The sequence below is a fragment of the Chaetodon auriga genome, chromosome 4 (genome assembly GCF_051107435.1).
Source record: "Chaetodon auriga isolate fChaAug3 chromosome 4, fChaAug3.hap1, whole genome shotgun sequence".
Classification (NCBI taxonomy): Eukaryota; Metazoa; Chordata; class Actinopteri; order Chaetodontiformes; family Chaetodontidae; genus Chaetodon; species Chaetodon auriga.
The window spans coordinates 26,151,679-26,437,500 of record NC_135077.1 but is presented as its reverse complement, the minus strand read 5'-3'; the positions used below and the strand labels follow the sequence as shown (position 1 = coordinate 26,437,500).

General features: G+C 40.0%; 1 protein-coding gene across 1 annotated transcript; it reads right to left on the bottom strand.

The window, feature by feature from the left end:
- Positions 1–65,665: 65,665 nt before the first annotated feature.
- On the bottom strand, positions 65,666–266,210 carry sorcs3a (sortilin related VPS10 domain containing receptor 3a). The gene is made up of 27 exons (XM_076728201.1): positions 265,289–266,210; positions 184,836–184,903; positions 162,263–162,362; positions 149,758–149,916; positions 124,347–124,420; positions 123,012–123,076; positions 121,357–121,475; positions 118,866–118,955; positions 118,289–118,468; positions 114,237–114,383; positions 111,942–112,044; positions 110,696–110,772; positions 109,584–109,675; positions 108,262–108,369; positions 107,145–107,262; positions 106,915–107,048; positions 103,848–103,961; positions 99,724–99,895; positions 90,070–90,256; positions 87,390–87,523; positions 85,217–85,340; positions 84,560–84,672; positions 77,392–77,523; positions 77,154–77,253; positions 74,083–74,188; positions 73,115–73,275; positions 65,666–69,320 (listed from the first exon to the last, which is right to left on the bottom strand). The coding sequence occupies exons 1-27, from the start codon at positions 265,970–265,972 to the stop codon at positions 69,262–69,264; spliced, it is 3,720 nt and encodes a 1,239-aa protein (XP_076584316.1). The 5' UTR covers positions 265,973–266,210; the 3' UTR covers positions 65,666–69,261.
- Positions 266,211–285,822: the final 19,612 nt, after the last annotated feature.

Genomic DNA, 285,822 nt, shown 5'->3' with positions numbered 1-285,822 from the left:
CACCACTGTGTAAGAAACATGTATAAATAACCAGGTTACTTATGCTCTCACAAATATTATCATATGATCCCCACCGGATAACTCATGACTGGGAAACAGATAGTGTGTACAACCTTAAGTCCAATCACAGGGCTGTTAGTATTTTTCCCACCTGACCTTTTTATCTCATCTCAGTACTTCATTCATGGTTCTGAGTAATTGGCTTGTAGTGTTGAAGATAACAATCCACCTCTTCTGCTCATAGCTGAAAATCCCAGTGTTAGCAGAGACAGGTGATAAGGAGCTTCATGATATCAGTTATCCAGGGTCACCAGTGTTAGATTTAGTGATGCAAGTAACCCTCAGGACAACACTTGACATGCTGCCAACAATATTGTTATGCCAGTGATGTTTGAGTATTACAATGTCTTGGTGCTCACCTCGAAACTATCTTATCAGCCCACTTGTCCGCCTCCCTTGCCTCCACCGTCTCTTTTTACTGCAAGGTATGTGTGCTCATATAGAACCACATGATGGCCTCAACAAAGTGTACAAGTGGGGTGGGGGGAAGGGGAAAACAAGAGACATCATCTGACATAATCTAACATCTAACATATTCCAGCAGTAAAGGGTGACCATGACAGTATGTACTGTACTAATGCTGCTAGCCTCCAATAAAAAGTTAAGTCCTTTTGCAAACAGAGGGCCAAAGCCATGACGTGATGAAATGTCTGAGCGAGTCTCTGTTCCGCTTGCTTTGTTCCTCAATGCAAACTCTCATTCAGCATTTCTGAAAAACATGTTCTTTTGGTTTACTTTCCATATTCTGAGACAAACCACAATCCGCTACATTAGTTGTCTTTAGAAATTAAAGGCTTTGTGATGTCAACAAAGTCAAACATGGATTATTTTGTGAACACATGGAAAACTATAGCTCCCATGAAAAACACTGCCATTGTGGGTACTTTTGTCATTGTAACTTGGTTTCATCCACATCCATAAAATTCACCAAATGCTCTCTTCTTTACTGAATTCTTTCTTCTTTTTTTTTTTTAACCTTTATGGGTAGGAGAAGGGAGGCCTCTTCCTGTCAGCAACCAATCAGGGACCTTGAGTTTCCTACATCTAGTGAATTAGAAGGCCCATCCCATCATCAGAATGGACATTCCACAATTTACAATGAACAGCAACTGCAGCGTCAATCTATTCACAAACACTAATTATTCTCAATTCAATTACAATTAGTATATCCAATATCATCTCTTTTATGATGACAAGAATAGTATTAGACTAATGGTAGATTTCAGGATAACACTATCAGAACTCACTGTTTAGGCTTGTCCATGAGTATGCAGTAAGTTATCAAAATATAAAGTAGCCACATTTAATCATACAATAGTAGAAATAGTAAATTTCATAAAGATAAAGCATTGTTATAGAAAATGTCATGGGGATTACATTGTGATGATGAAGACAATGAACAAAGATCACCCAGACAAGGCTGTAGTTCCTCTAAACATGCAGGAGGTCACCATGGCATAAAATTAAATGCATTCAGTCACATAATAGTAGAAATAGGAAAATAGAAACAGAAATGGGAAAAAGGAAAAAAATAGCAGAAATATATAGTGATATAAATAAAACACATAATATAGTTAATATAGAAAATTGCCCATTGTCTAATAATTGAAATACATTAACATAAGGATGATGAAGACAACGTACAAAGATCATCCAAACATGGCTTCAATACCTGAGCAATAAAAGGCCATAATTTTAATAAACTATAATGGCAAACAAATAGGAATATGTCCTGGATGATCCCATTCAAAACTGAAATCACATTAAGTAGCAACTCATCAGTAAGACCTCTGGGAGGCAATATCTACAGTGTGAAGATCCAAATAGCTTCACATCTCTTCAATAACAGGTCATGGTCACCACCTCTAGATGGTCTTAACCGTCCCTATACTATGAGATCGTAAGGAAGCAATGTCATGCAAAACAAAGGGATAATCACGTCATTTCTGCATATGGCACTCGTGTTCACTGATGTGTTGCTTTAATTTTCTAGTGGTTTACCAACATAAACCACAAGAACAATGCAACTTGTAAACCACAGGAGTGAAGGAGCAGGTGATAACAATTTTGATAGGAAGCTGTTTGCCTGTGTGTGGAGGACTAAAATGTGTAATCTCAGAGGTGTTGTTACAGTGTGCACAGTTACCACAGTGGAGGTTCCAATTTGGGAGAAAGCTGCGAAGTGTCTGCGTTGTGTGGGTCTTCTCATGTGGAAAATTTCCATGTATGAAACAGTCTCTCACATTTAGAATAAAGAGGGGGATCTTGATTTCACTGTAGAATGTGCCGGTGCTTTTTCCAAACTGACTTAATGACACATTAGGTGGGAGAATATGTGGTTACGCATGTGACAGAGCATTCTATTCTTGTTTTTAATACTGGTGCAATTTCAGCGCAAGATTGCTGCAGTCGTGTCTTTTACACTTGGTCCAACCAACACATCGGATATGCTAGCTGAACAAACCCTGATTTCATTTCACTAGCTTTTTCTACAAAGTCTTCTGTAGAGTGACAGATCCTTCTCAATCTAGGAAACTGGCTTTCAGGGAGAACCCTGTTCAGAGGTGTGGGGTGGTAGGTGGTGGCCAATAAAAGTGTATTTTTTTTATCTGTCTCCTTCCTATAAAAAAAATAAATCCTTTATTAATCCCACAGTGGGGAAATTTGCTGTGTTGCAGCAGCACAGGGGATAATGTTGTAGTAAGAAGTGTTAGTAAAAAAGCAAGATATGATAAATAATTAAAAATTCTAATAAGCAAAGTAGACAGGGGTTGAAGTCACATTATTGCATACAGAAAATATTGATATTAAAGAGTTTGGCATGCAGTGATATTGCACATGAGTGGATCTGTCAGTTGTGTGTGGTCTACTGGGAGCAGTGCTGATTGTAAAGTCTGAAAGCAGCAGGAAGAAAGGACCTGCTGCATCTCTTACACACAGTGCGTGAAACAGCCTGTCACTGAAGGAGCTGCTCAGTGCTGTCAGAGTGTCCTGCATGAAGCGGGACATGTTCTCTATCAGGGATGATAGATTAGCTATCATCTTCTTTTCTTCCACCACCTCTGCTGGGTCAGGGAGGCATCCCAGGACGGAGCTGACTTCTTAACCAGTCTGTTAAGTTTATTCAGTAAAAAAGGCCCTTAGGAGTCCCCCATGCATTCCAAAAGACCCGAGTTTCCTCTGCAGATGCAGTATACTCTAGCCTTTCTTGTACTTTTGATCTGGAAGTGGCTCTGCTGCATCAGTTGTATGAACTCTCTATCTGCCCCATGTGTGATGAGGCCAACAATTGCACAGTCATCTGAGGACTTTTGCAGGTGGCAGTTAGCTGATTTGTGCGTGAAGTCTGCAGTGTAGAGGAAGGGAGCCAGGACTGTTTGCTGTGGGACCCCCATGCTGTCAGCAACCATGTTGGAGAGTCCTGTATCCTTACATACTGTGGTCAGTTGTTGAGGTAGTCCATGATCCATGCTGTGAGGTGGTGGTCATGTCCCTCGTAAGTGTGGGCTCTATGGTACTGAAGGCACTGGAGAAAAAAAAACATGATTCTCACAAGAACCAGGATCTCTGGGGTCTTCATCAGGTGTGAAGTCACTGCTACCAGCCTGCAACTGTTGAGGTCCTTGTAGTGTAAAGTCTTTGTTTTCCAGAAAGCCTCAGGCTGAAAATGTATTTAACTATGACATGATGCCTGCGGACCTGCAACCTTCTTCACCTTGGTCCTCCTGAGTTCTTTGCTTGCCTGGTCTGTTGTCCGAAATAAATTGGGGCGGTGGGGTCGTGGTAGCTAGCTCACGACAAGGACTCATGGGAAATGGGGTTCATTGAAGGCCATGAAAACAAGTCATATTAAATAAATATTAGATAGTTTTTTTCAAAAAAAGTATCTTTCCTCACCAGGTGTATGAATCAAACCACATGATGTACTGTTGGATAAATCTCCAAAGCTGTATTTTAAGTTAACAGCATTATTACAAATGAATGAGGTTTTCTTACTACCGGAACAGAAGCGGGAAGTTTTGGTTTCACATCAGCTCTCTATATCAACACTTCCTGTCTTTTGCCCACTTCCTTTAATTCCTCAGTTCAGACATCAGTGATGACGGTCATACAATTTCCTCACATGCTGCTCAGTGAGAATTTAATCGGCATGGAGAATGTGAAATAGAAGTTAGGTTATTCTAAAATAATATACTACACGAAAGCGAGGCTGCTCATTTATGGAGTCTTTATGTAATTTGTTTTCATCAAGAGAAACACAGACTTCCTGCAGAGCCTCACTGTAACTGAGTGCCAGAATGTCAGTCAGGGAATGAAGTAACTGACATTTGCTCAGCATGATGTCTGTGCCAATAAATCCAAGATGTGTATGGATTCATAACTTTGGACTTATTTTTAGAGAATGCAGCAGATGGTGTTCAAAACTTTACAACTTTAAAAATGACACGCAGTAGGATTGTTACGGAATGTTCAGTAGTGTGCTTTCCCACACACGGATCTGGAACATGTAGGCTGAAGAGTGATGACTATATATTTGTTATATTTGTTTTTTTTGGTTTGGTTAGGTGGACATGGGGATAAAATATGCACTGGGTACACACAAACAGCAAAAAATGATTAGCACTGAATATGTTTGGAAAGTGAAGTGACCAAGGTCACAAAACATTTCTTCATGGTTTTTCAGCAAAAATATGCATCCCTGGTGTGTCTCCAGAACACCTAAATATGAGAAAAAGATATCTGTTTCAGAAATGTATTCCAAAACAGCAGTCACATTTACCTTTCTGTCTGATGTACTGTGGGGCCCAGCACCACCTCCACGAAGGTGAGGTCAGTAATTTTACCATGCAAATCATCGCTAAACACACTTCATCCAAACTCAAGAGAAACAAAACTCACCAAAACCATCTTTCTTAGGCTTTACACTGTTCCTTGAAAAATATTGTTGCAGTACATGCCGTTTTCTGATGCCAAAGCCATTCTCTTGCTCCTCTCACGATATTTTCGCATCTAACTCCGTGAATTGAGGGTTTACTTAGACTAAATACCACGTGAAGCCAATGAAGGAGTAGCTTAGAGGCTGGGAACTGTTTTTTCATGATGCTTTTTGTGTGAGCTTATAATGTTACTGCAGCACTAGCTCAGCTAGTGTTAACTCGAACCAGACTCCTGTTTGAACATATGGATAATTAATTTCTTGGTTCAGCTGTTATTGTGATGACATGTATGGCAGATAGAAACTTTGTTAAAACACAGACAGAGCTGACCAGAGAAACAACAAGCAGTACCGGATCAAGCCTGTGGGACCTAACCAATCAGAGCAGACCAGTCTAGTAGTAAAAGAATAACCCTGAAAATGAGCATGACGTCACCTTTAAGATGCTGGTGTGTGTAAGATTTGCAAAATATTTCCCCAATTTGTGTTCAGGACCTGTAAATATTTGCTATGGTCAGGTTAATAGTGTTGATTGATGTATTTATGATGATGAAACTGTTGTCTCAGTCAGTATGGTGGATATATGAGTTAATGGGATTTTCCCGTGAATCAATATGAATACACCGCTTTGTCTTGAATTATAGGGAGCAGAGAAAACTTGACTGAATTCTGGTGACTTTGGCACGTGTCTGGATTCAGTTTATTTGTATGATTAAACATTTTTATTGCCTTTTGCTTGGGAGACAATCCCACTTACTATATTTCAGTTCAAGAACTTAAGTTTATGTGGAGCAATGACTCAGACTGGGTTGCTGAAAATGTGCTTCCTGTTGAGTACTTGAATTTTGATTGTGTGAGTGTGTGTACTTGTATGTGTGTGTGTGTGTGTGTGTGTGTGTGTGTGAGTGTGTGTGTGTGTGCTCTGAGCTTTCAGTCTATGGAGTGGATGGATGAAAGAAACAAAATGAGTGGACAGTTTAGGAAGGGAGATAAATAAAACTTTAAATGAAATTAAGAAAATATAATAAAAACACAAACTACACACTAAAACTAGTATTAATCCTATGTAGTCACCACCAATGCTACTTCTGCCACTAATAATAATTATAGTCAAAAGGAGTGCTGCCCTGTCCACCATCAGGAAACTGTAATTGTCAATATGAAATTTGAACTTTGGCATATTTTCAATATTGTTTTGTACATTCATTCATTCATTCATTTATTTATTTATTTATTTATTTATTTTAAGGAAATTTATGACTGATTGGTCCAGCTTTAGGTCACCCCCTAAGAAGTTTATGGATTGACAGTTGGTTTACATGAGGTATTGGTTAAAATGAGGACATAGTTGACCCAGTCTTCTTTTCCCATGCCATCTGTTCTGTTCTTAGATAACTTTATAATATTATGGTGGTGCAGGAGTATTAGAGAGGAAGAGAAAGAAAGAAAGATAAATAAATAAATAAATAAATTAAGAAAATAATGAAATGAATAGAAAAAAGTGTGTGGAAGGGTGATTACATAAAAAAGTATGTAAAAGATGGGGATATAATATTCAAGACAAGTATGCAAAGATTAATAAGTAACAAGAATGAATATGTGTGTGTGTGTGTGTGTGTGTATATATATATATATATATATATATATAGTCGGAGGTGTTTGGTGTGCCAGTGTTGAGGAAGTTGTAGATGTATATTTAATGCATGTCACAGCAATCGTTTCAAAATTGAGGTCCAGTATTTTTCTGATCAGGCATCTGACAAATAGCTTCTATTATCATTAATATCATAACACAGCAGTAATGTAGAAATTAGGAGATGATGATGATTAGATGATTTAATAAAATGAAATGAATGAAATATTCATGAGATTAAGTTTTTGATTTTTTTGGGGGGCAGTTGTATTGATCGATACATTAATCATTAAATTAATTGAATAATTGAAAAAAGAGTTAAAAAGATAAAAAACAATCATTAGATGCAGCCTTAGACTTTGCTATACCCCAAGCCATGGGAGAGAGGGTTAGCGTTAACCCGCTCTCTCACTGGCACTGGTTAACGAGCGAGGCTAATTTGACTTTTAATATTAACAATATGATAACCCTAAGCAGTCCAGTCCAAACAAGAGATAGTTCATCAATGGGCACCAAGGAAATTGTAGAAGAAGGAAGGGTCATTGTGTCATAATATAAATGATCTAATGTAGATGCATGGGGAAACACAGTCAAACCCAGCATAAGAAGGTCATATGACTTTTGATGAAGAAAAGTTTCTACCAATCAAAGAACACTTCAGACTACTGATGGATTTTTCCAAATGTGTGCATTTGTTATTTTGGTGTTAGTCTTCAAGTAGTTTCCAATATGATTGTAGGTATACTTTAATGGCTCATGGTGAGTCAAATTAAGAAGTTGAGTGTCCCTTGAAAATACTGAGTTTAGGAATACTAAAAATTGCTGACCAAAACTGTAGTCTTCATTTTTTTCTGTTCATTTTATTTCGATCCAGAGTCTTACAATGATTGACAAGGCTATTAATAGCTAATGTTATGGGAATAGCACTCATTCAAATGCTGACAAACCTACTCTGATTAATAATTGTCCATTGGTAGGCTACAAACTTACTCTTAGCTATAAAACAACAAATGCATACATTTCTACCATGGCCATCAGACGATTTTAGAAAAAAGCTTTTAATAACAAACTTGATTTTCGGAAAATGTGAATGAAGCAATCTCTGCCGTCATCACCTGAGTTTTAACTCCATTTGTCTGGTACCCTGCCATGGCTAATCCACCTAAGGGCATATCAAAAACTGTCAATCATGTTACATAGCATTCGCTAACAAGCTCAGAGTGACTTTAGTTAGGGTATTCCATATTTTATCATTTTACTAATGTCAGTCTGTTAACCTCAATCACAATGCATAAGGAGCTCCAGTCCATTATAAATCTCACATAACATGGACATAACCGCAAACAAATCACTGAACATACAAATTAAACAACACAGCAAAATGTTGGTGCCAATATTGATACCTCCACCACCTAGACTCACACTGCAAGAGGGGGAGGTGGAGGACTATATCCATTCACCCCTATGCTAACTGTACTAAGAACTTACAAGTGTAGGATCAGTGTGTATTCTTATGCCACATAGTGATGTAATGACCCTTTCCTTCTTTGTAGTTTCCGTGTAGGTTACCAGAAAGTGTGCTCAGCTCAGAATCCAACGTAACAAAAATAACAAAATAGCTCAGATAACTACAATGCAATCTACAGAGTTTCAGCAATGTCAGAGTTCACAGCAACCACAAAAGCAATGAGTCTTGCAAGAAAACGTTGCATTGCAACTATTTTTTGGCTAGACAAAAGAATCTTTGTATAACTAACAAACCAAAGATCATATACAGTACATTAACCGAATGTAGATTATAAAAAATAAGCATGCATTTCAACTGGCATTATCTTGCCGAAACTGTCCTAAAATATTCCATCTTACACTGAGAATAGGTAAGTAAAGCTTTGTTCACACAGATTTTGCTGTACATACGTATATGAAAAGATAAAAATGAGTAAACAAATAAGATAAAAACACAATACAATATAAAACACAACACAAGAGACAGACCAAATAACAAAATGCAAAGCCCAGGATAGAGATTTATAAAGAAGGCTTGCCTACAAAAATGTATTTTTAGAAGTCACTTGAAAAAGTCCAAAGATTCAGTAAATCTGATAGATGGGGGAAGATTCCGAAGTGTTGGGGCTAAAACAGCAAAGGCACAATTGCCTTGTGTTTTGCAGTTGGAGCAGGGATGGATGAAAGGCAGAGATTAGAGGATCGGAGATGAAGAAGAAGTGGAATATGGGACGAGGAGATCAGAACTGTAACTGGGGGCAAGCTCATGCAGAGGCATATGTTTAATCAACAGGATCTTGTAGTTTATTCTGAATTTTACAGGAAGCCAGTGGAGGTAAGAATGAATATGGGTAATGTGGGGCCATCGGTTAGTTCTGCCTAATAGCCTGGCAGCTGCATTCTGAACTAACTGTAAATGGCTTAGAGCAGCTTGACTGAGATGTGTGTAGAGGGAATTATTAAGGCAGGTTAAAATGAAAGTGTGAATCAATAGTTCAAGATCTGTAGAGAACAAAACACATCTGATTTTTGCAATATTTATTAGCTGAAAAAAAAAAAAAAACAGGACTGACAAGCTTAGTAACATGTTGGTAAAAAGTCATATACTGATCAAAGATGATACCAAGATTATTGGTATGAGAGTGAAATGGACCAATAAACTGATCAAGTGCACAGGAAAAGTTATCGGGACCAATTAAAATAATTTCTGTTTATGGAAATAATGGAGAGCAGTTTTTAACATTTTTCAATCTTACTTGTGATCAGGCTCGCCCTCTCCTCTTTCTGTTTCAGAGCGTGATTGATCATCAGCCTCCAGTGTGCGTCTTAGTGGGCGGGGCTGCGGCTTTAAATGCCTGTGGAATCGGCCCATTCACTCTCTTGGCTTCTCATTCCCGGCCTGACCCTGCAGCTCACCTGTTGCTTTTGTTCATTTTAGTTTGCATCCAACACGCACAACACACACATACACAGCCATGCACCCTCATTCACTGCTGATATTCTACATTACAGATACAAATCGTTGCATTTAGTTATCCTTAGTTTCTGTTGCCTATGTTTGTTAAATAAATATAATTTGCAGTTGCGTTCCCTCTTGCGTTTGTTTGTCAGGGAATTGAGCCAGCTCTGACATACCAAGTACAATAATTCTTGCCCAACAATAACATGCTCAGTATACACCTCAGGAAGAACCCCTTCCCTCATCAAAAATATACACATACACAGGCTTAATAATTACTTACACACCCAAATACACTTTATAAATACCAATATATATCTTACACAAATAAATACGTTCAAACAATGCAACCAAACTCTACCCACTTCTACTTCTACCCACTTACGTGTCTATCTCTGTGCTCATATGTATATATCAATCACATTATCATCATTACTGGTAAAATATACTGTTAATGGAGATTTAGTAACGGCAACTCCCAACTCCCTTCTATCAAGACTACAGTACCTCAATTTTCATGTACCCAGGAGAGACAGTTTGCCACAATCTGGCAATGACTGTGAAGCCACAAGGTTGCAGGAACAGGTACCACCCTGTGAGATGCGTGTTATAGTCCTTCATCCAGTTCAGCCACTGCACAGCACAATAATCTGTCTCAAGGTAGAAGTGACATCCCAGCAAGTAGTATCTCAGTGACACAGTGGCCCTCTTCATGGCCAGGCACTCCTTCTCCACTGTGGAATATCTCGTCTTCCAGTCCAGGAGCTTGCAGCTCAAGAACAGCACTGGACGCTTCTCCCCCTCTGTCCCCTGCAACAGCACAGTGTGAATGGTTGAGAGAAGTCAGGACTGTGGAGAACAGACTCACTTGTGAGGGCACCCTTCTGATCTGTAAAGACACTGTCACACTCTTCAGTGGACCTCACTTTGTTTGGGGGTGAGGCCTTGGTGAGAACAGTCAGACTGCTGCCGTCTCTGAAAAGTGTGGGATGAACTTGCTGAACCACCCCACCAGTCCCAATAATGCACACACCTTTATCAAGGTGGAGGGTACAGGATATGAGTGGATGGTATCCACCTTTCCCACTTGGGGCTTGACCACGCCCTGTCCGGCAACATGTTCCAGGTACTCCACCTGTTTGTGTGCAAAAGCACACTTGCTGCCTGGGTTCATGGTTTGTTCTGCTGTCTTGATCAGGCGAAGGACTTGTCTAAGGTAAGCCACATGTTCTTCCAGGTCTGCCTAACATGACGACATCATCCAAGTCAGCTGCACAGCTGCAAACTGTGACTCCTCCCTCAACACTTGATCCATTGAGTTCTCCAAATGTTGCTGGCGCCCTCTGAAGACCAAACAGGTCAAACAGGTCTGACAAAGGAATAGATCTGTGTATCAGTGGCATAACAGTGATATGACACATCCTGAAAGCAGCTAAACAGATGACCCAGAGGAACCTATTTAAAGCTATACCAGAAATGGTATAAAGCAGTCTCAGCACTACGCTTGTGACGAAAGCATGAAATATGTTGAAGATTTTATGACTCTCAACCCTCAATTTTTCTGACTCTAATCTATAATTTTAAAATTTTTAAGGAATTCTATCATATGGACTAAAGGAGGGACACGAATGAGCTACAATGGTTTATAAGGATCTGCAGGGAAATATGAACAAATTCAAAAGCAGAAGGTAGCAAAAAGCAGAAGGATAGCAGATGGTTCGTCCACCACGTACAGCTACATGTCGGACCACAGTCAAAAAGAATCAAAGGTGGGCACCATGCCAAGGTGACAGAAGAAGGCAAGAATCCAGGTGGAGCAGCAGCAGCAACACCTCCCGGAGGTGGAATGGGCAGAAGGTTAGAAAGAGTGGCAGCAGGGCAGTCTGGACAGGCAGCACTCTTGTCATAAGAGCCGAGCTGACCCCTGGCAGTCCTGGAAGCAGAGAACGGCTGGTTCAAGGCAAGGTCACCAACAAGCTCAAGAGCAGAAACCTGCGCAGAAAATGGATGGACTCCCAGCTGGTGCCAGATTGGAGAGGGTGGTCCATGCCCATTGTCCAGTGCTTGGAATGTACTGTTCAGCTGAAAAGGTTTGAATCAGAAAGGTGGGAGGGAGCATTTATCACAATCCCTGCCACTCTTAATCAGTACCCATGGCTCCATGCTCCATGTAGGGAGTGGAGCATGCTAGGGACTTGGGTTTTGCCCTGAAGAGGGGCCATCTGTTATCACCTAAAGCCAGGACCAAGGATCAGCTCCCCTCTGCTGGTGGCACAACCTAACCAGGCAAAGGTGACATTATTTGGTGCAATGGAGGCTGAACACTCGAAGAACGTGTTGGCGCCTCAGTTGCCAATGCAGAAACTTGTTTGGCTTGGGCAGTAGCAATGGATGAAAACCCCAGGATTACCTCATCCCTGTCTTTGAGACCCTGCTTCATCTATCCAATGTCATCTTGTAACTGTGAGTATGCTGGCAAGCACTGTCCACAAACAGCCATGATGAAATTTAGCTGTTTCAGAGACAAACTAGTTTAGCAATAACAATAGCAATTCGGCTAAAAACAAACCTAGCACTAGCTAAACTAGCCAGGTGAAGGAGCAGTCACTCACTAGAAATCAAAGGTACCAGTCTACAAGCAACACCAAAGTCAGTAAGTCCAGTTTAGAGGTCAAATAGAAGAAAAAAAAAAAAAAAAAAAAGAGAAATGTCCGCCTTTTTTTTTTTTTTTTTTTTTTTTCCTTTTAATGACAGAAGCTTGACAGTTGCATGAAGTTGATGCAGACTAATGAAAGAACAGGCCAAAAAATCCTAACGGCATTTCACAATTTTAGAGCTGTGAAACTAATATGTTTTGTGTTCAGGACTAATGCAGCTGTTACACATTTTGATGTGAGACAGGGTTTTCCATTACCACTTCTTTGTATTAGTTTAGAAATTGTAAATATCTGTAAGTAAATCATTAATTCATGCTTTGTAGATGAGTTATAGGTCACTAATAACAACAACCTTTTGGTTGCCTCACTGTGAAGATTAATAATAAATTAGTAAATGGTAATGAACCATACATTCACGTAATTAACAAAGGATCACAAGTTTTTCACATTGTGAAAATCCATTAGCAAATTATGTCATCTGCATTCAGAATTTTAAGAAGCTACTGACTGTTTTAGTAATTCAGAAAATAAGCAGTTTGCATTAATTGTAATTTGAACTCTGCTCACTGTTTGTGTAAGGGGATATACACTGCAATGGTGAATGATTTATGGCACATTATTAATCTATAAAGTATCAGTATTAATTATTTCTAAATCATTAATCAAGTCATTAGTTAGAACTTATAAACCCTTTGTAACAGTACCAAAGTTTGTAAAGCTATACTGAAAAAGTTTCATCCAATATGACATTATTTTCAGTGTCAAAGTTTTCAAAGACAATTCTTCAATAGTGACAAAAAAAAAAAAAAAAAGTTGGAAATGTCTTAGCTCCACAGCATTTATAGCTTAGAGAAGAATGATTTATGGTGAGTAATGGATCAAATCTCCCATTATAACCCACATAAATGTTAAGCAACAATCCTTTTGTTGAAATCTTGACACTGGATCATCTTTACATTGTGATTACAAGGAGAAAAAAGCACAATGTGACGATGCTTGTCTTGTGGGACCAAAAAAAAAAAAAAACTGGAACGAAATAAAAGATTTGGAGTTCCATCCTCCTACATGTTGTGATGAATGGGAGCTAGGTAGCTAAAGCTGAGGTCATCCATCATGAGCTATAGTGTTAATTAATGTTGTAGGAGGCAAGCCAACAAGGCCCGTTCCACATCAGCAAAAAGAAAAGCTACTGCTCTTCCTTCAGCCTCTCAGATGGACTGCAGATTAAAAATGTAGCTCTTCAGGATACATGAGATACACCAGAGACAAATACTGATAGAAACATACAGACTCGTATGCACATGCAACCAGCAGACCAGCTGGGCACGACTCCCTTTCTCACACACTGAACACCTTACAGTGCTACGTGCCACTGTAGCTCAAAGCAAAGGTAGCCCCTGCCATGTAATAGCTTCACCCATAAACCTTTCTTATCAGCCTGAGATGTGACTGGCCATCATAATGAGTTTTCATTACTCTATAATATGATTTATGTTAGCGGTCATTTTGAACACTCTGCCATTGTAAATCATCCCAAAGGAAAACCCTGCAAATAAACAAGCATGTCACGATTGTCAGCATGAAGTGATTTTAATTCATTTACAAGCAACCTCTGGAAACATGTCTGCCCCGCAGAATGCCAACTAATGAAAAAAACTCCTGACAAGTGGGAGAAGAAAAATTTCATGTGTGTAAAGTTATTTGTATTTCTTGGGTGTGATTGTGGACTCTGAGTGCAGGCTTGGGAGAAAAATGCAAGTCTAAAGGTAATACTACAGCTTTACATACAGGACACAAAATGGAGGTGTGCAAGGCTGCTTTGCATTTTTACCGAGAGTGCACTCATGTGAAAGAAAAAGATGAAGGCCCATTGGATCAGGAATTACTCTTATTTGCTTTCTTGCCAAGATTTAGATGAGAAGATTGATCACTTCCAAACATGTCCATTCAATATGAATCGAGAGCCAACAGCACATTGACTCTAATGCTTACCTATTATCACATTTTATCTTGTTTTGTTATTTGTACAAAAACCAAAGCAAAAAAATAAATAAATAAAGAAAAAATAAAGAAAATAAAGAAAAGATCCACGGTTTTGTGGGGGCTGGTGTGCTGCATGCCAGCAAGCAGCCTGTAAGCTAAGCTATGTCCTCCTTTTTAGTCTAGCCAGGCAGATGTGACAGATATGAGCATGGTATCAATATTCTCATTTAATTCAAGACCACAAAGAGAATAAGCATGTTTCCTGTGGAGTTAAAGCATTCCTTTCAAACAATTGTTTACACTATTCTTACATTTAAATTAATATTACATTATTTGTGCATTGATTTTCATCCAGATTGTGGAACATATATTTACTATCACTTTCAAAAACTATTCACTAAAAATATTAACTTGATATTTTGTGTGTACTTGGCTATATGTATTTATTTTATGTATTTTTTTTTCTTGTATTTGTCTTTAATGACTGACTTCAATTTTTCTGTGTGGATTTGTTTTTCTTCAAGGTGATGAAGATCTTTCCAGTTGGCACTGAGACCAATTATTGTCCAATCTGCCTCCTCCACACCTTTTTTTTTCTTTTGCATAATACTTATTTTGCATGGTCCATCAGATTGTTTAAAACAATCAATTTCTCCTTTTCCTACAGATTTTGACATTGACTGTTATGTCACATTTAAAAAGAATGGGGGCATTTTGTGGAATCCATGTATTAATTTTCTTGTCAAAAGTTAGATGGAAAGATTGATACCACTCTCATGTCTGTTCAATAAGTATGAAGTTATAGCACTGCCAGCAGTCAATTTATCTTAGCATAGGCCTAAAGACTGAAAGCAGGCCAAAACAGCTTGCTTGGCTTTGTCCGAAGGTAACAACATCTGCAAACATCTCCACTAAACTCTATTAATTTAGATGTATTGGCTCATTTTCAAAAATCCCAACTAACACCAACGTCAATATGTGGTTTTACCAGGATAATGTGCAGGGCTATTTCTCAGCAAGGTGCAATAACCTGGAGTCTTGTCATGCTGATGGCAAAATAAAAATACACGTAATCCTTGGCAAGAAAAAATAAAAAATAAATATATTTCCCAAACTATTCCTTTGAAGGTGTTAAAATTGTTTATTTTATTGTTGCCTCATTATCGTCTTTGACCAGAGTTTTGTAACTCTAACACAATCAGTCCCGACTGTGTGTGGTAATTCAACATTTTCTTCCACACTGATTTAATTTTCCTGTTTACCTGTAAGGCCTAACTTAACTCAAGTGTGCCCTGAGTGCACTGGAAAATGGTGATAGATATGTAAGATATGTATTTGCCCTTGGTTTCACCTGGAAAAATGGCTCAGTGCAGTCATGAATCTTAAATAACTTTGTTCGTTTGACAAAGTGGACGTTTTCCACTGTGAAGAGGGCAGAAAAAGAGTCCAGTCTGTCAGTGTGATAGGTTAAATGTCAGAGCATGAAGAGAAAAGCAAAGATGTATCTTAAAGTCGGAACTCTGTGATTAGCCATGAGTGGACGCAAAAGGGCATCTGGCCAGAGCACTGTCAAAAACAAACAGGTCAATGATGTCCACTTTGACACATCTGAAAGAATTAGACATATTAGGTTCTATCTAAAGGTTATGAAATCCACACAGTGCAGCAGGACTCTGCTGACAGAAAACTAACACCCTCAGCTGAAAATAGATGCCTTCTCCACTCTAATGAATTAAATTTAGCCCAACAATATAACACAAGTTCTTACTTCGCACCAAACTTTATTACAGTTCATTAGTCACCACAAATTCAACTCACATGCCCTTTAGGTGAACAAGAAGTTCACGTCTATAAGACAGCAGTGACAAATGAAAGTACAAATGACTTAATAAATGTCTGGTCCCTCTCTTTGGATTTTTTGTTGAGTCACTAAATGCATCTTGCTTGCTCTGTTTTGATCCTAAACAATATATCCTCCTGTCTTGGTGGAATTTCACTTCCATTATTCATTTACAATCACCCATGCTCTGCTGGTGGACTTTTTTCTCCTTTTTTATCCTGTACATCTATCTCTGAGTGAACCAGAGTCAAAGTCAGCATATGGGCAGATATCAAGAAGGCAAATTATCAGCTGCCATCATCTCTCCTAGGGCATTATAAATATGGCATTTATCACAGAAGCGATCCACAAACCTCACTTTAATATATTCTCATTTGACAGCAGGCAAAGTGATAAATCTCTCCTTGGACCGTTTTAGACGAGGGAACTACAACTTGGAGAAGCAACAACCAGAAATGAATAATTCATACAGTGACAAAATGGTGCACCAATTACCCAGCACATTTACAGCACAGTTGTATTCCGTCTTGCTTGCAGTTAAATGTATGCATGATTGGGGAGATGGATGTGACATCAAAGTTAGTTTTCACAAGACAGAGATATGGCATCGTCATGGATTTCATTCCTCATATACAATCTTTGAAGCATTTGTTAGACACTGCACTGCTTCACAGTGAAGCAGTGAGCTGCACATTTCACAAGCAGGTTGAGGTGTATTTGACAGCATATGATAGGATGAACACCAGACTTTAACATTTGGTAGCCTGACCAGGCTGTAACACTGACCAGCTGACTGCACCAATAAACTGCAGAACAGTGTAAACAGCCACGCCTAAGGCATGGATTTAATATCATGGTATAAATCAGCTGTAAGAGTCTATAGCCATGCTAGCAGCTCTGTGAGGCTGTACATAGGCACAACAGTGTTTTCAGCAAAATGCTAATGTCAGCATCTGAACAAGCTCACAATACAATACTAACACGGTGTTGAGCAGGCATTACTGTATGTTTACAAAGACAAAGCTGAGGCTAATGGGATGTTATCAGTTTTGCAGGAATTTTGTCATATACCGAACTACTGGACTAACTGAAATGTTTACATGATGACAGCACTAGATGAAAAGTCAGAGGACTGCCAAGCTCCATGGCTTCACTATCTTGGGAAATCAGGGGCGGCGCTAGATGGAACCTGATTGGCCACCTCAGGTGCCACCCCAGTTGATTGACAGGTCACTGCATGTCTTGTTGAAAGCAGCGTGATTTTGGAAACATGAACGAGGAAGCCAGGCAGAACGTCTCAAGTCACTGGCACGCATGCATGGATCGAGAGGAGCTGCTCATACATCATTCTAAAGTAAGTTTTAAAGTGATCTCCCGATGAGTCTTTATTTTTAACTATTGACAATTTAACAGCATTTAGAGAAGAGATTTTGGCCCAACTGCAAGTGGCTTATATGAAAAATAGTAGCTAGCTGCTAGTCTAACCTAACGTTTGCCTGAGGCTATGTAGCGATCGATATTTTAGGACTATGCAGCAGCACTAGATTAGGATATCAATGTGGGAAACGACATCATAGTAAGTGCTCAATAAGTGTATCAACTCTGCTTGCAAGAATTTCATACTAGAGCTCAAAATAAACTTTAATGAATGGCCAAAGATTCTCTCAATGTCCATGTAGTCTAGCTTGTTTGCTATTGTGAAGGTCTCTCGAGGTTGCTTTGTCTTATACCTGAGGTAATTTGCCACTTGGTGGTGCCTATGGTCATGGTTATTAGTCTTACTGTAACTCTGCACTATGCTTTGTTTATAATCTGTTTTATGTGAATTTCCCACTTTGTGGTGCCTATGTTCATAATGGCACTATAGTAGATGGACCCCCTTACACTTTGTCAACCCAAATGTCCATCTGGGCCTCCTCTTTGACAGGTTTCAAGCCATTTCCATATGCTTCTAAAAAGAACAGACATTGTCTGGGTCACCACAGGTCACTTGTGGAGAAAAGGTATTTCATTTTAGTAATTTGAACAACAACCAATGCTGTCATTTTTCCCAGTAATGAAAGTCTTAAAATTTAATTGGAAAAAATGCATTGGCATTTTAAACAGCACAGCATGCTGCATGACACATGATCACATGAGTATTTGATAAACACTCATGCCGCCACTCACACAATTTATGCAATGCTCTAAAATTTCATTGCTTTCCAATTCAGCAGTTTCAGTGATTTCTGCCCCATATGCATGTTTAAACCCTTCCAACAGTCTAATGGTCAAATTGGACAAGTAAGTACCTGCATACATGGACAGCTTGTGCATGTGACTTTACTGTTTCTTTATTGATCCCAATTTGGGAAATTATTCAATGTTGCTGGAAGGAAAGGAAATAGCTGCTGCACTACAAAACATGCAAGTTGGCAGCTCTGTATGATTGTGACAGGTCATGTTGTATAGGTCCCAGTGCAAATGTTTATGTTCGACCATTCCCCATATGCTAAGATTGCTGCTTTAAACATCTTGTATAAAAAAGCAGGATTGCAATATAACAGTCTTAAGCACAGAGAGGAAAATTACAAGTTTCTGATGCACCATCTTCTACCAACCCCTGAACTATACAGCTGAAAGAAAGAGTGTCCCAACCTTCAGCTTTCAAAAGTTTTTTTTCTTCAGGGTGGACCCTGATAAAGCCTTTTTTTTGGACTTTTTAATGCAATAATGGATCCATATTGAATAGTTCAATAATATCTAGGTTTATATGTTGAAAAACTTTCATGTAATGAGCTTATCTACTGTAGAGTTACATGATAACACCTCAAATTTGGTTTGGTTGATGAATTGTGACTGGATAGTAGAGCCTAATGGCAAAATATGTGTTGCATCTGTCCCTGGAACATCATCCAACTGCTGTAACATCTTATCCCCATCAGAGCTTGTCCCTCTCTCTCTCTGACCCTGTTTACACCTGGCATTAACATGCGTCTTGGGTGGTGCGATCACAAGTGGACAGCTGAGACACACTGCCGTTCATGCCTGTGTCTATCATGCATCTCCAAGTTGTCCAACTGACCACTTGCATTCAGATTTTTATTCAATCTGTACTTGGATTCAGGGCTCAACCTTAACAGTAAGATAAAGTCATATAGTCTCACCCCACGATTGGACCTTAGAATTCAAAAGTCTGAGACCTAAGTCAGTTATTGCAAAACAAAATCACTAAAACAGCAATATCATGACAGTTGTATTATCACCATGGAGAGCACTGGACTGACAACAGTTCAGGGGACGTTTCATTCTCATCTCACACATATTTGTTATTTGTTGGCAAACTGAAAAAGACCCAGTATTTCTAATTACCTAAAGCCTCGAAGACCACTCTAGAAAACAACTCAACAACAACACAACTTTCAGTGGCTCTGATATCCCACTCTGTCTTGTATTTCTTTGTCAGGTCCTCAAATGCAAGCAGGAGTTGAACTGGAAAATTATCCAGGAGCACCTGTTTGAGTTTATCCAATCATTAGCTTTTGGCAAGCTAATGATTTTTCCACAAGGAAATACAATTGCTAATATTTAAATCAAGCTGGTAAAATGCTGGCTGAGGTAAAGCATCATACTGACAAAAAAAACAAAAAAACAAAAACAATTCTTTCAGACTTTCATCAAAGATGAAGTCATTAGTCAAGCATCGCAACTATTTAGATTTTGGTGGTCAAAGTTCAAAGATCAAGGTCATTGCGATCCCTGCCTCATTCTTGTGAATGTGATATCTCAGGAAGGCCTTGAGAGAATTTCTCGTCCAAGGTGAAAATTTCACACAAATTGTCACAGTCCAGCACAGCACTTGCCTGTGCTACAGCTCTTCAGCCACGCCCCATACCTGCCTATCGGCACACCTAACCAATGAGAGTCATCAGGAGGGTATTTAAGCCACGTTATCAGTCTTCCCAGTTGCCAGATTGTCTTTGCACCATGCCAGACTCTCCAGCGTCCTTGTCCAGACTGATCTCCGGTATCCGACCTCGCCTGTTCCCGACTACTCCTTCTGTCCTAGCCCTGTGTCTGCGGGTGCGCAGATCTTACCGCCTCGGTGGTTTCAAAGAGCATATTCCTCCTCTGAGAGAGGTTTCAACCACGCCAAAATCTGTCCGTGATTTTAGCGTTCAATCCGCTCTCTTCACACTAACTCCCTCTGAGCCGGCTCTCTGCTCAGTACGGCACATTGTTGCTCCGGTTGTCTGTTTCCCCGTATTCCCTATAAATCGGCCGGTACTGCAATTGGGTCCTCCACTAGCCCGTTACACAAATGTCTGATAACTTCAATAAAGTAATGAAATTTTATATCCCAAGCGTCAAAGATTTACTTCACTGCCACATAATTCTCTGCAAAACCACTTTAAAAATACCAAAATCACTCTTAAACACCATAACTCAGAAACAGAAGAGGAGATTGCAACCATATCATCTGGTCAAATACTGATTTGCTGACTAATCTTGGGTGTCTCTGGGCTTTACGTGGCCCGCAAAACCATTTGATCCGGCCCACAAGGCATTGCATGAATACAAAAAAGCAAATCAGAAATACAAAAGATTCTGTTGACAGTAATTACAAACAAATATAAAATCATAGCGTAACATATCCTTTTGAGTGGCCCCGTTATGTTGATGTCACATTGCTGACAGCGTGCATCATGGCGACTCTTAAGTAAAGTCAGTGCAGAATGTTTCACTTTCCAAGAGAAATGAGCTGACAATTATTTTTATGTTGAAGCACTTGAATAAAGTTAATGCTCTGCCGTGGAGTTTGGATGCCCAACAAGCACCTTTCACAAGACCACATTCTGACAGAGACAGTGTTATTCAGGCAAGTTTTGTAGAGAGCTAGTAGGTAAGAAGCTGAAACATTATTCAGAAGGAGAATTTGTGAATGAGTGCCTTGTTGCTGCTGTGGAGCTGCTAGCAAAGGACAAAGGAAAATTGTTCCACAGTGTAAGTGCGCCTGGAATAATTCACAGAAACGAAGGAAAACCTGGTGTGAAAACTCAGTGACAGAGTCTGTCTAACCTTTACGATGGACATTACCGAGAACCTCAAGCTCCAGCAGCTTCTCAGCTGTCTGCTTTCAAATGTGAAAACATTTAAAGTGAAATTAAAGCTGTGGCAAGCGCAGCTGAAAAGAACGCTGTTACCTCTTGCGTTAAACCTTCTTTTTCGTCATCTTCATATTTAATTGGTGGGCGCTGTTTGAGTGAATGACTCCTTGTCAACAGATTACAACTAATGTTCTACATGCTGCCAACTGCTGTACTGAGGGGAATGTAGCAAACATTAAACAGGTGGTTATGCCTCATAACAATCAAACTAATATATATGTGTGTGTGTGTGTGTATACATTTGGAAAGGTAAAAAATATGGGTAATGCTCCCTATTGGTTTGTAAAAGGGCTTCAGGTATGTCTGATTTGTCTCTAGGCAAGATTAAATTGTCAAATTTTTGAATGGAGCTTGGAGCAACGTGAAATCGTCCAAGGCCAAGTAGCCTTTCAGACATGCATGGTCTAGAAAAACACAGAAATAAATATTGTCCAATTTGATGCAACATAGGGGGACGTTTTTTCAGAGCATTTCAGAGTTTAGTATGCAAATATTGTGTAGGGCAGAAAAGTGCCTTACTGCCTTTGAAGACGTGTTCAGCAGTGAGCATAAATGACAGAATAAGGCTGAATGTAGCATAACAATGTATAATTTACTCTGCAGTTACAACTACTTTCCTCCATTTGTCCCTGATTGTTCAGGATTACTTTTTGTTATCATTTTTTGTTACCACAATTGTCATTGTTACTGTCACATAATACAGTCATCTAATGCACAGGACTGGTGAATGAGCTTATGGAAACGTTTTGCTGCTCATGAACAGCCCTCACTTAGCTGACACTACAGTGTCATTATGCAGTGAATGAATAGCAGTGATGTGAGTAGGGTCGTCAAATACATGCTTATGTAACGCCGCATCCACATCTCTGAATCAAACTTCACACATATATACAATAACACTGAATACAGAGTAACACAAAATCAGTCAGATTTTATTTTACCATAACATCATAGTCACCAGGTGTTATATTTACAGACAAGAGAGGACCGTGTGGTGAATTTTAGTAAAATAATACAATAAGCATTCACCAGGCCCAACACAGACTCTCTGAAAATAAATGGGCCCTTTGGAGCTGGTCCTTCTCAACTTGCCCGGTCTCCTGTGAACCTATACCAAAGCACCAAAAACATCAGAAAGAAAAATGCAGCAATCATATTCAACCCAGCTATCTATCAATTGAACACTTTTGATTGGTCTTCAGGAAATACTTTCCTCTCAGTGTCACTTCCTGTCCTCAGAGGATTTCTTTCCAAAATACTTCAAACCAGGGGATACTAAGGACACTGAGGTCATGCTCTATGTGTTTTTTCTGGGAATCTTTTTTTTTTTTTTTAGGTAGTTTAGAGCAAACACATACTTGAGTGCACAGCTCCTCTTACATTTTGTTCTTTTTTTCATTCATTCTGTTCTCTTCCACCTGATAGTTTCAGGGCTGGGTTATGCTAGAGGAGGACTTGCTCATATAACCTTGTCCAACCTTGTCAGAAGGAAAAAGTGTCTACACTTGTTTTGAACGGTCACACTTGAAAGCAAAGTGAAAAGCCAGCCGTCATAGAGAGGAGGGAGATGTGATGTTGTTTAAATATGGGTATAGGAGAGCACATTTTCAGAGCACAGAGCACAGTCTCCCCAAGAAGGCTTTTGAATGAAAAAACAGCACTGGAGTTCAACCTCTGGCTCTTTTCTCACTGCCACACACCTGGCCAATCACTGCCTGACGCGGATGTGAAAGCTGGATTGTCGGTGTCAGAAAATTACAGAAATTGTCTGCCAAGGCCTCAGCAGCGGAAAGGTGTCTGAGGAGTTTCTGAAGCTATTCAACTGTCCTACAAGCAGTTCAGATGGAGTATATTTGCACTGCAAGATTCTACAGCCATGCTAGCTGCTCTGGGGGGGCTGTACCCGGCACATCATAGCTTTGAGCGAAATGATAATGTCAGCTTGTTGTTATTAGAACTACTGAAAGTAGAGCTGAGGTTGATAGGGATACAATTAATATTGCAGATATTTGTCATAGCCAAAGTATTGAGCAAACTGATGATGGCAGGGGAAGAGAAGTTAAAGGAATCACTAAAGGTATTACAACTCATCCTGAAAATGGACCATATTTCATGGCAATCCATCCAATAGCTGTCCAAGGCATTTCACTTAGATCCACATGTCAACCTCAACGAGGACCATGAATGTCTGCACCAAATTGAATGTCAATTGACCCAATAGTAGTTGAGAAATTTTAGTCAGGACCAAAGTCCTGGTCTGGACAAAACTGACAACCTCATCCCTAAAAATTACACATGGCAAGTATTTCTCTGGGCTGGTTCCACTATTTTAAGATTCCTCTCATTTAAAAATGACAACTTTTAGGCCTCAGCACATAGAACTCTGTAGTGCAAAATCACACAGATGATAAGTGATATCATGTGAAAAATATAACATTTCTTTGGTGGTATGAGCGGCTCTCCACTCTGGACTGCAGTATTTCTAAAATCCTGGTACAGTCCAGTTCCTAACATAGGAATGATTTGGGTAAAAGGGATGAATTTACAGAAGTCACATTAGTGGGGATGGTATGCATTGCTCTACTGTGATTCTGGCTAATAGCACAGGTGCAGCGTTACATAAAATCTTCCTTAGCTTTTAGGCTTTATGCATGTACTGTATAATCCATACATGCATTAAGCCTTGAGCTAGTATCCATGGACGAAGACTGTAATTTGCATAATGGAAGCGGCTTTATGAGCAGTGGTTTTCTGGTTTGGTCCGGTTTTAAATGCCCTCCGGTAGAGCTGCTCAGTGGACAACGGTTGTCAGTGAATGGAACCACATGAAAATGACACAGTGCTGAAAGAACAGATGCATTGTCACAGAGGCTTCCCTGAATGAAAATTTGCTTAAAAGTAGTACAAAACATGAGTGACGTTTGGCACTTTAATTTATGTATCTGTTGCTTATGGAATTGTGGACAAACACAAACCAGGCGAACCAAACCTTAGTGCTTCAGACAGCAGAGATTAATCTCCTCAATTTAATATTTTCACCTGACACCGGGGAAACAGATGGTTGCTGGAATGGCCTTATGGGTCCTCTGCAGGACATCTATAACAGTTCTTGTTATTAATGTCCTCTGAAAGGCTCTAAACTTCCCAGTGGATGGCAGAGTTTCACTTTACACCTCTTGTCTTGACAATGATTCTTGGCTTTGTGATTTGTTGTTTACAGAAAAGAAATGTATTCTGCTCCTCATGGTAAGCAGGTTTGCAAACACTGTCATTGCTTACAAATACAGTATATCTCAGCACAAAAATAATTACTGTGTTTTGTCTTTCCTATTCAGTTATTAAGGGAACGAACAAAGGAAAGTCATGAATATGTATGCCTTCTGACTTCTTGACTTGATTGAATTGGATCATTGCCCAGTCATTTTGCTCCAGTCATTTCCAATAATTTGTTGCACTCTTACAATGCATATTGTGAAACGCTGAATGTGGATGCAACCAAGAACCCAGAAAGCTTTCCGACACATTCACTGTTTCTGTGACTAAATATCATGATCCTAAGACGCAATATTCCTGTGATCATACAAAGGCATTTTGCATTTGTTCTGATAATCAGATGGATTATCGTTAACAGTGCTGACATCCATTACTGATGCATTATCATATGGGATAAAATGATCAGGGGGCAGCTGGGTCTGAATTTGGGAATGTTCTGTGTTTTTTCTTCAGAGGGGAGGTTAGTCTGCCTGCTTTTATTAGATTATGTTATTCATTTCAAATGCTTTATTCCAACATGAAGTGGTGATAATATCCTTCTATCCACTATACTGTATATACTGTATATAACCTAATATACCTAATAAGAAATTTGGTAAATTTTTGGTAAATTTAAATTGGTGCCTATTGAAACATATTATTCTATTAAAATGTTAAGATTTAAGTTGCAGGATGCCATCTTACAAGTATAACTTTTTTTTTTCTTTTTTTAAACTTTTTAAATCATTAATAGGGGCATTAAGCATACCAGTTCAGTTTTATTTTGGAGGGTCTTGCCTATTTGGGGGGCTGTAATAATGGACCAGACCAGTACTCCAAGCCAGCACACTCAAATCAGGAGAGAATGGCCAAAGGATCAAACGGTAATAATATATATTACAAAAAGCTGTTAAAAAGACCAGTCTCACTAAAATGATATAAAAAGCTTTCTGCACTGCCCAGTCTCTCAATCTGACTGGTGTCTGACTGGTCAGCTGGCTCGCTTCACTCTTCTTTTTGCCTGCTGGCTTTGACAGGGACAATTCTCGTGACTCGTGTTGCTCTTTACTGATGAGCACTCTCCTCACGGCCCTTACAAGGCCAACAGCAATCATTCAAACCCACTCCTCACCTGAACTGTAGGGCACATCACAGCGCTTGCTCCCCAGATCCATCTTTCCCCTGTTGTGGTTCTAAGTCACCATCTTTACCATAGTCATCCTCTTCCTCCTTCTCCTGCTGGCAGCCACTTGTTACTTGCCATGGGGCAACAGGTCCACCTCCTCTTGCCTCCCAGGCCCTGGGACTGGTCTTTCAGGTTTACTCAAAAACTGCACAGGTGCAGACAATCCATTCTCAACTGTGGGCACAGGCAGATCAATAGAACAATACATGCAAAGCCAATCAGACAGGCATAAAATACAGTGCATGCGAATAACGCAGTCCTTACTGTGTGTCTGCCGTGTAATATGTATATATTCTGTCAAAGTGTGTGCGAGAAATGTATACTGACGTGACAAAATAGTGAGAAAAAATTAAGAAAAAATAAATAAATAAAAAAGGAATGACAGGCTCAACTGCTACTTACACTGTTTGCTGTGACATGACATATTTCATATAATGATATATTTCATTAAAACTATTGACAAACAATGAAGGAGTTGTGGAAATTCTGTGAAAATAAGTTCATTAGATTTAAAGATAGATAGATAGATAGATAGATAGATAGATAGATAGATAGATAGATACTTTATTCATCCCCAAGGGAAATTCACAAGTTCCAGCATATTCCACAAATTTTAAGTAAAGGCATTTAATAAATAATCTTCAAGCACAGCAAGCAAAGAATTAAAAGTAAAAATGTTCAAATGTCCAGTGCAAACAGAATTAAAAGTAAAAGTGTCCAGTGTAACAGAATGCAAGTTTAAATGTCCAGTGTTTACATGAGTTTAAATGAGATGTCCAGAGTTTAAATGTCCAGTGCCACCAGAATGCAAGTACAGAGTGTTGTTCAGATTCCATTCAGAACAATGAGGAATGTTGACATTAATGTTTAACGTTTCCCCCGTGAGTGGAGTTAAAGAGCCGCATGGTGTGCGGGAGGAACGGCTTCCTAAATCTGTCAGTGGAGCAGGACAGTGACAGCAGCCTGTCACTGAAGCTGTTCCTCTGCCTGGAGATGACGCTGTGCAGCGGATGCAGTGGATTGTCCATGATTGACAGGAGCCTGCTCAGCGCCCGTTGCTCTGCCACAGATGTCAGGCTGTCCAGCTCTGTGCCCGCAACAGAGCCCGCCTTCCTCACGAGTTTGTCCAGACATGTAGCGTCCCTCTTGTTGATGCTGCCTCCCCAGCGCACTGCTGCATAAAAGAGGGCACTTGCCACCACAGTCTGGTAGAACATCTGTAGCATCTTTTTGCAGATGTTGAAGGACGCCAGCCTTCTGAGGAAGTACAGCCAGCTCTGTCCTCTCCTGCACAGAGCATCTGTGTTGGCAGTCCAGTGTCCAGTCCATTTTATCATCCAGCTGCCCTCCCAGGTATTTGTATGTCCATACAAACTCCACACAGTCCCCTTTGATGGTCACAGGCTCCAGATGAGGCCTGGGCCTCCTGAAGTCCACCACCATCTCCCTGGTCTTGGCGGTATTGAGGTGCAGGTGGTTGGAGTCGCACCGTGTGACAAGGTCCTGGATCAGTGTCCTGTACTCCTCCTCCTGTCCACTCCTGATACAGCCTACCATAGCAGTGTTGTCTGTGAACTTTTGCATGTGGCAGGACACTGAGTTGTATTGGAAGTCCAATGTGTACAGGGTGAACAGGACTGGAGAGAGCACGGTCCCCGGCGGTGCTCCTGTGCTGCAAACCACGGTGTCAGACCTGCAGTCGCCCAGTCTCACATACTGAGGTCTGCCTGTCAGATAGTCTGTAATCCAGACCACCAGGTGTGAGCCTACTCGCATCTCTGTCAGTTTATCTCTGAGGAGCAGAGGCTGGATGGTGTTGAAGGTGGTGGAGAAGTCCAAAAATGTAATCCTCACCGCACCACCAGTCACCAGTCTGTCAAGCTCCTGAAGTTTGCGGACGACACCACCCTCATCGGACTCATCTCTGATGGCGACGAGTCCGCCTACAGGTGGGAGGTTGACCATCTGGTGACCTGGTGCAATCAGAACAACCTGGAGCTAAATGCTCTAAAGACAGTGGAGATGGTTGTGGACTACAGGAAGAACTCAGCCTCACCCGCCCCCATCACCCTCTGTGATTCCACTATTGACACTGTGGAGTCTTTCCGCTTCCTGGGAACTATCATCTCCCAGGACCTCAAGTGGGAGCCGAACATCAGCTCCCTCATCAGGAAAGTACAGCAGAGGATGTACTTCCTACGGCAGCTGAAGAAATTTAGCCTGCCAAAGACAATGATGGTGCACTTCTACACAGCCATCATCGAGTCCATCCTCACCTCCTCCATCACCATCTGGTACGCTGCTGCCACCGCCAAGGACAAGGGCAGACTGCAGCGTGTCATTCGGTCTGCAGAGAAGGTGATTGGCTGCAATCTCCCATCTCTTCAGGACCTGTACGCCTCCAGGACCCTGAGGCGTGCAGAAAAGATTGTGGCCGATCCCTCTCACCCCGGACACAAACTCTTTGAGTCACTCCCCTCTGGCAGGAGGCTGCGGTCCATCAGGACCAAAACCTCACGCCACAAGAACAGTTTTTTCCCGCTGTCAGCCTTACCAACAGGGCCCGGAACCCCCCTGACACCCTTCACATTCCACCTCGGACTCATTCTGTCACATTGACTGATATAAATATAACTCTATGCGTTACATTAACGCTCAACTTGGACTTCTTTCTGAAAAACAGTACTGTGTTTCCGGTAAATAGCAACAACAAAAACAGACTTGTGTATATATATTTAAATTGTTATATTTCATGCTCTTATTTTAGTAGATGTGTCATATTTTAGTAGATGTGTCATGCACCAATTTCACCGGAAAAAATTCCTCGTATGTGTAAAAGCGTACTTGGCAATAAAGCTTTTTCTGATTCTGATTCTGATCTGACCACTGCCCCTGCCCAGATGAGAGAGGGATCGGTGTAGCAAGTAGACAATGGCGTCCTCCACTCCCACCTTCCCCTGGTAAGCAAACTGCAGAGGGCCGAGGGCGTGGCACACCTGTGGCCTCAGGTGGTGTAGCAGCAGCCATCTTCATCACGTGTGATGTCAAGGCGACTGGCCTGAAGTCATTCAACTCCTCAGGTTTTGGTCTCTTTGGGACTGGGATGATGCAGGATGTTTTCCACAGCTGAGGGACCCTCCCCTGCTCCAGACTCAGGTTGAAGATGCATTGTAGGGGTCTCCCAGCTCCAATGCGCAGGCCTTCAGCAGTCGAGGGGATACTCCATCTGGATCCACTGCCTTGCTGGGATGAAGCCTCCTCAGCTCTCTGCACACCTGGGCTGCTGTGATCTTGGGTGGGGGGATGTTCTCCTCTGTGCTGGTGTCGAGAGGGACAGCAGAGGATGGGGAGGGGGGTGCAGTACTCTGAGGTGCGAGTGAGTTGGGGTGGTCAAACCTGTTGAAGAAGTTGTTCAGCTGGTTCCCTCTCCCCACATCTCCTTCGATGGTGGCACCCTGCTTCAAGCTGCAGCTGGTGATGATCTTCATCCTGTCCCACACCTCCCTCATGCTGTTGTTCTGTAACTTCTTGTTACGGCCCCTTAGCTCGCGTTGGAAAAGGGAACGAAACATAAAACCAGATGTACTTGGTGAAATAAAATTATTTATTGACCAGAGGTCGATTAATTGTTCAGAGAATACAAAGAAGAACAAAACTTACAGGAGGAGACAGGGCCGACGGGTGCTGCTCAACACAAAGAAATAAATGTAACAAAAAGAGGACTCCCTAAAATCGAGCCAACCACTATAAAGGTAAATCAAACCAGAGGAAATAAAACCAAACTCTATACAAGTGTAAAACATAAATACAAGAGAGTCAGCACCCCTGTGCCTAGTGTAATCCAATACAATGAATGTTCTCCTACCAGGTGTGCACAACGGAATCAGTTTTGAACCTCTCCTGGCCCAACTCCTCTCAACATGACTAAGGTGCCTCGTCTTAAACAAAAACTCTCACTACATAGACTTGGAGGCACATGTGGCAAGCCCTGCGTCTTGGTGACAGCCGCCCCGTCGGGTGTGCTCGGGGAGCTCTTAAACTGGTCAGCAGGCGCTGGTGATGAGCCGGCCACGCCTCCCCTCCACAGGAGCCAACCACGAGTCGGAGGCAACACACTGCAATCAGCATAGGGAACTACAAGACAAAAGGGGTAACACACACGGGAGGGAACGGCGGTGGCCGTAACACTTCTGCTCCGGCTTCATTCCGTATTGCTCCGTCGCCTCCCTGAGTTCCCTCTGCACGCGCTTAAGCTCCTGCTGATCACTGTCACTCGTGACCCAGGGGTTGTTGTTAGCATAGAGTACAGTCCTTAAGAGCATACAGTCCTTAAGGGAACAACAACATCCATATAGAAGTTGATGTAGTCAGTCGTGCAGTTCACAGCCCCCTCAATGTCGTCGCCATGTGACCCCTGCAGAACATCCCAGTCTGTAATTGCAAAGCAATCTCTCAGAGCCTCCTCTGCCTCCGGAGACCACTTCCTGAATGAGCATGTGATTGTGGGTAGCCTGCTCACTCTTAGTTTGTAGTGAGACTGAAGTAGAATCAGGTAGCGGAGTGGCGCTGTATTCGTCCTTTATGTTTGCATACAGTAGGTCAATAGTCCTATTTCCCCCGGTGTTACAGTCCACATACTGGAATAAAGCAGGTAGCGTTGTGTCCAGAGTCACGTAATTAAAGTCCCCAGAGATCAACACAATGGCCTCCGGATGCTGTGTTTGTAGATTGGCAACAGCGGAGTGGATGACGTCACACTCTACCTCCGTGTCAGCCAGTGGAGGGATGTAAATAATAATGACAATGGTGTCTCCAAACTCTCAAGGCAAATAATAAGGATGCAAACTTACAGCCATAAGTTTGATGTCCCTGTCGCAGATGGAGACTTTGATGCTTACATGCCCAGGATCACACCACCTTGTGTTCATGTATATGGCGAGTCCTCCTCCTTTTCTCTTCCCGCAGGCGTGTCTCTGTCTGCCCTGATTGTGCTGAAGCCGGGTAGCTCCACATTAGCATCCGGGATGTTTGTCGTGAGCCACGTTTCAGAAAAGCACAACAAACTGCACTCCCTGTAAGTCTTGACATTTTTTACCAGCACAGCCAGTTCATCGATTTTGTTCGGTATTGAGTTCACATTTCCCATGATAACTGAAGGTACCGAAGGCTTGTATCTCCACTTTCTCGCTAGCTTCTTAGCCTTCAGCTTAGCACTGGCTCTGCAGGCTCGTTACGGCCTCCTCACCTGGTCAGGTAACTAGGGAACCACACCGGCATGGCACTTTGTTTGCAGAGTGAGCAGTTGGTTCCTCGAATAAACAAGTTTAGGCTTGTTAAAATCCATATCCATAGGATAGGGGTTAATCGGAGACAAAAAAAGCGCACTGAAAGCTCAAAAAGTACAAAAAAGTACAAAATAGCACACAACACACACAGAGCTGCTGGAAGGGCTGCCGCTCGCGATGGCGCCGGAAGTGGAAATTAAATAAAAAATAATTAATTTGATTAATTGATTAAATCAATTAATGGTATGCATAGCTGATGTGCATTGAGCACATCATTAGGTGAATAAACTCAAACAAACAAATGCAGGTAATTATACGGACTAATTATACAGAAGTCAGGCTGGCAGCTGACACCAGATCAACTTCACTCCGCATTACAACAAGGAAACACACTCCCTGTTCTAAACAGTGCCACAGGGCTGACTTCCTGTCTTTCCTGCAGCATTCATGATGTTCCTTGGCTAAGCTGGCAAGATACGCAGATTTGAAGATTTCACTGATGCACTTTTTCTTGACTCTATGAGTGCCAACATTTTTGCCAGATCTCACTAAGTTGAAACAAGCAGCTGTGATTGGTTCCGGTGGTTGGACTGCAGTTTACTGAGCTGCTGTGTTTGTTTCTGACAGCCATTGTTTGTACTCCTTCAAACTGCATCCTTGGAGGGTATGAGACAGACAATCTGCTGTGGTCAGGGTAACACCGACCTTCACCGATCAGTGCTGAGCACAGACTCTCATTTCACGCACAACACCATTTTTTATCTTTCAGCTATTATAATAATACTTCTGAATCACTAAATTAATCTTATTAACATGCAGCAGTTATGACAGTCGGCAGAGTAAGTTTTTATTTTGTGTCTGTGTGGTGTCCAGTGTTGGTGAGCTTTGATACATTCACTTTTGATGAATTGCAAACCATCTCAAAAGCACTGACCTTCAAGGGAATGCAGTGTCCAAAATGGAGGAGGCTTTGCTCTTTTGCTTCATCTGATTTGATACAACTTTGCTCTGTCAGAGCATAAACACAAAAGAGATTCAGCATGAGAAAAGAAGTGGAGGGTACAAATGCATTTGCTAGAACTAACTTTGTCTGAGGGAAAGTCCACTGGTTTTACACATCAAAGTCTGTTTCCAGGTCTTTGGGACTACGACTGCATATGTTAAAGCCCTTCGAGGCTCCAGGCGTAGCTGAGCGAAGTCTGATAAATTTCCTCAAGTGATGTCACAAAAGATCTGGGTGTGTGGAGTTAGCAAGAATAAAGCTTACCAGACCTCTGCAGCCCACTGCTCATCTCTGCTACAGGCTTGCAGCTCAGTTAGCCACAACAAGCATAACACACCTGGATCTCCAAACAAAGAGTTGATGGTTGAGTTGCATTGTGGGGAATGTTAAATAAAGTGAAACAGATGATATCTGTGGTTCTGCTGTATTGATTTTGATCGTCTTTTTTTTAATTTTTTTTTAACTCAATCATGAGTATGACAGTGTGAAAGGAATACGCTGTTAAACTGGTGGAGTATTCTTCCACTGTTAGTTCAGAAACTGAGCACTGAGATGCAAGCATCATCTATTTTGCAGAGATGTGACAATGAATTTTTTGTGGCATTTTTTTTTGCTGAGCTTCTGGTGTGAGGACAGTGACAAAAAAACCCTTTGATTAAAGCTGAAATAAGCTTTGTCCCTTTCAGGACTTGCCATTGTGCAAGTTCATACAATAGCCTGCTTCCTGAAGAGTTGTGCTTTTATTTTAATGAAACACAGTGAAGGAAATCCAGCATTAAGGGGAGGGGGTTTGAGTCTTGTATTACAAAATGTGTGCCCATTATTTTCTTCTCTATTAATTTTCTTCTTGTCTTTTGTTATATATGCATAATGTTATTCAAAATTGTTCCACTTTATAGCATTAAGATCCAACTTTTATATGTACAAAAAATGAACTTGACAGTTTTTTTCTATGTTTTGTTTTCACATTGATGGTATCAGTAACTTCAGTAGGTGACACTGTTTAAATCATTTTATAGAGCTTAAAGTTAACATCAGATATTGATTGATTTTGAATTACTGAGAGCAACTTAAGGTCTCTCCATGGTTGTATTGTGTGTCAGGTTTTTTTAAGCCCAGCTAGTTGACCCATCAAAGAAAAGTGTCTACCTAAACCTGCAAAACACTGAGAACAGTTTGTGTGAAGGATTCTGGTCGACACAGATGGTGAGCCTCCCTGTTGATCTCACCTGCACAAAGACATCTGCTTCATCCCTCTGATCCTCCTTTCAGTGGGGAGTGTCAACCATGGACATACGCACACACGCGCACACACACGCACGCACACACACACACATACACACACACATACACACATTTGTTAAAAATAATAGCTGGCAATTGGACAAGCAATAAAGTATGATGTGGTAATTAGGTGCAGTTAGGCCCGATTCACTCTGCCAGAAACTCGTGCCATGGTGTGCCGACTACACGTATAACCCTGATCAATCATCTTATCTCACGATCACGCATGACATCAGATGTCATCCTAGAGGCAGGTGAAGCAGCTGTCAATCAAACCAACAGAAAGCATTGTGTATGATACTGTGGTCTTGTGTACCAAAAAAAATTAAAGAAAGGCTTTGGATGCGCTATAACATTAAAAGCAAACGCAAGAGTCAGTGTAAACTTCGGCCAAGTCAGTCATTGTGGACGAGTTTCACATACAGCATACAGCATACCTGACTGCGCTCTAGAGAGAGCACCTGATTGGTCATGTTCATGAACATGTCGTGGAAGTTGTCACACCCAATGAGTCAATACATAAAATTCTGACATGCTAGTTTTTGTGTCTGGGTGTTGTGGGGGTGTCCCAGTGTCACACTACACAACTACAGACATCTGATTTTTGTTCACAATCGGCCATGATGCTGTCAATTCGGCGGCCACGACAAAATCACCTGGAAATCGGGCCATAGTCATGTAGTCTGACCCAGGTCTAAGAGGCTTGTGTTTCTAGCAGTGCTTACTGGGAGCTAGTATAGCCTCACAGAGGTGCTAGCATGGCTGTTGCCTCTCAGAATCTAGTTCTGCTCGAGGTTTCTGTCTGTTGAAAGGAAGTTTTTCCTTGCCACTGTTGCCAAGTGCTCATAGGGAAATAGCTGGAATTATTGGGTCTCTGTACTTTAAAGCTGCAGTAGGTAACTTGTGTGAAAGTAATTTTTTGTCATATTTCCCAAAACTGTCCCTATGGCCAGACAGCAGTACATGAAACATGTAATCTGTGGAAAAAATTGGCTCCATTGGTTCCACCTACTGCTCCTACTGCGATTTGCAACAATCCACCGCGCCCGACACAAAACAACCAATCAGAGCTAGAGGAGTGTCTGAGGGAGTGTCTGACATCTGTCAATCACTACTCACACATGCTGCGAACCGCCCCCTCCCTCCACTCATGCTGCCAGCTTCAGGTGGCCGTGAAAGCTATGGGGACCTGGTCTCGACCTGTTTTATATGGCACAGAGCCCCTAAAGGGACAATGGGGAAAAAAAAAAGTCGTCATTGTGACCAGAAACATTTTAAATCCTAGTGTTTAAAAATGTAAACATGTAAAATAAGAGTAGAAATATAGTTAATGCAGAGAAGCAGGAGTAATTGCCATATTCCCAATATGAACAACAGTAAGTAAGTCTTTTTTCAAAGGAGTGTATTAAGTGTACATTTTCATCACATTCCATGATATTTGACAGAACCCTGATTATGGGATGTTTTTATATTGAATTACTACTTCTATTGAAAATGTTTTATTGAACGTTGATTTCAAACCTGATCAATAACTACAATTTCAAAAACAGAGGTGCACTTGGTGCAACAGCTTTGGAAAACGTTGCTAATCTAATAAACTGTTTCCACAGCAGTTATACTTTGGACAGATGAGTTAGAAAAGTATTTGCCCATACAATATCACAGTGTGTCTGTGACAACTGGTGGTACAGAAATCTTTGATTGAAGAAACTCTGTTTCGCTTATGACCTTGTGTTAAATAATCTTCAGGGGGTTTTTTGGGACTTCCATCATAACCCCATAATCATAATTTGGTGACCTAATAGACCTAATACATAAACCTATTCTCTCCAAGAGTTTGTCATCAATCAGACTGTTAAAACTTCCTTTCTTCATTATGAATACAAAGTTTATTTTGCTCACTGTCATATTTCTTTTTCCTCCAAATAACATGCAATTTAACTTTTTGGCATTTAATGACTTATTTGAAACCATACTGAGTAACGGAGATCATTATTCTGTTCTGTAATGAGAGCTGTTAAATGCCTATGAGAGACAAAAAGGTTGGTGTCATCTGCCAAGAGAAATGGGAACGAAAGCATCATCAGTTCTCCGCTGTGCCTGCTTACCTTTCCCTGCAGTTCCCTGTGCTCTGCTCGGTCCCTTTGTCTTGTCAGCCCGGCTCCTCAGACCCAAACCCCCGCCACTAGCTACTCCAGCTACTCACTCTCTGGACTCCCAGCTCAACTCAGCCCCAGCTTTCCTCCTGCTTGACACGACCAGCCACCAGCCCTGTCCCCATGTTTACAGTCATCCCTCCTGTCCAGCTCCCATCTTGCTGCCATCTCATCTCTGTGGCCTCAGCAGTCAACTCTTTTCTTTCTTCAAAATTCATATCCTCACCTCTCTGTGTCTTACACAACCTTAACACCGACTACATTCCCATTATTATCTAAAGCTGCACATATTTAATCAGTGAGTTTTAAAAATATCACATAAGTTGAATGATTTTTGTGGAAGCCATACTGATGATTATAGAAAATACTGTATGTGTTCAAGGTTTCCAGGATTCTGTCATATACTAGTTTTTTTTCCCAAATCTTTGAAAAACATGGCAATATTGAAATTGGAGGATAGTATATAAAGGACCCTGGGTCACCTGTTTGAATAGGGGAATAACAAAAGCCATTTTGAAGTCATGCTATTCTCTATGGATGATGCAGGCTCATTCAGAGTAGTCATGCCTTGTCAAAGTCAGGTAGATCAAAATTACTCAAAGATGGATAAAACACTTGATATAATAAAATGGATTAACTTCTGCATCAACTGTCTTGGTGAAGAGAGAGGCACCGGCACTTGAAAAGAAACCGTTGAAACCAGTGAAAGAAGAACTTGCCAGCTGATTAATAATTTTCCATGTGGCCTTGATATTTCTTTCTGATTTTTTTGAACTGGCCACCGAGAAACCTTTTCTTGGCTGCTCGAAAGAGATGAATATATTTGTTTTCATAAGATTTATAAGTGACTTCAAACCAGCATTTAAACCAGCAGAAAGCCAAAGATTGTCATTTTCCCAGTGTCAATAGAACGAGTAACCAGCGGAAATAATCATCAGCATAAGTTTAATTAAATAGTATAATTAAATAGTAATACCTATAGACCTTTTCAGGAACGAAACTTTCTAGATTTATTGCTTGGATTAAATTTTTTGTAAGTAGCATTTATTTTAATTTCACTCATGTAATTTTGAAAAATGGGAAATAATGTAATGAATGAATGTTATGAATAACATTCCTGACTTTGTTTGATAGTTAAGAGTATTAATATATAATTTATGATCGAGTTGTCTGTTACCCTGGTGTAGGTTTGCTAATAGTGGGACAAAAATAACTTGAAATGATTTAGAAAAGGTTGTTGTTGGACAATGAGTTTCACTTTTAAAAAGGTTTAATAAATAGGATACAAATCGACAAATCTTGCAGCACGTAACATCAATTGAATCTCAAGAATCTTAAATTTCCAACGACACATGGCATGAGTTTATACGTAATGTAGCAGTCGTGCACAGTACTGAACACTCTGACAGCCTGTCTGCAGGTTAAGGGAAACCCAAGTGTGATGGCACCAGCTTTTGGAACCTCTAACAGCATGTACCAACTAAACATCTTTTCATTCTATTTATTTTATTTCATTTTTTTGTTAAATAATAGTGAGAAAATTGTGTTTGAATTAAAAGAATGGTACTGTCAAATTAAAATGAGGTGGTTTTATTTCTTATGTTATTCATCTGGTAAATTGATTTGAGCTCATTTCAGCCCCAGGAGCTGTCCGCAATCTGACCTATTGACAGTACAGATTATCAGATGGTTAATTCATGTTGTTTTCTCTTGGATTTAATTGGGCTCTGATGTTCTGTCTACAGCAGATTTCTGAAACAGACATGCAAGTTTTCAAAGCAAATATCCACGTTGTTCATTCCCAGCTAAAATTAGATGAGAGATATTTTGTATTTCAAGGGGCATCCCAGGCAGCATCACATTTCTTTGTCCCACAGAATCCCTAACTCTGTGTGTGTGTGTGTGTGTATGCATCTTTAGAAGAGTAGTCCACAAAAGCATTACAGTATCAGTGTTGTAGCTCTTGCGTGTTGCTTACGAGCATGTTAATGAGCTTAAACTTGGAGTTGTTTGAAGTTAAAAAAATCTTTAGATGAAAGAGTTGTGTAAAAGTATAATAGGCTGGAATCCATGACTACTGCAGTTTTAACAAGTCAAGAATCTTATTGTTTCAAGAAAGTTTTTTCAAGTGACCTTTATAAAGGAAACAGTAAAAGCAGTTTGAATGTTGTACAGAAAATCACAGCTCTGTTTTTCATGTAATGCAAATGGAATGGGCCACAACAGTTACAGCTGCAAGGATTTGCTATTTTAAACAGCAGTCTGGGCCATGTCACTGCATTTAGATTAATACCCAAACTACTGCTGTTTCAACTGTATGCTTCTCCACATACATATTTTTAGGCTGACTAACACAACAGTATGCAAGCTGAAATAATATTCAGCTGCGTGAATCCATTTTATTCATATTTTCTTGGCTTAGCAGACCAGAACAGACATATTAGTTCACCAGAAGAAATCTAACCGTCTGGGTGTGTGGCAGTCAAACACAACTGTCATCAGAAAAGTTGCTTAGTGTATTTAGCTGTGAACATATTTCTGTATAGTTCAACATGAGGTGTTTGTCTCTATCTGAATACAAGGTTTGGCAAAGGAGAAATTACGTTCTTTTTGTTTGTTCCTTCTCAGTTTGTTCAGTTTTATTTGTATATTTGGAAGCCTGTTAAACAAACATTGTTGCAGTCCACTGGGGAGGAAGTTTTTGGCCTACAAATTATGTATTTCTTGGCTAAATATTATCTAAAGTATAATGTGTGATCTGTAGTGGAAGGATATTTTATTTAAAGGTCCCCCGTGGAGTTTTCTTGTAAATAAACATAGTTTCTGTTTATATTCAGTGTTATTCACCAGAACGCATTATGTGTAACCTTGAGCTGTATTGAGTGCATTTTCTTCCTCATAAAACATTTGCAAAGCACGCTTTTCTTAAAAGTTTCATAGCTGCATTTTTTTATATCCATGTTTCCTTGCAAGCACTCTCCTTCCCACTAACCCGCTGTTTGCTCTGCTGTAAACATTCAATGCTGAGATGAGTCTACACTCGGATTCTGTAGAGAGAGACACTCTACAGTAGCTGATGCATGCTGTCCTATCATCAACCAGCTGGCTGCCACTAATTCTGTGACCCTGCAGTTTATTTGCTCACACCACTGTGGAAAAACACTATACTCACCTATGAATGACCAGGCTACTTATGTTCCACACAAACATTAGAATATGATCCACACTAGGATCATTCATAACAAAGAAGCTAATACAGTGTGCTCAGGTGGGCCCTCAGCAGCGGTCATGTTGTAGCCTGTGAGTCAGTAGGTTTAGTAATAGATGGTAATGATAAACAATGATGTACAGCTTGATATTAAGTTAAAGGGAGAATGTCCTGAGGACCAATCCAGAATTTTTGATGACTTGGTATCACCTGTAAATCCCCGCACCTGCTCCTGGAAATGATTGCTGTCAAAAACATCACACTCTGGTCCTATTATTAAAACACCGTGAGTGAGCTGCTGAGCCAAGAATTATACATTGCTGTCAGTTTAGGTTAATCTTATGACAGTGAGCAGCAGTGAACAATGTGAGCACATTAGTTTAGTCCAGTGGTTTCCACCCTGGGGGCTGAGCTCCTTCAAATGGGTAAAAGACAAATCTGAGGAGTTGTGGGATGATAAAAGTTCTGGTACACAAAAGACTTTATTCTAAACTTCTGAATGAAAAAATGCATGTATTTGACTTTTATGGGCATCAAAAAGAGTTATTTAAATGAAATCATATGATAGGTTTGGAGAGCGATGGACAGCAGTAGGAGGAAGGGTGGGGGCATAGCGATCTTTATGAACAACAGGTGGTCTAACCCAGGGCACATCAGTGTTAAAGAGCAGTGCTGCACGAGAGACATCAAGCTGCTCGTTGTTAGCTCTCGGCCATATTATCTCCCAAGGTAATTCTTGAATGGCATTGCGATAACGGTGTACATCCCCCTGCTGCAGCAGCCTGCAAGCTGCTACACACTGTAGTTTTACAGCTGCAGACATTGCACCCCCAGGCCCTCCTCCTCATCTCTGGAAACTTCAATCATGCTTCCTGTCTTTCACTCTCTCCACCATCACCCAGTATGTTAAATGCCACACCAGAGACAATAGAACATTGGACTTATTGTATGCAAGCACAAAGGACGCTTACAGTTCTTATAGGTTCTATCCCTCTTCCCTCCCTCACCCAACAGAGCCCAGACTTGACAGCGCTACCTCTCCACACCATCTCCTTCTCCGCTGGAGTATCCCTAACAACAGCAGCACCCTCTTCACATTGCTTAACCCCCCTCCACTCCACATCTGTGAGGTCATTCTGCACATCTTCAACCTGAGCCTCAGTCTGGAAAGAGATCAGCACCGTGGAAAACTTCCTGTGTGGTCCCACTCCCAAAGACTCTGCATCCAAGAGAGCCCAATCACTTCAGAACTGTGACCTTAACTCCTCACCTGATGAAGACCATGGAGAGGATCATACTGAACCACCTCCATCACCTGATAAGCAGCAAGCTGGACCCCCTATATTGACCAGGCATTGGTTTAAAGACACCATCATCTAACCTGCTGAACAAAATTTTTTCACACCTTGAGAACACTTGGAGCACTGAGGGTCATGTTTTTTGACTTTTCCAGTGTTTTGATTTCCAAATATGCATTACATCTGTGCAATTATCTTGCGAAATATTGTGTTTTGCTTGTATATTATTTTTCTACCATTTCATATTTTGACCATGCAATAGTACAAAACACTATATTTTACTATCCATATCTTCCATGTGCAATTCAAATACTCAAAGGAACATTATTTTTATACTCTTCTTGTATATAATGTACATATATATAGTTAATTTTCATTGTTTGTCCCTTTCATTGTTTATTTGTTCTTTTTCTACATCACCTTTTTATTCTTGCTTTGTTCTTGCTATTATTGCTGTCTGGGACATCTAAATTTCCCTGCTGTGGGATCAATAAAGTTATATTTTTTTTTTATCTTACCTCGCTAACCCATCTGTCTGGCTTCGTAGTACATCCTTCTTGTGTCATGTTCCTGCACACAGTGTATCACTTGGAATATCAAAGTGCAAATAGTAGAAACGTCAGTTGTTTCAAAAAGTGCCATTGTGTACCAGGCAGCAACTGTCACCATCATCATCATGGTCAACGATAAATATGTCTGAAACTTAATTCAGATCTCTTTGGATTGACTGAATTTAGTCCTGACTAAACTCCGCATACTATGACAGACGGACTTGATGGTGCAGGCTTGGATGACTGGATGACAAAGTTGGTCAATGTGAGCAAAGACGGGGCTGTCAAAATTGGTATGTACTGTATAACACTGATTCTGTCACACTCATCAGCTTTGTACCTGCTGCCACTCTCACTCTCATCTGCTCACCTGTTCAGCCAGTGCTCTTTACCAGTCACCCACGCCCACCAGCTCAATCACCTGTCACACACCTGGGACTCACTTCGCAGTAAGCGGCTCTCACTCACCTTCTCATTGCCAGATTGTTCTTCACCCTGATGCAAGACTCTCAAGCATTACTACTCGGATTGATCTCCCGGTTTCAACCTCGCCTGTCCTCGACCTTATCTGTTCCCTGCAGCCCTGGTAACCACCCACGCCTTCTGTCTCTGACCACGTCTCTAGCCTCACCCCTGTTGAACCCAAGAACTGTTAATTGTTTGGTTCACCAAACATCTCCTGGGTCTGTTGTTCGTTCCTCACTGAGCGCCCAGTGTGTTACAGTACAGTCACCCAGCAATCCCCTGGTTCAGTTTGCGCAGTTTTGCTCAGTTTAAGCCGGTAATTATAGATCCACCCCCAAAAAAGAATTCAATCATTTGTTTACCAACAATGGTTTTACAAAGTGTTCCTGAGCCTGTGTAGTAACATCCTTTCCACAACCATGTGTTCACAATGTGGTGAATCTCACTCCTTCCTTGCTTGTGAACGACTGAGTCTTTCCAGGATGCCCCTTTCATACCCAATCATGATACAGTCACCTGTTACCAATGAACCTGTTTACCTGTGGCATGTTCCAAACTGGTGTTTCTGTTGTGATATGCGGCTGTTCAAAAGCAGACTCAGAAGTGGAGTGACAGGTTAACAATTTATTGTAAACAACAGGGGTTTCCAGATGCACTGAGGAATGGTTATGTGAGAGTTTTCTGTGAGCAACTGGGGAGGCACGGGGTCCAGGGGTGGTGAGTGGATCAGTAGTGCGTAGCTGCGATCGGTGTTCTGGTGGATGAATACCTGCAGGGTGGGGTGACACGTGGTGGTGGAGGCACTGGTGAAAGCACTTGTGGTGGTAGTTGCAGAGTTGAGGCTGGTGGTGGAGCATGGTTGGGTGGCGAGGTGGAAGGGACACTGGTGCTGGAAGCTGGAAACGGCAGACCCTCTGAGAAGGTGAAGAAAATAGGACACAGGTAAGAATAAGGAGCAAGACAAAATGTAGCTTACAAACTAATTTGACAGTCTCTCTACTAACACTAGTGATAGTCGACTATACCACTGAGTGATGGAAATAATCTGGCAGCGAGTCTCTTTATCCCGTCCGGGATTGTGATTGGGACCAGCTGTGTCGGAGCCAGCTCCCAAACCACGTCCAACCTCTGCCGAAAGAGGACAAACAAACAAAAAAAAAAAACAAGCCCCACACAACTCCACAGAAAACAAAACACAGAAGTACAACAAATCACCACAGTTTCTGGAGTGTTCCACAACTTTTCCAGTCTTTTGTTGCTCCTGTCCCAACTTTTTTGAAACATGTTGCTGCATCAAATTCAGAATAAACAGATATTTCTAAAGTCAATGTTATAGGTGCAGGCTTTTAAACACTTTAAACACTATGTGCATGGTGTCAATAATATCACTGGCAACAACAACACGACTGTGGAGGTGGTCAGCAGCACCAAGTTCCTGGGGGTGCACATCACAGACAACCTCACCTGGTCTATGAACACTGCGTCACTGGTGAAAAGGGCAGAGCAAAGTCTGCACTTTCTGCGCAGGATGAGGAGAGCCCAACTGCCCCTGCCCATCCTCACTACTTTCTACAAAAGCACCATAGAGAGCATCTTGACCAGCTGCATTTCTGTGTGGTGTGGAGGCTGCAGTGCTGCCGACTGGAGGAACATGAGGAGTGTGGTGAGGACAGCGGAGAAAATCACTGGGACTTCTCTTCCCTCCATTCAAGACATTGCCCCAAACGCTGCATGTCCCGTGCCAGCAACATCATCAGTGACTCCTCACACCCCCACCATAGTCTGTTCTCCCTGCTTGCCTCTGGAAAGAGGTTCTGCAGCATTCGGTGCAGGACCTCCAGGTTCTGCAACAGCTTTTTCCCCAGGCCATCAGACTGTTGAACTCAAAATGATTATTTACTACCTCAAGTCACTCTTCACAACTGCACTTTAAATTAACCTTAGTGTGTATTTATGCTGCTTATTTTTAACTTACTGCATATTCCTGCTGCTATTTTCAATTTACTGTATATTCCCGCAGGTTATTCTACTCATACATATCACTACACACTTATATATGTATACTTTTTTAAATCTTTTTCAACCCTGTGCTGAGCTTGTTGCAAACGAAATTTCGTTCGGTGTACACTGTCTACTGAATGACAATAAAAGCTGTCTAAGTCTAAGTCTAAGTCTAAGTCTAATAGGTGGCCCACCCTGTGTTTAAGCTGTGACAAAGGAAAAGTGACAAGGGGGCCCTCATCAGGCAATGCTGAAGACATCACAGGCCAAAAAGGTTGAGAACCATTGCTCCCTTCCCTCAGCAATGTCAATACATCCTTATACTTAAATGACCGAATACTCTGATTGCCAATGTGATTTTTCAATGCATTTTCTGTTTATTTGCATCTACTTTACATGACACCATCTTAAAAACCTACATCAAATACCCCAACACTCATCTCCATTGACAGTCTTGGCACAGACTATATTTGATGTGCAACTGAATGATCATTTCTCATGAATTTATTCTTTTATTTCTACCCTAGATGCCAACTGAGTCAAACCGATTGTGACTCTGCCTTGTTTGGGAACCAAATTGTGAGTCAGTTATGGCCTCTATTTGGCTGGCAGGCCAGGTTTGGCTAGATTTTGGCAGTGTGAACCTGGGCCAATTTGAGCTGATAGTCAGCTCCAGCTAGCAGAACATGGGCCAACTTTGGCTCCTGGAATGGGACCAGTGTACTTGAGCTGATTCTGGCACATCATTCATCATGAGTCTGGGTCGAGTCCAGCAATCTGGCATGCAGATTTAGGCCGCTGTTGGTCCAAGCCATTCTGGTGACAAGGGGCTTTAACAGCCCAGTTGTCTTATTTGAGACAAGACAGTCTTTGTAAATTGTCCATAAAATCAAATTAAAGGTGTGGGAGTCAAGCACTTTGACAGGGATAAAGTGTTACATAACCAACCAAATCGCTTCACCAAGTCCTATTTTGTACATTTATTACAATTTTTTTTCATTACACAGTTTTTTTCTTCTAATATTCATCATTTCTTTGCATTCTGAATAAGTGTATCACAAAAGAGAGAGGCAGATAATTGCTGCAAGACATCACATGCAGAGCCCAAAGAATAAGGCCATACATGAGCAGGTGGCATGGAGGCAGCACGTACTGCCTGTATAAAATAATATAACATGTCAGCCCTCAGTCTCACATTGATAGTGGAACATGCTGTGAATAGAGGCAGCTTCGCTGCAGGGAAAGCTTATTGTGGTGGGGTGTATTAGGCAAATTCATTTCAGTAAAGTCAAAGAATGTTTAAGGAGAGACAAAGTCAACAGAAAATTCAACATTAGAGAGATTCTTGCAAATGAGAGAAGTGGGAGGAGGTTGGGGTTTATATACTGGTGTTCAGGACCTTGGGAACTGTGATGTGTAGTTCACTTCATAAAACTTTTCTTGATTTCTTTGATAATTTAATGACTGTATTTTAAAAGTCCTATTGGGAATACTGTGCATGTACTGGCACCAGTAGTGTCTCTTTGCTCATTGGGACGTAGTTTTGCTGGAGCTTCAACACAGATGAATTTTCCCAAGATGGGATTTTGCACCCCTTCCCCACCCCATCTCTCCCTGTGGAGACAAGCTGCCCAGGCTCGGAAGTGTGACAGCTGGAGGTGTGCATGGACTGCGGTCAAACACTTGGAAGCTGTTGATCATAGAAACAACTGCTGCAGCTGTGTGGTGGGAGCTACTAGTACATGCAAAGTTGTTCTATGGTTGTGTTTATTGACTTGAGCATTTTTATATTTGATCTCACTCTTTTTTTTTCTTTTCTTTTTTTTTAATTAATTTTTTTTTTTACCATAAGTGAACAAATTTGTAAATAAAACCTCTTTTTGATGCACAGGAATCTGTGCTATTTTATTAGTTGTTGCAGTGAATACTGCATGGGCACTAACAGATGGACATCAAAGCTCGGGCTGGCAGATGATGTCTCTTTTATTCATGGCTCATATTGGCTTTAATGTACTTGTACTTGTGGCACATTTGGGATTTTTGACCTTACATCATGTAATGAGCACATTTACATAAAATTATGTTGGATTATAACAAGTTTTGCCACATTTGAATTCATTAACATATCACACCAAGGGCTTTACTTTTTTTTATCTTACTGTCCATCATTAGTTGCTACTTTCACACTGAGTTTGGAAAAGTGAGTTAAGCATTGTGCCACAGGTTCATCCTCGCAACAGAGGCACCATGCACATACATAAAGTGTACGCACACATGTTGCTAAAGCAAGCCCTCGACTTTCCAAATACAATTTCAATGTATTTTTACTCAATGCATCAACACAGATTCCCAAGATTGTTTGATGCAAGCATCACATTTGATTGCGTGGTATTCAGCAAGCGGCAAATATCATTATTGTGACAACAGTTAAATCAAAGTATTTAATTTTCTTTTAAGCTGGGATATTAGTCTTCACTTCTTAAATATGCTGTCTATGTGATCTATGAGGCGGCACGGTGGCACAGCAGGTAGTGCGCGTGCCTCACAGCAAGGAGATCGCTGGATCCCCGTCGGCCTTTCTGTGTGAAGTGTGTTCTTCCCGTGCATGCGTGAGTTCTCTCCGGGCACTCCGGCTTCCTCCCACAGACCAAAGACATGCTCATTAGGTTAATTGGTGACTTAATTGTCCATAGGTGTGAGTGTGAGTGTGAATGGTTGTATGTCTGTATGTCTGTCTATGTTGCCCTGCAATCGGACCCCGCCTCTCGCCCATTGCTAGCTGGGATAGGCTCCAGCCCCCGCAACCCCAAAAGGGATGTGTGGGTATAGAAGATGAATGAATGAATGAATGAATGAATGAATGTAATCTATGCGGTAAAGGTCTGGGACAGAGTGAGAAGATTACACATCTGAAGGTGAAAAAACAACATTTAATGCTACAAAAGGCCATACAGCTGCAGCAGAGTGGAAAATGGAACGTAAGCAGCAGCATAATATGTTTTACCTTACATTATTACACCACTGTATTTTTGAGAAATGTACTTTTTTTTTCTTTTAATTATTTTTTGGGGGCTTTTTAGCCTTTATGACAATGACAGCTGAAGACATGACGCAGGCAAGAGTCGAACTTGCAGCCTCTGCAGAGGACCGACAGCCTCAATGCATGGGGCGCACACCCTACCAGCTGCGCTATAGGGGCACTCCAAAATGTTGTACTTTTTGCTCCTCTACAGTTATTAATGCGATATAGTTACTAGATACTTTTCAGATTTTCATTTTATATTAAAAATCAGGCTTAAGTTTTCAAAATGCAATACATTGCGAGCCTGTCCTCACCAGAAAACAACAGTATAGGCTGCAATAGGTTATTATGACAGGAGCAAAGAAGGAAGTCAGGTGACATAGTACAAAGAGCAAGGAAGTCTGTATTTGGAGTAACTATAACCTTACTGCTAACAACATAACCCTACCCGACCCCTAACCCCTATATATATTTTAATCCATGATATTTTCCTAAACCTAATTGAGTTGCCTAAACGTAACCAGCTACTCACCCATAAACACCTGTTGTGCCAGCCACATCTTGACTCATGTAACTCTGGCATGAAGCTGGGTGGAGCTATGATCCTGCAAGCGGACAAATGCCTGAGACTCCCCACCAGTCAGTTAAAACTGAAGAAGCCTTTTAGATAAGAGGCGAAACATCTTCTGGAACCACAAACAAGCAAAGTTACCTTTCGAAGCACTTAGAAGTACCATGACCTGAATGAATGAGAATCTTCACAGACCTAACCTGCTGGTTTTGTTGCTCTTAACACTCTGATGCTAGTTGTCCGTTTACTCTACTCCTGGTAGCAATTTGGGTGTTTTAGGGTAATTTACACACAAAGCATAAAAAGCCTTGATTGCTGGTCCTCCCAGCTGTGATATGTGTTGTTTTGGGAGCCACAACAAACACAGACAACAAAGATACTTGTTGGTGATCTTTAGATATTAAAGATGCAATGATAAAGCTGCACTATTAATTTCTATTAACAATGAATCAAATGACTGTATAACATGAACAGGGCCTCTCAGCCAACTCAGCAGTTTAACTCAGCTCGATAAAATGTTGACCACCCTGATTAAAAAATAAATAAATACAGTCTAAAACAAAAATTAAAACAGAATGCAATCATTTGCAAACAAACTGTGTTTGCTGTCAAGTTTTACAAAGTGTTCCTGTGTGTAGTAACGTCCTTTATGCAGTCATGTGTTCACAAAGTGTTGAACCTCTCACCATCCTCGCTCATGAACGAACCTGTTTACCTGTGGAATGATCCAGGTGTTTTTGGAGCATTCCACATCTTTCCCAGTCTTAATTTGCTCTTGTCTCAACTTGTGCGAAACATGTTGTTGTATCAAATTCAGAATAAGCAGATATTTACAAAAATAAATTAAATTGATGTTTACATTGTCTTTGTACTGTTTTCATTTGAGTATATGTTAAAAGGGATGAGCAATTTGTTTATTTATCAGATAAATAGCTCTGATGTACACTACATGTTCAGTACCAACAGCTGACAAAGTACACTTATTTGGCACTTCAGCAAATTTAATATTACACTTCCTCAAAGTTGGTGGGCTTGCAAGAGAATGATTAAAAGATACTTTGAGTTTTAGCAGTCTCTTAAATATTCACAGGTTGAGTAGAACTCCTCATGATTGGTAAATTGACTTTGACAGGCAAAATTGATGGAGTGCACCTCTACACTTGTCTGTACAGCTAATTTTCTGCAGTTCCACTAATGACATATCAGTTGTCTAGCAGTAATAGGTCCTTTTGCAAAGATACAGAAATAACACAAGAAGAAAAGACAGCAGTTTTCCACGTGACCCCAGCGACGCTTTGCACCACCCTAATCAACTTTTCATCTGCTGTGAACTTGTCAGGCGGAAAACATTATTAAAGAAGGACATCTGCACAGGAATAGCTAACAAAGTTGAAGACTGTTCACACATCAGCCGGCTCTCCCTGCTCATGTGGCTCTGCAGGAAACAAGTGGACTTCAGTGATCAGTTGATAGTGTTCCTCACAGTGGGAACACACTTCCACTGCCTTGTGCATCATTTACTTGCTCAGACTATGAATAGCATAATTAAATGCTGATTGGGAGACGATTCATGATGATGTAGATAATTGTTGAGAACTCCGAATATTCCCCCTCTCTCAGTTGTTGTTGCCGCAATCCAGGTCCATTGGGGGAATAATTAAAGGAGGGGACTAGATATTGAATTTTTAATTTGCTATGCCCTGAGAGTAGAGTGACCTGCTACGCAGTGGAGTTATTGGGAGTAATTCCAGTTCCATTAAGAATTATCCTGGTATGTTAATGGGGGTTGATGAAGTGACTTGGAATCCATAGTCATTTCACACTACGGGAACAAAAAAAGTGAGCAAGAGCAACAAAAATATCCACCGTTTCTTCACTGAGCCAAGATGAGGCTTTGCTATTGAAGGGATAAATATGTGACAACAGTGAGCAGGTTATAAATCAGAAATAACCCAAAATGAACTCAATAAATTTTCTGTCTATTCCCATAAGTGCAGGGAAAGTGAGAGTGAAGGAGCTTCAAAGCCTCGGCTCTGTTTAGCAGTCAGCAGGTAACCAGGCATACAAATTATTGCACCAAACTGCTTTTTTCAAGTGTTGTCTCCCACTGCAACTAAAACAGCTCAGGAAGTTTTATGTTTATCTCAGCTGTTCATCTTGATATGTGTCTCCAGGTGCTTTGAAGTGGGTACTTACCTCCTGAAAGCTGCAGCCCATTCTCATCTTAATGAACAAATCACCTAGTAAAATATGTGAAGCCCCCTATTGATGAAATGGAAATGGGAATGCTGACCCAGCAGCGTCGTTCAAACACTGACATAAATTACCAATTAAAGCCCTGTGTCTTTCTTATCAGCACAGCTACAGTGATAACTCACAAGACTAATTAATTTTCATTTAGCACTCTTTTTTGGTTGAAATACTGTATTACTGACATCTATGTATTTCACATATTTTTAAAGTGGTGTTTTGATGGGAACATGTTCTCAAGGAAACATTAATCAATGACAAAATGTACTGTTAAGATGTCCAGGAGAAACTCCATATTTTCAACAAGTTATGTAATCTTCAATTTATGTACTAGATACTATGTATTGCACATTTTCAGAGATCACTCTTAAATTAACTACTATTGAAATTTCTGTAATCAGAAATAGATAAATACTATGAAACTATGAGATTATCATTAAAAATCTTTAAGTAAATCTTAGACTGTGATTGGGGCTAGGAGACTGCATGGAAATCATAAAGAGAAACATATGGAAGGTCGGAGGTGCCATGGGTGTCATTAGTATATTGATTCATTATCACACTTCTGTGATCTCACCTTCACAGTGTTCATTTTCATGTGATCACAACATTACTGAACCTGACATTACAAACTTTGTTACAGTTGAGTGGCTCATCAGAATTATATTTTTTGAGATCAACTTGGCTTGTGACAAGATAATGATGACATCAAGCTGTATGTTGAGGTCATAACTTCAAGGAATTGTTTGTAAACATTTTGTGAAATACACTTGATCATTTTCTTGCTGAGAATCAGCTGAGAAAATTGATACCATTCCCATAACCACCAAGTATGACGCTAGAGCCGGGACACAATTAGCTTCGCTTAGCGCAAAGACTGGAAGTTGGGGAAACTTTCTTTCCAAAGTACAACAGTGACAATAAGACTCCAGGAAGTCACTGCATCAGGCCAGCTTTTTCCCACTGCTTCTAGTTTGTATTCTAAGATAAGCTGTCTCCCAGTTCTTGGTGCATACAAAAAGCAAATAAGCATATTTTCCAACCACGTGTTAAGATATAATATTTTTTTATTGCATGATAACAACAACAATAAAAAAAAATCCATGCTTAAAAATTATTGCTCTCATGGTATCTATGACCTTCAGCTTTCAGCCTTCAGCATGCCAGTCAGTAAAACATCTTAAATGTTTGTAATGGTTCTCTCGACCTTGCTGATCCCTCTTGACCCATTGACAGGTCCATTATGCAAATGAATTTTGTATATAAGTGGCAGAGCATAGCTGATACTTTTAATAATATAATATGATTATTTGAAATGCTATATCCCAAGGTCTTAAAAGAAAGGCCAGTGACTGTAATTACAATGTGCCCATTTGACTGCGTGCAAGTGGAAATTCAGGGCTAATGGCTGTGCTAGAAAAACTACCAGGGAAACACACAAGCCACAAATACGGATTCTGGTTTTCAATATCTTATGTAAAAAAAATGTACTTTTTCTAGATTGTGCAAGAGGAGTGGGTTGAAATTCTGGGGAACATAATTGAGTATTTTCAAACTGCCTTTTTCATAATGATGTATCATGAGTACAAGTGGACATTTGGGGCTAATGGTGGTGCTGGAGGAAAGGTCAGAGGGGCAGGAAAACTGTAGGACTCTTCCTTTGGGGACCATGACTATCTACACCAAATTTCATAGCAATTTTACCTCTAGTAAGCTGTCTTCCCATTACATGAATGGGGAAAAAAAAGTTAAACGATTACAAGAGTTTTATAGGCTGATTTTGGCCGATCCATTCGAGCAGCACTTTTATCTGCGGAGAAGTTTCATCTGCGAGACCTTTTTGGTAATTAATTCAACTGCCTTCTAAGCTCCTGTGAGACACGTTTTGTTCCAAGTCAGAGTGAAAATCAAGCTTAATTGACCTTTAAACTGATATTTAATCTCTGCCAGATTGCAGCACAGGCGTTTGAGCAGCTCTAACCGTGTTGCTTGCTGTCAGTTTGTGTCGCCATAAATAACTAGCACAGGCTATAAAACTGACATCCACTCTCAGTCATGTGCTTTAGACAATTGTTGGTGCCTTGTTCTATACAGCCAGCTGTTTAAAAGCCAATCTGACTGTTGGTCTCCCAGTTTTTGGGTGCAACAAATCCCACTGCCAAATGTATTTCACGATGAACTGTAATTTAAAGTCTCCGTCCACAGTGAAGCATCTCAGTCTGCTCTGATGCTGCCTGATGATTTTTTTTGTCATAGAAGACTTCAAGAATTTATAAGTAAAATATTAAATACAGCTCAAATAGAGAAAAAAAAAAAGCTCTTCCCATTTGGCATCCAAATCACACCACCCATCCTTTCAGCGAGGCACAAGGCATCAAGGACAAGCACCAATTTCCCAGGGAGTGAAGGAATACACCAGGCTGCCTTTTTATATGCAATTCCAGATGCCTCATTAGAGCTTGATGTCTTTCATCATTATTCTTTCATGTAATTCTGTAGCACACAGCATCTGCACTCCTCTCACAGTGTTTGTTATTTATGCAAATCATTTTCATCAAAAAGCAAATAAACATCCCTTAAAAAAATGAAATTCAAAATCACAAGGTGAAGAGCCCATCAGCCCAATCCTAAAGAGTTTAGAACTTACACAATCAAGAAAAGGAAACACCAGCTGTTTTGGGGTTTTTTTTTTTTTTCCATTTACTAACTCAAGCAGGTGTCTGCCACAAATTTCCATTTCCACCGTATTTGCAGACTCCGTTAACCTCCGTATATTTATTTTCATTCCTTTTTTCTCCCTTAAACTACCCTTTAATCTGATCAACAAAAAAGAGTCACCTTCTAAATGAATCCCATGGAAATAACCTCTTCCATGCCCTGAGTTCCTGTAGATACACTGATGTCTAAGAAATTAAATCACTGGATTGTTCTGTTTTTTGTTTTTTGTTTCTAAGGTTAACCCTAACTTTAAGAGAGGGGGTAAAACAACTTTAAGTGACAAATAACATTTAAAGTTTTCAAACCATGTGGTATATTATAATTATATCTGACTACATCAAATGACAGTACACACAGCATGATCCTGTATGGCCCCTATGGGTGTCGCTCCTCTGCTACTCTGACTCCTAAAGCATGAAAACAACAGTTTTAAACCAAAATTCAGAAGCAAAAAAAAAAAAAAAAAAATGGAACAATGTACTGAAAGCCCAAGACTAAGATGTGCTATTCTTCATATAATATTTTGTTTACTTTAAGATCAGCAAATGAGTCTCTAAGCTCTAACAACAATGACATTTTGCTTTTCTTGCTTCGTAAGAACAACAAGAATTCGCCTAATCTTTGTTTGGTTATAATAGTATGATGGGTTACATCATCATGTTTATTTGTCAGCCTTTTTTATGATAGCCACTACAATTTTGTTGTATTTAAAAACAGATGATTGATTTCTTTCCTTCCATTAGTATTTATTTGGGAGTTTTTGACCACATCACACAGTTCACACTCAGTTGTCATGGAACTTTCCATTATTCTCCACACTTTTAGGACTCAAATGAAGTTTATAGGTAAGTTTGGTCAGGGCAAGAGAGCCAGAGATCTTTCACAGCTTGCATTTTACCCAGTCCAGGATGTAAAACATGATTTTGCATAAATACTAGGCAGCCATAGGAATGCTCACCCCACTTTTAGCACATTTAACTGTGTATTCTTAACTAAACTCACACGCATTTCATCGACCAAATGTTAATTTCTGAGTGATATTTCAGGAGAGACAATCCAACTCCAAAAGTTTTAACCATAGAACAAAGTTACTGCTTTGTTGTGCAAGACGCAATAAAACCACAAGGATATAAGGGAAAAGTAAGGTTTATTCCAACTTTTATTTCAACGTCATATTATAGTTATATTAACATTGTAGTCACTAAAGTAATTACTGAGATCTTGGAATGCAAAGATATTGCTAAAAATAAATCTTACTGGTACAAACAGGTTGTAATATTATTTTTAAGAGAAATCAAGGTGAGTGGTGAAAGTGTCCAATGTAAATATCCATCAGTTGACAAATCAATTTCCTGCTTCCACTTTAAATATGAAATTTCATCCACTTAAAAGATCCACAAAGCAATGTTAACATATTTTTTTGTCAAACGCAGTGTGAAACATCATTGAACTTGCTATGCATAGTATGCACTGGTGGGTGTAACCTCATTTCAACTCTGCAGAGATGCATACTCCCAAAGAAAGCCAAACTCTGCTTTTACTTGATTGTTGTTTGTACCTCTAAACTCAAAGTTTATGGGGGAATAAATAAAACTCAAGGCAAGTCTTGCAGTGTTTATCTCCAATAGCCCAGCTGAACAGGATTACAGTGTATTTCACATTAGAAACTTCAACCCCTGCTGCACTGTGTCAAGCTTGTTGGCAACACAAAGTCAAACTATAGCCGATCTTTTAATCATTCTGTTAAAAGAAAGGATTCACATTTCAAAATGAATTACTAATGCATCTGCATGCAAGCAACAAGGTGCAAGGATGAAACTCAAGTAGGAGTGTAAAGAGCTGAAAGATCTGCATACAAAGTGACACAATAGCTTCAGACAGTCTCCATATGGGCCTTTGGAGCCGGGAAAATTGAAAATGAAAGCACAGATGCTGTCGCAATACATTGGGGGATCACAATTCAACAAAGAGTCTTAGAACTGTCAGGATGTGGCAACAGGACTCGTGACTTGTGTTGCTGAAGAGAGGCGCCTTCTGACAGCTTCACTTACTGCATCATCTCTGTTTTTATGGGAGCCAAATTATCATATTTCATATGTCAGTCAAAAATAAAAAGATGGGTGTTATCCACTGGCTAAAGCAACAGAGTGAAGTGTTTTTCACTTTCAGATATATAATCTGCTTTATGAAGTACTTTTTGATTAAAGACTTTAATAAGTTTCAATCCATTTAGTCCTCTTAAAAGTAATCAAACTTAGCGAATGCCTCAGTATCCCTTATACTTATCTTTTAATGGGTTATTTTAATGGGTAGTGCTAATCCAAATATCTAAATTATTATCAAGATAGAGCAATCATATTGATGTTAGACTCTCCGCATCTGATATATCTGCCTCATCTATCTCTGCAGCCATGCTGAACCCTCTAATTGGCCTCCATGACCTTCCATTCACAGCAGAGGATCCTGCTCTGAGGCTTTGCCAGTTAGATGAAACTAATATACGAAACGAGAATGTTTTATGACATCTTAAGCTTACTGGTATTTACGACCATGTACTGACTTTGTTGCAATCTTGGTGTCATATTTATACAGTTACCGCACAGCTGATTCGTATCGACTGTGAAGCTCAACATTGCGGTGGTTTTACTTCATGGAATTTGAAATCAAGGAGGGTATCAGCTAGTGGGATTCATCAGTGATAGTGATTAAAATGAAGAACGCAGAGGATGACTGAGTGAAATAGTCACTGCTTGAGGCAGGGACTCACATTACAATTGTTGGACTGATTATGTTTTTGATTTGGGAATTATGACTGACCAGTCCAAACTGGACTCAATCTGTTGTCTGGGTCAGTTGATGTTGATATTCAGCAGATGGTTAAGTTTTTTTTTTGCCATCTACATAGCCTGTTCATGTTAGAATTATATTAAAGCTGCATTAATCAATATTTTCTGGTATTAACAATGTATCAATATCTGTGTGCAATGAGAAAGGTGTTGCTCATAGTGACGAACCAACAGAGAGTTGTGCTATGTTATGCCCTTTGATCTGTGTAGCTTTTTAGCCTCTTTTCACTCACTGGTTTGGTTTTGCAGTCTGCAACTCTGCTCTCTCACTTCACCTCATTTCAAGCCACATCAATAAGCTGTTTGGCGAAGATGCTTTGTTAAAAACACTGTGCGCTGCCTGCTCAGCACCGCACGACAGACAAAGTTATCAACTAGCTGGTGGACATGTTATAGTTTTCTTGTTATGCTGAAGCGTCTAAAAAACACTTAGGATTTGGAGAAATAGAGCTAAAACAGTGAATAGAGTTTTATCAGATGGCTTGGCCTCTCATTCATCCATTCACACTCACGCTCACACACCAATGGCGACACAGCTGCCATGGAAGGCACTGGCTTGTCCATCAGGAGCAACTTGGAGTTCAGTGTCCTGCTCAAGGACAAGAACAAACACAACAGTGATCAAACCCTAGGGCAGTGGATAGCCCACTCTACCCCCTGCTGTGACTAAAACAATTAATTAATGCATTTTGTAGCACATTGAATTTTTATTTCTGGGAAAGAGATGGTTAATTCCTTTGCCCATGTGAGTGAGCAGAAGAATTAACCACACTGATCAAAACTGGTGAACAGATGGTAAAATGGTGTGGTGTGCCATGTGAGAGTATCGCTGTACAGTCCAGTTCATGAGGTTTCAGTGCAGAGCCACAGCTAAGCTGAAGTTAACGTCACTCTTACTCTTATATTGACCTCCAGCTGTTAGCAGAGTTAATCCAAATGTAGCCCTTTTCTTCAGTTTCTTTGCCTTTTATGTGCAAAGAAGATGAATTAGCAAGACACTGTTTTAAGGGCTGTCCATTTCTGTTTTGATGCAGATATGCACAAGAATTTGTATTCATGCAGGATTCTGGGGGTCATCCAGCTTGTTGTCACTTGTATTTATTACATTGCTCAGTGTGCGCTTCTCTATGAATGTCAAGACTAAAACAATATGTGTATCTCAGAGGAAATAGTCATTTTGTGTGGGCTTTCCTGCTTTAGTCAACTGTTCACAACAAAGCTGTGACCTGTACACGGAGTAAGCGTTACCCTTGATGCTTTCAAACGAGACTTAAGTGACAATCATAATGGCAGGATTTTTTTTTTTTTTTTTTTCTATTTATGGCACAGTTTAGCTTAATATAAAGCCTATTAGTTCTTCTAGCTTTGAATTAATGACAAATAGCCCTGGGCTTGCAGTTCAAACTGATCAAAAATGCCTCTCGAACAGCTCTGATATGAGGTATGTGATGCATACTTATGATTTCCATCTGTGAGTATAAAATCATAAGTAAATCAAATAACCTCAAAGACTGAGTTTATTCACACAGGCTTCATGGGGATCTTAACAATTTTGTTTGACACAGATCATTTCAAGCGCATATTGTCTTTGTCCAAGTGTTGTGAATAATGATTGCTTAATTTCATGAATAAATAAAGAAAATTGTAATTTGTTGGGCACAGGATCATTGCTCATATGTTATTCATATGGCAACTGATGCAGAGGGAGGCAAAGTTTCCCCTCTGTGAAGTCCAGCTCAATTAATTGGGTCTGAAGCCTCTTTTTTATGACAGCGTTACAAAGGTCAGTTTCCCAGCAGCTTGCCTCACTGGCTAAGTGTCGGTGGAGCTCCTGAATGAGCAAACAGCTGATCTCCTGATCTCATTAAGTGCCTCTGTTTATGAAATGTGACCTGTTCTCCAAATGTGATTTGGTTGTAGATTTAATAAATGTATCATGATTATGACATACATTCAATATGCATGAGCCCACCTTAATGGCTCTTAAACCAGTCATGTCCAAACCAACACAGGTCAGTTCCTCTTTGTCTTTGGTTGTGATTTTCAGAAAATTCCTCAAAGTTACTGATTTACTTCATGCACAGATGTTACACCTACTTTGTGATTATGTCATTCTGCCACCCTACACAGATGCAGAGAGTAGATGGTGAGTTTGTATTCCTCCAAATCATAAGCTCCAACACCTTAAAAAAGTGAAGTTGATGTAAATGGAAACTTTGTTCATAGCTTATCGAACATTTCATGTATTTGAATTAGAAAATTATTGTCATTTGTTATGATAATTTCAGTGAAGGCTCTTAGAATAAGTCATATATGCACAGTGATTACACTGATATTATTTAAAAATATTTAAATATGAGATTTATTACATTTTGTACAAATGTCAACGAAATGTTGCAGGAGCAAACATAATACAGATGTCTACATTATAACTACACTAAACAAGAACCAATTTTAAGCACACCTCCAAGAAGCACAGTGGTACCACTAGTGGGCTTTAATTGGTTGTTGTTTTAAATCTTGACATTGACATTTTTGCATTCCTGGTCTCAATGTGGGGCAACATTCTCCTTTAAATGTGGGATAAATGCTAAAAATCGGTAGCCTGACATGCCAGATGAAAAAGTACTTGGGAGATGACTGGACAAACCTGAATCTGTCTATCAGGTACTATCATGGGATAACTTCAACCAATCAGATCAATGGACCATATGATGAGAACAACAAAAACATCTTGTCCATCAAGGAAACCATCCAGTGCTTTTCTTTGTTCCTCTTATAGTTCTATATAACTGATGCTATAGCAGCATCTATGCTAAACTCTTTAGGAGCCTTTGTTGTTTTTGAATGTGCAGTTGCTTCTTGCTGCTGTCATGCCTAAAACATGACCGCACAAGCAATTAACTTGTGGCAAGATGGATTTTCAGCTTCAGCTAACTTGGTGAGTTTGCCAATCCATCTACCTCGCAAGGGGAAAAAAAGTGGTGAAAGCCAATTTTTCAAAAAAAATCAGCTAATGGGGGTCTGCTTTTTTCAACGACTGGTTTGAACGTGTGTGAAAATGAAACTCTTTTCTAATATTTTTCACATTACTACATACCGTGTTCTTTCTTACACAATGGATGCAGCACTCTGTTGTTGAAGGACCTGCTTAAGGCCCCCACTGTCTCATGTAGGAGGTGAGAGGGGTTGTCCATGATTGATGTTAGCTGAGCTAACATCCTCGTCTCACTCACCTCCTCGATGTTGTCCAGATGGCCATCCATGGGAGAGCCAGCTCTCCTGACCAGTTTGTTTAGTCTTTTTCTGTCCCTCTCAGAGCTTCCATAACCCTAGCAGACCACTGTGTAGAAGATTACAGATGCCACCACAGTTTCATAAAATGTGAAAGTGTCCTACATACTTCAAAGGACCTCGGTTTTCTTAGCGGATTGAGGCGACTTTGGCCCTTCCTGTACAGGGCATCTGTGTTGTTTGCCCAGTCCATTTTGTGGTTGAGGTGAACACCCAGGTATTTGTACTTGTTCGCAATCTCAATGTCTAAACCCTGAATGTTCACCGATGTAGTCTTTGGCACATTCCTGCGGAAGCCTATCACTATTTCCTTTGTCTTGCTGGTGTTTATGTGCAGGTGGTTCAGTTCACACCATTTGACAAAGTTTGGTGATGACTTCCCTATATTCCAATTCATATTGTGATACACGTCCAACAATGGCTGTATCATTGGAGAACTTCTGGATGTGAGAGGCTGTCAGTGTTGTGCCTTAAGTCCGATGTGTAGAGGGTGAAGAGGAAAGGAGAGAGCACTGTACCCCACAGAGTCCCCGTGCTGCAGACTACCACATCAGACACACCGTTGCAAAGCCTCACATACTGTGGTCTGTTGGTGAGGTAGTTGATGGTCCATGCAGCCAAGTGGCAGTCTCCTCCAGCTCCTTCCAGCTTCCCCATGAGCAGTTATGGTTGGATTGTGTTGAGAGCACTGAGACGTAAAAAAACATGACCCTTATCTTGTCTTTTTGGCAGGTACTCCATCCCATCACATTCATCCATCATCCATCTTCCTTTTCTGCTTCTACTACTTCTACTGCTATTGGAGGGTGCCAGATATATGATTGACTTCTCATCACTAGATGTTAAAGGTAATGCTCTACATACTGCCAGTTGCTACACTAGAGAGGAACTTAGAAAACATATCAAAGAGGCACTTATGCCTCGAGTAAACTTTTTTTTTTTTTTAACAAAAAAGTCAAAGATATGTGAGATTTACAGGAAAATATTTCAACTGGGCATCAGCGGCAGAGAAGGGTAAAATATGCTAGTAAATTTAAAACATGCTTTCCACAATGTAGTGGCCTTCCACAAATCACTGGGAATTTTTAAGAAAAATTTTCTTCCGACTTCCCAGACAGATATCAATGCCGGCAAATGGTAGCGTCAGAGAGAGCTAATAATCCAACCTGACCTTGGCTGGAGCCAAAAGGTTTATGCAAAAAAAATTCCCTGAATCCAACCTGATACAGGACTCTGAGTTTGGGTCAGGCTGCTGAGCTGACGTGTTCTGAACAACAGCTTGGGCACACACCAAATAACCTAACTCTCACAATATCACCTACTTGTAAATTAGTTTATTTTCTATCGTCTGTTCTTTGTACCTACAAATATGTCTATATGAGTATTCCTCATCTCACTATGACAAACAGCTGCTTGCACCACCTTAATATATAGCCATCCTTTAAGCAAAAGTTGCACATTTTAGGAAATTCACTTATGTGCTTTCTGGCAGAAGGTTAGGTAGGAAGCTTGACGCCATTTACAACTGGCAGCAGCTGGTTAGCATAGCTCAGCATGACTGGAAACAAGGTACATGTAGCCTGTCTGGTCATTTTACAGGGCGCTATGTTTTGGACAATTTCTTGGCTGTTGCCAGACAAAAACCTGAGTTTTTGGACATTAATGTTCTGAATAAGCAAATTTACGAAAACCCTGAACTGTATCTTAAAAAATAAACAACTTTGACATTTTGACATGGTTGATGATATATCACCCAGCCTTCTGATAGCTTGTAGTGCTAAGAAGGGTTTAGTGTAGGCAGTTGCATTGTCATTGATGGGGAACGTGCAGGTGGCTGGTACAGTTTTACGTATTTTATTCACATTCATAGAATCTGTGTAAAAAAAAGTCCAAGTAAATCTAAGTAAAAATAAGTGAATCAATGCCGATTCCAAAGTACAGAGTACGCTCTGTAGTCTGTCCTGATCTGACTTTCTCTCTAGTATTCTGTAAGAAAGTGTATTAAAAATCAAACAATGTAGCAGAAAGTGCAATATTGTGGACTGTATACTATAATACAGTGGAACCCAACCTTTACTTGTTTTTTCCACATTAAGCTTGCACTGCACTGTGTGTTCTGTGCCTCTGTCCTCCACCTGACATGCAAGTCTATCAGTAACCTGCACCAAGGGTTAGAGTATGTGTTCAGGATTCTAAGAGCCCTGTAATACATTGTATCAGGCTCCCAAGGTGAAAGGGAGAGACAGGGGCCCAAGATTAATTCGAGCCACAGTATAATGAGGCTGCTCTCAGAATTCCCTGCTGAATAAAGACAAATGGCTTTTGTTTGTGCCAGCTTTGCCATCTTGCATTGATAACTCCAATAATTCCATTTCATGTCCAAGTCTCATCTGCCACAGCCAGAGAAAACAGTAAAAACAGTGAAAGAAACTGTAATTGAGGGAGGCTTTTATTAAGTGACAGGGTATTTTCATACTCTAGTGGAAGTAATCCCATGGGGGTGGGTGGAAGGAGGGAGAGTGGATGATGGTGAATCTGAGATGACAAAGCTGTCCCCTCTCTGGAGAAAACTCTTTCATTGAGCACAACAAATATCTCACTTCCAATCACTGTGCTCTTGGCTGAATGGACATTTGCATGCAGGACTCTTGTGTAGGAGCCATCAAATCAAAGATTTTACTTGTCAGGGTCAAGAAATAGTAGCAGGGATCTGACCACCATATCATGAAGTCATACCATCACTGTGGTGATAATTAAAGCCCCAATCAATAATCACTGTAACTGCTCCATTGACTGTCATATCACGCCTGAGTATACATGGTCTACAAGGTCAGAGCCATCCCACGGAGGGTGGGACAATCATGTCTACACATGACCCTAAACCTGACACTGACCCTTTAAAGTGCAGTGATCGGCCCACTCCAGCAGTCAAAGTAAAGAACTGAATTAATTCATTAATACACTCACAAACAATATTAAAAGGCCCTCAAAACCTCTTTTCTTAAATACCTCTTGCCAGGGCAGACTGTGGACTAGATAAACATACAATATTCTGCCAAACCATTTCACAAGTTTCAAGGTTTCTTGACTTTCTTGCTAGTTTCAAACTGCGTTTGTCTACCATTTGATGCTGAACAGGTAGCGTACAGCTGCTAGCTTCTGCTGGAAAGGTCGTTGATGACAGCAGTGAAACTATACAAAAATGGTAAAGGTACAGGTTGTAAAATCAAAACAACAAACTAAAAGGCCCTTCATAGATCTGAGAGGAACTGCAGAGTTCGGTGATAATTCTCTTATAATTGTGTTAAAACTATTGTATTCCTGTGCAAGTCATCAACATCTTATGTGCATTGCTGTTTTTAGTACAGGTACACAAATATGTAGATAGTGACGGTGGTGACAATGTTACATTGTACTTGACAATAAAGAATCTTGAATCTTGAATAAAAGTCAAGAGGTAAGAGCAATTAATGTTACACTTTTTATTTGCCCCTTTGTAGCAATTAACATATTTCTTGATTACATTGTTATTTTCTTGAATTTTTACCATTCCTTGTCAAGAAACCAATAGGCGACCAAGTAATGGTCTTCAGAGTCATGATGAGTGAAAGTTTTTTAACTGCCTGTCAGCACTGACACACTGTGTGTATTAATGAGTGGAACAACAGACACCACCAAAGATGCTACAAGCACAGATAGGATTTGGTCCTCATAGCACTCAGCATATATCCTACTGTACTCCATCATGTCTAACAAGGCACCTTCAGTCAAGACACAGTCCCGTGCTTCATGTTCTACCGCCCACTCCAGTGCCTCATTTAGTAACTCTGCCACAGCCAAGGCAAAAGCAGTGGCAGCAAGTGAAGAGAGGCAAGTGACAAGAGAAGTGGTCACCAGTCGGTACAAGCTGTAATTGTGGCCATCGTGTCTCCTTTCCACCTGAAGCTGATATCAAAAATGATCCAAGTGTCAAGTTTGTACCGCACGCTCACCTCACTGGAGATTGAATAGAGAGAAATCTCTGCGCAAATCAGAGATACCTCCTAAGCTTAGATTCTGATTCAGAGAGGGTTTTCAAAAAGTCAGACAACTGTGATAAACAGTTGGCAAAAAAACCTAATTTCCTCAAGCCGACCTGGACCCTCACCAATTTATATTCAAAACCAACAAATCCACAGAGGATGCCATCTTCACTGCCCTTCACTCTGCCTTCATACACCTTGAAAATAACACCTACATCAGAAGGCTGCTGCTGTGACAAACAGACCCAAACAGTTCAGATTGGCAGTCATATTTCCTTCACTGTGATGCACTGGGATACTAAATGAAAATACCCACCCCAGCCACAGCCTTTTCACTCTGCTGCCATCTGGCAAGGGATACAGAAGCATTGCTCCTCAACTCATCTTCTGCATTCCAAATGGCCCCAACAAGGCACCTTAGGCTCAAACGTTAAACCTTTGATGGTTTATAATAGGCAATGTATGTCTAGCTGTCATCCACAAGACACTCTTGTCTTTCATTTGACATTTGCATCAACACATGTCCCAAATCATTTTAAAAATTACAAGAGCTATTTATTGAAAACACTATAATTATTGCAACTGCTTATTTTGGGTCATGTCAAAAACAGTCATGTTGCGATTGAGACAAATTAAAGCCAGCAAAGGAAACATATTTTAGAAGCATTTATTGTTATAATGGTGGAAATTATCTTTACATTCCAACAAGAATAAACAAATTAAAAGAAAGAAAGTATTTGTGGCTGTTGCAGACCTATAATAAGCCCATCCAATCCAATCAGATGGCCTAGCTGCTTGTTTACCTATGTACCTGTCAAACCAGGGTCAGCATAGGTATGGCATTTCAAAAATGCGTGAACTGAGGGAGTTGAAGGGCCTGAAATGCGATGGCATAGTTGCTGTATTTCCAGATTGGTAAATCTGGTTTGTTGTGTTTAGTGTTCCTGGTTTATATCCATTCTGAAAATGTTGGGTGTTTCATGCATATGAAATAACATGAGGTGTTTGGATACAGTGTACATTCATGTATTTTGGGGGAGTGAGTACCTGTCAAGTTAACATGACAGAAGTCAGCAGTCAGTGACTGAAATCTTTGAGCCACCTCTACAACGCACACACACACACACACACACACACACACACACACACACACACACACACGAGGCGACAACATGAAACATTGCATACCAATCAGACAATAACTTAAGAGCCTACAATCATAGAATCAGGGGTTATGGTACATAACTAACTTGGTTTAACTGTATTTGACCGTAATATTTTGTCTGCTTATCTTTGCTGCTGTTGCTGTATATTGATGCAAGAATTGTTTTTGGAGTGTGAGACACTAAAAGTAAAAGTATGTAACACAACAGCAGCGTCAGAGTACGCAAACGTGACTGCAATCATTGTTCAACATGATGTTCAACATGATGTGGTGAAGGCAGGAGTATGTATGTGTGAGTGGCCATAATCAAATTTATTAAGAGCAATTCATTAAATAACAATGTGAATACAATGTCACAGTGGGAAAGCAGTTGCTCTTAATGAACCTACAGAGAACTCTCACCTAAATCAGAAGCTTTAAAGTGAGTGTCAGCTAATAGTTTAGCTGTGAAGCAGTGGCCAAAAAATCAGTTATTGCAGGTTTAAATAGCATGACATAATCTCTTCTGAACTTTGGTTTGGAAAGCTGCATTTCAAAAATATACAGCTAGTATTATTATGATAGATCATTTTTAGGAATAAGATCACAATTTCAATTCATGACTGTGTGTTTCTATTTAACGCACCGTACTATCAATCAACTTACCTCCCCTCTAATAAGTCCTGATAACAAATTCCACACATTCGGACAAGGACAAGCACATTGAAGAAAAATCCCATCTCCTTGCTATTGACTGCATGATGCACACACAATAATGGCTTATTCACAAGTGGTTGAGAGACTGCTCTGTCTTATTCTACATCTCACTCTGTTTTTTTTTTTGTTTTTTTTTTATTCTCTCTGCATGTCTTAGTGCAGAGGTTCTCAAACTTATGACTTAAAGGTCAGCATCTGATGTTTATCTGTTTTTCAAGGTCAGAGGTCTGGAATGATCGGCAATAACAAAACAACAAAATTAATTAATGTCACATCTCTTATGATTGGGTCAGCACGAAACAACAGACAAGGGTCAGACAGTAAGTCCATATTTACTTCTGACATATTCTTACAGCTACACTCTCACTAGTTGTAGAAATTGCGTGCAAGAGGAAATGAGACATGCTGTGCATCTGTGATTTAGGAGCTGATAGTAAATTCTGCAGTGTAACGTTAATGTGTGAACTCACAATAAATGTCTCCAGCAGTTACCATGACAATGATGTCAACAATAGGGAACTAAGCCACGTTAAATTTCAAAATAGAAAACATTACATGTGATGATAATTTGTCTTACATAACAATGTGACACTCAGTTGTGACACTGAACCCATCAAAGTGCAGCTATGAGAATGCAACAACGGGGAATAGCTCTGATTAAATGATCAGGCAGCTTGTAAATAAGCTAAGAGTTTAGCCAGATATCTAAAACATTGTCTTCGGAGATAAAACAGAAAGTGAACACATGTGAATTGTTGGCATTGTTGAAGAAAACTGTTCACGACTACGGCGAAACCTAACAATTTTGCTGTTAGTCTTGCTTTTACATAAAACTTTGGCTAGCCTATTCTGCCTCATCGGCTGCTTCTAGTTGTTCTGTTTGACATCTTTTTAGCAATGTTGCTGCATTCCCAGATCTCAACAATTAACTTGGTGAGTAAAATGTCACTGTTAGATTGAATAAGACCCAAACTGTAATAAAGTGAAATGCAAAGTACATCCACAAGGGATGTGTTCACCTTTGTGTAGAACTACAACACATAAGCATTTTACAGTTTATGACTGTTTCTGTCATTGGAGTCAACAGTGAAGTTCTTTTTAGCAAAGTCATTGTAACTGTCAACAATAACAGCGTTCAAGCTATTCTCACTGGCACTGGCACTGTGGTACCTTTGAATTTGATACTGGAGTTGTGTCATATTAGTGTGGCTTGTGTTGTGCTCATTGGTGGCTACGTGTCTCCGCAGCAAAAACAGCCAATCCAAACTCTGTAGGCAGGATTAAAAATGGGGGAACACTTTACAGTGCCAGAGCCAGAAAAAATATCTACATTCATGAATGTAGTGTGCAAAAATTGATCTCAAAAAAATGGTCACAAGCAAGTATGCAAAAGTGGCAGCAACAAGTTGTTGTAAGTCAATTTATGGAAATGACTTATGATAAATTTGTATAGTTCTTTGATTGCTGTGAAAAACATTGACTGCATGACAGCTTCACTTGACACAATCTGTTGGGACAGTAACTCACTACTGATTGACTAGGGAGGGCAAAATTAAATAATTTACTCAGATTATAAAGCTAAACAGCATTTGGAAAAAACTCTACTGTTACTTGTTTTAGCACATGTGCTGGGCTTTATAGCATGTACGGAAACAAGTATTGTTAAAGCCCACCCAATGTCTTTAGCACCTCATACAGGATTTATGGTGGCAACCAGTAATGCACACATTTTCATTTTGTACATCAGCAAAAAGTCTAGATTTGGAGAGAGTGTAGAGTCATTTTTTAATGGCAAAGAAGTGCCTATATGTACACACACTCTATGTGCACAAGCTCTTCACTCAGCAGTATTCACTAACATTACACATTGTTTAACACTTGCCCATAGTCCTGATGATGATAAAGTAGGAAAATGCACACATTAATTTTTACCTCTTTTTTGTGTCGAGCTGACACCATGGTGTTTTGGTTACACCAAACGGTCTATGATTAGAGGAGGAGCAGTAAGACAGAAACAGTGCTGGTAGTTTCCTAACCTCTTTGTGTGCTTCTATCCTGTAGATTGGTACGGGTACATTCAGTCATCATGCGAGCAGTGCAATTTGCAGAGAACATCATCTTCTTTGCACCCTCCAGTTCACAGGAATTTCATCACCCAGAGAACAAATGCGTTGATGTACAAAAATACATTTATTTGAAACAATTTCAAAATGACAGTTGCTTTACCGTAGAAATATTGAAATAAAGATGAAACAGAACATTACTGATGATGCATGCATTGTAGATTTTTGTGCACTGAAGAACATTACAATGCTTTTGCCTTCTGAAATGTCATGAAAGCAAGAATCTCTTTCATTTTTCAAGTTTGGATTCCCCGGAGATCTGGTTCTTACAGTATAATGTGGCATTTAAGATAGCAGATGAGACAGTGATTTCCAGAAAGCTGGATCTTTCCAGTGATCAAAGTCGTGATTAAATTAACAATGAGGAAATAAACACCAGGAAATTATCCAAAGTGCATGAGTTTGTTTTACTGGTGACAGTTCCAGTATGTCTGTGTAGATGTAAAGCACAACATTTTTAGTAGCTATTATTTACTTTCTTTACAGACTTAAATGGATTGAATTCTTACCCCACAACAGCTGCTACAAAGCATTATGGCCTGGTTATGAAGTGGTGTAGTCATACATTCTTTACTATTTCACAGGGTCCAAAAAGACAAAAGAAAAAAACTCCAAAAAAAGTATGATTTGAGTTGTGCTCAGCACAAACTTTTTGATATTCTTTCTGTTTCTCCTAATCCTGTTTTGCTAATACAAATCAGAACAAAGTGACACCATCAAAGCCCCAACCCAAACAAAATCCAGCCAAGCAAACAACCCTTTGCTTATGACATGTGTTGAATACAACAAAGCTTTAAAACAATCTTTGTTCAGTGTATATTTTTCAGTAACAATGCTTGGTTTGGCTGTTTGGTTTGAGATGAGAACGCACTGTTCGAGGTAATGCATATGTGATGTGACAGCCTATGTCTTTGTGCAGTGTTCCTCTGCCCATCTCACCTCTCCTGCAAGTGCTGTTTACTTGAGCTGAGTATTATGGGAAAGCTCTGCATGGGGCATCTTCTGCTCAGCTGTCCAGCTTTCTTTGATTAGCGTCATGCTGGATAGCAGGAGGCCGACGGGAGTCAACCCAAGGACACTTAGCTTTTATAGGACTGGAGAGCACAGCGTTGGTGGAGAGTTGCATGCTGGGAGGATGCTACTCTCTCATTTCAAACTAAATGCAAAGCAAGAGTCAAGTGCTGGGTTGTGAAAGGAGCCTGTTGTATCAGCGAGAGTGGATTAATTACATCAACCCAGCTCGATTGCACTGTATCTGCTCTGTTTGTACACTGTGAGACATTTCAATAGACACAAATTGTTCCAGTCTTCATATTTGGAGATAATTTTCTGGTTTTGTCAAATAAAAAGACATGTTTGTGAGATTATTTTATAAAGACAGTGGCAGACGGAGCACAGTGGGCAAATAATCATGACTCTCTGTGACAGCTGACGAATACAAAACACTCCTCAAGCTGCATGGAACAGACACCCCAAAACCCTGAGCAAAGAACCAAGTAAGAAACACTGCACCAAAGGGGTTCATTCCAAGTTACTGTTATGTCAATTAATGAACAAAATTATAACGACATAGTACATTTGACTTTTTGATATTCAATATCCACTATAACACAAGCAATGTGACAGCCTTCTAAAATACCTATATTCTATAGACATTCCTAGAGTTGGGTTTTGATAGCATTAGGTGTAAACATGTACAAGTAACATTCATACATAACAAAAGCTAAAAACTTCCATTTAGGTCTGTTACCATCTTTGTTAGCCAAGAGGGCAGAAAAACTGTAGATTTTAGAGGTAGTCTAATGAAATGTTAGCGACCTGAGAATGACACGTTGAAGTTACAAGTGTAACATACTTACTCAGCAGACTTTATGTTTTACAGGCTACTGGTCCAAATCTCAGGGGTTCCAATTCATAATTATTAAGTTAATAACAATAAATATGCATGCAAGTTTAACTGGGAGGTTCCAACTACTGAAAATAACTTGTGATCAGCCAGATCGTCAACTCACCATTGTCTTAACAGTTAACAGTTAACCATATCCTATATGCTCTGTAGGATATGTCCAACACTGTGGTTTATGGCCAAATACCGAACTGATTAATACCCAACTAACGTTTACAGGTGTATGAACCAAAGTCTTGGACAAAACAAAATTTTGACCTGATTTTGGGCAGATCAAAAGTTCCGGGGTAATTCAATTTTTCACATTATCCTGAATGTCTGCACATTTCACAGCAAACCATCCAATAGTTGTTGAGAGATTTCAATAAACTGACTGACTAAAAGACAGACTAAGAGACCAGACTAACCAGAACACTGCCATCCACAGAGCCATGCTGTTATCATGGCTTAGAGGAGGGATGAAGAATAAAAAGGTTTAATAAGATGTTCATTAGTGTCAGAGCTTGGCAGATTTGTGTAGTTTGCCAAACAGAAAGTGAATCCAAAATGGAACAAGCAATCAGAACCCAACCCTATGTCTGTTGGTATTTTAGAAGGTCTTCACAAAACCTAATGCCACATTCAATTTTGGAATCAGTCTCATCATCTCTTTCCCAACATGTGAATGTTGGGAATTTGATCACTGGTAGCCACAATATAGTAACCATTGATAATAAGTGATTCAACAGTTGTTCTGAGGCCAAATAAGAACTATCAGAGCCATTATCTTACAGGCAGAATCCAATGCAATGATGCCAGTGGCAAATAATGTTTGTTTCAGTTTAAAGACCGACGTCTATGTAAGAATGTCTGAATATCTATTGTACTGTATATGTCAAATGAATATATAAATATATTAAACATGATCATGTTCATTTTGACCCTTTTCATTTTATTTCCGGGGAAATGGAGGGAAGTTAAATCTGTAATATACCATTACAATTCTACCTGCATTGACATATAAACCCTTTCTATTAGATACATATCGCCCAACGATAACCGCAAAAATGAGAACAAAACAGAAGTCTGAGCAAAATCGATCGGGCTTTTTTGATGAATGATTAGAAAAAAAAAATATTTACAACACTTGCTTATCTACAACACAGAAATTGTGTCCTCAATAAGAACATGCACAAGTCAAGGACCTAAGCAAAACAAAGTTGATTTCTTTTAAGTATCTAATGTTTGACTTTTTGACACACTTTCAAAAACAGACCACTGTCAGATCTTCTGTCATCGCCATGGTACTCACTACAAGCATGTAGAAAGCAATAATATATACATTTAACAGAACAAATGATAGTATTGTACATTTCAATAATATTCCCTGTTTGTTTGAGGACTCAGACAGTATAGTCTATATATAGGCAGAAATGATTTTCAAAGCAAACTCCTTAGGAAATTTACATAACTCTTCATAGGTTTTGACGAAAGATATTTCACTCTGCAAATGAATGTTGTTATGTAGCTTATACATCCACAAAACTGATAAGTTTTGCCAGTAATTACAATGATCTCATTGAGTAGATTGACATTTGCTGCATGGATGTTGTTGAACGAGGCATCCATGCAATTTCTGTATAAATGAGGTCCCTTAGAAAACTATTAACATCAGTTGTGTTGAGAATTACAAAACAGAAAAAGAGAACCCCCGACACTGTAATATTTTTCTCTGTACATGAACTGTTGCTTTCCGGCTTTACACACTAGTACAGTTTGGAATCTCCCTTGTGCTCTCGCAGGCATTTCCAATTCCCCCTGAGCAGAAATAAATGAAACAAAAGAAGAAAAAGAAGCCAAGAACAAAGATAGTTAGTTTGGTGCTTTAATGCCTGTAAAACAAATAACTTCTTTGACATTGACACCTCATGTTAATTATTGAATTTCCAGTGTGATGTTTTATCAACTGCTCTGAAGCTGTTAAAAAGCATGCAAATTAGAAAATGACCCACTGTGCAAATTTATCCTTTATTATGATATTCTTAGTTCAATCAATGGGCACACACAGAATGACACTAAATTAACACTAAACACTAACACTAACTTTCAGCTTTGAAATGTATTATTTCTTTGATATATGTTACTGAGAGGCAAGAGGAAGGAGAGAGGCTGTTAATGTACAGCTCCACTACTGTTCAATGGCTGTCCATTCAGACAAATCATGCACTATGGAACACAATAATCAATGAATAAATTAAAGGGGAACTCAATGAGTATTACTTGGCCTGAGGAACCATAATATGTCATTTGGACAAATATTTCATAGAAAGGCTGCATGACAAACTGAGGATGTTGAATTTGAAAGATGTGGGCCTTTATCAGGCAGGCGGGGTCTAATGAACGACACAAATGGGGGAAAAAAGATATCTTCTGCATATCTTTGATATATCAGAGTCTTCTGCAGCATCTTTGACCTTTCCTCTTTAACTCTGTCTCCATCAATACTAAATCACAGGAGTACCCCTTTCATGTAATATTTGTTCTAGGGCTTCAATTAATTATCATTTTCATTATCGAATTTTCAGTTAATCATTTGGTATATGAAATGTCAGAAAATAGAGACAATTTTCAAGTTTGATCAAAACTTCAAAACTCAAGTGTCCTATTACATTAGATAAAGAAAAGCAGGAAATCCAAACATTCAGAAAACGTTTGGCATTTGTTTGGCTTTAAGGCATACTTCACTGATAAATACAATTTTCTGTCAATCAACTAACTGACTGACTAGACCTTCACTCCCTTGGAATGTCCGCCTTTGAAGGATCCTTGTGGAGTTTTCTCGTGTTACTCACTTAAATGCACTGTGTGTATCCTTTGTGATGCCTAATTGTTTCTGCCTCCAACTGCCAATCAGTGGAAAAGAGGACACCAGGCAAGAATGTGTAATAGGCATGTGCCTCTTCACTCGCGATACAAACAAATGGCCCCACTCACGACAACATTGATCCATAGCGCTACTGATGGTCAGGAATACAGGGGGAATATGAAAAATGACTGTGGAACTATTACATCTTTCTTTCTGCCGCTTTTAAATCTTGTCTTTTATCCTTAAGCTTTTGAGAACACATTTGCTAACACAATTAAGATAAGATAAGAAGAATATATTGATCCCACACCGGGGGAATTTAGTTGTTACAGCCAGCAAGTATTACAAAGAGCAGACATAGTGGCATAAAGAGATCAAAATAAAAAAGTGTACAGTTTACAGGGTTTTACATGATACCTTCTACTCTATCTAATGTGTTCTTTCATTGTATTTTTACAACAATATGATTATTGAAATGTTAAAATCTGCTAGGGCACAGTATTTCTTATCTTCTCAGGATCGCTCTCTAGTCAGCAAGAATACCATCAAGTCAAGCTGCTATATGGTTTTATAAATGACTGGATCTACTCTGTGGAGGATTACAGGCTGTATGCAAAAGACAGCAATTGACATTGACCTGAATAAAAATATCCAGCTGCAAATCTGGAAGAATACTGATGGCCTTAGCTCTTGATGGTGTCCACTAGTGGCTGACTTAAATTTAACACCTGGGTCTTAATCAGCTGGTTCCCCAATCCAGGGAATCTACAGGAGCTTTGTCTGTCTTGTAAACTATCTCAGAACCCAATGAATCCAGGAGCTGCACTTGCCATAGGACCTGCACTGCTTTCTGTTGCTAAAGATGCCAAACCTAATCTGCACATCATATAAGGTTAGAGTAAGACATATCCTGCAAATTTGCTTTTGATGACCTGCCATTTTTGCTGGACTGAAATATTATTAAACAAGTCATATTGAGACCAAATAGTCAAGTGATTAAGGCTGCTGCCTCTGTTCCTGCTGGCTGATCCAATCCTAGGGCCGCATGCTTAAACATGTTGGTTTTATTAATTATTCATTGTTCTCAGCACTGCAAGCCTTGCTGGAATCTATTCTTTACGATGTTAAAACCCTTCCAGGACCGTCTCTACTCCCTCTGCTTTCCTCCTCTCTAAATAATTAAAAATACTAAAAGGAGACTAAGTTGCCAATTCTCTGTTTAAAAAATAATTCAGATTCAATAGCTTAAGTATGCCGAGGGGGTCAATCTGCATACATTTGTTCTGTGTATTACTATGTTGACTTCTCACTTAAAACTAAACAAACAAATCCTATCTCAGACCAGGAGACCAAAATCTCTTTTAAGGCATTGGGCTCTATTTTGCTTTCCGCCATCGGCGCGGCGCAAAGTCAGGTCCGCGTCACCTATGGGGCGTGGCGGCGCGGACTTTGGTATTTTCATGCACTGCGCTGCGGGCGCAACTACTCCCCCTTCTCATCTCAGTCCCACCCAGTGGCGCAACTCGGAAGGAGGGAGGAGGAGAAGGCGTGGAGTGGGTTTGACACAGTCGAGTCCAATGTTCACCAATCACACCAACTCCTCGCCTCACCTTTAAAAACACCGCTGGCGAGGCGCATGACAAGTTTCGAGGATGACTGAGCCCACAGCCGGGAGAGCGCAGCCGGTGTGCGCATTGGAGGCCACGATGCGCGCTACCACATCGACGACCTCCCTTGGCAGATGTAATTTGTTCCTGTGACGTGCAAAAGAAAAAAGAAATTGCATAGCCTACAGTGTTGAAGGCGTTTTTCTTGTGGCCCACCTGCAACCCTGCTCACTCATGTCTAAATATGAGGTCCTTAGATGGTAAATCCTGGGCCTCCTCCTCTTCCTCCTCCCCCTCCTCAAAGCAATGATGTACTCTCTTTGTAGATAACGTTAAGCATTACAATGATAACATTTGTATTTGGAATGAAATGACGTGGGTAATAGCGGACAACGATCATCACACGTTTTTTCCGTGTGTGTGTCTCTCTCTGTCTCTCACGCGCTCTGAGACGCAGTATATATGCTCTGTAGGATGCCACGGCTGTCTCCGGTTGGCACAGTGACGTCAATTGATTAGTTTGCATCCCTTTTTCACCTGTGTACATTCGGTCAGGTTGAGTGATCATTACGCGTGCCGAACGCGCTTGCGATGTGGTCAGATGAGATAGTGATCAAAATATATAAATTTAGGTCTGACTGTATGTGCTGACTCAGATAGTTGCATTGAATCGTGACTGTTGCTAATTATTGATCGCAGTGAAATGCCAGACACTGTGGAAACCTGCACGTGAGGTATTGGTGACGTGGGCCCTCGACTTGTCCAGCGGCGCACCGCTAGCGCACAGAGTTGACCAAGTCTGGGGTGGCAAGCTTTCAGCGCACTTTTACGCCGTCGGCATGGACTGCAATGGACCGAAAATCCAAATCCGCCAGTTGATCCTGCCGACACCTCCCCCTACTGCGCCGCAATGCCCATCCTGGCGTACCTCTGTACGCCTTGGCCTACCAAAATACCAAGTGCGCTGCGCGCCTGCCTGCGTTGCACGAAAATACCACTGCGCGGGGTGCGCACCCTGTGCTCCGTCAGCGGCGGGGACGAAAATAGAGCCCATGCTCTTAAATGTAGTAATATCAGCAAGCAAACATATTGACTGATTCAAACATAGTATGACCTGAATATAAAAGCTCTTCACTTACTTTTGACCCTGGCATCCAGTTCCTTCTCCATGAGCTCTTTGGATGTGGAGAACTCACTTAGAGTGATTTTAGGTGTGCTGTCACCTTGGCCCACCGAGCCAATCATCTCCTGTTCTTTCTCCTGGTTCACCTCAGCGTATATGTTGATCCAAGGTATTTTTCTAATGATTTGTAAAAGAAGAGATTGATAAATGAGCCTCAGAATGATGCTCAACCAGCTTGTGGCATTTTTTTTTTCATTAAAATGTTCATTCATTCTTAGAGTAAAAGCAAAACGTCTGTTGTCGTAAGTCATTATAAGTAAGTTTGAGATGACAAACCTTTTCTTAAAAGCCCACATATCACTACTAACCCCAAAGAAAACTTTCAAACTTGACTTTAATTATACCTCAGTAACTAATTCATAGGCAAATTACAGTAACATCAGTATCTTTTCCCATCTGCATGTACGTATAACACATTATATACAGTACATCTTTATTTAGTCACTATCCAATTTATTTCCAATTACTATTCATTTTGGTTATTAATTGCTCTGTTTTGTCAACTGTGAGATTTCCTGAAAAATGCATCCTCTTTAGACTAATGGGAAATATTGCATATCCATAATTAATGACAGCTTTTCCATTTCCCTCCAACTTTTCAAGAGAATCATTTTGAGTATGAATAACTTATTCAGCAAATAACAACCGAGGCACAGCAACTGCATATTAAACCATTTAATGGTCGTTTTCTCCGCATTTTATCACTGATTGGTGTGGGTGCCTCATGCATTGGAATCCTGCTAGAAGGATTTACAACCTCTAGGGGGATTTGTAAAATGAAATTTCCAAACACGACTGTGATTGACTGGTCCAGACTGTGCTCATCTGGTATCATCAATAATGGATAATATGGAAATAGATATATACTAGAGTTCTATATGATCATGCTGTGCAGCAGGTGGAAGCAATCACAAAGATGTGTACCTCTTGAATTTGTAGATGAGGAACACTGCTAGGCCCAAGAACACCACTGATAGGAGCATTAGCATGGCTGAACTGCTGTGTCTGGGGTTGGAGTCCACCAAGGGTGCTGTAGGAGCAGGAGAGAGGACAGGAAAGATTCTGCTATTGTTACATGCACTTCAATGTTGTTTGTTTTTAACTTATGTAAACCTACCCATGCTGGCTATTTGGGTTAATCTGGCGCATTTACACATTGATGTCAATTCATTTAAACCGTCCCTCATGGAAAAATAAAGTACTTAAGTAAAACCTACAATAACTGATATTTTTTGGCCACTTGGAGGTAGCCGAAACAAGTTTAAATACAATACTACTTCTTTACAAATTCTGCAGTTACTAAGCAACATTACCATTCATTTGGAGTGGTTTGTGTCCATCTGCTAAATGTAAGTTCAATATTGACTCTCTTTTAGCTCTGTCTTTGGTCTCCACCGACTCCTGACTCGTTAGCTTCTTAATGCTCTGCTGTGTTCACCGGCTCGTCTGTAACTCTGTCTGTCTGCTTCTTCCTTGAGCAGGTAGTGTGCAGTGGGTTTTATAGCTGCCTGTTGCAGTTGAAAACAAGTTATATGAGTGGTGAGAGTGAATTGAAACAGTGAAGTTGGAGCTGGACAGTTAAACAATGAGCTGACACTCACTATAAAGCTCTGGAATGCTGAGGGGAGCTGCAGATTCAGGTGACGATAATCTGTAGGTTTATCACAACAGGTAGTCGCAAATGCAAAATAAAGTAAAGCTAAGGATAAATTCAGTAAAATTAAGTAAACTTGTAAGAAGACGCTCTTGGGTCTGTATTCAGTATAAGCGTTTCAGGTAGTTTCGGCATTTGGCCCACACTAAAATTAATTAAAGTTGCGTTATGCTGCCCGTTGCTGTCATCAGCTGTCCTGTATTGTTCTTTCACACTGTGGGGTGAAGCCAAAGATAGTTTCCTCCAATGCAGATAATACAGTTCCGAACAAACTACATCATAATGATGTTAATTAATGTGCACTATCCCTGATAATAAATTAAAACCATGTAAAATAACATCAAGTTGGCTTAAGTTAAGTGATGTCAGGTTGATGGAAACTCTGTGAGTAGCTGCAGGGTTTCCAGCAAATGTATTGTTTTGTTTGTGGCAATTTAACATTAGGCCATATCTGGTCCATTTACGTGAATAATGTTATCTAAAGGTCTGCTCTGGAGGTTCACATTTATTGCCTCTCATGAAAAATAACATTGTGTGTCCAGTGAGGCCTGACACACTCAAAACACACTCATTTCCGTCCTCACTAAAACACAAAATATTGACTAATATTTGAATAGTGCCTATTTTATATCCTGGATTGCTTACATCCATGTCTGCTAGCTTTACCTTTGCCATGCTTCTTTTACTCTCTTGATCAGCAGAGTGGTGTGAGACAGGCATGTGTATCCTCCATATATAATACCAATAGGGATCGAACAACATTGCTCCTTTAGGTACTAGTGGTCACAGCTACACAAGGTATCTAGTGGTCTACTCCTAATGATTAAGTATATGCACTTATATATGCTATAATCACTTCATCATTTCAGGAGAGGATCGGAGAGGGTGTTGAAAATATTTATTTCTCATTGTCTTGTCTTCTTCTATCAACATGCAAATCGCAATCTTTTTCTGACTGTACAGTCACATCACCATTCTGCCTCTGAAATGATATAAAAACCATGTTTATTTGCCAGGAAATGAATTCCATTGCTGATACTGAGTACTATAAGTATACACGACAATGCACACTGTGAGATGATGCTCTTATTTTTAATATCTCAAATGTCATAAGTTGTGGTAGCGTGAAATTGCTGTTTCAATTGCTAGGCAAAGAAGTGACAGCAGCAGGTAATTCCTATATTTCATGGATTTGAAATGGTTAAATGCACTTACAATTTCAAACAAGCAACACAAAGTCAACCAAACAAGCACTTTGATTAATGTCACAGTACATGGTGTTGCTCACAAGGCCTCCACCTTAAATTCCTACCTTTATTTTGAAGAGTGCATTAGTGGCTGTCATTGCAGAAGTCACACTACAGTTTTCAGTATTACTGTACTACTTGTGAGCCCTTCAGCTCAGAGACGGCAGTGTGTATAATGCTGACCTTTCTCAAGCAGCTTGAAGGCTTTTTAGACCTTTTCTTGGGAGGCGAAATATAAAGAGGGATCCAGCTGGGTATACCTCCAATGTCATTAGAGTGCAGCACACCACAAAACGTCACAGAGCAGCACATGCCAGGCTGTTAATACCTGGCACTTTGAGCTACAGACAACTCATGGCTGTGTGCCTCCAGAAACTGTGTGCCTAATGAAACCAGCCAAGCAATGAATACAATGTAAGATCTGTCCAGCAGTGGGACACAAGAGTTGTGGAGGACTAACACAGCCAAAGCCAATAAAAAGTAGAGTTTTCTACACCATCCACAGTATTTACAATCAGTGTGCCTCCATGAATCCAGCATTGATTTGATACGTATCACAGCAATTTGTTTTTTGGCAGGAGAGCATTTGAATTTCGCAAAATGTCAACCAACCTTTCCTTTTCCAGCAGTTAAGAACTTGACAGTGCTGTTGACTCTTCCAGCAATTCTGAATTCTGCTAATGCCCTTAAATTGTACAGTGTTCTTTCTCAAGGACTAAATAATCAACATAATTATACTCGGTGTAACACTCATTTTGTGGTTGGATGGCTATAAAAGAAATAGAACAGATGTTCAGCTTTTGATGGCAGGCATAAAAGATGCCTCGTCTCAAGGAGCTCCACTTAAAATCACACCCCACCCATACTCCCCTGTGTTCTTTTGCCTGGGATGGAGGCAGACTGACAGGAATTTTAATTGGTGGACCAAAAAAAAAATCTTGTTGTCAAAACATGGTTATTACAGTTCCTTTTCTTGGCACTTCAAAATGAAAAATAGAAAATGCTATGGCATTATTAAATTACTACTGCATGTTAATATTATGGTTGATAAATGAATGGCGGTGTTGAAAGCAGTGAGAGCAAATGTTTCTTACCCAGTGTTAACTGTGTGTTGTACACAATCACCCTTACTCCAGGTTTGAGCTCGAACTCCACCAAATTTTGGTTCAGCGCACTTACAATTATGTCAGATACCTGTTAAACACAAACAACACGGTGTTTTTACATGGTAAGAGCAGTTGCAGTCACTTTTTTTTTTTTTTTTAAATAGAGCAATCTATTTATAAAATTTCAACAATTTGTGATATAAAATCCAATCATAGTTGCCCACACCTGCTCTAGCTCCTCCTCACTCTTTTTCTTGCCCGCTGATTGGTTCTTGTGAGGTAACAGGAAAAGCTCAGCGGCTGTTGGAACTCCAGGGAACACAGCTACCAAGACCTGCTCGTCCGGAAAGTCAGACACCTGTGACAAAGCCGAAATATGCTTTATTACCTATCACACCATATCATCATCATCAATTCAAAATGTACGTTTGTTCTGTGGCCATGAAATCACACACCAAGATCATTTCAGTCAGCAAAATCGCATGGAATGGATTATTTTCTGAATGTAATGTATGTATTTTCACTCTGTCACTCCCCACAGGCAAGGAGATCAGCACAACAGGGAGTGATGATAATAACTTCCCTACTAGAGGAATGTAGACCCACGCACGCTGCCACACACAAGAGATATAACGTATGTTGAAGTGAGAGGAGTATGCTGTGTGACTAGTGGCAAACTTGAGTTGACTATCTGAACTATATGTCAGGGTTCACTTTAATTGGTGCGTAGTTGCTGTGGTCACTCCCCATGGCAACAAAACAGTAGTTAGTAGTTTGTAAGTTTATGTGTAACGACCATTCCCAAACAGCCACGGGTGAATATATGCATCATGGTAATGCAAGGGTAGACAGTTTCATCCACAGAGCGCATTTCATTCCAAGTAAAGTCCATGTGTTTCACATTCAAATGCAAGATGTAGATCTATTCCTGTTCAGAAACTGCATGATTCAATATAATCTTCCATGAGGAGTTACTTTTTAATCTTAAGAGAGAACTTAATTATGTACTCAGACTCAGTCAAGATATAATTGCCTGCCTGTGAGTCCCTGTTGAAGGCTGAGTGGTTGTATGCATGGAGCACAGGGTAGAAAGCAATGGTTCAGATGTTGATAGAAAGATTCAGAAAGAATATTGTAGTTTGATTTGCCTGTATGGTTGGGAGGAGATCTGCTGTATTTTAGCTTTATTGGAATTTGTCAGTGCAAAACTTGGAAAATGCACTAGTTCAAATGGATTTACTACAAATTCACCTGTTTTTGTACAGTAAATCAAGTGTAGTACAATTTATAAAAAATAAACATGAACTCCTGCGTATCTTTCTAATTCAATTTTAGTATCTTACAGAGACTCAGCATTCATCAGAGCGCTAGCGTTTTAACCAACCCTCAGAGTGTAACTGTACATTCAGGTAACTATTTTCCCTTTGAGACAGAGAAGAGCAGAGGTTGAGATGGAGAGAGGGGGATGAAGAGAGATGTGATAGAAAGAAAGGGTGAAACACCCGAATAGTAACAGAATGAGAGATGCAGGGAGACAGAGTGTTGAATGCAAAATGACCTTTATGTCTAGCTGACAAATGTGAGAGCCCCCTACTTGCTCAAGCTTAATTTCTTGGGAAAGAACAGAGACAATTGTTTTTTTCTGGATTCGAAAATGATCCTTGTTCATGAGCCAATTACACCATCCAACACTTTAGATTAGCTTGAAGATACTTTCACAACCGGAAAGTATTTTTTTTTCTTAAGAGCTTATGAGTAGTTTACATTTTGGAGATACAAGGTTCTCACAGGACAGGGACGAATGAAGAGGCTACAATAACTGCATGTCAATGCTCAGACTGCCTTCAGGCACATCACTAGTTTATTTGAAACAAACAAAAGGTGAAAACAAAGTATTCGGTTAAAGTTTTCTGACTTAATCTCAGTTTTTGGGGATGTCAAAAGCTTATTTTTGTGTTGATAAAAAAGGTGAAGCCAAACAACTGTTTCTGGTCTTGTTTCCAGAAAAGCAATTTATAAGCCCTTAGCTCTTAACCAGTTTATACAAGCAAGGGAGGCAGCGCCTGGCTGGTGATCACTCTTCATTTTGGAGCCTGTGATGTTTTTATGTTTTCTCAGTGGCCTGGGTGGACAATGGATTGGGTAGCCAAAGCACATCAATTATCAAGCACAGAAATCACTATTTGAGTACCAAAGTAGTGGACAAATGATAACCATGGGCATGACTTGCAATGAGAGGAGGCGGACGAGGGGGAGATAAAGTGAAAAGGATGACAGAAGAGGCAATAGCCCCTGAAAAAAAAATCAATACACTTTGACCATGTTTGTTCTCTTCACAATCAGTCATTAGCTTAAAAAGCTGGGTGGCCGCTTTGGAGTGCTCCCCTTTGATGCTCTGCAAATTTATTGGTGGATACAAAAAAGCAGATTGGGATGGCAAGCTGAAAGAGAGGTAAGACACTCAATGATGAAGGCGAGGTTACCTGCTGCAGGGAAGCCTGGCTCAATTTGGTCGGATACAAAGATTCCACTGTGCAATATTTTGCAAGTTTATTTGAAGAAATACTACTTGAGGAAGATAACCTCTAGAGGCTCTCAGCACAGAAATGAAAGCATATGCATGCAAACTGAAAGGTATTTCGCCCCTACAGACACAGTACATTTTTTTACTTGCCCAACTCATTAATTTTCACTAATTTTATATGTTTGGGTTTAAATTTAATATTGATTAACCACTTGAGATGTCATTTTTCAGCATTTCTACATGATATTTAGGCACTATTTCATCAGAATGATCCAGTGTTCCTGCTCAATTTACTTTCAAAACATATATGGCCATACTAGCAACTTCTTCATGTTCTATGAGGCTGTACTTGGACATATTGACTCGTTTGTGCTAAATGCTAACATCACCATGCTAGCATGCTCACAATAACGGTGTTAACACATTGATATTTTGCAAGTGAAATATTTATCATGGTCTTTATCTTTGTTTAGCATGTAAGCATGCTGATATTTACAAATTAGCACTATAAACAACGTACAGATGAGGCTAATGGAAATTAGTCATTAGTACTGTACTGGGTCATAAACCAACATATTGGACAATTAAAAACTTTGATCTCATAATGGCATTAGATGAAAAGATAAGTGATCACATAAAACATTCCAATGCATTGTTTGGGAAACAAATGAACATGAAGCATAATTCATTAAACCCCATCCAGCAGGTGCTGAGATATTCAGTCTGACCCAAACATGTTTGACCTGATGGTGGTGCTATAAAAAGCCAGGATCCATTATCTGTGGACCAAGAATGGATGTATTAAATCTAATTCATACCAGTCAACTAATTGTATGTTAATGTATTCTATTGTCCTGTAACTGGAAACTCATTTTCTTTATGTTTCTTGACTTGTCATACTTACTCCTTTATTTTATATTTTCTTAAACTATGTTTATTCTAAGGCAATTTCCTTGTAACTGAAAACCTCCTTGACAATAAACCCAGTTCTGATTCTGAGTCAATAGGATTCATCCACTGAGGCCTTGAATATCTGCAGGAAATTTCATGGCAATCCATCAGTCAGGCTTCATTGTCTGGGGACCATGACTGATCGTGCTAAGACTTCATGACAATTCATTTAACAATTGTTGAGATATTTTGAGCTGGGCTAAAATGGTGGACCAAGTGACAAACTGACAAGCATTCTCATTCCATAAGTCATGCTAAGAGTGTCGTACAAATTTTAAGCCGATGTGTTGCCCCCCCACACCAGGGTATACAGTATAACACTACATCTGCTCACTGATGATTTAAACCAATGCTAATGCTAACTCCAGCTTAAGTACTTACAAAATGAACCCTGATATAAATGGAAGTCCTGATTGTATTTCAGGTCTTGTGATGGGGAATCTTTTAAAACCCAACATGCATTCTCATCGTTAAAAGTAAGTTAATTATCAACACTATAATTGATGAATTGAAACAGTGAAAAGATGAAAATATCACATTGCTGTGCATGATTTACTACGCATCAATTGAATGAGAAAGTACTTTGGTGCCTTTGGGGAAGCAATAAGGAGATGATCGCTTGATAGCTTGCATTAACCTTCAAGGAAAGCTATGGGGGAGTATGAACATTGTAAACTCTATGAGTTTGAACTGAGAAACGTTAGGGGAATGTGAGAGGGAGGTGGCTGAAGATAGACAGAGTGGAATGAAATAACCTCCATCACTGAATGTGCATTCAGGACCAGAAGAGGCAATAGCATCAAAATGAGCCTAGGTGAAAAGTGCAAAGTCATGACTTGAAAGATTCAGCAACAGGGCTACACGGCACGGCACCTCAGTTAAATGGACCTTGACTTTAATTGCAAGTTGTTCCCTCTCTCATCTCCTGTTTTATTATTGGGGAGTTGTTTACTATGTTGAAAAGCCATCAGTTGTAGACTGGCCTCTGTCTCAAGCAAGAGTTCTCAACCATAACAAAATAGAGGAAAAATAACCCTTCCTGTCACCACTCGGACGATATGTTTGTCTGGAAATGAACTTTATGTCAGCTCCAGCCTCATAAACAGATCTACCTCCCTTTCATATGGGTTGTAGCTGATGTGAGATTCTAACAGGATAAAGTGAAAAGATGGGTACAAAAAGTGACACATCAGCCCCAAGTGGAATTTAATTTAATATAAAAAAAAGAAAAAAAAGAAAACACATATTGAAACTTTCACCATTTTCATGCACTGTTCCATTTTACAGTCTCCTTCAAAGGGAGACTGTGTAAAGATGCTTAAGAATTGTAATATCAGTGTTGTGATCAATGGTAGATCCCTCTAATGTGTATTGCAGCACTGAAACTGCATGTACCTGCTTGGACTACCTGACTGAAGCCATTTAAGTACATTGTGGTTTTCCCTATAAAACATCTTCATCATTAACGGGCAAGCTGGGTGTGAGAGGAGAAAGAAGGTCAGGACAGAATCAAGATTATTGTTTCCTATCATTTTGAATCAGTTCAGAAATTCCAATTGTTAATTCTTGTACATTAGAGTTGCTCCTCAGTAAATAAGATACGCCCACATAACAAAAAAGAGAAGTCTGTGCTGTCAACACAGTGCAGTCGAGAGTGGGAGGTGATGAAATTGGGGAGAAGAGTAGTTCAACCCGACAGTTATTTTTATTTTATTTTATTTTTTTAAGAGGAGGAACTTGACATGACTCACAATATGCAGTGATTGGGTACTTTATTTTATAGCTTTTAATATGTGTGCTAATACAGGAAGACTTACTCATGTTTTTAGCCAGGGCCAGATTAACTTGGTGTGGGGCCCTGGGGTCAAAAAGAAAGTGACCTGTGGAACTCTACTGATCACTCATTGCCTCCTTTCTCTGTACATTATGTACCAGATGCATTAAAAGACATGTTCACAGTCTTATAAGTCCATCTTAAATGATAGGTTCACAAATGTCAAGTCTGTCTTCAAACAACAGTCAGGTGTTGGTATAAACAGCAGGTTTGCATGCTGTAATCACTCCCCCTTTTCATTTAGGCCCTGAATAGATCTGTTCCCAAATCAGTTTCAATGTAAATCATGGGGACAAAATCCAAAGTCCTCGTGTTAGTGTAAAAATACATTCCAAAGTTTATGTGAAGCTCTTTGTGTTCCTGTCACTCCATCGCAGCTCAGCAAGGAAAGGCTGTCTGGGGGAACACAAAGGGGGAATTTATCCTTAAAAGACTCTAACACTGCAAGATATTCACTTGAATTGACTCAAAGTGCTTAAGTTTCATATTAGATAAACTTAACAGTGCATTTTTGCACAATACAATTAGGCTAGATTTAGCCTCCCGTCACTTCCACTGAAATCGTGTTAGGAAGATCTTTATGGCCAGTTTCCTGTAACCAATGACTCTTTCAATGCATACAGAAATTAGCATTTTTTAAAAACAGTCTTAAAAATGCAAATCTATAATTTAACCACACATTTAATTGTACCGTGTACCGTGATGCATCACCTAAGTAAAATATGAATTGGAACAATACAAGCCTTAAAAGTAGATTTGAACTCACTGCATGTATTACTTATGCACCAATAAACCCTCACACACAGTGAACCTGGAGCTTCAGGCTCAGTGGAAGTCTCAGGCTCCATGACAGTTTTAACCTGGAGGGTCATCCACTTCTGTATTTAACCTGCTGTGAAGTGGAACATAACTGGATTAATCTTCATACCTGAACTTTAATTTGGACAATGCAGCCCTGAGACAAATGGTAACACACTGTCAAACCAAAACAAAGACACACAGATAAAACAAGGGGCAGTTTACCAAAAAGCCCTGGCAGCAGTGCATGCACTGTAGCTCCAGTCAGTGATTACAATAAAGGCCCAATTAGAATGGAAATTTCAAGCATATGCACATAATTTGATGCACACACTACAAGAGTTTAACCATGGCTGAACCACCTCTCGGACCATGCTAGTTTTCACGCCAATCTCTGTGAGAAGTGAAGCCCACAAGGCTAGAATAGAGTAAAATTTACATCCTCACATAAACAAAACCAGTGTGACCGCATGGTTGTTAACCTCGATTTAGTGTAAATAATTTAGCAGAAACATGTCACCTCTGTTCTTGAACTATAGATTTCTAATCAAACAGTATTGTAAGCAATAACTTGTTTTCTTAGCAAATTGTTTTACTTTAGATCACATCAAAGTCCAGGAAAAGGGAAATCAATCAGCTCAGATGCACTGGCCTGAGTCTAGCATATCCAGGTTATTCATGAGATCCCCTTCACCCATTTAGACATTCCTCCAAAAGCGCCCACCTGCAGCTCGAACACTCAATATGTTGGTACGATGGCCAAGAGCACAGCACAACCAAATGCAGTCCGCGATTCATGAGCTGTGAATGGGGAGATGAGTAGCACTTAACAATGATGGGTGAGCTTCCCACACACACTGAGAGCACTTACACCCCACCTACATTCAAGTACGCTCACACGCTCACACGCAGACACACAGATTAGACACTGTGACAGATGTTGTTACTCGAAAGTGCCTGACAAGCCCCATGCTTGAAGTTCTGAACTCTGAGTTTTAAAATTAAGGAATCAGCGCTCATGAAGCCATCTTGGGAGAGAAGGAAAGCAGAGGCGTCTTCACACCTGTCTGATGATGAATCACAGGGTGGCCCGAGGGCGTTTTTTTGCCGCGTCAATGAGTCCAGAGTATTGGGCAGCAAAGGTAATAGGAGTGTAGGAAATAATTGAGAAATAGCGGGTTGAGAAAGAATGTAGGAGATAAAAAGACAGAAAGGAAAGGAGCTAAAGACAGACAGAGGGATGGGAAGAAGAGAGTGGGAAGGACAAAGAAAATGAAAATCACTCACTTGGAGCAGAGCCTTCTTAATTACTCTCCCCACATCCTGTCTCCACTCGGGTATGTCGGGGTTGAACTCGTCCAGATTAGGGGAGAAAGATAAAAGTAGAGATTTGAAGAATTCTGTCGAGGAGAGTCGGGGGAGAATCAGCCATTAATTCACTCGGATCCGGGGGCATTATTCTCAGGCAGCTGTGCCAACTGTCATTTTGCTCAAGTTGAGTTTCAGGTAGTTAACACTTGATGAAAAGAAGAGGGTTTCTCATATCCCCTGCACTTCCCTTTGGCTAAATGTACCAGATGCACTTCTAGATAATTAGAAAATGTCACAGCTTTACGCCAACCCATCCACTGGTAATAAATCATTGCATTTTACAGATACTTGCTGCCGGATCACTTCATTTCAAATGAAGACATATTCTTTAGAGGTTCTTACAGTAATGCAATATATTTTACTCAAGTAGGAGCAGTTTTATTTCTGAAACAATTTGCGCATGGCTGGGTTAGAACACGCCAGCTGACTAAAGTGATGTCTTTTGAAGTATTTAACAGCTTTCCATAAAACTGCATTTTTAGAACATATTATAGAACTAAAAAGATGACAGTTGTACAGACTTGTTAATAGTTGTTATGAGCTCAAAGACACAATTAGAAAACACATACTGACCTTTGACTGCTATGGTTTTTGTATCCTGCAGGATGGTGTTCCCTGCAGCCACTTGAACTGTGATGGTGTGCATTCCTTCAGTGGAGAAGGTGTAAGAAATGCTCCCGTCCAGGGTTATCAATGGCTGCAAGCACAAAAGGTAGAGGCACTATATAATATCATACTTCTAAAGCACGTGGCGCCACCCTTCTCCAGAACGCCATGCTTTTTTTTTTTTTTTTTCATCAAACAATTTCAGCTATCTTGCCTTCATCAGGTTGTTGTCAGAGATTGAGTCTGGTTTCCTTATCCAGTAGTGGTGTGACATACAGATGATCAAAAACTGAGATTTATTTGAGAGAAGATGAAGTTTATTTAAAACAAGAATGTGTTAAGATCAGCTGTGAACTGACTTAAGATCTGAAAATACTGCTTTTTGGCCAGTACAGCTCTAAGGGTGGTTCATGGTCCCCAAAAGATGAAGTCTGTTGACTGTGGTCTGTAAATGTTACAACAACAGTTTTATGGATTGCCTCTAAAGTCTATACAGACATTTGTGTCCCCTTAGTATACGCAGTGCGAACTTTGGAGAGATTTGTCCAATTCTTTTGTGTATTAAGACCAAATACCTGCAATACTAATACCATTCCCATCAGCCGCAGCAGTAGTTTGTGTTTACTGCTAATTAGTCAGTGTTAGTATGCTAACATGCTAAACATGAACATGATAATCATCCGAATGTTAGCAGTGTCTAAATACGGCCTCACAGAAATGCTACCTGGCTGTAGACTCTCAGGCCCTGCGTCCATAGCGTTTTTTTCCTGAGTGCCAGCATCTTTTTTCAATTGCTTCCAGTGAGAAGAGAGCATTCGTAGCAGCATGTGGCCGCCTGGAGAAAAAGTACTGCACCCACTGTCTTTTTTCAGAGTGCTCTGACAATTTTGTGCGGCCACTCTAAGGGCTTCTAGTAGAAAATATCTTAGCATCTCAGAAAGGTGCTGGTGTCCTCACTGTCACACCTTTTCAAGCAACCAGTCATACAAGATGGGAAGGAAGTTGTCACCTTGGTAACCAAAAAATTGGAAGAGAAGCTTGTTCTGGCTGTGTCTGTCTGTCCACAGCTTTACACTATGTCAGACGAACATCATCATAACAGAGACAGAAAAGCCCATTGAACTCTACTGGACACTGTTGCTGGTGAGTGTTGTCCTTTCATCACCCTCTGCATAGTAAGCTTGTTGTTAGCTGTGTAGTCAACCCTCTGTTATCTTAGCATTAAGTTAGCTACCTTGTTATGTCAGTCTGCTTCCTTTTACAACGCATTTGCAGCATTTTTTTCTCTCACCTCATAAGCTGATCATCCCAGCACTCCCCAGCACCCTGCCAGCACTCTCTGCCAGAGAAAAGGCTACATGGAGACAGGGGCTGCAGCTGCTTTCAAGAAGGCGTGTTTCTGATGCTGGCTCTCGTGAAGGTGTATGTTTGCTTAGGAGTTTAGGATATTTCAACTTTTTCGACTTTCTGCGACAAACTACAGCGAGGGAAGCAATACAGAAGCTGATTTTGCAGGAATCTGAGTTCCCTTAAATTACACACCTCTTCAGCAGCAGATAACGCAGATCAATAAAGAGAAACAGTATGGGAGCAACATCAGCTTCAAAGTCTGATTATCCAGTATTGGACAATAAACAACATTTATGATACAAGATGCTATATTGATCATGTCATGTTTCTAACCGTTTCCTCTATTTTAAGCTTTTACCTACTCTATTTGGCTGTGTAATGAGCTCATACTCATTTGATAGTAGCAGCCTGCAGTGTGCAGGCTGGCAGTGGCAACTGCTCACTGTTTGAAAGCACTTTTAGTCTTGATGAAAAATTTGTTTGAAGAATTACGATGAAAGTACATGAAAGTACACAATGACTGATTGAAACAAACTGTGCCATTTTTTTTTTAATTCGATGGACTTTCATCGAAGCTCACAATGCACATACTGTCTGTGCTTTTGTGTGTTCTCAAAGGCAGATACACTTCTGTCTTCAGCTCATAGTGATGTTTTACTGAATGAAAAGACTTGATCATAACAGTTAGCTTTTATACAGTATATGAATTCAAACTACACAGATAAAAGCCAACAGATAGTCGCATACAATAGAAACTAAGACTGAAATGTATTAATTCTGGAAGAATTACCTCAGTATTGTTGCCTAGCCACCAGAAGTAAGTGACAGTACGTGAGTGGCTCGGTAGGACCACTGCTGTGATGTTCACCTCCTTGTTCCTTATGACCACAAAGGGAGCGAGAAGCTGGACATGCTCCACTGGACCTGAGACAGAAACACCACAGAGGAGTTGATATCATGCATGGCTACTTGTAATGATGCATATTTGACAGTGTGCTTTTCATTCAGTTAAGAAAAAGCCAATTGGCAAGATCACAAATCCTAAGTACATGGAGTGGAAAGCTTGTTTCAGAGGGAGAAAATACTCAGTTTTTTTTTTTTATCATAGATAGATGAGTTTACTTAGAGTTCTCAAAAAGGGGACAGCATCTGCCTTATCACATACATCTCTGGAAAGAATGATCAGAATTTAACGAAATTTGTTCACAGGAAATTGTTGCATACAATACAGCAAAAATCTCATCTATGCCATTGTCAATCTTTGATTTACATTTTATACACTTAAACAAACATGAAATGTGAGTGAAAATTGAACGGTGTGTGTATGTGTGTGTATGTGTGCGTGTGGACATCAGACATTTTGAGTCTTTGCATCTTAAAATTTCCTCATGGTGTTGATAAAAATGGTAATCTTAGCAACATCACATTTCTTTCTAAATTTGTTTGCTGTGGTAATTTTAGAATATAAAAACCAAAGTTTTGGGAGACATTATAGTCAACACATTTTGTCCTGACCAATTATTTGTTAACACATTTGATTTATAGCCCTGCCAACCAGCAAACTCATCCCCTGCAACTGATCACCAAGAAGTTGTCTTGGGCAATTTAAAATGACAGGTGATCAAATGATTTTCTAATGCTGTCTGACAATATAAAATGGTGACAGCGAAAGATTTAAAAGGCCCTGGTGGGTCTGTAACTAAGGTGCACCTAAAAAAGTCCCTTTCTAAATATGTTGACGCCATCATGTATTTTTGACAGGATGCCTTCTGGGTAATGTTAAGAACCTCCCCACTAGGAACCTAACAGGACCTGACAGGGGTCTTGGTTGCTTTACACTAATCTCAGGGATGAAGTTTCCCGCCGTGGACAGATGTAATACACTACTTTTGTAGAAAAACTCCAGCGAAAGGTTTGTGTAGTGCTGCGGTCTGGGATGTTCGTCTCGCCAAGGCTTCTGTTAGCGCTCATCCTCTTTAACCAGAACTAATCTTTATCCCCACTTTGAGATGCTCAGTGTGTGAGTGTGTGTGTGTGTGTGTGTGTGTGAGTGTGTGTGTGTGTGTGTGAGAGAGAGAGAGAGAGTGAATGAGAGAAGGAGATAGAGTCATTTGGTATTAAATATGCTCAACTGAGAAATCACTGTAGTAGTTTTTGGCATTTCCCCTGAAAGCATCACCTACACTGTAAAATAAATCCAGCTAAAATGATTGGCGTCAGCAAAGTATAAATACAGTTCACACTGGCTGACACATCAGGCTAGCAAAAGGTTAAACTAAACTGTACGGAAGACATTAATGAACGTAACTAACAAGGCAAAAAATACAAAAGGGCCTTGTTCAATTCCCTTGGAAACTTAAAATGAACACCATTGTACAGCTGTTTGAATACAGCTGGAAAGCATGACGATCCTGTAATTTATTATGTATGCTGCTGTGAAAATTCAGCTAAAAAAGCCATTGTTCTGGTGTTGCATCCTCAGATAACTAGCAATTAGTTGCAGTGCACTTCTCAGTCTACATTCCTGCCCCCAGTGAAACCTTGCATAAGCAAGTTTGTTATGACCTTTCTCCCAAAAGTTCTTTGTGTTTACCACAGCTGCTATGTTACAAAATCCTGTGTATAGGTCACTGCAGTTCACTTCAGATGAGTTTAGCATGGATCAACAGTGTGGCTGAACATATTTTAGCACCTGGAGCTAGGCAAAAATACACAAATGAAAAGAAGGCATTGCTGCTTTAGGATCAATGTTTGTGTGAGTTACTGATTGCTAACATATATGTGTATGGGTGTGTGCGTGACACTGATGCTGATTCAACTATTGTCATTTTGGAGGCTGCAGTTGATGATGCTGTTGAACTGTATTGACTGTTTCTGTTATTTAGCCTACTTTCATTCCTATAAATGGGGTGGACATAATAACAAATACTTGTCAGTATAACAAAATTCAACTCCACCAGGAACTACATCCTCTATAATGCAGTGTCAACAAAAACAAACATTAAAACCGTCACAAAGATAGAATGTTCTACAGACTGACTGTTGAACTGGACAACATTTGTTTCAGTATGAAATACAGAAACGACTGACCACGAACCGTGACCCTAATTAAACTCATTTTTATTGTCCTCTTATAGACATCTCATAGACAATGTTGTTATGTCTCAACGACAAGGAGCTCTGTGCCTCGCTGTGTTGTCTTTGACTGGTGTTCAATTACTACACATTTTTGAGCAGTTACACCTTTAACAGTAAATGTAAACAAAAGCTAAATGTTTTTCACCCCAAAATACAAAGTTGTCTGCACCTATTTTCAATCCTGAGTAATGTGTGCTGGCATTCCTTTCAGATTGCATACCATCCAAACAACATTCACCACTAAATTAGGGTCTGAGAGGCGAAACCCGGGGCAGTAAATGTGTCTGCTCTTCTCGTCTCTAATCTGGACTGTGGTGAACAGCAGCACTTACATGTGACATGCAGGAAGAGTGTTGTGGTATCATAACCCAGTGTGTTCTCCGCCAGCGCTGTGACACGGAATATTCCAGCAGACTTGTACACGTGCTTGATCCCCTCCTCAGTCCAGCTCAGGTTAGAGTAGGACACCGCTGTACCGTCGCCAAAATCTAATTGGATGTTGGTCCGCATGGAGTCACCCTAAAATACATGGCCAAACACAATCATCACATGTCTGTTTTAAAATGGAAGAACTAACATACAGAGGAAAACAAGCAAAACAGGACAGGCCATTGGAAACGACAGTGTAGTCCATACAACACAGCACAGTGAGTGGTCTGGTGACACTGAAATGTGGCCAGAAGTAAATAGAGCTTCCTGACACATATGATGGGTAAGTGTATACCCCCCATACAAGACTTATGTGGGTAATTTCAAAAGACGAAGAATGGAGAAAATATGGCCTATGATTTCCTGAAAATTGATCCAGTCTCAGTCACTGGCTCAAACTCTTGGTGAATGCACATTAGTGTAACTAGCAGTTTCGGTGGTCAGAATCATAAGTGTAATCCTGTAGCAGCACGGTGCAAATGGCCAAAGAAGAATATCACTGTGGTGTGGTATTAGTAGGAAGAATATCAACAGGTGAAGTCCAGGCAGGTTTCAGTACTGACCAATCACATTCCATATACAGGATTTAGCCACTAAAGAAGCAGGTGTTTCCCTCAGGAGTTAGTGGAGACCAAAAACAGAGCTAAAACAGAATGTGTACTGGACTGACATGAGCCAGGAAGCCAGAAACAAGACCCGCATCATTGGAAATGTTCCCCCATAATTGCTGGTTTTGTAAATAAGCAGCCAACAAGTTTGCCAAAATCAATTTGGTAATGATGGTCATTCACATATCAATGTTGTGTTCACATCTTGTTTTCACTGCCAGAGGTGAAAAAAAAAAAAAAAAAAAAAAAAAAAAAAAAAGAAAGTTATGACAGGTTTCATGAGATTAAAGTTTTGTTTAAAGACAACTAAATGTGTGCAATTAGACAAGTGGTTTACATATATTTTCCCTAGAATTTCCCATTAATTTTCCCATTAAGTAAAGATTACCTTTCTTACATTCAAATGACATTACAATGTGCCCTTCAATCAGTGCTTGATGACCAAATGTTCATTAACTGAAATGGAACATATGAAAGGTTTTTTGGAGAATTTGGAAAGCTTTGGGCTTACAATAAGAGATGCTCTACGCCAACACGTTCTCATTCCCATAGCATCATATTCTGATGCTTTGTCACAAGATACACAGACACAAGGTACCGTTGAACATCTGTGTGGGATGCACTGGGCTTTCAACCTACTCCAGTGTAAACCCATCTGCATCAATATTAGAACACGTGTAGGAGCCGCATTTAAGTTTTTATGTTGTACATTATTCACTTCATTTGTTCTATTTTGTGGAATTGCGTGAGTGTGCATCCTCTACAGGTGGTGACTGTGCCACCCTTTAATTGGCTGCTGGTAGAGCATGACGGGGAGAAGGCGGGCCAGCAGATACCGTCATTAACCACCCGGTCTGTGAATGGAGTGAGCAATAAATGACCAAAAAACAGTCAAACTCTCTCCCATTGGATTCTTTTTGGACACAAACTGCTAGTCTGACACTGCATTACCTGCTTTCTCCATGTGGCACAAACACATAGAAAATAGGATTTAGGGGTTAAAGGAAAAACCAAAAACAGTTTTTTGCCACTCACATCCCAGCAACACACAAAGCCTTCCTGCCGCAAACCCTTGCTAACATGTGATTAATGTTGACCACAGTTTGGTTAGGTTTAGGCGCCAAATTTACTTGGTTAGATTTAGGAAAAGATCGCTCACTTTTGCTTTCACTTTTGGTTTCCCCCGGTTCCTTTCCTTCATTTGTGGACTTTCTTGCCCTTTATAATAATATGTCACTTTGCTCTGAGCATCTAATATTGCTGTGGATGGGGTACAGTCATTTGAAAGCTCGGTGCATCTCACACAGATGACCAAGGGTGCCTTGTGCATCTGTATGAGATGCCAAGTCATATATGCCCTAGGAAAGAGACCAGGCTCTCAAAGCAGATATAAACGTTCTTAAGAGGGTTTTGAAAAGTCTTTATCTTGTGCTCAAGATTTATCACAAATTCAAACACATTTCCAACCTTGGTTGTCAGACCTTGAAATTTCATCCAGTCAAAATATGTTGGCGAACAGCTGACCAATTGAAAGACTGCTTGTTAACTTTTTCCTTTAACTGCCACCTTCCATAAAATATTCAAAAAAGCATTGTAAGCCCTGTCCAAATCAAATTATATTGCCAGTACTGCCAAAACTTCTGGGTTCTCTGCACAGCCTAGAGGCTATATCAAAAATGGTCGCTAACCGCCCACATTCAGCTAGAAAAATCAGACTTTCTACACTAAATTTAATGCAAACATTATGATTTTTTGGGGGAGGGGGGAAACAAAAACCTGCCAAAACTACAATTATGTGAGTGATTAAGGGAGACAAGTTATTTTTAACTTACACAGTTCATGAAATAGAGCACTTGACCACTTCACTAGACAACTCTAAATTGTACTTGCACCATTCCCTGTCAGGTGGGTGCACACAGACAGAAGATGGTCGCACCAAAACAGCCAGGTGAAAAAGACTTGCCATTAAGGTTGAAATGGCAGATATGGACTTTAGACTGGAAAACCAAAAGTGAAAGTCATGTCTTTAGAAGGAAGCTGCACATAGACCACCACTTCTCTGCACAGTTAACACAACATTCACCTTCGTAATACTTGTAAGAAGTGAACAAATGCACTTTTATAGTTAATCAATGTCTTTTTCTTCTTTTCATGCATTGGCATTGCATGTTCATCTTCAGCAAAGTTTATTGTTAGACTACGGTATTTAATTATAGTACTTAGATATAATTACACAGTTTGATAATTACAGTTGTTTTATTTATTTTTCTTCCACCACTACTGCTGGTTTCAAAAGTTTTGTCTGACGACTAGCAGAAAACCATCTGTTTCATAAAAACGGACGTCAATGCTCATTTTCTTTTCTTTTTTTTGTGTTGTTTTTTATAAATGTGGCAAATATTCATTTGCAAAACAAACAGTTTGTTAAGCATTAATGAATTAGTGAAAATTCACAAAACTTTGTTCAAGGAGTCCTTGCAGACAGCTGATTTGTTTAGAAGTTAATTCATGAATAAAATAATTACAGCCAGCTTTGATTTCTAATGAGCCTCATGCTTGTCAGTCAGTGTGCTGTGTCCTTAAATTCGCAAGGTCAAAGTTAGTTCATTGCCTAATACCATTAATTTTAAGACGGTGTAGGATTGCTGCATGTACTCTATATAAATGTGTGTGAGAGGAGGAGGAGGAGAAAGAAGTGAGAGTGAGAGTGTGCCCATGTGTGTCTGTGTATACAGTATGCACGCCACCCCTCCATATTTGCCTTTGCATGGTGTGTGAGTCTTCAGCTGCCTGCGCGGTTTCCTCAGGGAATCACATCTGGCGCTATCCGAGGATCAGCACACAGCGCGAATGTTGGTGGCTCCAGCTGCCACGGCGACCAAATCTGCTCTCATCCCCCCAGGCCTGTGAAGGCAAACTCCCAGGCTCCCTTTTGGCGCATTGTAGCGCAGTGCTACAGGGAAGCTCCATTTGTAACACTACATTAGCATGCCAGCTTCAGCAAAATGCACAATGAAACAAAATAAACACACCTATTGTTAATTTTCTTTTCCCTGCTCTTCTGGTCCTCCCATTCCTCGCTACCTGACTCCTTTCTTTGTCTGCTTTTGAGTATGAAAGCACGGGAGGTTCGGTTGAGGCTTCTGGGGACATTTCATGTCACTTTGCCTGGAAAATGATATCTTCGATAAGTGGCTGGAGACAATAGAGAAGCTACAGTAAGAACAGGGTTTGACAGTGCAGGCATTGTTAAGAGCTGTAATGAGCTGGCTTCCAAACAAGACTCGGGCTTGGTGGCACCCATGTCACTCAGCCCTTCTCTGTGTCTGTGTCCATTCTGTGTTCACACTTGTTCTCCATATCAGCCACAATGGGATTCACTAATCTGCATGAGACTGATGCTGGCCCGTCTCTCTAAATGTCACTCTTTGTGTGCGTGTATCTCCCAGGGCTGAGCAGATCCAAACACATCATGGCTGCAGCCTTGAGGCTGGGACATCGGTGTTGGTTCACAATGAAAGCACTGTTGTACAGGTCAGCAAGGGTTTGGATGCACAGGGCCAGCATTTGTTCAGGTGCGTGTCAAACCTGAAACCGCAATGTCAACGTTGGATGGGTGACAACAAAAGGCGCTGTTTACTGTTTGGTTGTCTCCACAGTAGACAGAGCTGAGTCTGTGCTGTAATTCTGCAGTGACGGTTAATGTATGCACTGTAATATTTTGTCAACTGTTAGATCAGAAACTGTATTTTTCTGAGTGTGAGTGTCACCATGGGTCAGAAAAAAAAAATCAGATTCTCATAATTTCTGTGTAATAGAATGAAATGATCTTGTATATAAAATGCTTTTGTTAAAGTTTTTAATATTAACGATGAATTACCCTCAGCTCCAATGAGTCTTTCTGTCTCCTTTGGTCATTGTTTTTGGTTTTCATGGTCACGAGAAGCAACTAATTAATTGCAAGTAAATAATTTCATTTCAATTCATTTCAGTTATTTACTGGAAACGGTGTTTGCTGAGGACCATTATGATCATGTAATATATTCATGTAATCCTTGTGGTTGAATATTAAGAGATGTCTAACTTTGTTTTTACTGTGTATGTGCCCATATGTAATACTTTGTGTCTTAAGAAGCTGTAGTCCTCTTACCCGTTACTGTTGTGCTCTTCACCGAAACAATCATTTTTGATGTGAGAAAAGAATGTCTGATTAATTTTTGCAAACAGGGAAGCAAAGTTAAATGGCCATGAGAAGAAATTGTAAATAATAAATTAAAAAAAATGATTAATTCAAATCCTGGTTTCCCATTGGGCGAGACCCACAGACGCACACATCTGCTCTATATGCATCCATTCCCAAAATAACATGGTAGCGTAACTCAGCTTCGTTCCATGCCATCTTGTTCTGAGAGACATTTAAATCACATCTTCCATCTTCCTCTGTTTAACTCTTGCAGCTCTCCCTGCTATCATGAATTCTCACGTAACGTTGCCACTCACATCTGCCATCTTGTCTTCTCTGTCTCCTCTTCCCTCACAGTCACACAGTGACACACACAGACACACAGACAGATGTACATAGAAACTCTATTGTCCTTTTAAGGAGCAGTTGTTTGTATTGTGATAACAGTTGCTCGTGACAGTAATTGCTGAAATTCAAGCCTTCTCTCTTCCCCTCGTAAATTAAAAATAGTCCTCAGATATTGACATTAACAAGTGAACAGCCCTTTTTTAGACTGCATCCACGGCTTGGTTATCAGCCACTGATCCAGGGGTGGTTCTGTTAACATGTATGGAGGTGATGGTCAATCATATGTGTTGATAAGGACATGTGACGCGTATGTATAAAACTGTGTGTGCACTACAATAAAAATCTCTTTGTCCTTTGGATTCCCACAATGAATGTTGAGCAGTTTATTCCTCCGTATTATTAACCTCCAGGTTATATCAATGTAACTGAGTATGCACGAGTCTCTGTGCAATTCAGCTCTGACAACAGGCTTCCATAATCATTAATTCCAATGAATCATTTTGTTGATATCAGTAACTACCTCACATATTTCCTAATAACTGTTCCTATCAGTTCTCAGTATGAGTTTGCTACATGTTCTACATAACTGTTGCTGAAGAGATAGTAACAGAAATGTTGTGTTTAAGCTTGTTCTGTTGCCTCCAAGAGACCACAATAATAATAATAATAATAATAATAATAATAATAATGCAGCTTTGAATGTTACATTTTGATACATTCTAGGTTTCCATAAATAATTAACTGGACTATCTTTCCTTTCTTTTTTGAAATCTCATTGGAATGATTTCTTGACATGTAGTGAGTTAGGTATTACTTTTTTATGTTTCTGCCATCACCTAGTGTTTGCTAATAGCCAAACATGTAATATTATGACTGCACAGAGTTTGAAAATGAGCGCAGCAGTAAATGTTTTAGCTGGGAATCCTCGGTAGTCACGCCTGTCATGTTCGATCACAGTGTTCTTCTGCAGGAAATTCCATCTAGCTTTTCCACTGGGGCAGAAATAAGTTTCTCAAAAAGATAACATGAGTAAGAACAACTGTAGAACATTTTCTCCCAAATGTGAGTAGAGTATGAAACAGAGAGGTGGCTGATAAAAATTCAAACTGACAAAACAATTGTTCGGCAGATCACAGAGAGCTTGTATTAACCAAGAAGGAACCACTGTCTGAATCTTTGAACTTATAACCCATTTCCTAGTATTGAAGTTAGGGACACTATGCAATGTAGCAACAGCCACACAAATGGGAACAGGGAATAGGACCACAAATCTATATCAAGCTGAACACTAGTGACTAATAATAAGTAAGTCTTATTAAGTAAGAGAATTTAATAGTTATAAATAAATCCTTTTAAGTTTTCCCACCTTAAGGGGATAATTAAAAAGCTATATTAAAACCTAAAATAACTGCTGAAAAATCTCCTGAATTTTTGAGTGGAAAATCGTCTCTGTGATGAAAGTACAAAAATGAAGTGTGCCCTCACCAGTGTCTCCAACTTAAGCACTGAACTGGCAATGCTTTAGTTAGTTCAGCATGGCCAAGGAAAGTGAAGCCAAATCAGATTAATGACAACACTGAACCAGGAGAGAAGCCAGTTTATCCATGGGCAGGAAGTCAGTGCTCATTCTGCATCGCCATCTGATTCAATCAGTCATTGTTGATTTAAAAAAGAATCAGTCACAGAAAACAAAATGTGATGTATATACAGTATGCAGCTTTTCAGGCTGCAGTTTGGCAACATGCAAGGCCTTAGCCAGGATTAATCCAATATGAGTCCAAATTTCCCAAATAAAATATGTACATTAATGAAAAGCAAGGTTCTACTTGTGATCTATCCTCCAGAAAATGTGATATTCATCAGTTATGCTATCTGTTATGGTTGCTACTAATGCAAAGTATGAAGTATTTACATGTAAATTGTACCAGTGTATTAATCTAATAGCCAGTTATGTCATTCTGATCCTGAAAATACCATTAATGGGTAAGTGAATACCAAACTATTCAATGATATGTTCTATAAACTTCTACCCATATGATGATCTAAATCTTGTTTCAAATCCCTCTCCAAACTTTCAGGAATATCACTGTGGTAAAGAAATGCTAAATCCTATGATTACATAGAAACTTGTACAAAAAGATTCATTAAAATATGTTACAGCAACAGTTTGGCATTGTGATAAATATGCTTATTTGTCAAATATTCAATGAGAAAATTTATCCCACTCATAACTGTTGGCTAGATATTAAACTACAGCCAGCAGCAGGTTAGCTTAGCTTAGCACAAGGACTGCACCATTGTTTAATCCAAAAAAAGAGGTGTAAAGACAAGTTGCTGTTTTATGAATGGAAGCCAACCATCCATGAATTCATCAATGCATCAATCAGAATATTATCCTATAAAAAAAAAATGACCACATTATTTCTTCTTAACTCTAGAATCACTTCTTCAGGTTGTTATAAGAGCACTCACATTCAATAGTGGCAAGAGCGATGGCAATTATTTAAAAACTTTTCACATGCAACATGCAATTACCTATATGGTTAGTACAGTGCATTGTTAGTATGTGCATGGTTTGAATGCAGTGCCAGGCTCAAGTGTCAGGTCTCTGAGCCTTTTGGAAGAGTCTTGACAATAGAGTTAACTAGAGCCTTACAATTTTCTACAAGCCACAGGTACAGCTATGAAATAATCCTTGCACTCAGTTTGTTGACATGCAGTTATTTTTATTTTTAGCAAACAGAAGCTCATGCATTTCAGACGTGCCACTTAAACACGACTCACTAAGTACCAAGCTTGTGCATGAAAAATGCCTCCACGCTATATTTCTATATAAATTCTCTTTCCACTACCACGCTGATATACACTGAATACTGTGAACACCAAACCATTTTAAGTGGCAGACAGAAAATAAAGTGAATATGCAAGTGTCTCAAATTCCCTGTCTCCTTCCTTTGATGCCAAATATGGAATGGCAGTTAAATTCTTCATGAATTGTTTGAGATTTGCTTGATGTCATTTAGGCACAAGCCAATCACTTCCCTGCCAACCACTTAGCGAAAAGTCAGCTATTTTACAAAGCCCATCTGTAGCTGTTATTATTGTGTTACATAATAGATTTCTAAACAAATACAAAACCAGTTCTGATGAGGAAAATGAACCATGGGATGTGGTCATCCTGGTCTTATCATATCCCAGAACATGTGTCCATCTTTTTTTAGATTTCTTCCTTATTTTTAAATGTGGATGTGAGTCTTCTGCCCATTAAATATTTAAGGGCATTTGCTCTCCTGAAGAAATACAGCCATTGCGGGCTTCATGAATATAAATTAAACTTTGAATTCATCTTGAGAATTTCCTCAAATAGGGCTGACGCCACAAGGATTCTTTACCCCACTCTTCTCTTCTTTTATCACATCGTTCTGATACCCACCTCCCTTCCTCTGACAAGCCTCCCTCCCCTTTCCATCAGACAATTCCCCTCATAATGAAAGAAACAGGCCTCATTTCCTCAACTTATCACATAGTAATATGACAACTGGGCCCTGACAAGACCTGGGGACATACACACTTACCTTGAGCTGTTGCAGTTGCAGGGAAACACTCCTGTTGCTGATGCCCCAAAGCCTGCAGTTATTATCAATGGACCATATTCTGCCTGACTAACATGAGCCAGTTCTGGGGTGATGGGGTAGCCTGGCAGAACACATTGCCTGTCACTGACTAACAGGGTCTCCGATGAGGCCTTTTACTTCTGCCTCTGGCTCACAACTTTTGAATTGTGTGGGCGATTTGGCGTCATTTGACTCTATTAAACTTTGGAGGGTGTTGAGAAAGAGGCTTTCCAAGAAATCTCCAGACTCAAACTTCAGCATTCATGCTTCAGGGTTCTCTAAACTACATCTTACAATGTATTACAGACAAAATGATACCCCCACTTAGTTCCATGTCCATCACTGTTGTAGTTATACAGTCTGAAATTTTGCTTTGCTTTGGTTCATTCTCACTGCTCTCATTAAACTCCTTTCCAGATGCAGCAGGCTGCTGTTTTCAGCAAAAAAGCTCTGTCACACCAACTGTCTGCTCCAAACAGCAGACAGGCAAAGTTAGCAACTAGCTGGTGATCATAGTGGTGCATTTACCAGCTACAGAGACAGGTATTTCTTTCAGGAATTGGTGGAGACCAAAACAGAGCTAAAAGGAGAGTGAATATTGGAAGCCTCCAGATGAATGCAAATTTGTGTCTTGTCTGCTGGATATCACAGTGGAAATTTGTTGCAAACTCATGGGCCAAAATAAGTTATTTGCCATTGATTGAAACTAAACATAATATATCTGTGCCTTGGGGACACGGGTATCCAGCTAGATTAGTGAAGGAGCCATGTTGCTTCCACCCCCGTAGGCTACTGTGTTCTCACCTCATCCAGATGCACCAGGAAGGTTACGTTGCTGCCCAGGTTGGCGGTGAGTTTGCCGTCTTTGGTGGTCAGCAAGAGTCCTTTAGGAGGTCTGTTGGGGCACTGCTGTTTTCTGGCCGTGTACATTTCTTTAACTCCTTTAGTGCAGTTGTTCAACACCACTTTACGGTACCTTTGGAAAAATCCAAAAAATGAAATTAAGCGTTTCTTTAATATCATCCTATTTTGTCCTTTCCTACTTTAGTCTAATTGAGTCTATACATTCCTTTAGCTTCTCAATGAATCCCCTAGATGCTATAAGATCTTGTGGTTTAGAGTCAGCAAAGTGGTGTGTCAGTACAGCTGTTGTGTCTTCCAATTGCAAAAGCAGTGTGGATGACAACTGACAACACAAGCTGTGTCAGAGGCTGAGACACCTTGCAAAGCTTAATCACAGCAGTAGGGAATAAAACACTCCCACTGTGATTAAGCTTTTCAAGGTGTTTGTCCCCTAGGAACCTCAAAACTAACACAGAAAACACATCTGGCTGGCACAAGCCAGAAAAATCCCATTCAAGTAAATGGTCTGTAAACCTACATGGTGTATTGCAGTGAGAGTAATTTTAACTTCAAGGATGTGGTAGTAGAATGTAATACTGACATAATCTCAGCTGAGCTCCATTGAGGAGTTTATGTGAGTGGTGGAAGCAGTACTCAGATCATACACTTAACGTGAAACTTTGTAACTTTAAGAAACAGCATAATCCTGCAAATAAAAAGCAGAAATTATAATATTTGAAACGACCTTGCTCAGTTCAGTACCCTCAATGGGTTTGCCAGTACAGTATGACCAATAGCTTAAAGTGGCTAATGTTAGCTAAAGTTATCGATCTTAAGCTAGATGTTGTGTTACTGACATCAGTAGTCTGAGTTCAGACTCTTTATTGTCACATGTGCAACACATATACCTTATTTTCTGTAATCATATGATATAAGATATAATATTGTGGTAGACAGGTGACAAATATGATAGTCAGATGAGGAATAGTAAAAAGTGTCAACTGCAATGTATAATACCAATAAAATAATAAGAATATTTGCTTACTTTATGGCTCTAGTCCAAGTGTGTCATTGCTACACCTTTCATGGCACAGGTAAATGTGATGATGGCTTTAGAGCAGCTGACTCCAAGAAACATTGGGAAATTACTACAAATTAACTGTGCAATTATCCTGTAATTATCTCTTGTTGAATAGTTTTGCTTTGAGTAAACATATCAGTACTCCCAAGTTACAGGTACATGTCCTGCATTCAACTTTCAAGTATTAAGAGTAAAAGTATTCATCATACAGACAGAATGTTCCAATTCAGGGTGTTAAATTACAGAGCCCCAAATTCCTGAAAGATCCTATGTTTTATCTTGTGTTGTCCATTAAAATCTAAGCAGCATTTTATTGTAGCTGGCTGAAGGGTAGCTAATTTTAAATGTATGTTTTAGAAGCTCTTTGGTAGTTCAGTGAGCCTAAGATAAGATACAATTTTTTTTTATCCCACATCAGGGAAATTAAGTTGTTACAGCCAGCCAAGCACTAAAAAATGTATATGTAAATGTATATATGTGTATGTATATGCACAATATGTACAGTTTCTAAGAAAGGTGTTGCCAATATGGATAATAAATACAGTGTTATTGCAACAGTTACAGTTACAAAAATACAGCAAATTAATTAAAAAAAAAAAATATGATTTAGAATTGGGAAAAAACAGCACCAACACAATGCTACATTACATGATGCTGGAGTTGAACAGTCTGACAGCTGTTGGGATGAAGGACCTGTGGTAGCGTTCTTTCTTACGGAGTGGATGCAACAGTCCGTTACTGAAGGATCTGCTTAAGCCTCCCCACTGTCTTATGCAGGGAGTGGGATGTGTTGTCCATGATCGATATCAGCTTGGCTAATCCTCCTCTTACCCACCTCCTCGATGTTGTAAAGAGGGCAGTCCAGGGCAGAGCTGGCTCTCCTGATGAGTTTGTTCAGTCTTTTGCTGTCCCTCTGAGAGCTTCCACAACCCCAGCAGACCACTGTGTAGAAAACTGCAGATGCCACCACAAAGCCATAAAGTTTGTAACAGTCTCCTGTGTACTCAGTCTTCTTAGGAGGTGTAGACGACTTTGGCCCCTCCTGTACAGGACATCTGTTTGTGGTTAAGGTGAGCACCAAAGTATTTGCACGAGTCCGCAATCGCAATATCCAAACCCTGGATGCTGACCATTGTAATCCGTGGCACATTCCTACAGAAATCTATCACCTTCTCCTTTGTCTTGCCAGCATTTATGTGCAGGTGATTCAGTCCACACCAGTTGACAAAGTTGGTTATGGCCTCCCTGTGTTCCAGTTTGTTCTCCTGTGATACACATCCAACGATGGCTGTGACATCGGACAACTTCTGGATGTGGCAGCTGTCAGTGTTCTGTCTGAAGACCGATGTGTAGAGGGTGGAGAGGGAAGGAGAGAGCACTGTCCCCTGCGGAGCCCCCTTGCTGCAGACTATCACATTGGACACACAGTCACGATGCTTCACATACTGTGGTCAGTTGGTGAGGTGGTTGATGGTCCACACAGTAAGCTGCCACTTTACTCTGGCTACTTTCAGCTTCACCCCGAGCAGTGATGGTTGGATTGTGTTGGAAGCACTAGAGAAGTCAAAAGCATAACTCTCATTGTGCTTCCAGTATTCTCCAGGTGAGAAAGGGATCTGTAAAGCAGGCAGATGACTGCATCCTCCACACCAATGCCTGGTCAATATGCAAACTGTGGCGGGTCCAGCTCACTGCTCACCAGGTGACGGAGATGTTCAGTATGATCCTCTCCATCCTCTTCATCAGGTGGGAGGGCAGCCAGTCAGAAGTGGCTGGGCTCCCTGGGATGCACGGTCATGATGATTAGATCTATACAGGAAGTTTTCCACAGGGCTGGAACTCTCTCCAATCTGAGGCTCATGTTGAAGATGTGCTGAATGACTCCGCAGAGCCGATCTGCACAGTCCCTGAGCGGTTTGGAGCTGATGCCATCAGGGCCAGTAACTTTCCTCACCTTCATCTTCTGAACTCCTTCCTCACTTGATTTGCTGTCGCTGCTGTGGCTTGAGATAGTTTTCAGGCTCTTCCACAACTCTCTGGCAGTTTTCCCCTGTCTCCGTGAAGCATATGAGACTGTGCTACAGGTACTCCCTCTGCAGTCTGGTTAGCGCCATTAGCTCTTCCATCTCATTAGGGAGAGATCTCATGTTCCACATAAGAAGAGATGGTATGAATGTTTTTTTTTTTTTTTTACCATCTTTTCTTCTCACGGCACTTCGTCCTAGCTCTGCATCCCCTCCTCCTTCTCCTTAATTCCTTGGGGATCTCCAGTCTTTCCACTAGGAATCAGTTTGTGTTACTCAGCGCTATCAGCTCTACATATGTAAACAATGGAGCCATGGTTAAATGTCTCTTGCAATGTTTTTTTTTAAGTGATCTAAAAAAGAGTGGATTAGTGTTTTGCCTGATCAAAGCTTTCCGTCAACTCGCCTTGATTCACATGCTCTCACTCCTCTGCTAGTTTTGGTACAGGACAAGTTATAACTTTTCGATTCTTATTAGTACATTGAATTTGGTGACCTCAAGTAAATCTCAACAAACTCTGTTGAACTCCACCCTGAGCAGGTCCAATCAACATCTCTGGGTATGCAGGGTCCTCTATAATCTGAACAAAGATGATCAAACTTTAACTGTTAAATTAATTCAGTGATGCATAAAGTACAATATTTCTCTGAAATGTAGTACTTGTGCTAAAATTCAGTAAATGTACCAATTTGCTTTCCACCAATTCTGTGTAGCTCCTCACGGACTGTATCAGAGTTTCTATTCCCACATTGTAAGCCAACATGTTTAAACCAGCAGCCGCTTCCTACCACACAGCATCTCATTCAGGTTTGCAATTCTAAATCATATTAAATCTGAGATCTGTATCTGCTCTTAAGCCTTGCTTGAGCATCCAAGAAAAAGCCACCATAACAGACACATTTGAAAGAAAAAATACACATGAATGTATATACATGATTCAGGAGTAATATGAATTCCTACTAAATAACACAGTCCTCACCCTGTACTGTTGAGGTAGTTTTGACCCTGGCTGCAGCTTCTGGAGATGGTGGAAGGATTGAACCAGAAGGCAGGCCGGCAGTTCCCGTCACCGCGCCGCTCATATCCATAATCACTGTCGGACAACAAAGCACATCCACACGGCACCTGATCAATATCAGCATGTGAGAAGGGACATATTGTCATATAGTGTGTTCCACATCCCTGACTTATCTATCTCTTTATTACTGGTGACCAGGGGCCCGTCTGGCACAGAGACGCGTCATTATTATGTATTGATTAAGGCCACTGTTGACAAATGCGCTTACAGCAGTGTGAAGCAGTGTGTGGAAACACACTGTGGAGGGGGGCTGTTGCCATACACAAGGATGACTAACTCTCGCTGCCTGCTAGTGTTTCCAATCACAACATGATTTATATGTAACAAAGCAAGGTAAGCAAGTGCCCAATCTAATAACAGTCATGACATTGATTTATCAATTAATCACCAGGCCAAAACAAATAAACAAAACCAACAAGCCAGTGACTGACTAGTCCAGTTTGATTCTGTGATTACGACAGTGTGAACTATTCATTAACAAGCTGTCAAGGCAGATTGGTTGCACAGATGCATAAGGACAAAGAGACAAAAGATTAGTTTGGTGTATTTGGGACAGAACAGCTAAAAGCATATCTTGAGAGTGAGATGGTGTGCAACCGTGTTAAAGCTATGTGTGCACACAGAATTGGGATTGTGGTTCAACGTTTTCATCATTTTAAAAAGCACGCCTCTCTCTCTTTTTTTTTTTTGCTGCTACTTTAGTCACTTGGAAACTTCTAATTATCAGAAAAAATCAATTTAAACAAAGAAACAACAGCTTCAGTGTTCTTTGATTTTTTTGGTACCAATGCTAACACAATACCTTCAGTTTTGATACCAAAATGAAACTTTTTTCAATCTTAGTTTGAGGAGGAAAAACAGCTTTTTCCACAAACACTTTTTCTTCCATTTAATAACAGATGCTCCATGTATCACTTTTTAATGCCCTAAAACAATGTCCTGGGGAATAAATGAGGGCTGGATGTGCTGCTGACATCTATACGCTTATTTGCCTCCACACCATAAGTTATATGAGAAGGCTGATAATATTCTTAGTAGTTTAAAAACAGACATATCAGCACTTGTAATGTTGAGCTAATCACACACTGTATCGCATTTGTTTAATCCTTATACAAATGACAGGGCCTCATGGTGGTGCTAAAGTGCTAATGCCATTTTTGGGCTGAAACAGCCGTGCACAATGACCTCCTGCAGACCTGCTGTGACCACAAGGGTGTCAGACAATTAACTGAGACACTGTACACAAGGGCTGGGCAGATGAATAAACTTTTGTTCGATGAGACACAGCGTGTTAATTAGTATGCTTTGGAGAAAATGCTTACTAACCTTGAAGAAAACCAGGATACCTGTTTCCCCCATTTTGAGTCTTTATGCTAAGCTAAGCTATCACGTCCTGATACTGAGCACATGAGACTGGTATCAACCTTTTCATCTAACTCTTGTGAATCTTGTTTTGTGTATACAATATAATGATAGAATTGCACCATTTGCAGCCAGGTCTCCCCCTTGTGTAGCACCACTCAAGCTAATCATCTGGCAGACAGATTCTTCACACCTCGAATGACGTTCAAGGTTTTTGAGCACTTTTCTGCACTGATGTTTTTTAAATCCTCATTTTAGAATTGTAAATATGCACCGAGTAATTTCCTGTAGAGAGAGACGGAGCAAGACAGACAGTCCGACATCAGACTCAGAGAAAGACAGAGGAAGAAAAGAAAACTAACTTTACAGTAGTTCAATGGGAAGCAATTAGCACTCACTCCCTGACCTTCTACAAACACTATTTACATAACTGCTGTACGTTTTGGCTTTTTTCACTTCTCTGTCATTACAAGATAAAAAATACAACCATTTAGGATTTGCATACAAATTGAAACTATTTACACCCCCCCCCCCCCCACACACACGCTTACACACACACACACACACGCACGCACATCGTCTCAACAGAATTACAAGCATAGCGAGCTTGCAGACAGATGTGACAGAGACAGGCATTAGGAGCAAATTGTGTACAACGATCCCAAATTTATCAGATTATTGAAAAAACGCGCAGCCAATGGAGTAAATTAATGAGACACATGAATGGCATATACAATAGATCCCCCTTAAAGGGCTTAAAATTGGCCTCCAGGATGAAAAGTGAAAATGGTGTTTGTCTGGAACTCCTCTTTTGTCCGGACTGTTCGCTTCAGTTGTTGCACTGTTAATTCATTCAGGATGACACACACTGCTGAGGGATAAATCATCCACTTTACATATTTTCTCTTTTCCTCAGAGGTGTTGCTGTTTGTTTGTTTGTTTTGTTTTGTTTAACAGATGTAACCATCTCTAGTCTGTAGTATTTCTACAAGAGCACATCCATGAAGCTACTTTTCTTCAGGATGTGTCTGTAGCCACTCTTTTTAGTAACAAATCAGATGAGATGAGAAAACCATAAGAAAAGAGCCGTATATAAAAGTAGATCTTTACAGTTCAAAACATTCTCTTCTGATCTGTGTGTTTTGTTTGCCCGTTTTGTACCAAATTAAGCTTTTAAAGCTAAAGGGCTTAAGTGAGTGAGTAAGTTGTTAGTAGCTTAAGTAGGCAGGTAGGCTAGATCAACCTGGAGACCACATTTGAGTGGACTGATGGAGCTTCTTAATGGAAGCTGGTTGGATGCACCTGAAACCAACAAATGGCTATTGGATGGTAGCTGTTTTTCTTTCTTACTTAGACAAACAAGAGGATTTGATTTAACTAGCATTAAACTGAATGACCTGCTGAGTCACATCCACATTGTTACAAACACTCACGTTTGGCAGCAAAGCACTTGCTTTGAAAGGAGTGCTTCTACATGTGTGGCAGAGTTGGAGAACAAACATTGTTGTTAATGAAGCTCTCCTTCAGCAGACAATGGCGAGAAACATAATCCCCCTCGATGATTATGAAGAAAGGAGCTATTGTGCAAAGGAACGCATCGTCTTACCATTCAAAATCATGAGCTCGGCAAATACAGGACTCAGCTGAGAGGATTCGGGAGTAGTCCTTTCCCAGCATGCAGTAGTTTCCAGGCCTGCGCTTCATATAAATTTGCTTTTGTCCCATCACACATGGCTCACCCTGTTGGCACAATAAGCATCGTAACTACAATGAGTGATATTTCTTTTTATGGCACGAACAATAACATAGTCACTGGTGCCCAGGTTGTTTTCTTACCTGGTTGTGCAGGTGCCAGGTTTGATAGTCTTCCTCTGTGCATTTCCTGCTATAAACAGACTTGTAGTCTATCTTGATGAGCTGCCATTCTGAACGGTGGCTGAAGTGTCCGAAAAAGCTGCAAAGGCAAAAGATTAAATATAAGACGATTGAAATAATGTGAATCAACACAGATTTATGATACACTGGGTCTAATTTTTTTAGCTCTGGCCATGAATTCTGTTGGTAAATATAGCATTGTACTACCCAAAGGGGTAAAGTTAAAGTCTGAAAGATTCATCCAATTTTCATTGCATTTATCATCTCATTCACCCCTTCAACTGGAACAATCTGAGAAAGAAATACTACATCACAGTATGGCTGAACTGCTGCTGAACACAAGCTTCATTTTCAGGGGTCATAAGCCAAAAAGGTTGGTAGCCATTGGTCTAAAATGTTACATTTGAAGGTGAAACCAAAAGTTAGTGCACTCAAGCTGTCACCAGTAGTCTGGCATTGCACAGGAAATCACTGAGCTGCTGCTCTATGCTGAAGCATGGTAGGTCAACATTGAATCAGGATGGTGTTCTGTAAAAGGTGATGGGTGTTTACAAAAGACAGGTTGGTTAATAATTCTAATATTTGATTTCCCAAAGTGACAAACTCACAATAAATAATAACTAAAGATGGTTTTTTGTTTGTTTGTTTGTTTGTTTGTTTAATGATTGCTGCTCATTTAGTCATGACTTTAATTCTACTGTGAAAAAGGCATGTTTTCAGGGACTTTAAGGTTTAACAATAGCAGTGGCATTAGCAAGTGATTTCCCTATGAGCAAACCCATTTGTCAGGTGACATAATATCCACAAAGGTCTGGCTAACAGCCTATATGACCCATTACCTGCCCCTCAGATATGTGGTTTAATAAATACTAAATACCGCAGAGCTTTGAATGGACACCTTCTTTAAAGGTCCCCCATCTCTCTGGCCTTTCTACTGAGAAAAAATACCACACAGGGCTGAACAGAGAAGAGAAAATACCATTCATCTTTGACTCAGCCCACAACACCCCCTGAAAGAACAGAGAAATCAACATCTCTCAACACGTCATTCATCCCTTCTTGAATTGTCACTACTTACGTCATGATTTGGTTCTCAGCCCCAGCCTCCACCAAGACTCCATCCACGAACAGAGGCACCGAGGAGAAGCTGTGTTGGGTCCACTGCCTCCCCTCGTCAAAGCTGACCCTGTGTATGTGTGTCAGAACGCATTTCCATCACAAACACAGCAACAGCGAAGGCACGGAAACAGATGCTCTCTATTAGAGCCTGGTCATATGAGGGGATTTAGGTGGGGATCAGGATGACTGGCTTGTCTCAACAGACAAGTCTCTGAGTCTCTGTGCAATTAGCTACTGTAGCTTTGGGTAAATATCAAAAAGCTGAGCATTAAAGGCATATTTAAGAAACATTCTGTCTGTTTATCAAAGCAAAGATGCACAAAACTGCTTTCAGAGCATGTCGAAAAGGAAAAGAGCAATGTCACGGGTCCTGGGTAATGTCTACACAGAGGTGAAAAAAAAACAAGACCAGAATAGAACTGTTTCATGTTCAGCTACAAAACTGGAGAGGGAGAAGGAGACAGAAAAAAAAAAGAAAAAAAAATTGGACAGCTTTCATCATTGGGGCCTGGGCTCTATTGATTCTGACAGCTTATCAACATCGGTGCAGACGTGAGAACAACTAGGAGTACCTGAGTGTGACATGGGTCGAAACACTGCCGAGGCCTGTGCTTGGAAGAAAGAAAATCCTCCCATGTTGCCTCAAAAAACATCCACTGCCTTCATTTGGATAAAAGCAAAGACTACACATGCACCTATTATGAGATTCAGACAAGGGAAGTGTTTAACTCAACAGTGGCTGGGAAAGCAATACTGTTCCTTAGTGGCTGTACAGTGGCTGTGAAGATACACAGGCTTCTCTCTATCTGTCATTTTTTTTTTTTTTTTTTCACTTCCTCTACCATCACACTTAAATTGGTTTGGAGACAAAAACCCAGCAGGCTACACTTCACTGGCTCTAAAACTAATTTCAGAATTGTTGCAAAAGCGACTGGAGAACAGATCTGGTCTCACTTGGATTAGCCTGCACTGAGGCACAGCGTAGGCAACCGATTTGGCAAGAGGAAGGCAATGTGTTAATGCTGGGGGGGTGGGGGGGGGGGGTGCTGAGAGTGCTGCCTGTTAATGATAAGTGGTTTGAAAAAAATCTCTCAGATTAAACTTTTTTCTTTCAACAACCACAAAGTGCACCACTAAATAAATCAAGTGTTCATATATAATATATATGTGCTCATTTTTTGGGACCAGAAGCATTGAATTAACCTAAAAATAGCAGTAGGAAATTGGAAAAGCAATTCAAGAGAGGGAGAGCGTCCAAAAAAGTTCTCCAAATGGACGTACCACAAATGTCTGGTTGGCACTGATGGCTGTTTGACAGCGACGAGGGCCCCTCCTTTGTCCAGAAACCACACATTGTGCTCCTCTTCAAAAATCTGAACAGAGACATGCAGACATTACTGGTACTGGGAAATCCTTTGTTTTGTTTTTGGTCTAAATGATTTTATTTTCCTCTAAATGCACACATTTTGCAAGAGTTACTTTACTCCAGAGAGAGAGCGAGAGAGAGAGAGAGAGAGAGAGAGAGAGAGAGAGAGAGAGAGAGAGAGAGTAAAAGTGTTAACATATTGTTTGAAAATACAAACAGTAAATCCAACATCTGTATAGCTTTATCCAAGTGTGTTTTCAAAAAGCAACATGAATCATGGGTGTTGCTTTAGCCTCTGACTCATATATGTAATGTATGAAGCCATCAAGTGCATATTTAATACTCTTTCACAAAGGTCCTTGTGTTAAGTCAATTGGAGAAGGACTTTTCAACCAGCTGAGAGGTATATGAATTTGCTACCCAGCTGAAGTTGATTAAATCTGGTACCTGCAGTTTTCATTTTAGTCTGCAAAACAGAAGGTTGCTGGATAGAAAAGAGCCTGCTTTTGTTTGTATCCGTCTAAAATCAAGGATGTGTTTTTTCAAAAAAAAAAAATTGTGTGAATTTCGAGTCATAAACCTTGTCCTATTGCGATGGCTTTCACACAGTAGACATTTTCACCTGATGTAAGAAAAGCACACGTGTTGCTGATGATGCTAACAATGGCTCTGCTCCAGTGTGTCAGTAAGGCATGGTAGAGTGACAGTGAGCCAGCATGCACAATACCAGGACCCTGACACTGAAGCAGCTAAATGGAATTCAGCCATCATTCATTTTATTATTTACACCATTGCTACTCCAACTGTGACATGTCAAAACGTCAGGTGAACAAGGCCTTTTGCAAACGCTGAAAACAAAGTGGGATGCGGTTTAGCATGGTTTCAGTTGGGATGTATAGCAAGACTCTAATACTTGCTGAGATACAACACATTTGGAAAACCAGTAGCTGTTATGTCAACAGTTCAAACTATTGTACAAGTGTGTCAGTTGGCCGGATCTCGGTGTGATTCGTGGTGTGAAGCTCACCTGTCTCCAGCTATTGCCAGCATCAGATGATATGAACATGCCAACGTTGTTGTATGACAGCTCTGCTCCAATATTTCCTGCAGTGGAAATGCCAAGAGAACACGTGACATAACAAAACTGCAGTGAGATGACACAAATAAAGGGCCATATGTGTTTTAAATACATGCTGCCAATCACACCACGTCTCTGATTAATTTATTCCTCTGGCTTGATTCCCAGATCAGCTTGCTGTCTCTCGATTCATGTGAATAATACAGAGAAGACCTTAGGTTAATTCCTATGGATGCCTGCATCATTCAGGCAGCATAATATGAAATGTGGAGGAGGGCGGGTGCCTTCTTCGCTCTGGCAGTTTGCAGTGTTACAGCACAATGCCTCCAAAGCTTTTCCCTGTGAGTGTGCAGTGAGTGAACTAGCTTCTTTTGTTGATCTGCTCTACTATCTTGGCCACGGCTCAGTAAATAGGCATGTGTTTGATCTGGATGGTGTTTGTCATGTTGGTGAGATGATCTCTGCACCAGCTGACGTCTTAAAAGGCGCAGCGGGCAAAGTGAATCGAGGTGCCAAAGCAAAGGCTCGGCCAGCAATACACACACACAAAGACACACTGTGCAAGCATGGCAGCAGTGATGTATGTTTATTCACCATTCACACACACCAAAGACAAAACAGACACATCCAAAGACAAACACACACTCACGTATGAACGTATACACTCACACACAACAAAAAGGCAGACTTTTTCTGCTGACAGCGCCACTGGTGCTAAAACATCTATTTTGTTTTAAATCATCTCTTTCTCTGCTTCAACTCTTTCACATGCTCTTTCCCTTGCAGGTGCAAAGACACTGCTCGACACAAACTGGCTCCTGCTCCCACACATACACACAATTGGCTGGGTGACGTGTCATCAAAACAGCTGGACATGTGATTGATAGCACGTGTGCCCGTGGAGGAGGCAAAGACCCTGCAGTGTGCATGTCCAGTGTAGCTTGAAGACAGACGCTTAAGTTAGCGGGCATCGGAGGGGTCACATTGGTGACGCATGAACTAGTCTGGTGGCTGACTGAGAGGATCACAGTACAACTCTTCCCCCAAAATACCTTGCTTTCATCATTTGAAATGAAAATTTTTACTTCAATGTTGCAAGATGAGGCAGATGAGGGATTTTGTTCAAAAAAAAGAAAGGTTTAATGGACAGTCATTTAGTAAAACTGATGTGACTATGCACAGTCTTTTGTCCTACCTGTGGCAACTATTATCCCTGGTGCAGAGCTCTTAGTGGAGATTGTTCCTGACAAGTAAGGGTTCTCTGACATTTGCAACTGGAGATGGAGTGAACAGAAAGGCTGCAGAGGAAGGAAGAGGAAAAAACATGTTAAATTAAAGGGAAAAGAAACAGGTCGACACAGATCTTAAAATACTGCATATTTAGATGGAAAACTATAATTAATTGAACCAGGAATTCTTCATGAAGAGCACTCATCACTTTTCCTATGTTGTAATATATTTTAATGGATCATATTAAAGTAAAGATGATAAAAATAATCTTACTTTCACACAGCTGCATTTTGCAATTGACAGAGATTATAATTTTGAAAATGATATGATCAGAACAAAATTGCAGCACAACAACAAAACCATCCAAAAACAAGCCAGATTCATAGTCTCCCAAAGAGAAGCAACTGTGCCTTCACAAGTTTTACTAATTGCATTTAATCTGTCATTAAAACAAAGGGTGATGGAATTTGCATTAAGGTATGAAGCCAAGTCTCCAGGGCATGCACACAACAGAAGACAATTACATTTGTTAACAGAGCAAAAAGAAAAAAAAAAAAAAAAAAAAGGATCCGCTTTCATCTTTGCAGTAGACAGTGTGTCAGTGGTGTAAGGACATCAAGAGCAGTGGGACTGAACAGGGTAATCAAAAGGAATCTACGGCAGTAATTAAAATGTCACATGAATGCACAATCACAGGGAACCTGTAAGCCACACCACACGGCCCTGAAATCACCTCTTAAACAGCATGAAGTCCCCCTAATGTCTCAAACATGATTCCTCCTAACAGTCATCCTGTTCGTTGTAGTTGCAGGGAGGCTGTCTAATGAGGAACAAGACACCATGGATCTGCCAGTGTAGCACTTTATCTGCCTCATTTTTGAAGCACAATTTGCAATTTCCGCAGTGTTTATCATTAATAAACTCCTATACAAAACACTAATATTAGGTTTTGCCACAGTATGACTCCATTGCAATGATTGGCAAAAGTGAACTATTCTAAATTGTATTAGTGTTGTAATTTTATTGTATATCAGCTTGTTTCTGCAATGCAGCTTTTTATGTTTTCAGGAGAAAGGAGGAACGTTGCATCGCCAGTTAAGTGCCACTTTCTAATAAGGAACCATACATAAAAGGTTTACTACTGTAATGGCTTTATTAATGGCCAATAAACAATTTACTAATGTTTTCTAGATCAGATAGAAGCCATTAAGAAACAACAAACATGAAACAACATTCCATTTGCCAAGATGTGAAAAATGTAAAATAATCCAGATCAGCAGTTGTGAATATTAATTATTGGTAAATGAGTGGATTTTTATCCACAAGCCCCACGATTTTCAAAAAGCCAGTGGTACAACAGTCTACTGAAGGATCCTTTGTTCTGGTTTGGGTTTGAAGGATCACTCTCCTCTTGTGTCATGTTTTACTTCTTGTCTTTGTGATTGTTTAGTGTCACTTGTCCGCCATTAGCCCCTCCTCGTATCCAGCGTATTAAAGTCTGTCTTTTTCCCTCAGTCCTTGTCAGTTTGTCTTTGTACCTTGTGTGTCAAGTATTCCAACCCTTCCCGGTATTTTACCAGTGTTTTTGGATGGTGGTTTTGTTTTTTCTGGACCTTGTCTGTTTCTGAACTTTTTTCTCCCTGTTGGATTTGTTTGCCTGTTTGGACTGTCTCCTCAGGTTTTGACCCTTGCCTGTCCCACCATCCAGTAAACCTTTTGTTCTTGCCTTTTTGTAATAAACCATTTGAACTACACCAGGTCGCTGGTTCGATCCCCGGGTCGGGCAGGGCCTTTCTATGTGAAGTTTGCATGTTCTTCCCGTGCATGTGTGGGTTCTCTCCGGGCACTCCGGCTTCCTCCCACAGACCAAAAACATGCTCATTAGGTTAACTGGTGACTCTAAATTGTCCTTAGGTGTGAGTGTGAGTGTGAATGGTTGTTTGTCTCTATATGTGGCCCTGCAATCGACTGGCAACCAGTTCAGGGTGTACCCCGCCTCTCGCCCGTTGACACCTGGGATAGGCTCCAGCCCCCCCGCAACCCCGAAAGGGATAGTTGGGTATAGAAGATGAATGAATGAATGAACTACACCAGCTCCACCTCTATAGTCTGCATTTGTTTCCCTATTCAATAACACAAGTGTCACAGTACAAATTGGCCAGTCATGGACCAAGAGCATGCTGGAGCATGGCATGTTTACGTCTCCTATAAAACATGACCAGAAAAGGCTTTAGAGTTATATTGATCGACAAAATCTTACCAGTATGCAGTGAATATCGTTTCCATCCAGGTCGGTAGCAGGAGCCTGCAGGAGCCTCCAGTCCCGACCTTTGTTGTAGGTGATGTAGGTCTTGACCTGGTTGTCTTGCCTCTTATTAGCAATCAACATGCCCTTAATTCCTGCCACCTGATGGACACAGACACACAACAGGTTGAATATAAACTTTACCCTCTTGATGTGAACCAGCAAGGAGCATTTTATATTTGTCCCTCTGGTTAGAGTTTACTTCATTGCAGATGAAAAAGCATACCCAGGCCTCTCATCAGAAAGGGCATTTAGTGTACTGAGGCAGCAATCTTCGTGACACAAGCTCAGTTAAATGCAAATGCAGTGCTTATCCTTTCTTGCAGTCTGGCAGACACCATCAGCAGAGTCGGCTGCATTCTTATACAGTGCTAAGTGCTATCTGTAATTATATCCTTACACGTCTCAGCAATCCAGACAGTACGAAATGAAGACCGTTGAGAAGTGACACCTTGTCTGTTTTCTCACAATCAATCTGAATCTCCCAAAACACACACATGCATAAAAACACACTCATACAGACACAAACTCTTTGTTTGTCTCTTCCAAAATCGTCCCTGCTACTTGTCTCTCAGGGATTAGACATATTCCTCAACTAAGCCAAAGCATGATATGCAATGGAAAGGACAGAGTCACTCCAAATGGTTGCCATAGTGAGGGGCTCCAGTTGGATATGTTTCCCTCCCTGAAGGGACAGGTCTGTATAAGTGGCACTAATGGGCAGTACATGTGACATTGTCACAGAAACATGGCGCTCAGGATGGATGCAGCTAACGAGGGTCCTCCTCCGTCCTTATCCAACCCGACCTGTCAATCACAGCAGTAATTTTTTACTGCCTCCGCCTCCTCTATCACATGTGCACACACAAACGCACACACATACGCACACCTCCTCACACCTGCACACAAACAAGAACCACACGTCCCAACCAGCATACATTTCTCTCTATCCATCACTCACAGCACCCACACTCTACTTTCTTGACGACAAAGTGAAGGATGCAGACATAGATGCCTATTCTACAGCACAGAAGACTCTTAGCAGTGCAGCTTTAAAGGGATACTGCGGCATTTCGAGAAATATGATACCTTTTAAAGCAGTTCTGCCATTTGCTGAATACCAACGGAGTAAAAATGAAAAAGAGAATAAAACATGGAGATCGTGCCACAGAATGTGATCAAAGACAAAGAACACGCAGCTGGTTCAGATAATCTCTGCTTCCATCAGTGTAGCATGAGTCATAGCCATAATGTAAAAATGGTAAACAGTGGACAATATTACATATAATATTTTATTTTAATAGTTTTGAGGCAAAGGACAATGCACAATCTGAACCTCTATTCAGATCTCCTACTATTGCCTCCAAAGACACATCTCTATTTGCTGAGAGTGTATTCAGCACTGGATATTGTTGACTTAGTTCTATTATAATACAATAGGAGGATCTTAAATAACATAGAAGGTAGGTGACCTGATTGACCAGCATTTACAGCACGTGGAAGATCCGTGCAATACGAATTCAGTTAACTTAGTTAGCTGTGAAGCACTGTTACCAAAACAAATTCCTATACAGTTCGTGTCCATTACAATAGAGCTGATCATTGATTGAATGATTGCTTTCAATTCGTTTGGTGTATCAGTTCTTTTTTACAATGTGCCATTGATTGGTTACAGCTTTAGACAAAACTTGTTTGGATGATTTTATTGGTCTGGGTTCAAGACACCAATATGCAAAGGGGCAAAGGGGCATTTTTTAGAATGCATTAGCCCTTATTTATTAATATCTTAACCATCCACTTAAGTCTCTGGATTTAGATTTTTTTTTATGCAACATCCTACTCAAAGCATATTTCTCCTATCCCTCTGAAATATTGTTTCCCCTCATAGAACATTAATGGGTGTACAGAGGACCCCCAAGCATTCTTGTTTGTTTGTTTCTTCTTCTTTTTTTCAGTGCTGGAACCCTAGCTGACATCTTCAATTTGCTTTTCTTAAACCAACAAGGTATTTATTTATTTATTTTTTACTGAGAGAAAACACATTTAAGAATCTTTGCCTACTTTGTTTGATAAATGACCGAAATGTTCAATGATTTTTCCGACATTTCTATTGATTGTGTAATGAATTGATGAGCAGTTTCAGTACTGCTCTGCACTGCAGCTCTATTGATAAACTTCTGTTTTCGCCACTTGGGGGTAGCACAATAAGCTGAAAACAAAGCTAAGACAAATTACTACTCTATAAAGTTGTTGCCTTTTACTTTTACATAACCTGCAGAAACAGCACCATAAACATTCATGTCATGTTTGTGTCCACCTGATGAATGAAAGTCTATCCTTTTAAATCAGTTTAGTCTCAATTAACTTCTAAAGGAAATATCTGCCTCTTTAAATATTAAAGTCTGTTATGGTCACCATCTGGTTGATAACTTTGCCTGCTGTTTGTGACTTTATCAGTTTATTTATTTATTTATTTATTTATTTGTTATTTTGTTGAAACTCAAACAATGACGGGCCACATCATGATGAGTATCAGCATCATCCAGATCATCTAATACTCTCCACTTCTTGTCTTCAGTCAGTCATTCAGAGCTGTTTGTAGCACGGCAATAGATGGATAAATGATTTTTGATGCAGTGAACCCAAGCCAATCAGGGCGATAATTGTGGGGAAGCCACCTGCTATAAACTACCTCTCAAATTAAAGGGAAGTTTAGCGGGTGATGTAGAATCCTGATGTCAACAGAAAATTAGTTTGCACAACAAAGGCTCATGATTACAGAAACTGCCCTTATCCAATCTGATTGACAATAAAATAATCTTTCTAATTTAGAAGATAATTGCGCAATTTTCAATGTGGAAGTGGCATAATTGACTTTAAGGTGGAAGATACAGAGAGAACAGAGGCCCTCTGGGAAGAAACATGACTTCCAAGCAAAAGAACAAAACAACTTTCACATGCTTTGCTGTCTCCCCTCTGGTCTGACTGGAGCTGCGTCTTCTCTCTGGAACATTAGGTCTGTGAAGTGCAGTTTGTCAGGGTCTAACAACAATAAATGGGATGACTTCCACAGCATATATCTTCCCTCGTGTAATGGCTCTGATTTATCAGAGACAGCAGTGTATCATCTGTCTTTTGTTTAGGTTGTGATCATGAACATGGTTGTGACCATGTGACAAATGTAATTAAAACACCTTATTATCTCATGCTGCATGGTGAAATGCCTTAACTGCTGCTGCATGGTAACAGCAGCTGCGCACATACTCAGACACACACACACACCACATACTGTGCAGGAAAAGTAATGGCATTGTTAATTACCACACCGCTGCCACTGCTACTGGCCAATATCTCACTTTCTTCACTCTCTCAGTCACACCTGCCAGTGTAGGAGTGATAAACTGGGTTCAACAGGGAGTGGAGAAGGAGAGAATTCTACTTTCCTGCTATGAATGCTAATGCAAACACATACAGTAGCTAGCCCAAAAGCTAACAAGGTCATTACAAGTCCAGAGGTGCATGGCAGTGAGCCCCATTAAGCATGATCTTCAAACTGTATATGTCAGCTGTCAGGAAGATGGATGACCATAGTCTGTAATGCAAACCTATCCATATAAGACAAGTAACTGCAACACAACCTATAGCAAACAACACAAACTCATCAACTGCAGTTACTTTTTGGAGCTGTTGCCAAATTATTATCATGTGGCCATGTTAACAGTAGATCAAATGACTATGGATAATGCGATAGGAGTCGCTAGCAGTATCAAATCCAAAGAGAATTATCATCCCACTCTCTAGCTCCCTCCTACAGTGTTAATCTTTCAAAAAAAACTTTTTACTCCACAATTTGTGTGTTGGCACATGCATGTGCCTTTACTCTACAATAGATCTAAGAAGTAGTGAGAAAGTAATAGTCCCTGTAACTTCCATTCTAACTGAGATTCAGTCAATGAAACCGCACTGTATGTATCTCCCCGGGGTGGACAATTTCATCAGGTGCCTACCTCATACAGGTCCAGCATCTGGTTCCCTCCGATGCCCCTAGTGGTCTTGACATTTTCCATGGCCAAGGTGAAGTAGATCCCTCTGGTGTCGGACAGGTAGAGGTTATAGGTGTCGTTCTGGTTCCACTCCTGCACAGCCGCAAATACCTGCTTCTCATCAGTGCTGACAATGTGTAAATCCTATCAGAGAGCAGGGAGAGATTAAGAGGAGTTATGACTGGAGGCGGAGAGGTGACGGATTAGAACATGCTGACCCTGTGGGACTGGTCATGAGATCAATGCTGTGGTGTGAATATAAATGGTTGACGGCATATTGTAAGGTGTAACTCACTCGGGCTCACTCATGCGTGGTACCATTACTCAAAGTATGACTAAAAAGACAGTATGCCGGTGTTTAAGGGCAAATAAACGAAAAAAAAAAGAAAAAAAAAAAAGGTGGTGACACGCCTTTCGCTCATTACGTTTTTTAACCATAAAAAATCAAATTCAAAAGTAGTAGGAATGGAAACACTTAATTAATTAATTTCTAAAAACAGATTTGTATGAGCCATAGAACATTAATAGTAAGAACACATACCTTTGGCAGGGAATATTTGGGAAGTTTGGTTTGTATAAATGAGTCTCTCTTGTAGGACACATAATAGGTGGCTCGTCCTGATGTAGGAACCTGCAACACATAAAGTACAATTACCTTCATATATTACATATTACATTTCCCGAGGCGAGCGAGGGTTTTATTTTAGCTTTGTTTTGCTTCTCGCTCATTTTCACCGTTTCCTCTCAGATCTGCTGTGATGGAGCTTTGCTGCTGAACAAATGCCGAGGACACCTTGTATCAAGGCCTCATGTGTAACCTCATCACTGACACCACATCATATTTTCTCCAATCAATTGAAGTGGTGGGTGAAAGCACACATCAATCTCTCTCTGTCTCTCTTTCTCTCTCTGTCTCTCTCTCTATCCCTCACACAGTACACACAGGGTATTTTTTATAGACTTTAGGCCATTTATAGCGATCTCCTGGCTTGCATTCAGAGGATGCTGCCCTATCTTGGTGTCAATGCACTTGGTGGTTTCAAAGTGGACTTTGGTAAATATCTCGTAGGACAATCAATAGTCTCATTATTCTTTGTCAAGAGAAATCTTTAAGTTCCCTAACCAAGCCTCATCTGCCAGTGAGGGAAAAAAAGTCATCCACAATGGTCTAGACCCTTTGCAAACACTCCAAGCTGTTAGTTGTTAGCTTATGCAGCAAGAAAACACAGGGCTGGCGGATGTTGGAGAATTGTCATTAGCCTTGTGGCCATGGACGCCAAGCACTTTATACACATACACACAAGTAGAGACACACAGAGCAAGGACAGGCTGCAGCTCTGTAACCCACTTTTCTCTCTTATCAATAATGACATGAAATTCATTAGAGGAAAACCTTCAAATCAAACTTCTGGTTCTCTGCTGAAGAGAAGTGATATAAGTATTAATGTTGTATGACAGGGCTGATTCTTTTAGTGATCTTGTAAGTGCTCTGAATGGCTCAGAAGAGAGAAAACAAGCTCTGAGAGCAGATATCACGGGCGAGCAGTGAGCACTGCAGAAAAGTCCCACATGCAATCGAGTGAAGGAGCAAGAGATCGATGGACGGGTAACCAGAGGCGGTTTGAACTTTAAGAGGAATTGGTATGATTGATTTCTTTTTTTTCCCCCCATCCTTTTCAGGATCTTTCGTCTGTGACGCATAAGTGTTCAAATGTGGAGGTGCTAGAATTGAAGGGGAGGTTTAGGTTGAGTGCTTGTGAGTTTACTTGAGAGACTTCAGAGAGGTCAAACAGGATTGAAGGTTCTTTGGAGAACAACTCTATTATAATGTGCTGCCAAGGTCAGTAAGGCTTCAGGCGAAGGACTTGCCTGTAGGTTGCTCAGGTAAGTAGGAAGCTGACAAATCCCTCTTCTCCACTGAATAAAACATTTAGTGGGATCAAAAGCTGGAAGAGCAGCATTACAACTACTACTACAACTGCTACTACTGGAAATGATGATATAAGGCAAAAATTTGTTATATTTACTACAGTATAATATCCAGAGTGTATTATCAATCTATATATATTTAATCACAGAAAAGTACAGCAAAGTACTTTAGGCACAGTAGGGTGGGTTCAGGTTTGCAAGACTTGAACAGCCTGATATCAGACTGCGTGATGCTTGGTGGACTTTGGAGGGGTGAGGATATCAGGGTTTGGAGGATTTTCTAAAAATGATAGTCACTAGTTTGTTGTAAAAAGGAAGGTTTGTGGAGGACATGGATCACCTCGTCTCTCAAGCACAAGAGTGCTGTATAATTTTAGGAGCAACTGGTTCTGAAAATAGTGAATCTTATCTGGAGATTGTTGGAGGTGGTGCCAGCTGCTGCTACTGGTTTTATAGCCACCTTTGAGAGAAGATAAATTTTGAAGAGGTGAATCAGAAAACATAACCAGATATTTTTCTTCCCAACACACAGATGCTGAAAGCACCTTTAACAGACATCAAGCACCACAGCAATTGTTGGAGGTAAATTTGAATAAAATTGGTCTCGTTATGGACTAGCCATGTGATTATACTGACTTTTCCTGTTCACTTTTTAATGCATGAAATCTCATTTACACAATGTCAAAGTAAATAACATTCACAGGGAATTAAAATACAACTCACAAATTGCATCTGCATTACTTGGAATTCAGGATATTACCATTTCAGATTTTTCTGTCACACAAAGCATGATTAATAAGACACACCAGGCGGTGGCTAGGATGAATATTAAAACTAGTGTGGTTTCAAAAAAAAATAAATAAATAAATAAATAAATAATAGAAAACAAGCAAATAATCAAAACAAAGCACCAATATTCAGTTGAGGTACATCATTTCTAATGGTGTTGAAAAGAGTAGCAAAGTGCTAGCAATCACAAATAGTAGCATTGCTCAGCAATATCCATACAAAATAGCTTAGCTAGCTATAGTGGCTCCCCAGTACACGTTACTTAGTTTTGATAATGTCTGCAAACCATGTAGTGAGTAGGGCTGAGCACTTACTTGTATGAAAATGTAGTCATCTTGAACCACCAAAGAGCTGATGTCAATGTAACCGGAGAATGGGTAGTTCCTGTTAGCTTCTGTGCACATCTGAGCTCTGCATGTGACATACTGCACATCTGTCACATAGGAAGACACAGAAAGCATCAGCGGTTTAGGACAGTTAATTTTGCTATGCTTCTTATAGTCCACCTTATTGTACAGAGCTATTGCAATACCTTGTTTGTAACAAATGAGAAATTAAGGGCATCTTTGAATGGTAGCCATTTTTCTTATTATATGGGACAGATAATAGGTTGTTTGCATATGACATCACATTACTCTTTTATTGTTGAACTGCAGATGGAGGGCAGGAGGGGATTTTCTGCATAGGAAGCACTATAACACACACTCAAAATGCCTATGTATTGCGTTATTTACGGTTGCTCAAATCGATCAAACCGAGAAACCACGAGCACCTTTTATGGATTACTAAAAGTTGTTCATAAAGGTGAAAAATGCAAGAAATTGACGGCAAAAAAAAACATGGGAAAAAATGGCTTATTAACCATCCACAGTCAGATGGAGCCATGGAGTCAGATTATCGTGGAAATAGTGTAATATTGGCTATTGTTTTAAATGTATGGTGATAAATTTAAAGTAATAGCTACAAGCAACACGACTAACACTTGTTAACGTCGATGGTTACACATAAGACAGGTGAACGTAAATAACGTGCCCTGTCTTGTATCACGATGATCCACGTCTTTCGTGGAATTTTACCAGACTTTTGCCAGAGGTTAATCTAGCAAACAACTGTAACGTAAGCATCAATATGCAGCACCACAGCGCTGAAAGTTTGCTGCTCGGTTAATCCACAGGACAATAAAAGCTATGCCCCTAGCAAAAAAGAAACAAGTCATTCCAGAGCACTTTGGTCGTGGACTTAACCACTAACAAAAAAGTTGCATGCCTCAATACTTTTGTATGCTTTCGTTTGGTTTCTAGTGTAGACTGAAGTCTTAATGACCACATAATCGGTTATATCCACTGCCTCAATAGTGGGCAAATCAGGCAAGGGTCACAACATATGTTTTTACCTTTCTTTCATAATTTCATCTGAATTAAACTTTTCGTCCATTGTGGTTTTCACTTCCTGCCCTCCATCTGAATTCAACACCACATGACTGCAAACAACCTATTAAAGTAGTGCTCAACTTACTTGAAGTATGTAGGCTTCTACTACATCCATCTATGCATATGACATTTTCTAGGACTAATTTACTTCTCTTTCATTCTTATCATGTGTGCAGTAGATGGGCCACCACAAACAAGCATCCCCACCTGTCAGTCATACTAGTTGTAGGAGAAAAAGCCATGCTTATATCTCAGAGTGATGCTACTCCAACATCACAGGCATGCATAAACAGTTTCACCTATGTCACCTATGTAAGACCCCAGTGGTACTGCCATTCAGAGTTATAGAGCTGACATTCACAGAGTGAAAGGAAAGAGTAGAAAGGTCATTTTAATGAAGAATCATGCACTGGATTTATCGGTGGGGCAGGCAGTGCTGTTTGCCCACAGACACATTCTTTTCTCTGGGAGAAATTCATTTTCTATAGAGAACTGTTCGCTACTCCTCTTTGATGTATATGTGTGTATAGGACACTCACTTCCATCGTGTGTATGAGCCTCCATGTGGACCAGATCTGGCTCCTTGTCCAGGCCCGAAACAGACCTTAAAGAGAATGACAGACCATGGAGGAATATGTAATCATAATAATGAACAGAAAGGGATGTAAAGGAAAAACAGAAGGAAAAAGAGACCAGCACAGAGGGACGCTTGAAGAAGAAACAGAATTAAAAGGACAAGGATCAACCAGAGGGATTCTGCTCTAGTTACAGCTGTTTCTTCAACTCAGTAAGAAGAATGCAGGAAAGTCTCCCCTATACTCTAAACGCCACAACATGACAAGCACATCCACAGCAACTCCAGGCTAGTTCCCTTCCAGCAAAATGTGACAATACAAAGAAACACAAATGCAGTCTCCACATCACTGACTGGGTGGTGCAGGGTCACCACACTCTCTGACTATGAGTATATCTCTGGGTAAAATCTTGCTTTCTTGCTCATTTTGCCGTTTGTGGATTAGACTGAATGGACACAGCTTTCCCATTGTGGCGATATTTCATATCCCTTGGAGGCTGATGAAGCCATTGTCTAAATGCAGCCAACTGGAGGCTTGCCTAGCCATTGCTAGAGGCCCATTCAGTGTTTAGATGTCCTTGAAGGGGCTTTGGCGGTGAAGGGCAAAGCCAACGATGGATTGTGCACATTATTTAGGATTATACCACAATGGCATGGAAGTAGCTTCGGACTTATGCAAGTTATGGTGGATATAGCCAACGGCATACCCAGGCACAACCCAGTCAGCTCAGAGAGGGGGAGACGAGCAATGAGCTGGAATGGATCCGGGCCTACGCTAGTGATGACTGTGCACTTTCAGACATAGTAGGTACACTGCAGGGGGAGTGACTAGCAAACGTGACTGGATGAGAAGTGACAGGGACGTCCCCATTATTAGTCATAGCTCCTCCTCTGTACATAAGCTTCTGTATCTGTATGTATGCATCTGTAGAAAACCAGCCCACTCTCTGTCTACTACTGATGTAAAAATCATAATTTTATAATTTATGTGCCATATGCCTGATATGAGCCGGGCGTGTGAGAAATGAAGTGGAATGCGACATGCCCTCGGACGCTGAATGCAAAGTGTGCTCTGAAGGAGGAGATTAATCTCTGCCTGATTGTATCAAGGGGTAGAAAATGTGCAGAATTTCAGCAGCATCACCAGTCAGTCACACACCTTGTTCTAAGCCATCAATATCACTTGCTCAGTCGTGCAGAACACAAGCAACAGTTTCTGTATTCCTGAGTAAACAAAACTTCGGAGGAGAGGAATGGAGTAGAATAAAAGGAGTATAAAGCAAAGATGTTGAATACTCACCAGTAGAATCTGTTTGGCGTGACATGTTCATGGATGAGCTGCCATTTTCTTCCAAAGTCCACGGAGCTGTACAACTGTAGAGATATCAGAGAAGAGGAAAAAAAACACAGTCTTGTTAGCAAGATGAATGCATGTGTCTGCAGTGGTCCAGCTTCTAATGAGACTGGCTGATTTAAGCGTTGTAACAGTGACGAGCAAGCTTGAGACATGGCTGGATAATTCCAGGCTGGACGTTAGTCTGGGGCTATAAACCATTATTGGGAGAGATAGGCTGACATAGCACTGAACGGCTATCATCATTACTAACTGGCCATTTAAGCTAACATATTGTCACAGATATAGGCATCTCTATTCCCCTCTCCCTGTATAAATTAGAGCAAAGGGTTTCGAAAAAGCACTTCACAGGAATGATAAATTTAAACTGGAACAGATATGACATGAATGTGGCCACTTTTAGCTTCATCAGCAAATAATCAAGTTTGATTCAGTAGGTTTTAGCTGTTGTTGTATTAAAAACAAATGTTTAGTGCTACAGAATGAGCCCAGATGAACGCAAGGGATGATATATGGCTGGGTTGACGAGGAGGTGTACAGTATGTAACCACTGGCCTGATTTCAATGTACTAATTACATTTTCTGGTGCTCTGGCAAACAATTAATAACCCAGGTGCATTTCCCAACACTGTATTGATTGATGTTGTAGAAACGGCTCCCTTTTACCTTGCTGTGTTTGTGCATTATTATTTCCCTACAGCGTGGTGAGTCAGTGGCCCCAGTTGAGCTCTATGCTAATGTTCTTACTTGTTACCTTTTATCACAGCAAATCTGACACTTACTCTGATAAAAGGATACACATTTGTCACCTACTGCAAATGTATTTGTCAGCTTCGCAAGGGAAAATCTATCACTGTCAGCAGGTGTGTTTTCTTTTTAAAAATGACATTACTAGTGTTCACATTAGCGTACAGCAAGAGTGCCGTACATAGACAGATTGTTCCAATAATCTGCTTCTAATTTGGCATGAGTCTTTTTTTGGTTTCATATATGGAAGTCAGTCTCTATCATTTAATTATTATTAGACCATATAATCAGCAATTAAAGGCCATGTGTCTGTTTGGAGTGCTTGACAGTGAGAGGCAATGGCAGGAGACCAAAACATCTATCTTAGTGCCCTGATGTGGTTAGGCATGGATCTTGGGTTAGCTGGGAGCAAACATTTGTCTACACATTCATGAAGCTGAACAGAGGCTAATATACAGTACACATAGGTGCCCATTCTACAGAAAAAAAAAAGTCTGATTCTGGCTCCCACCAGAGTCTTTGGGTTGGTGTACCAGAGCGGCAGGCAGGGTCCCTCATCACTTTGGACAGTGACATATGACACCATCGGGCAGGCTCAGCTTCTCCTCTCACCATTCATCAGTTCAATGACATCTTAAATTTTAAAGCTTCTGAGCTGTCACAAAGTAGGCTTCATAGTTTCCCACTCACTACGATAAATCAAAAGTGCGGCCAGCCAACTGCCACGCCACCGATGGAGTCGGTGACAGCCGAGGGAGCCAACAAAGGACGGGAGCTCAAATGGTGATTGAGGAATTGCCGAGAGCATGTTCGTTAAAGTCATCTATTCACACTGATGGTGGCTTTAGAAAACATTTGGATTGCTCTGACTTCATCAGGTTGCAGGTAATGTTGGACAGTCAGCTGATGGTGCCCTTAAATGTTATATGTGGACTTCTTCCAAGCCAGATCTGTATAGGAAAATGAGGCCAGTGTTTCTTTCATCAATGGAAAGCATGACAAAAAAAGTATTTGTCAACAAGGTTTTTTCCACAGCAAAAAATAATAAAAAGTAACCTTGAAATTGCAATTTGATAATGAAACCTGGAAATATAAACGATGTGGAAGCATGTTACAATTTTCTTCAATAAAGAAGGACTAAAAGATACCATGAAATGATGAAAAATAAACAAATGAATCAGAATCAGAATCAGAAAAAGCTTTTTTGCCAAATACGATTTTACACATACCAGGAATTTGTTTTGGTGAAGTTGGTGTATGACAAATCTTCTAAAAATAAGCTATTAAAAAGGTAAAAATACAACAATATAAATATATATACAGAGTCTGTTTTTTTTCTGAATAAAAAGAGCAATACAGCTGGCAGTGATACAGTAAAATAACAAGGAAATCCAAGCTGAGCGTTAATATAACGCATAGAGTTATGGCAATGTCAATGTGACAAGTAGAGGCAGAGGTGGAGTGTGAGGAGTGTCGGGGGGGTTCCGGGCCTTGTTGATAAGGCTGACAGCAGGCTGCTAAATATCTCTTCTTTAGCGGTTGCTTTAGGTGGGGCGAACTGGTGGCTTAGATGCTGAACATGAACTGCAACTGCACCCTTTGTTTGAGATGGGCAGAGAAACTTTGCTGCATCTTTCTCTGCTCTGTTTCCTGTCATCTGTCTACCAGCGCTGTCTAAATTAGCCGTAAAATCAGAGGAATATTTGTCATTATATATGACAAGTTGTGAATAATATTTCTAAGACCAAATAACTAAATGATACATGCAAAATACACTACCACAGCTGGAGTACAGAAAAACATCCAAAAGGCCATTCCACAGAGTGAGTAGGCTTCCTTATCTCAGAAATAATTCATGTTCATCAAGATACAGGGAGATGCACTCAAACACTGTTTACACATGAGGTGTGTCAAAGCCAAAGAGAATGACTCACTCTGTGGTTTCCATCACAGTTAAGGTCATTGAGGGCCATGTCTCACAAGAAATTAATTCCAGGCCGTGCTGGTTCTATCACATTTAGCCATCAAACAATTTAAAGTATGCTGCAGGCATACAGGCATAATAAGCAGGTTTTGTTTCACTACTCTTAGCTTAGACGTTACACAGGGATATTGGATTTCAGTATATATGTACAGGGAATAAATCTTGAGGTTTATGTATTGGTCTACATTTGTTTTTCTCCTTGTAGCCTTAACTTGTGCTTTAGAGGAAACAAATCTACACGGGGAAGTGAGGTAAATCAAACACAGATGGAACCTAAATGAGAAATGAATTGATTCAAATTCTGGTCTCTCACAGGAGAGCTATGCAGCAACCATTGAAAGACAAATTTCATGATGCCTTTTCTCCTCTCAGAGGTGTGCAGGAAATGCTTGAAATGTATGTTATTGCATTGGCTGTTGCTATCTAACTATTCAAAGCCTGGCATAAGTGCACTTTTGCTCAAGATGAAATATGAATCAGAATAAAAGATAAATGACTGCTCTGCAGTGGCTGTCTAGCCTTTAAATCAATTAGAAAAGAGTCTATGTGGTGGGGGTGCAAAGACATGTCCCCTGAGGACAGAATGACACGAGTTTTCAGCATTCCAAGAAGGCCCATACTGTTCTCCCTCACACAACAGAACAGCTGACCCTGTTGCTTGTTTTCTGCTGCAAAAGGCTACTTGTTACCTGTGAGGTCCACTGTAACATCTACCAAATGTACCGTTTGTCACACACAGAGCTGGCTAAAATAATAATCATGGCTTTCCTTAACTCTCACTGCGAGTTTTGAAAAAGCCTGCCGTGAAAAAGATGGATGAAGTGAGAAAGAGACAGCGAGACAAACCATTATTCTCACAGCAGATGATAAAACGTGGTGGACCTGTGCAAGCTATGAGCGCCAGGAAGCCGGTGCGGGACTGTTTTTGACCCCGCAAAAACCCATTCCCGCAAGATTTCCAATCAGTACCGCTTTTCCTGTTGGAAAGAACAGAGCCAATCAAAGCTCTGACGGCAGATTTAAGAATGAGCATGTTAACTTTCTGTGCAAGTCAAATAAAATGTCTGCATCCATAAAAATAGTGCCATAAGAATGACCACAAAAACAAAAACATGAAAACATGAAGTTATCTGCTTTCATTAACTGCTAACACAGCTTCTTTACCCCCAAAATGATGTATACCTCAGCTACTAACTGAATATGGCAAAAAGTTGGCAAACATGAATGGGATGTCCGACTGAATAATAAAGACAAACACAATGGCAGTTCAGTCAAGTCATTATCAGGCAAGGTGAACCAACCTGTAACATTTGAAAGAAATGTAAAAAAAGGAAGCAAGAAGGAAATATGACTCAAATGTATTTGGAAATGTAACAAAACCACTCCTACCAGAATGAAAGTTATAAACCCCTTAACATTTCTGTTGTTTTTCAGAATCCCAATAATGCTGCAGCCCTCTGGCCTCATTCACAGTTTGTAAAATGAGTCAAAAGAACATTTTGATTGGACATTGACATTGACATGATTGAAACATGAAACATAGGCAAGAAAAAAAGGTGAATACACTCAAGAGACCTTCTTGTTATTGAGAGAAATTTCCTACAATCTCTCTGTGGTTCAAAATATGTGCCCTAGTTCATCATGGCTTTGCCCTGATGTTGGGATAATGTGTGTAAACTTCAGTAACATATTTTCTATGACACACTGCAGTAACAGAAAGCAAAGCTTTCTGCCTTTTTCATTTGCACAGTTCCTTCTGCAGCATTGCAACAATCTGCCACCCAGAAAAGCTTTCTGCATTAACATCAAAGCACAAACAGCTCCACCAACACATAAAAGTTCTGATAAAAACAGTCAAGACTTGGGAGTTATGGAAATGATAACTGCCGTATTATAGGCCCCTGTGTCCCACACAATTACTATAAGTCACTTTTATAACTCCTAATTAAGTCTCCTATAAATTCTTGATGCATCTATGTACAGTGCTCTAAATCAAAAGGCTTCTGTTGGCATCGCCTTGGCATATCCCATATGGGAAGGAAGAGGAGGGCTGGTTTTATACCTCACAATTTATGGAGCCTACAAAGTACACAGCAGTCGGGATGCTCCTATAGGGGGAGGGATAGGAAAGGGTATGCAAATGAAGGGCCTGGATTGTTCTCAGTGAGGGGCCATTGTAGAGGGTTGCATTCTCTTTGCTGGCTATGTATCTCTATAGACAGAGATGGCTTTTCACCACAGCACAAGTCATGGGCATCAGAAGTAGAGCTGAAACAGCTCGATTGATTAGTAAATCAATAAGAAATGAATTAACTAGCTTGATACTGGGTTAATCTTTCAGTCGTTTTTTTGAGCTCTTGTTTCATGTGAGGACTTTCTGCTTGTCGTTGTTTTATATCTGTGTAAACTGAAAATCTTTGGGAGTGTTGGTTGGTTTAGACACAACATTTGAAGATGTCACCTTGGAATGGACTAATTCAAAGGCATTTTCACTTTTTTCCTGGCATTTTACAGACAAAACAATTTGTCTTTCCATCAGGAAAATAATCAGCAGACTAACTGATAAGCACAATAATGTTTAGTTACAGCCCTAATCAGAAGCCACGTTATACTAATCCGTAAACAGCACAGTGGATCAGTGGAATAATGCCGGTACCTAATGGTCCACATGTTCTCATGACCTTTCATTACATTATAAATGCCAGAAAGCATTCAGAACCATGTTATCATGTTATAACAGACACCAGCGATGTGCCCAAATCCAAATCCATTACTGAAGAAAGCATAAGTAATGCGCTGGAAATACTCAAATCCATCTATATCCTTGTGAAAAATGCCCATTCTTAATTGTAACAGTCCTTCCCTGTAGTTGTATCTGACATACTGGAAAAACCCTGGTGTTCTGTAAACGGGGTTCTCGTTGGGAGAGCTACACCACTGAGTGTCACAGGGATGGGGGGTGCAGTCTCACCCAGGCTGGGTGTACCTCATCATAGTTGAAAAAATTACCTCTTAATCACTGATTTAATGCATCACACAGTAAGTGTCATAAATTAAACACACCCAAGATGCTGGATGACCAACAATTGCAGGCTGCATTTGGCTAAATGCTAAAATGGTCACAGTGGATCCTCCAGCAGTACCTGCTGCTGCTGCTGCTGCTGTACCTTCTTCCTTCAGTGAGGTGTCTGAGGACTTTCTGCCAATTTCTGCCACAGTTGTGACTGCAGAGCCTCATTCAGGTCAAAATGTTTGAAATCTTTGAGGACCACAGCGGGACAGAGAGGTGGACTGGTTCTAGAGGGACAGACTCAGTGCCAGGATTTCAATTTTGGATGGGCCAAAGCAATTTTGGCTGGGCCTTTAAGTTACAAAAGTTAATACTGTTTGAATTCCTTGAGTGATTTTCAACTGGTAGTCTCTCTAAAATAGAAATGGCTGATATCATGCCGTGGAAAGCAACAGGCTTGTCTGGTTGATTATGTCATTTTTTTCTGCAACATGTGCCTGCTGAGCGTTCTGGTTATAATATGAACCGGGAATGGTCAAGCAAAGCCGTTGAGCCTTGAGTTGAGGACTTTACGGCACACAAGGCTCACAGACTGACATTCAGACAGGTGAGTACAACACCTACAGAGACATCAACGACCAGCACGTCGTTCACAAACGAGGGTGGAGTGAGGTTCACCGCTTTGTGAACACATTTTTTGTAAAAAAGATGTGACTGCATCGGCTAAGGAATACTTTGTAAAACCTTTGGCAGTAAACACTGTTTGTTTGCAAATGACTGCATTCTGTTTTATTTATGTTTTGTCCCACACTGTGTCCCACAGTGTCAGGGATGTATATTACAATATCCCCTAAAATGTAGCGCAGTGTTTACTCAGAGTACACTTAACTGACCTAAGTACTTATTTAACCTTTAATAAAATCTGTGAAAGTAAGAGTACTGTTACTCAAGTACTCTTTACATCTCTGCATGTTTCCTTAGCAAACTGCACACATCAAGAGTTTCTGCTGCTTTCCCCTTTACCATGTCCTGTTTGTCTCTCTGTGTTTGAGCGTATGGGTGTGTCTGTTTCAATTAGGGCCTGACAACCTAGTTTCCTCGTCCCACCGACTCACCTACTGTCAATCCACTCATCAGCTACACCTGTACACTGCGGCATACAAACCCCAGTCCTTCACTCTACTCTTTACCAGATTATTGCATGTACCATTGTGGTGCTATACGCTTGGTCGACTCTCCTGGTTATGGGCAGTGTCCTTTTGTTGTCTTTGAACGTGCCTAATCCTATTCTAACTGTGCTTCAGGTCCATTGTCTCCTGCGGTCCTGATTTACAAGCTCGGCCCTGATCCTCTTCGGTGTTCAGTGTCTTGAAGGTTCCAGCCACTGCCTGCTTTTGCTCCACTGTTTGCCTCTGATTCACAATACACAATCCAGCCAGCCCCACTCCATCGCCACAGACTTCCACCACTAACTGATCTCATAATAAATTGCTTTTGGTTGAACTTTTGTATGGTCTGAGTTCTATGTATTTTTTGGTCCTGTTTACTGACCGAGAACTTAACATTGATGGAATTTTAGACATATATTTATACCCTTCAACTGAAGGATAACTTTCAATATATCTTCACTATAAATAGTTTCTTTGTTTTCAATGCAAAACGGAAGCAGTTTTTTTTTCTGAAACTTTTTTTTCAGCTTCTATTTATTCAATTCCCCCAGTTAAAAGCCTGATGGTGGAGGGGCTCACAGAGTTCATAAAGTTTTAGTTTAAAATAAAAATGAGAAGTACAGTATGAGGATATGGAAATTTGCTAATCAATTATATACCAATATTAAATCAATTTAATACTTTGATGGCTCAACAATTGCATTGCCAATGAATATTAGGCTAGAAAATGCAATATTTGACCGATTTCACATGACTTCCACAATAAAGCATGCATACTTTTAATCTTCTATGTGAATATAGAGACAGATAATTTTATTTGTTGAACAGATACAGATAATAACGTCTCTGTGCACCTCTAATACGCACATTGTGTGCCTACTGGCAGTTCTTATCATCACAGCCTAAATGTGTTTGTTTCAAAGACAATAAGAAATATCTAGATAAAAATTACAACAGTTATTGAAACCTGAAGTCAATGGGGTTTTCAGCCACTTGTTGTTAGCAGCATGCTCAACAAATTAAAATATTATCCTTTGTGATTATCAGTGTCAAACACTAATGCATGCCCAGTGAAGTCTGACAAACGCATTCCCTCTGGCTTTATTCTCGCTCTCATACTGCACCACCTCTTCTGATTTCCCTCAGTGATTTCTTGTTACGCTATCTTGTTGCCTTCTAGCTACATAACAAATGATGGCAGGCAGCACACCTGCCTGGCAGTGACACAGGTACTGTGTGCACTCTCAGATGACAGTGAGACATGTACTTCAGTTGTTTATTCTGTTCTGCTGCCCCACCACTGTAACAGCATGTGCTTAGAAAAACCAGCCACCTACATCTATCATATTTGTTGTTGTTGGGGTTCACTGAAAATTCCTACAGCGCTTTTAATTTTAGCCTGTCATGAACTGAACTGTACTGTATTACTCTATGTGTACATTAACCACTGCCTCACAATCTGTATATAATATAAAGTAGCTTGCTTTAACATAAGCCTTCAGGCAATCATTTTTCTCTACTTAGCAATAATTATGCTATGAATTGCTAAGCCTATATGCATGAAAAGGAGGCTTATTATCTCCATCTCTAGTAAGTGCACTGTCTGTATTGTCCTGATCATGTGTTTCAAATTAAAGTCCATTAAAAGTACCCTGGGAGGGCGGGCCCACTGCAGCCTGATGGAGCGCAGCAGAGCTGTCGCAGCTCAGGACAAGGGAGCTGAGCACTAAAGATACCTGCCATCTGGAGAGTCATTGAGTTGAGAAATGCACTGCAGCAGCAGAGCAGCCTTTTTGGCTCAAGCTCAACCACCTTTCAGACAGGGGCAGCAAGGGGCTGGAGGTGGATCTGTTCAAACAGACTCACTGTGATAGATTTGTAGGAAGTCTTTTGGTTTGAAGAATTACAATCTGCCATTTTGAATCAATGTTTACCACACCAGAGACTGATTTTTGTATAAATTCACAGTGAAATCACATTTGCATTTTATTCTGTAACAGCATGCAGGTCTGCTCAGTAAATTGCATGCCTGTATGTCCGCTCTTTTGAAAAATCTTTGCCTAAAAGCGAGAATTTATGTTTCAGATTATTTGATTTCATGAAGGAGTCACATACACCAGCTGAATGCTGTGTTTCTGTATACACAGATTATGGCCATTGATGTATTTTATATAATTACAGTGTTTGCATGGGGAGGTAATGTTGTCTATCTATTGTGCCAACACAAAAAATGAGCGTCCAACTTCCCCCATCAGCATGGACAGACCAGCAGAACAGTGGTGGATGGACTCTTTTACATGAAAAAGAGGCCGAGCCATGATTACGCAAATTCTATTACAGGGACTGGTCCATTAGCTTACTGTGCCGTGTCCATCATGCACAGCGCAACCGCATCGCCTGCTCTCCATAGAAAATTAACAGGGTCATCCATCAATGTATACAGTATGTCTGCACCTTAATACATGAAATACATGCGGCACGGTTGTGGCATGTCATGTCTGATACACAGACTCCGGCCTGCTAGCTTGACTGTTAATATATTTAGTTTTGCCAAGTGGCAATGCAGTTGGTTATGCAGGGTTTTAAAGCACAGGCTACATTAACTGGTACTGAATTAAGTAAATTGACCACTTTCACTGCAGAATCATGGATACACACTGATTTGATTGATTGATTCTAATGTGAAACGTGTGTCACGTGTTGTGACACATCCGTGCCCTATTGCTCGCCAAACCAAAGTGAACTTCCTGTGAGTTTTTTCCAAACTTTAAGCAAGAATCAACTTCAGCCCAGAGGGAAAACAAATATGTCCTCTGTGCTTCCTGACTACGTTCTGAACAGACTGAACAGGAAAGGCTAATACTGTGTATTTCGGCTCTAAGTTTAATCAGAGGAAAGTGGCCCTGCTTGAAAGCAATCCTGACTATATCAAACTGTGACGAAAATAGCTGTTCCATCAGCAAACTGGTTTACTCTGTATGATATCAATTTTGTATATGTCCATATAAGGGGTTTAAATGAAGAATCATATTAAGCAGGCAAAAAGCTGTCAGCTGAGAATTACAATGCCAGAGAAAGATCCTGAAAGGAAAGCACTCAGGGATGTAGGCTCACTCCTTCCTATTAAATAAGGTTTGAATTAAAAGAGCTTATCTAAAGAGGACACTTCAATACCAGAATCTATAGCCACAGACAACAATATCACCCATATTAGGAATGGTACAAAATGGAAAATGCAAATTCTTTTCATGGAGTCGATGCAAATGAAAAAGAATGAAAGAAAAAAAAAAAGTAATCCTGAATAATGTCTCCCCCTTCTCTCCCTGAATACTTTATTGAGTCTGATGTCCCCATTGCATTTCTGAAAACGTTTAGTCAGGTTGCAATTCAGCTAGAAATAATTAACAGCATAAATTTGCATCATTAGGGTGGATTAAGTCAAACAATGTTTGCATGTTGAAAGTCTGAAGGGACTGTGCGGTTCTCTCTGAGAGGCGGTATGCCTGCTCCTTTCATATTTTAGGTGGGCTGTTGGCGTCCCTTGGGAGAACAGAATATTCCCACTTTATATGGGAAACAAATATGCAGACACATTATTTTAGTTGTGTTGTGCACATATGTTTGTGTATGCCAGCGTGTACGTGTAGGAGAACAGCAATGGAAAAGAATGGCAATAACAGGCAGCGGTGTAGTGTGTTTTAGTCCTCCCCTGAGCCTCTTCCAGTCACAACCTTTGCAGCTAAAGTAACTTGCCCATATTCCTCGACAGAGCATTTTCCCATTTGCCAGGCTCATTCTGCTGACTGCTAACACGCGCTCCAAAATCTAAGACCCTGACAGACTCAGACAGCTTATCCAGATGTGTCTGCACCTGTTTCTGTACATCCCTGCCAAGTATTCACAGAAAAAAAATATAGGAAATGGGAAAGAAAAAAAAGTATATATATATATATATATATATATATATATATATATATATAAATAAAATAACAAAATCTTTTTGGTTGTCCCTGAAATATTTGTCCAATTCTGTCAAGTTCTGAAAGGTAGAGCTGTTTCATTCTTTTCAGGTTAAGGTCAAATAGACAAAGACTGAACACCGCACACTATTTCCACCAGCACAGACACCAAGAAAACATTTTAACTGTGGTCCATCAGCAGTTATTTTCCAATTTCCTGCAGTCCAGTGTATCCAGTCCATCTACTCTGAGATGCACATTTAACCTGTCTGCTGTCTGTATCATCATCCTGTGTCCGTGCATCTTCTTTTCCTTCTCTCAGCCTTTGACTGTCTAACACTAAACGTGTTTGGGCAGAGAGGGCAATTTTTCTTTCTCTTCTTGCTCAGATGCTTCAACAAAATAAACAAGAAAGATGAATACATCACAGTAAAGTCCAATAAATGTGTTAAATTCAGCATATATTAAATTGGATTAAAATGCTTGGTCTGATAATTTCACACTAGATTATATAATGTATGATGTGACAGTAATGGAGGGATCACATTGTGTTTTGTGTTCAAAGCCTTTTAAGATTTAGTTCTCCAGAGATTCTGATAGAAATTATGACATGATAGAGAAGAATCAGAGTGCTTATTAACACTGTGTTGCTTGAGAAATCAGCTCAGTTTGTCATTACTTTATTATTATCTTTTTGTATTACTTGAATATTTGAAGATAAAATAATAATAATAATAATAATAATAATAATTGCCATCTGCAATCACAACTGAAAACAAACGCAGTCTAATCTTTGGAAATGGTCTCAAACGGTTGCATTCGCAGGAGGCTCACTTAGCAGATTCTGGCGTGCTTGTTGCCATGGAAATGGAGGGCTACTTGACTCAGTTTAGATGTGCCGAAATTTTCTGCTAAAGAAATTCAAACAACAAATCAAAAACAACACTTTCCAGATCGACTTTGCCACTGAACACTGTTTTTTTTATCTCTGAAATGACATTAACTTACTGTACACTGCAGCAAATATGACTTACACTGGTTTCCTCTCGCATTTTGGTTTGGTTGCCATCACTCCTAATTAACACAAGCCACACCAACATTAACCCTGGGGTATAATGTTCTTCTCCTAAATGTTTATGTACACTATGAAAGTCAAAAAAAAAAAAAAAAAAACATGTTTATTGCATCAATGCCTGGCGTTACTCACTCATATTGACATTATCTCGCAGCATCCAGGCAGGTGTGCCCTGCACAGCTCGACTGGGAGATCTAGATAGATTTTTACTTGCTCACTTTTATTTACCTGTGTCACAGCTGTCCCATAACTTAATAGCCACAGAGGCACTTTAAATGAAGTCACTGGGGCTATAAAATGCTTTTATCTATACATGAACTTGTATACAAAAATAATGAAAAAAAAAGCCTGTGGTAAAAGTTACAGAGCACCTCAGTGACCTCGATCGCAGCCACGGTGGTGCAGACACATGGTCCACCATGTGTACAATTGACAGTTTTATTACATGCCAGACTAATGATAATGAAATACTTCCTGCCTCAGGTTTTCTGTTTGTATTAGTTTTTGGTCATTTAATTAGCACTATTTTATTTTTCTAATTTTTTACACAATATAAACTAAAATCATTTCAGTTTTATGACTAGATTTTGACACAGGGAACCTCAACAAGCCAGTGCCACAACATTAGATAATGGTGGTGGTGGTTTTGTCTGTGTTGATCTTGTACTTTATTAGTGCAAATAAAATGTGCAACATTTGTCACAAATTTGCAATAAACCAAATAACCAAAAAGCTGCTATCACACATTGAATCTTGGGCTTTTGGTGCTGCTGGGTGCCTGAGGCTCCATTTGTGTTGGCTGCTTTTTATAGTTGGTAATCAAGCATTGCAATGACAGATTTGTTTTTTTTGTTTTTATTATTATTATTATTATTATTATTTTTTATTTTATTTTTTTATTTTTTTTGACTGTCAGAAACAAGAACAACCAAGTAAAATCCTCCAAATGAAATGGCAAAATTCATTGATTGTCCATGTCCTGTAGAATGACACCTAGAACTGTTGTGTGGTGTTGTTGTTCTGGTGTGATGACTCTATCAGCAGGACAACATCATTTGTCTGTGCCTTCAAAAACTTTCACAAATCACTGACAACTAAATCAGTTTCATCATGTGACAGCACTGTGCTTAATGTTTGGTTAGGTTTTAGAACATAAAATAAGTGGTTCGGGACAGACCATAATTTTGGTTAAAATGGTAAAATGATTACTTTGCAAAAGTTAGTTGAGTGTCATCATCGTGGTTACAAGAAGAAACACATGTCAAGGTCAGGCAACATTTATGGTCATGTCTGAAAACATGTTTATGGTGGGGAGGGTGGGAAATGTTCAGCCTCTGGGCTGTATGTGGCCTGCAAGACCAATTGATCCGACCCATGAGTCAATTCACAAAAAGTGACTCAGAAATACAAAAAAAACCTTTTGTCTGCTATAAAAGAAAATAACATAAAATATTGAGCTGGAAACCAGCTACCAGCAGCATTGTCATCATCATCACTACCATCTGATACAAGGCGACCTCTGAAATCTCACAGGAACACAAAATCAATTTCTATCACAAAAAAAATGTAAGTGCATAAATACAGTTTGCTTAACAGTGTCTGATCAACAGTAGCCTGATAAACTGAACTGGAGTTTCATTTCACTTCATTCATTCAGCCTGACACTGTGCTTGTAATAGCTGCTCTCATTTCTTGTTTGGAGGGGATGTTCTTCTGTTTTGTCTTGCTATAATCAGTAGAGACTGTTGTATGTGACCAAAAACCTCAAAATCATTTTCAGCGGATTTTCAGAAACTTCCGTATCAGTGACAGTCTCTAGGAGCAGTTGACTTTCACTGAAAATAAATGCGTCAGTTTAAAAGAATATATAATTTCCCTCAGTGGAGTTACAAAAACCCAAAGCTGCCTTGATCTCATCCATGCTTGTTGCTATTTTTCTTGAATGTAGCTAGCTAGTAGGAAGATGATGTCCCCAATCTGAATACCACCTACCCATCTTTGATTTGGCTCAACACCATATGAATTTCTGGGAAAAAAAAAAAAAAAAAAAAAAAGATAAACCAGGCTAAAAAAAAAATGAAACGTAAAAAAAAAAAAAAAAAAGTGCCACAGTCCAGATTAATGTCTTGAAATTAACAGCTGTAACTTGGCCCTTGTCTTTATTAATCTATGTTTTCACTCTATGTGTAGCTTCCATGTGAGCCACGTCACATGTGTTTTCCAACACACATCAGTCACCGTGTCCTCAAACTTGAGTACAAGGGTAATTTTTCCATGTATTAAATATCACACATTGTTGATGAACTGAGTTGTGACTCAATCAATGTTGTCATGTAACATGAATGAATTGCTTTGCGGTTTTATCTGTTCACAGACATGAACAGGTGTACGCTTGTACCCCAGTCCTACCAAGGTGATAGCCATCCAACAGAAGCTTCCTGAAAGACTTCATAATTTCTTCAGGGAACAAGTGCCAGCAACAACATTACCTCAACTGAAAATGACTCAGTCAACTTAACTCAGTCATCACCATTAGTCGAGCGGAAGAGTAATTGAGCACATCCCCATTACACGTAAGACAACAATATGGCACAGGGACGTCATTAGGTGCAGGAGGGGACAAAAGTGATGAAGAGCTCACTGAAATGAGATTGGATTTAAACAAGTGCCGCTGCTGTCCTGGGGGCCTTACATGGATGCTCTTTGAGCAGATAGGTGGAGGCTGCATAATGATGAGACACTTAGTTTCCCTACTGTTCAGATTTATGGGCTCCAAGGTCTGTTACGATCATTAGGGGGATTGTGAAAGGAGAGGGGAAATGGGGTTGAGACTATATGGGCTTGGGAGGAGGTGGAAATTGCGCAGATATTTTTTTCTGGTAACACAGCACTTTTGAGCCATAAATCTGTGATCCTCTTCTCCCTATTTGTGCAATGGCATTTTATAATGGAAGACTCCCTATAATTTCACACTCCAATTAGTAAATTACTAATGTCCTGATATGCAAGACTTGGAGTGGTAATAAACAAACAGGTCACATCCTGAGGGAACCTGGTTAACAAAAGAAAAAATATATTTAACACAAGGTTCATTAAAATGAGTTGCTTTTATTTGATTGTGTCTGACAGTACAAGGGAACTACTATAAAGCAACACTAAAGAAAGGAAAAAGACCCCTGAAACAGCAATATAATGATTTAGTTTATATTTTGTTGTTGTTGTTGTTGTTGTTTTATTCCTGCAAGTAGACCAAAATAAACTTCAGTCTGTGAATTGAATCTCTGGCAAAGGCTTTAGAAAACATCAGCAAAATTTTACCACTGCTACAATGAACGGCAGTTATTAGGCATTTGGAACATGTTGAATTATTCAAGCTGCATAGTCTACTTAAATCAACAGAAACATTTTCTTTAATGTTACCAGGGGTGCATTTACAGCGGAAAAAAAAAAAATGCTACTGTTGCCCTGATGACTCTTAGTGCACTGAGACTAGCTCAGTTTTTAGTTGCCATCGTTTGTTGAACTGGGAAAACTAATCAAGGATTGCACGTTTATTTTTGTTGACTAGTGACATGTTATAGCATCACATAACCAGAAGTCTAGGCAGGTCAATCTAATGTATACTTACCTAGATGCACACCTTTCCTATCAGTGTATAGCTTGCAAAGCAAGACTGCGTGTAGTCATGTTCCAATATTTCATGGAATCTGTGGTGTTCACTAAGAAGACAGACTTCTGACTTCGGAAATCCTGAAAGTAGGTACGTGACAATATATAAACACCATTACAAGCAAACTCCATGTCAGCAAAACGGACCTTAAGTTTAAAAGGTAGGCTACTCATATTTCAGGTGGAGGTAACTATAGAACCCACAGTGTACTCACTTACCAAGACACCACACCAATACATATAACATCTACCAGCCAAAGGTAGAATGCAGAACATCTGAGAGTGTGCTTTTTCAAAGCCAGGGTTAGAGTTGGGCTAGGGTTAGAGGGGTGGGTTGTCATTTTATTTCTGATCAGGCTAACAGCAGTTGACAAAACAATTTCAACTCCCCTTACTCACCTGATCTGGAGCTTTTGACCACAGTCAAGTCGGAATTGCTAGCCAACGTCCTCAAACTGCTCAGAATCATGAAAGCTTTGGACATTCAGAGACAATTGAGCGATCTTCATCTGCTGACGCAGACCATGTCATACAGTCTAAAGGTCAAATAACAACAACAATCAAATAAATTCATCTTGGTTTAAAATAGTTTTTATTGTATTTGTTTTGTTTGGAATAAAGAAATAATGTTTTTGTGACTCTCTTGAGATTGAAAAGCAAACCAATAATGTCTCAGCAGCTTCCAATAGCACTAAGAAAACAAATAGATTAAAAGTTAAAGCAAATATTTTAGATTCAACAAGAGCTTTCCAATCAAAGTTTGGTAAACTATGTTTTGTGCCCCCTTGCTGTCCTGTGTATTCACACACGGACAGGCTCATTTGTGGGATGATGGGGACTAAGATAAATGTCATAATTACCTGTAGCCCAAAAACATTCAGTACACCTTGACTCCTGGCTGCGAGAGAACATCTCAGAGAAGACCCTGCATCCATTCTGCTGCCAGCCATCACAGAGACAAGATCAATGATGTAAATTGGCAACCCCCGACAGAATCTAAATATGCAAACCACTGAAATGTTTTTCCTTACCCCTTTCGATGTGATAAGGGGAATGAGTTTGATTTTAGGTGATTTTAACCTCGTGTGTCATATCAGGGGTTGGCTCGGCTGCAGTGTCAGTGGTGCAGATGATGACGGAATACACTGCAGACCTGTTTGATAGCTGATAAACAATCCTACAAACAGATCACCTCTATCTAGTAATTCAAGCATGATCCATCAATCTTCATTTGCTGTCATTTATTTGTTAATTTCCTTTGTCTCGACCTTTCTCACACCCTCACCTCATACTCATATCTGCCAACAGCCCACGCACCTGATAACTATGTTTCTTTTCCATGAAGAGCAAAAAATGGACCCACGCAGCTTCAAGAGAGCAGTGGTGATGTAAGCAACATGAAAGGTTATAATGCATATTGAACTATCAAAGACTGTGTTTACCAAAGGCAAAGAGACTTGCTTCTACCTTTAAACCATTGCCTGTGAGAAAAGAGGACAACTTCCACCTGATCTTTGGACACAATGAAGACTTTTTAATAAATTGCTAAATTTAATCTAATTTCAGTTTATTTTCTGTGAGGGGTCCTCAGGATAGGGTTTGGTTTGAGAGTTAGGTGGTAGGTTGAGATTTCATCCTTGAAGAGCAGTTGACACATACAAGGTTACAACAGATTGGAATATCAAAGGCTTTTCCATCAGTTGCTGAATTCTGCACACCTTCAGACAACACAGGTTGTTTACCAAGGGTAAAGAGACTAGCTGCTACGTGCACTTGTCCCTGACGTAGGAGTGCAATGTTCCCACTGTGGTCTGAAATACAGCATGCTAATGAACCGCTGTACAATGGAAGTTAGTGCGGTATTTGCCTAGTCTAAACCTGTTAAAGCAGAACGGCAGGGTTAATCTGTCTGTCTGCAAGGATGCTTGTAGTGGTGGTGACTACAGCATTGTTCAATTTTTTATGATTTTGGCTAGGCACTGGTGAAACTAGTTTATGATTAAGGAAATATTTTTATCTTTTTTCATACAGAAGAAGCCAGTAGCAATCACAACATTTCCCTAACCTTAACCAAGGTGCCTTTACTACCTAAACCTGACCACAGTTGGATGTGAACCCTGGATTCTGGTGTCACAGTCCTGCACTTCATACATCCACTATCCACAAATGTTGACTCTGATCATAATCCAGGCAACAATCATGTTTGTCACCACAATGTAATTATGAATGCAAATTATGTATAAATGGAAGTTCTTCTTCAGGGTCAGATTTTTCATCTCAAGAGCAAGTTCAAGCTCCACTGTGACCTCCTCTGTCTCTTCCCAGGTGTCTGAATTGTCTCCTGAGTGCTTCTTGGTGCAAAAATCGTTTTGGTCCCACAGAGGGGTAGAGCCTGCAAGGCAAACACCTTCTCCCTCAGAATCCAATCTGTTCTCAGGCTTATCCAAACCTTTAAGCTGTAGGATGGTTGAACAGTCTCATCACCTCAGCAGGTTCATGTGTGTCACAACACGTCTAATGAATCAGTTCTTTTCCCCAGCTCTAAGTTTCAGGGGTTAAGATTTAGGGTAAAGGGAAATGGGGTTACAACATGAATGATACATCCTAGTGGGGCTCAGAATGGAAAGTTTGAAGGCACACAGTTCGATGACAACTGAGCAAACCACATATGCTGCTGATACCGTGTGATACAGACAAAAGTTAAAGTTTAAAAGGGAGTTAATGGACCTCAAGCTGAGGTGGTTATGTCAATGGCTGTTTCCATGGTCAAGAATCAACTGTCGACCTTAGTTGATAACCTCCCTTTTCTAGCAAATTGGTCATTACAATCAATTGATGTGCAGTGAAACCTGGGACTTTTGGGGCCTACAAGGCACCTGAATATTTACCGCTTTGCCAGCTTCATAATCTGGTCTTGCGTGGCAGCTAAAGTCAGCTATTATAAAAATCTATTTTTGTACATTTTCACAATAACAACATTTGGTAATAACACAAAAACTTACTCACAGAGTCCCCACAGAGCACTGTCCAATAGTCCCTGTGTTCCCATTAAATCGTTAATCAAAAAATAATCTTTAGCAAGAGCTACCAAGTAGTAGGAAAATTTCTTCTCACTGCTGTTAATACACTCCACTGTCGGCTTGGCAGCACACCTCCATCTGCTGTTTTGACAACGGAGTGACAATATATCTGCCATTCCATCAGAACAAGTTACTCCATCTGTTCTGTCTGCCTCTCCTTGCCATGTCGCTGTCAGTGCTTCACTGTATCCATAATTCCCCTTTGATTTCAGAGCGTCTTTCCCTGTTTCATTGTGACAGATGCAACAAAACCACAATCAAACATTTCCTGATCAATCTATCAATGCTTGACCTGGTATTGTCTTTTGCCATTTCACTCTTTTTCAAGCTCATACAGTAAGGTTTTGATATATGCCACCCCTTCTATCTTGATTGACTGATTATGACCCGGACTAAGCTGCCAATACTTTTTTTCTGCTAGGTACTAGGCATATTTCTTCTTCCATCTACAATTAACCTGCCAAAGACACCATCCTCTATGATAATTTAGTCGTGATCTACTGTATTATTCCTGTTTGACTATGAGCCATCCATCACCTAACTAATGATATTAATACTTCTGTCTGTAGCAGGATGCCAGCTCAGTGCCATTAAGAGCTTTGGTTGAATCCCATATGTGTTCAAGTTCAGACTCAGTGATATAGCTGCTATAACCACTGAGACATCAGCTTCCCGCTACAGCAGCTTCAGCCTTAATAGATTGCTGCTCCTCCAGTGGAAATACAAACACACAAATTAAATGTTTGCCAGGACCAAGGATTTGTTGTGTACTGTCATGGGGTAATGCAACTGCGTCTCGGTGTGAAAACGCACTACATTTCCATGTGGATGACTCTTTATGAGGTTAGAGCTGAACCATGAAAGTCCCTGTCCTTGTTAAACTGTGAATATACACTGGTGGTTCTCATTATTTCTCTATGGTGCAAGTTTGGTTATTTGCTGCTTTGGGTTCAAAGGAAATATGAGGATGGGGAATTTCAATTTGTCAGTACTGAACTTCTGTTTCTGTCGGCTGGTCAGACTGCAGCAGACCAGCAGGAAATACACCTTCTGAGTCTGCGTGTGCTTGTGTGCGACAGGCAGCTGTTCAGAGGTGGCAGACACCTGACAGGCACATTTTTAGAGCATGAGCACAAAACAAAAATATGTCAGTCATGAATCTGTGGAAAAGCAGAAACCAAATAATTCAAAATGTTACGAATATGATATGACTGTAAATTAGAAAAGAGACCAAAATTATAGTCCGTTCTAGACTGGATTTTAATGGTGCATTCAACCAGTTTAACAAGTCTGAGAAAATCTGAGAAGAGAAGAATTAGTCAGTCAGTTGGTCACAATTCTTTGTTCCAAACTAAAACACAACAACAACTTTGAAATGGATTTCCATTTATGCGTGCATAGACATTTGGATGATAGGAGAAAATCGAATGACTTTGGTGATCCTCTGACCTTTCCCCTTGATCAACCATGAAGTTAACATTTTTGTTTTGTTTTTTTGTGAAAAAAATGGAAATATGAAATATGTAATATATTAATATATTACATATATAAAATATTCCATGAAATATGCAACCACAATGGCCCACACGAGATGAATCTGATTTTGGTGAACCTCTGATTTCTGATGTACAGCTACAGGCAGGTCATTTTTTCACTTATCCAGTCAAATGTTTCAACACCAAAACATAACAGATTAGCACAGAATTCCTGGTTCTCAAATGATGTACTGCACCCCAACTACTTAGGCCATCCCCTGACTTTTGTTCTAGCACCATCATGAGGTTGACATTTTATATGAAATAACTAGACAGCTATTGGATGTGCTGAAGTGAGGCACTAATTTCCCTTCTGGATTAATTGTAATAACACTGGCACTTGCCCCATAATCAGGTCAAAATGTAAATTTGTCTAATACTTTTACTTGGTTTATAACTCTCAGCAAAAATGACATTCCAATCAGCCTCAGCTGTCCTTTATGTTTGCTATTTAGCAAATATCAGCATGCTAACACGTGAAACTAAGATTGTGAATCATTAAACCTGCTGAACATCAGCATGTTAGATATGCTGACGTTGGCATTTAATACCACTAAAAGCACTGCTGTACCTAAGCACCATCTCATCACTAGAGAGGCTATAGACTCTTTTGGGAAACAAAGTCTACAAAATGGGGGTGTGGAATTTGAAAGCAGTTGTGGGTCAGATAAAAGATGTTATTAAGATGCATTATGGGTTGTGGTTTTTTTTTTTGTTTTTTTTTTGCAGCTTGACCCTTATTAGGCACTAAAAGTGACAAAATCCCAGATATTGATGCACCAATTTTGACAATTCGTATTAATCTGTCATCACAATTTAATAGAAGTGCAACACTGGAGTACTCTTTAGCTGTAGCACAAGGGATACTGGGATCATAACAATGGTAATAAAGATAATAATGATTAATGACAAATAGGAGCTGTCATAAGTCAGATATTCACACAGGAAATAACTGATTGCAGACAACGCTTGATTACAGTGTACAACTCTGTACTCTGGTCTCTGATGCAGTTACTGCATGAGTTAATCACCTTACAGCCCATTAGAGAGTCATGGCCTTGTCTCCCAAGTTTGATGAGGCTAGTGACTTATAGGGACATGTTCATCTGTTTTTCTTCGCTTTTTGAGAAATCTGTCTCTCTGCATCCCTCTGTATCCCTACTACTAAATATCTGCCTACACACCATCACAGTCACAATCAAGTCAGGTAAAGGGCAAAAAGGTCTCTCATGAATAAGTGAGGAGTTTAGGGAAAAAAGGATTTTAGGCAAGATGCCCTAACAGCCACTCTGCTAGCAGTTCAGAATTTTCACAGAGAATAAAACAAGACAACTCCTATTTATTCTTGTTGTGGGGTTTTTCTCTCTACTTTTCTTCTGTGTCAGCCTGTTTACATAACTCACTCACTTGGCAGGAGCAACATTGGCCTTATTCTCAGAAGCCAACTTGGGACTACATCAATGAGTAATTGTCTCCACAAACCCCTCACAGTCAAGAGATAAGAGCCCGGAAAGGTCAATAAGAGTTCTAACTCTAAAAATACCTCCATTTACTCGAGGAGGGGACTGACCTGAATGTTAATTTAAAAAAAAAAAAAGTCATAAAAGAGAATCAAGAATTACAACAAATACTTCACTCCAGCCTATTTGTCCTGACATGGATTCTGATGTCTCACTAAAGAGTTTCACTCCTGCCTCAAAGTTAAGTCCTCAGGGCTGCACTTAACCACAGCTAAGCACCAACTTACAGCTGATTAAATTCAGAGTGACCCAGTCTGAAAACTATTAGCCGGTTACAAGCTGAAAATGAGCATATTAAAGCTTCTCGCTGCTGGCTCAACAGTGGAGACGAAGTACGGAGGCTGCGAGGGAAATCAGGTCAAATTAAGCAAGCAATAATATCTGTGTAAACCTCTTTTCACTGACTAGATGAAGAACATATTCTTTATTTACAACAACAGCCCTGGGGAGGTGTTTTCAGTGTGTTGATGACACATTCAAGAGAGGAATGAAAATAGGTTTCGCAGTGGTGGTAATCATGCCTTGCTTTGGGTGTCTTTCTGATGATCAAATTATAGCCACGCCACTCATATCCTCATAACACATGTAATCTGCATTGCATGCACTGACCCGCACTACCTTGTTAATGTTGAGTTGCCACATCAAGTCTCAGCAGCCTCTCCCATCTTGAACTTCATACTCCGCTGCTTGATGTATATCCCGCCTTCATGACTGAGATGCATTTAATCAGTGAGATCAATAGCTGTGACCATCATTGATCTTAGAAGTCTATTTCATGGGCAAGTCAGGCACATCTCATATTTTGTATACGCTGTAAATTATTTTAGATAATCTAAGCTGCTAAGGGCTGTTTTTAATTAACATTAGGAAAGACTGTTTTGGAGTAATGTAAAAGCTGTGACTGATGAGTCGTTTTTACTCCTTGGAATGCTTCAGAATAATTTCATGTTTTGCCCAGAACCTTGGCTGAAGGAAGACAGCACCTCTCTTTCAACTACACTCCTACCCAGACTTCACAGGGATTTGAACTTCTTGAACCTGGCTACCTTGTTAATCTTAATAGTTACTCTTGCAGTCTAAAATAGCAGCAGCAAAATTTTCATGCTAAGTTTTAATGCTGGAGAAAAGTGGTTGAGCTCAAATTCAAGTTATTATCCTTTAGACTTTTTTGCTCTCTGGTTGATTTCCTGGTTAATGGTTAATTTGTGAAAATAAGATTTAAACATAGATGTGAGACTCAAGAGGAGGGAAGGATTCTGTTAAAAGCAAATCATGAATTCTGTCCAATTAACGAGTCATAACATCCACTAAAAAGAATACATTTTATTAAAAAGACGCAAATAAACAAGATAGGCTTCATATCTACTCAATACAATCTAGAGGCAAATTTATTGATAGAGTAGTTCTAGTCTGCCATAAAAAAGCCTGTCATTGGCTCTTGCAAGTGACAACCTTTTCAAAGCTTTGTTGTTGACAGGTGCAATACAGCCACCACTGTTTACCAATCAACACCCTCCTGCACCATGTCACCCTTGCAGGCCGATGGTTTTGGCACTCAGGTCAGATGTGTTGACCTTCATGGCAGACCTTTGCTGGGTACAATCTCAGAACACTGTGTGAAGGTAGTGGTCAAAGCTCCATGCTGTGTTTCAAAGCCTCGTGAAGGTGACACTATGATGACGACTGGTAAGGAAAATGGGAGGCTGAGAATCACTTTTGGAGACTCATGTTTTTGGATAAAGTAATAACATATACTACTACATTTACTATTACATATACACTTCCACGTTACTTCTGAAATGAAAGCTTGAACTCAAACACTGGAACAGCCAGGTCTCATATAATCACTGTCTCTGCTCTGTTCATATAAAAAAGGGCCAGTCCAAAATAAAGCCAGAGCAACAAATTACTCACACCTTTATGGTAATGATTTCCACGGTGCATGCAGTGTTGTGCACATTTCCACAGCAACATTTCCATCATTGCAACTATATACTGGTGTCATATGCCATTCTGTTGTTCTGAACTTTACTTTTTAATAAAAACACTCAACCATGTTTCTTTAAGCTACAGCCCAAACACTTCTTAAAAATGTTTTACAATGAACCAAGTTCATGAATTGCTGTCAATATCCAAATAATCTTCGGAGAAGGTTTTTTTTAAAGAACCATGTAATGCTGCATCAATTATGGGTAAAACAGAAACATTGCAAAAACAGTACACTTATAATGAATAATTCTAATAAAATATAAGGTACCTGAACCATGAGTTTTCCAGTGATGTGTACTTTGTGTACAGGCAAGAGTACAATTCCAATTTTATGACTAAAATGTTTTCAACAATAAACTGAACACAAATTATTATTTACATGGAGCCATTCTTTTGAAGAGTACCTCTGGAAATCTGTTTTAAAACTTGAACAAAAAAAGTGTATACTCCCCAACAAATAGGTGTTGGGTAGTAACAGTATGCATACTATATGCATATGTGAAAAAAAATGTATAAAGCCTTTACTATCTCAGAGGAAGCTGTGTAAAGCCTGACAAATATCCTGAAATGATATCACTTGAGTCAGCGTCAGCTGGGTTTCAAGGCTACAAATTTGAAAATGAAAAAATCTGAGGGTATGGAGTTAGAAACAAGTGATCTGACCACACCTCTATAGCCAGCTCTTCATCTGTGCTTGAGGCTAACAACTCGAGGCTACATTTGTCACTAATACAATGACATACCTTAATCTCCAACTGAACTGTCAGTGGTTGGGTAATATATTGGGTAATGTCGTGCCAGAATGCGTGGAATAAAAAAATCTCTGGTTCTGCTAAATCAATGTTTTTTAAAACTGTCCATCGTCACACCAATTGAGGTATAGGAATGGTGACATGTTGACTACTTGTGGTGGATAAAGTTGGTTGTGGTTAGTTGTGTTTGGGGCAAAATAGACGAGGTTACCTCTACTTGCATTGACATTGCATTGATTGTGTGATGCATCCAATCTAACAATGTCCTCCATTATAATTTTTTTGGTTCTTTTCTGCATCAGTACTGTAAAGATGGTTTGTTAACCTGGGTGAATTTGCTTTGTTTCCATGTGAAAATCCACTCATTCTATTGAAATGAATTGAATTCAGTCATAATCATAAATGCTGGTGTGACCAAGCCATTATGCCCATTATGACTTCAAAGGTGTTAATGTGGAACAAAGGAAAAAGTGTTTATTTTTCGATGACAGAAGACATTACCAAAGCTATTTTTACAGTGCAAATGGGATCAGAAAATTAGAAGGCCTCTTACCAAAATACAATACATACTGAAATAATAAGTGAATAAAGAAATAAAGGTCTGTCTCTAATGATAGCCAGTCTCAAATGAAGACCTGTTTCTCCATTTCAGGTGAATAAAGGCTCATACCAGTACTTCAGAATTTCTGTTATTCAATTCATATTCAGCAAATTGATGAATGAGGTCATTTACTAAATTGATGAAAAATACAGGCCCTAGTGAATATGGGTTAAACAAAGGTAGAGATGGCTCTAATTACGTGACTTGCAGCTAATTGTGATTAGGACAGAAAGGACAAATGTCAAGCAGAATCAAGCAGAATCTCACCTTCTGATCATGACTGTAGGCTAAGGCCCAGTCCTCTTCAGTGGGATGGAATAAAAGGCTCAAGACATAGAATGTGAGGCGGTACTTCTGGAAACTGGCTCCCTCATCAGAACTGATGAGCACGCTGCTCTCAAACTCTGGATCTGTCAACACCATAATCTGAGAGCCGGGAGAAGAGAATGGGAGGAGAAAGAGGATGTGCACACATGTGAGGGAGTAGGTAAGAGATTTGAAGATGGGAGAAGAAAGGATTTGAAGGGCGAATTTGAGTAGAGGCGGAAAGATAGGGAGATGAGAGAAGGTAGAGGAGAGATGTTAGAGGCAGGAGCAGTGTCAGCAGAAAAGGCCTGGCTTTTGGCACACATCAGGCTTCTGCTTGGCAAACAACTCATGAGTGTGACTCTCACGCTTCTGTTGCCATGGCTCTGTGGCTCTTCCTGTGCACTCTGTGGTGAAGACTCATCATCATCATTGTCGTCTTTCAACATAAGATCAAGGTTGCTCATAGCAAGAAGAGGTTAATATTGATTAAACAAAAAAGACCATAAAGAACATCGGGCACACAGAACAATGAAATGATTTGGCCTAAAATATGACACAAGCGTGGTAAAGTTTATAGTCGTGTTATAATAATGTGTTGTGCAAACATGGGATGAAGCAGCCACGCGTGAATCTGCATATACAGTATGTTATTTTCTTTATCAGCTAGTCCTTTAGCATGTCATTTCTTAGCATTTCTCCTTCCAATAAAATTCTAATTTGAAATTTGACAGAGCCACAGTAGTAGAAGCCCTAATTTCATGCTTGGAATATTTCTGTCAGAGCTATCACAGTTATTACAGAATTCAATGAGAACAGGAATTCCACAATGCATATTTCTTTTCACTAATGGCATTTAGAGTCTTTGTGGAAGCAGATAAAATGGTGACAGGAATTCCTCCGTTACTAAAGAAGAGGTGTTTGAATAGGTGTGAAATACATTTTTAGAACGCATGTTCATGTTATGACTTTATACAATTTCAAATGTGGAAAAAAAAAAAAAAAAATCCTTTTCAGTACATTTAACTGGATATTCTGCACTGTTGTAGATTAAATAGTGAGGAATTAGCATTTTTACACCTAAATAAGTATAGGTGTTATTTTAAATTGTAGTTGCTGCTATATGATACACTTGGTGGCTATGTCAGCCTATTCATTATCCTTTCCAGATTAGAATCAAAATTAGAAAAGCTTTATTGTAAACCACAAGGCAATGGGAAAATGAGCCTGATGAAACGCGCAAGTGAATAAAATCACACATGACGCTGTTGTTATTGTTTTTTTGGCCACTTGGAGAGAGAAACAATCTGAAACACTGACACATTAACACTTTTAAAAGCTAATATGGTAAAAATGTTAGCAAACAGTTCCTGGTTTACACATCCAGCAGACACTGGACAAAATTAATATTCCATTGGAGCATATTTGAGTTTGCAACATTAGCAATGCTAACACTGTTATATTAGCCCATTATTCACTTTTTTAATTGTGCTTGGGTCTCAACCAACTGCTGAGGAAATTATCCACCTCTTTAGCCACTAGCTGTTCAACTACCTTAGCTTAGCTAGCTATAGTTAAACCCTAAACCTGTGTGCTATTTGCTGATGGGCGGGTACTGTGGGTTTATCAAAGCTTTTTGGCTGAAAACAGCTTCCTCCTACTGCTGGAAGCAAGGTTGATGAGAGCAGAGTTTGTGGGCAAAACAGTTGGGTGATAATTTGGGAGATAATTCTCTCCAGATTCGTCGCTATGGGTGAACCCCTTCACATTATACTTAGTCATTTGTTACATTATTAATATGAAAATATGGATTGGAATAGCTTTAAATGTTCATCTCTTTGTTTTGAGTCTTTTATCTGATGTAAACTACAACAGCCATATCTGTACAAAGACTGTGAGGTGGAAGTGTGGGCACTTGCTGCGCTTCTGGCCTGAATGGCTGTTTCTCATCAACTCTATTTGAATTGGGAAAACACAGCACATTTGTCACTGAAAGAAATACTAACCGTCTTTCCAGAGCTTTAACCAGGAACCCTCCCCGGTGGTGATCTAGGTAAATTGTTTTTTTCATCAAGCATCAATGAACAGGCAGAAAAATTTCAACCTGGATTTCTCATTGACTTGCTCATCGTGCCATTCATTACCTGTCACTGTGTAATAGCCTCATCTCCTAGTGTCTTTGGGGCTTTTCAGATGTCATTTATAGGTTTTAAGCAGCAATCATATTCTGTAATATTATAGTAAGCAGCAGAGTCTATTGTGAAAGAGAAATTACATTTTGTCATGCCTTATTTTTAGTCAACTGTCAGGACTTTCAGTTAAAAAGAAAGGTAGGAATGCCTTGAAGAGGTCTATGCACATACCGTACATTTCATATTAAAATCCAGCATCGCTCCCTACTCAAGCCTTGTACTGACCTATGACTGTTATGTGTTCCGTCTCCATGCTCTCGTTGTATCTATAACCTTCAATTGCAGTGCTTTTAACTCATCTTTTCTCAAGCCTCGATTCAGGAAGCCTCACAATGCCCTATTTCAATACTGGGAATGAAGCCTAGAAAGTATTGTCACATTCGCATTCCTCATTTACCACGATGTTAAGTGTGAAAACAGCCACATCATTTCCCAACCTTACACATTATCGTAACAAGCCAGTTTCTGTCTGTCGCCTCTGCGATTAGAAAAAAATCCACAACTAATTCGAAGTCAATACAAAGGCAAGACTAGGATCAGTTGCCAATTTCTCTCCTGCCTTCTAAAACAATCACCCTCAAACAATAATTACTCACTTCCAAAATCACAGTGATAGCATTAGCAAGGGGTGATTAAGATTTCCCACACAGCCTTTGTGAGGAAGTGGGAGAGTGAGGAGGGTAACAATACGAAATCGATAGAGGTTGGAGGGATAACCATTTTGTTTTATCAGCCCGATGTTGAGCCGTGCATAAGCTGAAGCACAGCGATAGAAGCCAGTAGTTGTCGGATCATGAGGTAAGTGGAGGTATGGATCAGAAACAGAGTGAAAGAGACACCCTGCAGCAAATGAATCACGTCACGCCAGATCAATTGAGCTTAGTCTGTCTTTGACGGGAGGCTTTAACAGAGAGTTGTTGCTGCAATATGCTCATTAACCATGGATCAAGATTTAATCACCCACATTTAGCTATCATGTTTTCACTGTCTTGCTTCCTCAATGGCATTTTAACTGTGCATGTCTTTATTTTTAAATTAACCTAATCTACCAGCCATTCAATCAAACTGCTCATGGACTGAATGCACACCCAGCTCAGGAAAAGACATCAAAATAAAGCCAAGAAGATTCATGGGGGGTGTCATTTTCAGAGGCTTTGCACTAAATGTCATTACTATCATTCAAATCTATAATGTGACATTGTAAAAGGTCACTGCTTCAACTTTTTTTCTTGGACAATGTAAGAGAAAAAAAAAATCCACATATGCCTCCAGAGTTTTTATAGCGAACATATAATGATTCCTTTATCATGGTTGAAAAGAATATCTCAAAGAGCAGCAGATGATTATATCTTACAATGAGTGATTAGGCATTCGGACTGCTCTCTTTATCCGGTAGAACACAGACAGATGCTAAATAAGGTCTCTCAGTACAAGGAGGCAATAGGGGAATGTAGCCAGCATTCAGGCAAACTTTCATCCATCTACGGGATGGCAAATCGAAATAATTAGATCAGAGATAATGTGCGGAGGGGGAATCGGCCCATGGGCAGAGCCAGAGGTCACCCATTAGAGTAAAATATTCTCCTGAGATTCTTACTAGTTTTTTTGGCTGCAATGACTCACTTACACAGTAACATGCATGCAAGAACGTCTTTTTTTTTTTGTGGGGGGGGGGGGTTAAAAACATGAAATATCCTGTACATACTTGGTGAAACTGATATCAGAACTGTATTGTTCTTAGGTGTTGTTTACATCATGAACGGTACTAGTTTGAATCCTCTTTTTGCTTCTTGGGGTGTTAATAAAGTTTGTGTAATCTTATATAACTGAAATTACAAAAAAAAAAAAAAGTATGTCACATCAGCAACAGACAGAACCTTAGGGACTACATTCCTGCTATGCCCTTGATGTGGAATTAAATTTTCTCCACATAAAATAGGCAGGAGGAGTGAGTCATAAGGTGTAATCAGCGCTGGCTATAATCTGTTCCTCGCCCTGGCGTGGTTTAGCTCCACAGTCCCAGGATCCTAACTCCCACACCATGCAGTGAATTCAGGGTCAGTACCTTGGCTCGGCCCTGGAAAAGTAAGGCTGATGAACCGAGCACCTCCACGACTTACAGCACGTTCTCGTCACACAAGGGAGTCTTGCTTAATTTCCTGTTAGTCTGTTGATAGCATGCACATTTATATTTATCCAACATTTGTCTGACAAGGCAAATTCCACCTGAACAATACGATTATTCTCAAGGATAACATGTTCGTCTTAAGTTTTGCAACACTTGTCATATAGCAGGAAAATTCTCAACTCTATTAGCCAGCGGCCATGAGTTGTTCTTTACCGCATCATTATGCTGATGGGCAGTAATTTCACATTTACATAGATCCTTGAATCTGTGAAAACCACTGTCTTTCTCGCCTGTGTTTTTGTTTTCAGATGTGTTCTGGAGAAAAAAAAAAGGTGTGCATACTGATCACAAAAAAACCTCTACAATTCAAGTATATATGCAGTATATACACCACCATTTCCAAAAAAAAAAAGTTGCTACACTGTGTAAAACATGAATAAAAACAGAATGTGAGGATTTGCAAAACACTGAAGCCCCATGTGTAATTGAAAATAGCACAAAGACAACATATCAAACGTTGAAACTGAGAAATTTCACTGTTTTTTAACATGATGTCCTCATTTAGAATTTGATGCCAGCAACACATTTCAAAAAAGGTTGGGACAGGGTCATGTTTACCACTCTGTTGTTGTTGTCACCACTTCTTTTAACACTCTGAGGAGTGAGGAGACCGATTGCTGTCATTCAAGTGGAATGTTTTTCCAATTCTTGCTTGATGTACGAATTCAGCTATTCAACACTTCTATTTTACCTTTCATAATGAGCCAAACAGTCTCAAATGGGTGACAAGTCAGGACTGCAGGCAGGCCGGTTTAGCAGTTGGAATACGTGCAGAATGTGGTTTGGCATTGTCCTGCTGAAATAAGCAAGGCCTTCCCTGAAAAAGACATTGTCTGCTTGGCAGCATATGTTGCTGCAAAACCTGTTTATATGGTTCAGCATTAATGGGGCATTCACAAATGTGCAGGTCGGCCATGTCATGTGCACTAATTACACTAACACCCCCATACCATCATGGATTCTGGCTTTTGAACTGTGTGCTGATAACAAGCCGGATGGTCCCTCTCCTCTTTAGCCAGGAAGACCATGATTTCCAAAAAGAATTTCAAATTTTGACTCGACAGACCACAGAACAGTTTTCCAGTTTTCGCCTCAGTCCACCTTAAATGAGCTCTGGACCAGAGAAGGCGGCTGTGTTTCTGGATCTGGTATATATACAGTTTCCTTCTTGCATGATAGAGTTTCAGCTTGCATTTGTGAATGCAGAGATGAACTGTGTTCACAGTTGATGGTTTTTGGAAGTGTTCCTCAGCCCATGCAGTGCCCTCTGATCACAGCCATCCAACACTGGTTTTCGGCTTTGTCCCTTTCGTGTATATATATATATATATATACACACACACATATATATATATACACACACACACACACACACACACACACACATATATATATATATATATATATATATATATATACATATATACACACACACACACACACACACACACACACATATATATATATATATATATATACACACACAGTATATACTGTATGTTACTCTGTCTGGTTGTTTTGAATTGCCTGTTTACATGTTTTAAAGTAAGATTATGTAACAACCGCAACTGTGGACATAAGTTGCAGTTAAAGATGCTATCATCTGTTTTTTATTTTTTATTGACAACAGCATAAAAGGTAGTAGTAGCAAACACTAGCTCAAATAGTGATGTGTCGGTCATGAACAAAACGGCTCTTAGAGCTGGCTCTTGGAAGTGAACGATCGGAGCCCGGGCTGCCTTGTTTTTTTGTTTTTTTGTTTATTTTTTTTTTCTGTTCAAGCTGCACATGATTGGTCAGCTAAATGATGTGTGGTGGCTTCCATGTGTCCTCACTGTGCAGGAGGGGGAAGGCCGGGGGTTACAGACACAGCACACACACACACACACACACACACACATCGAGAGAGAGAGAGAGAGAGAGAGAGAGAGAGAGAGGGAGAGAGGGAGAGAGAGAGAAATGGAAAAGTCAGGGTGGAAAGGTGAGAAAATGAGTGGCCGCGGGAAGCGCAGAAAAATATTGGATGCATTTCAATGACATCTATATCACAAAGGCAGAGTGCGATTCTCTCAGCTTCTCTATGTTGTCTCACTTTAAATAGTTAAAAGTTTATAAATCTTATACATATAATCAGAGATTGGATCTTTTTGTCAAATTGAGATGGTTATTTGTTTTTGTACTTTAAAATGTATTTTTTTAGCACTCTGTTCCATATTGAGCATAATAAACACATAAATAATAAACATTTGATATAAAGTATGTTTTTTACATCAGTAATTAATTTTACACATTAATTTTGGTAACAAATTAATTTAAGCAACAAAAAATCTGAGGAGCCGCTCGGGAGCTGAAAGAGCCAGCTCTTTTAAAAGAGTCGAGCCGTGAGAACTGGCTCTCTTAAAAGAGCAATCCCATCACTACACTCAACACATATTTTATGAATAAAGGAGAAAATGGAAGGAACAAAAGACAAATGCACAAAACCCCAGGAACCCAAACACACCAACATTCACACATCCCACCTCGGCCAATTTAGAGTGAAGAGTACATGAACACCCAACAGAATTTAACTGTGAGGCCCTAAGTCCCCCAAAGTCTGTAATGTATGATAAAAAAAAATTTCCATTTGAGAGAAACTTATCATTATATCCTCTCATCGTGCATTTATTTTGTCTTTGAGGCACTGCAGACAATGTCTGGCCAGAAAAGATGTGAAAATAATAATTTCTTTTTGCACAGACTTTAATCAGCCTCATCAGGGTCCCAGAGATGCCAATCATTGGGAGACAATAACCAAACCAAGAAGTATAGAAGTATGGGCAGAAGAGAAACATGGCTCAAATTCAAATGTTTCAGTGTTTCAAATGTTTCAATATTTCCTAAATCTTTTAAGTATTGAAACATAACAAAAATATTGATATACATCTTGTTTGGAAGAGAGGGATATATATAAAAGCAAATATAGATGATGAAGGACAGCAAGACCAGGCCTCCAGTTTGCTCCAAGCTAAATAAGGAAAATCAACCCAACAATCTATTTTCTGAAAGTGTGTAGCCCACTCATAGAATCGAAAGTTCAGTAAGGCAAGACCACCACTGAACTTTTGTCTTTGGAGCAATGATTTATGGACCTTTGGACCTCACACCCCAAATAAAACAGCTAATCATTTGTCCGAGAGACTTAAAACCTAAAAACTTTTGGTAAGAATAAGGAAATCGATTGAAACAAATACAGAAATTCAGACAAAGCATTCATTTTAACAACAATAATTTTCTCAATTACTGAGAGAGCCAGTTTATTCCATCTCTGAAAATCTGATTTTTGGCAGAAAAGGGGCATGACAATGTACATGCCACATTGATAGCAACAGGAGGCCGTTAGTGGGGCCGTTGGTTCAATAGTCATGGTAAAGAGAGATAGTAACAAAGGACAACCTACATTCTAGTACAAAAACATATTATTTGTTTGAACACTAGCCCATAGAGATGTATATAGTACTGTGAATAGGTACCACCACACTTCTCCATCAAGTGCCTTCTCAGCATCCAGTGAGAGTACAGTCTCATGTAAAGTATCAGAATGTGTAGAGTGACTCATATTTAAAAGAATATGAGTGTTAAAAAATAAGTGACGCCCCTTAATAAAACCACTCTGTCCCTCAGAAAGAGGACCAGGCAAAACCCAGAGGGCAACAGTTTTGGCCAGAACTTTTACATCAGCATTTGGTAAAGACAGAGGTCCATATGAGCCACAGGAAGTGGGATCTTTATCATTCTTTGAAAGAAGAGCTTTTGAAGCTTGAGTCATTGTGGGAGGTAAAAAACTATTTTCCTGAGATTCGTTTAACACTGACAGAAGTAAAGGCACCAATTCGTCAATAAATTTCTTTAAAAACTCTATTGGAAATCCATCAGGACCAGGGGCTTTATTATATTGCATTACTCTAATTGAAAAATGTAATTCTTCAAGGGAAAGTGGGGTGTCCAAGTCATTTGCATGGTCAATATCTATGGTAGGATTTCCAAGATTAGCCAGGAATTTATTCATTTTGGTAGTATCTGTAGGGAATTCTGATTTGTACAGAGAAGAATTAGATGATTTAAATGTGGCAGTAATTCTGGAGATGGATCTGATACACAGTCTTAATCAAATCTACTATAGCAGATCTAAGTTGTGTAAGCTTACTATTGAGTTGTTTTTTTTATATAAGAATAGGAGGAATGTGAAACAACCTGTCCTCCAAAAAAGCTTTCATCCACTCCCAAAGTGATGAATAAGATGTGGATTAAAAGACTTAGACATAGCTGATTGAGATAAAGAGCAGGGACTACAATCTAACACTGAGCAAAACACACAATTCAGATCACCTTCATGAGGTGTATTGCTAAGCAATCTATGAGGGAAACCAACATCATCAAAGTTAAGTGCATAGACATTTACTAACAACACCGTTGTTTGCATTAACGTACCCGCATTTGTAAGGTAGCCATTAGCATCAGCAATAACATCAGTACATGAAAATGTAATTGTTTTGTTACTTAGCACAATAGCACCACTAACTAACCACTAAAACTAAAAGACCCCATATTGGTTTAGACATAAATGTAATACAATGTAATATAAGGATGTGTATGAAATGACCAATTCAAAAGATATAAAATATGAACACCTAGCTTATTTTAACTTGCCTATACCTCCTGGAGGCATAAAGGCATGATATTATTGAACCATATTGAGTAGTTCTGAGCACAAGCAGTTGCTCTTTGCCACGTTGAATGCATCCTTAAGCAGGGTGGCTACAGGGGATGCCGTTGATAACTGTCTTCTTAGGCACTCCCATGATTATGTTGTGGTGGTGCAATCTGGATTCAAGGTCCTCACACTCACTCTCCAACTAAGTAACTCAATGCTCGAACTTGATCTTCCATTCAACAATGTTGCCCATACAGGCAGAAAATGACTCCTCTATTTCATCCACAATGTGACCAACTTGCCATCTGACGCAGATTTATGTTTTCAGTGATTTTTGATCAGTTCTGATAACACATGAATCACCCAATGCCACTCAGAGTACAATCAAATGTCCTGTCTCAAAGAGGGTAGTAATTATACTTTCTCTGTTGAAAAATTTCGGTTCTGCCTTTGGTGAGGTAGAGACATGGGGCAGAGTTGAGGAACCTGTAGCTGTGATCACTACCTGCAGACCAGGCCTCTGTTATTGGACCATAGCACAAGATTTGGCATTTTTACTGGCCACAATAACTCATCCAAAAGACAAAATATCTGCACAAAGCTCACTGAGATATCTTTCCTCAAAATAAATTTATTAATTAAATTTGATAAATTAAAAAACCTTCAAATAATAATGTATTAATGGTCTACACTAAACACACGTCCTACTCCATAGGTAGGTCAGCAGTGCCCCATCTGTCATTGATTTGAAAGTGAATAGTGGACTTTCATTTGCCAGGTTGCCAGAAACATGACTCTAAATGAATAATAATGTCGCTCCATAACCGTATGTTTACTTGATATTTCAGCTCTGATATAAAAACCAGTGAAATGTTTATTCGTCACATGCTGAAACATACTGGAATCATAGCACAAGCTGAGAAGTGTGAAAAGTCACTCAGGCATGAAGAGTTTCAGTGGACTCACTCCACATGCACTTCACATGCAACTCACTCAGGCATGTCTGTCACACAACGATACTAATCATAAGTTAATTAACACTGGCCACCATAAGCGACAGCACTGATCATACAGCACCAAGTCAGGTTGTAGCAGCAAATTCCCTAAACGTGCTCAACTGAGCAAGAGCGTCTTTTGTCACTTATGAATTCATCTGTAAGAGAAAGGAGACTGCATTTTTTCTTCTCTCAAAAGTTCCACAGTCTTTAAGTACTAATCAGCTCATCTTTTTCTGCAGCTGTGGTCAAGTTGTACTGTAATGTACTGTAAGAATCATCCCAAGTATGTTACTGTATATTGTTTTTTAATATTACATTCATGGAAAATATCAAATCTAGATTTTTTTTAGTTGGTTACCAGTGATTGCAGACACTGCACTGACTCAGACATACTATTTTCATCAACAATGACATGCATTCAGTCATTGCAACTAATTGTGTCTAATTACCATGTCAAGCTCCCTGAAACTCTAATATTAATGTCTCCAGCTCTGGGAACAGATCAGTTTAATGCTGTGCAACCTTCATCTCTTCCATATGCATACAATCTGTTGTAATTCGTGGTGGGATACTGACTACAGCTGGCTCAATTAATATTTTTTTTTTTAATGATTTTTTTTTTTTTTTTTTTTTTTTTGGAGTTGCAATAAGTTGACAAGAAACATATTGATATGGACACAGCCTTGGGGCAGTCTAGTCTCAGATGGAGACTCCTACTCCTACTTTAACAGAGCTGTTCACAGCACTCTGACCTCTTGGCTACGAGTCCACTTGTCCATCAAATTCTTGCTCAGAGAACCAGACGGGTGGAGTTCACAGCATGAGGGCAGATTGACTGCCTGATACTGTGAGCTGTGAATCACAGTGTAGTAAAGTGTAGGGATTTAAAATGTTTCCTATACATGGATGTATGGACCAGCCTACGTGATGCAGGAAAGAGCATCGTTTTTATAGGGAATCCATTACCTGCACAATTCAATTAAGCTAATGTCAAAGCTGAATATGAATTTTCATTCAATTAAATCAATACCACGTTTACACCAAAGTTTGTGCATATATGTGGGTTTTTTTTAAATGTGGGTAGATCAGTTAAAACAGGCTATTAACTCCTTTCTCAATGCCAGTAGAGAAGTTAGCCAATCTGTTTTCTGTCTGGTGTGTCACGTTTGAGGTCACAAACAACAGAAAGCAGCACGGAGCCCAGTGACAATATTGTGGTGATTGCTTTTTTATATTCCTTTGATGAGGTGATGACGGTGAGACGGAAACAGAGTGTGATGAGTTGACAATTATGTCTGGACAGTTTCCGGTGTTTAACTGTTATTTTGTTCATCACCTGTATTTTGCAGGAAGGCAATGCAATAAATGAAGACAATGTCCATCGTGTCCACAGATAAACAAAAGAATTGAGAACATATGGATTTACCTGTATAATCTATGTCATAGCTCATACTGTAAACTCAGCAAAATGTACATTTCCAAAGCTTTAACTCCATCTGGAGAACAACACGTCATGTTTTATGGACGACTCAGCTGTTCCGAGTCTCTGTTCTCTAACAGAAATATTGGTTTCATTAACTAGTCCAATCTCTTAAATTTTGTAGTTTTTACAATCCGTGTCAAGCTGTTGGCACTGAAATGTAAGACTTTCTGCAGATGTTTCAGATCAAAAGACTCAAGAAATGCTCTTAAAAAGATCATTTTGTACAATTATGACATCTGTGAAGATTCTGTCATCCAGGTCATGGTTATCCAAGTATGTTTGAATCAAGGGAACTGGACTTAGTTGTACAATATTGAAAATAAGAGAGAGCTTCTTCAGTTCTAACTGACAGGTGGGGAGTCCCAGGTATTTAAGCTCTGTGGGGTTGTTATCACGGTCATTGATATCGATATACTTGGGTCATTAGTGCTCATGGCTGTGTAACGGCAGTCTATAACAAGTCATAACTGCACATTCATGACGTTACATCGTGTCTGTATCAGGTAATATTCAACATGTGTCCGTACATGTACTTCTTCTGTTTTAGTCAAGGTTGAATCCCAGGATTAGCCTATCAATTACATCAACATGTACTCAGCAAATTATTCCCAATGTATACAACACAAAATTCAGAGATATGAAATCTATGTCAATCACTGGGGTGTGATCTAAATGCTTAAGTGATTAACCTGATCAAGTTATCAAGTCACCTTTTTGCCTATGCACCTGACATCATGTTGGAAAGCACACACACAACCTTGAAACATAAAATCAACAGCCTACCACAAACAGGTGAGGCTGTTAATGTGAAACACCTGTGCAGGAAATGTTGAGTTGGAATGATGGTAGCTTAAAAAGCTTAAATGTAATCACTGAATGAGAGTGAAAAATAAATGATTCGCTACATCTCACCTTTCTCTTGTTAGTTGGACAGACGTACAGGTAACTCAGAACAGTCTTGGATCCGACTTTGTCATTCATTCTCTCATATGTGGAGCCGTAGTCAGTGGATCTGAATTAAGGAAGCAAATGGAAAATAGTCAAAAGCAGCAGGCAATACTACAGTAGATAAACCTTGACAAAGCACACTGAAAGTTCACTGACAAGCTAATGGGTTCACAAAAAGACAAAGGATTAAGGATTAAGGATTACTGGGACATTGAACCATTCATATCAAATTATACATCATTTATTTTGCAGTGATGAAAAAGGATGCAATATCACAACCTACAGTAAAACAAGAAACACACAGGCTGGTGTGTGTGTGTGTGTGTGTGTGTGTGTGTGTGTGTGTGTTATGTACAGAGAGAGAGAGAGAGAGAGAGAAACTGTATATATACATACAGTTTCTCTTTGCAAGAGTGAAACCTCTGGCAGTAGAACAAGAGGAGGTTAACCAATCACCCAGCTGCCAACAAAAACGAACCATTCAAAAATGTCTGGGGACCCAGCACTGTAAATAATTAATTCTCTTCTGATGACTACTATGAAATAAGATATGACGAGTGCAAAAACATGTGGATGTTCCTGAACCCATGGGCTTTAATAATTTAACAGTGGGAATGAGCCTGTTAGCCAGCATAGTCCCTAGAAACTCTACATAAATCCATCATCACAAGTAACTACCAAATCTGCCTTCAAGTAGAATATTACATCATTTACAGGGCTGCACTCGCTTCTCCTTTTTTTTTCTGTGAAAGCTACATTCATGTGTTTAGGATTTTCAAATTTTTCTCAGGACAGAAGCACCCAACCAAAACAGTGGCATAACTCCCATTTAGATCTGCAGTCTACTTCACAGGGAGGAAAGTGAAGACAAAACCTATTTCAGTGTTCTTTCCTTTTTCGGTCAGAGCGCCTTTCATGGGGACGGAGATTCAGTGAAATAGCAAAGAGATTTCTCTCAATTCCAATTCATTCCAGAATGCCTCTGAGAGACACGGTTGTTGCTATGATTACAAAGCACGATAATGAGTCAGACAGCATCATTTCCACAGCATTTTATAGTGGAGGTGTGGGGAGAAGTGCTGCACTGAGAATCCTCCTGGTTTGGAGCAGGGCTGTGAACTACACTGTTGGCCTCTGAGTAACACTGTTGGAGTCTCCTGAGAGGAGACTTCATAAATAACATAGAAGCATATGTTGTTTTTGGCATTACTTTGATAAGCACTGCTGCCAGGCATACCTTCATCATCTGGTCACTATAATGCATATGCTTAAATTTTTTAAATGGAAAAAGGTGATATCTTTGGCCCATACAGCAGGGAGATGTCAGCTTTCGGATGTGGACCAAGATTAAGTGTGTACCCCCTAAACACTAACCCTGCATAAGACAGTTAATCAATACAAAAAGGAAAATTAGCTCATTTCATTAGCAGACATGGCAGAGTGAAAATTGAAAGGTATCCACCTTTCTCCTTCATTTTATTTTTCATTTTGTTTTTGAACCAGTTTGAAATGGAAATAATTTGAAGTTTCAGGGGACTGTCATTAGCAAGACGCTGTACGTTCAGCTTTCTCAGGCCTTCTGAGAAAGGTTAACCAAATGCATAAAATGTGCCCAAAATGTCCTGGTTTGTGTCAGGAATGCTACATAAAAACTGAAACACAAACCCACTTTATTGACTGATGCATCCTGTTACTGAAATAATTTTAGGTAGTTAAAGCTGCCTTTGGAGTTTCTGACCACCAGCAAAAACTGTTAGAAGTGAGGCCCTGTTTTGTTTGTATCTCATGCACAAGCACGATCAACACTTGGTGGTGGTAACATGTGAAGGGTGATCCTGACTTGTCTCACAGGGTCCCTTTAAGGAAGATCTTTTTGGAAGAGAGTAAATTATTATTTCTTTACTAATGTCACATGAGGTTTTTTAGTGTCTAGCAGCAATCGAACCAAGCAAATTCCTATATTCAAAGACTTTTTAAACTAGGGTCAGGCCCACGTGCAGACTTCAAATGCTGCAACACCTGTGTACAGTGTAATGCAGTGCAATGCTAATCCTGTCACAAATATTACCCCTGTGATGCTTATCATATTTTCTGTAAGAGGTTAGACTGAGCTCTACAGTTTTCTAGTGAGACCTGGGATTCTTCATTGTACAGTGAAGAACATGTTGTTTTTATATATTTCAATCAAATTAAATTAACAACTTCACATAACAGATCAGTCAATGTCAATCACTGTCTATAATGTCTAACAAATACAATTAAAATTTCCACAATTAAATTTAGACAAACTGAAAGTCTTTGTTATAGGCTCAGAGTGTGTTTCCAGACACATTTGGCCTGCCCTTGTCCCCCCTAATGAAATTAAGTCGTCACATACTGACAAGTCCAATTTCACCTGAGCAATATTTTTAAGCATCTTCAGTGATGCAAAGAGGATTATCCGTGCAAAAAATTTCATGGTACATCAATTACTGTAGTGCCTAGCTTCCCCAAAAAGGCTGAATGCTGCTGTTGTTTTTAAACTAGCCAGGCTTTAACACTGAATTTACAGATGGTAGCATACCTCTTGTTTTGGGTTTCTCTTTGTCGGTTGCCTGTACAGTTAAAGATTGACTTTCAGATTTGATTGATTGTGTTTAAGGGTTAACAATAGACCAATGAGTGTGAAAAACCCTGTGTCTTACACTCCAGTACACTGACAGCTTTTTGACGGCTGGATCACCCGCCACCTCCTGTATGGCAGCAGGAATAGGCAGGATGTAGCATTTGTTCTTGCAGACATGCTGCACAGTGACCATCAGACAGGCCTGTGTCTGGAATGAGGCTTTTCTCTCTATTTGCTCTTTGTACATGCAGGTCTGGTGTGACTGCTGTGTGACACTTAAGTTTTCCTGTCGCTGTGTCACATCAGAGCCTAGAGTTTCTGGGCTTCACTTTCTCAGCCTTTCAAGCTGTATTTGAGGGTGAAGCTATTGGGAATTAATATGATGGTTACTTATTGTAACCCTAGTTCTGTGACCACACACAGAGCCTTTAATCAGCAGCCCAGTATCCCTTGGCTTTACTTCTGTGCTAGACAATTCTGCACCTCATGATTTATGTCTGATGCCAACATTCAGGACATAACGTGTCCTTTATGTACAGAAGTGGAAATTATAGGTGGTCAGGCTGATGGGTGGACACGTCACGTGTCAGACTTTCAGAATTTTTTACTTATACAGAAGTTTAAGTAAAAAATGTAGTTAAAGTAAGTAAAACTACTTGTTCACATGATGATGTATCATCCCTAGATTCCACCAGGCACATCCCCCTGATGTTGCTTATGCCACACATTTTTGTTCCGTGCTCCGTGCGGCTGCAAACCCCACTGGGTGCATTTTGTAAGCAGAGCATTTTGCCTGCTTTATTTTGTTAACTTGCTCAGATTTTGCTCATTTGGTCAGTTTCCCTTGATATTTGTGCTTCTACCATGCATAAGTATGGTTCTTAGATAAATAGTTTCCTTTTTGGTCTGTTTTAATTGCATTTATTGTTGATGTATGACTGGGAGTCTGTACATAGTGTTTTATTTTGAAAAATGACTGGATTCACTACACCATTCCAGTATCTGACTTCCTGTTTTGCTTAATCTGCACTTTGCAGTTTGATGAATCATCCATCAAAAGCAGACTTGGCTGTTTTCTCAGAGGAGCAGAGGGAATGCCCTCCACGCCCGGTGGAATTGTACGGGTTGTCTAGAATGACAGCGATCAGCTTTGTCATACACGTTGCATATGGAGAATATTGAGGTTATACTCTTGTTAGAAAAGGGGTCATCCATTAATTATTCACTGATAGATTGTTTAATCTGATGCATCAATGTGTAATCAGCATGGTACGGTGTTTAGCTGCTGGAGGTGGAGCTAATTTTAACTGCCTCACATACAATTTGGTAGTTTAGTAGTAATTTTTTTTCATCTATCAGTGTTTTCTGTAATCTTTTCTTTCTTTGTGAAATACTGGGTTGAATTCAACCTTTTTTGGTTGAATTCTGAAATCAAAAACAACTGACTAAGAATGAACATGCAATTTTTTCAAGTGCAGAGGAATTTAAGTGTTCCAGCTTGAGGGTTCCGCCTTGATTCATCGAATTATCTTTTTATTGCATAATCATTTTCTGCAAACTAATACGGTTAAACATTTCTGAGAGTCTGCAGAGGAACAGCTCTTTTCACAAAATGATCATAAGATTACAATGTTTATCTGCGCCTCCTTTGTCAGTGACCAACAGTCGTCTATCTGCCGAGTCCACTGAGATGCTTGTTTACCTCTTGATTTGTCTGGTCACTGTGTGCAAAGAAGGAAGAGTTAAACAGACTGTGTCAAGAAAGAATGGAGGGAAGAAAGAAAAATACTGCCAGTGCCTTGAGTCTTCTACATATTTCCAATTTGAGGTACATCGCCACTACGCTTTTCACAAAAAGTAGCCTGTTTCCATTTCTGTTTAGACAAGCAGTTTGTGAGCTTTCCTGTGGAATTAATGGCTGTTGCAGGCTTGTGGTGAAAGATAGCAGCTGGAAATATTTTTGTGACTATCTGTAAAAGAGATTAAGGCAGATTTGAATCAGGATGTTACATCAGACTCTCTCGAGTGGAAGACTGTCTAAGTGTGTTACCATGAAACAGACTTATCACATTGGCAATAGCATGTTCTTGGAGGTATGGTGTTTAAACAGAGGAATCGAAAGCAGAATGGAAAGGCGTGTCACTGTTTTTGCTTTAATCTGTCTTTATGCTTGTGAAGAAGAACAAAAGATGAGATTGCAAAATTAGTAGAGTATGCTAGGTCAAGATTCTCTTGAAATGCAATTAATTAAAGAATCCAAAAAATAGCATCTGCTGTATCTACACAGTCAGAAAGTGGAGGTTTCCATTTGTTTTCATTTGTGAAGTCCTCCATTTTTTTCAGAGCCAGGGAGAGAGATGCAGTGTAGTGCATTGCAGTGTGTGAACATCAAATGATTGGGAAAAAAGGCAGACAGAAATTGCATTAGGGAATGTTTGTGAGGTTTTGCCAGATGGCTGCCAGTAAAGCAGAACGATTCAGCGTTGGTGTACAACACTGTTGACCAGGCTCTGGGGAGAAACAGAGACAGATAGAGAAAAGCCGTGCACTTCAAAGACTGAGGGATGAGAACTCCAACCAAATCATCTTAGTTTCTCAAGAAAGCACATCAGCCTGAAGCATACAGGAATTAAAGAGAAATGTCTTGTGCAATATTGTTCCAAGGAAAACAAAAGGTTAGCCATCTGACTCTTCTCACTATAACGCTGACTTCGGCTCGCTTGCTGCTGAATTAAAAACTGTTAATGCGTGCGAGTGCATATGAAACAGCAAGGAGACACAATGAGAACAGAAAACACCAAATCAATATTCATCAGGGGTCCGAAAATGAAAGCATCATCAGGTGGTTGTCGCAGTCGAACCGAAGCAGAAACACATCAACTGTCTGTCCTAAGAGTCACACTGAGACACAGGAGGCTCAGAAAGCGAGAGAGAGACTGAGTGAGGAAAGGTTTCTTAGCAGAGAACCCTGCGGCAAAATCAAGCCTGAAGACTCTGAACACTCACTGACTGATGCGCTTGAAAAACATTCTCTGCACTGGTGAACCGAAGCGTTCTATGCAGTGCTGAAGGGTCAGAGGTAGAGACGCCTGAATGCGTTGCAGATATTTCCACTGCAATTGTCTGAATTGTTGCAGTCTTTTGTTCCAGGAACACACTCTAGGGGGATGACAAAGCCAATTCCGTTCCAGCCACAGGTCCTCGACACAAGCCTGCACTCTGGATAGAATCCAGGGAACTTTGGATGACCAGGAAAAGAACTAAACAGAGCTGTCGCCAGAACAAAACGCCTGAGAGTTTGATGACGAAGTATGAGAGACCAGACTTGGTCCACCTGAAAATCTTATTAACCTTCCTTTACCCAGCAAAGCAGTAGCGAAGCTCTCTCTCTCTCTCTCTCTCTCTCTCTCTCTCTCTCTCTCTCTCTCTCTCTCTCTCTCTACAGTGGCTTGCTTTAAGTCCATTTATTTATATATACTTATGTGCAAGTGGAACAGAGCTGAAAGAAGAAGATCCTGTCACACCCTGCCACTCTCTCCAGCCATGTTCCTACTTCCTCAACCCCCTTCAATGCCATTCTCTAATTGTCCACCAGTGTCCTCTGACTTTTCCACCTGTCCCAGTCATCTCACCAGCTCCAGTCACGTGACCCTTCACCTGTTTCTACTTTTCCATTGTCTTTTAACCTGTTGCCTGCTCATCATTCATGCCTTCTGGACTTGTTTGACTGTTCAGACCACCATTGTATTGTCAACCTATTAGCTCTTCATGACCACTGCCTCAAGTAAATTTTGATATATCCTACCTGTCTTGCCTGGTGTGTGTTTGTCTATGTTTGGGTCCTCCCCCCTTTTTTTTGCCAGAATCCACTGAACGTGACAGATCCAGTGTTTCAATTCTGGTCCTTTCTGTGAAGAACTTTGACATCATTTCCATGTTAGTGTGCTTTTTCTCCACCTGCTCAGATGTCCTCTCACTGCAAAGACATGCAGTCCAGTTAAATTTGACCCTCCACAGTAAATACTGGTTTGATGAATTGCAGGTTATATAAAACACATATTTCTATTTTCATCTTTTACAGTTTCTTGTTTTCTGCAGTATTTGAGCACAACAACTATGGTTCATGTTATGGAAATATTGTGATTATGGAATATGAATTGGGGTTTGTGTTATGCTGCTAAAATTCTGAATTCAGGTAAGGGAAAGACTGTGATTAGTGTTCATAAAATAGCAAATGTTAATTGCTACCTTAAATGTTCTAAAATGTGGGTACACTTAACCAAATAAATCAAATCGTGTCTCTTGCATAAATAAACGATAATTACCCATCATGGAAAAGTACAAACTTTCATAACTAACACTGTATCATGTGATCTGTCATATTCTATGACCTGTAGCAGTGTGACAACCACTTTGTCTTCAGGCAAGAGAACTGAGCGCATATGTATGTAAGTATATACAGTACATACATACATACACACACGCGTACACACACACAATTGGTTCCACGTCTGCACCGATAGTACAGCCACCAGTGAGGAGCACCCACTGTTTTCCCTCACAGCAAAAGGAAAACTGGGTGAGGACAGAGATAATGATTGTCACATAGCTGTGACAAAATATATGGTGGAAACCTACCCTGCACAGTGAAGTGTCTGCGGTTCAGGTGTGATGATGTGTGAAATAAAAGTTTTTAAGTAAGAACTGTCTTCAGTCTCCAAACAAACAATCTATGTAAAACATTTGATCAGAGATTCAGTATTAGATTCAGATTTGGTAAAATGCTTTCCAACCCCATCTCTTATATGACTTCTCTCCGCCTTTATAATCCTCCTCACAGAGAGGACACTATACTGCACTGGTGCTGAACATTGGCACAGGATCTGCAAAACATAGAAATTGTTATGTGTAAAATCCTGCAATATAATTCTGAGCGATATTGGGCTGTCTGGGACTTCTACAATCTCTGCCAAGGAGCACTGAAGCTGTTCGTGTGGATCGGCCAGACACCTTACAGGGGGACTTGATGTTGACGTTGTTTTTTAATATTGTCAACAGTTATGGGTGACCTAGATGTCTAAAAATGCCCATTTTAACCTACAGTAGGCAGTCTAGACATCTCGACGAACTGAAGATCAATGCTCACTGGGTCAGAACTGCCCACAGTGTAGATTGTAATGTGTTTGTAAGATGGCCCTGCAGCGACTGATGACCTGTTCGGGGTGTTTCCTTGCCATTTTGTCTGAGGCATGAACAGAAAGGTTTCAGCCTCCCTGTGAGGCTGAACAGGAGTAAGCGGGCATAGAAAATGAACGGATGGATGAGTCGCCTGGGGCAATTAGTCTGTTACTTGCAGCCAGTGTACGGCTTCATTCAACCAATGGAATATTAAATGCTTTAATTCAAAGCACAAAGCCGGCACTCTAGACAACATTCAGGCAGAAACACTGTTGTCATAGTTCACTGTCATGGCAAGTACAGTTGGCATAATGGTTACTTTCAAAGCAGCTTCTCCATCCAATCATTTCATTTCCTCTTTCCTCTGTTCTGTCCAGTTTCTGTATTGATTTTCCAAAAAATGTTCCAAATTATGTTGCCCTCCACCACAATGGAGGATCCATACTGTATGCATTTTCAAAGCAGTGCCATCCACTGACAATGAGCTCTGGAGCAACAAATAGTTTTCTGGACTTTGACATTTAAAGGCCCATTGCGCAGAATTTTCATCTGATGATATCATGTTTCACATCATTCTGATGACTCCAGTTTTGGTTTGTAGAAAAATGAGCCAATCTCAGTGTTATGTCAGTGTCTCCAGGTTAGATCCACAGTGTGTCCAAGTGCCTTTGTGGATAGCACCACTAGGAGTCGCCAGAATCAAATGTTTAAATTCCAAACATAAGCACTTCAGACTGACTTTTCTGGAACGTACACAGGAGCCTGAAAATGTTTCTGTGCATCGAAACTAACATTGTGAAAAATCAAGTCCAGTACATTTATGAACAGAAATCAGAAATCAGCTTCCCTATTATTGAATTTTATTTTATTTTTTTTTAATTTTAGCTTTTTATGGAAAGATGTGGACATAATATTCATATTTATTTACATATATGCTACAAATATCTACACTGCAGATGTAATGTTTAAAATGATTAATTAAAAACACATAAAGGTGAACACAGAGACTCTGATGGTCCAGTCTCACTTGCTAAAACCAGAACATAATGCACCACTATCACTATACATGTTCATTTTCCACTGGCTTCTATCAGCAAAAGGAATTATTTTGAATCAAGAGACAGCATACAAAAACTTTTCAGAGAATGAAAATGTATTCTGATATGTGCTGCAAAACAAAGGAATAAAAATGGTGACATGAGATCTGAAAGAGAAAAAAGCATGAAGATTGTGTTGCAGCATGTCTTAAGCAGAGGCAGCAAACATCCAGCAGTTTTTAATAATCACTGCTACCATCAGCAAAGCATATCTCAGCAAGGAGAGTCATAATGTACAAGCTGTCAAGTAGTTTATCTCTGGAATATACACTCACCCTGAGCTGCACTCTTGTGAAAACTTGCACACCAATTGAAGCATACACACACAGTCCTGCTCAAAGGTGGCACGCACACACACTCACACATCCACACACACACATGCTTGCATCTTTCCATGTTTTCACCTAAGGCAACTGCTGCGCAGTCTCTCCTCTAATGCAGAACCCACTGAAGCGTAATTGAAAATGACTTTGGAGAACTGACACAGTAAGATTGGAAGATACTGTATTTGCAGGTGTCTCTGTGGCAGAGCACAGATTTGTCAGTGAAACACACGTGAGAGCAGAGGATGATGAAGCATAAAAAAATAATGGAACCTCAGAAGACTAAGCACTGTACGGCAAAGTCTGTCTTTCAATAGATTAAGAAATATGTTTATGTGCATATCCGACTGATTGTGTGACTGTAGTAAGTGTTAGTGGGAGATAGAGAAAGGGAAATATAAAAGCAACCCATGTGTGAGGCAAACAGAAACAGGAAACATGCCTGCCGACCGTGGTAGAATCCATGCTGCTGCTTATACAAAGAGTCGGAAATGATCCTGCAGTGTAAAACTAAAGATTTCACATAACAGCATGTGCTGGAGTGTGATACATGCAAACAAGAACAACAGAAATGGGAGAAAAATTGTAAAAAAAAGAAGAGAAAAAAATGTATCCGTGCTGCCATCAGGCCTTACCAAATATAACCCTGACCGCATCATTGCACTGCGCCTGACAAATGCAGTGTTGAGGAAATACCTTAAAGGAACAGCCCGAGTGGGACAGAAGTGCTGACATTCAAAGATCGCTCTTAGTGACAACATTTGTCGTGTATCCCACTCACAGCCCGTGTTCTCCATTCAACCTTGACAGCGGGTAGGCAAGTATCTTTGCTTCATCCCCTTCCCTGCTCGCCACGCGCGAGAATGCTTTTTCCAGAATGAATCTTTAAATAAAGTATAAAACTTTAAAAATTCCTCCCAGACATGATAACTTTTTCATGAGGTCTAGAAGGATTTTTAGGTACAAAAGATAAATCTGCTTTTGACATCCGCCTTGTTTTCACCGTGGTTGCCGGCCGCTGATCTGACCCATATCATCTCATGACTTAGTCACCTCACCCGACCCTCTTTCCTCTGTTCTGTACAGTCCAGCCAACCAACAACCAGTTCCCCTTTGCAGTCGATCACAGACGCCGCTGTACAGTGTGTGATTTAAATCTTAGTCAGAGTGCATGCTTTGGAGGAAAAAATCCCCCAGTGTATCTTTCAACTCTGCAAAGCTGGTGGGCAAAGAACAACCAGAAATGACTTCCATTCATTATTCATGCCACAAGAAGGCCTAGAAAACAGCAATTCAATGGCTAGATTATAACAGAATATATAGCTGGAGAGCAGCAGTGCACTACAGTGGCCGGCAGGTCTGAGTTTGAGCTCCAACAAAGTCCCTTGACTGTCGTTAGTGATGGTAACTGACATGTTGAGGTCAGGAAGAAGTAGAGGTCAATGTGCTAAAATAAGGGAGCGGAGAAGTAGGGGAGCTCTCTAGTGAAGATGCCTGTGAAGGTGTAGAGTATGCTAATTATTAATTATTAATAATATATTAGTAATTAATTATTACTTTTTAATTAAGTATGCTAATTCTTCTCTATATCTCACACAAATTGGAAATTCACATCAACTTTTTAAATGGTACACAGAATGCTTGCAGTGTAGAAGGGCATTTTCTGGGCGCCAACATGGAAATACTTAAAATTTAAATGCAAGAACAGCAGAGTATGAAACACAAACTTACTGAATTTTCAGACACAACATACATGCCCTCCAATATAGAGCCCTTAAACTGATAAAAGCCGATAAAAGATGACTCAGAAGTGTGGGAGTCAAAAATGTTAAGGTGCAATACGTAATATATATGTAAGTATTTCAGTTTAAAACATTCAAAAATGAACTAGAATTATCATCACAATGGAAAGAAATAATAGTTTGCACGCTAACCAGCTAGCCCCGGCCTGTCCTGTCTCGTAAAGCCTCAAGAGAAAACACCCTGTGCAGACTCCTTTTGTATATCAACAATAACCACAATTTAAACGGACAACTAAAAAAAACATGTAACTACAAAGCCTACTTATCAATGGTAGAAGCACAAATATCGAGGGGAAATGACCAAAACAGCTAAATGTTAGCAAGTCAACCAAATCAGGCAGGCAAAATGCCCTGCTCCTGGAGAACTTGAGGTTTGCAGCCACTTGGAGGTAGGAACAAAAACGTGTTGCATATGCGACGTCACAGAGATGCGCCCAGTGGAATCTCGCAGTACTGCAGGATATTGCGAGTTTAACAACTTGCCCTGTGCAATAGCAAAGCAAAGTCAGAGGCCCACATTCAGAGCTGGCTTGCTCTGAAAACATTTGGACACAAAGGAATAGAACTGGCTTTGGATGAACTACAGCTGAGCATTTGCATCCTCAGTGAGAAGGTAAAAAAAAAAAAAAAAAAAAAAAAAAAGAGAGAAAGCCACATAGATGCTGTGTGTATCCTTGGTAAACAGGAGGCAATGTTCTGTAGAAAAAAATGAGAGTGCAAGTTCAAGTTTAAGGCCAAGACAGAGGAGCTTTAGGATGCCGTCATCAACATCTTCCTCAAGAAGGACAGGCACATGGACTTCAGATCAAGTAAGCAAGACTAAACTCTGTCGCTCCCTCAAGCGTCACATCACACTGTATCTGTTGTTAAGCTTCTAATAATAACCTTGTGAGTGCCGTTTCAATTGCTGCTTCAGTTTGAGTGTCGCGAATTAGATTTTTTTTTCCAGCTGTGTTTTTAATTGTTGTGTCACAGCACAGTGACGGTCGTGGTCGTTGTGAGATATCGCACATGGTCAAAGATTGTGATCTTGTGTTGCAAGTTTAGTCATCTGAACAGCCCGTTCACAATAGCTGATTTCAGAATGTCTGTGTTGATTTATGGGGAAGAGATGTTGCATATTTTGAATATGTGGATTTATGCAGACTATTGTGCATAAGCTTATTTGTAATGAAGTTTTTGCTTTCTCTCTCTCTCTGCATCTATTTGTCTCCCTGACACAAACAATGCACTGCAGTGTTAAGATGTGTAGCCTACTGAGAGATTGAAGTTATGGGGACTGTTACGCAGTAAGTTTGTTAACGGTCCTTTACGATCTTGATTTCGAAGGATTCTCCTAAAATGTGTTGTGCACTCTGACGACACATGAACCTGGCCTGAGATCTCACAGCACATTAACACACAGATGGCAAAGATGTACCACGCAAGGTTCTGGCCCGACCATGGGGAGCAAGTTGCATTCCGTGTTTTGCCCAAGGGCACTTTGACATGCGATGCCCCTAAAGTGGTTCGTTTATGTAACAATGGTGTGGACAGTGATGCTGCAGTACATGCGTGATTTCTTGATGAAGAAGGTTAGCTGCTTGAACAGGCTGCTGCTCAGTGTGTTTGGCTACAGGTGTTTTCAGTAAAGCTCGCCAGCTACACAGTCCTCTTGTTTGCTCCACACACACACACACACACACACACACACACACACACGCACACACACACACACACACACACACACACGTGTGATAAGGGAAATTTGAAAAGTTGTGTGCAGAAAACGGAATAGATTAATGCTAAACTTTATGTCAAGAACATGCAAATAGGAAAATGAAGAAGTTCAAAAATAAAACAAGGTTAAAGCAGAAGCTTCATCGTTCTTTTCACATTCCATTTTAATTAGTCAGCTAACAGTATTTATTGATGTATTTGGCCATATTTCACTTACGTACTGCTGCCGCTGCTGCTAATCCACTGCTCTTTCTTCTTTCAGCATATAGCCTACCTACAGGGGGATTGTTAGAGGTGTAGAGCACAGACACAGGGATTAGATGTGCTTTCACACATCATTTCCTCGAACAAATCTATCCCATGGCATATGGAGATTGCTTAATGATCTGTCTGTAAACTTACTGAGTCGTTCTAAAAATAAAGGGACATAGCTTGCTTTTAAAAAACCTGATAGAAGTGCTGAGGCAAACAGTGAAAGAGAAATATTTCCTCTTTTAATATACGCTTCACTGACTGCAGGAACCTCTCTGAATCTTTTTTTTTTCCAACCATATCATAATGGATGAGGGTTACAAACACGCTTTTGATTTATATCTGCCATAATTCCTTTGGATTTATGCTCATCATGCACTGTGTATGCAGAATCCAATTTTAAATCACTCCCTCCCTTTCTGTCAGCGAAGAAGTTGCTTGCTGGGGATGAACGACTCACAAATGCAAGTGTTTAGCAGAACACCAGCTGTTTCACTCGTGGAGACTTGGTAAAGTAGGAGTGATAAAAGCCAGGCAAGAGCGTAAGAAGTCTGAGCACGCTCTAAAAGTCTTTTGTTTGATCGCCTGCTCATTTGCCAGCGTGCATCCTGTTGCGGCAGCACAGGGTAAATACAAGTTTTGTTTCCATTTCCAAAGAGATGAGGGAAAAAAGTGCTCTCCTGGAAGGTGAGTGGGAGCTATCCTTCACGACTCTGCAGCGACTTTATCTGGTACCTTTCTTCTTCCTGATAAGCAGCTCCAGAGCCAATCATGTGGAACTTATAACTCAGACATGTGAAAGTGAAGTTTTACCAAAGTAAGTAAGTAGAAAAAGGGGCAAATGAATAATAAACTTTTCTCCAACCTTCTCTAAACTTCCTTCCTGTGCTGCACAAACCCTGATGCTGTTTACGCATTCAGCAGTCCTGGCATCTTCTCTCACAGTTGGCAGCAACTCATCCATAATCTCAACAGGTCTGAGTCTGTGGCCTCAGCGCTGACTATATAAGTGGCCATTGTGCAAGCATCAGGAAGCTGGTATGGACAAAAACATAACATGTATCTAGCTATAGCACCCACGCCACCAGTCACATCACCAGCTGCCACAGTCCAGCACCGTGCCGCAGGTGATGGGTGTCAGAATGTTGTCCTCTGTGGAAATAATTGTGTCGTTTCAGATAAGCAGTGGAGTCAAAGCTCTCAGGTTACCTGCTGCTGTTGACAGCACACAACCGAAATTCCAAAAAAGTAGGGATGCTGCTGTATAAATACACAGCAACTACAATTATTTGCTAATCCCTTTGGATATATACTCACTTGAAAACAGTACAAAGACAACATATTTAAAATCTGACCTCATCAGCTTCACTGATTTTTGTAAATATCTGCTTATTCTGAGTTTGATGGTAGCAAAATAGAAAAAGTGAAAATGCAGATGGCTTTCAGATCAAATAGCTTTCAAACACTAACAAATATATGTGAAATATTCCTAACCTGGAAGAAAAAACAAATTGCGTTAATCACTTCAACATCTTGATGGCTGATGAGACTTGGATTTGATTACCGATGACTGAAAACAAGCCAGAGTTGCCTCAAAGAGAGGTGCCCTTGAATTGCCATGGAACGAAACCCCACACTGCCTGGAGACGAAAGCCACATGATGAAATCTACAATTTGCTGTTATGACAGCTAGCAAATGAGCATGTGCTTCAGGATATGAGAAAAAGCCCAAGAGTGTGTAATTAAAAAGGTAAGAATTTAAATATGGTGAGAAAGGATCACAATAAATGACCTCTTTAATAACAGCGAGGGTGATTTATGCGTTAACTGCAAGGTAAAGCACGAAGGGGGAAACAAAAACGTTGCTCTAATTCACATGAAGTTTGTCTTAAAGCAGCATGCAGAGCATATGCTTTTCCAGGGTGCCTATAATTCAGTGCTGTCATCTTTTTTATTATTATTTTTTATTACCATAAAATTTAAGATATGTGCAGTCACGCTTGCAAGTGTGTGCTTTGTGTTGACTCCAGGTCGACAGCTGCTTATGAATAATCCAGTCTAACTTGTTTCGGATGGACATTTCTGATATTTGTGACTGCATGTACTGGATGCTAACGTGAAAAGTACCGACAGAGATCAGCCATCGTTTGTGTGTATGTATGTATGTTTATGTGTATACATACATACATACACTGGCTTCCTGTGACATTCTGTTTATTATGCACACATACATGCATACACAACATTATACACACACACACACACACACACACACGCACACACACACACATACACATATATAACATTAGCTAACAACATTAGCATTCATTTGTTCGTTTGTGAACTTGTTTCTGATCACCTTTTTTGGCTCTGCTTTGTTGTCAACACCAAAGTCCACTTTAGCTGCTGAATGTTCCACTATGTTCTCCAGCTAGTGGCTTAATCATACTGTAGCTGCCACATGCAGATAGGGTTGTTATTATCCATCGTACTATTCACTGGTTTTTTTTTTATTCTGGTTTAGGAGAGCCTATGGTAGCTTTATCAAACTTATCCTCTCCAGAGCGTTTTCATTGAAGTGCTCTTCAAATGTTCTGGTGAGCCCAGGCTGGTGAGGTTTTGAGGGAAATACCAAGTCCAATTGCAAAAGGTCACAGATATCAGGTGGGTCTCTCTGAGTGAGCCAGGCCCTTATTATAGGCACTGACCTGTGAAATATCACATAGCCTGTGAGCATGCTCAGCAAAATGATGCAATTTGAGAGGATGTCACTCCTCACCCCCAGGTGACCCCATCCTGGCACAGCAGGAGAGGAGGAGTCTGCAGCCAGGGAGTGATAACATAGACCTTTCTTCTTTCTATCTCCCTCTCTCTTTGATGGTCCCCTGTATTTAGGCAAGGTAATCCCCTCCAACAATGATGACCTTCTGAAAAGAGAGGTGGTGCACATCCAGTGATGGTGTGTGTTTTTTCCTCCTAACCTTCTCTCCTCTTTCATGGTCTGCGGTGGAAATTTATTTTAAAGGGACACGTTTCAACTTCTATTCAGCTGTACATTTTGTAGTTGGTTTACTGGGTAGCCTGCCTCATTAAAAAAAAAAAAAAAAGACTTCTTACTGTTATTGGTAGTAGTAGTGGTAGCAGTACTGTATAGTACTTTTCAAAATCAATTTACAGTGTTCTATAAACAGACAAAAGCAAGAGAATATAATGTGACAAAAACATACAAAGTACAATAAAAGAACAGACAGAATAAATAGCCAGCAGAAAAACTGAGATAATATGTTTTCTGCCAGGTTTAATTAGGAAAGCATATTTGTTTCAATGAATACAATATTCTTCACTATGCTAATGCTGAGCTTCCATAGGCATCCCACAGGAATTTCTCCTAGGAAACAGGAGTAGATTTTGGCAAGTAATACCAATATTTCAATTCTTGATTTTCATTGGTGATATTTGTACATGCTACATTACATTGGTTCTGATGTAAGCCATGATGAATACTACCACTGCAATATTGGAATTAAGGACAGAGTTCAAGTTTAATTTTACACAAATAATTAGTTACACAGGTAGACAACAATCTGTGTTTTTGTTGAGTAAGGTAATGTAGTTATTGAGCTCTGGGGAAAGTGTGGTATTGCAGCTTTGGAACAAAGTAGTGTATAGAGCATATGGGATATAGATTGAAAAAAAATGTCACTTGAGTCAGCGTTGGTTTGGCGCCAGAGGGTTGAACTCCAGAAAAAAAAACAAAAAAAAAACTTTCCATTAGGTAACCAGCAGTGTCTTTTTCTTGGCGGCTCCCTGCCTGGTAAATGCCCACATCTTCAAACTCTGTGCCTCTCAGTTCATACCAAAGCCTTTTAGTTAGAAATATGACATTTTTAGAGTTTTCTTTTCACTTAAAAAAGCTCATCCAGAGACACAGAAGACATTGTACTGCACTGTTGTCCTAGGCTGAGCAGTGCATCATTTCGTGATATGTTTTGGGTTACTAATTATTTTCCAGGCGTGAAGCAACTAGTACCACACGAAGATCTCTCCACCAGTTGTCCAGCTGTGCCTAATACTTCATAATCACTGTCATTTTTTTATGGTACTATTTTCAGGCAGTTTTCCTCATAATGAACATTTCTTCATACCAAACATCATTACAACTGTAATCAGCATGTTAATAGGGAACAAAAAAGAGTGAAGTGAATGCTCTTTTCATATCAGATCAGCATTAATTTGTTGAGGGCGAGAATAAGACCAATTAAATCAAAATAATTAGACTTAAATGCCTGATCATTTGGTGTGAAAATCTGCCTTAATGAAATAGGACAAACTGACTAAGACTGCAGCAATATTCCCTGGAGGATGAAATGAAAAGTCAGACAGTTACTACATGTTTATTGGTAGTATGGTGTTATCACTTAGAAGTCCACTGGGAGAGCTGTTCATTCTCACAGTATTGATTGAACTGAGACCATGGAGAAAGCATAACAATTGTCAAACTGAGAAGTATTTCCCCTGCATGCACTACAGGGAAAGGGAGGCAGTTAAAAGTAATAGAGCCTTACTATAGAGATGCATTGGAAAATGTAAAGGACCTCCATACGACTACAACTCTTAAAACCATATGCTAATGTATAACAAATGTACAATGCAAATTCTCCGTTGTGCCATTATTTGGACAGTGAGACCATTTATTATTCAAATGAGCCACTTGTCAGGCACTCTGCTGCTTCTCTAACATGAGCGTCAAACGAATTTACCATGTTCTAATAAGATTACTTTGGTTTAATCATATCAGTCACTGCTTGTAGAGCCTACTAAAATATAGCTTTGCTTTTTGTTAAGGAAAACGGCCCAAATGATACAAAAGGTTTCCCAAGCCATTCTTATTCGCCCAGCCAAATAAAAAGTAGCCCAATTAGACTGAAAAATGTCTAATCTGACAGCAAAGCTCACATGACATGCTCTTCTCACTGTACCATACAGTAGGCCTATCCAACTATCCAATGCATCCTTTGCAATAAAGCAGTGTATTCAAGTTAACAGTGCCTGTTCTGTCTGTCTGTTCTGTGGCATAGTGGCCACATTGGGTATTGCAGTCTTGTCTCAGTATACGCACTTTAGTTTGAGGATTGTGTTTATTCCCGTACTAAACATGTCCAATAACTACATCTGTTTAATATTTGCAACAATATATAAGAAACAGGGACTGGACAAAAAGAGATGAACAACAGCTCATCTTCAAGCTTTCCAGCTCAGTTATTTAGTAACATAGTGTGAGCACAACATCAATGAACTCCCTATAAACACGCCAAGCAGGTGCTGCATGGGCGTGTTTATCAAAAATTACGAGTATAGAATATGTCAAATTCATACAGTGATAGGAGGGAAATACAATCTGACTTTACCGTTGGCATTCATTTACCCATGTCTGCAATACCTGCAAATGAGTACAGGGCTTGTCATATTTGATACATTTTCATCCACAGAGAGACAATACTCCTGAGGCCAGATGAGAAAGGCGGAACAACTTTGAAGAAGAATTGTTTTGCTGAGTTGATTTATTGTCAACAATGAATAGCTCGCCTGCATTTCTTTCCCCTCGACCACGCACATATGAAGGCTCCTTTGAAAATTATGCATGGACTGACTGAGCAGCTTTCATTGTTTAAGGTCAGGATGTTCATTAAAATTGACAGACTGACTGGGCGATACTTTGAGGTGTTGCCACTGCCTTGACCTTTGCAAAAAGGCAGCGTTAGACTTGCCATTTGGGACGTCTTCCTGTGAAGTGATAAACATTCTCTCCAACTGCTCCTCTTCAAACCCTATCAGAGCTGTGATCTCAATTAGCCAGCAACGGAGAGACGAATCACGGAGCGGAGCTGACATGAGACAGCAAGGTTTCTCAGCACTGCCTCAGTTGAGCTGATTGAAGAAAACGGCTGCTTCAATAAACAGTACTAGTTGGCCTTTTGTATTTCTATTTTTTTGCTCCTCAACTCAAATGATCATTAAGTTATTGTTTTGTTTTGTTTTTTTTAATCCCGGATCCCTTCAGACGATGATATATTTAAAAGTCAAGCCTCGATGGACAGCTGCTCCCCTCACTCTAGGTTTGTGGGTGAATGACAAGGCTTGGAGAGCTGCCAATAATGCTGATCTTCAACCACATTGATGTCCCTGTTCTCGCATTATGGATCAGTTACTTTACATGATTATGTCGTCCTCACAGAGTTAAAATGTCATGTGTATTCCATTCTGATGACAGTGCCCAAGTTTATGTGAGTCCAGTCATCACTTAGTTGTGTCCAGAAATTAGCTGTGTAGCAGAGGATAACACTGTTGGCTAATCTTAAATGTACTTTGTTGAAAGCTGCAAATAAAGTTTATGTAGGTACTCACTGGATTGTATTTTTGTGGGTGTTCAAAAACACTTGAAACTGAACTGCACATTGGCCATTGATTTAGTATTTTTGTGCTTTATGTAACAAGGATGTGTGCGTGAAGCCAGCATGAAGTCTACTGGCTTGACCCCATCTTTGAACACAGTATCTAGTTCTCTTTAATGCATTCATGATGACAATATTGTTTGCTGCCTCAGCTCGCTCCACCCCAGCTTCTTCTTTATGTGATGAATTTCTTTGTTTCATTGATTTAACTTAGATCTAATGTTCATGTATATTTATTAAAGGGGATTTGTTCTCCAAGCAGAATCCTTATTGCTTCATTGATTATTTGAGAGCTCCATCAAAGAGCAGAGCCTTTCGAGGCACCATTGAATATAACATGAGAGGACACCATGTTAGATGCCGAGATCATGGAGTATGAAATACACCCATGCAGTTTGATTACTAGAACTTCAGTTTGCACTATGTCCTCTGTGCCATCTGTGGTGTTTGTGATAGGGGTATGTCTGGGTGTGTTTATGCAACAGGGACTATAGGGATCATCAAAGTGAACTAGACCACCAAAGACTACTGAAGGATCCATTTTTCTATAGCTTTTTGTGTACCAGGATGAACATGTGACAAAAGGCAACCAGAGTTGGAAAAGACAGATATATCCAGACTACTGTATGATATATAATGTGTATAGTTAAAGCAGCTGCACTCTGTACTCTGTCTCACCACAGAATATCAGGGGGACTTCATTTTCTTTGTGCTTATTCAAACACCAAACACTGTAGTTTAAACCCTGAGGCATAAACAGAGTAGGCTACACTAGCTGTCTAAATGCCAGAAATGGCTAGCAGTCACTTTGGCACCACTTATCTTTGTCAAACTACTACTTCAAGCTGTGCAGAGTAAGTACTTGAGATGTGCAATTGTTTTGTGCTTTAAAGGACTGTCATTTCTGCAGTCTCAAAGAAAAAAAAAAAAGTCATACAGACAGAAAACCAATCCTTTCTCTTTAGCCAAATAGAACTGGGGTTTGAACCAGTAATTGCATAGTCAAGTGCAGAATTGCATCACTGGAGAGGAGGACTAGTGAAAAAGCAAATTTGAACTGAATAAAAAACATGGGAGTGAATGTCCTTACAAACAAACCACTCTCACTCTATTTTCTCCCAAAAAAGCTAAATAAATCTGTCTCCCAGTTTCCTTGCCTTACTAGTGTTGTCCTCAGGCTTTCTCTCTTAAATTGACCTTTTCTTATGGTTGCTTTTAATCACTTTTTGAGATCCAGTTAGGATCTGAGCACCCCACAGAAAAATGTAAAGCTGTTGAAACATGGAAGTGACTGTTCATTAAGCTGTGCCGCCCTTGGTGATTGTTGCGATTAAGCTTTCCATTCTTGCATGGCACATAATGCAGTTTACAATCATAACAGTGGCAGATTTACCACTGGACTCTCTTAGCCATTTCTGAAACAATGGCTCCATTCAGACACAGGCAGACAAAAGCAACCCTCTCATTTTTAGGTGGTAACTGTCAACTTTGTGGGCTGAAACTTGAGATAGCAGATTTATCAGCCATAGCTAACCACCTAATTACGCTAAAGTTAGTTTCAGCTGGTTGGAAATGCCACCTACTGCTAACCTAACTTTTTTAACTAAAGTAATTATAATGAGAATCCCTTAAACGGTATCTAATATATGCACTTGAAGGCTATACACTGGACATATTGTGCTAATAGATGGATGCTAAAGCTACAAGTCCCTGGTGAATTATTTGCAACCTCAGTTGAGGATACATGTAGAAGACATGCAGCCTACTTGAAGTGCAGTGTGGAAAAGGCAAGCCCTGACTACTAGTTAGCATTCTAGCACCACCCTGTTTGGCTGCACTCAGGATACAGACTAGTTTTCATTTAATGAGTAAAGGCTTTTAAGGTGACTGGCGATTGATTATGTGTTGCTACCTTGGGTTAGGTTGGGTAGGGGTTGCTGTGTAAACTTCCCCAAATTCACTGAAGAGCGGGACAGAACTGCTAACATTAAACTAAACTCAGCTAAGCATCACAGGTTATGCTGAAAGTGAACTGGGTATATTTCAAAGTCGCTCTAATTTGTTACTCTACAGACTAATGTGTTCGTTAATGATGTGCCTGGTAGTATTGCTGGGTTTGGTTGCTATCAATTGAAACTTATGTTATAGCAGATAGACACACCATTTCATCCATTCCTTACTCTTCTGATGTTGTATTTTTGGTTTTGGAAGAGCTATAAAAAGGCACCACCCTCCAAATGATTTAAATACAGAGTATCACTCTTACTACAGCCCCATGCACACTTCTCCAGCATTTCGAGAAACCCAAAGCTTTACAAACCTACTGTGCCTAGTTACAGTTGCTAAGCTATATAACTGGACAATTCCTGTGTCAGGGAGGGGTTTGGTGAATGGTAGGTTAAACTGAGAGGACCCATTACCCCAAATAATCTTTTTCCTTCAAAAAACTGACCACTTTTTTCCTTGAACATGCTGTCATGTGTGGCATCATCCTAAATCTCAGACAAGGAACAAATGTATGTGTTACACAATGCATCCAGGTCTGAAAATGGGTTACGTGCAGTTTCAACTCATCTGGGATGTGTTACCCATCCTTTTGCTAGTACATTTTTTACTCTTTACAAGCACTCTTGTTGTTTCCAGAGTGTGTGTGCATGTGTATGTGTGTATTTTATTCCCGGGAGGAGTGAGGAAGGGGAGTACATCAGATAATATGCCAGAACAAGAGCATTGCAAACAGCATCTTCCACCCTGAGTGTCCTGTCTGACCATGCATGACACTAGAACATACTGTTCAAAGCACCAGAGGAGTGGTTGAGGAAAGGACACAGAGTGTGATGCAGATAGTTGGGGAAAGAGACTGGTGGTTCAGAGTTGTACAAGAAATTGAATGAGATGAAGAGGTCCTAGCATCTGTTTTAATGGTTTCCCAAAGTGGGTCGAGTCAGATGCTCTCAGCTGTCAGTCACTGGAAAATACTAACATCAAGCAAATCACAGGATCATCGTATAATTCTAATTCTAGCCTTTGGCTCTCCCCGTTGGCATTACAAAATTCAAAGACGTCTACTAGTGAATATTGAAAGAATATAATTCTCCTTTCAACTCACCTCCAAAGAGTGCTCTCAGTGACGCTGCCAATGTGAAAGTCGTACAGCTTTGTTAGAATCAGGATCACCTGGAAAGAGAGGGAATTCGACCATTACAATCTTCGTATAAGGCAATTAAAGTAAGTAGTGCATTCTTCACAGCAGCAGAATTCTGACTGGCATCAAACAATATCACTTTTGTTTAATTGCCCCTTACAGTCCTGGTTTAATACCAGGATCAAAAGATCAAAAGAGTTCACATATGTGGGGGTCTTGCTGACAAGTGAGGGTAAGATGGAACACAACTGAAGAGAAGGTGAGGATGCTTTATTGGACTCTTGTCATGAAGAGGAAACTGAGACTGAAGCTCTCGATACCTGTTGACCTACTTTCCAACTTTAACCTTTCCGGCCTGCACCTATGGTCATGAGCTTTGGGTAAAGACTTAAACAATGAGATCCTGGACAAAAGCGGCTACAAGTTTTCTTCACAGAGTGTCTGAGCTCACCCTTAAAGCAATAGTTTGATATGTTGGGAAAAGACTTCTTTGCTTTTTGCTAAGTGCTATATGAGAAAATCAATACCATTGTCATTTGTACACTAAATGCAACAGCACAATCAGCTGCCAGATAACTTAGCACAAAAAATAGAAACAAGGAGAAACAGCTAGCCTGTCTTGTTTGTTTAATCTGTATAAAAATGACCTCTTGAAGGCTGGTTGTCAGTGTGAGGTTGACAGGCAACCAGCAGTACATAAATTCTCATCTAATTCTCAGCAAGAAGGTAAATAAACACATTTCCCAAAACATCAGTCTATTAATTTAAAGACAAGGTTGAGAAGCCAGACATCTGGAAGGAGCTCAGAGTAGAAACACTGCTCTTTTGTGCTAAAAGAAGTCAGTTAGGAGGCATCCTAATCTGATCAGGATGCCTCCTGGACGCCTGCCTCTGAAGATATTCCTTGCACATCAAACTGGGAGGAGACCCTGGGGGCAGACCTAGAACGCACAGGAGGTATTACAGTCTGGTTTGGGATTGCCCCGGGAAGAGCTGGAGGATGTGACTATGGAGAGGAACAGCCTTCCTCTATCTTACTGAGGCTGCTGCCACCGCAACCCAGGCCTGGATAAACCATAGACAGTGAAAAGGATATTCCTTGTTATGTATGGAAGTGGACAAAAATATTAAATGAAAACAATACTGTGTTTTCCGTACCTCATACAAAAATTACATACTTCTTCAAGCCTGTAACAGACAGTAAGTAATAAATTGCACAAACAATTAATTAAATTCTCCTCTCAACACCACCAAAATAATTACGAGGTTCTGGGAGTAATAGATTAACATGTTGGGAGGTAGTGTTTTGCATAATTAGTACTGTGTAACCAACACTGTGTATGCCACTTTGAAACGTAGTTTTTTTCTTGATGGAGCACACTGCCATCCATGCCCCTGTGGAAAAGCCTGATCCAACATTCTCTGTGTTCACGGCTTTGGTCTCTGCTCTTTTGGAGCGATAATCAGCAGGCGGGGCACTGTGCAAGTCCTCAGAGCGAATCACAAGACATGAAGGCCAAGTCTGCTGTGACAGGATCATTGGTCAGCTGTGATACTCCACTCCAGGGTGGAGTATCTGTGGGTACTGTTGATTATACTTTAACCATGTGGTACAATCCATGACTGATGAAAAAATGAGTCGAGCAAATGTGAAAACACACAAAAGTGCACACACGTAATTGTTTTGCATTTATTACACACTTGACCTGACCTCAGTGGGAGACAAATCCTTTTACATAATAATGCTATTTCCATCCTCCAGTCCATGGGTTGTCTGCTGTACTGTTTTCCTTTTTCGAGTAAATGATGGCTGCTCGTCCTCATTAGCATCCATGTCTCTGGTTTGTATTTCCCTCCGTGCAACAAGCTTATGCTTGTTTAAAGCAACCTGACATGCTTGACTTGAGTCACTAGGCTGGGAGGGGATGCAAGAGGTGTAGCTTTGACTCCTCTGACAGGCATCAAGATCCAGGGCTAGATGGGAAGAAACTGCATCTCTGTACATACTGGAAAAGAACCAGTATACTCATGTTCTTATGAAGCTCTGACTTCCAGGCCTGCAGACTTTCGGGACCTTTCCACCTCTGGCTGAGCCTTGCTGTCCCCACGAGCCATTTGAGGAAGCCAGCCGTGCACTAGGGACCTTTAGATGGTCCTTGTGGGAAGATGTGCTACATGCCCAAGGATCCCTCCTACTTAGAATGTGAACATATAGTTCAGGCCAAGAAAGACTGTACTGCCAGGGAGAGAGCAGGTTTGAATACGATGAAAATTGATTCTTGCCATATGTCTGCACAACATATAAATAAAATGGATTTAGGTGTGATCGTGTGTGTGTGTGTGTGTGTTTGTGCGTGTATTTGGGTGCCTATTTGCTGGAAGTGCATGTGTGTGTGCCAGTGTAGAAATGAGGAAGTCTCAGAGAAGGAGTGTGTGTGTGCTCCTGTGGGCTTTGTGCTGTCAGATGTGTGGTCTCATCTGCTTGGGGGGTGACACACAGACACAAGTCGTCTCATCCCCACATGACAGCTTGAATCTGAACTTCACATTGAACAACCAAGACACCAGCTGAAAAAAAGAGATGCCGCTGTTGTCTCTTCAAATGCTTCTTAAGAAAATCTTAAAATGCGTCTCAAAAATATCTTTTCAGCCAACCTTAAAAGCCGTCTTTGAAGGATGTTTAATGCATTAAGCCACAGACCAGAATGAAAAAGGCTTGGGGATTTCATGGAACACTAGGCGGATCATCTTGCTGTTTATTTACATGCTTGTGCACAAATGTTCAGGGTCTATGTTCAGCAGACAGCGGGTATAATGGAAGGACGAACTTGAAAAAATTGACAGTGTGTGTATTTCAAGTACGCTGTCCCTTTCTGAATCCCCAGCTGACTTGCAATTATAAAATCAAAATGTCAGTCACATTGCGCCTGTATTAGTCTTGTTGCTTCAGCAATTAACCAACTGTGGAGAAAACATATTATTAGCATAATTAAATGTCCCCTATCCTGAAAGATCAAGTCAAAGTGCCCACAATTTTGATTTTGATATTGGTTCAGCTCATTGCATGCAAATGGCAATGCTAATGACTTCTATGTGAAAATGGTCAAGTCTTTGCAGACCAATAGTTTAATTGTCCTCAAGACCTGGAAAGTTTTTACCTTCAGTGTCAGGTAGTGGTTCAAGGCAACTTAGCAAGGTCATTAAATGAAACTTATTTCAACAAATTGCAGTGGCTGAATGTGTTAATTCATGCTGAATGTCAAGTAAATTTTATTTATACAGCACATTGAATACAACATAAGCTCAGTGTTCTTCACACACAACAAATATGATCAAAATAAAATAGAACATGAAGACATATTTAAATAGATATAAAAGCAAAAGAATTATTCATCCCCTGCCCACCCACACATAGCCAAAGAGAGAGAGAGAGACAGAAATACAGAGAGTGGGTCCAATGTAACTGAATGCACTGTCACAAGATTAACTGGTGATCATGGGTGCAGTTAGGAGAGCAGTGTCTGATGATCTGAGTGTTTTGGAGGGTTTGTACGCAGTGAGCAGGTCAGAGATGCATTTATGAGTTAGACCACTGAGTGATTGGTAGACAGTAAGCAATGTTTTGTTTTATTTTTTCTTATTGTATATTCTGGCTGCAGCATTTTGAAAGAGCTGGAACTGTCCCACAGTCTTTGGAATGTCCCACAAGAAGGACATTACAGGAATCTATGAAATGAAAGCACTGAGCAGTTTTCAGCATGTGGCTCAGACAGGATGAATTTCACTTTGGAAATATTTTTTATTTGGCAAAATACAGTTCAAGTTCAACTTTTAATGTGGCCATGGGGGGTAGCCATGTCAGCATACTGACTGATAAACCTACCTACTACATTTTCATGGATAAAACCTTTATTCATGGTTCTTCAGCATTGTCTTTCTTAATGAGCCAGGTTATATTTAAAAATATGCAGAAGCAGTCTGAGATTGCAACATGTGCAATTGATGTAAATGTAATATTCAGACCCTTGGAATGGAGTAAAGTAAATAAAAAAGCAAAAGATAACACAGCATTGGAAGCCATATTTGGTGTGGTTCTCATTATATTCTTAATTACAATCAAGAGAAAGTTGTTTTTCCTTTTGTCTTTTTTTTATTTTTTTTTTTCAATTCTTCCCGTTCAATGCACGTTTCATTTTCTTCATTATTTTTGTCCCTGTTTCATTAATTACTCTACTCTATTCAAAAGCTGTAGTACCATCAAAGTAACCAATCAAAGCAGAGCAAAAGATTTAAAACTTGAATCCACATCCACAGCGCGTGGATCTTCTTAAATGCAACTTCTCTGACACTTCATACTTCACCTCAAACATTTTCAAAGACGTGTGCTTTGTACACTCCATTCTGAACAAAAGGGCTGTTTTGCCTTTGATTGCAAAATGCCATGTTACTCCAGCATTGACAGTCTCACACACGAACGAAAACAAGCTTTTAGTAATCTGCAAACAAATGTCAGGATAGTCGACACCAAAATGGCAGCAGGAACTGATCATTATCTAGAAGTGATTAAGCCTCTCAGTAGCAATGAGCAATTACTCTGTCAATTGGCAAGAACTGTTTATGAGACACGTTGTCAACTAGTGGCAATAGAATTGCCAGTTGACATCAAGGAGAGGCAGAAAAACACAATCCTTTCAGACAATTTGACATGACCACATGGGAAAATGAAGCTACTGACTTAATGGTAAGTGGATAAATACACGAAGAGATGTTTAAGAATAATTGTATAGATCATAAATGGAGGCACACAGAGAGCTGAAAAATAGAGGGGAACAACAATAGACAACATCTGACATATAGGACTAAACTGTCATCTGTTGCCTTTGTTTTCCCACTAGCACCAAAGGGGGCCGGGCTCTAACGTGTCTATCTGTCTGCTCCATGGACAGCATAAACATGGACGTAGTGTCTGTGACGTCAGCTGTAGGTTTCTGAAGAGCCATTGTGAAGCTCAGTGACAGTAAGTCCAGCTGTCGTCGTCCTGGCAGTGTCTGACAATGGACAAGGGGCGGAGCGTGGATGGAGCTGAGCTGGGCCAAATGAAGCCTGGTTGCTGAAACCTAGTGACTAGCTGTCATTCAAAGTGACCATGTCCATAATTTTGCATAACGTAAGGCTAAAACATATTTATACAGAGATGAAATGTCAGATCAGGAGATGTCTGCTGACACAAAGTATCCTCAAAAAAAGAAAAAGTGAATGCAGCTTTATCTTTTTGTTAGCTCTTCACCAATGGAGCTAACTATGTAACAGTAAAGTGTTCACATAATAATGAATAGATTGCTGTGCAGTCAGTGAATGCAACACAACTTGCAAACTAGCTTGTTAGCTAATGTTAGTTCATTGATGTTAGCTAATTAAGTAATTATCATGGTAATATAATGAAAATTAAAACAGTTTGTGCCTTTGGATAATAAATTGTACATAACGACAGATAAATGTATGAAAAAGTAATTTTGCACCTCATCATATCAGGCTTAGAAGGAATCCTATTAAAGGAATCTCTGACAATGTGTAGAAGAAATAAGATTTAGCAAATAGACGCATGAATCCTATAGAAGAAAGTACATTTTAGATTAGCAATAGCTATAATTATGCTATATCGTCCTAAATTCAGCAACACATGACCTACATTTTAAGTCATTAATTTATGAAAGGATTGACATTGTTCCAGATTTTTGAAAAGAAAGGTCAAAGAAAGAAAGGGTTTAGGTCCATGAACCTCTTCTTCCCATTTTACTATCCATGTGTTTTCACTAGGCTACAAAACTCATGTCCTTCAATGATGACAATCTTCAAAAACTCAACTATTCAACATCTGTATGGAGTCTGAGTAACCATCATGCGTGTACAGGACAATCGCTGGAAGCCTTGAGCTATCTGTACAGAGTAGCCCACAGTTACTGTAATGTCAAGCCATGTCAGCCTTAAATAAAAAACACGTGGAGAACTTAAGGTGTATCGCATTATTCTCTGACAGTGACAGACACTGCTGAAAAGCTCGATATGTATCTAACATGCTGTGCAGCTTAAGGTAATGTATCAGGCAAAAGCATCATATATGGATTTACTGTACGTGGACACATCATTATGCACATATACACACATTCTAGAAAGAGAAATAATCCCCTTTAGCCTTGAATGGATGTGACTAATTCTTAACTACCATCGCTCAGGGCATCTTAAGCTCACCACTCTGAATGTTGCAATTAACTCATCAGTATTATTGAATGGATGAAACGCTTCCGAGATGAAGGCCATGCGTGGATGAAAGGAAGTGAATAAATATTTAAAATGAGTCGTGTTTGGATGCTTAAATGCAGTCCGCCAGGGTATCTGTTATCTGTTGTTGGCGTGCCATGGTCTCATCAAGGCCACACCAGAGAGAAGACCGCAGCACTGTGCCCCTTCTGGACTTCACTTACTCCGCCTCCTTGCAGCTTCCTCCTCTCTTTTTCTGTCACTCTGCTTCTTCACACTCCCCCTCACGCTTTGTGTCTCCATCTCTCTGTCTCTGAATCACTTCCTCCCTTCTGTTATTTCCTTCCTTCCTCATATGCCTCCCTGGAGTGAAGTCTTCTCTCATTTATTGCATCCGTCATGTGCCTGTCTTTCCCTCGTTCCCTTTTTTTCCTCACTGGCCACATCTCACCCCTCCATTACCTCACCAACTCTGAGCATTCTTCCCCGTTAAATCCATTTTATCTCCGTTTATCTGGGCTTGTCTTTTTCCTCGTCCCCTTGTGCTGGTCTCCTTTGGTTTTCCTTAGTCTTCTTGCTACTTCTTATCTTTATGCTCTCAGTTGTTTCAGATATTCTCATCCAAATATGACCAGTCTCTGGTCCTCTCCTTCACTGTGTCATTTTTCCTCTGGTTATCTCTTCCTAATGCTCCTCCTTGTCTCCCCCCATCTTTTACTTTTACATGTCTGCCTTGTTTTATTTCCATCTCCGTCTTCCACCATGTCAGTCTGCTGTGGCCTGTTAAAGTAAACAGGCATAGACAATGAGATGTGTACCGACAGAAACCTTGATTAATGTAATAATGTTGGACTACAATGAAGAATGGTGCTAGTGTGCTGCTTAAAGGGACCCTTCACCTTTCTTTTTTGTAAAGGGGTGATGATATAATATCTCCTGTGGCTCTGGAGTAAAATTCTAAGTGGGATGCTGTCTCAATGCACTCATTGTTAATTACTCTGTATGTGAGTTGGCAGCTAAATCATTATAGTTGCATGAATCAACATTGTTTTTTTTTTTTGTTTGTTTGTTTGTTTTTTTTGTCCGAACAAAGAATCACATGGCCATGTATAATGTCACAGATGTCACTCTTAGTGACAAACCCACTGAAAAATAGGACGTATCACCAGTGGCGTTGCTAGGGTCTCTTGGAACTCCATGCAAGATCTTCCCTGGGGCCCCCACCCCACCCATGCATGCTGCAAAAATTTGTTTTTTGCACACATAAATACACAATTTCGGGACATTTGAGATAAATACTTAAAAAATAGATTAGTGATTCTCAAAGTAAGGTCCAGGGACCAACAGAGGTCCCTGAAAGCCCAGGCCTATCAATAATCTTTGTTGTAAATAAGTGGCCGGGGCCCCCCTAGTGGCCGCAAGCCCCGCCCTGTGTATCACCCAACACAGTTGGAGTCTTTTAATCTATTTTGTACCATTGTTTTGGTTTTCTGGCCCCCTCCACTCTAATCAACCTCCTTTCAGGCCCAATGAGGGGGATGCTTTTAATATAAATGGATGAGTGTTTAAATAGTGAATTTCACCTTACTACAAGTCTTGCTTGGCTAATTTAAAGATCACCCATATGTATTAAGATATAAAATGTCTGGTGTTTTTTCACAAAAAAATCAATGACCTTTCCCAAAGTATGTGCACTACAGCCTCCAGGTTTCAACATCTCCCTTGCATATGTTGCATATTGGACCAAAGTGAAGCAAAGAGAAACATCGGCAAACATCCAAGTAAAGTAACAATAAACATTTTTGGCTTGAGGGGGGCTGAAAAGATTAGAGATTTAATCCTAATGTTAGTTTTTCACTCAAGTCTCTTAAATAACCAGACTCCCCCCCCCCCCATGTAACTTAAGTTTATCTTTTCAAGTGACATATCATTTTGAAGCAAAAGCTCTTCATTGAATTGCTTTATCATTGACTGGTTGAGCATCTGACATGGCATTCAGAAAAGAGCTAGAGGATCAATATCGTGCTACAAGGTGAGGGAAAGGTCAATTGATTAACCAATCAAGTGGCCTGCATGGCAGTAGTGAGATTGTGGGCCTATCTGCTTTATCACCTGAGTTGGACCTCTAGACTGCACACTGAGATAAATCCGTTATATTCCACAGTCCCTTCCCTCCCCAAAAAAGTTTACGGTGCCTCTATATCACACAAGTACACTATATTTTACCTCAGCTTCAAAGAGTTGAGACAGAAACGTTACCATAACACCTGCTGTCTGTAAAGCGGCCACAAATGCTTGCAGAGCTCCAGCCATTCTGGATCCACAGTTTTCAAAAGTCTAGAGAAGCCTGCAGCTATCTTCTTCAGACAGGACTTCTAATTTGTCAAAAGCAAGGATATTCTGGCACGGGTGATATGAAAATGCTGAAACACACCAAACGTCAAAAGGAAATTGGAAAGTGATTTCTTTTACTTCGGTTACTTTTTGCTGCACTGCCATGAGCTGGCTGCCTCTATGCAAAGCATGATACTGAGCTGCTAGGTTTAACCTTTGCTGCCATTTTGAATGATAGCAGTAGGCTGATGGGTGATTCATCTAAAAAAGAAAAAGGAAAGAAGTGACAGTCCTTCCAGATATGAATCTGCATTTTCAAGTAATTCTTGGCATTTGTAACATCCTCTTGTGAGTTCACCCAGAATGTTTCCTGCATGAAATCGCTTTCACAGTATAAGGTAAGACAGCAGCCACATTCGAACACCTAATTAGGCTTAAGATGTAAAAGGAAATCTACATTGTCTTAAACAAACAAAGGGAAAATGCTGCTCCTCCAAGTCTTCAGCTTTCTTATTAATAGCCTCCATTTGCATGGGCTATTTTAAGCATTTCAAGAGCACGCAGGACACCAGCCACTAAGATCTTCTATTTGCCCATTTTTTTTCTTTCCCATGGTACATCTGTCTCTCAGGCCAGCTCTTGAGGAAGTCAAGCGCAGCAAACACTATCTGGCTGGCGGTGGAGCTTGCACTTGGGGTTAGAGCTTATCGCAGTGCAAGCAAGGGTGCAATAAAAACAAAGACTGTGTAGGCTCCCTGACTTTACCCCATCGTACTATATAACACAGAGACATAGAAAAAAGGGAGCGGAGGAAGTATTTACTGACACACAGACACAGACTGACCTGACATCACAGTGAAACAAAAAGGACATCCCACAATCCCATGACCTAATGCCAATTATGTGAAACTACAATGCAGTATCATTGATAATGAAACAAAGCAGCAGCAAAGCAGTCCACTTCTCTTTGTTCTACTGCATCTCGTTTTTCACATCTGCGCATTGAATACATGGAGGGTTAAGATGTTCAAAGAAAATTCGTCTCTCTGAGGGAACTATTTTTATAAGAATGTAGCCCTGTATGTTCACTAATTAGAAAACAGGGCAGTAGCTGTTGGAAGCAACAGATACCTCAAGTTAAAGAATGGACTGCAGCACAGAGAGAGCTCAGAAAGTCACTAATGAGATGCTGTCCAATGTCGCCTGTAAATATGTACAGTATTGTTTGTTGTTACATGTTCCCCTCAGATGAAAGCGTCATGATTTAAGAAGAAGAAACCGTCATAACAAATCATGAAGCCCTTCCGTATCTGATATTAAAAAGAAGTTGAATGCCCACTACAGACTGTATTTTGTACATTTATTTTTTCACTACAGTGTAGACTTTTTGCTTTGCCTGTTTATTTGGAAGTGACAGTGCAGCGGGAGAGGGGCATGACATGTAACAATGGTCCTCGGCCAGGAATTGAACCGTAGACAATGCCAGTATGCGGTATGTACCAAAACCAGCAGTCAGGGCAGTTCCCCCCCTCCGCCTCCAAAAGAAATTTGGACATCTGAGAGAGAGCTTGCAAAAAGAAAATACATAAAAAATCTAAATCATGTCAAGATATCATCACTTTTAGATCTTTTTAAGGATCAACTACCAAAAATACTGGATTCTACACTTCTTAAAATATTACATATAATATCACAGTATTTGAATGAGACTCTCAAGGGACGTGTATAACTCGCAAGGAAATGGTCACATGACATATGAAGATGGGGTACAACATTTCAATGTGGTTTCACCTCTATTTAGTTTTAACAAAACAGCATGTTTTCACTGTGATTTGAATGAGTTCAATGAAAGAATTGTCCGACGTAAACATGCAGATTATGAGAGGAACAAACACATGAACACGACATTATACTCTCCATGAAAACAGTGCTAGCCTTATGAATGCACTGCGAGTCACTGCCTCCGTCAATCATGTGACCTCGCCTTGGAGGTAATAGCAGTCCCCCGATGCCTTTATTACATCCTCCCTGCTTTTTAAAACAGCTTTAAAACCCCAGCTTTGTAACGCAGGATTTCAGCTGAAAGCCTTAGTGGTGAAATCCTGATGCCACCGCCACAGTCATTTTTTCAGGCTTTTGCGAGCACCTCCAGACCCACAGAACACATTAGACAACTGTGTTCACATGCTGAGTAGAACAGCTCAGTGAGTTGATGTCTAAAATCGGCCCTTTAAAGGATGATATAGGATAATAAATCTGATCTCTGAATATCTTTTAATGCTCTTCAGAGTTCGGAAGCAGCAGCCTTTGTGCTGCAGTGATAAAATGCTGGCAGAGCGAAAAATGTGCAAAATGTTCCCATGGAATATTCTTCTGCAGGGTGTTTTTTTTTCACGTGGCGAAGACGAAGAAGAAAGAGATGTAATTTTAAAGTTGTGGTAAAAATGTGGTTAAAAAAAAAAAAAAAATTAAAAAAAAGTTTTCACCTGACAGGAGCATTATGCATTTCTTGCCAGAGGGAGCCAGGTGGGCTGATGGTCTGTGACTCACAAGTGACAGACACCTGACTGAAATGTGTGAGTGGGAAATATTCTGTACTACCCAGCTTTTTGGCAAGAAAATGGTCAGTTTTTGTGTGAGAAACAATTTTTGCAAGGAGACACGTGAGACTGGCTGGTGTGAGCACAGAGGAGTCAGTCAGTGTGCAAAGTGTCACCAGCCACAGCTATTGTTGTTATTGTGAAAGTCTACCTTTCTTAGAGATTTCTCATCTTTTTTGAGGACAGAAAGACACACTGTATGTACGCAATGTGAGGACTGCTAGGTTTGATTCTCCAAATGCGTGAATCTCCCTGACAGCTGAAGGTCTAAACACATCCTTGAGCACAAGCTCATATTAATCTAATCAGAGACATCTTCCACCACAGTGAACCTGAATATGTTTTTGTTTTTTTTCCTTCATGTTGCCACAGGCACGTCATTTCTGATTAGAGGAACACATTACTCTTTATTCAGCAAACGAGAGACAGGAATTAGTTAGAGTCTGTCATTTATATCTTCACATTATTTCTTTTTTTCTCAGTCTTCCTCTGCTCTGGTAATTTTCCCCACTCTGGTGTCAGCAGGAGCAGAGGAGAAGAGAGGAGAGGCGAGGCAGAGAGTTTTAACTGCAGGCGTACTCGTGTGGCATTGTGAATCTTCTCAGACGTGACACGATATGGAGGCAGCGGGACGTCTGATTAACACCAGGCTCTGTCTTAAACTCTTACGTGCATTTTTCCCTGGTTCTGACGCCGTTTCCTGTCTGAGGATGGCATATGCACTTGTGGGGTGGGGTCTCTTGCTGGTGTAACGAGACACTGCAGACACACTAAAAGCATCAGACGTGAGCTGGGCGTAATTAAAATTGCAATATGTTGTCCTCTCAGGGACATTATGTTATCCATCAGGCACTTGATCCATCGGCTCGACGCAAACCAGCTTGCTGATGGCTCAGGGGCTGCTTACACTGACATCTGCTGTGACAGTGCTGGGTTAGCAGACACAGGAGTGTGGCGCTGATGCCACCCCGGCGCACCCTCCATTACCGTTATGCCTTTCACCTAACTGACGGACCGTATTTGGGGAATCATTTCAAACCAGACTGTTTTTTTTTTTTACGGTGAAGAAACTTTTTAATGATGGGAGGATAAAAAGAAACTGTTTGCTTGTCTTACACTTAATTTTCAGCATTTCTCATAAGTTGATCCCTCTCTATAAGGAAAAAAATTACTTTCTGTATTCATAGACAAACAAAATTAAGAGTCCACTGCCATGCTGGCTACTCTGTGAGGCTGTACTTGGGCACAGTGGTGCTTTGAGCTTAATGCTAACATAAGCATGCTATCGTGCTCACATAAACAATGCCATAAGGCTGATGTTTAGCACGTATTGTTTACTATGTTCTCCATGTGAAGAGATCACAAAAAGAAGTCACCCTAAGGGGGAGATGGGGGTCTGAACCAAATTTCATGGCAATCCATCCAATAGCCGTTGAAATATTTCAGTCTGGCCATGGTGCTAGATGGCTGAAAAATAAAAGGAGACACTGTTACATTCAACACCACAACTCAAAAGAAGTCAGAGAGATTAGCTGAAGGCCTAAATAAACATCTGGTTGAAATGTGTAGCAGTAAAGGGGATTTCCACAATGACACATGATATGATGTAATGTAATAGCTAACTTAATGATTTAGGACTGGAAAAACATGAATTGGCAGCTATTACAATCCTTTTTAAATCTGAAGTGTTCTGTGGATAAATTTTGTTTTGTAGACAGATATCACATCTATTCCTGGAGGTATTTTTCCAAGAGGACCACTAAAGTGGGGAAAAAAAAAAAAAAAAATATATATATATATATATATTTTTATTTTTTTTTTTTTTTACTCGACGAAAAAGGCTCAGTCCATTTCTGAGAAATTGGTCCATCAAAGTGCATAGTTCCATAGAAAGCACAAACTGTCACTGCGGTGAAGTTCCAGAGAGACAGCGCTGCTCCCCAGTCCTGCTGACACGCTCGGGAGTGGAGCTCCAGAAAGCCTGCATGTCTCAACTCATCATCCGGTGCCATCATGGGCAGTGGGCATCACTTTGTGCCAACAACAGTAGCCCAGCAAACAAAACAGTTGGTGCCATGCGTTGCATGGCGTTATTCATTTTGACATGTCTAGTGTCCAGTGTCCTCACAGCCAAGGGTTTTAAGTGAGTCATTTCTGAGAGTCAGCTCGGACTCCTGAGTTAGGCTCGTGGTCTGAAGGTCCCCAAACAAAACCCTGCATAAATACTGAGGGAGGAATTGAAGGTTTGCTCAGACTGTTAACACTACGGGATGTGTTGTCTCTTATAATGAGACCTCAGCATTCTCACATAAACATTATGCAATGACGGCTTTAAAGGAGGTGGCATTGGTCACCAGAGACTACATAGAGAGGGAGCAGCTTTCAGCAGAAAATGGCCACTACTTATGCAGAAGCAAAGCAGGTAGATCACCTGTTGTTGTGATACACAATAATCAACACAACAGTTCCAAGAACGTGTAGCAGCTATCTGCTTCAACTTGCAGAATAAAAGCACTGGAGGTCATGTATAGGGCAAGGTATCCACCACAGCTGGAGCACACTGTGTTGGTTCATATATAGAGTAGATAGTACAGGTGTTGTTGGAGTTTTATGTTCGATGTTTCTTGAAATGACTGAAATTTGCATCTTAAAGATTTTTTGGGGCATTTTGCAAACAGTTAAAGATAGACAGGAAGGGAAGGACAGAAGGGGCCTCCAGTCAGAATCAAACCCAAGCTGTTGCCAAGGATGGTACATGGGGTGCACGCTCGACCAGGTGAACTATTGGGGTGCCCCGATTTTAATGCCGAATTTACAAAAAGATACCTTTACTTAAAAATGTATTGCAGTGAAATCTACTGGCAGAGCACGCCGGGCTAGCGCTAACTCTGCAGGGCAGTTTTAATGATGAATTTAACAAAGGCCACCATTGATTAATGTATTGTATTGTTTCCCAATGTCGTACATGATACTGAAGAAAGCATGCTGATTAGCAGGCAACTTGTTGAGTTTGAAGTGTCTTGTTTCTACGCAGATTTCTGGATGTTTATTTGCATTGGACGTGGAGAAAATAGTATGCTTGGAAAGTGTAAGTCCTTTTGAAGGTAATGAACATGTCGTTCTATTCTGTTTTTAGAACACCTGTGTCAGGGATGTACAGCGCAACATGTATGAAATCACCACAGTAGTACCTGTGCGATACAACTTTGCAATACGTGCGTGAGACAGAACAGCTTGCTGTTTGTGTGCGAGGTGAATCAATGGCACATCGCTATTCTATTTGGAAGCTGTAGTCTATCGTGATAAAAACGTATGTCCCCCTCTGTGAGTCCATACATCACACACAATTCCACCAGAATTCTTTGCTAACAATCCCATAATTATAAAGCTGCTTGTACTTTGTTTCATTTCAGTGAGTTGAGCTCGCTGACAAGAGAAAATAAAGTGGTATTTTCAAGTGATCAACCAAAACCGAAACCCCAAAGAAATGAAAGAGAAATTCCGCTAAATGAAAAGGGTGACACTAAAAGGAAAATGTATCGATATAACACAGAGTGGAAAAATAACACAGAGTGGAAAAAGGATTTCCTGAGGCGAACTCTGGATGAGGAGAGCAGCTCTTGCTCTGTTGCTGGTGCAGGGAGGCTAAGGAGGAGGATTTGAAGAGACGGCCCTTTATGAAGTGTTGTCTGCCCAGAAAGTTGAGCTGAATCTGTTGCATTCTGATAAAGAACAAAGAAATTTTGGATTCTAGTTTTGACACAGCTTCCGATGTGGTTTGTTTAAATCACTTATAAGAAAACAAAAGCACTTCGTGTCATACTTTTTGACCATTAAGAATTGAATATATATGATATTGTATGTATGACGGTATGATGCTGGTGAGGTTTTCACAATCGAATCACAAGCCTGTTAGAGTGATGAACTGCGCTACTTTGGTGGTTGTTTTTAGAGATGCAACAGACATTTTATGTTTGTGCCATAATTTTGTGGCCTGTAGCACAAAACTCTGAACCTCTCCAGCATCAGTACTATGTGCAAAATCAGGTTAACTCACTGCCTTTTGTACACACCTGTCCCTTTCATATCAAGCAGTATCTTTATCAATGCTCCTCTCCACATGTCCACAAGTCCACAAGATACTGAACCCTAAATTGCTCCCCATGGGTCGCCATTCATGTGTGTGTGTGTGAATGAGAGGCAAACCATAAAGCCCTTTGTCAGCTGCGGTAGACAAGCATTGTGTAAGTCCAGTGCAGTTCTCTTGCATTAGACAGGCAGCTTTAAGCCAACTCACTCTACCTTTCAGCACAGATGACAGACGATAGCTGTTTCCATTTACACGTCTTTCTTTTTGACTTGTTAGATGACTGCATGATTATAAAAGTGGGCTTGATAAAGGCTCTGCAGTGCTAACCCCTCAGTCCAGCAGAGCTCAAGTATGTCTAGAAGCACTTTGGAGCAACATTACGGTCAAGCCTTGTCCATGGATGTAAATCACAGGACATGATTACCTGAACAGTATTACAGCCTTGCCGAACATTTGACCTTTTAAAATGACTTGAGATCTGCAAAACTGTGCAGCTCCACACAAAACCACACTTGGAATTTCCTCACAAGACATCCGATTCTGATTAATTTAATAAGCTGATCAATCAATTAGCCTCGATGAACTTGAAAGCTCTATGCTTTTTTTGTAAACGAAAAATAACATCTTGTTTAAATCATGCATGACATTGCTTGAACGACTCCTTCAAGTTCAGTCCTCACACAAGGGAATAAAAAGACATTTGAAACAGCCTTTACTTATCTAGCCAAGCTTCAGTGCAGCTGTGAGAGACTTTCGTAAACCAATTAGAGGAAGAAAAGGTCATCCAGTAGCCTTAGAGAAAAAGAGATAAAAGCCTGATTGGATTGGTTCATGCTCTAATTTTGACCATCACACTTTTCACTAAGTTATTCAATTGAGCATAGATGTGGAGAGAAGATGAGACCATATGCCCATTTCAGTCTGTCTCCAAATGCTACTGATAAAAAAGAGCAAACTTATCAAAATGAATTGCAAGCACCCAGATCGCTGTGTTCGTGTGATGCAGAATGTGCACGAAAGATGAAAATTGATCCCAATCTATAATGAAGTTCTGTCGGAATAACAACAACATGACACACGAGTTGCTTATCAGTGAAAACAAGGGAAAAGAGGAGTCTGCACATAGACAACCCCACACTGTAATATAAAACTGGTGTAACCACCAAACACAGTGTTTTATGAGACATCAGGTCGACGTTTTCCAGCAGTGGACATGATTTATAGTTCAGACTTAACACTTACATGTACTGTGTGTGTTTCAGGTGAGCATTAGATAATTTCATGACAGCATCAGACACTTTTACCTTGATACAGACGATCATTATCAGAATGCTGCAGCATACAGACTGTGTTTGACAAGACCTGTTCAGGGCATGTTAGCACCCGAGACCAGTCATCCACTGGTGCCTTGAGGGCATTCATGTTTTCATCCAATATTTTATATCAATTCTAATTGTTTTACAATATTTTATTTTGAATTTAACTTAATCTAACCGAACTGAATTTGAGAGTCATCTCATTAACATGAAATTGTCCACTAATTACTACCTTTACAGTGCACTCACGTAACTGTTATTCTGGTTTTAACCATGTGTGGGACAAGGATATGCAACCCAGTCTCACATCAAAATGTGTAATACACAGGTTGTAATGTATTACAATAATGGCTCTGCTATTGTGATACTTGTCTCCTCTGCCTGTTGTATTGTCCTGCATCCACGTGACATCAACTATTAATTTAAGCAAACTCTTCAGTCAGTGTTATAATTTAGCCTTCTGCTAGAAAATCCTGCACCTATTGTATGTCATGACGTAGGATGTGGCGGGACTTTTTATTTATTTATTTATTTATTGCCAGACTTTTCTCATCAAGAACCTCATTAAACAGGTACTTAACATAACAAAAATAACATTACAGCTCAGATAAATGCAAAAACAATATTCAAACATCCAGGCTATGAGGTTTCAGCTGTAGCAGAGTCCAGCAACCACCATAGCAACAACAGTAACGTTGCATTTAAACTATTTTCTGGCAAGATCTGAAAAATCTTTTGTAATAACTAGCAAACTAAAGATCATAAAAAGACCCTCAAAATATTGCATTTTCTACTGAGAATGACAGAAATGTCCACCATATTTTTGGTTTTCACACCTCGTAACTTGCCAGTCACATGACATGGATGCAAGGCAATAGAAAATTATAGGCAGACAAAAGCTTAAGTATCTCACAATTTTAAAGCTTTTATTGTTGTTGTGAAACTCATACATTATCTGTTGTAGACCAATTTAACTATGACACAATTTTAATGTGCGACTGGGCTGAGATGTGCTGCTTATTCTTATCCCTGTTTGATTCAAACAGGATCCAGTTTACTGTTCAACTGTGCCAGAATCCATTTTATTCCTCCGCATCCCAGACAGTCTCTGTCTAATAGTCTTCTGTGCTGAGGTGAAGGTGTTATCAGTTTTAGATGTCCTGACCACATTTTATGATCCAATATTTATTTTAATTCTATTTTGGATTTTTTTTCACTATTTTTACAATTTACAGGGAAGCTCCTTGGATATGTTTTGCATCTGAGCAGCTCTGCATGATTCATACACAGTGGTGAGAGGAAATGAATTACGGATAAGCTGCAACCAACCGTTTCATTTGATGATATGACAGCTGGTGTCAGCCTCCAGTAGAGTGTCCCCTTGTAGAATCTGCCTGCAGACTCCAACAAGCATCAGTTGTTTAGAGCAGCGTGGGCATTGGTTTTATTAAACACCCTGATGTGCACATTGGATGACAGTGTGACAGACCTTTAAGAGATCAGGCACCTGAATTAATTAAAAAAAATAACAGCAACAACAACAACTGCTGAAGGATAAGGAAAAAGCATCGTCAGTTCTTCAAAATAAAAAAATAAGGAGACCTTACACACATATAAAATGTCAGTAGGTTGTGTATGGATTTATTAAGAGCAAATTTCATTTTGTAATATTGCAATAAAACAATTTTAAACAATTGTGTAACTTTATTCCAGTATGATATGTGCCATTTTCTGATCAATATAAATGCTTGCTTGCTCTTGGAAAAAGAAAAGCCCAGTCTAAAAGAGATTTGATCTTCCTGCATTGTTTGCTTACCATATTCTTTAAATGTTTAACTGGTGTATCCTTTTCATGCGGGGAACAATCAGTAAACTGCACAGTCCTCGAATCTGACGAGCTATCTTTGTTCTCAGTGTGAAAAGCTCAAAAAATCACTCTGCACCTCCTGTTGTTGTGGGAACATAATCTACTTTGTTGCCTTGAATGCAGAAAGAAAATAAAGGATTTCTATTGACGCAGGGAATTAGGACCATTAGGTCTCATTAAGAGACTCGATCAGAGCCTGCTTGTGTGCTTTTCTTGCCTTTCTTCGGGCCTGCTAGGGAGATAGTGAAGGCCTGAAGTGATCGTTACAAAGAGAAGCACATTTATTCTTTCTGTCAGCCGCCGAGACACAGTGGATGCTGCCAATGAATCTCTAATTTCTGAAGCCACTGAAATGGGGAAATTTAAAAAAAAAAAAAAGCACCAAGCAAAGCATGCTTGTGCTACTTCAGTTGTTGTTGTTGTTGCACAACAGGAAGAAAGCGATGGAGAGGGAGATCAAGGAGAAAGAGGTGGGAACAGAGTATCCATTTGATCTTTTTTTTTTTTTTTTTTTCTCAAATTGATCCACATCACAGAAAGCCTTTTGAATGCAAAATAAGATGTATGGCTTCTGCATGTGGAGCCATTTTTATTCATGACTGTGAAAACGCCAACATAGCTTCATACTGCACTGTTTTATAAGCAAATGTCTTTTGCATGCGCCTCTTTCGCACAGGCCAGGCCTCAATGTTAGACGTGGAACTTCACTGTGTGTATTAAACTGACTTTCTAGCTGCCTCTCTTGGCCTGTGTTCTCTTTGCATCTACACCAGCATTGCTAGGCTATAAATAGGGATCCTCAGAAAAGCGAGGTAATAAAAGTGTCAGGATTTTGCAATGAAGAATGATGCCTTTGCTGTTAAGTTTCTCCATTGGGCTGATGTATCATTGAGGTTGAGCTCTCATTATCAACTTGGAAGATTATAGGCCCTAACTCTCTCTGAGGAGAGAACTGACTGCACTTCTTGGATCAGGTGTAATTCAGAAGCAAAGAGATTTGCTGCCAGTTGAATAAGGACATATCTACCCTCTGTTTCATTTCTCTCACCGTCCTCCTTCTCTTTCTCTCTCTATTCCCCTGTACTGTTCCCCTCCCTCCTGCATTTCTTCCTACCATCTTTCCCCTCTTGGCCATTTTCCTGCCTCTTGTCTATATCGCCTGCATTCATTTCTTTCATGCTGTCTGAAAGTTCAAGGCTTTCATTGACTTTGCTGACTCTCACAAGACTCTGAGGACCACTGGAGTTGAGTCTACCATTCCTGACGCTGACATCTCTTCTCAGTTAAATCTGAGACCTTAGCGGCAGACGGTGATAGCTTTGGTGATAGCGGTTTACTGAGCTGGATACAGAAACAGAGCTGGTGTCTCACTTAGATTGAGGTGAAAATGATATATAATCATTACACATAACCATGCATTCATTTGACCTCAAAATATGATTTAGTTATCTTTAAGCAAAGCACTTTAATGAAAGACCTAACGCAGTGACATGTGAGCCATTTCATCAGTAAAAAACAAGCCAGCTGGATAATGTTGGTCTGACGAATTACCAGTGTCACGGCCGGCAGTGAATGACAATCGGGGGTCTATGCAGTCTGACATGCTAAGCAACCTGTCGTGCAGTGTCTGGGATGCCCCACGGCAACCCAATGAAAAGTATAGCATGGCAGAATTTTTTTGCCTTGACACGTCTTGTGTGACATCTCCCACGACATGCTCCTGAGCGTTTACCAATCAGGTGCTCTCTCCAATAGAAGTAACTATGGCGAAGAGGAGGAGGAGGAGGGATGCTGAGGTTGCTGCTGTCAGGTGGGACAATGAAAAAGAAGAAAAGTTTATTTAGCTTTGGCAACTGTACCCCTGTCTATTTGACGTTTCCTTAAGGCAGAAGGACGAACTCAAAAAGACAAAATTTGGTGAGAAATAGCAGAAGAACTTCATCAGCCTGGTGAGTAGCTGCTATGCTATCATGACATTTTTCACAGTCCTAACTGTGGGAATATTCTCATCATTCCAGATCTAATGTTAAAGTAGTCTGTTTGATGGGGCCAACACAGACAAGCTTGCTCCTTGTACAATAAATAACTATGGAAATCAAATGACTATATGTGAAACTCGTACCTGTCCTAATTGTTATCTGGATGCTACCCGTTAAATGTAGAAGTAATGACCGCCTTTTTTTTCTTTTTCTTTTTTTTTTCAGAACACAAGACCACCAGCATCACACACAACTCTTCTGTCAGTTTGATTGACAGTTGCCTCACCCGCCTCCACGATGACATCTGAACTTGTGCGTGATCATAAAATAAGACATGCTGTGATTGGTCAGAGTCATACGTGCAGTCTCGCCAGTCACCCGGCCAAAACACAGCAAGACTTTATGGCACCGTGGTCATTAGATCTGACACGGTGACCATTGTCTGATGGTCTGATCCTGGCATTAGTTAAACATGTTAGCATGCTAGCATTTCCTAACTAGCACTAAACAGTACAGTGCAGTACAGAGGTTGATGGAAATCTTATTAGTTTTGCAGGTATTTGGTAATAAAGGTAGTAAAAGTATTGGACTAATTAACATTTTTATCTGACAATCGCCTCTGAAGAAAGGTCAGAGAATCACAATTCAAGTATTTAATATTCATCCCGAGGGGCACATCACTGTCTGAACCACAATTCACAGAAATCCAACCACTAAATGCAGAAAGATTTAACTGAATCAAACATGCCAACCTGGTGGCACTAGAGGAAAAGTCAGAGCATCACCAAAGTCATTAATGCCTGTACCAAAGTCCATGGGAAACCATTCAAAAGACCAGTTGTGGAAATATTTCAGTCTGGAACAAAGTGGTGGAGTGACACTGCCATCCTTACAGCCACACAGCTAGGCAAAGGTAAAAATCTCAGGAACATCAGATGGTATTAATTGTTCAAACACGGCAGCCATTCCAATGAAAACCAAACACAAACACTGTTCCTATGGCTGTCCACTCCCTTGCTCACAACAAAATAGTATTAGTGTGTTTCTTGTGTTACTCTAAGCTGTGTGTAAAGCAGGGTTCCATGTCAGTAATGCAAGGCCTGCCACTGATGTATTACCAGGACAAATTGGTATGCCAGATGACAATGAGGGACAGCAATTAGTGATCATCAGCTGCTTCTCATCCAGTCCATTTTGGAAAGACAAAGCTCAGCTGAAGCGTAGCATCGAGCCCTCCATCATGCCAGATAATAGAAGCTGGTGGAGCTGGAGGTCCACTCATCTAATCTACTCTCCAAAAACAAACCACAACAATGCCATAAAGCAGAATTCAAAACATAGTGGTTGCTGCATCACAATCTGGATTTTACAAGCTATTTTGACCAGAATGTGATTTTGTGAAGTTGCAAATAATTAATTTTTAACTAGGTGACGTGGAGTCAATGCACTTCTGTCTTCAGCTTAAGTGTTACTACACTTTGAGTGTGCTAGCAGCCCTGCGCATGCACAACACCCACTCACACACACAGACAAACACACAATGATACCCACACCCGCACGTACACACAAACACACACAATGACAGGCCATGAGCAGTGAGCGCACAGAGAAAGACAAATGTTTGATAGTTTGCCACATGACAAACTTTGCCTCCAAACAGAAATATCATGGTTGAGAAAAAAAAGGAAAAATTGCCACGCATTTCATGCATTTTATGTTCAACTACTAAAATATGTGCTAAAATACTGGCTGTCAGCCCAAAGGGGATTTGTTGAATTATGGTAAACACAAGAGAGCTGTGTGTTCAGGAGAAACAAACAAAATATTTATTATTGCTGGTGGGAAAAAAAACAAAAAACCATAACTCTGCATGTCTTTATATGACAGAGGAGATAGGGAGCACTTGTTTTGCTGTAAGTCCCAGGAAATAGGAATTTATGTTCATTGTGAAAATCAATTAAACAAAGCTGCTGGACCTTAAAAGCTGAGAAGTGTACATTTTTAAACTTACTCCATGTGTGGAAATGTGCTCTGTCTTTCCAAGAGCTGAAACAGAGCTTCAATTCCCTCGAAAATCAATGCTTCATTTAGGCTTTCATTTCTGATACTTGCCACTGTGCTTGAAATGATTGACTCTGCAAGTGCCTTTGTGATGGAATCTAACCTGCTTTTATACAATGTTAGATTCCAAAGAAAGAGGAGCATTTTTTTTCATTACTTCATGATTTCTATATAGAGTAAATTAATGCACTATCACAGTAATTCAACCAATGTATCATATAATGCCATCAAGTTGTTGTGCACTGTAAATGGAATGAAATGGTACACGAGTGCCTCCTTATTATATTTCCTGGAACCAAAGCAAACAGTAAGAGATTACATCTATAGAAAAATCTTTCAGTTTACAGGCATTACAGCACAACTGTCAAACACCTTTTAAAGCCTGTGAACCACAGTAGCCACACATATTTCATCACAAAATAACCTCCATTCACATCAGCCATGTTCACAAAGGCTAATTTAGATATGTTGCCATGTTTCTTGGCAGCTATTGAAAGGATTGTCACGGCATTTGGTCTAGATATTTATGTTTCCCCTAATGCATGACCAAATATCTGCAAAACTGATAACAATCCCCTTAGCCTTAGCTGTTCTTTGTGCTTATAACTGCTAAACATCAGCATATTAGCATTGTCATTGTGAGCATGTTAGCATGCTGACATTAACATTTAATTCAAAGCACTACTCTGCCAAAGTACAGCCTCCTAAAGTCTGTTTCTGAAATGAAGTTGTGTTTTTTGATCAAATGACTATAAACTAACCGATAATCAGAAAACTTGGTTCCGGGTACTTTTCCAGTATGGCTAGTCTCTGGATCATGATGCTGCCATATATAATCTGCTGTTTCCACTGCACTCAATGGGAAGAGGGCACATATAAGCTATTAAGCAGTTGGTGGAGGAGGGGGTTCAACAGGGGCTCAACTACAATATGCTCTGAGGCCATAAAGCTAGGCAGAAAGTTACTCATGCCTTATTTTGTCTTATATCCATTATTATTAATTTTGACTCAGTGAAGAAAAGGCTGAAATTGTCTACAATAGGTCCAAAAACCAGCTGCTCTAGCTCTTACTGTTCTGATGGCCTGCCTGCAGGCCAAAGAAGCATTTTTTATTTATTTTTCTTCTGTCTATTGACCCAAATGCTACATTTACGTTTATACTCATATTATACATTGTTAGAAAGCAAAGACTCCCCTGAATCAATTGACACAAATCATTTCAGCATACAATCAAAACAGGAGTCACAATCAATATGAATGCAGATGGCCAAAATTTAGATTTCATTCAATTTAAATGTTGTTATTTATGTAGATAAATATATAGCAAATTTCCTTTTTCTGAAGAATGCCTAAATACACCATTATTGAACTTGGACTAGGGTAAGGCTTCATGCTGTGGTCCCATTGGGTTTTTCAGTTAATAAGACCCAGATATAGTCATCTGCAAGCATGTATTTGCAAGGAAAAAAAAAGAAAAATCTGGTGAAAACAAAAAAATCTTTCTAATCTTCTTCAGTGTTTTCAAACTTCTATGAGTCAATGCCAGCAGGATTAACACTGATTCTTGATTCTCACTGCTGGGGAAAAATGTCACCTTTCAAAAGAGAGTGAAACTATGCGTGTACACCAAATGGTTCAAGAACAGCAATCAATTTACTTTGGGTATGCCTTGGATAGGCTTTTTAGGCTAATTTTTCCTGGACTATTAAGGGGTTTAACTGCAACCATGAGAGAGAGAACACGTTACTCCAACTGTAGCATCCCTTCCCATTGCTCCCACAGTGCACTTTGATGAAATTCTATGACTCATTTACAAAGTGTTAAATGGCTTAGCTCCGAGCTATATCACTGATCTACTATTTTGTATCTCCTGGACACACACACACACACACACACACACACACACACACACATATATATATATATATGTATATACATATATATACATATATGTATGTATATACATATATGTATATACATACATACATACATAGATATATATATATATATACACACACAGTAAAAATGATGCAGTTAAAAGTAAAACTATATATATATACATATATATGTATGTATATACATATATATACATATATGTATATATATATATATATATATATATATATATATATATATATATATATATATATATATATATATATATATATATGCGTGTGTGTGTGTGTGTATATATATATATATATATATATATATATATATACACACATATATATACATATATACACATATATATATACATATATATGTGTGTATATATATATATATATATATATATATACACACATATATATATATATATACATACATATATATGTATATATATAGTTTTACTTTTAACTGCATCATTATTACTGTCACCCCTGTCCTTTATGACTATGCTAAGTAAAAATGAAAATACAAATGAAGTTATTGAGAGAGGTTTTCTCAGTGTGTCGTGGGAAGCACTTGAGCCCTGACCTCAACCCTGTCCAACACCTTTGGGATGAATTAGAAAACCGACTGTGGGCCAGATCCCTGCAGCCAGATTACAAAAACTTATGGAGAGCAGAAGAATGGAGGCTGTTATAGCAACATATTGAAAAAGGCATAGGCAAAGGCAAATTCATTTGTATAGCACAATTTACCAGGCAATTCAACGTGCTTTACAGAAGCATAAAAATACATTAAAATCATAAATAGAAAATACATTTCAAAGAAAGAAAGAAAGAAATTAGAAAATAATAGAAAAAATAAAAATAAAATAAAATACATTTAAAGGAAAATTAAAAACAAAAGCCAGTAAAAGGCAATAATTTAGCATTTAGAATGATTAAAATCATTGAGTAGATATATTTACTTTAAGTAAAAGCTGTAGCAAATAATAATGTTTTCAACCCTGATTTAAATGAATTGACAGTTGGTGCAGACCTCAGGTGTGCAGGGAGAGTGTTCCACAGGTGAGGAGCATAATAACTGAAAGCTGCTTCACTTTGTTTGGTTCTGATTCTGGGAACACACAATAGACCTGTCCCTGATGACCTGAGAGGTCTGGATACTTCATATGGAGTTACTAAATCTAGAATATATTTTGGTCTTAGACCATTTAATGCTTTGTAGACCGACAGTAAGACTTTAAAGTCTATTCTTTGACTCACAGGAAGCCAGTGTAGCGATCTGAGGACTGGTGTGATATGGTCCATTTTTCTGGTGTTAGTAAGGGCTCGTGCAGCAGCATTTTGAATCAGCTGTAGTTGTCTAATTGTTTTTTCGTTTAGGTCAGTAAAGACTCAATTTCAATAGACCAATCTACTGAAAATAAATGCATGAACAAGTTTTTCCATGTCTTCTTTGGACAGACATCCCTTAATTCTGGTTATATTTTTCAGGTGGTAGTAGGCTGATTTGGTAACGAGCTTTAACTGGCTGTTAAAATTCAGGTCAGAATCAATAATTACACCAAGATTTCTGACTTTATCTGTTGTTGTCTGTGACATGGAGTTAAGGGGAGCACTGATCTTTGACCTTTCATTTTTGGGGCCAAATACAATCACTTATCTGCATTAAGCTGAAGAAAATTCTGGCACATCCACTCATTGATTGATGAATACACTCACTCAATGAAAGTAAGGGACTGTAGTCTTGTGATGACACAGAAATATAAAATTGTGTATCATCTGCGTAAGTATGACAAGAACTATTATGATGCTCCATAATCTGAGCGAGGGGCAACATGTAGATATTGAAAAGAAGTGGTCCGAGAATGGACCCTTGTGGCACCCCACACATCATCTTTTTCGTTCAGACACTCACACTGTCAATTGCTCACCAATTGACACAAAGTAATCTCTATTTTGTAAATAGGATTTGAACCAGTGTAGTACAGTGCCAGTAAGTCCCACCCACTTTTCCAGTCTGTCAAGAAGTACGTCATGATCAACTGTATCAAAGGCAGCATTGAGATCTAATAATATTAAGACTGAGGTTTTGGAAGCATCATTATTCAGATGTATGTCATTTAAAACTTTGATAAGTACAGTGTCAGTGCTGTGGTGTGGACGAACTCCAGACTGAAATGCATTAAAAAGATTGTTCTGCATCATGAAAGCATGCGTTTGTTGAAAAACAATCCTTTCAATAATTTTTCCTAGAAAGGGAAGATTTGATATTGGCCTGTAGTTACTTATTACTGAAGCATCCAGATTAGTCTTTTTTAGGAGAGGTTTTATTACTGCAGTTTTCAAGGCCTGGGGAAACTGACCAGACAGAAGAGAATTATTTGATGAACATGATACCCATGTTTTAGGAATGAAATGCTTGACATGCGCAAGAGGGTGTAGTTTTTAGCAGTCCATATACTATGCAGGTAGATGCAGCAAATCATTACGTAATTCCTTAAAAATTTCAAGCCTCCCATACTTCTGGCTCGGCAGATATTCCACAATCCATAATACACTTGATAAATTAAAATGGCAAGGTGCCCACTGAAAAAACTTTCAATGGAAGTTTCCATAGTCCACAAACCATACAGGGAGAATAACTAGAACTTTCTCAGAAGTTATTGATGATCAACCATCACAGATATACTGGACAGCCTGTGGGTATGAATTAATGTAAATATACTTTTGCAAGTAATGAATAAAAACATAACCCATTATACTAGAGTGCACCTGTAAGACATATTTCTTCTAGTGCTTTTGGATATCATAAATGATATATCTTTATGCAGTAGCAATGTAAATTTATCAGCTGTTTTAGTTTTCAACTCATAATTCTTGCCATAAATTACATTTAAAGAGCAGTGCTGCTTTCAGGCAATTTCAACACATCATACAATACAGTACAATATGAGCATGAATACTGCTCTTCAATGTGTTGTGTTTTTAATTCGTTACTTCATTTCTTTATTCATGTTTGATTCAAGGCGCAGCATTTTCACTTTCTTTTCATTATGATAAATTTAGACTCCAAACCAGCAGCTCTGTGCTGTGTGCTCTGTATGAGACTTGTTGAAGGTCATTATCTGCTATATTTACATATAAATCTGGCTCCTGTTTGAAGTATTTTTATTTGTTGGAAAAAAACGAGTTATATTTAGGAGTCTCTGTCAGGTTGTGCTGCATTTCAGCACTGCTCTGTTAGAGGAGTCTGTCAGCGGCTGGAGCAGCCAGTGACCTTTCAGACAGCCAACACACATGGCAGCCTCCAGTCACCTCTTCAGCTTTAACTTGGCATGTGAAGACTCCGCTGAAGGCTCCCCGACACCCACCAGCTCCAGCACATCTCTCTTTGGATGCACATGACACACAAAATACACGCTCGTTTGCTCACATGTGCTGTTACACAGTTAAACCACACAAAGCTGTTTCAACACCCTGCCAACCTTATGTATGCAGTCACATGCCTCTCAGATGGAAGCTCTCTTTTTCTTCTCCCTCTCTGCCCCTGTATCTCTCCCCCCTTTTTTTTCACAGTCACATGCAAACACACTCAGTAGATCAATCTCTTCGGATTGGATTGATGGCCCACAGGCCTTCTGCTGACTAAGGCGCTGCCAAATATGGTGAGTTATTGGGAAATTATGCTTAGCTGCCACTCTATCTGGGATGGTGATCCACTTTGTCAATCCTGATCTTTAGCTGCTGTCACCGCAGTACCACCCAGCTCGCCTCTGTGACCTGATGCTGCGAGTGGAGACAGAGCAGATGTCACTACAGGCGTGATAAACGCATGCAAATCAGTTCATTCTTTGGTTATTCTGATCAATATTACTGACCTCCAAAGAGAAATGTTACATTTCCTAAATGAATTTTGGTCTGATTTAGGTGCAGGAAATTAGAGCAAATGGATATGTATTAATTGGAAATACAACAGCCAAAAATGTCCAGTTTCTGTCAGAAATGAAGAAAAAGAAAACAAATGCCTTTGTGTGGTCGTGGGTTAGTGAAACAAAGGCGCACAGAATTTCTCTTTCCTTTCATGCCCGGTCATTTCCATATGTCCCCCCTGCTCTCCTACCCATCCATCACATTTCACTCAGGGCAAGACAGCTGTCTGGGGCTGAAGCATATTCACAGTTCAGCAGTCCATCAAATTGCACCAAATACAGTAATTCTTCAGTCAAGCTGGGGCAGGGGGTGGAGCGGTGGGAGGCAAAAAGCGTCAAGGAGGCAGAGTTGTGTTGGTGAACCCTGCCAGCCTTAACCCTTTGAACATCCTTTAAAATGGGCAGTTGAAAAATGTGAACACACTTTTATTCCTACAAGGTGTCACTGAACTTGCCACCCTCAAATGAACTGTCAGCCACAACTGTTATTACAGTTAGAGAAAACTAACTATAGGAATATTTCTATTTTGAGGAAGTAACTTACAAAACAGAAACCAATGGATTCTTCTTCTTAATAATAATAGTAATAATAATAATAATAATAGTAATAATAATAATAAACACACATGAGCAAATTCGGTAATGCTGGATCAACTGCACAGCTGTGGAAATTCAGACAAAGCTTAATTTAAAAGAAATATTTTCTGTTCAGTGCAGCCAATCCATCATTGGAGAGGCTGAGGCGAGGTACAACTAGATTATGTCTTTGATTTGCTGTAATGTATTGTGCTGAACTGTTTTATGACATAGGCCATCCGCTATCATGCAAATCACCTATATAATGTCATTTCTTTATATTATCCTTTTATTAAACGTTACAGCAACAAAACTATGGAAAAATGGTTAACATAATTGCGAAAATATTTAGTTATCACTACATATTATTTGTTTTAAATGGGCCAAAATAAAACAAAAAATAAAAAAATAAACTTAAAATAATGTAAAGTTCCATGAAAGACACTTCATGCTTTATAATAGATGATCCATGTGCATCTTTACTACAAATGAACATTATCTGTAACTGCATTGTTTTTAACTGATGTTCAGTCATGTTTGGAAGAATATTACCTGTCAGCAATAATACAGATTCAAAAACAAAAACAAGCAGAGGAAGTGGGTGTCCAGCAGAAATTAGCCCTTGGTACACTATTATTAATGGCTAGCCAGCTAGTAAATGTGTTACTCTATTCCTGAACATTCCATTGTGTGTGAGAAAATAGGGCTGATAACTCACATAAGGATCTCTATGCAATACACCACCAGGTTGCAGAGGACATGAAGTAACAAACTCTGGGGATCCAAAAGGAGTTGTGCAGGTATGACAGAAGCAAAGCTTGATTTGTCTATACTTAGCTGGTGGAGGTAGGTCCAATGAAGAGATGCCACAAAGGATAGCTTTATGATTGATATCCAGTGAGCAAGCAAATGCTACGATGCATTTTAGTGGTAAAGAACAAAACTGGCAGCACAGAACGGTACACCAACAGGACATACTGGAGTGACTTGGATGCCAGATGTAGAACAGATGTAAAACTCATAGCAACAAAAGCATTTATTTTCTTTTTTTTTCTGTGAAAGAGCACCACTGTTTCCTAAAAGACAGTGGTCCTGCAGAATCATATTCCAAATGTCACTTTAAAATATGAGGTATGACCATTTCATTTCCTGTAAATATCAGTAATCCTGTGAGAGGTTTATTGTGCTGAGCTCTTTTTCCCCATTTCTTTTCCCTTTGAGAGGTTTATGACTTTTTGGAAAGGCTTGGATTTGAAGCCTTTGTTCTCTCTGGGGCATGTTGATTCTTCACTTGAGAGTGCCTTGTTAACGCACTCAGCAAGCACACAAGTGCACTTTATTTAATGCATGGAGGTGGCACTGAGCCAGCTGCTGCACATTTTATATTATGGCAGGCTTCACTCAAATCCCCTCTATTAAAGACTGCCAGCTTCCACTCCTGCACTTACTCATTATGTCGTGATCAACCTGTGGCGATTTTCTTCACTGTGGCTTGTGCCTCTTTTCTCTCTCAAGACAGATGTAAGCGTCCTCATGAATGCAAATGAAAGCAAATCAAATGACAGATGAAAACACCTCATTTATGGGGATTCATACCTTTTAATGGTGAAATTATTTGCATGTCCCTTTACCCTGGGAGCCATGTTGTCAGAAGCAATAGCTCCTAGTTGGTTCTCTGAAGACAAATTGGTAGCAAGCAGGGGCTAGGCAATTCATAATCCCCTGTAAAGCTTGAGCAGAGAAGAGTGGCCACACTGGGACTGGGAGCTCACAGGTGCATCTAGTGGTGGGGCCTTTACTCAGTGACATTGTCTGGCTCTATGCCTATGCCAAACTAGTGCTAAGGAGACACCTTAGAGCACCTGCTGAGAGCCCAAATGGCCGACAGATACAGCAACTAACTGGTGAACAAAGTGGAGCAATTAACAGCTAAAGAGAAGAGAGTTGGCCTTCGGGTGAGCAATATTAACTCCTGTTGTGGAACAGTGGACCAGGTCTTCACTCTTCCAAGAAAACTAGAGGTTGCATGTCCAGTCTGGATGCAGTTTGTGGCCTTGAGACTGAGCCTCCTTCAATGACAGGGTGAGGAACTCACAAATGTGCAATCAGCCTGAGGTAATGGACCACTGCTCCTTCATATCAGAAGAAATGAGTTGTATGAGTTGTGGTTTCTACATGTCACCAGGATACCTCTCTGTTGAGAAATTCCAAACAAAGTTTAACTGGGAGATGACTCCCAGGAAGACCCAGAACCCACTGGAAGGATTACATATCCTGTCTGACATGGGGAATGTCTTGGGATCCCCAAGGAGGAACTGGATGAAAATGATGATGAGAAATTATATTGAGGATATACCTTTTTCTTGGCCTGTCATTGTGACACAGACCCACATACACTTGGGGAAACAGATAGATGGATGGCTTTGTTTCACTATTTTCTCTTAAGGTCTATGATAAAATTGTGGGGTTCAGTGAAAGGCAGTCATTTATAGTCCTGAAACAAGAATTTCAGTTACTTTCATTCACTGATGAAACTGAAGATGAGTGAGCAAAGTGACATCAAATGTGGACAAAACTGGCATTTCACAGAATAAATGCAAGTATTGTGTCAGTACTCGGAAGGTTGGGTGTTGGATTCTTTTCATTGTGAAATGGAATGCTACTTGTCATGCAAAGAAACAAACAAGAGACAGCAGTCTGGACAATGAATACAGATTACATCTGAAATATTAGCACAGTTAATTAACTCCAAATCATGGCTGGGTAAACAGTATGGCAGTTTTGGAATATTAGCCCCTGGCTTTGAATGAATGTGTCAAACTGACAGTAATTTCCTACCATTTCAAATTTAATGGAAACATTTGAAACTGGCATTCGCAATGAGTAGAATTATAAGTTGTTTCATAGAAAGAAGATCACACAGAAAAATGAAACACCAACACAGACACCGTGACACCACCTGAGACTCCTAACTTTTAGTCAGATGTTAAAGTTTGCAAAGTTAACCTACTTTCCTCCCCGTAGTTAAGGACTCATATACTTTCAGAACTGAAAATCTCAATGAACAGCATTTAAACATATGAAAGACAGGGAAGAAAACACTCTGGATTATGAGAGCTGGCGAGTCATTCTCTGTAATGTTTTATTAATGTTGCCTCTCTGCCTGAGGGGTAAATGTTTCTTTTCCATTTCCACACATCCACTTAAAGAAATCAATCACTCTGCTCACTAATGGCAGATCATCTGTGCTGGCAGGCTAGAAGCAACTTTTCAAAGCCCCCATCCCTCAGCTTTTGCACTGTGTTCAGAAACTGCAGATTAAAAGAGAATGGCATTGATGGACCTGTGAACCTATTTTTGTAAGGGCTGAGGAAGGGTGACGAGGAACACAGAAATGCATGACTACAATATAGTTCCCCTTAATTCTGCTGAGAAACTTGCAGCTCAGTGAAGGATATGTCAGCAATAATCTCAAGATCTTGTCAAATAAATGTCTGAATTTCAAGAGATTTAGAATCAGAATGATGCTGCCGTCATTGCATCTGATATCTGTCGAGCTGAAAATGGTTCTATTATCACATGGGCTTTGCCTTTCAGGAAGACTCCTTCTAAGACAAAGACATGTTTGGTCACTGTTGTGAATTAGTTAGCTTAGAATATGTTTAACTGACCAACATGTGGAAAATTGGCTTGAATGCCTCACCTCCTATCAGTGATAACTACAACACAAATGCTCTATTACTTAAATCATGATGACAAAAGTGATTTAGCCAAATGAAAGAGGTGAAAACCATTATCTCCAACAGAGGTTTCCTTTGTATGAAAAATTGCTTGCCTCACTAGTATCTCCTCCTCTGTCCAGTACAGTGGTGATGTTGTATGCTGTGTCATATTACGATTATCAGCACGTGTCAGTCTTTTCTTCACTTTAGTCTTTGCCTCCAAATGACAAGAATTATATATAATTTCCCCTGAAATTTCACTGATGGATATGCAAGGTGCTACAGATTTTATTTTCACCACTCTTCATTAAGGACTGTGTGAATAAAATTCAATCAAATAATTACTATTGAATAATTATGTAATATAATATCTAATGATAATAATGTTCATAATTGTATTCCATGTACTAAAGTGGATTTAATGTGTCGCACCAGCTTCTAGCCATTTATTAATGGACTTATTCTAAAGCACATTAGGCACATTAAAAATGATTTTCATTCAGAAAATTAGGCCTATAATGGCCCTAAGTGAGGGAAGTGATAAAAGCACTGTAAAGAGGACAATATGAAGGGGGGGCGGCAACTGATGTTGTGAAAAAAGTATGAAAATTAGCATCCAAACACTTCTCTGGGGAGAATTTTCCTCCTGTGTTACCTTGGTGATGCCTCCATAAGTCTTTGCCCCTGATGTCCACTTCATCTGCATGCAGGGAACCACCAGCAGAACTATTCTAAAATGAAGACATGATCCCTCATTGGCTTCCATCCATGAGCATGTTTGTTGGAATGTACAACCAAGCCCAGGTACTGCCAGTGGAAATTGCACCCCACATCATTGAGGGGTGAAAATTTGCCCCTGAGCTGCCTATACATTTTCTGCTCTCAAACATTGTTGTTATAGATGGTGCTGTTAGCTTGCAGCTGAGGGGACTCTGGAGTAAATCCTGGTGCAAAGCAGGCACAAAAATGAAAAACGTCACAAATCTGATGGGAAACCAACTACAGCAAGAACTCTCAGTCCCCCAGGAGGATCCAGAATAGCTGCCAGCAGCCCATTTTTTGGGTGTGAGGAAGGTTCAAAACAGAAAATGCTAAATGTATTTTAAAGACTACACAGGCTACATCCCCAGCTGTAATAATACCTTACAGTGACATTTTGTTCTACAGGTGTTTGTATTGTAAGGGAGCGTTGCAAGACATGGGATTTTGGCAAGATAGGGTTGGTTCCAAGCAAGTTGGTCAAGTAAAGATTCTCAGACTTCACAATCAACACTGTTCCCAGTGCACAACACACACTGAAACCAACAAATTCACTCATGGGCACATGTTACTGTATGCTAAACTGTGCAAGATCAGTAGTCCCCATGTGCAATAATAAAAAAAAAAAATCTTGCTTCTTACCATTGCACTTTCCCCACTGCTGCTGTAACACTGCAACTTTCCCCTTGTGGGATTAATAAAGGATTATTTTATCTTATCAGTTTTTATGTCACACTTCAATGTAGACTTCACTAAAGTGTTTGTTCTCATAATCCATTACACTACAATGTTAAGAAAAAGGTAACTTCTTGGCATCATTAAAGGGATATAAAACTGATATGAAAATTCTTATCATTACTAATTTGTGAGTTCCTTCATAACACACAGCTTTTCTCTGTGTTATTGTCTGCTTTATCGGCTGGTTAAAATCCATCTATTTTTAGACTGTCAGTTCCTGTTAAAATCCCACAGCCCTCCTGCTGATTTATATATTTATTAAATGGAATTTAAATCTCTTTCTGATATTCTGGTACATAGAGGTGTGCAGGCACCATGGCAACAGAAAAAAATCTTGGTCATTTGCTTGCATAATGAAATCTTACCCTGAAACCAGCTATGTACCGGAGTATAAAAACCTGAACCTGAGTCTGGCAGACTTCCCTGGCTCCGTTCATACACCACACAACAATGTAGAAAGTGCAGAATAGCCACAGAACTAACCTTGACTGGGGCTGCCACTGTGGGCGGCTGATGGAGGTGCGGGGGAGTGGAAGAGGAAGAGGTCCTGAACTGCCCCTCTGGTACTAAATGGATAATTCAACTCTATTCCACTAAAACACCTACCAGAGCCAGGAGGCAGTAGAGTTTGTACAATTCCTCATGCCATCAACAACATAACAAGCTCCATCACCTCTTGGAATAAAGGAGTGAAATGGTGAGCAACCTCCACATAAACACCTCCTACCCCCACTTTCTTTTCTATTACTTATTTCTGCTGTTCCCTGCCTGTAGCTCGATACAATCCATCATCTTCTGCTGTGGCTGAGTCTCCTCAGGTTCCATGAGTTCCCAGTGCACCATATGGTTTCCCTAACAAAACATTTCTCCTCTCTGAATCCAACTCGCTCTGCCCCTGTTCCTTTTGACCTCTTGTTATTAATAGACAAGATACAGAGCAAACCACTTAGGGAGATGTATGCTTTGCTACCACACATATAAAAGATGAAAGCAAATGTTGGAGGAATAGAGGATAATGGGATCCTATCTATCTGTCCTTGCCTCCTACTTTGTTTATCACAGCACATTCAAATTACACTTGCTTTTTTGCCATCCAAATATTCTGTTCTCTTCTAATACTAGAGATTTGCCTATTATAGGTTTGCATGTATTTGAAGTTGCTTTCAATAAGAAATTAATAAGCTCAATTGTAAAAGTAATGTTGTAGAAATCAACTCTTTATCCTGACAAGGGAGGAAGATGCAGGTCTTTGTGCAATATTGATAGAAGCGTCCTCATGGAAGACAAATTGTTTATTAACTTGATACTGAGCAGATTCTGTGTGTGACATGGGTTTTTAGCTTGTAGATGGAAGTCATGAACTGCATTTCAGCATATTAACATCTGCATAATAAGTGCTGGACAGTAACGCTTTACTGAGTAACAAGAATAAAGTTCTAACGACTTTTTTTCAGTAACGAGTAGTGAAAGGAATTCTAATTTGAAATTCAGTTATTCTAACAGTTAGCCTGCTATCCTTAGTAACCCTCTGTTCTTTGGCATTTTGGAGGGTTCCTTGTTTACTTTCTTACCAAGAGTTGGATAAAGGTGTTATCATGTTTGTCGACATGCCTGCGGACAAATTGATGTGGAACATATTTGGCCAACACAGATGCTGAAGGGTTAGGTGCGCATGGTTAGCCTCTTAGGAATACACGTTGTGCTGACTCCAAAATTGTCTTATATATGTATATATTTCATCATATCAGCTGGTAAGCTAGCCACTGGTAAAATGACATACAGGGGTGTGGGTTTTTGTACACAGTTGGGAGTGCTTCACAGTGAGGACAGGACATGTGGAGAGCTGCATGAAGTCACTGCGGCAAACTTACAGTTAGTGTAAACTTGGTGGAGCATTTAGCAGCCAGATGTTGCCTTCAAACAACCTGGTATCACACCAAAGTGTGTAAAACACCGCCGATTCATCTCTGGTCTGCTGTGCCTGTATCACGTTTTGCATTGCCTTGGCATAAAAACAACACCTCATTCCACGGACAAGTTAGTAATGATAAATATGCAACGTCCGGTTACACTTTCAAGATATACCTTTCTGAGGAAACACTTGGTTTGGCCTAATGGTCACACCGGCATGCTACCCTGTAGTGGATTGGCAGGTGTGTTCTATGCTTTGGTGTAAGACTGGGCTGCTTTGGGAGTTGGCACAACCCAGAAAGAGAGTGAATATTTGACTTTTGCAAGATGACCAGAAACATGATTCCTAATAAAAGACAATGTTTCTTCGCAAGGGCTAGATGTGTATCCAAACAGGTTTGCTAACACGTTTGTCAGATAAACTTCAAAGATGATAGGTCAATGTTTTATTCATGATTAGCTTCCACTGCCCCAAGTGGCCAAAAATATCTATTATTGCAGGTTTAAAGACACCTATCAAGTACCTAGCCTGAGAAACAACATATAATGCAACTCTTACTGAAACAAATTACTTCAACCATTAACTTCAGCTGTTACCTTTCGGCATTGGTTACATATGTTGTGTACTCCCTCTATACATTTACATGTGTAAGTAGTATATAACATGCCATCAGCTACATCTGAAGGTCATTTGCCACAGTGTGCCACTTTGTCATTGAAAAGGTGGAGGCTTTAGAGCACATTTGAAAAATGTACTTAGTGGAAATCCTCCTTGGGTGTCTCTGAGCAGAGGCATTGTTGAGTATACTGCTCATCACATATTCCTACCTCAGGATGTACAAGGATTAGTCACACTACCATTTATCTGTAATTGTTGTGTGCTGTTTTATCCTATTTTAATGGAAGGATTATTTCGTACTTTAAGCTGACTTTGTTTTGTTATGACCATACTGTATTCATCCCTGACTTGCTGAAAGACCTAGCACTGTGAGATAATGATGGGCTGCATTTCTCTGCATAGCTTGTGTATTGCACTGTAACAAAACCTTGATAGCCACTCAACATTTCTCAGGTGTTGGTATTATCAAATGTGACACAGACTGCAGCAGCGACAATCAATATGCGAGGTTTCTTCGACATCTACACTCACTATCTCTCAAACTACCTAAATGCCAGTGATTCTCCAAATGGAACACACTGCAACTAAAATGTGCGATAAAAGCTGAGCAGGGCGCAAAGGCAGCCAGACAGTGAAACTGCCAAAACATTAATTTAGGAAAATCATTAAGCCACCTTCAAAGACCTTATCGAGGCAACTTGTATCTGCGGTGCCTCAAAGGGGTAAACATTTCGTGTCAGCAGCGATACAGTTTTGTTAAGACGCTCACTTTTGTTGTAAAGTCAAATGAAGGATAAAGAAACAATCCGTCTCATGTAGCTCATTAGAGGAGAGATGAGCCGGGCGCTCCCAGCAGAGTAAGACCCATCAGCTGTCAAACACCTGCTTTCCATGTCTGGGAGACAGGCAGACACGGAGCCTCACAAAGCTGAGTGCAAACAGTCTGCACTGCAAAACATCCAAAACAACATCAAGAGGAATATGCCACATCATTACAACTCGAACCCATTCCACAAGTACATGGCAATATGATAGCAGCTCAGAGCCTTTGTTGAGATTCAAAGCATCTTCACCACCTTCAAAACAAAGACAAACACCTGATGAAGGCTCGATCTTCATACAGTAAGAGGCTAAATCAGTAGTAAGGATGTGCTGCTATTCCATCCTCTGACTCATATCTCTGTTCTTTGGGATGATGTACATTTCAGCTCTTTTGCAGTTTTTTCCTCTTTGTTAATCCCAGAAAAGGTCAGGCTCAGTGAGGAATTCAGTCTACTTGATCCCCACCAGAGGTGTAAAGATGAATTGTCCATCAAGCTTACACCTGTCCCAGGAGAGCTTTAAGGTATATCCCACCACTTGGTCTTTTTGACCAATCGCATTGATCATTTTCCCGTCAGAGTAGCTGATACAGACACAGATGCTACAGCGTTACAGAATGTCATCAAATTTGCACTTAGAGCTACCCCCATCCTGCAATTTGTTCACTGTCATATGGTGACCTTTGCATAAATGATGTTACCAAGGCAATTATACATTCATATTTAATTCAGGAACAAGTGTATCCAGTCTATGAATAATGCCAGATTTCATCACATGAAAATAGAAAGAATGTTTACAAAAATAATTTGATGGAAAAATCATATAAAATAAGACATTTGAATCACACAGATGAAAAATGTAAGCAGATGACCACAGGATATATATCCATTTCAACTCCTTTTGATGCTTACACTTCAACTGACACTTTCAGGTCTCAGGTTTCCACCTGAAAAATACCACAAAAAACTTAATGCACTGTTTACATACTCCAACTGCATTCACTTCTGCTGACACTCCAACTGACAGTTTATGCTCTCGAACTGACAATGATTTCTTTCAGGGCTTCCACTTCAACCTCTACTTTAACTGACACTTCATCTCCTTTCAGTACTTGTACTCAAACTGAACCTTCTACTCCTTTCAGGACTGATACTTAAACTTAACACGTAAATTGACACTTCAACTTCATCCACAGCTTACACTTAACATGAAACATCCACTTCTTTCAGTATTAATTCAACTTTCTTCAGTTCCTGTGATTAAACAGTAATTTCTCTCAGGACCACTTTAACTGAGACTTCCAGCTCAATTTCAAACCAACACTGTTGTTTCAGCTCCTTTCAATGCTTGAGTTTCAACTGAGTCTTCCACTCCTTTCACCACTTGAATTTCAACTTCCTCTAACTCTGTGTGGTTTCAGATACAGCACAAAAGAGCACAGCCTTTGTGATACATAGCCTATATCCATCCACCCTCTACCTCCTGGAAAATAACTGTGAATCCAGTCTGCAGTTTCACTTTTTATTTATAGCATCAGGAAAAACCTAAAATCCAACATTTTTCGACAGTGAGAAAATGTAGAAAGTACAATTACTCTGTATTACACCTCACTTCTGGCTAAATTCAACGCTTAAATCACACACGGCTTCACTTAAGAGGAAAGCTCATTTTGTCAGAGAGGTAAATGATCTTCTCGCTTCCCTGGTTTTCCCTTGTTTCACCAAGCAAGAGACTCACTCTTAATCTCTTCATGAAATGAGACTATAAACAATGAGAAATTCACCAGACATCTCCTATTCCATTCCACTGGAAAAGGTTGAAGTTAGCCTTGGGCAAAGCTGTTAGTGCTTCATGCTCCAGCAATCTGGCAACTACTTCTGTTGGGGAACCTTCGTGCAAGGGTGAGAGAGGTTGTGTATCTTGCCAGGCGGCATGATGTGTTTTTTTTTCTCTTTCTCGCTTTTGTTTTGAAAATCAATCCTTAGCTTTGCCGTGTGCAAAGAAGAAAAAGGGGAAATGAAGTTGTTTTAGTTGTTCCACACAGACTTCTGAGACAACTCTCTTTGTGACTGATGCTGCGTTCAAGCACTGCAAAATTTAATTTAGCTTGAATGTCGCAATGACAAGGAAATGTAAGTCAAGCGTGATCAGAGTAGGTGGCTCATGAACAATATGACATACTGTAAATTGGTGTGCATTCCCGTTGTGTATTTCAAAAATCTATAAAGGTCACATGGAGCATTATTGGATTTTTTTTTTTTTCTTTTTCTGATTGAACTGATTTGACATTATTTTTCAGATTTACCTGTGTTAACCTTGTTCATCTGAGCGTGCTGAGACTTTTTCCAATGTTATTTCTGAAACTCAACAGAAATGATGCAACGAGCCAAATTCCAAACTCACTCTGAATTTCTTAGAATGGCGCTACACACTGTATGCAGCCATCCTTTCTCCTCTCCTCTCTCATCAGGCCTCCTGCTGAGGATCTCTCTGCTCATTAACCTTTGTGCTCCAGCATACCCCAGGGCTCCGTTTTTTGGGCGCATTTGCCTCTTTTATGTTGCTCAGGGTCTTCGTGCTGGGCCATTTCACTGCTTGACCAGATGCCTCCTATCACTCCTTCTGAACCTCTTTTGCACATTTCTGCCTTCCTTTTTCTGCCGCTGTCCTCTGATAAAAGTCTTCTATCATGCGGGTTGCAGAGTCCTCCTGTTCTCCTCTGCAAACCACCAGAGGGTATCCTCTAACTCTGCACTGTCCTAGCACATTAAATCAAATATATGTCCTCTTTCAGCAGACTCTGCCTTATGCCCTCTTTTGCTACTTTTCAAAGAGGGAATCTCATAGAAATTCTCTGAATGTCACATGCCAAGATTTTCTACCAAAATAAATTTGCAAGGGAAGAAAACCACCTAAGCATTTCAATTCGGTCTGCCAACAGAGATTCTCAAACCAACTTCAGTAAGTTGTCTAATTGCAAGCTTACTACTACTTGAATCCAATTACAGATTCTGGTTTCCATGGAGCCTTTGAAGATATGGAATAGGCAGGTCGTGTTAGAGTCAGCACAGCAAAAAATTATGATAAATCCTTAAGATATGAAGCACTCTGTACTGATGATGTTTCGCTAATAGCTTTTTGTCAAAGGTTTTTCTCTACAGATCCTGTTGGCTTGAGACTGTTGTTCTGCAGACAGCTCAAGAAAGTTAACAGTGAAACATTCTACAGTTTTATTCAGCCATCAGCCATCTTCCCATGACACTCTGGTAACACAGCACAGGCTGTCAGACACCCAGAAAAACTGAAGAGCACACTCAAGATCATTCAAGGCCAGGTTTTACCCCTCCCACCAAAGCAATCGGCGTACTTATAAAAATGCATAATTAAAAGTGCAGGTAAAGTCTCTGCTCGATATACAAGTCTTTGTCTACCAAACATCTGACTTGAAGAACTCTGTCTCTTTTATTCTGCAAAAAGAACTCTGAACTCTGTTACCTTTCATTCCTGACAAGTGTTCGCTTCACTCTGTGACTAGTTTGCTGTGTGATATGTAATATTAGCATCTGTTTAAGCTTTATTATGACTGCCAATACCGTGAACTGAGATTAGCTGTGTCAAAATAAATGACACCACACCCATTAGAGGGGTCATGAGCTGCATCACTGATTATGTGTTACCCTTTTGAGGGAAGAGCTCCACAACAACCTGTTTTTAATAAAATATCACTGAACAAATCTGATGCTAGCAACACTGGCATTCATTTAGAGCCTGTCCAATTGATGAACATAATTCAAATATTCAGTCTCAGTTTTCAGCGAGCTAAAGGCTCCTCTTTGTTTACCAGCTAGCAGCTTTCTTTGCTGTTTGCCACTTGGTGCTTGGTAGGGTGCATATGTAAATCACTGTATGTAGCAATAGATGATGGTGTTTACTGAGGGTCTGCTTGAGCACAACTTAACAAAAATATCTGTAAAAAAAAAAAAAAAAAAAAAAGGAAAAGAAAAAAAAAGAAAAAATCAAGGATCAAGGGTCTCAGTACTCAAAGACAAGAAAAACAAAAGCAAAATAAGTTAGTAATTTATCTCACTCATGTATTTTGACATCCTTTATTCAAGTATTTGCAACAAGAGTAATCTGACATGCTGTGATTAGTTTTCTGGAGGGAATGCAGGATCTTTAGCACAGAGTAGAAAGGCGGCAGCCGAGTTTGGGTGTAATGAAGCAACAACTATACAGCTATCCATTTGTGTTCTATTTTAATGAAATGACTAAACATTGCCTTGGGCTTGAATGCCAGCAGGGCAGTAAAGAATGCATTGACAATAAGGCTTTTGTGTCTCTACCCATCACACCCCACATAGTCACAGTATGTCACTGAATTAAAGTTTTTTTGTTTTTTAAATCCAACGTGATGAAATTGTTCTCAATATCCTGCCCTGAGGTTGCACAATAAAAACATTTGGAAAGCCCTTTGTTCTACATTATTGTCTGCAGTCTTCAAAGACAAGCTTGATGAGCAGTCATGCATTGAGTTGAAATACAGTGCAACACCTTTGCAAAAATGTTTCCACTTTATAATACAGTGAAATTATACAGCAAGTGGCTGCTGTCACCTATTTTACATTCTGCAATGTCATAATAAAGTTATTTAATTGCAAAGCAGAGTTCTCTCCGGTGCTAATATAGAAATCTAAAATTTATTATGAACTTTACATAACTTCCTTTTTCCCCAAGTTCACTTTTCTCATTCACTGTCTTTATCTCTCTCTCCATCTCTCAGTCTTATTATTTTGCTCCCATCTCTGATTCAGTTGACACCACATCACAGGCACCCACTTTTGTCATTTCCAGTGTCGTCCTTATCCTCAACAGACATTCTTGCCTTGCTCTTCTTCTTGCCACCTTTATTTTTCTTCCCCCCTCTGTGCCACTCCCACTTCCTGGGCCCCTGACTGCAGCTGCCGCCTTGCATTTTGATGAAAATGAGGGAGAAGCAGACACCCCAAACAAGGTCCTTAAGCGCTGATTGCCTTAATTCTACCTCCCTCTTATCGTCTGCCTTTTTCCCACAATACCCCAGTGAAGTTCCTCACAGTTTCCCTTAACTGTTACACAATCTGTTCCCACCAATGTAGGTCTGAGGTGCTATCCAATTCATCCCCCCGTTTGCTTGCCTCTACCCCTCCCATCCCCAACTCTCTTGTTCTTCCTTCTGACGATGATTCTGCCTCATGTTTCACCAGGGCAATGACTGCTATTCACATTCTTTCACTTAGAAAAAGGTTCTCGCCTGAAGTACTTGGCAGCAGTTTTTCCTCTGACTTGACTGTGACGAGGTTAACTTATTAACTAGTGTGAAACACGAAGCAGTGTCGACAGCCACACTCACAGCTCTGTGAGGCTCTACATGTGTGTAACAATTCTTATGCTAGCATGGCAATGTGCTCACAGTGACAATGTGAACTAATCCTAATGTACGTTTATTGTTCACAGTCTAGAGTGTTAGCATCATAACATTTGCTCATTAGCACTGAACACAAAGTAAAGCTGAGGCTGATGGCTCAGGTATCTGGTTATACACAAAAGTATTGAACAAATAGAAATTCTGAGGTAAAATATAGCGATCAAACCATTCATCCTGAGGGGGACGTGAATGTCTGCACTAAGTTTCATTTTCAACAGATGTTTAGACATTTCTGATCCACAAATACAATTTCATGGTGGTGGTAGAGAAAAAGTCAGGGATCACCAACGACAGTAGGTCTTACAGGCTGTTAAGATATTTTAGTCCGGACCAAAGACTGACAGACAAACAGCCATGCTGGTTGCATTGATCTGCAGCATTTATTTTCCAAGAGGAGATCTCACCATCGACAGTATGGTTAAAAACCAGACTAGAAGGTTTACCCAAACTGCTTGTTGACAGTACTGTTGGCTTTAGCAAAGGCCCAGTCATGATGACATTAGAGCTGTGTGTTTGGTAACTCCCTGTGGATGTCTGGAATCTAATTATGTTCAGCTCTGCACTCGCAAAACATTGCCGGGACATTTCTCCCCCTGTCACATTACTGTGCTTTCTGGGATTTCATTTCTTCCTAGAGAAAAACACAGATGGCACATTGGAACTGATGTGTTCAGGACTAAATGGGCCATGAACATTTTGGCCTGACCTCTTGCAAGAGTGCACATCCCTAAAAGAGAAAAATGCATTTCACCTTTGTTGAGGCTTCGTAAAGCCTTTCTCTCTTCCCCTCTGTCTCTCTCTGTGAGGCAGTCAAGGATTCAATTTATATACCGCACTTGCCGCAGTTCTCATCAATGAAACTTTCCGGAAGTCAATAAGCCCTGTGCCAGCATGACATCAAGTTCTAATAGTCAAAGTAATTTGCTGTTACATATTGTGACTCCACAGGGGGACTTCAAAATGGACATATGGACAGAGGCTGTGAGACTGTGAAAGTCATTGCAATTAGTTAATTTCCTTATTGAGGCCATCAACAACTCATCAGCGTGACATTTCATTGCCACATTCTCAGCAGGATAAAACTAACAAAGACACTTGAGTGGGCATTAATGGCACCTGTCATTTCAATGGCGTTGACATGGTGGAAACATTTTCGGTGAAACATTGAGAGCAAATTCACAGAGTTGAGTTTGTTCCCCAGATTTCAGTACAGAGCAAAGGGGACATGAGCACAAGCATGATTAGTGTTTTTATGGTCACATTTAGGTAACTCAAAGCACTTTGGTTAAGGTCAGGGTAAGATTGTGCTTAAATGGTAATAAAGAACCTTATTTTTCAAGTCACTGCTGACTTTTTCTATTTCTTCTATTAAAGCAGGGCGCAATCTCAAACCAAGTGCTGCCAGTGCCTACAGGTAGGCATAAAAAAGCTGAACAATGCTGTCATGAATATGAGTGGATAGCACATTACAAGACTGTCTATTCTGGCAGAAAACAAATTAAACACATTGTCACTGAACATTTTAGTGTTATGTTCCATATTAATTTTTGCAACTTACCAGGTACCTAATTAACAGCACTTCCTCGTTATGTTAGAGAAAACACAAGTCAGTCAGCATTTCGTTTGCCTCAATATGTATTTGCTGTTGCAAATTACGTAAATATAATCATAATTTGAGCTGGAATGTGCTTACTTTTAGAATATTTAACCAAAAAATCAAATTTCCCTAATCTTAAAGCAGCAGTAAATTGTTTACTGGAGCCACTCCCAGTAAAGCTGTAAATACAATATTTACATATGATCACCTTATGAATTGGCATATGGATATGGCAAATATGTTAGCAGACACGACTGCGTTTAAAGACCCAGCACACGTGGAGCAACTTTAGTACATAATGGGCCGTAAGACGAAAACAATGAAATGAAAGATATTAAAAAGTAAGACTTCTGAGTGGGTTCAGGGGGGTCCAGGAACGAATTTTTTTACATCAGACATAGTTGATCGATTGTTTATGACAATATTTAACTGTGCAACTTTAACCAAAATGTTTTAGTAGCCTAAGTCTAACCCTGCATGGGATGCAGGGCACCAAGCCGGGCCTCCAGTGTCAAAGTCATGCTGTGCACGCTGCATTAACATAATGCAGGCAGTAATCACATTTCCTTCAAAAGATATTTGATAAACCATTAGCGACTAAATAAACGCGTTTTTCAGAAGCCAGGATTCACTCCTTGTAATAACAGAAATTGAACAGAAACATTTACTGTAAAAGAAGTCTATTCATGAGGAGTTAGTATGTTTTGTTTAGAGCAGAATATTTGATGACAGCAGGATAATATGCAAAAATTTTTGTTATTACTGAATATGGTTATTTATAAGACAAGAAAAGTGAAACTGTGTTGTGCCCTGACACTCGATATACTGTGTGTCTAAACAGTGTGAATAAAAAACATCCTTATTAATTCATGTGACACTGACTGCCATCATGTATGCACGCTACGTTTGCTCATGGCTTCCAGTGGTAGAAGAAATGACATGCTAACCTTTCTCACAGTTCATGTGTGAATGTGTGAATGTGACCATGTGATGTGACAGGAGGATCATTTCATATTGATCTTCGTCACATGGCTCCTCATCTGCACATATGAGCATACTGTGGTTGAATATTATATACTTGAATACATCTCCCGAACCAATTGCACTGATGAGTTCAGCTGGATCACTTTAGATTTGCATAACAAGTCACGCTGCACAAATGACTGGACCCGCGGACGTGCTGAGCTATGATGCGCTGCATTTTTGATGTTACTGTACAAATTCATTGATTTTCTCCTCACTCTGTCAGTGAGAACCTCAAGAGCAGTGCGTAATTAGCTCAGGTGAAAGGCAATAGCTCATTAATGCTGTTCAGTCACAAACACAAATGAAGGGTAATGGTAGTCTAGTTTAAATTTTAAGTCATTTTCTGAACATCTGAGTTATTATGGTTGCCATAATTTTGTGGAATTACACAGAGAAATGGAAATGGGAAAACTCTTCTTCTCTATCCTCTTAAACCATCTTTTCCAAGAAAAGTTTCAAGCCATTTAGAAATAGAATGTTTTCAGTCAGCTGATGGGCATACACAGTAGCCCATTGTACATCTTTTCATTCTGCCTGTTATCAAATCTAAGAATAACAGTTTGCAAAAAAAGGTCACCAACCTCACCCACACATACTGTATTGGGAACTTCACTAAGAAACTGACAAACTGCATCATTAGACAGATTAAAAGATAGCAGAACACATGGATACCACATGTACAACTCTGTCCAAAGTGTCTCACAACAAAGAGTATATATTTATTTTTAGTAAGACTGCTGCCAGTTGGAATTTAAATGCACAGTTCTACAAATCCAAAGCTGATGCACTGATTTGCACTTTTTGGTTTATGTTTTGTTTTGTTTTGTTTTTTTATGAAAGCACTGATTTACTGTACTGTATGTGTAGAATATTTAAGTCCATAATTTCAAAGATGAATCTTAACAATTCAGTAAAATTCTCAATACTTTAGGACTAAAGTTGATGCACTCTTTATCCCTTTACAGAATGAAACTTTGAGACAAATGTTCCCTGCAACTGCTTCAGAAGAGCGAGAAGTTTTCACCATGGTTCACAACAAGGGCATGTGTCATCAAAATGAAGCGTAGCAGGCTGCATCATACTGTATGGTAAATGACCCGTGTAATAGCTGGGATGGCTAAAAGAGGGACTGTAAAAACTACTACGGGCCAAGATTGAGTCTCTTTTCCTCCTCCATTTCTCCGTTTCCAGTCAATCAGGACAGATTTCAGCCTACTACCCCATAGTCTGGTATTTCAGGGATATTTTGAAGTCTGAGCGGGGAGTTATAAAGTGGTAGGCAATATATCCTTGCACTTGGAGCAATTAGGATATTTTCCAAAGGTTAGCAGCACTTCAAAAAGCCTGCCGATAATTGTCCTCACCTGGACAGCAAAAGCATTTAATCTAGCTGATGAAATAATGATTCAGCTCTCTTAACAACCCTTATGAGAAAGCTTGAGTGGAAGAGGGCTTGGATGCTCACAATAGATGCTGAGATTATAGGCAACATCAACTGACATTACTAAACTGACGGTTTAAGGCCAGATGCTTCTAATTTCACACAAAATGTCAAACAACATCTCAACCAAGTTCATTATTGGCTAGGAGCGTGTCATCCCAGGCTAAATGGTGTCCACAGATAGAAAACTGATGGAAGAATCAGAAAGCGTCTCTATCCTGTAAAAGCTTCCTAACAAGATCAGGGATTGATTCATCCATGTTGTGAAAGATGAATTCCTTACCTCAGAAACCAATTAATGGCAGAAGCCTGAATGGCATCACCATGGGAACTTGCACACGCAACACTTTTGACAGAGCATGGCCGTTAAACCAGTTCACTCACATGCAAGATCAAAGCAGGGATGCTAACGTGCTGTGGGTTCCTTTGCACACTGAGGTCTTGGGATATTTCAAGCTGTCTTATAAGATAAATAAAATGATTTGTGAGACTCAGAGAAGGGAAGAAGAACCTAGATTATCTTGACGTCAGTAAGAGATTGTGGAAAATGTGGAATTATACTTTCATATAATCACTGATTACAAGATTGCATGATTAGCCCACCACTTTGGTCTCCACTCCAAAAACTAATTGACTGACTGCCATGATTTTTTTAGACGTTCATGGTCCTCAACGGATGGATCCTAAAAACTGATTCCCCAGGCATGTCAAACTCATTCCACAAAGGGCCGTGTGGCTGCAGGTTTTTCCTCCAACCAATCAAGAGCACGCAGTCTGACCAATCAGCTGTCCGAGGACTGAGATCAGCTAATGAAATGAGTCAAGTCTGGTGTGTTGCTGCTTGGTCGGAAAGAAAACCTTCAGCCACTCGGCCCTTCGCGGAATGAGTCTGACATCCCTGCCTCACATTTTCTCTTGCACCTCCATGAGGTTGACCTTTTTGCCTTTCAGTGAAATGTGTTAACGTCCCTTTCCTGCCATTAAATTTGGCACCAACATCAGGTCAAAATCTTTGTCTGTTCAATACTTTGGTTTATGACTTAATGTCTTCTAAACTTTCATTCCCATCAGCCTTATCTTGACTTTATGTTTTGTACTAATTAGCAGCTGTTGATGATGAACATGGGAACATTATAACATCAGGAAGTTAGCATGTTGACTTTAACATTTAATTCAATGCAACCTCATGAGGCTTCTAGCATGGCTGTACAGTCTTAGTTTGTTCAAACACTAGAGGAGTGAAGGTATAGCGTACTTCAAAAAATGTTACCACAACATCAAAGTCAATGCATTACGGGTAAAATGTTGGCAAATCCTCTCTTATTTTTAATCAAACATTTAGCAGGAACAGAGCAACATGGGGATCCCAGTCGAGTCCTCCTTGCTACCTCAAGTTTTAGCACTGGTCTGGTCCATGCATTTCTGATATAAATACAGTTCTAAATGAATGACTCTCTTTATGTTCAGTTATCAGAGGGGGCTTCATGGTCATGTTCTAGATTTTATATGTCTTTGTGTTTTGGAATTTTTTCTGCTAGACATTTTTTGGGTTATGCTATTCTATTTCCATTTTATATTTCCACTAAAATATTAATATGACTCTGAATCTTCCAAAATCCATGCTCCCTTTTTTTGCATATCACTTCATATCCAGAGAAATAGACCAATCATTGATAGTATGAACCAAAGCTGGTAAATATGTATGAATATTTGAACATACAGAATCATGTCATGTGCATATATTTTATGACATTTTCCTGCAAAGTCTATCCTCCTTTCCTTTTGAAATTAAAGAAAATACTCATTCAAATGGTGTACTAAACAGAATGAACTAAAGTAGATTTTTCAGGATGCCTTTTTTTGACCACTGAAATAATATTGAATTAGTTAGTATCAGGGAAACTATATCTACTATTAAATCAGCTTCCATATTATTAGTATGTAATGAGACATTTCTCTTGTAAGCTTTGTCATTCAGTCTCCGACTGTATCCCGTATTCTAGCACAAAAGATGGATTAGTGCATATGACCCCGTGTACACATGAACCTGTTTCAAGCTCTGTATGTCTTCTTGGCTGTCTTTTACACAGACCTTGTCTGCATTTCCATGGATTTTGTACTCCATTTTCACTTTGTTTCTTTCTTTCACTGGTCAAAGACAACCTATTCACAGGCACAGGGCAGTCTAATAAATTCATTTGTATGTTTTGAGTGAACAGCTGTGGGAAAGTGTATATATTATAATTTGCTGGTTTTACTGAAAAGAAGAGCGAAATGGATGTAACTAAACAGCTTAAGCCCACTCTTAAATTTTAGCTCCTTAACACAAATTGTATGAAATAAACACTTAGTCAGTTAAGGCATGAATATCCAGTAGTATACTTATGCAATCAGGGAATTTGTCATCTTACTGCCTGAGAACACGTATATGAAAGAGTTTGAACAGACCGAGCCACTTAACTCATGCACCATTTAATATATGGTTAATGTGAAGTGTTTCGACAAGTCTTTTTCTGTACAATGGGTTTCATTGGATGCTTGCTAAACAAGCACCTGACGCTTGAAGAGAAAGCACTTCTGCTCACAGACCTCTGAGTGTTTTCACGTATACTTCTTTGTAAAGTAATCAAACTCCATTCTTTTGAAGTGAACCAGCTGCAAATGAACTCAGCTCTCTTTGTCTTCATATAGTGGAAGAGGAGATAAGAGAATTGGAAATAAACAGCTCTCTCTAGTCTACTATAGCACTGATGACATGGTATGTCTGATCACTTTTCACATCTCCAATGCTTTGGCACTCACACCACTTATACCACATTTTATGATACACTAACAATGGAAGACAGACAGTGGAAACTTGCAAAGCAGTAAAAACATAACTGAAGGCCAAAGAACATGGAAATGACCAAGAAAACAACACACAATCTGGCTGCTGAAAGACAGCTTGAAGACACACTGCTTACAGTATGAAGATACTTCGAGGGGGCATGAGATCCAGGGTGGACACGTGACACAACAACAGCGCTGCCAAGTTATGACATGGTCCAGTCTGGTGGACATTCAGGTTACACTGCTGAGGGCTTTTTGTTCATATAGCACTACTACAATTTTCAATACTGGCCAAAGATCAGAGTCGGAATCAGAATCAATTTTGTTATGAAAGTGTGGTATGTGTGCTCATACAGTGAATCTGACACTGCACTCAATGTAGTTCCATAGAAAAAAAAGGCCAAAAAGCTCAACAAGAGACGAAACAAAAAGAAAAAAAGACTAAACTATAAGTTTGTCATTGGAACATATTGCCAAACAGAGCGTTGCATTGGCCTGTTTTGCAACTAGTGAAATTTCCAGGAAGTTACTGGCCAAGACAGAGTTCAACATATAACCACCTGTAAAATGGGAAACTGTTGCTTTTATAATCTACAGTACATTGTGGTAATTAGTGAGCTTTCGGGTGCTTATCGCACTATTTGTTACTGTTAGACAGAGCGTGCTGTTTCCCCCTGTTTCTAATCTTCATGAAAAGCGACTCAGCTCCGATTGGCTGTATCCTTATATTTGATAAACAGATGTTGTTTATTTACTGTGTTTATTTGTTTATTTACAGGAGACAGTGCACATTAATCACGTCTGACATTTAACTACGTCAGCATAACTTTCCATCAGAATGTAAATAAGCAGATTTTGAAAAATGTCAAACTGTTTATTGCAGGACTGTGACAGAACATCAAACTCTAATTTCCTGCATTAAAGTCTAATGCACTACATGTCCATCCACTACAAAGTTCAGTGCCAATCATTTGCTGCATTGGCACTGAACTTTAAGACTGTACTTAAATTCTGGCCACTGGACTCATCCAAAATGAAAGTAATTCCAAGGATACTGGGATGACTAAGCGTATGTGGAAGATTAAAATGCACCAAGTGTGAGGATCACTTTTGAAAATAAAGATTGTTGAACGCCCCACGCCGAAGAAATGAGGATGTTCCAGACAGCAATAACAGCAAGAATAAAAGCAAGAATACAAAGGAGATGTAGAAATAGAACAATTGCCAATAAAAAGGATACAAAACAAAAATTAACTATATATACCTACATTACATACAAGAAGAGTATAAAAATAAAATTGCCTTGAGTATTTGAATTGTACATGGAAGACACTGATTATACAATATAGTGTGTTGTACAACTGCACAATCAAAACAAACACAGTAGAAAAAGAACATATAAGCACAGTAAAAAAAATATGTAATAATGCACAAGATGTGAGCACAGATGTAATGTATATTTGCAAATGTTAAACATAAACAACACAGTCGGGCAAACGGTTTGTCATGTGAAACAGCATCAACACAGTGCTGTCAGATGAAGCTGGAGTCGAACATCCTACGTCATACGCCGATGTTCAGGGACACGTGCCTGATCTTATATCTGATGGTAAAAGATAATACATTACACGCAAATTAATAGGCATTTTAGAAGACAAATGAGACAATTCTAGCAAATGGGTAATGGCTCATTCTATTGCAGGGTTATTATTCAGTGGAATTCAATTTAAGGGAATTCAGCCCAGAGAGTCATTACGCCCGTAGTTAGTCCTCTGTGTGCAATTGTACTGCCACGCATGATGAGAAAAATACCTAAATTCAATGAGCTGACCGGAGGGTCAAGCTGGGTCAACAAAGAGAGAAAAATGTTCTCGCCATGTGCCATGGATCTCAGCTTTACACCACAGTGGCCTCAGCAGCGCGTCCATCAGTGAATGAGCGTCATGTATTGGAGTAAAATGAAAATTCAGCTGATGTTTTTTTATCTACTGCATTTGCCTTGCTAACTAGCCGGATAACTAATAGTAAAAGAAGCATCAATTCGACCTTGAGGCAGCCAACATGCAGCTTTTTGCATACACTAATGACCAGCTGGAGTCAGACATGACCTCAAAGTAAAAGTAGTGATGAAGGAGCCTCGGCTGATTCAAGAACATATCGTTTCATTATCTGTGTGGAGTTGGCATGGTTTTTAATTATGACCCTAAAGACTCAGACACCTGAAGTCTAAGACAAAAATTAGAAACAAAGTCATGGATTTATGAAGGACAAGTTGATTAAAGTCAGATAAACATCCTTCAAGGTAATTAAAAATATGTAAGCGCTGTCAGGCTGAGGGCTAATTGGTATGTAATGATGATTCTTGAGTGTTTACTGTGGCTCCATTTTAAATGAACTAGTTGAAAAAAAAAAAGAATATCTAGCTCTAAACTGGAGGGCAGGAAGAAACTGAGCTTAACCACCTCAGTTCAGTAGAAGTGATGGGTTTATGATGTATGGATAATAGAGTGAGTGCTACCTGTAAAACAGTCAGCCTGAAACTTGTTTTTCCCGCTGTGAAAATGCATGGAAAGATCTGAAGCCCTCATGCAGATGGCACTGATTTGCCTCTGAGCTCCATCTTCTTTTATTATCTTTCCTTTGAGATTCTCGGCTTCTATTTTGGTAAAGGAGGAATATGTCTGTTTAAAGAAGCTCAATGACAAGCTTCTCCAAATATACACTAAAAAAGACAGGAAAAACACTCTCAATTAAGATTTCCACAAAGCTGTAGTCGATTTTCAGTCTGCCAAATATAAACAAGACAGGGGGAATTTAATTGGCTCATTCGGTATTTTTTTGGCAAAATAGAATAAAAGGTGCAATAATCAGGATTTTTATATCTAAAAGGTGACAAACTCATGGGGAATTATCTCCTATCTTCAGTTTCCTTCAGTTCTGGGGGCATTTTTTTGTGTCTTTCAGCTAATTATTTTGTTTTGACCATTTTGTTTTAATCTCACCACGCTCGTTAACTGTGTAAAACATAGCTAAACAGACAGTGAATGTCTAACTTATAATCACTGGAGAGTTAGAAACATAACTCCAAATCTGGACTCTAGATGAACAAATAGGGAATTTCTCTGCAGACGCATAATATGTCGGTGCCGTGTTTTTCTGCTGCTCTCAAGTGTCAGAAAATACAACAACTCGGCTTTTAATTTGTACACTTCAAAGCCAACCAAAAAAGAAAAGATAAAAATAAAGGATTCACTATCTAACCACCCAAATTTTATTCCTAAAAGTTTTGAATCGACAGTTAGACCTTCATTTTGGAAATAAATTTGCCACAAAATACATTATCAAACGGTTAAATAAAATGTTAAAATCCAAACAATACAAAATACAGGCTTTGAGGAGGGTGCTGTGGGGGGACCAAGCGGCAACCTGGGGGCCTGAAAATGAAAACAACGTGGAAGTGCAAAAAACTGCAGTTCCTTAAATGGCTACTTAAGGCTGGCTCCAAAGACGATTCAATACCCATAGACCCCCATATCAGAATGTCCACCTGTATAGCTAATTTTCCTGTTCATGACCACTGAAAAGGGTACATTTTTATATAATTCAGTCATGTTAAATATATCAAAGCTTAAAATTATGCAGAATTATGGGCCTCAGCTCCACCCACTCTCCACCTCTTTGTCCATTTTAGGATTAGCTGGGACTTTGGTGGAGTCAGGTCCTGCCAAGATGCTGACAGTCAGAGTCACTGTCACTGAGCCTCACAATGGCTCTCCAGAGACCGACTGGTGATGTCACTGAGGCTGCGTCATACGTCATCCAGTCTGCAGGGGGCCTTGGACTCATGACCTCAGTATTTCTATCCTGGTGAAGCGCTGTCACTGTTCACAGCCTGCATGTGACAGCATCAAAGATAATTGGCTGTGTGTATCTGTGCTGTCTCAAGATGGAAACCATGCTCTACTGGAACTAACCTAATCCACACAACTGTTAAATGCAATCATTTATTATCAGAGGACGTGAAATGCATGACAGTGACATTTTGTAATTGTGTAGAGAATATGCAGATTCTTTCCTAAGAGTGTTAAATACCTGAAAATCAAGTTGAGCTAAATGACAATTGGCAAAGCTCCTTGCGTGTAATACCTCCGGATCAGACTGAATTAAAAGGTATTTTCCCACAACTCTCCATGAAGGAATTCTTCACATCACCACTTTCATCTGCTCTTGTGTATACAGTCTGCTCTGCTGTTGAAGCATGAAACTGAAGATATATCCTCAGAATGTGGGAGCGCTTTTCCAGACTGAGGGACAGACGTTGCCAGCTTTGTCTCGCCTTCAAGCCAAGAATGCTAATTGGGCTATTTAAAGGCTGTCCATCCCTGGCAAAAAAGGAAACAGTCCATATTTAAGATGCTTCCTGGATCACTATATCATGTATCTGGGGGAAACATACTGTACATTTATCACATGGAGACAGAGGGACAACTCTATCAATCCATGGGCAATGTGGGATGACAGTAGCGTCACACATGTTACATGTAGAATGTTGACTCTCTCTCTCTCTCTCTCTCTCTCTCTCTCTCTATTTTGTTCCTGGTGATAAGAAGCAGGACTGATATATGTCATTTTTCTTCGGGGGTGTGTCCATTATTGCAATTTTTGCAACTGATGATGAAAGGGTGGATGACATATAGGATATAATAAATCAATGATTTATAAGTTTGCATGCACAAGCAGCAAAAGCACAGATGCACACCTTCCAACTCACATCACGGCCCCACGCAGTTAAAGACAGGGCGACATGATGTGAGAGGAAACACTCTCACTGCGGGATCCATGGTACAATTAATGAAGTGATGACATTATATATTTATTTACAAGTCATTAGGATTCAGGGCCCGAGGAATCACATCCTGTCTCTGCCAAGTCTCTCTGAGGAGCATTCATTTTGTTTGGTCTTCATAACAAAGAGAAAAATTAAAAACTGGCATAGAAGCCCTCAAGCTTAAGGCACACAAAGCTTCAAGTTTGCACTGTTGAAGGAGAAGCTTTAAGCATGGAGAGGGAATTTTGTGACTGAATGTTTATAGATTTAATTAAATTACAAGACAAGACAAAAAAGCCCAAAGGCAAAGCGCTTTAGTGTTTAACAGAAGCGGCTATGGCTATTGTTTGGAATGAACAATCAGCTGGAATTCCTTTTTGAGGCTGAATTGTGCTTTATATTCTGCATAATATGCTGACTACTAATGGTATCAGTGGGTCTATTAAGTAATGACTGCACTGAAGAACAATTCTCAGTAGTGTGATCTTAGAAAAGAAATAGCAGGCATAAAAGCAGCAGAGAGGGGATGTATAGTATGTATGAGTGTATGTATATAATGCTTGCATGTGTGTGCTATAATAAATTTGTTTTCTTTGTGAGCTCCTCATCCCTGTTCTTCTCATAACCCAGAGGTGATGAACTGGCATGGAAGACTGCCATCATTACGTTATGTCATCACTTAGTCTCATCAATTAATCTGGTGACATAACATGCCCTCTGACTATACTGAGAGCTCATTCTCAGAGTGCCCTTGCCCATATGTATCTTCTGTGACAAAAGCCAAAGTGTTGCCAAGCCCTGATATTGCCATTCGGAAGGTTGTGCTAAACGAAGGGGCTTGTCCAAGTACTAACACTTTTCACATCTTACAACATAATGGCCTGCCCGACTCCCAAACAGGTCTGCACTAGATTGAAACAGATTGTGAAAAATGACCACAATTGTAATTTCATGAGGAAAGGCATCAAAGCAAGAATTCATTACTAACAGTAAATACAAAATCCCCTCTGCTTCATGCATATTTACTGTTAGAATACAGATGTTTTTACCTATTTTGCACCATTGCACATAGACAAAATCTACCCTTTGCATGTACAGTTCATGCTTTTCCCCCCTTTCTAAACGTAAAATGAAATTGAAATATAATTCCCCATTCCTCTCAACCATGGGCCTACTCGTATTTTCAAATATTAGTTTGAACTTTAACCCCTTGTCCAGCTCCCATAGGTCCAGTGGCCAGGTGTCGCAGGGGGTTACTGTGTCAGCACGACGCTGGGGGGAACAGCAGTGAGTTGGAACCAAGGCAGAAATAGGTCAACGGTGAGAGAGGATGGCAAATTGAAAGTGACACTGAACCCCCAGTGGAGCAAGAGAGCACGGGGAAACATGGATGCACTGTTTAATTTATGGGGTTTCTCGAGTAGCCATTCGAAAAATGTACAAAAGCGACATATCTGTTCATGCTGTGTATAAACAGAAAGTTGTATTTTTATTTACTTGGGAGTCAAGACATAACAATAGGTGTTGTCTAGAATATAAATGAGAGTCTGGAGTTTATGCTTCACAACCACAGGAGCCTCCTACTGTGGCTGAACTGAGGTAAGCAAGGTAAGAATGCAGCATCAAAGGTAACGTCCAGCTTCGTTGGTCCAGCTTGAAGCCTCAGAGAGCGATGTGACATACCCCCAGCAGAGCCAGAGCACATACCAGCTCTGAACACAACACTGATATATCATCTCTTTGATATACAGCGAGCAGTTACTTATTAATACATCCAGCATGAGAAAGGGCCACATTATCATTCAGTTGGAGTTGTGTTTCTGTCCAACTGCCAATTTTAAGATTTAATGAGCTCTGTTTTGGTCTCTACCCTCTCTATCCTGAGGGAAATATCTCGCTCTTTAGCTGCTAAATACTAAACGCTTAAAGGTCAAGTGTGTAGGATTTAGTGGCATCTAACTGTGAGGTTGCGAACTGCAACCAACTGAACACCCCTTAAAACTGGGGGGGGGGGGTTACAATAGAATACTTCCACATACCCTCAGGCAACTCAGGAGTACCCCCTGCTCTATAAGCACCCTGATTGTGAATCATTGTCAAAAAGGCAGGAAGGCAAAGAGCATCAAATTCAACTTCCCAGAGCTAATCCATCCATCCATTCTCTATACCCTCTTATCCAGTGCAAAGTCACAGGGGGCTTGAGCTTAACCCAGCATTCATTGTGCAAGAGGTGTGACACACCCTGGATGGGTTGCCAACCTATGGCAGTATTGCATCTCTTTCATTCTTTCTCTTTCTCAATCACCATCTCACTCGAATTTTTTCTCATCTCTTCTTTCTTTTGCAGCTCATTTGCACAGCTTTCTCTCGCTCAAACTGAGCACATTTAGAAAATAATATGAACCTGTGGATCAAGACAGTTATGCAGTAAGCAGTTACGCTGATGCTTAGCAGAGAAAACAGAAACGACATAAGCACAATGCAGAGTTAATGACTAGTAGCACCACAAAGGCTTTCTTTAAAAACACATTATGTTACATTGATGTTGTTCGGGAAATGAAGTCATTGTCAAGTTTATATGATGAGAAAAAACCTCATTTCACATTCATCATGTTTAGAGTTACAACATTATATGAGACAACACAGTTTAGTCATTGTACAGCGAGATCATTTCAAGCCAAACTTTTATCTGTTTTCAGTATCCAATGAGCTAAGGAACTTACACTTGCACTTGTGTAGGAACTGTAGATGAGCATCATAAAGTGTTGATGTGTTCTCTACTAAGCTCTGCTAAACCCTGTTCTCTAAAAGAGGGAACTTAAGGTATGGATCTTCATGTTCTTATGTAGTCATGCATGGTAATTATCTGTTTGCCTAAGCCTCTATAGAACAAAGGGATATAACTGGAGAGGTAGAGTGCAACACAAAAAGTTCAGTAACAATACTAAGAAGTGGGCAGAATATTGCAGCGAACTGGCACAGAGAATTTCATTGAAACACTTTGCTGATCAAGAAGTTGAGAATAACTTTTGTAAGTTCCTGTTTCTGATTCTTTCAAATTGAGTTCTTTTAATTATATCCTCAACAAGACACGGGAGTCTCCTTGATATTTTAATAATACTGTAAGTTAATGTTGTGTGCATCAGTTTCAATTATGTTTCATCTTTGTTTCACTTTTATGGTTTCAGTGCAAATCAAGTAAACTACATCTAGAGGAAAATGCATTTCTAGCTGTTCTGAATGGCCACAGTGAATGGCACAGCAAAACGCTGCGTTCATAGCATCCTTCTGGGTGCATCACACTGCCTGCCAGATCTCTCCAAGAACTTTCTTTGAAGTCTTTGTAAAGCCATGTAGAAACTCAAAATGTAGTAAGTCTGGATAATATAATAAGTGCACACAATGTAATTTAAAGAAATTCACCGGCATAAAAACTGATAACGGAATAATCCATATAAGGTATATATTTAATGTAACAAAAAGGGTGAGTGCATAACGTATTAACTTTTTGTGCGTAATTTAACGAGTTATTACATTTTATGGAAGTTGTTACATTATGAGCATCAACTCACTCCACATTCACTAAGTGGCCATTTTCATCACCTCATGTTTGTAGATGAACTGCATTTGATTTTACAGCTGTATAGAATAAAGTGGGTATTGAGTGTGTATTGGAATAAAAAATTAAAACCTAATGCTTTAAGGGCCAGTCTGAATTTGATGTGCAGTACAATTTCCATCCTAACCATCATCTTAATGTCTGTATGAGCCACATCCAATTATGTCGCAGGTATTGATGAATTTGGTTGCAATTCAAATGCAATCTGCATAAAGTCAGTGCAGATTTTTTTTTTTTCCTTTTCCTGTGCATTTTAAGTGTTTTATATACCAACATAAGACACACCTTTCCACAATCCACTTCAGAAAAAGGCCAAAGCAAAAAACAGAAACAAGATATTGGCAGTCTTTGTTGAGCCCTATGAATGTACAGATGCAAATGTGTGTATAATGTGTGCAAAGGGGTAATGAGTAGTTTGTCAGACATTTTAATCTATGCATTAAGTTCAATAACTATGACATTATGTGAAGAAAGGTATTGCATTATCCCTTAGCACTTTGGTTCCATTATAGGCCAATAATTATTCCATTCCAGTTCATTATGATTATCAGCTTTATTATATCCACAGTTATTACATAAAGACTTCCTACAAGCCATGAAAAATGAAAGCAACATGCTTTGAAACAGTCTCACCTGAATAGCATTCATGGTGTTACACCTGGATACATTCAAGAAAAGTTCCAGAGATGAAGAATGAAAAGACAACATGAAATAAGTTCTCTCACATCTCTGTTTGCTTGATCAATTGTGACTGTTGGCTTGTCTGTTTCGGAGAGTTACACGAATGGTCAGACGAATCCCTTAATTCCACCATCATGCAAAGACAATCTGACGCGCACTTTGTAGCAAGCTGAGGTCTTGAGCCTATGAAGAAGATACAAGTCTGAGGTGTAAATCTCGCTTCTTTGCTGCAAATGAGATCAAAACAAAATGCTCTGACAACAGCCTGAAAGTGAACTGATTTGAATATGTAGCAAACTTGACCATGTTTTATCGGGCTTCTACAAAGTGTCATCGTGAGCTTGTAATGCATATAGCAGAATTTTATGACTGGATGTTTCCTACTGAAATGCACCTTTTGACCTTTGACTTTTTATCAAAGAACCACATATCTTCTCACGCAGTTGCTCATCTTTTGTACTGATTATTCAAGTGGGACAGCTTGATGTCTATGCAGAAAGTAAAAAGGCTTTTTACTTCTAGAGCCATGGATCCCTGAAATAATATAATGTACAGTTTGTGTGGGAAATGTAATTTAATACCATGTCAAATAACCCAGCTACATGAAAATTGACGGTCTTTAATTAAAACTGTTGCATCGCATTCGTATAAAACTTGAAAGATAAAGGTAGAGACCTTGAGCAAATTACCGAGCAAGACAGAGAGAAAGACATCATGAGGGAGATGGGGGAGGGTGCGAGTTTGATTAGACAATCTCAGACAGGCTTCGTTCGGCGTGAGGGCCGTTAATTACTGCTACGGTTCAAAACAATCTCTCTCTCCTGCTGAGTTCCTCCCTTCCCGTACGCCATCAGCCACATGCTCTGTCGCATGGCAAGCCCTTACACATCGCATACTCATCACCCCAGATTGGTGAGCATCACCCTCTCACCCTGTAATTAGCTCTCATAGTCCAGCAGTCACAATCACTGCTGTAGGAAGTGCAAAGTTCCTGATTGAAATCCTTAACACTCTAATGTACCTGTGAATGGTGCTGTTTGTAGGATACATTCAAGGACGCCATCAGGCACTAACTAGTCCTTGTAGGATTGCTGTATATAAAGCTAAAACACATTTGTCATAATTGTTAAAGAAGTACATGTTTATAGAATCTCTCAAGTGCAACAGTATTTCTCAAGTGGAAATACAACATGACATCAGAAGTTTTCTCATAAGAATATTGGCAATGGTACTTTTTATGGCAGTAGGATTTTTATGGCATTACCTCAGATCTGTACAACAAAAGGTGGCAGGCGATTACAGCCAACCTGTCTCATCCCTCGAATCATGGGCTCAATCATCTCCAATCATGGCAAAAGCTCAGGTCAAACATGACAAAGAAATACTTACTGCAAATCCACTTTCTTTGCGCTCTGTCATAGATTGTATATGAAGACCACAACCCACAATCGTGCTCAAGGGTATAGGATTCTTCACAGTTTCCATTATAAATGCTGTTCAGTATTAGTATCTAAGGGTTGACATAGATGTATAAATGTGGCACTGGTAAAATTTAAAGTTCGAGAATTAAATTTTACTTATAGACAGTTGAAGTTTTGGTTGAACTGTGAAGTTGTTCTGGGCATCTTGGGTTCTGGAAGAAAAGATCCTCTTAATTTTCTGTGTAGACAATGTTAGGTGACAATGTTGGAGCGTTTCTAGAGCTGTGATGTGCATGAAACACTTGCTTCAATTATCAATATAAAAGATACACAACTGCAGTAGAAAATATGTAGTTCTTTGATAAAATGTTAAAATGTACAAGACATTATAATTTACAAAAGGAAGTTAACTGAAACTGCCAAGCAGCATCTATGAAGGAAACATTTAATCGTCCAGCTTGACATGCTGTTGTGTTCCCTCCCAGCACAGCCTGATTCCAGACCTCTGAAATTGGCAATTCAGTCCAATTGTCACGCTCCCACTAATGTCTACTGGAAGCTAAAGATTAGGCTTTGTAGCAACCTGATAAAACATTTAGCATGTGTAGTTTAACATTTTGAACCACACATTTTGGCTTATTCACTTTCTTGCTGAGTGAGAAGATTGACACCACTTTCATGTCCGTGTGCTAAGTGCGAAGCTGCATTAAGACTGGAAACAGGGACACAGCTAGCCTGTGCAAAGGTAACAAAATCCACTAACCAGCACCTCTAAAACTGCACAGTTAACATACTATTCTAGGTGCACTGTGGATTTTGAATTCAGTGAATACTGCACAGTGCTTTGTTTTGCGGAGGAGGCTCATGGGAATTGTAGTTTGCCAAACCAAACTTGTGGAAAATTGAGATTTCTCAGGAAACAGTTGGATTTATTAAACCTGATCCGTACCACATAACATAATCATATACCATTGTTAAATCCCCCAAGAGACTCCTATGCTTCTATGTTGAGGAACATTAAGAATAGCATTAAATAAATGCACTTCCAGAAGCAGCGCCTCCTCCCACTTCACAGCTCGAATGACCAATCTGATGTGTGCCCCAAATGCAACATCCACCCTGCAAGTCTAGAAATACCTCCTCAACATATCTGTGCATCTTTGGAAGTCTAAATCCATGCACCTAGTTATTCTCCATGCTATGTCCTTTCAACTCAGTGCAGTGCATGATCCAATTTTAATCAGTTTCCTATCACAACCTATACAGCTTTTCTATAGTACTTGCTTCAAGGGTACAGCAGTTGAATTTTTGTGATCTTGTGCTATTTTTTACAGAATCAATCTGCTATGACAGCTTCCTAGTATATGAGTATATGAGAATCATCAAATAAAGTAATACTGATATTTTCTTCCAGGGGAAAAGATAAATGGCAGCAGAGCTCACACAGCGGGTTCATATCTGTGCCAGGGAGGCATGGCAGCCATCCTCTTGGAGCCTGACCGTTTTAATGCAGTACTCTAATTGATCAGCATTCATTCCTCATCCATGCTGGATTTACGGGGAGACAGCCCACGGCTGCCATAGGGCTGCCAGACCTAAAGAGAAATGGCCGGAGGAGCTCTGCCATCCACCATCCACAGTGGGAGGTTCCAGACGCCATCACCACACACGCTGTTTACTAATCAAGATTTACGCCATTTGTTTGTATATATCAATAAATCACTTCTGAGTGCATGTGAATGACCATGAATCTAAAACAGGAGTAGAGCTCTAATTGCCTCCCACAGGGCTGAAGCAAATATATACCATGGTTTTACCTCCCAGAGTTTAATATTTGACTACAGGGAACAAATGCTTTGTTTTTAATTGCTATATAACTGTGGCTTCTGGGGAGATTTTCATTTTTACTCAGTCCTGATAGCGAGAAGTGATCGTCCCGGGTGCCAGAGGCAAGGCTGTGGATTCATCAACCACGTATTAAACTCCATGTTTGATGTCAATGTTTTGAAAAACCTAATTTCTTCCAAGTCCCTGTTGAGAGAAAAGAGATGTTTTCTACCTCAGGGATGAAATGATCCAACAACTAAACTGAATGTGCCTCTAAAGACACATTTTCAAATTTAAAATGTCGTCCTCCGATGAGGGCAAAATGTCACAGTCTTTGTGGTTTAGTCAGCGCCTTTCTAGGATGGATGGAAGGGAATATTATATGTGTCTAAAGGAGAAAGAGATACACTATCCTCTCAAGGTCACAGAGTGAGACCAAGATATCTGTAATAGACAGAAGGACCCTTGGAGGAGAGGAGGAGGTGCAGGAGCTGAGGAGATGGTTTAAGTTCCTGTCCTTGGGGAAATCTCCATCCATCTGGGGAGTCGGTGAGAGCGCAGCCAATTCACATGCTCTAACAGGCCCTTAATTTGGGAAAACATATGCCACCGCTTAGGCCTTTTGGAATCTTTTCACATGGCAGAAATTGGCTGTTATGGTGGACATTAGCTGGTAGACTAGATGAGGCATAAATAATGTTATTTACAAGTGATGTACATTTAGCAGTCCCTCCTGAACGTGGTTTCTCTTTTTAATCTCATTTCATGTATTTACACTCTATGATTGCCTGTGACACTAAGAACTATTGGATTTTGCACATTACAATATGAAAATTTTTAAGACCACCATCTGAGCACATATAATCCATGACACAAAATGCCCCTTGTGTTTATGTATGGGGACAGAGCAAATTAAATTCAGATGGCATTACTGAGCCAAATCCTTATCTGTCCGTGTGGATAAACCCTGGAGTCACAACCACAGGATCAGTGGGGATGGAAGTACTCAGATCTCTTCTGAATGTACAAGTAGAGATACTACAATATAGAAACAGTTTATTTCAAAAACAGTTTTAGGCAATTTGTCTAGGCAAATATCTTGTATGACTGCTTGTGTTTAGCATTTAATATTTGATAGGTTTTTTGTTTGTTTGTTTTTTGCTGAATGGAAAACAGATTTTGGAGAAGCGCATGCTTATTTTCTCAAAGTATTAATATAATAAGGTATAAATAATAATGCAAGACAGGTATCTCTAACAATACCAAGCTTCAGTAAGCAGCATGTAATGTTATAGCTGATCCTGGTGGAACTAATTTGATTTTACTTATTTACAGTTGAGCAGTGCAATCCATAACCATGCATCACATTTTATAAGGATATGTTTTGATATGAAATCTTAATCAGCAATGAACCTAGTCACTGCAGCTGTACAGAGTACAAAGTAAAATGTTCTGGTGTGAAAAGCAGTGGAGTATAAAGCAGCATATACAGTACAAGTGCCTCACAGTAAAACTATACTGAAAGGAGACACAAAAGGAACATGTCCAGCTTCGTGTTGTTGGTTTGGGATGTCAGGTCTCCCTTATGCCCCGACAAAGGTCCTTCATCTTTGAATAAACAAATTTCCCAGGGGTCCCAGTACAGTCACCATCCTTCCAGTTTTACGCTCTCTGCCACTTATTGGTCTGAATGGCGAGAACATCTTAACTCATTACTGACTCTGCAGCCATAGCACAGTGTCAAGTTTGCAGTTCACTCCCTACAGTTGCTCCGAGCTTCATCTCCATCCCCCTGCAACACACCATAGTGGGGAGAGAAGTTTTCAACTACAGTGGCAGACCCAGAGGGAGCACAGAAAAATGTGGAGTGGGCTCTTTCAGTAATTTCAGTGCCAGGCCCCACCATGCACATCAGAGCCTGAGGAGCAGATATGGTCCGAATTGTGAATCCACCCACACTGCATGTCACTCTCCATAACACAGGAACTGTGAGCATGCTATCTACACTGACAACACATATATGTGCACACACACACCTACGCGAATCTTGCGGAAAAAGTATACTGCACACATATAAAGAGAAATGGAAAAACTTCACATAAAAAGCCGCTGAGTCGATTATGAAATCAATACACTGTATATAACAAAAGGTTTTAGATATTCCTATTTCCCTTTGCACTTATTTCAGAGTGCTTCCAGACACGCTCCTGCTGTAATTACCTATAATCTTGTCTCGATGTTGCATCTAAGGTTTGAGTATGAGTAGGAGCTTGGCCTGTTGGCACGCTCTTTGTCTGCCTCCTGATAGAACGCTTTCCACTCGGCTGAATTACCCACTCCATGATGACTCGATGCAGCAGAGCAAAAAATGATGCTCCCCAGACTCCCGTGTATTCAGATTCTTTCAGATGGATTCCTCAGGCCCCCCTCGTGCTGTAGACCCGAGCGGCAGCAGGAATATAGCGTGTTATGGATCGAGACTCTTTCATATCCAGCTGATAAGAAAATATCAACTACACTAGGTTTTTTTTTTTTTTAGATTTGTGCTCGACAGAATGTGTGTATCTGTGCGTGAATGTGTGTACATATATATGTACAGTATATACACAGAGGTGAAAACACTTCTGTAGTAAACATGACATTACTGCATAATTTCTTTATATGCAACCAACTAGATGCTCATTTGATTAAAATGCTAAAATGCATAGTTGCTTAGACATCATTTAATCTCTGCTCTGAACATGTTTGTGGATGCGCTGTAGAAATTCAGTTCATTTGAGGATATTACCATCATTGCAAAGAGAGTGAAAATTACAAGTTAACTGTACTGAGAAATGGAATTGCTCTATTACCAAGTGGAATAACAGGAAAGATTTTAATTTAGATTACTTTAATTTCCATGCTCAACTAGGTTGTGGTGCTTGTACAAACTTACGCAATCGTTTTTTAAACTGTCTTACTGTTTTACTGTTGTGACTTCTCTCTATGAGATGATTGGTGATTGATTGGTTTGACCCATCACCTGTCTCCCCTCCTATCTGCACTTTAATGCTCTGTGTGCCCATCACTCCATGCACAGGCGGGGAGATGGTGACGGCACTTCCCCTGACCTTTGAACTTGTGTTGACAACTCAGCTGCCTCAAGTTGCAGAGGAGGCTCATGCGTGTCTTGGTTGGCATGGCGATGACATGAGAAGTAATATCACAGGAATATATTAGAAGGCTGCTCCCACTGTATTGATATTCAATCCACAGGAAAATAAGACAGACAGCGTGCAAAATATGTCAATATTCCTCTGCCATTTATGTTTATCTGTATTTACAATGTGGATGGAACGACACATCACATAATTAAAGTTACACATAGTGCAGCAATTTTGCGTGTGGAGATAACATGAACTAATCTGAATCATTCTGTACACTGGAACCTTTTTCACAGCAGTAGGTCTACAATCTATACGATGAAGTTGTGCAGCCAGTTTGTCTGTTGTTGACTACAAGAGCCGACACAAAAGTTTTCATCTACTCCCAACATCTGAGGATGGCAAGGCCCAGTGGATTCATTTTATTTTTGAGGGAAACGTGCAATGTCCCCACGATGACTAAAAAACTGCATATGCATTTTAATGTTGCTCCTCCAATACAGCAACGGCACAAGCTCAAGGATGGATCAATACCGGCTGTCCGTGACCCTGCTTCAAACTTGAAAGCTGTCAGTTTTGCTTTCTTATGTTTTATGTTGTTTTACTGTTTCCCAGGACTGGGAGCACTGTTGGACTGAGTGTAATATTGACAGTCAAGGGAAACTGTGTGAATATTAAGTCTCATTCGATCCAGCAAAATAATGAGAGTAGTAGGTTTGATACCGGATAACTTGCTTTTTGTGTGTTTATACTGCAGCATTAGCTCAGCTAGTGTTAGCGTTGTTGTTATACAAAGCCCGTTCTGCTCGCCAGTATTTGTGCTTGTTTAACTGCTGTATATAAATTTACTTGAAAGACATGCTAGTAATGATGTAGCTAATATGAAAAAAGAAATTATCAAAGAGGACAGCAGGAATTCAGTTGCTTGGCAACACTGTGTAACTTTGATTAACACCCAGACGCTATCTTACTCAGATCATATACATAGGCCGTTGCAAAGCTGTAGCATCAGTGGCCCACTGGGGGTTGAGGCTCACGCTAATCAGATTCATGCTGGAACAAGTGCAGCGGTGAAGTTTCTTTATTTTATTTTAGAAGGGGTTATTGTGGTGAGAGTCAAGGTAGAAGTGCAGCTAGCTAGAAGCTAAAAACAGCAGCAGAGCTGACGGGAAACATGGTGAGCTGTGCTGGCTCAGGCCTGTGTGAACTGACTAATCAGTGCAGGCTGGGCAATTTGGGGAAGCCTTCAGCAGTACTGAAGCTAAGGCCTGGCTCAGACTATACCACTTTAGCCTGATTTGAGACGATTTTTTTGTGGCTAACGAATTACCAGCGTCATGACCGATCGTGAACGAGAATCGGACATCTGTACTCACGTAGTGTGACATGCTATACAACCTGTCGTGTGGCATCTGGGACATCCAACGGCATGCATGTCAGATGACATCTGATGTCGTGCGTGATCATTAAATCTCTCGTCTGAACCCGGCCTAAAACTGTTTCAGACAGAGGGAAAAGTGCCGTTGCAGCAATGGACAGTATGAGACAAATGTGTTTTCTGAACATTAAAGCGTGTAGACCTATTCTAGCAGACACCTTAAATAAAAGTAAATTCCATATCTGGGGCCCCAGTGGCCAAGGACAGAATCCCACCTGAACTATTTCCCCCACTGCCTAAATGAAATATTAATATTCTATGTCTAAAGCTATATTAGTGGCCCTTAGACGTAAGGCTGCAACTAACTAAAATTTTCATTATGAAATAATCTGATTGATCGATTAGTCTATAAAATGTCAGAAAATGCTGACATCTTCAAATCATTTGTGTTTATCCAACCAATAGTTCAAAACCCCAAAATAATCAATGAATTATGTAGTTGTAATCAATCAATAATGCATAATGACTATATAATTTAACCATTCATTTGATTTTTGCTCGATAAATTACCAAAATGATTCTTGGTTATATAAACATAGTTGCTGGTGAATTTTCAAGTACTGGATTGCATTATCATTTTGTCTTGATGCTGTATTCAAGGTTCATCGTCTGGGAAACATGAATCAAAAAATTCAACGGTTGGTAAGCCAAATGGACAGACAACAAAGACTTTTATGACCAGTGGGCAATGACAAAGGTTAGCTGACATATCTCTTCCTTTAGAGAAAATGCATGAAACGACACAGTGAAATCATATGCCACCCTGTGACCACTGTATCTTGGGGCATAGCACCGCTAAGATTTTCCATATAAATTCCCTCTCCCAGTGATGGCTAAAACTAAAGCTCCTTAAATGCAGAGACAGACTGCAGAAGTGAAGAATCTTTACTAGCCGGATTATCTCTCTTGTAGCAGCCTGCTCTACAAATGCTTTTCTATCTGGTAAACCATGTAGCTCTAAATTCAATTAGGGCCACATAAACATTTTCATGTGTGGCAAGTGAGCTGTGAAAGGGCAGGAAACAGGCTCAGGCTGCAGCTGGGAGAGGCGAGCAGGGCCTGATCTACTTCTGAGGAACAGAGGAGGGAAGAGATTTGAGATGCTGCAGGAGATGCGCTGTAATATTTAGCATGCACCGAACTAGCTTCTTTGTGAGAGTCCAAGAGCGTGGCTGTGTCTCTTTATCACTCAGCGGATGTCTGCTGCTGTCATGTTTCCATCCATCTATCTGACTCTGTATGCCTCGCCCCTGCCTTCTCTCATCACACACAAACACAGACAGACAGACAGACAGACATAGAGTAAACTCCATATCTATTAATTTCAATCACAATCACAGAGTGTTTTTATCTGCCAAATAGCATGACATTCATCCAGGATTTGTCCAGTGCATCCATCCAGCTACGCTTTACATATACGACATGCAGCATCTTATCTTTTTGTAAGTATGCGCATTGAAGCTGAACGGGGCACAATGTGGCTACAGCTCTGAAGTATGGGTAATGAATAATTAGTGGTCTCTCTCTCTTGCTCTACTTCTCCCTGCATCCCCCTGTCCTGCAGCCCATATTACACTTCATTATTCTTTAGGCTACCCACTCCCTCTAGTGATGGACAAAGGCACTGCCCGAGGAGCAGCCAGCAGGCAGACAGGCGGCAAATGTGGGACCACAGGACTGACAGGAAGAGTCAGCCTCCTCGCTACGGGCTGGATGCCGTGCCAGACTGCCGGTGGGAAGCACAGCAGTGGACTGAGAGGAACACTTGTGTGACAAGAAAACAAAACAGTCACTTCCGCATAAAAATGACCGACTGAGTTCAAGTGTTATGTTCTGTTTCAGCAAATGTGGTGGGCTAAAGTGCTAAGAAGCACATTTGCTGAAACAAAAAGCATACAGGAACAGGAAGAGGATAAGCACAAATACACATACAGAGGCACACAAACATGCTTGATTAACTGCTCTCCGCTGTGAAAAAGCACGTTCATTTGTATTTAAGTGGCGCAATGTGATAATTACCTGGGCTGGGTTTCTTCAGAGCTGCGTGCGACTCTGTGGGTTCCCAACTAGGCCTAGTTTCCCTCAGCCCCCGCTCCTCTCATCCATCTCACTGGTCTGGATGATGTAGCGATGCCTTCACTCGTGGCCCTACCTCGGCGAATGTTAATAATCATACACAGCCTCCACTTTCCTCCCTGCATTCCCAGCACTTATCAGTGGGATATCGCCTTTGAAAAATAAACATTGTGAGCAAAAAAAAAAAAAAACAGGTCTTCAGCTTTAATAACCCATCAGTTATTAAGCCTATATCAGATTTTGTGCCCATGTGTTCAGAACAGGAAAGATTAGCCCACTTAGAGCCTGGCTGCATGTATAGATACATAATGAATATAATAGCTCACTCCAGAGCTACATACACAGAGCAAATTAGAAGGTGAGTCAGAATTCAATGCACTGAACTGAGCAGAATTTATTAAATAAAGTTGCTACAAGCACTCTCCATGCAACAAATCATTGCTTCAATTTGAATGATCCCATTTAAATTCCATTATGTCTTTACACTGACATGTTTAAAATCAGATAGGGACTGGAAAGAGATCTATCCCCTTCAAGATAATTGATACCGCCAGAGTCTGGGCAGACCACACCGTGAAAATGGGGCATTATTCATAATTCATAAAATTTTATATAACTGACTTACTTTTGAAGATTACACAATAACATATTCATTGTTAAAGAGAGAGCCATGGTCAACCCAGACTACAAAGCATTGTAGGATTGAAGGTCCAGACATGACAAATGGCCTCCCATGTTTTTTGTCTGAGACATTTGACATGTTACAAGATTACCACTGTGTGTTTTTAGTGGTGAATCCAGGTGTTTCCAGAATCAGGATTACCACACTGATGTTGGCATTTTACAGGTTTGTTGCCTGTTTTTTCTTTCTGTTGTGTTTCAGCTCATCTCCCTAATGAAAAGGTCAAGCTCCGGGATAATGTGTGATAATTAAAAGGGCTTTGGCATATGGCTACCATTGCTAACATGCTGTGTGAGTCAATGGGAGCCACTTGTGCCTTGTGAAAAAAGAAAATGCTGCTGTGGATGGGAATACACCATGAAGCAAAATGTTAAAAATAAAATAAAAATAACAAGATTCAGTATTGGGCCAAGCTAGCAAGCAGCAGAAAAGCTAGGTCAGCCACCAGTAAGGTGCATACTTACACATCGAGCACACGCATCATTTGCGTCTTTTTTTTAGTCTAATATTCACTTTTACCTCTGTTCTATCAACTCTGTCAACTATATCTGGTTCCATAGCTTGCAGCTGTTCAACTGTCTTTGTCGGCAATCTTTGTCATATGTTTTTTATTGTTTGTTTGTTTTTTGCTCAAATGGCTGCTTAATCAATGCCAATGATGAGAGTACTGAGAGGGAACCATGAAGTAAAAGTATAGGCTGTAAATCAAACAATGGGCTAAAGTAGGCTAAAAAGCTCTGTGGAGGGTTGGTTGTTAGCTAATGTACAAGGACCTCAGCCCTACAACTAACTCCTGTCACATCATAGTCATTTGATTCATGAATAATGTCAAAAATATGAATAAGTGCAGTTTTATGGTGTCCTTAAACCATGAGAAAATGCAACAGCCAAAAAAGTCTCACAGTGGCTGAACTGTTTTATTTTCACTGTAGCCTGAAGGCATATGACACACCAGGAACGATACTGAGCACCATTGATTGTAAAGGCCCACTATCAGTCTCTCTATGACAGGACTGGGGCAGAGCAGTGGCCACTTTCACTGAGAATTATTGGGCTTTAGAAGGTTTCAGCTTCTACCATGAGGCAAAAAAAAGTACTGGGACGTGCCAGTTTGAGGATGGTTACAAGTGCTTTTGTTCAGCAAATGACACAGCAATGTAAGTGGATATTCAAAAGGTTCTCTTCATTACAACTGCTACAAAAAAAAGGTAATAAAGCTTTACATTAAAAAAGAACAAGCCCTCGTTCATGCTGCCTTTTATGTGCTGCTCTCAGCACGACAAGCCACACTGCAGAAAATCACTGTGCTGTTGACGCAGGCAAAAAGAGGCTTGCAAGCCGGAGCATGTAAAAAGTGTCGGACTAAGGGTATTTATTTGGTGACGTGCCTGTTACCACTCATTACTCAACATTACTGCTTGTATTCAGTACAACCTCAACTCAAGACGCTGTGAATAAAGTAGGACCAAACAAAGAAAGTAGGAAAACAAGTGATGAGGGTTGAAGTGATGCCACTTGTGGGATCACTTTATCACAGCAGCAAGAAAAAGATACACTGTTCAGCTGTTGAGGCTAATGTGAAGTACAGACTTTCTTTTTTATTATGGTTTGCTGTGTATGATTATATATCAATTTGCAGCATGTTTTTGCCACACTGTTGTATTTCTATCTTCATTTCGTTGCTGCAAACAAATTACCCACTTGAATAAAGACCGAACTTTTAGAGCTCTAGTTCTGCTTGTTTTTTCAGTTAAATAAGGCAAAGCTGACAACTCTTAATTCATTTTGCTTCATTAGGTTTTTATGTGTTAGTGGCAGCTTACATCCATTTGCAGATACACACATTAATGCATACAGTGTGCGTTTTTGCAGACACACATACAAAATACGCACATCTGCCATACTAATGCATACAAACATGCACATTCACACACAGCACACATCTTAGCCGTTGATCACCACAAATGTGACCACATGAGGCAACTGAAGTAACTTCTGGAATCTTTGCACTCATACCTGGTAGCAAACGGGAACAATGCACGTGGACGAATGCAATCTCTTCTCATTTCTCACCGAAAACAGACAGACATTGACCAGCCACAGCAAGCAACAGCCTCATTCCTCCGCACATTAGCTCAAGAAGCTTGATTACAGGTGGCAACAGCTTGTTGTTTGTCAGATCAAGGTTCCAACTCTCAAAGATCTTTAAAAGGAATAATCAGCTGAAACAACTTATCAAATAGCATTTGGCAGATATTTTTCCTTTGATTCATGAACAGATTGACCAGAAAAACAGTGATGTAATACAATCAAGAGCAACAGCGGTGCAATAAATGATTTTTTTGCTCAACTTAAATGTTTCTTTCAGACAAAACAATCTCCACTCAAGGCCCATTGACTAGCTTGTTCTGGAGCTTTTGATCATATCATCTTGTTTTCATCAGCAGAAGTATGAATAGCAATCATGGAACCTTTACATGTACGAGCTTTCTATTATTCTGACCCTTTAAGAGCTTCTCATCCATGTTGCTTTAAAGCGAGCCTATGTGGCTACTGCTTCACAGACAACGCACTAATGAGGGTACTTGCTAAAACATGGTGTAAAAGTAGAGTCATAAAGTGAGCAAATTACTGCAGTGATATCAGTTACACAAAATCTGTCTTAAGTTTGCTAACATTTGAAAGTATTAGCCAGTAACCACCACAAGCTGCTGGTCATACTAGACTGCAGAAGACTGAAGCAGCAAAACCTCTGAGTGTCTCAAACTGGGCAACAGTGCAGCTTTTAAATTTATGTATTTAAATGTTATTTTTAGGAGGAAAATTTTACATACTGTCTCCTTTAGAGACAGAGCTTGACAACTGCTGCTTGACAACATGGAAACAGCAGATCCAAGACATCCTCTTACTTGTTCCGTATCTGTCGACCACATCACCAGGTCACAGTTAGGACAGCAGTTACTAAAGACTGGGAAACAGGAGGAATGCTCCAAAAACACTTGTTTGGAACAGTCCACAGGTAAACAGGTTGATTGGTAACAGGTGAGAGTATCTTGATTGGGTATGAAAGGAGCATCCTGGAAAGGCTCAGTCATTCATAAGCAAGGATGGAGCATCACATCACAATGCAGTCCAATCCACCATCACCACAAAGTACAGCCTCAAAGTGTACCACCGAAATGAGTCACACTCGACTTAAGTCTTTGACATTTTAAAGAAGGTAGTATTAAGCACATTGTAAGTACAGCATATAGCATGAGTGCATACCTGTGTAATGGGCTTCAGTGTGAATGAATTGCCGCAGACGTGCAGTGTCACCTCAATTCAGTGAGTAACTAAAGGGATGGTAAGTGATACCTTTGAGTTTGCTTCACAGTATTTCCCTAAGTAGGATTATATGAAGGCAGTGTACTTTCTTTTCCACTTGAAGTTCCACCCTCACAGAAAACACCTATAAAAGGGCATGAGGATTAATAATTCATTGATATCCATGACCACTCACACTCTCCTTTATAAGGCAGTCTTATAGTAGTACTGTACATGTCAAGCAGTTCAAAAAGCTCTTACGGTGTCATTAAAATTTTAAAAGCAGCTCAGCATGGAGGCCAGATAAATAAGAGACAATTACTGCGTTTGATAGAAATGTAATGTGGTCCCTTTCCAAAAGAAGGGAGGAAAATGACATATAGCCGGTTAAGGGCTGATTTATTTAAAGGGTTCCACACCAGATAGTATGGACAGTCAGAAGTTCAGTCACGTATGGCGGTTGCCTAAGTATTTTGCGCAGCTTGAGAGGGGTATTAACAGGAAATAGAAATCCAAAATCATGAGCGACTATCTCCCACCACCATCAATGAAAGATGCTTACACAATCTGTTTGCTAATGGGGGGATGTTTAAGGAGGTTATTACCATTAAAATCCAAATAGAAATAAAGAATCAGACCTGATTGTAAAGTTAATGCAGCGTGGACCCATTTTACAGCCACTTTCAATCTCTCATAGATAAACCAGTAGATCACTTTAATTAGACAATGTGTTAATTGACTGCAGGTCCTGGGGTGTAATGTGTCAACATTAGTCTCCATCAATGACAACCTCCTCCAGGCACGACACCACTCACTCCGACCGAAAGTGAGACTGAGAATGATTGAGGGCGTGTGTATGTGCGCATTTGTGTGTGTCTGTCCTTTATGTTTTTTTTTCTTCTGTTTTTTTTTTTTTTTTTTTTTTTACATAAACATGTGTATGCATTCGTGCAACTTTATGCCTGTCTGTTCGCATGCCAGCAAGTATGTCTCTAGATGCCTACAATTTTGTGTATTTGTGACCTAGTGAAGACATATCAATGCGTGGGAGGGACAGCGCCTGCTGAAGGACAACAGAAAGAGAGAGTGAAAGAGAAAGAGCGAATAGAGGGCGAGGCAGAGAAAGAGAAACACAGCATGCAGTCTATCGCTTCACTGTGGTCTGACATGATTACGTGCTCATCGCCTGGCCGCTCTCCACGGCTTCCCTGTGTTTGGGAAATGGCGAGTCACATCAACATTAAAAGGTATCGCACTTGGCTCAGAAAAAAAGGTGGAGGAGGTCAAGATGCACAGTGCCTCTGGGATTTGGAAGATTCAAACTCCAAAGCTCAATACTCCTTAAAACAATCCATAGGTGTTCAAGCTGTGCGCAGCAAGAGGAAGACAGTGGGATGAAGATATAGCACCGCAGTAGGTGGTACCCAGCATTCTCTGGGCACTCCAGATGGGGAAAAGGCGTTTAATAGAATAGAAATGAAACTAAATTAAATCTGACACTGGGGTGCACCAATGTAATTAACACACATACACTTACACAGAAATGTCTCTCGACCTCACACTCTTTCCCGCGCATGGATAATGTCAGCACCCTTGTACTGCTGAGCAGGAACAGTGGCCAAGCGTATGATTATACTGAACTTTCTGAAGTCATAGCAAGGTGGCTTCCATCAGTGCCTCAGCCAATGTGGCAATCATACAGGAAACATAATGAGGCCATTCAGTACGGTGAACGCAGCCTTAAAGCCTCTTGTCTGACCGACTGGGTTTCTACTTTGCATGTGCTCATAGCTTCAAAGCTTTTAGCAGCTTGATGTGATCCAAGATCTGCGGCGTGCTGCAGCAGCAGATGCAATGCATCCTGATTGGATGGCTTCCTGAATGGTTTTCTTAATGTGGTGGTGTTTCTGTGAAGAGCGCTGTGGAGAGTTTTAACATTATGTGACATGTTTAAGTGCATCTGGTGACCTTTAACAGGAGTTATAAAATGCAGTCTCAAATTGTGCTGACCTAGTTAACTTCAGGTAAAAGGAGAGAGCTGGATTTTTGATTTCTGATGTAAGTCTTAGTCTGATTTTCCATGGCTAACTGTATTTCTTATTTCAAATTCTGTGGTTAACTGTGCTGCCCGACCAAATCAAAACCTTTGTCAGAAAATGTTGCTTTTTGTTCCGCAAGGCTAAACTCTGCACCATAAGATATCCAGAAATGAAATATGACTGACTGAGCATTATGTGACTCATCAAACACATGAAATTTGAAAGCTTAAGCATACAGTGTAAGCATTGCGTGAAGGAATCAAGAGGTCAAGAGTGAGCCTCAGACCAACCCCGACTGTTCAGTAACTGCAGCCAAGAGTTTGGCTCTGGAGGCCATTCAAGACAGATTCTCCATTCATGTTTTGTGGCACGTGGCTTCTTGCCACAATATCATACTTCAAATGCAAAAAAAAAAAAAAAAAAACAGAAGGGAAGGAAAATAAATTTGTCGGGTAATTAGAGGAGGAGGAGGGGAAGGAGGAGAGATCAGGGATAACGGAGATAAAGCCCGCTGGAAAGGTTACATTATTTATAATATTCTCGTTTTTCTCCCCTCTTTCTTCATCCAGAGCAGAGGGCCACCAGGGTAGCGGGAGAGAAGAAAAGAAGCAACTTTATAATGTATTACCATCAGTAATTTAGGCTGAGGGGTGAGATGGGTTGATGGAAAGTAAGCAGGAGCAAGACCTGTCTCGACATCCTAAATCACATCCCCTCACCCCAGAGACAATGGTTGGAGATGCTACATGTGGCTCTGTCCTTGTTTCTGGGCCTTTTTCTGCACTATGAATGCTACATATAGTGACCATAGCATGCAAATAGCAGCCAGCCAGGTTGATAACGTATTCTACAGCAACATTTTTGCAGGATGTTGGATTCTTTCAAAATCTTCCAAAGAACCCAACATCTTCCAAAATTCAAGTATTGTACTCGTCTGGTCTTCACCTTTAAATCTCTTGTTCGTGCTTGGAACGTGTTTGTTTTTGCTGCGTGGCTTTTTTGCCTTCAAATACCACTCATGAGAGTCTGCATGTGCTCCTCCAGCTCTCAAGAGGGATTTGATAATTTTAAATACACGCAGCTCAATTGATGACTTGCCAGATTTGACTGACCTGTCTCTGTGTGAGTTCTCGTGACTTGAAAGACCACTCAAGTCGAGCCTATACTCACGCTGTCTTATGTTAATTTCCCTCAAAGCTGACAACGCTTATACAGAACAGATGAAGGGACATCAAAGACGGCGCCATGTGCCACGGTACATGAAAAAAACATCTAGGAGTGAAAATATAGTGTTGATCAGCCGAAAAGCTGATGCCGTCCTGACTAAATATGCTGATATTTATGGTCACAGTTCTCTTAAGGGAAGGTATTCATTGTGACTATGCGCTTGGGAGGAAATCTCAAGGTTCCCTTAGAAGAGATGAATGTTTTAAGATCACACTAAAACAGGCACTGCTGAAGCCATCCATTTTGTATTCAAGCTGTCAGTCACAATGCCATTATGCTCATGTCTGCTGAGGGTGGAGGGATTACACAGCCTCAAAGATACTTCAGGAAATAACTTGTCACTTTGCTGTAGGGATGCTTCACTGGCATTATGCCCATGAATATAATAAATGACAGTTAGTCTCAACATTGTTACCTCTACATTCTCAGTTCATATCTAATGCTAAGGCTTTGACATGACCTGTGTAAGTCTGAGGCACAGACATGAAGATGTATACAATGACAGACAGAGAGAAAGAGGTAGGGCAGTGGGGACAGAGACAGCAAGTTGGACAGGTACAGAGAGACAGCGAGAGTGCATTAGCCTTGTGTACATGCCTCAAAGGACACACCATTCCCCCCTAGGGAACCCACAGCAGTGTCAAGTCTCCCAGAGGTAGTCGCAGTACAAGACACAGCCGACCAATCTATCTGACATAAGCTGAGAGAAAGTCTCTCGACCAAAGAGGCTGTGAATTTACGGTCAATGCCACGGGCAGTCAGACAAACAGAATACCAGTCTGCCTATTGCATTTGCATTCATCCTCTGCATTTACATTTATCTCTAAGGTATTTAGTCCAGAAGGATGAAGTGGTTGAGCAGCTTGAGGTCTGTATCTTGACTAAAGGTCAGTGGAACTGAGCAGAACCGGCCATGCAAGAAGACTGTCAGTTATTCAAGATGGGTCATTTTCTACCAAACAGAAATCTGGTTGTCTTTGGCATTGTTTGACTAGGTTTAGGCAACAAAAACTTCAGAACATCAGAATTTTTTTGTCTTGACACACCTAGTGTGACATCTCCCACGACATGCTCCTGAGTGTTGACCAATCAGGTGCTCTCTGCAAAGTGCAGTCAGGTAACCACGGTGGAGATGAGAAAGAGAAGGGATGCCGAGGTTGCTGCTGTGAGGTGGGACAGCGAAAGAGAGGAAAAGTTTGTTGAGCGGTGGCAACTGTACCCCTGCCTATGTCACGTTGCCTCGATGGAGTGTCATGACCGAGTCAAAAAGCACAAATGTTGTCGTGAAATAGCCAAAGCACATCAGCCTGGCAAGTAGCTGGCTGTGCTGTCATAACATTATCCCCGGTCCCAACTGCGGGAATATTCTTATCATCCCAGATCTAACATTAAAGTAGTCTGTTTGATGGGGCCAACACAGCCAAGCCTGCCCCTCGTAGAATAAATAACAATGGAAATAAAATGACTGTATGTGAAACTTATTGTACCTGTCCTAATTGTTATCCGTATGCTACACAGTAGATGTGTAAATAATGACGAAATGGGCCAAAGTTTACATTTGCATTTGCTTTTAATGTCATAGTGCATCCACAGCCGTTTTTCTTTCTCTTCTTTTTTTGGTACACAAGCATCACACCCTTTTGTCAATTTGATTGACAGCTGCTTAACCTGCCCCCCCGATGACATTCAACCTTGTGCGTGAAATAAGACATGCTGTGATTGGTCGTGTGTCATATGTGTAGTCTTACCCAACCAAGACACAGCAAGAATTAATGGCACTGTCATCATCAGATCTGACACAGCGGCCATCATCAAAAACTAAAAAAACCCCGGCATAACACTGTCACACTAATTTGCATTATTATTTGTATGGCCGCAAAAGCTTTGTCATGACAACCTAACCATAGGTTTACAGGTTTTATTACTTAATCTTTTTTAATCTTTTTTTTTTTTTTTCTGGCATTGTTACCTTTATTTGACAGCTGACAGTGGAGAAACAGGGAGGGAGATAAGGGTATGCCATGCACAAATGTTCTCCACGGGAACAGACCCAGGGGTGTTTTTGTTCTATATGATATGTCTTAACCACATGATCAACAGGATGCCTCAGCTGGTTTGACGTGTATAACCAAAAACACAATCAGACTGCCTCTGAAGTACAGTCAGATGAAAAATGAGAGATCCCAAAAAGGGTGCAGTCAAGATTAAAGTGACTGAACCACGCTGGTCATTCATCCAACCAGCTGGTCATCCCATTAGCCAGCCACTCACTCTTACTCGAACTTAACTACTGCTTCAGTTAAGTTAGAGGACTTCAAGCTCAATCTCTTTGTCCTACCACTCCATTCATCACCAGAACAAGCACCAACAGCCAATGAAGATTAAATAGCAGATCTCCTCTCTTGAGGATGCTCTTGAGGGCAGGCCTCAATTCTTTTTGCCACGAAAGAAGAAAAGACTTTGAAATAGAGGCCTCAATCTTCAAGATAATTATTAAAGATTTAAAGCTTTGGGGCAGCGGCATTCAATAACCTTCTCACCCTCTCCACCCAGCACACACTCATGCAGTCACACACAAGCATGCACAAATATGCACACACACACATGTTCCCTCACACAGCCTCAGTCTTCACTGCGGGTTAAAAAACAAGTTCATGTGCCGTGTCATAATCAGCTCAGACAAGACTGAATATGTGGGAATTTTTTTTCTTTTTTTCAAATGGAATAAAGCGAGAGGAGCAGCCACAACAACAAATTAAGCTTGTGAAACCACAAAGAAGAGCCCATCGGCTCTCTGTGAGCTTACATGGTTGTGTAAATGACTTTGATTCATTTTGCCTCATTATTCTCTTCCTGTGAGGGTCCTCTTGTGTAAGAGGGGCAGGATTTTCATCCAATTCGTATCCAGAATGGGCTTGAATGTGGTCAGTGTCATTATAGAGGCGAGTTAGTGGTACTGTGAGAACTATTTGCTGCTGCTGTAAACGTTTGCACGTTATGGCACCAGATTGCCCCTGACTTTGAGCTGGACGTGTGTGTTGTGAGACTCATAGGACTACATGTTGTCCTTCTGCAGCCACAGAGTAAGGGGACTTATTGTTAAGTTAAATTTAGTAATAGCAATAATAGCAGGCTAATTTTAATGACAAATCTTAATTACGAAGTCTGAAATGTATGCTCGTATGTTGTCGTTTCAGAAATAGAGAAAACAAATGTCCTGAAATCATTTTAACTGATAAATTAAGTGCTGAGAATTACCAAAAAAAAAAAAAAAAAAAAGAGGGAGAGAGAAAAAAAGAGATTTTTCCATCAGTTTCTCGATTTCATGTGAGTGCTCCATGTCATTCAGTGCCAATGATTGATGGAGGCACAGTCTCCTGTTAGGATTAGTGTACATGGGGGTAAGACCTAACCTTCAAACGCTGAACACCCCCCTTTGGAAATTCTGTGGTAATGCATCCAGGGCAGACACCTTTTTATCACAACAGAAAAACTGTGTCACTGGCCAGTGACCCCATATATATCTATATATCTATATATGTGTGTGTGTGTGTGTGTGTGTGTGTGTGTGTGTGTGTGTGTGTATACAAAAAGCGAAAAGCAAATCAGTCTTTTTTGGGTTTCAGTTCAGTAAATCCAAAAATTCAGTGGAAGCATGAGCAGTTTTGCCGAGGAGAAATTCATAATCTAAAGAATTTCAGGCTTTATTGGAGATTGAGCAATAATTTATGACTCCCTCCTTCCCCAATCAATTAGTTTGGCTGAAAAACCTCGCATCATATGGGAGGAATAAATCACCCATTTGCATATCTCAAATTCGCTGCAAATAAATCACAAATGTTCTCCCCGCTAAGGCGATAAACCACGACAGATTAAATATTAAACTCAAAATACTCAATTTACAGCCCATGCACAGATAGAGACAAGTGTAGTTGTCAGGATAATGTCAGGAAAAAGGCAGAAGAAATGCGACATCAGAGAGCGTAATCGTGCGTAATTGTTGCGAGAGTCAAAGGTCGCGGCCGAATCCAATTCACAGTCGCTGCACAAGTCTGGCGTTCATGGATCACTGTGCGTCGGTGCGCATCTGTAGCTTCCAGTGCACCTGTTAACAGTGGACCACAACTCAGCGGCACGACAGAGCACCGAGTCTCTGCTCTGTGCGTCACGGAGTTTCTTCACCCAGCAACTCAAAATATCCCTCTCTCAGGAAGAGTTTATGTGAAATGTGGAGTTGTGAAAAGCAACAGAATATGCAGAGGAACAACAGCAATCAGAATAATTCAGGGTTACTTACGCTGCTGTTCTGCCCTGACCAGTAGACCACCGCGTGGTTATGCGCAGAGTCCCCCGTCAGAGCGAAAGTGCTGCTGGTGAGCTTGGGCTCATCCTGCCGGTTATTTCCTCTGCCTTCGTCCCTGTTCCATCTGAATTCGGACCTTCCCTGCCTGTGTCCGTCAAACAACGAACCCCGATCCTCCGGTGCGCTCGCATCCATGCCAGTCCGGTCGGTCCACCCGTTCTCGCTGAACTCAGCAAACTCTGGACCGCTTCTCTTCGCTCTCCGGAGCGCAGCATCCTCACCCTTCTCGGGCTCTCCGATCTCATCACTGCGGTGACTTTCTTCACTGGACCCTGCTGCATCTTCCTTTACACTAACTCCATCCAAACTGACATCTTGAGGAAACTGAGGGACATCCTCGACAGAAACGCCTGTCTCATGGTCGTCGTCCACTCCAGGATTTTGGTCGGTGACCCCGAGTTCCCTAAACTCCACTCGGATGTTTTTTAGGGTTCCTGGTTCCTCTGTCGGTTCAGCGCGCACCCCCAGTTGTAATTCCTCCAAATGAAGTTGAACTGGCGACGGGCAAGATGAGCAAGTTATCTCCGCCTCGGTATTTTGTAGGGTATGCGCGGCTATCATCAGCCAGATACCCAGAGATAAGTGCAAGCCTGGGCAGAAGCCAGCCCAAGTCTCCATCGCTGACAGAGATTTGGGGGGGTGAAGGACCGTTGGAGACCTTATCCAATACCTTAACTCCCTTCTCTCAGGTCGATATGGAATAACTGACGCCTCGATTGTCCGTCTGGTTGTTTGGGAGGGGGGGGGATAAAAGTGCTCTTCAGCGAAACTGTTCACGTCCAAGGATCTTTGGTCGGGGAAGCCACCACACAGGAGGGAGGAGCTGTATCGCAGCCAGCTGCCGAGTGTGCGCCCGGAAGAGACAGTTAGAGGGAGGGAGAGAGAGAGAGAGAGAGAGAGAGAGAGAGAGAGAGAGAGAGAGAGAGAGAGGAGCTGTCCCTGGTGCTGAGCCCTCTCCCATTCAAGAAACACAGATCTTAACACTAAACAGCCTCTATGATAATGATCTAAAAACAATGAAAATATACGTTAAATCACATTAAACACAAACTCACACATTTGTTATTATTTTCATTAAACTCATCAGTGTTAGCAGTGTCACTGTGGATCTATGAATCAGTGATGCAATGGAAATAACTCTGTGGGTAAATAAAAAATAAAGTATTCATGATTGATTGATTGATTGATTGATTGATTGATTTTTTTGGGGGGGGGGTTACCAAAAAAAAGGAATTTTATGTGGGAACATAGGCTACTTCAACTGCAGATATCTAAGTGAGGCTGCATTAAGAACAACACATTTTGCAACAACACATCGCACTTAAAAATGCCAAATGGATGAGCACACCATTAAGGGGTTAATTGTGATGCAATTTTGGCCAAGATTCAAAATAATAATAACAAACAGCAGCCTTCACTGGTCAATTTGATTAGATTTGTTGCTTCTGTTAGTGTCCATACACAGCATACCAATCTCTCACCCTCGCACCAAACTCAACATAATGTGAACACTGAAGCAGAAGCAGCAGCAGCTCCTTCGCGGTAAGAAGGCGGTGGTGCTGGTGGAGCCCGGGGGGGCAGAACACTCACTGATGGATTGAGAAGAATTGGCAGGGAGTTGCACCACTCCTAGGGGGGGGAAAGCAGCGCCTAGAGGCATATGAGAGAGAGGGAAGGTACAGGGGTGCCTGAATACGGTGCTGCCGCGTTCTGCGCATCAAGGATTTAATGCGCCATGGTGATATAAAAGCAGGAAATGTGTGTGTGTGTGTGTGTGTGTGTGTGTGTGTGTGTGTGTGTGTTTTGAGTGTGTGACAAAATGGTACAGTGCTTTTATGTATACGTGAGTCTTTGAGTGTGCATGCCAAAGTGCAGCAGGGCTACTTCTTAGTGATCTACCATGCTATGCCTTTGTCCATCAACTTGACTGCCAACTAACTGCCCATCAGGGGAAAATCAGCAGATTGTTTCTAAATTTCAACAAATTTCCAATCATAACAGTGTGAAAAAGACAGTTTTGTGGATTTCTCCAGCAGCAGAGCAACAGGACACACTTTGTTGTGTACCCTAAGTAATCTGAGTCTTCTGTGTTCCAATGAGCAGACATGCACATAGAATCTAGAGCATTATAGGGCTTTATTGCAGGACAGGTCTCTGTGCAATAGTTGAACTTCTTTTTTTTTTTTCTTTTTAGCACACACTACCTCAGCAGCAAATAGCAGACACATTTAGAAACTAGCTGGTGAACAGGAGCATTTAACACTGAGGGTCGGATGTTTCCCTCAGTAGTTGGTGGAGACCTAATACAGAGCTAAAACACAACTCCAAATGAACAACAATGTTGCTCCATAACTGTTGGATGTGTCAGTAAGCAACTGTTTGCTATCAAGTCTGACATGTCAGGTATAAGGTATGTCAATGTCGAGTTCCTAACTTATTTCAGCTGCCCATGTGCCCCAAAACATCTATTGCTGCTGCTTTAAATGGACTTCAGGTGTATAGGTGTTATTTCTGTAGCCCCAAAGGCGACACTGGTTCCCCATTAAGCCATGCCCTCTAACCTCTACCCTAAAAGGAGTATTACCAAGCAGGCCTTAACCCAAGAACAACTCGAAGCAACTCAGATCAACACATAGACAGGAACTATACGGTATTTCAAAACTGAATTATTTCAGAGAGAGACATGTAATGAGATTTTAATGAAAGTGAATGAAAGTTCTCATCTCTTGTGATGCTGCCATTCATCAATTACCATAGCTTACTAATGGAGTGGAAATTATTAATCCATTTTAACGATAAATCAGATGGAATTTTTCAAATCAATCAACATCCAAGTAAGATGTATTTTGTAATGTGGAGCCCCACTTCACCAAATAGGCACTGGCATATTTTATGTGTCAGACATACTACACGCACGTATCTCACAGCTCTGTGGGGTTGTCTGTATGCACACGGCAGCCTGATGCTTCAAGACCATCCTTTAACGGGAGGAAGTATCCTCGAGAAAGACACTTTGTGCCTCTCTGAATCAGGGGTGCTGATCTGTCACTGACCCTACTCTCTATCCTCCCTACAGCGAGGCAGTTGAAAACTTCAGTAAAGTATCATTATATTCTATCATTACATCCAAAGACATGTTTCTGATATGAAGCCCCTCAGCTCCGAATACCATATTCTCTGATAACTTTGTGTGGTGAAGAGTTTGTGGGTGTTAATGATTGTAAAACCAAGGCTGAGTCATTGCTTTATATTCATGGAAGTAGATGAAAAATACTAATCAAGAGAGCCTTAGACTACAATCCTGTTGAAAGGAAACATTTTCAAAGTCACTTTCTGGCCATGATAGGGACGTAGCCAAAAAATTTGCATTTTTCACATGTTATTTATTCTTGAATTCTGATGCTTTCTGGGGTTTTTTTTTGTCTTTGTTTGTTTGTTTGTTTTTTGTTTGTTTTTCCTGATCTTGAAGGTCTGATAGCTGTTTCGAAGCCTTTTTCCAGACTTCCATCAATATTCAGTAAGGAAATAGTGAGTTATGAATTTATTGGGGGCCTAATAGTAGTCAGAATTAAATATATTGAGTATAAAATTACTGGAAAGTGTCCAGAAAATACCAAGTACATGTTTTACCCACTGCCTGGAGTTAGTTGAAAAACCCTACAGACACTTAAAGCTGCCCTTTGCAGCTGTATGAGCCTGCGAGGGGCAGCAGTGGAGTCAGTGGATAACCAGAGAGAGGTCAAAGGGGCCCTTCACATCTGACACCAGAGAGCATCTTTGGACATATATGATATATATATGATCCATATATGATCATCTATTATCACGTGACCAAATGTCCATACTCAGCTCACTTAATATCAACTGTGAGAGTTGTATTCGCTGAAGAAGGTCAGGATATATGGTTAAAAGCCCCAAATAAAACCAGTAAGTGAACGTTACTTTTGAAATATTTCATCACAAAAGAACATAAATCTCTTTAATCAAATTTCTGAAAAGGACAACAGTGCACAATACCCAAGATTAATCAAAATATTTTTTGAACATAAAGTTGTTACCTTCTTGTGAAAATATTTGCATTTTGGTACCATAAATCATCCCAGCTATGTGAACATAGCATATTGCCTCTCAGTGTATCATCTGGATGATAATTGATGTCATTGAGGTTACTGCTGCCTGCTTATGTAAATACTTAAATGAATGTTCCTAATAATAGTAGTTTCCCAACAAACTTTAAGGCAGAACACATGAGCCTACTCAGCATGTAAAACAAACAAACAAAAAATCAGCACTTCTTCTAATGAATCTAACAAAGTGCTTTGAAAGCCGGAAACTCATTCAGTTGAGATTCAAAGTGATGTAAAGTGAAGTCTGCTTTGTGGTGAGTAAACAATGAAAAAATGCTTAGATTCTTTGAAAAATGCTGATTTATCACAGAACCTGGACGCGAAATGGAAGAAATCTCTGCCTGACTGTGCTTTAAGTTTCTTGACAATCGCTCATCCAATCGACTTCACGCTTGGTGGGTGTGTTGCTGAGGATCCAAGGAAGTTCACTGTCAACTGTGAAGTGGTTTGGATGAGTTCTCGAGAAATTTACAAGAGGCCAAGCAGTCGAACCATTCTGAACAGCACATTCTGAACAGGCAGTGCACGAGTGATCACCAGACACCATATGTATTTTAAGGTGCTCTTTCACAGGAATCCAATTTCATTGTGTTAGTCTTTCTTTGCACTGCTGAAGGGAAAATATTGAAAAGAACAACCTATATCCAGTATAGAGTGTTCAGAACTTCCATGCAGTGTTACTGCCAGGGGGAAGTATTCAGATTCTTAACTTAAGTAAAAGTATTAATTCCCACTGTAGAAATACTCCATTAGAAGTAAAAGCTCCTCATCTAAAATGTTAACTGAACAAATGTAAAAACGTGCTGTCAGAATAATGTACTTAAATGATCGAAAGTAAAAGTGTATCTAATGAGATATTATGTGTATATATAAATATCATATTATTAGGTTATTATTACTTATGCATTAATGAATGAAGAGAATTTGTCAGCATTTGTGAAAAATAATTCTTAACTGTTTTATTTCAGGCTGCAACTAATGATTATTTCCACCATGTATTGATTATTAATCATTTATTCTCTTTTATAGTCACAATTAAGCTCAAACTGACACCAACAGTCCAAACCTCAAAATAATTCAGTTTCTACTGGGTGACAAACTGACAGCAGTGCAGGTGGACGCCCCCCCTAGTGTCCTGGATTGTGGACCACCTGACTGGCAGAACACAGTATGTGAGCCTGCAACACTGTGTGTCAGACAGAGTGGTCAGCAACACTGGGGCCCCGCAGGGGACTGTCCTCTCTCCCTTCCTCTTCACCCTCTACACCACGGACTTCAACTATTGCACAGAGACCTGCCATCTTCAGAAGTTTTCTGATGACTCTGCGATAGTTGGATGTATCAGTAAGGGTGATGAGGATGAGTACAGGGCTGCTGTCAACAACTTTGTCACGTGGTGTGAGCAGAACCATCTGCAACTCAACGTGGCAAAGACTAAGGAACTGGTAATGGACCTGAGGAGAACCCTGTTTCCATTCAGGGGGTCAGTGTGGACATTGTGGAGGACTACAAGTACCTGGGGGTGCATATTGACAATAAACTGGACTGGGCAAAGAACACTGATGCTTTCTACAGGAAGGGCCAGAGTCGTCTCTATTTTCTGAGGCGACTGAGGTCCTTCAACATCTGCCAGTCTATGCTCAGGATTTTCTCTGAGTCTGTGGTGGCTAGTGCTATTCTCTGTGCCGTTGCAGGCTGGGGCAGCAGGCTGACGCCAGGCCAGTGACGTTGTGGGAATAGAGTGTGACTCTCTGACGGTGGTGTCAGAGAGGAGGATGCTGACTAAGCTACAGACTATCTTGAACAACGTCTCACACCCACTTCATGATGTGCTGGTCAGACACAAGAGTACTTTCAGTGAGAGACTCATCCCACCAAAATACACAACTGAACGGCACAGGAAATCATTCCTGCCTGTGGCCATCAAACTGTACAACTCCTCCCTCTGAATGGCCCTTGGACTTTTCTCTCCCTGTCAGATCACTCATATTTATACTGCAGTTCACTGTTGACCTAACTAAGTAATCATGTTACTATTGTTCAGAATATATGTATATACTCTTTCCTACTGTAAATACTCTTTTTATTATCCATTTTTGCTTTTGCCTATGTGTATACTTATAGTTCTCAGTATTTATACTTTTTGTTTTCTCTCTCTCTCTCTCTCTCTCTCTCTCTCTCTCTCTCTCTCTATATATATATATATATATATATATATATATATCAACTGTTTCAGGCAGTTTTGCATGAGAAATATCTTCAGTGATTGATCAGTTACCAAAACATTTACTGATTAATTTAACTGTTTAAGCACAATTTTATATACTGTTGAATTGTGTCTGTTTTATTTTTCTTTTGAAACAATGCATCATGTCTTTGAAGTTCTTTTATCCTGTATGTATTATGTATGTATTGAAATCAACCAAATGTTCGCTCTCAAACTGGGATATGCAGTAACTGCAAAGCTCAAGTCATTCCACCTTCACAACAAAAACAAGCTGGAATGAGTCCCTAAACCGTTACAAATGATGTTTACCAAATTATTTTTATGACCCTTTTTATGCTTAAGATTCGGTTAAAGAGCAACCCAAGACTTATCCACTTATTTGAGAGAGGAAATATCAGTGAGTTTGTGGAAGTAGCGACAAGCTTCCTACAAATGCTGGCCAGCTATTACAGTGACTGTGCGGTCATTTCCAAACTAGGAACCATGGGTTGATGGAGCCATCCATGCTGTTTTGAGTGGGCTAATCTGGGCAACACTCCTCAGTCAAGGCATAAAACAGAAAACAACCAACAGTGCGGATAAGATTTATTTCCTTCTTCTTGGCTGCAACAAATTATGAAAATCCAGATATTAAATATTGTCTCTGGTCCATAATTAATGAAATTGCAGTTATATATAAAATGTGTTTGGGGATGTGGTGTCCAAAGACACTCAGATATTGACAATGAGTGACTGACTGTGGATGGCTTGTAGTTATGCTTGATTGAAATGTGATCCATTATGCCCGATGGAGACAGCTGTATTGTTTAAAAGTCAGACAGGCAAACGAATAACGTGCTTGAAACAAGTAAATGGGGGATAACTCAATGGAACTGTACTCTAACATATCTTCTGACTACGTGAAACTAATGTGGTGTCAAGTGCTCCAAGTTTAGGCAACTAAAAGTACTTTGTTAAGACAAGCATGATTGTTATTGACATTCTTGACAGTAAAAGCTCCATAAACAGGTTGAAAAGGACCTTGAGTTGAGATTTTGTTAAAAAGGTAAGCTAAAGATTTTGGACACACAAACCACAAAATGTCAATGAACCACATTCTTTATTCATTCATCATTCTTTATATTTATTGCAAAAATACCTAATATACCCAATCTGAATCCCCTGAAAAGGTTTTTCCGTTTCTGCCTTCTGAGAGATTCTTTGCACAATCACACAAGGTTGTCTGGAAAATAAGTTAGTTTAAGTGTTTGAACAAATGACCAATGCTGTTATTTTTCTGGTGCGGACTATCTTGAAACGAATGGTGGCGCCCCTGACTGATAACAACAATGTACCTGTCCAGTTAATTTAGTTGTCATGGTAATAGATAGAAGAGAAACAAACTATGAGAAAAATATTTCATAGCCTCAGACTGTATGTATAATATATACATATATATAGTCTAAGTACTAATTGTAGGATTTCATCAGTAGGTCACACATACTGAATCAATACAGACAGGGGACATGGTAAACACTCCAACGAGTGGGGAATCAAGCACTGTCAGGAAACATGTGACATTTGGATGAGGCTCTTGTGGGTTTCCTAGCACATCAAGCTAAAAGGTCACGCCATGATGGAGAGTCCTTGGACACGTAACTGTAATTGACCTTTTCCTTTGATAGTAAGGCATGGATTGACATATGCTTCTATAGGGACCAGGCCTCATTCAACTGCTGTACAAATCTAATTAGTGGAGTAGCTCAGGGAGTCATTAAGTACAGTAAGTATGAAGTGCAGAGGTTCCGCAGTGGTGACTGAAGTGAAACACAATAGCTATATTACTACTAAGAAAAGATTTGGATTAGAAAATAAGATATTCATTACACCGTTGGTGGGATCAGGGGCAAGATGAACAGATGCCTTAATCAATACAAATATGTTACTATAAAAAACTACTCTTAGCCTCTATACAACAACAACATTAATTATATCACAGTGATGTCCAACCTCACATTGTCATTAGCTGACAGGTGTTCTAATGAGTGCCAATATCTTGTGATCGAGCACTCCCATGCTACCTGTGTCAGTATCACTCTTCCTTATTTACATTTTTTGCCTGTAAGCTAACAGCCTATCAACAGCCCTCAGCTTGGCTACACATGCTACCCAGCCTTGTACAATTTCCGCTCTGTGAAAATAAATCATAGCAACTTTGTCACATCTATTAGCTTTCAATGTCTGAATGAGCCTCAAATTAGCCGTAGATGCTGATTAATGAAAGACTTCACATCTTTCAGGTTCACACTCAGAAGCTGGTTGGCACAGCCAGTGTGTACATCATCCACAGCTTAGGGATACACACTGTTCAGATCATTGCTGATGTGATAATGGAGGCAGATAGATCATGACTGTAAGTGGACACAGATCAGAAACACCTCTTAAGAGTCTCTACAGACTACAAGATTAGTAAATGACATTGCCATGTTTTCTAGTGCTGATGGAATTTGCATGTTTTGTGGAGGTTTTTTCTTTGTATAGTCTGCATTCAGATTCTCACCAAGCTGTACTGTGTCACAGTTGTCAAAGCAGCTTTTAATGAATTTAAGTAGTATTAACACTGTGGCATAATAACAAGAACAGCGTTAAAAATGGGTGATACCATGTGACGTGTGTGGACAGATTAACTTGTTTGTAAGCACCGGAGCAAGAATAAATAAAAAGAAAAAAAAAAAAGTTACTAGAGTCTCCTTTCAAAATTTTTTCACTGCATTTCGAGTCCTTCATCTCATGGAACAAATGTGTTTAATCGTCAGCAGTCATGTAACAGCTTGTGCATGTTTAACTATGACTGGATGTTTACTATTATGCTTTGAGACACCTTTTTCCACAGAAGCACATAAGAGCTCCCTTGAAAACCTCTGGATTGGGCGCTGTACAACCAAAATGCATTAATCTATAGTATTAGATGAATGGATTAACATTAATGGAGCAGATGACTGTGTGTGTAATATAAGGGTCACTTTTAATGCACAAAGAATAATTTTGCTTTGCTGGTTTAGCATCTCTCAGCTCATCATTTTGATTTTATGGCACACAACTTTATTTTATTGATTGACAAAATAGTATGCTAAACGATACACAAAAAGTGCACACTCAGCACCAGCAGACAGGCACAGTTGATAACTAGCTGGTGAATATAGTGGAGGGTTTGGCAGCAAAATGTACTCTTCAGGGACTAGTGGATACCAAAATACTTTTGGTATCTAGGTATTAGGTTTTTAGCTCTCTTTTGAAAAGAGAGTTAAAAGGAGAGTGAATGCTGGACTTAGGTTCATTAGGTTTGCTCATATGGTCACCATAACAACTTCATAATAAGCCTGGTGTTAAGAAAATAAATCCAAAAGGTCCACAACCTCAACCACATAATTACTATTTGAATTCTTCACATTTAAATTACTGCAAACTTTTCTCCCATGACACCTTCTGAATGGTTGAGTCCCGTTGGCCCTCAGTGGTAATTTTTGTTTACCAGTCAAGAATTTGCCCAGGTGTTGCTGGTGGTGAAAAGGTCATGAGGGTCACATAAGAGATTACAATGAATCAACTACTTTCTTGGTACAGTGATAATAATTGTAGTGTTATTAGGAGATGTTAATATATGTTGCTTTAGATCACAGTGCTGGATGGATGAAATATCGATTCATATTGATGAGTCATCTTAATGGGCATGTTTGTGTATTTAAAACATGTAGATTACTTTAAACTGAAACAGCAATACTATACACTTTGTCACCGACACTGGTAAACTGGGCAAACAATGAATAGAATATATTCCCTATGTAGTTATTTCTATCTTTTGTAGAGAATATGTTGGGAACAGAAAATGTATATTTATAGCCAATAAGAGTAATGGCAGTAATGATAGCTCCAATCTTACGAGTACAACAACATAAATCAATGGAAGGCAAAGTACAAATACAATGTTAATTGTTAATTTGATTTGGACATGTAAACTCTCAGTGTTTGACAAGAGGAAACACAATTTACTGGACTTTTATCTCACACTGCACACCTGTAGAGACCAATGCTGCAATGCAGAATACAAACTTAGACTTTTACTTTATTGATCCCAATTTGGGAAATTCTTTTGTAGCAGCAGCAGGTTAAACATGCACATAAACATAAAATATATAAAATATATAAAATAAAGAAGAAGATGAGATGAAATGTATGAAAACTCTGTTTTCTCTCCAACTGGTTGAGGGAGACTAGAGGTAGTTACGAATTCAGTGTTCTGAACAGCGTTTGAGAGAACTTGATAGCACCAGGATAGAAACGAAAGCTAAATAAGGAGGCACAAGAGTTCAGCTGCTAACACTGTAGCTTTTCTTGGCTATGTGTTTGTTGAACTGAGCTTGTAGCATTTCAATGAGCATTTACTGCCATTTATCAGTTACTGCATATACGGTGGTCTTAAAAAGACGTGCAACAGCTTTAATTTGATGTATCACTGGTTTACGTGTGACTGTAATGGTCACTTTGTGGACTTTAAATCAAAACTCATCAGTGAATATGAAAGTAAATGCATCTCTCATCTCTGAACATCAAACCAGGCATGTGTATGTAAACGTATAGAGCCTCTGTTCACTCTTGCTTGTTCTCTAATCACTTGATCAGTCTTCCACTAATTGCTAGTTCTTTGCACTATCACATCTGGCAGCCTAATTGCTTGTATTGCTTCTGTGAGTTATTTTCCTTCAAGAGAAACACAGGTGATAAATCTACGCCTGAAAGTATAGTTTTATGTGACTAATTGTTGCAGCCTTGAGGTGTCATTGCAGTGAATGTCATTTGTTAATGAGGAAGGATTCAAGAACTTAATAAACATAGAAGTTTTGAAGTATTTCAAAGCTTTCGATCTAGTTGCAGAAAGTGTGAGGGGCAGTGTGAGTGGTTGCTCTATCGATTACTGCTTTAATTCTAAATAGAGACTGACAGCTCAGGCAGCTACTGAATCCTCCAATGGCTGAGTCAGTGCCTTGTCGCTGTCACAGCTGTGCTTGCCAGTGGCAGGTTTGTTCCCCTATCAGTGGATAAGGATATCCATCTTCACACCTCAGGGTCCTCAGTAGGCAGCTGCTCTCCCAAACGGCCAACTTTGCTGAATCTAAACAGGGCATTTCAGGTAACCAGCCTCTCTCTGGATGCATTATTTAGCCATACTTCAGGGACGTGTTTTTGCTGCTGGAGCAGGAAACTCAGGGGGCAAGGCTTTGAACTTTATAATACCTCTTTTTTGTGTGTGATGATTTTTATTAGTTCGCCACCATGTCTACAATCGTGTGTTACCAATATGTGGCATGTTTAACATGTTAAGATTTCAGGAAGAAAGAAACGCTATGTTGTGGCGGAGTTGGCAGTGTGGTGCCAGCAAGTCAGATTTGAACCACTTTGTCAGTAATGCTTGACCCTGCTGAAGTTTCCTTGAGCAAGTCATATACTGATGTACTGACACAGACCTCAGACCTCATTTTAGCCAAGAGGAAAGAGACGTTTTCAACAAGGACTGATGAAAATATATTATGTTCATGTAATTTAGCAACAGTTAGTCAGGAGGACAACTTCAGTCACTCTCATTCATTCATTACTGCTGTGAAGCCACCCACACCTCTTGGCTTACATCTCAGTTCCTTTATTATCCTGTCAATTTTTTAGTGGTAAAAAACAGAACTTTTTAAGTAAAATGTTATGATTGAGCAGAGGGAGAGAGAACTAAGGATATTTGCAGTGCTAAAAAATGTCAAGTCAAGTTTAAATTAAAGGTGCAAGCATTGATGAACAGTTTCTAATTAAGTCAAAATGGCAAATTTCCTGTTGGGTTTAGGCCCGGACTTTTTGTTAAGTCTTCAGATATTAACATGTGTCTACTGAATTTCATACATCAAAGTTAAATGTTCCATGAGGATTACTTTGTTGAAATTTTGTAGGGGGCGCTTTTGAGCCACACCCAAACCTGAGACCCATGTCAAATATACGTTTTCGCCCTTTCTGACCCATGTTCCAGGTTTTGTGAGTTTTCGAGACATCCTTAGCCTCTCAAAAACACTTCCTGTTTCATGGTGAAACATTAGAATTTGCTGTTGTACCAGAGCAATGTGGCACAAGGGAAACTAGAAACAATCCTCACAATAAAGCATCACTAAGGTCTTGAGACTTCTCTGACCTCATTTGAGGTGGATCTGGTCAGCCCGCTAGGAGAAGTACATAAAAGTATAAAACATGTAATTTTCTATGCCTGAAATTTAATATTGGTATGTAGATGTCTCCAGGCTGGGACTCTTATCAAACATTAGGTCTGGAGCAGATTTGAGAATTTACAGTTTCCTGCTTCATGGCAAAACATGTTAATCTGAGGCCTCATCATGGACATGCTCTTGAATGAAAACTCAAAGCTAAACACCTTTTCGTTTAAAGGTATAAGCGGTAATTGGAAAGGTGGGGGCATAGTGATGTTTGTGAACAACAGATGGTGTAACCCAGGGCACATCAGGATAAAAGAGCAGTGTTGCACAAGGGACATTGAGCTGTTAGCCGTTAGCATTCGGCCATAATATCGTCCGAGGGAGTTCTCGCACATCATCATGATAACTGTGTAAATCCCCCTGTCGGCCTCAGCATGTAAGCTACTACACATTGTGGTCTCACAACTTCAGACATCACATTTGCAGGCATTCTTCATCTCTGGTGACGTCAATCCCTTTTTTCCCCCCTCCATTCTCCCTACCTTCACGCAGTATGTTCAATGCCACACCAGAGACAATACAACATTGAACTTACTGTATGCAAACACTAAGGATGCTTACAGCATCAGGGGGTTCAGGGGTGCACCCCATCCACAGAATGGATCACTGACTACTTCACCAACTGACAGTATGTGTCTGACTGTGAGTCCGACATGGTGGTCTGCAGTACAGGAACTCTGCAGGGAACAGTTCTGACTCTCTTCCCCCTAGTGGAACCTTACAAGTGCCTGGGTGATAAGCCATGTTCTGTGGAGTGGTCTGTTAGGACAGTGGCATCTCTATCGTTGACAGAAAGAGACTGGCTAGTTCTGGACTGGGATGACCCTTGAGCCAGCAAAGGTGGTACAAGAGAGGAGAATGATGACTAAGCTATCATCATGCAGGACACTCTGACAGCACTGAGCAGCTCCTTCAGTGACAGGTTGCTTCACCTGCGTTGTGTGATGGAGAGATATTTCAGGTCCTTCCTTCCTGCTACTCTAACCCCAACCAGTCGAGGAAGATGACGCCCACCCAGAGCTTGGTTCTGCCTGAGGTTTCTGTCTGTTAAAAGGAAGTTCTTTCTCACCACTGTTGCCAAGTGCTTGCTCATGAGGGAATTGTTGGGTCTCTGGAGATTACAATTACAGTCATTTGGCAGACGCTTTTATCCAAAGTGACAAACATATGAATTCACACACCAACGGCACAGCATCAGGGGCAGTTTTTGGGGTTCAGTATGTCAAACTCTGTCAAACTTTACAATCAACACTGCTCCCAGTAGACCACACACTGAAACTGACAAATTCAGTTATGTGTAATATCAGTGTATAGTAAACTGCAATATTAACGTTTCCTATGAGCAATAATGCAAATTCAACCATTGTATGTTTTGCTTATATTGTTTCATTATTTATCATATCTTGCCTTTTTCACAGGTGCATCTTACTATTACATAATTCCCTTTGCTGCTGTAACACTGCAACATTTCTCTGCTGTGGGATTAATACAGGATTATTTATATTATCTCATCATCCCAAAGGAGTTTGAGAGAGATCGCTGAGTCAGCTGGTCGTGGAAAGCAAGACATTGACTTGGCAGTGTGTAGACCACACACACACACCATTTTCACATCAAATGGAACACAAAGGCAGAAGTACTAGGTTACAGATTAGCTAACCTTAAATTTAAGACTTATCACGACCTGAGGTCATCATGGCAGCGTAACAGCCAAACTCTTCATAACTTTATAACACATTGTTATAAACACACAATAAAAGACTATACCAAAACAGTCTGACTAGTCACAACGATTGTATCAGTAAAATCAAGAACTTATCCCAGAGCTTCATGGGAGAATAAAACTTGCTAAAATGCAGGATCAACATCATTCAAGCAGCAGGCGTCAATCTGCACAACACAATATGTTCCCACTTCCAGTGTAGACAGGAAGTCAAAAGACAGAACAATGGAGTGGCTGTAGTTTTCTAACCGTTCTCTATGAATGCAGTACTCATTTACACCATTTTGCATTAAACTCATTACTGGCATATTACAGCACGAAACAGTATTCTCATGAGCTTCTTGTTAGTTCAAGAAACATAACATTAGCTTGTGTTTGGGAATTTCACAGTATTGTTACAATGCATTGCATCAAAGAACGGTGTACAGATGGTTACTGCGAACACAAAAAAAGTAAGAGAATTGGCAGTGAGGACTGAGTTTAGTATTCAATGCTTTTTTAAAAAAATAAAAAATAAAAAAAATAATCTATTGTTTCATTTAAATTCAGAGACTAGATGTTATCAAAATCTTTCACTCTTGTTTCCCAGGTGCAAGACACAGAAAAAAACTGCTACATGTGGAGAATGAGTTACAAGCCAGTTCCATGAGTTCCATTCACATAAATAAAGAAAAGACAGGAACCACTCTTCTGATGGCAACTTTTGTTATTGAGATAAACAATAGTTGCATTATAGAGTACAAAGTCTGGCTGCACAGATGCCTTCTGCTCATTTTAAGGAAACTATGGTTACAGGAGGCATATCAAACTGTTTTTTAAAGAAAGACAAAACACCAACAAAATTCCATTTTATAAGAAGATAGTGCCAAAACTGCAGACACTTTGTCCTATATACTAAAATACTTGGAAGCTAGGCTTAAATGATGTTACCTTAGGCCATACTCATGCACAGAACATGAGTGTCTGTATCTTAAAGTGGCTTATTCATCATAATTCATGGAGTATACAGTAATGTAATCTCTGTTTTAATTTTGTTCCATCAAGAAAAATGTCAGCCATCAGTGACTCTGTGAGGAAGCCCTTTTGAAATGATTTTGTAAAACTTATTTTGTACAGTACTCCAGAAAATTAAGGATTTCATGTCTATGGAGTTGGGTGACTTCCCAGAGACAAAAGATGGTCAGATGCAAAAACACTGACTTAATCAGCTGAGAACACTGGATCCTAATTTTTCCCTCAATGCACCTCAAAAGTTGTCTCTCATTGCACCCTTTTAAAAACCACAGAGAAAATAACTGTCCATTCTCACTCTGCATAATTGGTTAAACAGACTTAAAGGCAGACACCTGATAAATGGAAATGTTTTATTTACTCTACACTCATTTTAATCTGTGATCCTTTGATCCATTAGTGGCTTCACTTTCCACAAGGCATCTTTATTTTTAATGTTTAAATGGAGACTTTTCAAGCTGCATCAATCATTATTTTTACATGAACAATAAACTAAATTAATATGTTCAGCGTGAAAGGTCTCGTTCATAGTGGAGAACCCCCAGAGAATAATCACCCAACTCAGTTTCTCTCAGCTGTACACACTGTTTTAGCTCATTGTTTTGCTTACCTGCCAACCCCATTCTTACCATCTCCATTTCCAGCCCCAGTAGGCAGCTGCTCTCAGCAAAAAATACCCTGAGAAACCCACTGTACAGTACCTGCCCAGTATCAAACAGCAAAGTTAACAACTAGCAGCAGAACATAATGGAGCATTTAGCAGTGGGGCTGAACAATCAATGAATGGAGCTGCAGTTCTACACAGGACAGGCCACTTTGAACAACTCTGTTACCAAATTGTGCCACACAACAAGATTGTCATTAAAATGTTTTGCGGTTAATGGTACTCTTAGCACATATGATAGTGACTGTAACAGCAGCTGATGCATTGATAGAGAGAAAATGAATTATTAAATAAAAGAAAAGGTTCAACATGAATAGAAATGATCCAATGCTTATGTCTGATCTTCTGAAAAAGCCAGGAGAGTATACTTACTGAGGCTGTGACTTTTCTATCTCCTTTGAATCTTTTCAAAGTGATGTTTTTAATTGCACAAGCATTGGAATCGTCACCGCTTCTGTGCCTTTTCATTTACAATTCTCTCTTTCCTCCTTAAGAGATAGAAGAGGCAAACTGCTTTATTTCAGTGGCTCTGAATAATTGATGTGTGATGCTGTTGTGATGTGGAAAGCACCTCGTAGTGGCTGCTTGAGCGAGCAAGGGAGACATGGTGCACCTTTTCAAGATTCCTCATCCTGTGTCAAGAACAGAGACGAAGACAGGGAGAGGGGTGGAGGAAGGGGCAGACCAAAGAGAAAGGTACCATCAGAAATAGGCCTCCCCATGGCTAGCGATATCATTGGCATGGCTGGCAGTATCCTTCTGCAGGTTAGACAAGAGTTTATGACTGAGAGAGCACAAAAACAAAGACTAGAACAAAGGTGGTTCAAGGGTCAGTGGAGATCCGGAGCTCAGCCTTGAACTCTCTCAGTGCCTCTGAGGTCACATGCTGAATGATAAATATTGCAATGTAAGAAAAATGCTGTATCAGTAATTTGTTGTAATCATTATTATTTCAAAAACTGTTAAAAATAAAAGAAAAACTCTTATTTCCTTTAACACTCCCTTCCTGGCCACATACATCTGTTCAATCTAATCTAATCCAACCTGTCTCATATAATCACCTTTCTGCTCTTCTTTTATGATGCTTGTGCTTTTTGTTGTTGACACGATCACAGAGGTGTTAATTAAAATATGTCTTAATCACTGATGTTGTAGTAAGTGGTGGTAGTGGACTGCATTATGCTGAAATGTGTTTAATACGTCTAACATTCTCATGTTTGTAAATCAGAGACGCCTCTCAATGTTGTGCATTCAACACCACTGCAAACTACAACCTCAACAATAAATAAATAATTAAATTAATACCTCTCTGATGGTGTCAATCATAAATGAACATTATTATATTTGTAAAGGTAGAATATATGGCGAAGAGGACAATGAGTGTATACGAAAATAATAAAATAACATTTTAACAGGTGAAGACTTCAACAACTCAACAACATATCATCATTATCACGGACCAGGTAGTGTCTGTTCTTCATTCAGCTTTCTGGAAAGTTTAATGTCCAGGACTGCCTTTCTAACATAGTGTTTGTTTTATACTCCGGACAGGCACATAGACACACACTGTTCGCACATACAAAATGCACTACCAACTGTGATAATATGGAGAAGTTACAAATTGGAGTGAACACTTTTTAAAGATTTTCCAACTTAGTTTGGTGTAAACATAGCTGTCTCGCATTCTCATGACTTTATTAGCTTCATTTTAGTGGCCTGACTGTCAGGACATGAAAGCTATCCACTGGGCGCTGGTACACCCAGTGCCACTGTGGTGCTGAGCACAAAGACTACACAGTAGTCTCTTTTCAGCTCCATAATGGTTCGCATAAGTGATTTGCATGATGGAACAGAAAGCGTTAACCACTGTGGACCAATGTGCATCAATGGTTAATGCACATTGCCAGGCGTGATGAACAGTAAAGATTTCACTGAAAACATTCTGGGCTGCATAAACCCAGCCCTATGGCCTTAAACAAGAGTTCCAGAGTTCCTCTGACAGTGTTTGTTTATCAGAGCTGCCCCCTAACTAGATGTTCCTGGTGTTAGTATATCTTGTTTAAATGCTGAGAGCTGTTTTGACTACTAGGATGTTTGAGACTAAGAGGTATATTAAAGCGGCAATCACTGCTGGCCCACTGAAGCAGCTGGAGCCAGAGAGCGGGCATATCCATTTTTCAGTTTCTTATCATCTAGTATTTTTCACAGGCCAATTCATCTAAAAGCCCCCACCCCCTTCAAGAAAGGGAGGAAAACATTTGGTCCATTGCAGTTCTGTGTGACAAACCTGCATTTATGACCTGGACAAACCCATATGTGTGTTTTCACATAGGCATAAAATAGCAATGCCTGACATGTATGCATACTGTAAATGAATATGAATGTGCAGAAATTGTGTAACCACAACAGTTCATTTAAAGAAGCAGCAAAATGTGACAAGTTTGGGAAAGCAAATTTCAAAAAGAAGCAAGAAAAAAAACAGCATCTCTGAAATCTGCTCCCACTATTCACATGCAAGTCTAAATATTAATGCAGCTGTGCTGCCAACCAGATTTTAAAGACCCATACACTGAATCATGGCAGGGACTGACACATTTTGTAGTCAATGGTCTCACTCCCTCATACTCTTGAAAGTGATTTTGACAGATGATGACAGAGATTATCACAATCATGAACTTTGAACACGGGGAATCTGCTTGAGTGTCCTCAGCCAACTGTCTTTAGTTAGAAATATGGTAACAATAACTGACAGTACAGTTTCAGCTGATTAGTGTGAGATTACAGTGCGTCGACTCACCACTCACCCGTCCACTCAGTATGCAAGCTTGAATTCAGCTTGTGTTCAGCTCCGTATAATAGCATAAGCATATTGTAGCATAGCAATAGCTTATAATAGCATAATGTTAAGGCCTGTATATTGATACATTTGTATAGAAGTGGGGCGGCACGGTGGGGCAGCAGGTAGTGCGCGTGCCTCACAGCAAGAAGGTTGCTGGTTCGAACCCGGGTCGGGCAGGGCCTTTCTGTGTGAAGTTTGCATGTTCTTCCCGTGCATGCGTGGGTTCTCTCCGGGCACTCCGGCTTCCTCCCACAGACCAAAAACATGCTCATTAGGTTAATTGGTTTCTAAATTGTCCGTAGGTGTGAGTGTGAGTGTGTGTGTTGTCTGTCTGTGTGTCTGTGTATGTTGCCAGCCGGTCGCCTGCGATCGGCTGGCGACCGGTTCAGGGTGTACCCCGCCTCTCGCCTCTCGTACCCCGCCTCTCGCCCATTGCTAGCTGGGATAGGCTCCAGCCCCCCGCAACCCCGAAATGGGATGCGCGGGTAAAGAAGATGAATGAATGAATGAATGTATAGAAGTGTTGGAAATAACACATTACTGAGTAACACCTTACAGTAAATCTGATTACCCTTTTCAGAAACATGCAGTGTAACTTCAAACACACTGGCTCAGATATGTAGCATATTATCCTTTGCACTCGTTGCACACACCAAGTCATGAAGTTAGAATGTGGAAAATGACACAAAATGTGTGCTTTCCTGGACTGCTGGGGGCCGGAAAAATGAGAGTGGTGTGTCCTGAAATGTCAAGACGCTGCCGGTGTATGGAACACAGTGATGTGGTGTCAGGAAATGTAATTGTTGTCACTAATAATGTCCTTGTAGTTAGTTTTTGGAAGGTTAAGTTGTTGTCCTCGTACTTTTCAGAGTTAAGGTGGTGGTATGCTTGAAATGAACTACAGCATATGACTAATCATCCAACAACGTAAAGAAAAAGTTTTTATAGCTGTTCTCAACAGGAAAATCACACAAGCATGGGTCCCAGCTGGGTTTGTTCAAGTGCCAGAACACTGTGGGGTCCAAACATTCAAATAATAATAATAATAATGGAATTATTGTTTCTTTTTTCAGTAGATTTTCACTTTCTCGCAAAAAATTAATGAGTCTGTATTAGTGTGAACAGAAACATGGAAACTCCGTAATAATCCAGTAATGATTTGAGGAGTTAACTGCAAACACTTTGGGACAAACTTGGAGACGTTCACAATGACCTGCCTTGTCATACAAAAGAATTACTGGTGTGAACAATGAAAAAAGGGAGCTTGAGAGAGAAGTTTAGATGCTACGTGTCCTAAAAAAGAAATGGTTGGATGTGGACCTTGCCCTTGATGTCAGAACCCAAACCATTCTGATGTCTGAAAGGTGTGGGTTTCTACATGCTTAACAGTTCGACTTTGGGTGAAGAATACTGATTCGTCTGCAAGATGGCTGGTTTATATCACTGTGCATTTTATGTACACAGAACCTGGCCCAGGATGTGTGGAGGAGGCTAGCTCGATCTATTATAAAACTGGACTTGTGAAATGCAAAGTGACAGCGGAGCTGAACTGTTTCAACAACATTTAAACAGCAAACTTATAGGAGAACCTAA

Bases quoted from the DNA above. Each gene is read 5' to 3' on its own strand.
- sorcs3a (XM_076728201.1), bottom strand. From the start codon at position 265,972: ATGGAGACTTGGGCTGGCTTCTGCCCAGGCTTGCACTTATCTCTGGGT. The intron at 162,363-184,835 runs GTGAGTTGAAAG...TCCTTAATTCAG, and splicing joins ACTGAGAGCACTCTTTGGAG to ATCCACTGACTACGGCTCCA. The intron at 77,524-84,559 runs GTGAGTGATTTT...GCTTTGTCACAG, and splicing joins TTAAGAAGGCTCTGCTCCAA to GTGTCTGACTTTCCGGACGA.